This window comes from Sarcophilus harrisii, chromosome 2 (assembly GCF_902635505.1).
Source record: "Sarcophilus harrisii chromosome 2, mSarHar1.11, whole genome shotgun sequence".
In the NCBI taxonomy this organism is placed as follows: Eukaryota; Metazoa; Chordata; class Mammalia; order Dasyuromorphia; family Dasyuridae; genus Sarcophilus; species Sarcophilus harrisii.
In genome coordinates, this window is record NC_045427.1 from 219542399 (window position 1) to 219789922 (window position 247524).

The window sequence follows — 247524 nt, forward strand, 5'->3', positions numbered from 1 at the left end:
GAGTATTTCAAGGTCTGGGGGTCCCCTCAGAAGCTTGTTAAGTTTGAATTAATGATTGAAGAGTTAACTCCCTTGGGAAGAGACAACCTTAATCTTATAAATATCAGGTAAGCTCCTCATACCAGAGAGTTCCCTGATGCAGCTTGGTTGCTTTTATGATAATAAAGCCCCTTTGTGAACTGACAATTTTCAGATGAAATTAACTATTAATCACAGAAATGGAAATTAAAACAAATCTGAGGTACCAAATTGGCTAAGATGACAGGAAAAGATAATGATGAATGTTTGAGGGGATGTGGGAAAACTGAGACACTAATACAGTGTTAGTGGAGTTATGAACTGATCCAACCATTCTGGAGAGCAATGTAGAACTATGCCCAAAGGGCTATCAAAAAGTGAATATCTTTTGATCCAGCAATATTTCTACTGGGCTTATATCCCAAAGAGTTCTTAAAGGAGGGAAAGGGACCTACATGTGCAAAAAATGTTTGTGGCAAGAAACTGAAAACTGAGTGAATGCCTATCAATTGGAAAATGGTATATAAATGTTATGGAATATTGTTTTATAAGAAACGATCAGCAGGATGATTTCAGAGAGGCCTGGAGGGACTTAGATGAACTGATGCTAAGTGAAATGAGTAGAACCAAGAGAATATTGAACATAACAAGAAGAAGATTATACAATGATCAGTTCTGATGGATTTGGCTCTTTTCAATAGCAAGGTGATTCAGGCTAGTTCTAATGGTTTTGTGATGCAGAGAGCCATCTGCATCCGGAAAGAGGACTGTGGGAACTGAGTGTAGATCACAACATAGTATTTTCGATTTCTTTTGATTGTTGTTTGCTTGCATTTTGTTTTCTTTCTCATTTTTTCTCTTTGATCTGATTTTTCTTGTGTGGAATGATAATTGTGTTAATATGTATAGAAGAATTGCACATGTTTAACAAATATTAGATTACTTGCTATTTAGGAGAGAGGATGGGGAGAAGGGGGGGAGAAAAAAAATTTGGAACACTACGTTTTGCAAGGGTGAATGTTGAAAATTATGCATGTAAGGACAGCTAGGTGATGCAGTGGATAAAGCACCAGCTCTGAAGTCAGGAGGATCTGAGTTCAAAATCTGGTTTCAGATACTTAACACTTCCTAGCTGTGTGATCCTGGGCACGTCACATAACCCCAATTGCCTCAGGCAAAAAAAGAAAGAAAGAAAGAAAACTATGCATGGGTTTTGAAAATAAAAAGCTTCATATAAAATAAATAAGTATATACTTCTCAAATTAAAAAAAAAAAGTAAAACCCTTTAAAGATATGAATCCAGGTCTCATTAATTTTTTACCTATCAAACCTCTCCTACTGCACATTCTTCCCTCTAGGTTTTCCTGACACTATTTTGTTCTGGTTCTTCTACCTGTCTTGCCTACTCTAGTTTCCTTTGTTAGATCTTCATCTACATCATTCCAGATAATAATGGATATTCTCTAAGACTGTCCTGGGCCCTCTTCTCTTCTCCATCCATATTATTTCACTTGTTGAGTTTCCACAATTTATCTTATTTAGTTTGTTTGTACATAGTTGATTACATGTTGTCTCCCCATTAATCTAAACTCCTTTTGGCCAAGGGCTATTTTACCTTTCTTTGTATCTATAGTGCTTAGTACAGTGCCTGGCACATAGTAAGTGCTTAATAAATATTTATTGAGTGAACAGTACTTTCAACAGTTAATAAGGAAATTCTGAAGAGGAAGGTATTTTGAGGAAAAGATATCTTCTGTTTGGGGCATGTTGAGTTTGGGATGGTTACAGGACATCTATTTTGAAAAGTGTAGTAATCAATTAGTGATTTGGTTGTGGAGCTCAAAAGATGAAATTTGGATATATGAATTTAGGAGTCATTTATATAGACTGATAACTGATTCCTTAGGAGCTGATAAGATCATTAAGTGAGAGAATGTAGAGAGAAAATGAAAAAATAACTCAGAGCTTTAGGGTATGCCCAAAGTCTGAGGGTATGTCATGGATGAAGATTCAGATAAGGAGGAACAAAACTAAGTGAGAATATAAAAATGCAAGAGAGGAAAAAACTGTCAAAACCTACAGTGCAATGAGGGTAAAGACTGAGAAAAGCCATTAGATATGGCATTTAAGAGATTATTGTTTGGCAAAATCAATTTTCAACTGATAAGATTAGAAGCTAGTAAGTTTAAAAGAGAATAAAAGAATAGAAAGTGGAGGTAAGAAGTTTAGATAGCTTTTTCTGGGAGTTAAGTTGAAAAGGCAAGGAGAAATATAGGATAAGAGCTTGCATGGATAGTAGAACGTAGTGTCTTTCATGAAATGATAGGGAGGACTTGTATTTATAGGCATTAGGAATGGAAAAAGTAGAGAGGGAGGGATGTTAGTAGAGTCAATCTGCTGCACCTCTTTATGCTGATTACCAATAAAACTTACTTTATATACTAACTAGAAGAGGGGTTGTGATCAGAGGTAACAGAACAAGATGCAGTTTTAACACAAATACCTTCACAAGGAAAGGAGCCAACTCTTCACAAGAGAATATGGAAAGGAGGAAATCGTTGAGGCATGATTCTAGAAAATGTGAGATGAGAATGGGGAAAAGATGAAATTGGGATAAACAGCTTAATTTCTTGAGGTATAGAGAAGGCTATTGTTGTGTGCATCCAAAGAGCAGATTAAACACCTATGGGCTTTTCTCCTCCTACCCTTTTTCAAAGGAGACTTTCATTTCAGCCAGGAAATTAAGTAAAGGGTTGGGGCCAGAGGCTACCACTCTGTTCTCTTCAGAGAAAGGGAGTATCTGGCTAGAATTATATATTCTCCCTTAAGTATTATTAGTCTAAAGAATATGACTAGGTTCAATCAAACTTATGTTCACTGTGTCTTATTATGTTACTTGGGGAAAAAAGATGCCCAAGCTTTATATCTAACACTTGACCCCAAATACTAGTTTCACAATGAACACATAGTGAATAGCAAAGAAACCCATTTATCCCAAATCAGAGCAAAACAGAAATTAGTGATGGTATAATAGAATATATACCAGATAATACAGAGCAAAGCAGTTCTCTTAATGGAGTGAGATAATTCAGCTCAACCTAGAGAAAAAAGTTCTAAATCTCACCCAATAGGAAATTCCCAGCTGAAATCTGTAGTATAATGAATAAGGGACAGGGGCATGATGGAGACTATCAGCTCTCATCATGTCTTCCCAGAAAGACGTCTTTTCCTTAGTAACTTGGAATTGGGCATCACCCTTCTTGTATCTGTCGAAAGATTGAAGCTGGAAGGCTTTTATCAATTCTGCCCCATCCTATACCCACTCATACCCCTCACCCAAAGGCACCTTTTTCTACAGGTCTGACACTTTAAATAATCCCTAAAGCAACTATCCCTCCCACCACTGATCCTCAATCTCATTGGCTGAGGGTCTTACATTGTAAACGAAGGAATTACCCAGGAAATTGAACTTTGGCCAATAAGTACATAGTTGCCCATATTTGTTTGAAGATAGGAAGAAAATGATGCATTGGGAGAATAGCAGAAAGGGGAAGAAGATATGTCCTTTAATCAATGCCCAAGGACCTTCAGGCCTACTCCAACTCTGGGGTAGATGAAGCTTTACTCGATTTTCACAACTGTCTTGAGAGATCACTCCATCTCGGTCAGTCTCCACCAATAAGAAAAGAGTCCTATAGCAGTGAGTTTGGGGACAGGGAGTTACAGGGAGTTACATAGGCAAAGAGAACATGTCTTCAGCTGAGAGCATTGGAAAAGCAGTGGGAGACCCAAGGGGAGAAGAGCTAGAGTTTTAATGACTATTGGAGTGTGGACAAACAATTGGGAAGGAGCAAGATTGTCTCGCTGCATCGAGGACTCTGCTGAGACCAGACAACACAGATTTGTGGTAGATTCTGTCAGCACTGTTTCTGATTTCTTCCACTTCCATTTGACAGCATTTGACTTCAGCTTTTTTATCTGAAAAATGAGGGGGTTGGTCTAGTTGGCCTCTGATTTTCTTTCTCTAGTTCTTTGATACTATGAATTTTAACTGATAATGTGATCTTAGCAATTTTGTGTGCTATGTTTAACAAATGGCTTTCCCCCAAAAGAAGTACCGTAAGACACACTTTTAAGTTGAATTGGCATTAACGTTTTAAATATCTTACGTCTAGACATTCAACAAAACAATAAATGTTGAAAGATTTCAGCTTACACTAAAAATTTCAGTTTGTTGAACCTTGTTAAGTTAGCTCTAGAATATCCCTGTATCTTGGGCAAGTCTCACTATGGCAAACTAACTCAAATGGGCTTCAGTTTCCTCATCTGAAAAATAAGGATATGGACTAAATCCAGTGTTAACTATAATTATTTTAAATGATAATAATAGCTAACATTCACATGGTTATCACTCTGTACCAGGAACTGTGCTAAACATTTGAGAATTATATAATTTGAATCTTATAACAAACCTGGGAGGTGGGTGTATTATTTTTACTCCCATTTTACAGATGAAGAAACTGGAGCAAACAGGATCACACAGCTAGTAAAGATGTCTGAGGTTAGATTTGAACTCTTGTTTTCTGACTCCAGGACTTGCAGTGCTCTATCCAATGTATGCTGCCAGGCTGCCCCTTAGATTTAGGGACCAGGCACGTAGTAAATTTAATAAATGTTTGTTGATTGACTACAAGATGTCTAAGGGGCCTCTTTTACGGTAAGCCCGTTGCCCTAGCAACATTCGGAGTGTTAGCTGCCTAAACAATTCTAACACTGCTTAAATAAAGTCAATACTCCAGCGGGCCCCCAGCCGGCAATGAGAACCGCCCATTCTATTGTCAACGTACATGTAAATTTCTTCCCGAATAGGGAGGGCGTAGGATTCTGCGCAGGCTCAGTCGTTTCTGAGAAGGGCGCCTGGGAAAGGTGAGGGTAGAGCACAGTGCGCATGTCGGGCTTTCTGCCTGTAGCTGTGTGAGGAGTTGCCTAGGAGAGGTCCTAGCGGGGAGCGCCTGCGCGATGCTTTGTTGCGCAGACGCGCTAGGCGGCTGGGCCGTCAGCGATGGCAGGTGTTTGGGCCAGGCAATTGCGGGTTGCGATGTGGCACCGGGCGCTGCTGCTCTTGCTCTGCCTGGCCTTATCTTCGGTGCAGGGACTTTACTTTCATATCGGAGAGACGGAAAAACGCTGCTTCATCGAGGAAATCCCGGACGAGACCATGGTTATCGGTTAGCACGGGGTGGGGGGCAGTTCTTCACGCTCTACTCCTGCGCCGGCCCAGACTCTGACCCCGACTCTGACCTCTGACCTTCTGGCGCCGAAAGAAACCAACCCTTGGCACTGCCCCTGCCCCGGACCGGATCTCCTTAATATCCCCTCATTCCTGGCTCCAACCCAGAATTGGGTTGGTTGCAGCCCCCTTTTGGCCCCCAAACTCGCTTCCTTGGGGCTACCCGGGAATGTTAACTTGGTCCCAGAAGGGGTCTTTTTCTAGGCTCACCTATAATCCATGGAAACCCCGGCCATCTCCCCATCCCCAGCCATCTGGTAGCATTCAGACCCAGTGGGACAAGTGTCCTGGGGGACTGCTGCTAGGTGCGTTGTGACAGGGAACTCATCTGCCCTGCAGGGAATTACCGCACCCAGCTATGGGATAAGCAGACGGAGACCTTCCTGCCTTCCACCCCAGGACTGGGGATGCATGTGGAAGTGAAGGACCCAGATGGAAAGGTGAGATCCACTTGCAGGTCTTCTTGCAGGACTTTTTTTTTAATCACCTGCCTCTCTGTCTTCGAAGCCTGTACCTTGTTTCTGAAATCTTAGAATCCTTAGCTCCCTTTAACAAGCTTCATTTAAATCATTGGATTTAACCTTTTTTTCTGTCATGCATCTCTTTGGCAGGCTGATGAAGCTTATGGCCCCTTGTTAGAATAATGTTTTTGAAATAGACACTATTAGGATTTAAAAAGGAATTAAATTATATTGAAACACAATTATCAAAATATAAAAAAAAAAAACAAAGCTGATCCCCTATCTCCTGTTAAGATTATTCTCTAGTTTAACTGCTTTTTTCAGTCTTCTACAGATATTTATTGATTTCCCCATTTATTAGTCTCTGAAATTACTTTCCATGTACTTTATTTCTATACCTGATATTCCCCCTCCTGAAGAAAACTTAAGCTTTTCAAGGGCAGGAATTTTGTTTTAAAATCTTTAGTATGTGCCACTGTGTCTGGTATGCAATAGGCACTTAGCAAGTAATTACTTCATTAAACTGGTTTTGATCCAAACTAAGGATAGCTTCCATATAGAGCTCTCCATATCATAAACTGAACTTTTGTGTGGCAGAGAGCAGACACCAATAATTGGCCTCCTTGGATCACTCCTGGCTTCAGAAATTTGAGTTAGTTCCGTTTAGTTTGAAATTTTTAAAATTATTTATTGCATCAGTTCTACAGCAGGAATTGCAAAGATTACATGGCTTTTGCTTGCCTGGAGCCTAAGACTAGTTAGGAAAGATATGATAAATATGTAGCTATAATTTAATAATGTTACAAGCCATAAGTGAGAGACATATGAAATACTATGGAGTTCAGAAAAAGATTACATCTTAGAAGTTAAGAGTTATCAGAAGAGGCTACTTTTAAGACATAACATTTGAGATGGGCCTTAAAGGATAGTTTTGATTTTCGTAGTTGGATGTAGGAAGAAAGACATTTCAGTTGAAAAGTAAGCTAGAGTAAAGGCATTGAGGGAAAAATAACACTTTTCCCAAGAACAGATAATCCAGTTTGACAGGATTGTGGGAGGAATGGTGGGACATAAATTCAGTTGGGATCAGGTTGAAAAGGCCATGGATATTTGTACTTTATTAGGTCCGTACTGGGAAGCCATTTAAGGGCTTTGAGCCACAAGTATGAAATGAGTAGAGTTATGGGAGGGAATAAGGATGGTAGAGACTGATTGGGTTGGGTTTTCATTCTTTGAGTCTTTTACAGGTGGTGTTATCACGGCAGTATGGTTCAGAAGGCAGATTCACCTTCACCTCCCATACCCCAGGTGACCACCAGATCTGCCTGCACTCCAATTCTACTCGAATGACCATCTTTGCAGGCGGCAAACTAGTAAGGGAATCTGCCCTTTTTGAAGAATTACTCATTCCCCCAGATCTGTTCCTTTCTGAGTGAAAGATGGGGGCTGCTGTTATCTCTACATATAATATAATGCTAATGAGAGAAACATTAAAGGGGTTGGAAAAACTTCCTATCCAGGAATTAATGTTTCTACTACATGTGGTATTTTTTTTTTAATGTACTCACTGGGATTGTTTTTAATGTCTAGGGTTAGCAAATCTTTTAGAGACTACACATACATTCAGTGAGACATTATCATTTGGAGATCAGAATAGTTTGGTCTGCCTAGACTCCTAGTCCTGACATATTATGTATGTTCGTTTTTTACCTAGAGGGTACATCTGGATATACAGGTTGGCGAGCATACCAACAACTACCCTGAAATTGCTGCCAAGGATAAATTAACAGAATTACAACTCCGTGCCCGCCAGTTGCTTGATCAGGTGGAACAGATCCAAAAAGAACAGAACTACCAGCGGGTAAGGGCAGTGGCTTGTCCTAGATGAAAGCTGATTTCTTCCTATACCAGCCAGAATCTGAGCTTGCATTTTTTCCGAGACTAGGGAATTCAGAACATGTTAGGAAGCAGCATTCTAGTGTGAGATAGCATGGCATAGTGGGAAGAGTACAGGGCTTGGTGTCAGAAGACCAGAATTTGAGTTCAGGCTCCTAACACTTCTAGTTTTGTGACTGGGAAAAAGTGAGCCTGTTTGCGCACATATAAAATGAGGACAATATTTCTACTACTTAAGGTTTTTGTGAGGAAGGAGCTTTTAGATTGTAAAGTGTTATATAAATGTGATTGTGATGATGATGATGATTACTATTGTGCAAAGCCAAACTTTCTATAGCGTGATAAGAGCAGTAACTGTGGATCTTCTTTGGGGCCCATTTTTGAACCTAATAATGTTGCCATTGCAACTAGAAGATCTTTGGAACTACAGTGCAGGAATATTATAGCAGGAAATTGCAGTGGGGGAGGAAGCAGAAGGCAATAATTAGTGTGTTATGGTGGGAAGATCCCTAAAAATCCCTAAATTCTGTAAGTGCTGAGTTTCTATAAGTGCTAATCCTAATTAGGTGTATCGCCTTTGGCAAGTCATATTATACTTTTGACCTCACTTTCCTCATTTTACAAATAAGGGAACTGGTAAAGATGATTACTGAGTCATCTTTCAGTTTTAAAAAACAAAACGCTCCAGGATTTTTCACATGGAGATATTTTATTTCCTGGAACAGAATTAATGATATAGAAGGGAGGAACCATGCTGTCTTAATCTTATAAATCACATTCCTTATGGCTATAAATATGTGTCTTATGTCTTTTACAGTATCGTGAGGAGCGATTTCGTATGACCAGTGAAAGCACCAACCAGAGAGTGCTGTGGTGGTCCATTGCCCAGACTGTCATCCTTATCCTCACTGGCATCTGGCAGATGCGACACCTCAAGAGTTTCTTTGAGGCCAAAAAGCTGGTGTAAAGTTCTTTCCTGTACAACCCTTTTCCTTTCATCCCATTTACTTGGTACTTTCCCTCTATCACACCCTGGCTACTTGGATTTTGGATGAAAAAAAAATTGAGATTATATGCTCCTTTAGTTCAGTGGCAGCCACACCAAGGTTTGTAGCCACTGGACTACAGAGAAACTATCCCCATCTTCCCCAACGAAGATCACAGGATACTGGTCAAAGCATACACACAGCTCCTTTCATATTTTGTCAAAGAGCTTGAGCTAATCAGGACATAGCCTTGATTTCATGACCTACCTTTTTCCATGTCCAGGCATTTCTCCTAAGCCTTTGATTAAGTAAATAAGCAAAGGCCACTCACCTGCTCCCTTAATTTCTGATTTTCTTTTACTGTGCCTATATAATGTGTTATTGAAGTAGCACAAATAGGACGCCCTAGCCTCACCACTATCCAGTTATTTCTGGCTTCACTGAGATGATCTCTGACTATAAACAAGGGGGCAGGTCTTGGATACCAAGGGAATGAAATTTTTTTACATAACATATTTTTTGATATCTTTATTTTAACCTTGATATCTGAAATGTCACTGCCAATAAGAGTGATTGAAAAGGTCAATGCAGAATTGACAGTCTTCAGCATTTTTTAATTAACTACTGTGGCAACTCTCAGACTTTTCAATGAAAGTTCAAAAAGGTAGGGACCCAAGCAGACATTTCAGCTTATTGTTACTAAAGCCTCATCTGTTAAATCATGCACAGGCCCTTTGGATACTTTTGAGTCCCCTATGGATATTAAGGGGATGTGAAGTTAAGAAGCTATGGAGTGATCAGTTGGAGGCAGTCATTTTTTTCCCCTTCTCTCTCTCCCACAGAGCTGCTAACTGTTAAATTTTATTTAAGATGCAGTAAATATTTTCTCAATGGGTCCCAGGTTCAGTTCTTTGTATGGATTTTCCAGTGAAATAAAACCTGTTCTGGTAACTTGTGCTGTATGGGATGAAATAAAAGTTCTTTCTATTCCAGAAACCAAGCAGAATCATAGAGTATAGGAAACTTGATATGAAATATTCCCAAGGATGACTTGAAGAAGATCTTACAAAATCAGCTTAAAGGATTTTTTTTTTTTTTTGCTTCCTTAATCTATCTGTTCTGTTCATAAACCTCTAAATCACACTTTTTTCATGATCTAGCAACTGCTCTATCTGGAGTCTAGTTGACTTGTTTTCGCTGTGGCTTAACACTATATTTCACCATTGTCCTTCCTGTTCACTGCAGCTGTCTTAATAGCTTCTGAGTCTGATTTAGAAAGAATGGCTGGGGGCTAAAATATTTTTTCATCTCAGGTAGTTATTTCCATTTATTCAGCTCCCTCATCTCCAAATCCAGCTTCCTTAGACTGTGGCCCAGCCCATCTGTTTTGCCATGCTGTCTGTTGCTGTTAGAAATTAGTGCCACAGCCCATCTCCATATTCCCATCATCCTCACAGCATTACAATTCTAGGGTACCAGTGCAATAATAGATATACCATTGAATAGTATTTAGGGTTTACAAAATGTCAGAAGTATGGAGTTCAAATTCATCCTTAGATGCTTACTAGCTGTATGATCCTGAGCAAATCATTTAATCTCTGATGGCCTCAGTTTCCTCAATTATCAAATGATAATACTTAAAGAATTGTTGTATCAAATGAGATAATATTTGTAAAATGCTTGGCATAGTGCCTAGAACATAGTAGATGCTTAAAATAAGTGCTTATTTCGTTCTTTCCTATGGAAGTATCAGTTCTCCCAGATACATTTGTTTTCTAAAAATTGCAGCTAGATAGAAAGTGCATTGCTCCTTCCTTGGTGCATTAGTTGACTGGAGGAAAGTGAAAAGTAACAAATTAGAGGAATAAGGATGAAAATATCTTTTACATCTGTGGATAGGTAATCACAAAATGAACAGTTTGTAAAATTTTAAGTTTTTACACAAAACCAATATAATTAGAAGGAAAAACAGATAACTGGGAGAAAACTTTTGCCATAAGTTTCTCTTTTAAATCTTCTAATTTCCAAAATATCTGGGGAACTGCTGCAAATTTAAAAGTATGAAAACCATTTCCCAACTGATAGTCATAAGATATGAATGAGTAGTTTTCAGGGGAAGAAATTAAACTTATCAACAGCTATGTGAAGAAAATATTCCAGAACAATAAATAGAAATTAAAGCATCTCTGAAGTTCCACCTCCCATTGATGGACAAAATAAAAAAAGACAAATTTGCTGAAGGAGCTACTTAATGTTGGTGGAATTGTGAATTGGTCAGGCCCTTCTGAAAGCAAGATGGAATTATGATGTCCCCAAAGCCATTAAACTGCATAGCCTTTATCTAATAATGCTATTAGGTCTATATCCTATGGTGGCAAACAATTGTGAGGTGGAAGGTGGAAGTATCAATTGGAAATTGGGAACTGACAAAATTGTGTATGAGTAATGCAATACTACAATGCTATAAGAAATTAAGGGAACAATTTTCAAAGAAACTTGGGAAGATTTTGTATGAAATGGTACAGAGTGAAGTGAGCAGAACCAGGAGAACAATTTTTATGTTAATAACGTAAATAACTTTAAAAGGCTTGACTAATCAATGCAATAACCAAACATGCTACTACCCCTTTCCTGACAAAAAGTTTTGCGCTCAGAGTGCATTTTGAGATCTATTTTTTTGTATATGACCAAAGAAAAAATTTGTTTTGAACACTATGCATGTTTGTTATAAGGATTTCGTTTTTCTTTTTCAATGGGGTTGGGAAGAAGACAAGGTAGGGTTTTGTTAATTGAAAAAAATTTTTTAAAAAGTGGAGGCTGGGGAGTTGCTGCAAATGGGTGAGGAAGGAATGATATCTGTCCACAGTTTTTGGACTATGGTCAATAAACACTTAGAAAGGGGTAGCTGGAAGACAGAAGGGCAGAGGAGAGTAATGGTATCAGTTTGGAGGTCAGTGTAGCGGTAGTGTAAGTAGCGTAGAGAGTTCAGGCTCTGCAGTCAATTCAAATGGACTCAGGTCAAATTCTGACTCAAATTCTTTGAGCCAGTCATTTAAAATCACTTTGGCCCTCAGTTTCTTACCAGACTAAGGGAAATTAGTAATGTATTGGGAACAGACTTGGTAATAGCCTGACATTGCAGGCACTGGACTTGGCGTCAGAGGACTTGAATTTAAGCGTAGCTGCTGCATAATTGGAAAATGGGAGGATGGAGTAGTTTCCGAGTTCTCTTTTACCTCCAAGTCTATGATATAAATATTATGTATATAATACATACATATATATGTACGTGTGTATATATATATATATATATATATATATATATATATGTGTGTGTGTGTGTATGACTATTATGTAGTGCTTTAAGGTTTGCTTTACAAATATCTCATTTTGCCCCTACAGCAATCCTGGGGAGTAGGTGGTATTCCCGTGGGTGGTATAGTCGATAGTGTTGAGCCTGGAGCCTTGGGAAAACCCGAGTTCAGATTCAGCCTTCGATATTTACGAGCTGTGTGACTGGGCAATTCACAACTTCAGCACTTATCTCCCAGAGTTGTTGAGAGGATCAAACGAGCTAATAATTGTAAAGTACTTAGCTCGGTGCATGGCGCATCGTAATCGCTACATAAATTTGTTAGCTATTATGATTTTACAGATAAGGAAACGGGTAAACAGTTAAGTGACTTTGTCGGGTCAATGCACCTACTACGCATCTAAAGCCCGATACGAATTCGGATCTGACAGCCCTTTGTGAGTTGAGAGGACTTCTATTTTCTCATGTTAAAAGCCCAACGCAAATCGCCTTTTTCCAGAGGAACTTCGACCAGACCTAATAGAAAACAGAAATCGGATTGGTCCCTAGCGAATTGCGTTCTTCCGGGACTGAGGCCACTCTCCCCAATCTGATTGGGCAGTGCTTTGGTCCCGCCCACAATGTTTAGCTAAGACTTCCGCGCGTGCGTGTTGTCATTTCGCGGCAGTATGGCGGATTCCGAGGTTTTGAGCTTTGAGCACATGGGTCTGGACCCACGGCTCCTGCAGGTACTGGGGCTCGTGGCTGGGGGCTGGTAGGGTGACAAAGTCGTGGGACAAGTGTTACTCATTCCTCCTCCGCTCCTGGATTTTTCTTCCCCCTCCCCCTCCTTTTCGCGCGCCTTCGGAGGCGCCGACCCGGCCCGGCCTTCTGCAGCCTCCTGTTCCGGTGCCCTCTTCTCTTCCTTCCCCACCGTTCACTGCTCTGTCCTCCTCCAGGCCATCGCAGAGCAGGGCTGGGCTCGGCCCACGCTCATCCAAGAGAAGGCCATTCCACTGGCGCTGGAGGGGAAGGACCTGCTGGCACGGGCCCGCACCGGGTCAGGGAAGACCGCGGCTTATGCCATTCCCCTGTTGCAGCATCTGCTTCATAGGAAAGCGGTACGACAATCGGGGCTCCTGGGGTGAGGAGGGCCGAGGAAAGAAATTCTCCAATGAGATGTAGTTAACGGAATGTCCTCCTCATGCTACCTGAGCCCCCATTTCTTACTGCAGGTTTGACCCCGGGCAAGGTACTGAATTTCACCCGTGCCTCAGTTTCCTCTTCTGTAAAACGAGGGGGTTGTCTGCATGGCCGCCTAGAGCCCTTTCAGCTCCAAATCTGTGATCCTAAAGGCTCGCAGAGAAAACAAAAAAAGAGTGGGCTTCACCCGGCACGGTAGTTACAAGCATGTGGTGGTAAATGTTTGAAAATCCAAGACCTGCTTTTAAGTTTAATCTGCATTTTTAACGTTTTTCAAGTTAAACAATTGGCAAAACAAATGAAGTTCTGATTTGTAGCTTGTGGGTTTCAGGGGTATCAATGCCCTGGTTGGGAGTTTAACAATCAGTTCTGCCAGTTTAAGCTGGCTCCAGCATACCCCAGCAAACCTCTTTCATGGGACTCTATGCCAATGATCCATGGGTTCTCTTCGAAAGGCAAAAGCTATGTTCTTCTCTTTTAGATATGAACTAGAATTAAGCCGAGCCAAGGGTAACCCAGTTGTGTGACTAAAGGGAACTGGTTCTGTATAATCTATGTTGGTTGTGAATTGGATGTCAGGTTGCTTTTGGAGGGGACATTTTTGTAGGGGATGTGGCCACTATAATTGAAGGTCAGTACAAGGAAGCAATGAAGTCAACAATATGGTTTGATTTGGTTGGTTAAGTTCCTTGATGTGTGCTCTTACAGACAGGACCGGTGATAGAACAGGCTGTTCGTGGCCTTGTTCTTGTACCCACCAAAGAGTTGGCACGGCAGGCACAGACCATGATCCGTCAGCTGACAGCATATTGTGCCCGGGATGTTCGTGTGGTTGATGTGTCGGCTTCAGAGGACTTTGCTTTCCAAAGGTGGGTCAAAGGGATACAGTTAGAAGAAAATCATCTAGAAGTAAAGGATTAAGAATAGTGGAGTGCTTGCTTTTTCTAGTTAAATTTTAATTTCCTTTGGTTTTGTATATTTTGTATATGTTCTTCTCTGATGCTTAAGTTTTTATCTTCCTGTAGGCCCTTGCTAATGGAGAAGCCAGATGTGGTAGTAGGCACACCTTCACGAGTTCTAAGTCATCTATTGCAGGGAAACTTGAACTTGCGTGATTCCTTGGAGCTGCTTGTAATGGATGAGGCCGACCTGCTTTTTTCTTTTGGCTTTGAAGAAGAGCTTAAAACCCTTCTTTGGTAGGAGGAGGGGATTATTGTATTTTGGGAAGAAGGGCTTTGGGTGGAGACTAGGGATGAGATTGCTTTACTATGTGGCCTTGGAGGCTGCAGTGTAGGTGTGAGGGTGATTGTAGGAACTTCAGGTGTTTGAATGCCCAGGATGGAACCTAACTATTCTGTGTTCTTCTGCAGTCATCTGCCTCGGATATACCAGGCCTTTCTCATGTCAGCTACTTTTAATGAAGATGTTCAGGCCCTCAAGGAGCTTGTATTGCATAATCCGGTGAGGCATAATGGAGGGAGGGTTTGAATTGCAAAAAGCAGTGACAATTCTCCCAAAGTCCCTAACCTGCCATCCTTAACATTTCCTTCAAGGGGAAAGTAAAGCCTATCGAAATGGTTCCCATCAGGTTTTTCTGACTCCAGGTCCAGCACTCTATCGACTGTGTCACCCATAGGAATGTCACTTCCCAAGTTTGCTATGGGGGCAAAATGAGATATTTGTAAAGCAAACCTTAAAGCACTACATAATAGTAGCTATTATATCATAGACCTGGAGGTGAAAGAGAACTTGGAAACTCTACATCCCCCCATCTTTTTTCAGCATGGGCCCTCCCCATCATAATAATCAGCAATCAGTACTAGTTCAGCTCTACCTCAGCTCCATTGTAAATATAGTTATGTACCAACTTCTAGTTGTGTACCTATCAGCAAGCCACTTAACCTCATTTAGCTCAATTTCTTAATCAATGAAATGGGCATACCTCACAGGGATTTCAAGTGTAACTACTACTCCACTTGATTTCATCAGGTCCCCTGTATTTAATTGCCATCTCTGTGCTGATGATTCTTAAATCTACTTATCCTGTCCCAGTCTCTCTACTATCTGACTTTGAGACATCTCAAAGTTATTTTCCAATAGCTATCTTAAACTTAATATGTCTAAAATGGGACTCATTTATCTTTTCTCCTAAATCTTCCTTCCCTTCTATCCTCTGAATCCCTCAGTCCTGCAATGTAGAAGTTATTCTGTATTCCTCACTGTCTACTTCCCTCACAACCCTAAACCTCCCCCCGCCTTTTAATTTATTGCCAAGGCCTGTTTTCACTATTGCAACATCTCTCAAATGTGCCACCTCCTCTTCTTGCCACCAGTCTAGTATTATCCTCCACGTCATGCTTGGATTATTGCAGTAGTCTTCTTCAAGTCTCTTCCCCATTCCAATATAGCCTCCATTCAGCCACTAAAGTGATTTTCTTAAAGTGCAGATCTGATTTTGTCAACCCCCACTCCAGTAAACTCCAGGGACTAACTATTGTATCTACCAGGAAATACAAAATGCCCCTCCTCCCTTCCTTTAAGTACCAATTACAATCCTACCTTCTATAGGAAACCCTCCTCAGCCCCTTTTAATTTTGATGCCTTCCCTCTATTATTTCCTTTTTCATCTCCATATATAGCTTGGTTTTTCTATATTTGCCTGTTGTCTTGTTCCTTAAATTATAAATTGCTTAAGAGTAGGGGTTGTGTTTTGCCTCATTATATAATCACTTCTTGCTTAAGGAAAGTAGATTTTTTTTGCAGACCTCCCTCTTCTCTAGAAGCCCCTTCCTAGGGTTCTTAGGCCTGAGTAACAGAGCAGTTTCACTGGCTGAAGCAGAAGACCCCTGATTTGGGGCTGCATCTGTGCTGTAGATTTTGGGAGTCAAATTGTGTAATTTATTTGTAAATGTATATAAAGAGAGAACTATCTATTATCGGTGCTTAGCACAAAGACTGGAACACCTTAGGTACTTAGTAAATGTTTGCTGATGATTGATAGATGCTTGTAAAAAAATTATGCAAAATTTAAAGCACTCTGTACATGTCTTAATCATCATCATCTTCCAGTCAAAAATTAAGACAGTGGAGGAGGAATTTCAATATTCTATCTATACATGGACCTAAAGGGCTTCTACATATTGATTGGGAAATTTCTGTGAGTATTTGTCTCTTGTCTTTCTTACTTGACTCTTTTGACCTTACTCTGTCTCCTCTGTAGGTAACTCTGAAGTTGCAGGAATCCCAGCTTCCAGGGCCAGATCAGCTGCAGCAGTTCCAAGTGGTCTGTGAGACTGAAGAAGATAAATTCCTGTTACTCTATGCCCTGTTAAAGCTATCTTTGTTGAGGGGCAAGTCCCTACTCTTCGTTAACACCTTAGAACGCAGTTACCGCCTTCGACTTTTCCTGGAGCAGTTCAGCATTCCTGCCTGTGTGCTCAATGGAGAGCTGCCTCTGCGTTCCAGGTTTAGAGTCCTTGTGGTTTGGTGCAAGATGGTAGAATTTGAGGGAGTGGAGTCATATACCTGGGACTTCAAGGAACCAAAATAACGGGGAGGTTAAGTGCAAAGTTTGGAGTTGATGAAAAGCCAGCTGCCAGGTACTACCAAATGGACCTGACATCTTGTCTTTGGCTGCAGGTGCCACATCATCTCACAGTTCAACCAAGGCTTCTACGATTGTGTCATTGCAACTGATGAGGAAGTGCTGGGGGCTCCTGTTAAGGGCAAGCGTCAGGGCCAAGGATCCAAAGGAGAGAGGTGATGGAGCTCCCTAAACTTCCTTAGTTTTCTACTCCCATCGTCCTGTCATTTCTATCTTTTGGAAGAATGCTAAACTCTAGAGTGCATGGAATGGGAGTGAGGGCTAGTTTTTTTTTTTTTTTTCCTTGACTTTTTGTAAGCTTTCCAAGTGTTTTCTTTGCTTTGAATACGTGAATGTTATTTTGGTCTTTGGCTCTAGGATAGGGAAGAAGTGATATAAATTGGATTGACAGCTTGAGAAAAAAAATAGAAAAGAAAAGGAGAGATTTGAACCAGATTTGAGGCAGCCAGTTGCTAAAGAATGTCATCCATTTTCAAGTGGGTGACATCCAAACAGTGGACTAATGTGATGCATCTTCTGAAGGAGCGGAACAAGGTTTCATTTTAAAGATTTTCTTCACAGGTCTGCTGATACGGAATCAGGTGTGGCACGTGGCATTGACTTCCACAACGTTACGGCTGTGCTCAATTTTGATCTCCCACCTTCCCCTGAGGCCTACATTCATCGAGCTGGCAGGTAGATACGGTGCCAGGTTGTGTGCAGAAGGTGAAGGGGATTGTGGCCTAAATGCATCTTCTTTTCACAGGACTGCACGAGCCAACAACCCAGGAACAGCCCTGACCTTTGTCCTGCCCACAGAACGCCCCCAGCTAAAAGAAATTGAAGAGGCCCTCGGGGGAGGTAAAAACTGGGTCTCTTGCAGGTTTCGTCTCATCCTCACCTTAAAAGAAGTAGAGCCATCCCAACAGAGAAAGGGAAAGGAATGTATAGAGAAGTCAGGATAGCCATAATTTTAAAAATTTGTGAACAGAAAGAAGCTAGTGGGAAATTTAGAATGGAATTGCAATTCTGGGAGACAGCCTGGAGAAGAAGAAAAATATAGAAAGGGGTACTCATTGTGTGTGCTTCTGTTTTTCTCTTCAGACCTATGATTAGCTTATGATTGGTTTAAGAAGCTAGGAAACTCCATCTGCCAGTGCAGTGAGCAATCCCCCTGTAATTTTGCCTTATAGATTTGCTTGCATCACACTCATCCTGGGTATGGTCAGCTGATATATAATGGTCTGTGCCTACAGTATCAACAACTTCCTGGGCACAAGGACGAGGCATCAAACATCCTGTTCTGCCACTGGTCTTTCCTGTAATAGCATGTCAAAGACCTTAAGGAGCCAACCCATACCAAACTCTTCCCTTCTCTTTCTTGTACTACCTTCAGTCAGTTAAATGACTTGACCAGAGTCACAACCAGTATGTATCAGAGGAAAGTCTTGGAACTCAAGTGGTCCAGAATCTGAAGCTAGTTCTCCATATACTTCAGCATGATGACTATCTGCAGGAGTAGTATGCTGAATGTTTTTTTTTGGGGGGGAAGGGAAGCCTCAGAAAGGGTGGGGCAGATTTTGAGAAAGGATTGAGATCCAAGAATGCATTATCTCTTGATTTTTCATATCTAAGAAGTGTTGCTAAGTGTATCAGCACCAGAATTTGTTGGACATTTACTACATACAGCACATAGGGCTAAGTGTTGGAATTAAAGAGAGTTTTAAGATAAGGGTCCTTCCTTCAAGGATCTATTTGGGTGAATGGGACAGCTTCATATTTAACAAAAGCTAAATAGCAATATCGCCTAGTATATGAAAGTACTTGGATGAATGGATATACCCAAGTACTGCTGGAGTTCAGAGGAGAGCTGAGGATTTGGGGGAAAGTAGGTAGAACCAAAAAAATATGGAGAAATGCCTTTTGATTCTCTATTATAGGCTGCTCTGGATTGGCTGCCCTGTTCCATTACATGTTAAAAGCCTTTTAGCTGTTGTAGGATCTTACATGTTCTTCTGTCCACAGAGAGTGCAGAGTCCATGTTTCTTCCCTACCAATTTCGAATGGAGGAGATTGAGGGTTTCCGATACCGCTGCCGGGTGAGCTGGGGGCATTCTGAACAGCTCTGGGAATTGAGAGTGCCAGGCATTAGGTACAAGGGATAACAATGGGTTCAGTACTGGGCCAATTGTCTTATCTACATCCCTAACCAGCATGATTCTCCTCCCTTGGTCAGGATGCCATGCGTTCTGTGACAAAACAAGCCATTCGGGAAGCAAGACTGAAGGAAATTAAAGAGGAACTTCTGCACTCAGAGAAGCTCAAGGTGAGAAAGAGTGGTTCACGTTTGGGGGTGGAGAGCAGGGGCAAGGAGATGAGGTCTGGCAGTATTTTTGTGGTAAGGCGTGGACATCTGTGCTATAGAATGGACTTTGGGTGTTATTTGGGGCTCAGTGGGACCTTATGAGTCAAGGGCCTTAAGAGTAATGTGATACCGCCATGGAGAATAATAAGACAGGTTGGAAGAATTAGACTTTGGTTTGTTTGAACTGTATGTATTTGTTCTAAGGTGGGAGGAGAGCTGATTGTAGTAAAAAATAGTCTCACTTATTACTAATAATAAGTAATATTATACTTAACAATGCTACTTATAAGTAGTATTATCAGTAAGTATAATATGCTTATTATAATAATAATAAATATATAAGTAGTTATTACTACTTCTTCTTCCCCCAAAAAGAACATGAATAAAAAACATTTTTTTTTAAATGGAAGAAAACAGTGCAGAAAAGGACACCCAAGTGCAACAGTCATGTTGATGCCTTGGTAAATTTAATATTCATATACTTAAGCTATACATAAACTCAGTTTCTTAAATAATCCACTTTCCTTTCTTTACATTTTGAAATGCTTATTAGCTGATGCTTAAGTTTCTAATAAAAGAGAACTTAAAAAAAAAAAAAAAAAGACTTCCACGGTAATCCCTCTTTTCTTTGTTCCAGACTTACTTTGAGGATAACCCTAGGGACTTACAGCTCTTGCGACATGACCGGCCCCTGCACCCTGCAGTGGTGAAGCCTCATCTTGGTCATGTTCCTGACTATTTGGGTAAGACTCACTTAAGTTGTTGATACAGCCAATGAAAACCATGAGCTAATGAAGTGGCAGATAGAAACTTCTTAGGGTGGGGGAATAATATCCCTGGCAGATAGCAAGGGAGAGGACTTTGGATCAGAAAGATAGCCAGCAAGTATTTGTCAAATGTCCTCTCTCCCCATTGGGGGAATATTTTTAAAAGTACAAGAAAAAGTTTATACTCAGGCTTCATATGTTTAATTAGGGAAATAGAACTAACACTTGTGAAACTTTGGGGAATAATTGATATTAACTAGCATTTTGTATTTGATCCTGTAGGCAATAAGAGATGATTTGCTGGGTAGAAGAAGGAAGAATTTATTTGGCTATGAAGATGGCATAAAAGCAAAGCTATGCAAAAATTGTTTAAAGGGGAAAAAAAGTTCTTGCTTTTGAATTCAAGGATGTGGGTTCTGAGTCCAACTCTAAACTCAATAGCTTTGTGGTCTTGGGCTTTATCCATGAACCACAATTTCCTCATCTGTAGCATGAGAATATTGTACTAGATGGCCTCTGAGAATCCTTCCAGCTCTTAACCTAAAAATCTATGTCTAGCAAGCAGTGGGAAATTTGAGATTTGACTTGATGAGATCAGACCTAAAGATAGAGATTTAGGAGCCAGTCAACTAGTAAACATTTAGTAATTACCTACTTCAGAGAAAGATTGAAAAGAATCAATAAAATAGATCAAAATAAAGAACACTGAATTCAATTTTTGGACATGCTGCATTTGAGATGCCTACTGGACACTCAATTTTAAATATCCAGACAGATGAAGGAAGAGACCACCAGGGAGAGTATTGCTTTTTTAGATTTGAAAGTTGTCTACATAGAGATGATAATGAAATTTATGGGAGCTAATAAGTTCACTCAATAAGAGTAAAGAGAGAAAGGAGAAGAAGCCAATTGTCAATAAATTTATTCACTGGTGAGAGTGTAAAGAGAGAAAAGAACGGAGCCCAATTGTCCTTTTGGACAAATGAGAATACTGAGAGACACCAGCTGACTTGTCATTGGTAGATCTCAGACTAGGCAGCAAGGCTCCTGCTCCATAGTTGGCCTCTCACTCCTCCATCTCTACTCCCTCTACCTTGAGAAAAAGGAGAATCAAAGGCGCAACTAGACTTGCAGGCGGGAGGATGTGGCAGCACTACCAGGGAATAGACCTGCCACCTTTTATTTTCTTTCTGGGTTCTTTGCCAAGGAAAAGGATCTTTGGACTGAAGATTGGGAAGGACAGAACATAAATAACTACTGAAGATAGATAGATCAAAAAAAATTGAGAGGATACTTCCTCAGTGCCCTTGATGAGTTCTGGGCAGCAAGAACTGGCAAATGTTGTTGCTATCAGTGAACTTTGAAACACCATAGAGTATTTTTAATTCCCCTACGTTAAGTTTTATTTAACTATCCTTTGCTGCAAAACAATCCTTTGGTTATAAAAGGTCTTCATGTTAATAAATTCCTAGCCAGTCTTCAGAACCAAAAAGAGAGTGGAGAATGAGAGGCGATCGTGGAGGATTGAAGAAAGGCAAATATTTTCCTGATTCTCAAAAAAGAGAAGAGAATGGAATCTGTAAACTATATAGGGCAATGATCAGTGGTCACTTGTTATATCTGGAATGATTAGGAAATTAGGGTGGGGGGCACACGTCTTAAATCCAGAGGTCATGAGGGCTGCCCTTGTAGTAGTCTCAGGTGCAGATTGCTAAAGGTCTGTTTTTCTTTATTCCCTAGTCCCTCCTACACTTCGTGGCATTGCCCGCCCTCACAGCAGACGGAAGCGGAACAGACCCTTCACCTCTCATAGGAAATTGAAGGTATCTACCTTGCATAGGTTCTGGTTAGGAAACATGGTCCTGGCGTACTGACTCTTTCCCTTTTCTTGCTGCCTTCCCTGCTGCCATGTAATGGGAGCAGAGAAAAGAGGCCTTATCACTGCCTCAGGCTCAGAAACCTGGTGGGTGGGTTGTGTGGGCCATGAACTTGTGACTAGATATTGTCAGGGTACCAGAGAATAGGAATTTGGATTTTTTTTTAAAAAATCCTTCTCCCCCTAATTTTTTTTTTTTGTTTACTCACAAGGGAATAGTGAAGACAGTGGCAGGAAAAGGGGAGAGGAGGGAGGGAAGGGAATGGAAAAGTAGAATGGGGTTAGTGTACGGAGGAGTGGAGGGGAAGCAGCTAGTAAGAAAGAAGCTCATTTGTAAAACAGGCCACTCAAACGAAATGATCCTGAGGTCTCCCTAGCTCTGCTAGCCTTTGTGACAGTGAATTGCTTCTCTTGTCTTGCATCCTTTGGTCTGAGGTTTTAAAAATTCTTACCAAGGGAACTCAACACTCTTCTGCCAGACAGAAAATGATTGCCTGTAATACCTTCTTTCTCCATAGGCTCCAAAAACACAGAACCCCCTTCGAAGCTTCAAGTACACCAGGAAGAAGCCAAAGACCCCTGCTGCTTCAGCCAAGTGCTCCTGAGGTAGTCTGCCCAGTGCTGGGCCTGAGTGCTACACATTGCTTCCATCCCTTGGGAGCTGCCTGATCCTGTGCTGTGAAGTGACTGTTGGACGCAATGTGTGATCTGCTACAGAGACTATACTCCCAAGGGCCCCATAGAGAAGGCTGCCAGCCTCAGCTCTTAGTGCCTTGGAAGATTCTGCCTCCTGGCTGCAGCCAGTTCTACCCCTCTTCTGCCAGCAGAGGTCGCCATGCATAGGTTTATAGAGCGGCAAGGAACCTCCCCCCTCCCCCCCAGCTTCACCGAACTATGGGACTCTGTAAATGAGTGGAATGAAATACACCCTGATTCTTCATATTTAATGCTGCATTGACTCCTGCTTGTACCTAAGTATCTCTGCTCTCCAAGACTGACAACACATTTTGCTCCTCCCCCAACCCTCAGACTCACTGCCCAAGACCACATGCCCTAGTCTCAGGTGTGGTGGAGCTGTGTCTTCTGGGTGTACACACATTTCTTGTCCATTTTCAGGCCTGAATTTTACTCTACCTGATTAGGAAGCTGATTCCCAAGAACAGCATTTATTTCTTATCATTCAAGAATGCTACTCTCTGTCTTTTGCTACCCATGGTGAAGTTTCCATTGCCATTGAAAATGTGGCAGCCCTATTGTCCTTATTTGAGTTTTCTTTATGAGGGGGGAAAAGTTAGTCTTTATGAAAAACTAGATTTGGAGTCAGAATCCCAGCTCTGCCATTTTATGAAAGTATGGTCTTGGGCAAGAAATTTAACTTTTCTGACTTCAGATTCTTTCTCTCTAAAACAATAAGGTTGGAGTAGATGGTCTCCAAGGTCTGGTCTCTCAAATCTCTAAAAATATCTGAGAACGGAGTGTTTTCTTGGTAAAAGGTCCCCTGCTTGTGCCTCCCCTTAGCAGTAAACCCCCGAGCTCCCTTTATCCAACAATCTTAAGAGTAGATGTCAGTTATGGGGGAAAGCTTCCTTTGGAGATAAAAAGGGTTATTCTGTGAATAGGTGCTATCCCAGTGATGACTCAGCAGAGCCACCACAGCCACCTATTCATTATAGAACTATTTTTTCCTAGACTTACCAGGTATTACAAGGCCCGGTAGGAGCTATTAAGTTAACTTTTAGGAAGACAGGAACATGAGGAAAATGCATGGATTAGTGGGGACAGTGACCTAGAAGATAAAGATCTAGATACAGTCAGGAATGATCAAACTGATAGAGATCATCTCAAAGCCTTTGGTCAAAATGCCCTGCTTCAAGCTACATTTCCTATTAACTTTATTATTAGCAAGGAAATAGAAAAAGATGCCCTGGGGCCTTAGTGAAGATTGAATAGGACTGATGCATATCCTAAAGAAAGAATAGAAAGGGCAGCTGGGGACAGCAATATTTATCTAGACTTTGGAAAAGTACAATTGTGAGGTAGGAGAGGTAAAAGACTTGACCCTTCACAGTGAGTTGACACCATTTAGTCACACTTAATTAAATAAATAGTTATTAAGCATCTGCATTAGCTCTTTGTGAACCTCTGAGGTACACAGGCTGTGGATTTTAATAAGACATTTTCACAGGCACTGTTCTAGGTGATAGAAGTACAAAGAGGGAAATGAGACCTTGCCCTCAAAGAATTTAGCTTCTATTGCAGTGCTCAAGCATCCTCCCACATAAGTGTATGCAAAGTAATTTCCTGGGAGAGGAAGCCATGACCACAAAAAAAGGGTTCAGATTTTGGGAACAGGATTCTGTTCACTCTCAGATCTGGATTTTGGGAAGAGAAATTCAATCATTTAGTAAAAAGGAGATGGGTGAGTTTTAGTGGTACTGAAGGAATAGGGGAGGATGATCACTTGTCTAGTAGGTGTCACCTGACTGTGCTTTGGACAGATCTAAGGATTCCAAGAGAGCAACATGGCAGCTTGTACAAAGGCAAGAAGACAGAATGTTGGGTAAAAGGAGGAATATGTTGCTACCAGACTTCTGGGAGGTGGTAAGAATGGAGTGGGAGCTACTGCTGCAAACAAAGAAGGCTATTCTTTGACCTGAGAGCTCCCTGTTAGGCCTCTGCCAGGTCAACATTGAAGACAAAAATGTTATGTTGGGGCAGCTAAGTGGCACAGTAGTTAGAGCACCAGCCCTGAAATCAGAAGGACCTGAGTTCAAATGTGACCTTGGATACTTACCACTTCCTGGCTGTGTGACCCTGGGCAAGTCACTTGACCCCAACAGCCTCAACAAAAAAAAGGTGCTGAAAAACAGTAAAAATATATAAAAATGTATGTGCTAAAATATTCATTATGTGAACTTGTTTTGGTAGCAAAAAACCTGTAACAAAGTAGGTGCCTAGAGATTGGAAAATGGCTTAACAAATTACATACAAAAATACTGGAAAATTAACTGTGCCTTAAAAAAACAACCATGACTGAAAACTTCCATAAATTGATAGTATAGTAAGCAGGAAAACTAGATGTTACTAGAAATAGTGACAATAACAATTTAAGTGGAGAAAATGAAACACCAAACCTGATGTGTTAAGTATATAGGCTTAAGTAATGAAAAAATGAATCTCAGAGGAAAAAGTGGCCTTTGCCAAGGCCAATCCCTCTGTGTCCATATTCCCAATTCACCCTATTTCTTCCCTAATAGTGAATCAACAAGCATTTATTAGATGCCTAATGTGTTAGCCTTACTTTATTTTCTCGGCCCACTGCTGATTTTCTGGAAAAAAAAAAAAAAAACCTGAACATTCTATCATTCTAGCTATTTTATTTTTTCCTTAGCCAAATTAGCCTATGCTTTTTATTTTTTAGTAAATTTATTTTTAATATACATTACTTTATGAATCATGTTGGGAGGGAAAAACTATGGGGGAGGGAGAATAAAAAAAGTGAACATAGCATGTATTAATTTACATTCAGTCTCCTTAGTTATTTTTTTTTTTGGATGCAGATGGCATTTTCTGACCAAAGTCTATTGGATTTGCTTAAGAACCAAGCCTTTTATAGTTGGTCCTTGAACATTCTTATTATTGTGTACAATGTATTCCTGGTTCTGCTTTTTTTTTTTTTTTAATAACTTTTTATTGACAGAACACATGCATAGGTGATTTTTTACAACATTATCCCTTGCACTCACTTCTGTTCTGACTTTTTCCTTTCCCTCCCTCTACCCCCTCCCCTAGATGGCAGGCAATTTTATACATGTTAAATATGTTATAGTATATCCTTAGATACAATATATGTGTGCAGGTTCTGCTTGTTTCACTCAGCATCAGTTCATGTGAATCTTTCCAGGCCTTTCTAAAATCAGCTTTTGTTCATCTTTTTGTAGAACAATAATGTTCTATTATCTTCATATACCATGACTTGTTCAGCTATTCCTCAATTGTCAGGCATCTACTCAATTTCCAATTCTTTGCTACCACAAAAAGCTGCTATAAACATTTTTGCACGTGGGTCCTTTTCCCTCTTAAGATTTCTTTGGGATACAGACCCAGTAATGGCACTGTTGGGTCAAAGGTTCTGTAGTTTTATAGCCCTTTGGGCACAGTTCCAGATTGCTCTCCAAAAGAGTTGGATCATTTCACAACTCCACCAACAATGCATTAGAGTCTCAGTTTTCCCACATCCCCTCCAATGTTTAATGTTTTTTCCTGTCATCTTAGGTGTGAAGTGGTGCTTTAGAGTAGCTTATGTTTTTTAATTTGTACTCTCTTTAACTCCTCAGTCCCTTATAATATAATTTGTTTTCAATTAACAAATATGTATAGTCAAACAGATTCCTAAGTTGACTGTCCAAAAATATAAAACTGCTTTTTCTAGTGACATTTTAATTGTCCAATCCAAGGTCTTCTTTGTAGCATTTGATACCTTTGACCATCCCTTTTACCTAGTCAGTCTCTTTTTTTATGAGGCTATTAGGGTTAAGTGACTTGGCTGGGGTCACAGCTAATAAGCATTTAGTGTCTGAGGCTGGATTTAAACTCGGGTCCTCCTGACTTCAGGGTCTGTATTCTGTTTACTACACCATCTAGCTGCTCCTTATGTGGACACTTAGCTATACTTGTTGGTGATATTTTCCTTCTAGTTCTCTTCTGTCTTATTGGCTGGTCATTTCAACTTTGCTGGATCATTATCCATATTCTGCTTTCTATATGTGGGTGGATCTCCAGGTTCTATCCTATGTCTCCTTTTTTTTCCCTACCATTTGCCTTAAGTCTCATCAGTTCCCTTGGGATCAACCATTTCATCTTTGCTGATAACTCCCAGCATACATGTATATCTCTAATCCACCATCAACTGTCTGTTAGATATTTTCAGTTGGACACAATATAATCATCTAAAATAGCTCTAGAAGACAACCTATCCTGTTCCTTGTAGAGGATTCCCCCATTGTTCTGTTCACCTAGGTTTGCCATCTCATCCAAATATTTTACAGAACTCTTCCCTCACCCTGTCATATGCCATTCCTTGTTCTACCTCCACATTGCATCTGCCATTGCAATAATCAAGATAATATACATTGATTATTGCTACTACAATTAGAGTTGGTATGAATATTTTGATTATCTGGATTTTGTATTTTTGACATTCTTTGGGTGTATATGTCTAGAAATGGAATTTCCAGATAAAAGCATAAAAGACATTTTAGTCATTTGAGCATAATTCCCTATTGTTTTCCAGGAAGATTAAACCAATTCACAGGTCCATTAAGAGTATATTGATTTGCCCACCCCTACCATGCTGACTCTTTTGCTCTCCTGCAGATTTTTTCTGTGTAGATGAGGTAAAACTCCAGGTTGGTTTCATATTCTCCTATATTTGTCATTTGCAGTTTGCAAATCTTCCTTTTGATCATCTCTTGTCCTATGCTTAACCGTTTATTCACCGTTTCCCTTGTAGTGAAAATCCTCTGAATTAGATATAAATGACTCTAGGCATATGGAAGGTATCCCTGTGCCTTTTAAATCTTAAAACTATACCAAGACATTTGGAACATTCACTATATTTACTGGCTCTTGTTAAATTGCATTCAGTTTCTGCCCACAACTGTCCTATATTTTAAGCTGTGATTCAGAAAAGTAAAAAATTCTGTCTTCTTAATCAGCTCTTTACTTCCCAAAACTTTTTAAAAAGTTTTTTCTTTGATAGTGAACTTAATTATCCATTAATTTCATTTAAGTATTTCAGTATCAAAGAACTTTTTTTTTTTTTAACAAAGCTACACATCAAATTCTAAACATCTTTAACGTTCAGATTTTTTTTTAAAGTAAAAAATTTACACGATAGTTAATAAAACCATTCTGTTTGTGTTCCTTTCTGAATTCCATTTTTCTCTTTCTGTATATATATTTTTAATATTTCAATTTCAGGACAAGCTTTCCTCTTTCAAGCTCCACATTTAATTTTGTCACAATCTTCCAGGTTAGGGAGTGGCAAATTTGAGAACCCACTGCCTTTCTTGGATGTGGTAACTTTCTCAGACTTCCTGAATAGAAATTGAATCCTGTTTCACCCATGCTTACCATGGTCTTACAAGTGATTTTAAAAGTTAGTGGGGGAGAGGAGAAGGATTGAGGAGGGGGGAACAGCTAGATGGTGCACCAGCCCTGAAGTCAGGAGGACCCGAGTTCAAATTTGATCTCAGACACACCTCTTCCTAGCTATGTGACCCTGGGCAAGTCACTTAACCCCAATTGCCTCAGCCCTCCCCTCCCCAAAATGAGGGTGGTCAGAATTTCAAATACATCCTTACTCTGTTGGAGGTGTGTGACAACCCCTGAGATTGCCTCAAGTCACCAAAGCACCAAAGCAGGTTCTTGTAACATATGAGTCTGCTTTTCAAGATACAAAGAGGCTTGTTACTAGGTTGCTGGTTCTTGGGGATGGATTTTTTGATCCTGCAACCAAAGAAATGAAAATATAAAATGGACCTGAATCCTGTGTGACCAGTTTCTTCTTGTACAACGATAGTTGTCAGAGGATAGAAAGAGGGGCAGGGGATGCTAAGAATCATGATTTTTGTACCATTTATAAACTGCAATTTACTTGATGGTAAGTCCAATAATCAATAAGGTCATTGTGCAGAAGGAGCTGTTTCATTATCAATCTTTATTTCCCTGATGTAAATAAATCAAGAAAAGAAAGCTATAGCTAAAGGAAAGGTTGGGGGTTAGAGGTACTTGGAAACGCTGGCTCCAATCAAAGAATCACAATCCAATTACAAAGACTCACATATCTAATCTTTCACATTATTCCCTTTTAGATACTGATCCAACCCAAGTGGACTTTGAATTCTTACTTGAACCTGCTTTCTACCTCCATGTATTTCAGAGCCATCCCCTTATTTCTCCTCTGTTTTTCAGAACTGCCATCTTCCCCAAAGGTTGAAGTCAAGTGCATTTCCCTGATTTCTGTCAATTCCTTCTATTTCTTCACATTTTCTCAGACAACTGATTTCTCTTACTTTTCCCCCTTTAAGTCTACCTTACATTTATCTGTGTATATCTGCCATAAGATAGGAATTTCTTGAGGGCAGGTAAATTTTTGTTTTTTTCTTTGTTATTCCCAGGACCTAGCACATTACCTTCAACATTTAGTAAATGTTTAAGCTAGGTTTGTTGAATTGATTTAACATTTTCCAAATTTCCATTTGTCACTGAGGGAAAGTGACACACACCCCCTTTGATGGAGGAGAGTAGCAAGACGTAGGAGACAAGACAGAAAGGTCTGAAAAAGAAGAAACCTGAAGTCTCTTCATTATAACTATAAAGGCTTTTTTTTTTTTTTTTAATTGCACTTCTGTTTTCTTAAGTTTACAACTTCAATTAAAACTCAGATAAGACAAACTAAATTTCCCAGTGTGGCACAGTGTGCCAAGAACTGCATTAATGTCCACCAACCTAGAGCGAGCTTAGAATCTAAGTGCATCAGCTGAAGGGTCAAAAGCAATAGGTCAGAGATAAGGGGAAGAGAATGACTTGCATATTTGTCTCTGGGGTCAGGATGAGTTTGGGAAGCAATCAGGAAGTCCCGGACATTTATTTCCTTGTGACTGCTTGTTTCTAGTCTTTTCCTTCTCCTTCTTATTTCAATGCCAATTTATCAATCCTTGCTACCTAAATTACTTAATAGTTGGTGAATGGTATAGATGAAGAAATAAGGATGCCTATTTGTAAGACCTTTAACCCCAACTGCCTCAGCAAAGGAAAAAAAAAAAGTCAAGGCAGTTATACAATTGTCACTAGCTGTTTGCTTTCTCTTCCTGTAAATGCACTGTCCATGGAGCCCATTCCACTCCCCTTAGACAGGGGTAAGGGAACCTTAACTGATATTTCCTTTCCTCAAAGTGATTCACAGTTGTGCTCCTGCTTACCTGTGTGTTCTGAGATCAGTCTACTTGTAGCTCTTGCTGCCTCTTACTTGGACATTTGTGGTATAGATCTTTGTGTGTTCCATCTTTCCCTTCAAAGTCTCTACACAACTGCTAAAGTAATATCCCAAAACACAAATCTGACCATACTGGTTCCCTTACTGAAAAAGCATCAGTGACTCTTTTTTTTTTTGCCTTTAGGATAATAAATAATAAAATTCTTTTATTTGGTGTTTTAGACTTTTTATAATTTGTCCCCAGACTCATTTGTCTTTTAAGGTGGATTAATTGCACAAGTCTTCCCCTCATACTTTGTCTTCAATGTTCTTCACATGTGACATTCCAGCAAATGTCTCCATGCCTTGGTGTAGACTTATTTCCAGGTCTCCTCACCTGTGTCTCTTGAAACACCTAATTCTTCTTAAGGATCATCTAAAGGGCCACCTGCTACAAGAGTTTTTCCTTGAGGCATCAAAGTTCCTTGTTCATCTCCTCCTTGGCTCTTATCATTTAGTTTATTCAGTGTATGATATACTATGTATTGACTTATTTGTATTGTGGGAATTAAAATTATCCTACCTATAATAAAAGAGACTGAGACAATGGCACTTTGCTAAAGGGTCCATGGTCCCCTTTAATGAATTGGACCTTGAATAATAATCTAAAATGCTCCCTTCTTCAAGGGACCTACTTTTATAGGCCCAGATATCCAGACTTCCAAGAACAACTATAACAAATGCAGAATGATTCCATTGATTGACATGACACATAAGCTAAAATACACAAGATAACATGTCAGCCGTCATGAATTGGACAAAACAAGTAATATCTCCACTGAGTAGGTGGTCATAAGGTGGTTATCTGCTCCTGCTGAAGAAGAGAGAATGGTCCAGAGGTACAAAATACATTAGATGACTTTCCATGTAGTTGAATCACTTCTGCCTCCCAGGGCTTGGTCACCATGACAAGGAAAACAAGGGAGGAGGACCTTAGTTAATTTCCTATAATTAAGCAAGTGAACTTGGAATCTGCAGCTCACAGTTCTGGGGCCTGACAGAACTTTGATAAGATTCTATCAAGTTGATTAATGCTAATTGGAATAGAGTAGGGATCTAAGTGAATTATTTTTTACTTTCTGCCTCCATGCCCCAACTTCAATCCACAGAAAGATTATAATCTAAATGTATCTGTTTTTTTTAAGTGATAGACAAATAGACTTCAAAATAGATTTTAGCAAGCAGGAAGAATTTGACAAAGAAATCATCTATCTTCTCAGAGTTAACCTCTTTTATTCTGGAAAGGCATTCATTCAGCTATTTTGGCAATGTCAAAGGGGGACTGGCCAAAGCCAGTGGCAGGAATGTAACAGAAATTGAACAATTGGAAAACTATCTGATAGAGTAGGCTTCTTAAACAGTTTCCAGTAGTCACCTTTTCGCCCAAGAAATTTTTTACACTACTCTGGGTATATAGGCATATGATCAACATTAACTGATAACAAATCATAATTTTGCAACTCCCACATTCAGTATCCTGTATGGGGTTGCAACCCACAGTTTAAGAAGCTTTAAGAGATTGTACTTTTCTGAAGGGTTCAGGAAGTAACTTTTCTTCCATTTCCTTTCAAATCACTCAAAATCAAGTCCATTTAAATATTATAATAATTTACAAGATTTGTCTTTTTCTCTTAAAATTTTAGCATTTTATATCTTTATAAGCCATATATTCAATTTAATTTGATTTTTTTCTAATCTGAGCATCCTTTATTAGGTGTGCTTGCAATTAATTTATTTCTATGTCTTTTTATATATTCTTTTTAATTTTGTCTTCACTAATTCATTCCCTAATTTACTATAGCCTTATTTTATAATTTGAACTTATTTTCACTAACTAATTGATTTCAACACATTTTACAGTGTTTCTAATTTACCTAAATAATTGATTTAAACTGCAGTAGTATCATTAAGCTTCACTTATCTTCATCTCTTTTATGATTTCAAAATAATTTTTTTTTGGTGGGGGGTGGGACTTGGCAGGAGCATTTTGGGAATCATCTTCATATTGGGATCCCTAATCAGGACTTGTTTGGTTATTTAAAAGCCCTAAACCCAGTAGAAGGATAAATGAACTCCAGTTCTAACTACTTTCATTCTTTTCTGCCTTTTAATAATAAATTTTAAAAAGAAACATTTCCTAAGCCTAGAAAAGTTTCATCTAGTCAAATGTTTCCTTTTTAAATTCTCAGTTATGGAATTATTTAAGATTACAAGATTTTACATCTAATTTCTCTTGTGCTATTTCCCAAGGTTTTGTTTTTTAATTTTGACTTTTCTCTGAATTTCTTTTTCATTGAATCTCTCTTAAATATATCTCACAACTAATAAGATAGCCTTTTAAATGCAAACTTTAGCTTTAAATCAATCATTTAAAAGATCCCTTTTAAGAAATAATTAATCTTGTGAATTTTTTTGTTTTCATTAAACTCTGCAGAGCTTGGTGATATCCTGTATGCTCATCAAAATACTTTATAAAGGCATCCAAAGTGTAATTTAGAAAGAAATTTGATTATTCCTTTTTTAGAAATTTAGTCTCCAATCTTTGTTTCTTTGTTCCTTCCTTCTTTTCTTTTCTTTCTTTCTTCCTCCCTTCCTCCCTCCCTCTCTCTCTCTCTTTCTTTCTTCCCTTTTTCCTCACTTGCCTTCCCTCCTTCCTTCCCTCTTTCCTTCCTTCCTTCCTTCCTTCCTTCCTTCCTTCCTTCCTTCCTTCCTTCCTTCCTTCCTTCCTTCCTTCCTTCCTTCCTTCCTTCCTTCCTTCCTTCCTTTTCTTCTTTTTCTTTCCCTTTTTCCTCTATTAATCATAGATTAATTAATCATACTGTCAGCCTAGGATAATTCTTCTATTTCCTAATTATGTTAACACTTAGAATTTTTAACCTGAACATTCCCCTCTATGTTTGTATTTAGATTTTTCTTTCACTTTTCTCTGGTTTGTACTTCATGGGAATTTGACATTAGGGAACAGAAGGAGAAGGATTAGAATTTGAATCCAGCTTCAAATATTTACTATGTGACTCAGGACAAGACCCTTAACTTTTATTTCCGTCAGTTTCTTTATGTGTAAAATGGGAATAATAAGAGCATCTTCCTTTAGGAGCATCTTCTCTTATGAAGATCACATGAGATATATTTTATTTTTTGTCTTTGTAACCTAGCACTTGGCAGGAAAACATCAACAATTACCTGGAACTAAGATGCATCCTACTAAATACCTTTGAAGGAATTGTACCAAGTGGACTTGATGGTTGCTACTTTAATCCCTTTCTCAGATAAATGCTTACCTCCAGAGCCTGCTCACTTTATGGGATATTTCTTCTCTCTGACCAGAGACATGATTGACAAAGACAAAATAGGGTTCTTTTTGAGGGAGCTGATGTGAGGGCATCTTTCTTCCCTAAGAGAGCATGCTTCTTTGCTTTCTTCCTAAAACAATAGCTGTAACCACATCTGGACTCACAGTCATTCAGAGGCATAAATCACAGCCATCCCAAAAGATCTTTGATAGGTTGTCCCCTGTTGGCAGGACTGCACGCATAGAAACACTGCTTCCTTCACTACCAAGTCTGTCATTCCCCTAAGAAATTATTCTTTTTTTGGGGGGGTGGGGAATCTGTATTTTGGAAAATCACTTTATTTTCGATTTTTTTATAATTATTATAACTTTTTATTGACAGAGCCCATGCCTGGGTAGTTTTTTTACAACATTATCCCTTGCACTCACTTCTTTTCCAACTTTTCCCCTCCCTCCCTTCACCCCCTCCCCCAGATGGCAAGCAGTCCTATACAAGTTAAATGTATCACAGTGTATCCTAGATACAATATATGTGTGTAGAACCGAACAGTTCTCTTGTTGCACAGGGAGAATTGGATCAGAAGGTAAAAATAACCCGGGAAGAAAGATAAAAATGCAAGCAGTTTACATTCATTTCCCAGTGTTTTTTCTTTGGGTGTAGCTGCTTCTGTCCATCATTGATCAATTGAAACTGAATTAAGTCTCTGCCAAAGAAATCCACTTCCATCAGAATACATTCTCATACAGTATTGTTGCTGAAGTATATAATGATCTCCTGGTTCTGTTCATTTCACTCAGCATCAGTTCAGGTAAGTCTCTCCAAGCCTCTCTGAAATCATCCTATTGGTCATTTCTTACTGAACAATAATATTCCATAACATTCATATACCACAGTTTACCCAACCATTCTGCAATTGATGGGCATCCATTCATTTTCCAGCTTCTAGCCACTACAAACAGGGCTGCCACAAACATTTTGGCACATACAGGTCCCTTTCCCTTCTTTAGTATCTCTTTGGGATATAATCTCAGTAGTAACACTGCTGGATCAAAGGGTATGCACAGTTTGATAACTTTTTGGGCATAGTTCCAAATTGCTCTCCAGAATGGCTGGATGTGTTCACAATTCCCCCAACAATGTATCAGTGTCCCTGTTTTCCCACATCCCCTCCAACATTCCACATTATCTTTCCCTTTCATTCCAGCCAATATGACAGGTGTGTAGTAGTATCTCAGAGTTGTCTTAATTTGCATTTCTTTGATTAATAATGATTTGGAGCATCTTTTCATATGGCTAGAAATAGCTTCAATTTCTTCATCTGAGAATTGTCTGTTCATATCCTTTGACCATTTATCAACTGGAGAATGCCTTGATTTCTTATAAATTAGAGTCAATTCTCTATATATTTTGGAATGAGCCTTTATCAGAACCTTTGACTGTAAAAATGTTTTCCCAGTTTATTGTTTCCCTTCTAATCTTGTCTCTATTAGTTTTGTTTGTACAAAAACTTTTCAATTTGATATCATCAAAATTTTTTATTTTGTAGTCAATAGTGATCTCTAATTCTTAAGAAATTATTCTTAACATAGGTGAAATTTCTTAACAATGACTTTATTTTTGACCCTAAAATTGAAGATTTCCTCTTTGATATGTTTGGGACATTCCCTCTCCAGTTCCTGTTTAAGGTTCCCTTCTACCTTTACAACCCTCTCTTCATTGTCTAGACAACTATAATTTCTATTTAATAATGAAAGACAAAAAAAAAATCAATAGATTTTTAATGCTGATGCAGACATTTGTCATTTCAGCCCCGTCCTTCCCCACATTAGACCCTTGAAAATACTGAGGTGTTCTCTAGGATTCTAGGACTGGGAGGCCCTCTGGCCCTGGGGTTCCCCTGTGAGGCCCCCAATTGTCATCACAAGACTGGGGGCATTGTACTTTATTCTTTGGGGCTGCCTCTATCCAGACTGCCACTTCCCCAGTTTGGGACTAGAGTGGCTTTTCTAGGGTTGGTCAGGTGGGCCAGGCAGGTCAGTTGGCTGCATGTCAATCTGACTGGATTGTCTTATCCTCCCTTGTTTTTTGGGTCTGGGTCTGCTTTGTCTGTTCCCATTGTGGAAAGAATTATTTGGGAAAATACCTGGTTCTCCCTCTTAACCAGGGATCATATATTCAAGTATATCTATTGCTTCCCTCCCATTTTTAAAGGGCTTAAATAATAATTTCAAGCTTTTCTTCTTCCTTCAGAGCTATTTCTAAATGATCCAGCTCTTTCCTATCAAAATTGGACCAAGCCAGAGCATTGTATATTTAGAATTGGAGGCGTTCTTCTGGGGGATCCAGTCCAGCTGCCTCATTTTACAAATGAGGAAACTAAGACGCATTCAAAATAACTGACTTGACCAGTATTCCACAAGTTAAAGGTAGAAAAGCTGAAATTTAAACCCAACTCCTCTGAATCTCATTTTGATTCCTGCTTTATCAAGGAGTCAGCAGATATATTTTATTTCCTTGGGTCCTTGACTGATGCTGTTAAATTGAGTGGGAGAATTCTCCATCTTTAGCAGTCTAGGCTGACCAAAAGCTTTCTGTTTATTGGCATAGGACATTCTTTGATTCTTTTTCACTTTCTTACTTTTTTTTCTTTTAAAATGTCTTTTTCCCTTATAAACTAAACATTTCCCTCTATGTTTGTATTTAGATTTTTCTTTCACTTTTCTCTTGCTTGTACTTAATGGGAATTGGACATTAGGGAACAGAAGGGGAAAGATTAGAAGTAGTCACAAAAATAAAGTAGATGGAATGCTGTGAATTGTGAAGTTGTGTGTCCATTTTAAAAAACCTGGACTAGACTGCTTAGTTCAGACCATTTCATACCATATCACATCAAAGAGCACCATGTGTACGAAAGAAGCTGGGTGGGGGCTACCTACCTATTTGATAGTTAGAAGTCTCTATCTCTCTTTGGCATCCAGAGGAGCTGTAGCTGCTAAGATGATACGAGAAAATCATGTTAGAATATCATATAGAGCCAGAGCAGTAAGTCACCCCAGCTAAATCCAATCTTGCCCCCTATTTTCGAAGTGAAGAAACTAAAGCAGATGGAATGACTTTACTCAAAGTCACATTAATGACTCCAGATTAATTAAGACTCTGGATCAAGATTTTGGACTCTGACACTCTGATACCAGAGCCTTGTTTCTTCTCACTATACTATATTGTCTCCTCAAAGAGAGAGATTCTGATAGAGATAGCGAATAATGGTCTATGGGAGAAGAGAACAAAGCTCAGGACTGAATCTCTCTGGTGAATAGCTTAATCAATTACTTGGGCATGTGGTGAGGCAGAAGATTCCATTCCACTGGGATTGGGATATTGTGAAAGACAAACCCAAGTGGGTAATATAGACAATCCTACTGGCTATCACAAACGAAAATTCAACAGTCTTTGTTTTATATCATCATCAACCAAATAAGTAACTGAATAAACAAAATGAGGAGTAAAATCCCTTATATGACTTTAGCATTTAACAAGGCAGTGTAGCCTATTCCCATCTTCACTCTCCAAATGTTGATGCATGAAAACTTCTGGCTCTTTTAGGGTCCATAGTTTATTCCATTTCCCAACTCTGAACCCTTACATCTCCAATTTCACTAGACAAGCCAAATGACACGTGAATTCAAAACAGAAGGGAACCAACATAGTGCTATAAAAAGAATACTGGACTTGGAATGAAAGGATCCTGCTTCTGCCGCTGAGAACTTTGAATCAGCAATTTACTTTTCTAGGGCTTAGCTGTCTTAGGAAAATGGGGAAGTTGAACTAGATAATCTCCAAGATCCTTTCTAGTGTTAAATATATAATATGTGATCCCATGTCATTTAATCAAAGCAGGAAAGAGAGGAAAGCCAGGCATTGAAGCAAATATTTTAGGTACTCACACTAAATATCTGTCCTCTTATTGCTTCTTTGGCGTGCTAATCTACTCCCTAATTGATCTCCACTTTGTTTCCCAACCTAGAAGGAAGAGAGTGTAGTCAAAATGGTGGCAGAGGTGCATGGGATAAAAAAGGCACTGACATTTCTTCACCTATAGTATCACTCATCAGGGTGATATGCAGAGTACCTGTTATAGTGCACCCCAATGGGTTTTCATGACTACAGGTGTAAACTCTCTTTCCATCCTCCTAGAGACTATAAATAAGTCTGGTCATGATCAAAAGTGCCTGACTTAATTCAGGGACCTGTTGTCATGCTACAGCTTTTCCATTCTAAAAGTCCTTGACCTACAGCCCACTGCTAAGTTCTTAGGTGGACCCTCACTTTCTCTAGCATTGGTATTTCTCCATGTAGTGGTGATCTTTTTAGCCTCCAGTTGTTCCACTGCCCAGAGTCCAATCTCTATTTTGTCTTGCCTTTTTAGTGTCCCATCTGCCCCTCATCTACTGTGCTCAATCAATCAATCACTATTTACTAAGCACCTACTATGTGTAAATAGAGTGCTTGATCTTATAGTCAGGATGATTGAGCTTCCTCAGTTCAAATCCAGCCTCAGACACTTACTCAGACCTAGGCAAGTCACTTAACCCTGTTTGCCTCAGGTTTTTCATCTATCAAATGGGCTGGAGAAGGAAATGACAACCACTCCAGAATCTTTGTCAAATAGGTCCTAAATGGAGACATGAAGAGTTGGACATGACTGAGCAACAAAAAATATATGCTAGGCACTGTGCTAAATACTTTACAAATTTATCTCATTTGATCCTCACAGCAACCTTAGGAGGTAGATGCTTTTATGATTCATATTATATAGTTGAAGAAACTTAGGTTAAGTGTTTTGCCTAGCTAGGGAATAATCTGAGAGCGGATTTGACCTCAGGTTTTTCCTGACCCAGCATTCTATTCATGGTACCATCCAGCTAGGGTTATTCAGATTTTTCTTTTTGTGAGATTCATTCAACCTCCTTTAAATTGACTGGGTATATCTTAGGCTTATGCATAGCTGTTTGAAATATGGCATAATAGAGACTCTCATAATGAGCAAGGGTTGCTGAATTTAGAGAAGGGAAAATCCAAGTTAAAATTCTGCCTCAGATATTTATGAGCTATGTGACTGAACAAATCATTTAAACAATTGCATCTGAATTTTCTTACCTGTCACATATGGAAAAAGAAATAAAAATAACGCCTCCTTCATAGAACTGCTGTGAGAATCAAATGTAATAATCTATTCTGGATTATTTTTCCAATTTCTACTTGAATTTGTTGGTTTAGAGTCCTTAGCTCCTATTAATTACTGTCAAGGTTCTAGGCAAAAAAATTATTTGACTATGTTTCTAATACTGTAGCTCCTGAATCCCTACCAATATGCTCCCCATTAATAATCAGCCTTTAGCCTAAACTTACTTTTTAAAAATATATTTACTTATTTAACATCTACTGGTCATCCTGCCATCTAGGGGAGGGGGTGGGGGGGGTAAGAGGTGAAAAATTGGAACAAGAGGTTTGGAAATTGTTAATGCTGTAAAGTTACCCATGTATATATCCTGTAAATAAAAGGCTATTAAATAAAAAATAAAAATAAAAATAAAAATATATTTACTAAGAAAGTATATAGTAAATTGGTAATTGCTTCTACTGTCATTGACCTCTACTCTTCCACTGACTCTATCACTTCTAGTAACCCTGCTACACCTACATAACAGTTTAGGCTCCCTCCACATACTAACCATGTCACTAATTTCACTGACCCTAGACTCCTCTACATCAACCTCATTACTGTGATATGCCTGCATAACAGCATTCATAGTAAAAATACCACTATGGCTCTAGTGGATACTTAATACTGACACCATATTTGCAGACCTCCAGACCTTTTGAAACTCACAAAGTTCCTATCTAAATAATTTCATTTTAGGGTATTTATTCATCTAATATTAAAAAAAGAATAAAAACAAAGAAACAATGGCTATATGATCACAGCTGCCATGTTTAGGTGAGACACAAGGAAGCTAGATTTTTTTCTAGCTTAGTTTAGGAGGCCCCTCTAAGTAGTTCTGCCTCATAACCGAAAAGAAAATAGGTGGAGGAATGGTCTCGGACCTCTTCCTTTTATTTATTTTTGGAGATTACACTGAGTTCTGTCTCAGCAGATCTCAGTGTCATCAATTTTTGTAACTCAGAAATTAGACAATGTTTTTGTCATCACATAATACAAACCTCTCAATTATGCATGCTTGTAAATAGTCTCCCAAAGTCCACATGATAGTTTGGAACCTGACAAGAAAAATTTACATATGCTCTATATAATCTACCAGAAAAGGTAAACTCCAGCATACATAGTTGTTTTGTTTTTTTTTAAATAAAGCTTTTTATTTTCAAAACACATGCACAGATAGTTTTCAACATTCATTCTTGAAAATCCTTGTGTTCCAATTTTTTTCCTTCCTCCCTTTCCCCCACTCCCTCCCCTAGCTGGCAAGTAATCCAATATATGTTAAACATAGGCAATTCTTTTATATATTTCTACAATTATTATCACAAAAATCAGATCAAAAAGGAAAAAGCTGAGAAAGAAAACAAAATGCAAGCAAACAACAACAAAAAAAGTGAAACTACAGGGGCAGCTAGGTGGTACAGTGGAGAGAGCACCAGTCCTAAAGTCAACAGGACTTGAGTTCAAATCTGATCTCAGACACTTAACACTTTCTAGCTGTGTGACCCTGGGCAAGTCACTTAACCCCAATTGCCTCAGGAAAAAAAAATACTATATTATGATCCACATTTAGTCCCCATACTACTCTTTCTAGGTACAATCGGCTCTCTTCATCATATATTGGAATTGGCCTGAATCACCTCATTGTTGAAAAGAGCTAAGTACATCAGGGTTGATCATCACATATTCTTGTTATTGCTGTGAACAATGATGTCTTGGTTATACTCACTTTACTTAGCATCTGTTCATGTAAATCTTTCCAGGCCTCTCTGAAATCATTCTGCTGATCATTTCTTTTAGAACAATAGTATGCCATAGCATTCATATATCATAACTTATTCAGCCATTCCCCAACTGATGGGATTCCCTCAGTTTCCAGTTCTTTCCCATTACAAAAAGGGCTGCTACAAATATTTTGCACATGTGGGTTTTTATGATCTCTTTGGAATACAGTAGAAATACTGCTGGATCTAAGGATATGCACATTTTTAAAAAACTTTTTATTTTCAAAACATATGCATGGATAATTTGACAACATTGACCCTTGCATAGCCTTGTGTTTCAGATTTTCTTCTCCTTCCTCTCGCTCCTCCCCTAGATGACAAGTAATCCAATATGTATTATACATATTAAAATATATGTTAAATCCATATGTGTTGACATTTATACAATTCTCTTGCTGCACAAGAAAAATCAGAGCAAAAAGGATAGAAAATGAGTAAGAAAACAAAATGCAAGCAAACACAACAAAAAACGAGAATGCTATGTTCTGATCCACACTCAGTTCCCACAATCCTCTCTCTGGGTGTAGATGGTTTTCTTCATCACAAGATCACTGGAACTGGCTTCAATCATCTCATTGTTGAAAAGAGCCACATCCATCAGAACTGATTGTCCTATAATATTGATGTTGCTGTGTACAATGATCTCCTGGTTCTGCTCTTTTCATTTAGTATCAGTTCATGTAAGTCTCTCCAGGCCTTTCTGAAATCATCTTTCTGATCATTTCTTTTCTTTTCTTTTCTTTTTTTAATTTTTTAATAGCTTTTTACTTACAAGTTACATGTACGGGTAATTTTACAGTATTGACAATTGCCAAACCTTTTGTTCCAATTTTTCCCCTCCTTCTCCCCATCCTCTCCCCCAGATGGCAGGATGACCATTACATGTTAAATATGTTAAAGTATAAATTAAATACAATATAAGTATACATGTCCAAACAGTTATTTTGCTACAAAAAGAATCAGACTCTGAAATATTGTACAATTAGCCTGTGAAGGAAATCAAAAATTTAGGCAGGCAAAAATATAGGAATTGGGAATTCTATGTAATGGTTCATTGTCATCTCCAGCCTTCGCTGGGTGTAGCTGGTTCAGTTCATTACTGCTCCATTGGAAATGATTTGGTTGATCTCATTGCTGAGGATGGCCAGGTCCATCAGAACTGGTCATCATATAGTATTGTTGTTGAAGTATATAATGATCTCCTGGTCCTGCTCATTTCACTCAGCATCAGTTCGTATAAGTCACTTCACGCCTTTCTGAAATCATCCTGTTGGTCATTTCTTACCGAACAATAATATTCCATAATATTCATATACCACAATTTATTCAGCCATTTTCTAACTGATGGGCATCCACTCAGTTTCTTGCAAGTACAAAGAGGGCTGCCACAAACGTTTTTGCACCTGTGGGTCTCTTTCCTTCCTTTAAGATCTCTTTGGGATACAAGCCCAGAAGGAACACTGCTGGATCAAAGGGTATGCACAGTTTTTTTTTTTGTTTTTTTTGTTTTTTTTAATTTAATAGCCTTTAATTTACAGGTTATATGCATGGGTAACTTTACAGCATTGACAATTGCCAAACCTCTTGTTCCAATTTTTTGCCTCTTACCCCCCCACCCCCTCCCCCTGATGGCAGGATGGGTTTTGTTTTTCTTCTTGAGGCAATTGGGGTTAAGTGCTAGGAAGTATTAAGTGTCTGAGATCCGATTTGAACTCAGGTCCTCCTGACTTCAAGGCTGGTGCTCTATCCACTGCACCAACTAGCTGTGTCAACTGTGCCTTTTGGTACAGTTCCAAATTGCTCTCCAGAATGGTTAGGTCTGTTCACAATTCCACCAACAATGTATCAGTGTCCTAGTTTCCCCACATCCTCTCCAACATTTGTCATTATCTTTTCCTGTCATTTTAGCCAGTTTGAGAGTTGTCTTCATTTGCATTTGTCTGACCAATAGTGATTTAGATATTTTTTCGTAGAGCTTGTATATTTTTTACACATTTTGGTACTCTAAATGTTTAATTAGGTAATGCCATTCTACAGGTGAGATTCTTGTCTGATGATGTCTGAATGGACATAGTACAGCATAGATTGAATCATATTCCTATACCATGATTTATTCAGCCATTCTCCAATTGGATTTAAAAGTATTAATAAACATGAACTATTACTACAAATCATAAATAACAAAAGAAATGCAAATCAAGTAATTCTGAGATTTTGTCTCACATCCAACAAATTGACAAAGGCAATAAAAGATGAAAATGTGTTGGAGGAGTTGTGGGAAGACAAGCATACAAATACATTATTGGTGGAGTTATAAATTGATTCCAACTATTCTGGAAGACAATTTGTATATGTGCTAAAAAAGTTTCACACATTTTAACCCAAAAATTATCCTACCAGGTACATAGTTCACAGAGGTCAAAAACAAAAAAGTCCCATAATGAACAAAATATTAGAAGTGGACCTTTTTATGGTAGCAAATAACCAGAAATAAAGTAAGATCTATCTGTTTGGTTATTAGTTAAAGAAATTTTAGGACAAGAATGTAATGTAATATTAATGTTATATAAGAAATAACAAATATTAAGAATTTAGAAACAAAGAGGAAGACTTTTATGAATTGATAAAGAATGAAAAAAATAGTACCAGAAAAACAATATGCAGTATAACTACAAATATAAATAGAAAGGGAAAAAAGTACTGAAACTAAACATTATATAATTGTAATTGCCAAGCTTGAGTTTATAGAACAGTTGAGAAAATGTATCTTGTCATAGTAGGAGACTAAAGGTGTGGAACATTTCATATATTCAGCACAATTGGCTTGTTGGATAATTCTTCTGAGTTCCTTTTTTTTTTTTTTTTTTTTTTAAGATTGCTGCAAAAGTATGACTCACTGAATAGGGCAAGGATGTGTTCAATAAAAGATTCAAATCAAGATGATGTAAAGACATAATATAAAGACATAAATAAAAGTAAGATTTTTAAAAGAAAACCAATAAAAAAGAAGATAGAAGAGCAACAAATAAAAGAAAGCTGAAAAAATGTCTATAAAAATTTTTATAGCAAACATTTTTTTGCCTTTAAAGGTAGTAGAGATGGACTTTAATTTGCAGTATTTCTGAGTAAAAGGAAATGAAGAATTTTATAATCCTTTGGGAATACTTCCAAATGACTCTCCAGAATGGTTGGAACAGTTCACAACTCCACCAACAGTGTTTTAGTGTCTCCATTTTTCCACATTCATTCCAGAGTTTGTCATTTTCATGTTATCCAAAATGATACTTTAAAATTGTTTAATTTTGCATTTCTCTAGTCAATAATGATTTAGAGCCTTTTCCCCATATGATTGGAGCTTTATTTCTTCTGAAAACATCTTGTTTATATCATTTGGCCATTTATCAACTGGTAAATGGCTCTTATTTTTTATAAATTTTCTCAGTTCCCTATATATTTGAGAAATAAATTCTTTATCAGAAAATCTTGTGGTAAAATTCAGCTTCTAATTTTCTTGTTTTCCTTCTAATTTTTTCTGCATTGGTTTTATTTGTGCAAACCCTTTTTAATTTCATGTAATCAAAATTATCCATTTTACTTCCTGTGATCCTCTCTATTATTCAGTTATAAATTCTTCCCTTGTCCATAGACCTACCAGGTGATTTTTTTTCATACTTCCTTAATTTATATCACTTTTTATGCCTAAATCATGTATATATTTTGACTTTATTTTAGTATACAGTGTGAAATGTTGATCTCTGCCTAGTTTCTTCCAGACTGCTTTCCAATTTTCCTAGAAGCTTTTATGGAATAGTCAGCCCTTGCCTCAAAAGCTTGCATTTTGGGGTTTGTCAAACAATAGATTACAACATGGTCATTTGCTGCTATATATTGTGTATATCATGTATTTCACTGATCAATAATTCTATTTCCTTCTAATATTACATTATTTTATCGATTATCAATACCCAATATAATTTAAAGTCTGATACTGCTGGGTTGACTTCCTTCACATTTTTTCTTGCTTATTTCCTTGATACTCTTGAACTTTTGTTCTTCCAGATTGTTTATGATTTTTTTTCTGGCTTTATAAAATAATTCTTTGATAGTTTGATTGGTAGATCACTGAATAAATAAATTAATTTAGGTAGAATTGTCATTTTAATTATATTGGCTCAATCTATCCATGAGCAAATAATATTTCTCCAGTTGTTAAATCTGTCTTTATTTGTGTTAAAAGTGTTTTGTAATTGTGTTCATATAGTTCCTGGATATGTTTTGGAAGATAGACTCCCAAGTATTTCATATTGTCTGAAATTATTTTAAATGGGATGTCTCTTTCTATCTCTTCCTGCTAGGTTATATTGGTAATATATAAAAATGCTGCTAATTTATCTATGTTTGTTTTCTATCCTGCAATTTGATTAAAATTATTCATTGTTAAGCGGATTCTCCAATGATGGTAGAGGTCAGAAAATTCTAAGCTCTTCGGAGTTCCCCTACAAATAAGACATATCTGAACTTCAGGGTAAAAATAAAGTAGTTAAAACAAACAGGAGCAGGGGCCGAACAGTGGTCGTCTTGGGACAATCAAAGAAGGTCTGGAGAAAGAAAGCAGGTTGGAGATTTGGCTCCCATGAAGCCTATACCTCCAGGATAGTTTCACTGAAACAAGGAATGAACCCTGGGCTTAATTATTTGTCCTTACTTCCCAGACTGTGTGGGGAATCAGGTGTCTGGGTTAAGGAAGATTGAGGGAACCTCTGCTGATAAATAACACCACAGCTCAGACTACACTGTGGACAAAAAAGAACCACACATGCTGGGTGACTGGCCGGAACACTGTGGGCTTTGGACATTTACAGGAAGGTGGAGTTCTTGGTTTCAGGTTCAAGGTCAGAGGGGAAAATTGAGGCCAGGGGCACCATTTGTGTGCCCCATTTTCACCCTACCACCCTTGCTCCCCAGACTGAGATAATAATACTAAGCTCTTATTTGAGTAATGTTACAGTTACCTGCTCATAAAGAAGTTATACAATAACTTAAAAAAGACTTAAAAACCAAATGAGAAAGATTGTGGAAAAACTATTGATATAAGTGTTTAGAGATGTAAAAATTTCTCCAAGTATTACTTCACTTGCATCTCACAAATTTTAGTATGCTGTCTCATTGTTATGATCTTTAATGAAATTATTGTTTTTATGATTTGTTCTATGACTATGACTCACTCTTTTGGATAAGATTATTTAGTTTCTGATTAATTTTTAATCTTTGCTCCCAAAGTCCTTTATTAAATATAATTTTTATTTCATAATGATCTAAAGAGAGTAGATTTAACATTTCTACTTTTCTTTAGTGTTTGTGAGGTTTTTTAATGCTGTAATACATAGTCAATTTTTGTGAAAGTCCATGTACAGCTGTGAAAGTTATATTTCTTTTTATATAATCTTTGATTCCCAACCCCCCCTAGTTAATGTAAATTACCCTTTGACTCACAAATCCTGGTCCCTTTGAATTCCAATAGAAGATCGGGACCTGTCCCAGCCCCACCCGGTCTGAGCCAACTTTGGGGCTACACCCCAAAGCCCCTCGAGCTAAGTCTCCGACTTAAAAGGACCACACTGGGAACCCCTCTTTGCAGAGATTCCAAACATGGTTGCCATGTGAGGACCCTCTGTCCACTGGACCCTCTGTCCAGTGCCCTCCTTATCTCTACCTTCACTTATCTCCTACTTCTAAACTCAATAATAAACCTCTTTTATCAATCTAGCTCTCTGGGCCAATAAATGCTTTTATTGGGGACTCGTGCCACTACTAGACCTCATTTACCGCCGTATCCTTGCGCCGAATCCAAGGGGGTTGCAGGGGAGCTTTGCTTCACTCCCTGTACCCCAAACCTGCCACTAGACCTTAACTACCTCAACACATGGTCTACACCTCAACATTCCCATTCAGTTTTCTCCAGAAGTCTATCATATCTAATATTCCTAACATTCTACTTATCTCCTTATTTCTTCTTTTCTTTCTTTTATGTTTAGATTTATCTAGTTCTGAGATCAATAAATGAAGTCTCTTACTGGTATAGTTTTCTTATTTCTTCTTATAATCTAATCTATCTCACTTTTCCTTTAAGAATTTGGATGTTAATATTTAATTTATATCTCAGTGTTTGCTGTCTTGGGGAGGGGGAGATAAGGAAGAAGAAAAATTTGGAATACAAAGTCTTATAAAAATGAATGTGAAAACTATCTTTACATATAATTTGGAAAAATAAGATACTATTGATAATAAAAATTTTAAAAAACCACGACTTCATTAATTTGTATTTGAAATTACTGTCTTAATTTTCGTTTCTACTTTAATTTAAAAAAAAGAATTTAGATGAAGCCATTTGGCATATATATATTTAGTGTTGATATTACTTCATTATCTTTGGCACCTTTTTGCAAAATTAACTTTTTATTAAATTTATTTTTGTCATTTTTTATTAAATTTATTTTGTTTTTGTTTTGTCTGATATCATGATTGTTATCTTTGCCTTTTTCACTTCAGCTAAAGCAAATTAGGTTCTCTTCAGGTCCTTGAGTGTTATTGAATTCTGGTTTCTATTCCATTCTTCTATTTGCTTATGTTTTATAGGTGGGTTCATTCCATTCACATCCATAGTTATGATTGCTAATTATATATTTCCCTCAGTCCTATTTTCTTTTGTTTTTCTCTCTTTTTTTAAAATCTTGTCCTTCCTGAAAAGTCTGTTTTGCTTCTGATCACTGCCTCCCTTAATCAGTCCTCCCTCTTACACACTCCCCCACCTTTCTTTTAACCCCTTCCTGGTTAAGTAAGATAGATTTCTATATCTACATGAATGTATATATATATATATATATATATATATATATATATATATGTATATGTATATATGCTGTATTGCCTCTTTGAATATATATATATATATATATATAATGTGCGCATATGTATGTGTGTACACACACACACACACACAGATACATTCTTCCCTCTTTGAAGTGGTTCAGATGAGAACTAGTTACTCTCTTTTCCCATTTCCCCCTCTATTGTAAAAACTCTTCCTCATATGCCTCTATTACATGAGATGATGTCCATCATTCTTCCTCTCTCTTATCTTAGTATATGACTCTTTCTCATCTTTCCATTTTTTTTGAGATTATCCCAACAAAATACTCACACTCATGCCCTCTAAGTAAACTCCTAACTGCCCTAATGATGACAAAGTTCTTGGGGTTACATGTATCACTTCCCATTTGGGAAAATAAAGTTTAACTTGATTAAATTCCCCATGATTTCTTATTCATTTTTACTTTTTTATGTCTCTCTTCAGTCTTTGAATGTCAAATTTTCTACTCAGTTTTGGTTTTTTCATAGGAATGTCTGCAAATTCTCTTTTTCATTAAATGTCCATCTTCCTGCCACTCCTCCATTCCCCATCCTTTTGAAGGATTATATTCAACTTTGCTGGATAGATTAAACTTGATTGTAATCATAGATCTTTTGATCTCTTAACTCCTTCACTCCTTTATTGTAATAGCTGCTAGATCTGCTAGATCTTGTGTAATCCTGACTGTGGCTCCATAATATTTGAATTATTTTGGGGGGGTTGCTTTCAGTATTTTCTTCTTGACTTAGGAACTCTGGAATTTGGCTATACAGACAGTTTTTGCTTTACTCAGTGAGATGTGGCTCCACATACCTCTATGTAAAGCAATTTTAAAGTAATTTGAATTTTTCCTGCATATATAAAGAAGGGAAGGAGGAAGGAAGAGGGCTGCAGGCTGTAGAGCAAGTGGGCTGGTACTCCATTCAAGAACATGTGGGGGCTGGCAGTAGAGAAATAAGAGCACAAGGGGAACATATGGGGGCTGGGGATAGATATATGGTACTCAACCATGGAAGTGGGAGGAGATGGAACACCAGAGATCATAAACCAAGTCTTCTGCTTTCAGTTGGAAGATTTTTAAAAAGATTTTTGTTTGTTTTTGTGGGAAATAGGGTGAGAAGCTGCAGAATGCTGAGTTCTGAAGGGCAGGAGCAGAGAGAGAACACAGTAACATAGGTTTAAGTTCATTTTTTGGGGGGGGGAATGTGGATATCTTTCAGAATTCTTTATATAAAATCAAATGTGCATAATGCAAATTTATGTGAAGAAATTTGTCAGTATTACTCCTGGGAGTTTTCATTTTGAGATCTTTTATGAGGTGATTGGTGGATTCTTTAGATTTGTATTTGCTCTCCGATTCTAAGATGTCTGATATATTTTCCTTTATAATTTCTTGAAATGTGAAATTGAGGCTCTTTTTTTAAAGTATGGTTTTCGAATAGCCCAATAATTTTTAAATGATCTTTCCTCAATCTATTATCCAGGTCAGTTGTTTTTCTGAAATAATTCATATTTTCTTCTATTTTTTCCTTCTTTTGACTTTGTTTTATTTTTTCTTGAGATGGAACTTCAAGGAAGCCAGGGAGGCTTAGAGGCATAGATGAGGAAGAAGAGCATTCCAGGCATGGGAGGTAATCAGAGAAAAATGCTCAAGAACCAAGAGATAGTGTCTTTTTCTTGGAAAAAGCAAGGAGTATAATGTTACTGAATTGAAGAGACTAGGTTATGGAGGACTTTGAATGCATTTTATATTTGATCCAAGAGATGACAAGGAACCATTGGAGTTCATTAAGTATAGAGGGGACATGATCAGACCTGAATTTTCCTAAAATGTTGACTGAATGGAGGAGAGACTGAGCTTCACACATAGTGTGCTCCTGGCCAGTCTCCATTTTTAATGAGTGTATACTTCCCTGTCTGTTTCCTCATGCCAATATGACCTTGAAAAATGACTCACTATGATCTTTCCTTGGTTTTCCCCATAAGGATTTGAGGTGGTACATTTTCTAGGTGTTTAGAGGAATTTTGGAGGCAGGAAGAGACTGGAGCTCAGCGATTCTGCTTCTTACTACTCTGTCATCTTGGCTCCGTTTCTATAACTCATACTCCTTACTTTTGTGTTAATTATTTGAAATAAAATAGAACAAGTCCAATCTTTCTTCTAGGAGATTTCAAATACAAGAAAAAAGTTATCAGCATTTCTATCTCCATCCTCTTACCTAGCAGTAAAGTCTCCCCTTCTTCTTCTTAGAACCTCTTTTAGGCAGTCTCCCAGTGACATTTCAAGATCCTTAACCATTCTGGTTGTCCTTTTATATTTGTTCCAGCTTACCAATGTCCTCCAAAAAAATATGATGGTCAGGACTGAACACTATTCTAGATGTTATCTGAGCAGAGCAAACCCATATCTAGAAAGTCAACCTATAGCTCACTTCTTCAGAGTTCAGGTTGTGCCTTGTGTTCACTTTAAAGATACTTCTTGTATAAACCACCTGAACCCATTGTATCCTTCTAGTTATGGAACTTGAGTTCCTTCTATCTTACCGGAGACCATGGGAATTAGGGAGGGTGCCTCATGCTTCCTAAGGAAGCCTGTACCACATGGTGTTTTCCTGGTTGCTCCTTTATAGGTTTGATGATAGATTGTGGGGGATTTAGAGGAGGTGGTCTAATCTCAGAAGAGATTAGACATTTTCCCCTCTGAGGCAATTGGGATTAAGTGACTTGCCCAAGGTCCATACAGCTAGGAAATGTTAAGTGTCTGAAGTCAGATTTGAAATCTGGTCCTCCTGACTTCAGGGCTGATGGTCTATCCGCTGCACCAACTAGCTGTCCTGAGATTAAACATTTCAAGCAAATGGAGAAAATGTCCAGAGGAAAAGAAGTAGATAGTTTAATAAAAAGTATGGAGCTGAATAAAGAGGTAGAAGCTATGGTGGGGAAAATGGCGTCTGAACTCCCATGAAGACTCAGAATAAAATATATTTGTCTACTACATTTAAGGACATTACAGTGGCTAGAGTGCTGGAGTTGGAATAAAAAAGACACATCTTCATGAGTTCAAATATGGCCTCGAATTCTTGTTTAGCTGTGAGACTCTGGACAAGTCACTTAAATTCTGTTTGCTTCAATTCCTCATTTGTAAAATAACTTGGAAAAGGAAATGGCAAATTGTTTCAGGATCTTTGCCAAGAAAATTCCAAATGGGGCCACGAAGAGTGGGCTATGACTAAACAACAACTACAAAGTCAGCCTATAGCTCATTTCTTTTATGTTAATTATTTGAAACCATGGGCATCTATAAGTGGCTCTCCATAAATTGAGATCCTATTTAGGGTATAGTGGTATGTTAGGTTATTAATAGTTTTTTTTTTTTTTAAAGTACACACTTTATTTTTATGTAATGTTTTATTTTACTTTTTTTTTCATTTAACAAGCACTAATTTTCTCTCCCTCTCATTGACCCCTGAATTAAAAGACAAAGAAAACCTTTGTAACAAAAATACATAGTTAAACATAGTAAATTGTCAGATTGGCTATGTCCTAAAATGTATGTCTTACTCTGTGATTTGAATCTTACCTCTTTGTCAAGAAATAGGTAGCATGCTACCTCATCATTGGTCTGGAATCATGGTTGGATATTACATATATCAGGATTATTAATTCTTTTAGTTATTTGTCTTCATAATGTTGTTATTGTACAGATTAATTTCTTGGTTCAACTTATATTAGTTCATATAAGCCTTTTCAGATTTCTCTGAACTATTCTTTTTTGTCATTTCTTTCTGCACTGCCAGTATTTCATTATATTCATGCACCGTAATTTGTTCAGCCATTCCTGGATTAATGGGTATTCCCTTAGTTGTCCATTCTTTGACACTGAGCTGTTATTAATTTTTTTTCTCTTCCTTTGATCTCTTTGGTGGTATAGGTTAGGTCATCAGTATTCTTGCTGCCTAGGAAATTCTGAATTAAGAATGATGTTTAAAAGGCTTAAAAGGACAAAGTGAAAAATATTCTCTAGAACCCACTGCCTAGACCCGCAAGGCAGAGTGTGTGGACCCTGGAAGAAAAGAGATAAGGGCAAGAGAGAGGGGAGGGGCAAAATGGAGGCAAGTCAAATCATTCTGATCAAGCCTCATTTTAATGGGTGCAGTAGGAAAGAAGGCAGGGTTGTACAAACACAGTACAGGGTGGGGGTCCATGACAAAGGGTTGGTATCCCACCCAAGGATGAGCTGCTCAGATGTTTCTGGTGGTAGGAAGCTCTATGATGTGATTAGGGGATGCCTAGATATCTGCCTATTCAAAGTTAGGGCAGTGCTTGGATGTGATTAGGAGATTCCTATTCAGGAAGCCTTTGGTATGATGTGATTAGGAGATTCCTATTCAAGATTAGGAATGTGACCTTATGTGGCCATAGATTAGTGCAGGCTCCCCACAACCCACAAATCACAATTATCTGCTTTCTAAGGAGAGCCAAGGTCAAAGCTCCATTCTAATTGATAGGAAAAATCAAAGAAAATTAAAGAGATCCCTATCAAACATGGAGAGCACAGGGCAGGAATACACCTACAGCTAGTTAAGGGAAAAGCAAATCACTTAGGGGGCTCCCCAGTCAATCTTCACATTTCCTGCTTTCTATTCCTAGCCTAACCAGGAAGTGTGGTGGGAAAGAGAAGAAAGAGATGGAGAAAGGAATTTAAGAACTGCTTACCGATTCCAAGTTCTCTCACTTGCAGTTCAGAAAGGTTACACCTGTAAATGTTTAAAGCCCCTCAGAGCCAAACTCCAGCTTGGCTTTCCAGACTAATTTCCCAATATTTCCTGTTCATACACATACCCCAATCTTCTCCACTTTTTCTCCATTCTATTTTTGAGCCAAATTTGATGATTTGCTGCTCTGTGCAAATTTCTGACCTTGTGCCTTTCTTTTCCTTTTTTCCTTTTTTAATTTATGGAATAAAACAAGCATTTCACTAACATAGTATAATTTAAAAAGATAATTGAATATGGAATTGTAAATTGATTATATACAACTTGCGATTCCTTTTAAACATATAATAAAGTTATCATGTACATTTTTCTTTTTTTTTTTTCTTCTCTCTTCCAAGTGCCTCTGTGGAGATTGTCCTTCATTTCTGAAATGCTCTTCCTGCTCATCTCCTGTCTGTTTGCCTCTCTGGATCTGGTTAAGGCTCGACTTGAGTGCTGTCTCATTTAGGAAGACTTTCCCAGAAATTAATCTCCCAGTTGTTAATCTTTCCTCTCCTAGTAGAGAAGCAAAGAAGAAAAACAACTAGCACTTTGTATTTATTTTGTGTATGCTTTACATTTATTTATCTGTGTCAGATGTAATTTCCTGGAGAATAGGTGTTGTTTTCACTGCTGCCATATTCTTAACGCCTAGCACATAGGAGATCCTTAATTAGTGCTTTTGAGGAGCCATTCTTCCTTTCCCCATCCCTTTAGGAAAGGGGGAGTGGATATTTTCGGCCATTTACCCTTCGCCCTCCCCCAATGCTAACAGGACAGTTATTGTCAATAACTAGTTGCTAAGGATGACAGTACACTGGGCGTGTTCAGAGCCCAGAGCGAGACCTTGTGCTGATCCCAGAGAGGGGAGATCAGACGGAGATGTCACGGAAGGGCACAAAAGGCAAGAGAGAGAGAGAGAAAAGAGGGCAGGAAAAGGATAGAGGACAGAAAAACTGGCAATGTACCCCAGGAGTGCCAGTTCCTAAGTTCTCCCTCCCACACAAAAATTTCTTCTGAATCATAGATCCCTTGTCAGGCACAGGGACACCTCTTTATATCTGGATGAGGGGTCCCCAAATGATTCCTTCATCCCCTTATTGTATAACTGGGCCCTGGTGAAGACTGTTCCTATACTCACAGCTTTGATGCTCTAGGGACAGCACTCCTCTGTAGAGGAGGGGAAACCTAGTGAAATGCCATAGAACAGGTGCCAAACTGGTTGAAGGAAGTAGCCCACAGTGGATTATTAACTTACCGATATTTCATTGGTTCTTGACTATCAGGCCAGATTTAACACTTATTACGCCACTAATTTGTTCCTCCCCTAATTAAAGACTGTCATATCAACTTCCCTGAGCTGCCCCTCTGCTCTTTTTGGCACAGAGATGGCGAAGCCTGGGCTGAAGGAATTGCTGCTCTTGGTGGTCCTCTTGCATTTGGTGAGTTCCTGTTTCTATGTCTCTCTCCATGTTACTCAAGAATGCATTAGAGTTGAAAACTATCTTTGCATGTATTTTTTTTTTTTAATAAAAAGCTATTATTTTAAAAATGCAATTAAAAGGGAGAGGAGGGACCTAAAATGTGTAACCAAAAAGATATTTTAGGCAGTGGGACTGCCTGGTTTTTGGCTTGGGACTTTGGTCCTTAGATTTAGGGTTGGTTGAGAAGGTCAATAAAAGTCCAACCTTATTTTACAAAAGAGGAAACTGAGATTGAGAGAGGTAACACGACTGACATTTGGGTGCTTTGACTTGTCCCGGTACTTTTTCCTTTGTGCTGGTTTTGCCCTTTTATCTAGACAAATTCAAAAGACCAGAAGGCTGGAAGTTCTCAGCAAAGATTTCTGGAGGATATCCTAGTCTGTTAGGTAACAAATCCCATCTTGAACCTTGGGAGAAGGGATTGTTGGCTCCCAGGTTTGCAAGACAGTCCCCACTCTCCTGACTCTCCACAGTTTTGATGAAACTCACAGTTTTAGAACCAGGAAGAATGGAAAAAAATATTCAAGAAATTGGGAGAGGGAGGAGGAGGTGGCAACAGGGGGATGCACGAGACACACCATCAGCCCCTTAACACTTATACAACACTTTCATCTGTTTTCACCTGGTCTTTGACCAACTCCCTGGATGCTGAGGTGGAGGGGTAAGGCCTGCCATGAAACAAAGAGACAGCATTGCCCTAAAGGGGGCAAAAATAAGAGGCTCTGGCGCTTGAAGCTTGGGAGGAAGATTAGAAGGTTTGTGCCTGTCTTTGCAATTAGGATTGGCTGGCAGCCCCGATTGTAGGGGAGGCGAGTGCAAGAGTTTATTTCTAATGGGTCTCTTCCTCAGGTCCGTGCAAAGTACTACACCCCTGTCCACGAAGCTGGCAGGTGTGCCTTCTATGATGATTGTGGGAAAAACCCTGAATTATCCGGCGGTCTCCTCCCCCTGCCCAACGTGTCTTGCTTATCCAACACCCCGGCCCGCAAACTCACTGGGGACCACCTGCAGCTCTTGAAGAGCATCTGCCCCCGGCTGTATGAAGGCCCTGACTCCACTTTTGCCTGCTGCTCCCCCAAACAGCTGATTGCTCTGCAGAACAGCCTGAAAGTGCCCAAGGTGCTGCTTTCCCGCTGCCCGGCTTGTGTTGAGAACTTTGCCAGCTTGCACTGCCAAAACACCTGCAGCTCCAACCAGAGTCTTTTCATCAATGTGACTCGCATTGTTCCCATCGAAGGGACTAACCTCTCCAAGGTGGTAGCCTATCAGGCTTTCTACAAACAGAGTTTTGCAGAGCGGACCTACAATTCCTGCAGCAAGGTGCAAGTCCCTGCCACGGGTAGCCTGGCCATCGGCACTATGTGCGGGGTGTATGGCTCCGACCTCTGTAATGCCCAGCGTTGGCTCAATTTCCAGGGCGACACAGGAAATGGAGTCGCTCCCCTGGAAATCGCCTTTCATCTCCTGCAGCCTGGCCAGCTCCCCGGGAGTGGGATAGAAGCCCTGGATGCAGAAATGTGGAACTGCAATGAGACTCGGGGCAACGATTCCAATGCTTGCTCTTGCCAGGACTGTGCTTTGGCCTGTCCTGCCATCGCCCACCCTCCCATGCAGGACTCCACCTTCCGCCTGGGGAGGATGCACAGCGGGTTGGCCCTGGCGATCATCCTCTGCTGCGCCTTTGTTTCTTTCTTCACTTTCCTTACGGTTCATTCCTGCCTCAGAAGAAAGGAGCGGAAGCCCAAGAAGGCCACAGGTTGCTCCAACCAATTCAGTCACTTTTCCCACATCGTCCTGGGCAACCTCTTCCAAAGCTGGGGCACGTGGGTGGCTTCGTGGCCGAAGCTGGTTCTGTTTCTCTCCACAGTACTGGTGGTAGGACTGGCCAGTGGCCTGGTCTTCCTGAAGCTGACCACAGATCCCGTAGAGCTGTGGTCAAATCCCAACAGCCAGGCCAGGAGGGAGAAGGAATTCCACGACCGCTATTTTGGGCCTTTCTTCCGCACCAACCAGGTGATCTTGACAGCTCCTAGCCAGCCTGGCTATACCTATGATTCCCTGCTTCTGGGACCCAAGAACTTCAGTGGCATTTTGAGGGAGGAGCTGCTCCTTCAACTGCTGGAGTTGCAAGAGGAGCTGAGGCATCTGGAGGTCTGGTCTGAGGAAGAGCAACGCAACATCTCCCTCAGGGACATCTGCTACGCCCCTCTCCAGCCCCACAACCCCAGGCTGGAGGACTGCTGCATCAACAGCTTCCTGCAGTACTTCCAAAGCAATCGCACCAACTTCCTCCTGACTGCCAATCAGACCCTGATGGGGAAGACGGCCGAGATCAACTGGAGGGACCACTTTCTCTACTGTGTCAAGTGAGATCCTCTGGGTTTAGGGGCCAGGGAGGGAGGGCCCACGAGAAGAACTAGGATCTGAGAGCCTATCCCTTGCCCACTAGCACCCACATCTGTCCCAGCTGAGGCACCTTTTTCAGAATTATTAGCACCAGGGGCAATAAACAACAGCCACAACAGCTGATTTCTTCTGGGCTTTAGAGATTACAAAGCACTTTCATTTAAGGCTCACCACAGTCCTGTGAAGTAGGTCCTACAAGTTACTCTTCCTTTTTTACAAATAAGGAAACTGAGACAGATCAAACTCATTAAGTGATTTGTCCATCGTCATGCCAGAAAGTAACAGAATTTGAATTCAGGGCTTTCTTACTTCAAGTTCAATACTTTATCAATGAATAGAAAAGCATTTATTAAATCATTATGTGCCAAGTACTGGACAAAGTTCTGGGGATAGATAATGTGATACTCTGTCCTCAAAAGAGCTTCCATTGTAACATGAAGAGATGGCATATATAGGAAAATGATGGTTAGGGAGAAATGTTTCAGTTCCTAAAGTCATAGGGAGGGTGAGTGGACTAGAAAAGGAGATTGGACTGACTGACATACCCTTTCTAGGAGCATGTTTTGATTTTGATTCTAGAGCTGGAAGGGGAGAGCATCAGAGTAGGATGGGATATGAAATGAACCATGCCTGGGGGCAGCTAAATAAAGTACAGTGCCTACCAATCAGGACAATGAGAACGCTAGGCTGGGGGGTCAGGTCTACCAGAACATGGTCTTTGGTCTCAGCAATGATAAAGAGGAAGAAAAGACAGACTGGTATGAGAAGATATTGTCAAAGTACCACCCAGAGGGTTAGCCTTTGAAAATAGCCACCTGACAGAATGTCTCAACTGGAAGGGACCCTAGAGGCCATCGAGTAAAACTTTGATTTTATAATTAAGGACATCCTGAGAGGGGAAGCAAGTCTTGTCTTGTCCAAGGTCACCCCAAAATCAGGGAAGACAACCAATGGTCTTTTTTGTTTGTTTGTGTTCAGATATGTCTTTCCTGTCCCTCCTCCCCTTTACTAATGCTTCTCAATATGATAGAAACTGAGATCTTGGGGGCAAGGGTGATCCTGGGTTAGAAACCCCTTTGGGAGGGTGCCCACCCTCCTGTTTGTAGGGAAAACTCCCAGCTAAGTGATCTTGTTCTATTGAAAATCTCAGCCCAGGGCATGGTCAAGGCCCTCTATTGAGTTGAAAATTAGTCCCTCACATTCATCTGAAGATTAGCCCCTGGCTCAGGGCCAAAGAGACCCAATAAAATCATGAGCTATGTGCCCAGACTTTTGTCTCAGAATCTAGTTCAGGGAGTGAGGGGGGGATCAGGTTGAAGAAATATTGTGGGACCCAAGGTCCTGTCTTTGATAAGGGGATGGTTTTGGAAGGAATTTGTAGGCCTTCTGATAAGGACTGCAATGAGGAGCAAGGGAAGGATCCTGTCCTTCTAAAGAAGGAGGGCATTATCTAGAAGGTTAGTATCCATTTTCAATTCCTCTCCAGTAAATTTTACCAGCAGCATTCTGCAGTGTTGCCTTAATTTAAGATCTTGAGACAAGGCTATAAAAGCTTGGACATAGAGAACTTCAGTCCACTTGTCTTGCCTTCAGCAAAACAAATCAAGTTGCTGGACAGTGCTGTAGTTAATTGAGCCATTAATGAGCTGTTTTTCCTGGTTCCTCAAGATATATTGAGGCCAGGCAGCATTGCAAAAAAAAAAAAAAAAATGTTTCTTAGTCTTGAGATCTTTCAAACCGAATTAGTCTCTGTTTTTAAAGAGACATCATAAGGGAGAATCTTTAGGGATAGATGTAGATTGTCCCACAAGCCTTAGATTTCCCTGATTCTATAGCACCCCATCCTCTCAGGCATCCCTAGAGAGGGGGTGGGGGGGAGAGAGAGAGAGATGACAAAAGTTTCCTGATTAAGGGGACTTTTGTCAGAAACACAGGAATTCCTAGTCTGAGCATCCCCAGCCAGGGAATTCTGCTAAGCGTGAAGCCCTGACACCTCAAATCTTCCCGGGTATTTGGGTGTCCCAGGTATATAGCTGCGTCCCAGCTATAGAATAGACAACTGCAAGAGAAGGCTTACTTCAGCCAGAATTTCAAGGATCCCTATAATGGGCCACCAAATGTTGAGATGTGAGAAATGAGGGTTGAGAAATCCCCTGGTCAATGTCGCAGATTTTTTGCAAAAGAATTTGCAAACCTGAAGTTTGTGGCAAAAGTGGGTTCAATACACTAAGAAGGCAGCTTTCTTAGTGGGCAAAATCCTGTTAAGATTATTTTGCAAAAATCTGGGCATGTATGATTTTAATGAGTCTCTTTGGGCCTGAGCCAGGAGCCAATCTCCAGATAATTTTGAGGGGTTAATTTTCAGCTTAATAGAGGACCTTGACCATGCCCCCGGAGCTGAGATTTCCAATTGAATGAGATCACTTATCTGGGAGTTTTCCCTATGAACAGGAGGGTGGAGCCCCTCCCAGAGGGGTTTCTAACCCAGGACCCCACTTTCTCCCAAAATCTCAATTTATATCAAATAGTTATAATCTCAGCACATTCCCTAGGATGACTGAGAAGTGAAGAAGTGACTTGTCCGGCATTAAACAAGCAAGGATCAACCCTAAGCCTGATTCTGAGACCTTCACTGTCCAGTTAACAAACATTTGTTAAGTGCCTACTATGAATCAGGCACTCTACCAAGCTGCTTTTCTAATTGGTTTCTTCAGTTCTTTATCATCCCAGGACTTCATCCTCTACTCATTCCACTTTTCCCCTGGGATCTTCCTTTACCCCTTCTTTACTGTTCAGCAACATCCAAAGGGACAATTGGAAATGAAAAGAAAATTTCTTTTTTTTTTTTTTAAATTCACGTTTTGACAAAAAAAAAAACAAAACAAAAACAAAATCTGCCAAAGTTCACAGCTTGAAGTTCTCAAACTCTGACTGGGCTGCCAGCACAACACAACTGGAGGCTCTGACCTTAGGGGCCTCCTGACACCAAAGATAAGGCCTTACTTTGCTCTCTGGTGAACAGGGCCTCTTGCTCCATTTTCCCTGCCCTCACTCAGGCTCATGCTGCTTTCTTGCCTAGGGTGAACAGTGCCAATGAGGAAAATGTAGCTCCTGTGGTGTCTAACTATGTTATCTCCTAGTCTATCAGGGCTGCCTATCCTTGATACTGTCAAGGCTTCCCATTACTTCACCATTCTCATTGGCTATCAGGGACTGAGCCTAGCAGATGGGAACCTGAGCCCTGGAAAAATACATCCCAGGTCTCTGAGAGTCTATATGGTACGGCCGCATAAAGATGGAGTTAAAGCCTTCAGAGGGACAGGGTTTTCTGACTTCCACTTCAGGGCTTTGTTCTTCTTATCTCAGTTGGCTCTTCTGACTCACACCCACCCTTTAGACTTGACTGTACACTACTCTGATGTCTGTATCTCCTAATCATAGAAAGGTGATAAGGTGAATTTGGGGAAATTTAAGCCCAAATCTTTAGGTTTGGCAATTCTGCTACCTATGGACCTGATACCACAGGAGTTTTCCCTCCCTCGTTAATCCTCTTGTTTTTACTAATACCACTTTCAGACTAAGTTAACTTGGGGAACACAGGGTTCCATAGGGAACCCTTAGAAAAGAGCCCCTTTTCTTGAAGAAGACACAAATGATAACCATGATTCTTCTGGAACTTTGGTCACATTTGGACTCTGATTTTTTGGAACTTGTTGGCTTCTATTCCTAAAGAACCTATCTCTCAATCTCTATAGTCAATGGAATTAGGGATGGAGTCAGGAAGACCTCCAGTACAACTTCAAATACTTAGTGACTCTGTGATCCTGGGCAAGTTGCTTCATCTTAATATCTTCAGTTGTAAAATGGGAATTATAAAACCATTTACCTCCCAGAGTTGTTGTGGATCAAATGAGATACTACAAAATGAGTTATTTGTAAAGTGTTTTCACACAATACTAGGCATAAAGTATCTGCTATATAAATGCTTGTTCCCTTTCTTTCTCTTTTCTTTTCCATCTCCACACATCTATTGGAGCTTCAAAATGAGAGTAGAAAAAGATAGGAATGAGAAGGTACTCTGAGCATATGTTCCTTGGTTGTCCTTAGCCAAGTCCTTCAACCTCCTCCCTGCTGAAGTTCAATCCATACAGATATGAGGAGAGATGAGGTAGAAGGAGCCACCCTGGAACTGAAATGACCCTGGTCTTGTCTCTGTGGCTGTGATTCATGGCATCTTGGATAACTTACTAAAACTGTGAGCCTCAGCTAGCTCATTTGCAAAATCAATGAGTCTATGAACAAGCATTAAAGTTTTCTTATTGTAATGTCAGAGAAACTGAGCAAGATAGAGATTAGAGAGTTTTAATATTTTATTTGAAAGAGAGAGATTTACTGGGATCAAATAGATCCATGGCTTGGTCCCAGGGCTGAATGAGTCAATCGGCTCCAAGAATCCAACAAACAATGAGAGTTCTCAATGACCTATATACACATGGCTCAGATGCAGAGGGTAGACTGAGGCAGGGGTGGAGTCAGGAATGGGACTCTGACAGGGTGGGGTAAGCCACTGGAGATGAGATGACATAATCAGGGGGAGGCACCCTGGACATGGGGAGAGGCATCTTGATAAGACCGTACCTGACATTTTGATAGCTTGGGATGGGGACAGGCATTCTGATATTCTAAAACATAAGATCTTTTATTCTTATCAAATATTCTGATAAAGAGGGAGGGGAGGTTTTGTAGGACTGAGAAGCAGGGAAACCACGGCAGGACTGAGTCAGGATAAATAGGGAAACTGAGTCAGGATAATAAAAGAGAACTGTGGCATAACATTATGAGCCAGGCCCTGTGATAGACACAAGGACAAAAATGAAATTTCTGCCCTATAAGAGCTTCCATTCAACTAAAGGAAAATAACATGCATGTCCTGTGAAATATGTAAACAATACATGCAAAATAAACCTATAAATATAAGGTAATGGAGGAAAGACTGGGAAGATCAAAAAAGTCCTCAAATAGAAGGCAAGAGTTTAACCTGAATTTTGAAGCAAATTAGGGACTTTAAAAGATAGAAGGGAATAAGGAGTTCATTTCAGGTATGGGGAGCAGTCTGCAAAAATGAGAGTATTGGACTCAATAATCTTGGAGATCCCTTTCTATATCAAATTCTCAAATTCTATGAGATGGTGTGGGAGTGGTAGCTAGAGAGGCGAGAGTGGGAGTGGGGTGGGCTGAAAGATATAGTGGGCTGAAAGATATAATTGTAGTTGGGTGGAAATCTGTAAGTCTGCTGTAGAATAGAAGGGTTGTGTCCTGCATTCTAGAGCCCCCAAGTTGGGGTGACAAAATGTACCATTGCTTTCTAGATCCCCTATGCTGGGGTAGTTAAAATATACTGTCCTAGTGGAGGAGTAATGATGTTGGACTCCTGAGGATGGAGGATGGTGGAAAAATGGAGTCCATTTATTCCAAGATCTTTCACCCTTATATACTGTTACATAACAAAAACAACTCTGAGCATGTGGGACCGCATGAACAACTTGCTATTGTACGTAGTTTGCCACCTGGTATCACTCTTCCACTTGCTATCACTCTGCAGATAGCAGATAGCAGATAGCAATCACAGCACAGGCTGTCATGGCCCCCTGACTTCTCAGGAAGGCCGACAGCCCTTAGGGGAGATGAGGAGCCCAACCAGACACTGTCAGTAGGTTCCCACCCACTATCTGTGGCCCTCTACATAGAAGGAAGGGGTTGAAAGGGTAAGGGGAGTGTTTGATGTTGTCATTCCCCAAATTACCTTTCTCTCTCCTCTTTTCAGTTCCCCCCTCACATTCAAGGATGGCACATCCTTGGCTCTGAGCTGCATGGCCGATTATGGGGCTCCTGTCTTTCCCTTCCTTGCTGTGGGAGGGTACTCAGGTAAGAGGGACAAGCCATCTCACTGACCAGAGAAGGGGAAATAAATGAGATACATAAGACACAGTTAAGATAGGTAGGCTATTTTAGGATGGTCAGTGAGAGAGCTTGAATCAAGGAATGTTTGAAATTTCTTAGTAAAAGCCAAGAAATGGTTTTAGTTTTCCCAACAGGAATTGAATGGTAAAGGTATAAGGTAATATGCTAATCATCTTCAGGTATGTAAAGGGCTGTCACATGACAGTTTCATTTATTTTATTTGGTCCCAATGAGCAGAATCGGGAACAAAGGGTGAAAAAACTAGAAAGAAGCAAATTGAAGATTGATGTCAGGAAAAATTTCCTATTAACTCAAGTTTTCCCAAAGAGGAATGGACTGCCTTAAGAAATAATGGATTCCTTCTTCCCAGGGTTTTCAGGTAGAGACTGAATGATGACTTGTTGGATGTGTCTGAGTGGAAATTCCTTTTTGGGTATGGGTAAGACTAGATGGTGACTGAGGTTCCCTCTAGTTGTATGGTTCTGTACTTTTATGACCTTGCCATCTGTCATATTGAGATAAGGGAAGAGAAGTGATGGCCTGAAACCATCAGAATACTACTGCTGTCTCTTCTGCCTTCTCTGAAGCACTAGGGAAGCATTTCTTTGTGCCTGGGCCCGGAGAACCCTAGACAAAACCTTCTCTCAGCTGCAGTGGGGAAGGCACAGTAGGGGTCTAGAATCATGGCAGGAGATGGGATGGCTCTGAAGAGAAAGGTTTCATGAGCTGGAGGTGAGAGATGGGGAAGAAGAGATAGGAGATGATGAGTTGGAGGGAAACTTGTGGAAGCAAAGGAGAGAAGGGACAGGGTCTCCACCATTCTAGTTCCTCTTTTTTATAGGACAGGATTTTTCTGATGCTGAAGCTCTCATCCTGACTTTTTCCTTGAACAACTACCCGGCTGGGGATCCCCGCCTGGCCCAAACTCGGCTGTGGGAGAGCCACTTTCTGAAGGTGATGAAAGACTTCAAGATCCGTACAGCCGGCACCTTTGAAGTCACTTTCATGGCAGAGGTATAGGACACAAACCTGGTAGCTTCTCCCACTCCTTCTGAGTGTCCCTGTCTTCCTTACCAGAGAGACCCCTTTTCTTTCCCATAATCCTCAAGCCTTTCTACTCCTACCTCAATCCCACCAAACCTGCCCCTCCACAGCGTTCTCTGGAAGACGAGATAAACCGTACCACAGCCGAGGACCTGCCCATCTTTGCCATCAGCTATGCCATTGTCTTCCTGTACATTACTCTGGCCTTGGGGAGATACACTAGCTGCTCCCGTGTACTGGTAAGGAACCTGTAGGGAGGCAGGGGCTCAGGGTTGTGGGAGACAGGTGGATCTCCCTTTTTTCTTCTGGAAGGAGGGGCCAACCAAGGTCACCTTGGGCTTCAGGAATGCAGAGAAGGAAGCACTGGGAGGGAGGCAGGCAGAAGTTTTTCTCTGAGATTTCTTCCCCACGTTTCTCTGTTTTGTGTGGAGCTTAAGACGCCAGGTTCTCTTGCAGGTGGATTCCAAGGTGACTCTGGGCTTAGGCGGAGTACTGGTGGTGCTGGGATCTGTGCTCGCCTCAATGGGCTTCTTCTCCTACGTGGGTATCCCCTCTTCTATGGTGATCATCCAGGTCGTTCCCTTCCTCGTGCTTGCTGTCGGAGCTGACAACATCTTTATCTTTGTTCTCGAGTATCAGGTATGAAAAGGATTATTTGTGTGAGCCGGGATTGGGTCCTTTCTGTCCTTGCCATCCCCAATCAGAAATAGGCAAGACTTCAAAATTTAGAGGAAAATTTGGGCTGATCTGTGCTTTGGGAGTTCTGAAGGTGTTGGACCGTCAATGGGAGCAGTTGATTCATGGTTTGAAGATGCCGATGGTTTAAGCAGAGGAGCCTATCAGCCTATTGTGCATGTGTGTGAGGGAAAGAGACAGGTAAAGCCCATCTGAGATCAGTGGTCTGTGCATGGTAGTACAGCAAAGTTTGTAGAGGAGATACAGATTTAAATAAGGTATAGATTTTACTCTTATGGGGTTTATGGTAGAAGAGGGGATTAAGACATAAATACAAAAAGCTCCAGCTATAATTTAAGTATAGTGAAGACTGTAAAACAAAGTAATGTGTAGATGTTTCATATATAGTATATATGAAGTCTGAGGGGGAAATCATAAGCAGTTAGAGGAGGGGAAAAGTCAAGGATGGTTTCATTGCATGGGTTGCATTTGAATTAGGCTTTAAAGTATGGAGAAGAGGAAATGGGAGGCATGTCAAGTAGGGAGTACAGCATGAGTAGGAACGCCATGTGTCCTAATAGGATAGATAATAATCCAGTTTAGCCAGACCAGGGAGTGCATTAAGGAGAGTAATCTGAGATAAGGATGAAGTATAAAAGACCTGGAATGGTCAACAAATGTACTTGGTCTTCAAGGAGCCATCGATGATTTTAGGACAGAATTATGACATGACCACGATCTGTGCATAAAAAAAGATTATCTTGTCCTTTTTTTTTTTCCCTTTCAGAGGTTGCCACGTCTCCCAGGGGAACAACGGGAGATGCATATTGGACGAGTCTTGGGCAGTGTAGCTCCCAGCATGCTCCTTTGCAGTCTGTCTGAGGCCATCTGTTTTTTCTTAGGTGAGACTCTTCTATACACTAACTTTAAAGCTTTGGAAAAATCAATTCCCCATTTTATAGTCTGTTTCTCCATCTGTAAAATGAAGGAGTTAGATAAAATGATTCCTAAAGGCCTTCTTTGTAAAGTACTTAGTACAATGTTTGGCACATATTAGGTGCTTTATAAATGTTCCTTTCCTTCCACTTCCCCCCTTTTTTATCTTTAACATTCTGTGCTTTTAGTATGTCTGTAGTATTCCTGCTAACAGGTATGAAGTTGTATTTAAGGACCCAGGAACTGTAGGTCAGAACAGCATCTGCAGGTAGAAGACAAAAGAAATGATTAATAATACAGTTTCCCTTGGGAAAGGCAGTAGTGTACATTAAAAAGAGACCTAGATTTGAAGATCAGAGACATAAATTCTGCATTTTTTCCATTTACTTTTATTGATTTTATTAAATATTTCCCAATTACATGTAATCAAACTTTTTAACAATTATTTCTAAAATTTTGGAGTTCCAAATTCTCTTTTCTTCCTGCCTTTTATTCCTCCCTGAGAATGCAAACACTTTGATATCAATTATACATGTGAGTGAGGTTATAAAAAACATATTTCCATATTAGCCAGCATGTTACAACCCCCCCCAAAAAAAAGTCACAAACAAAATAAAACAACATAAATAGAGGAAGTTAAAAGAGAAAAAAAGGCTTCAATCTGCATTCAGAATTCATCACTTCTCTCTCTGAGATGGACAGCATTTTTCATCATAGATCTTTTGAAATTATCTTGGATCATTGTCTTGATCATAATAGTGGTTTTTCATTGTTAATTATCCTTACAATATTGCAATTACTGTGTACAAAGTTCTTCTGATTCTGATCATATCACTTTGAAATGGCTCATATGGGTGTTCTCAGGTTTTTCTGAAACTATCATCCTATTCATTTCTTTTAAAAAAAATTATTTTTTCTAATTACATGTAAAATTTTTTAAACATTGGTTTTTAAAATTTTTGAGTTCTAAATCCTCTTCACTCCTTAAAAAGGCAAACAATTTGATGTGAGTTAAATATGTTCAGTCATGCAGAACATTTTTTTATATTAGTCATGTGAAAAAAAATCCAGAAAAGAAAGTTTTTAAAAAGTATGCTTTGATCTACATTCAGCCTCTATCAGTTCTTTCTCTGGAAATGAATAGCATTTTTCATCATAAGTCCTTCAGAATTGGTTAATTTTATTATAATGCTGAAAATATCTAATCATTTTGCAGTTGATCATCCTTCCAATACTGCTGTTATTGCATTCTCCTGATTCAGTTCAGTTCATTTTGCATTAGTTTATATATGTCTTTCCAGATTTTTCTGAAAGCATCCTGCTGATCTTAAAGCACAGTAGTATTTTACCAGAATCATATACTACAGCTTGCTTAGCCATTCACCAATTGATGGGCATCCCTTCATTTCTAGTTCTTTGCCATCACAAGAAGAACTGCTACAAATATTTTTGTACATATAGATCCTTTCTACTTTTCTTTGATCTCTTTAGAATACAGAACTGGTGGTGATATTACTGGGTCAAAGTGTATACACAGTTTTATAGCTCTTTGGGTATAGATCTAAATACTAAAATGTTTTTCTAGAATGGTTGGACCAGTTCACAACTCTATCACCAATACATTAGTATTTTCCCCCACATTCCCTCCAGCATTTGTAATTTTTCTTTTCTGTCATGTTATCCAATCTGATGAGGGGGTATCTCAGAGTTGTTATTTATTTACATTTCTTTAATCAGTAGTGATTTAGAATATTTTTTTATGTGACTATTGATAGCTTTGATTACCCTGTTTATATTTGATCATTTATCAACTAGAAATGGATTTTTTTTTTTTAATTTGACTCAGGTCCACAAATATTTGAGAAATGAGGCCTTTATCAGAAAAAAAAACTTGCTGAAAAAGTTTTCCTTAGTTTCCTGCTTTCTTTCCAATTTTGCTTGTATAGTTTTTGTGTGTCAAAGATTTTAAATTTTATCTTATCAAAATGATCCATTTTACTTCTCATGATCCTTTCTTTATTTTATTTGGTAATAAACTCTTCCCTTATCCATAGATTTGACAAGTATATTTTCTGTGCTCCCCTCGTTTACAGATGAAATCACCCTTTATGTTTACATCATTTATCCATTTTGACCTTATCTTGGCATACATTGTAAGATCCTGGTCTCTGTCATACTGCTTTCCAATTTTCTTAACAATTTTTGTGAAATGTTCTTACCTCTAAAGCTTAGATTTTGGGTTTATTAAACACTAGATTACTATTGTCATTTATTGTAATGGGCTGAGGCTTGAGTTGATGCACTGAAGTCCCAAGCACGTGAGGCTAAATAGTAATTGGACCATATTCTAGTAATATATATGCTTGGAGAAAGAATGGCCCCCGCCCACTCTCTGTGCAAGTCCTGATGTGTTGTATAGGAAATGATGATTTTGGTGGATGGAGGCAGAGAGACAGGAAGAGAAGCAGAGAGAGACTGCTGGCTGGGTTCTGTTCTGGTGGCTGCTGGCTTCTTGACTCAGTTCCCTTTTACCTCTGATCCCCTTCTACCTCCTATTCTTCTTCATCTCTACTGAGAATAAAGATTGATGATTTCCCCCTAATCTGAATTCCTGACTCCGGCTGATTTTAAAATACGCGGTCATCACAATTTATTACTATGAGTTATGTGCCTTATCTTTTTCACTGATCTACCAATCTATTTCTCAGCCAGTACAGATTATATTGTTCAGTCATTTTCAGTCATGTCCCATTCTTTGTGACCCCATTTGGAATTTTCTTGGCACCCTAAGGTGCTTTGCTATTTCCTGCTTCAGCTCATTTTAGAGATGAAGAAATTGAGAAAAACAGAGTTAAATGACTTGTTCCAGGACCATACAGCTAGTAAATATTTGAGGCCATATTTGAACTCAGGTCTTGACTCCAGGCCTGGAACTCTACTGTGCCAATGCTTACTGTTTTTTAATATAGTTTGAATTCTGATACTGTGAGGCCTCTTCCTTTACATTTTTTCCCCATTGATATTCCTGACTTTTTGTTCTTCCAAGTAAATTTTGTTACTTTTTTCCCCAGCTCTATAAAATAATTCTGTGGTAGTTTGATTGATATGGCATGGAATAAGTAAACTAACATAAGTAGGATTGTTGTTTTTATTATATTTCCTTGGTCTACCCATGAGCAATTAATATTTTTCCAATGGTTAAAACTTGTATTTATGTGAAAAGTGTTTTTTAAATTGGGTTCATATAATCCAGGGATTGTCTTGGCAGGTGTAATCCCAAATATTTTATATTGCTTATAATTTTTTTAATTGAATTTCTCTTTCTATCACTTGCTGCTGGGTTTTGTTAGTAATACATAGAAATGCTGATGATTTATATGGTTTTGTTTTAAATCCTTTAATTTTTCAGAAATTGATATTTTTTCTTTTTAACAAAAGCGTTCATTTAAAACAAATAGGAAATAGAAAAACAGAAAAAGAAAAAAATTTCATGTGCACAGCAGAACATGAGAGGATTCAAAATATGTAACAATAAATTTCTATTTCAATAAAGTGTATATAATAGAACATATTATATTCAGAACTGTTCATCTTTGCTTTCTTGTAGATTTTCTTTTGTTCTATGCTGTGAACTTTTTACTTTATTCTTTTTTTCCTTTTCTTCCTACCCATCTCCCTCAGGCAGGCTACAGTTAAGGACAGACATATTTATGTGTACATACATACACACATATATAGATATATATACATATACATACATATGCATATACACAGATACCCATAATCATACACACATTTACATTCATGTACTTTGATGTAAGGTTGTGCTATGTTTATTTGTCCCTTGTTTCAATGAAGGTGGATAACATCATCTTTTTTTAGGTCCAATGCATCTTTCCATATTTTTCTAAATCCACCAACTCATTATTGCTTATACCACAACAATATTCCAACTTTATATTATCTAATTGTATGAATAATCTTAAACAATATTAATATGGCTGATATATAATGTAGACTTCTTTCTTCTGGTTGAATCTTTTTAAACTTTAAGATCAATGATTACTACCCCTACTTTTTTCTAATAAATTCTCTTCCTAATCATTGTTATTGTGTTTGTGTATATCTCTTGCTTTTTATCCCTGTTAACTTTACTTCAACCTGCTAGCTTGCCTTGCTATTACCCCTCCCTATAAATACCCCAAGAATACCTCCCATATATTTTCCCTTTACCCTTTCCCTTTCTCTTTATCCCTTTTCCATTAATCTAACACCTTATTCCACTCCTATTAATCTACACACACATTTATACCTTCCTTAACCTATCTCCTCCCTCTCTTATTTTTTAAAATAAAATTTGAAGAGTTTTGTACCCTTCTAGATATATATGTAATATTCCCTTTTAAAGCCATTCCCAATGTGAAAAGGATTTCATAACTAACCAACCCTCCTCCCCTGTTTTTATCCTTCCTTACATGGTTTTGTTTTTTAGAATCATACTCAGCTCTACCCCAGTCTTTCTTTTGGACCACCAAATTATTCAGGAAAATCTTAGACATATGGTTTACATTTCCCCATATAAACCATAAACGACTATTATTTATTGTATCCCTTGAAATTAGTCTTTGATGTTGGCTCTTTTATGTCAAATTTTCTATTAAGTTCAGTTTGTTTGCAACAAAATCCTGAAAACCTGGCAATTCTCATTGAGTGAGAATTTTTTTTTCCCATTCATTATTATATTTAATTTTGCTAACTATAATATTTTTGGCCACAACCGTAGTTATTTTGATTGTTAACATAAAGTATTCTGAGATTTGTAATCTTTTATTGTAGCTGTTGATAGATCTTGTGTGATTCTAACTGTGGCTCTACCATGTTTGAATTTTGTTGTTGCTGTTTTAAAATTTTCTCTTTGATCTGGAGATTTTGAAATTTAGCAATGATGTTCTTGTAATTTTTCCTTGTAGGACCTCTTTCAGGTGATAATCAGTGAATTTTTTTTCTATTTCTACTTTTTTCTCTTATTCTAACTTTTCATGATAATTTTCTTTAATTATTTCTTGCATTATTGTACCATATTGGTCATAATTTCAGGTAGTCTAATTATTCTTGTTTTCTCTTTTTGATCTGTACTCTAGATCTATTGTTTTTCTTGTGAAATGTCATAATCTCTTCTTTTTTTTCATTCTTTCTATTTTGTTTTATTATTTTTCTGGCTCCCCTTGTCCAATTCTAATTTTTAAAGAATCATTTTCTTTCTTAAGACTCTGGATTCCTTTTCTAATTGGTTGACTTTATTTTCATAATTTTTTGTTTTTCTTGGATTGTTCTTATTTATTTATACATTTTCCCCTCAATGTCTCTTATTTGATTTTTAAAGGTTTTTTTGTTTTGTTTTATTTTTGTTTTTGTCTTTTAATTCTTCCATGAAATTTTTCTGGGCAGGTAACCATTTAATGTCACTCTTTGGAGTAGAAGAGGTTTTGTTTTTTTTTTTTTTTAGTTCAGTATCCTCCTCTGAAAATGAACTTCCATTGTTTCCATAGTAACTTTCTATAGTTGGTATTTTTTTTTCTCCTTTGCCCATGCATTTTTTTTTTTAAACAAGAATTTGTCAGTATAATCACTCATCCTCTGGGAGGCGGGGTGCCTCTGGGCTCAAGCCCTCTTTCAGTTCTTTGACCTGGAGCCTGAAACCAAGAACTCTACCCTCTTGTAAGTGCCTTCAGCCCTACAATGTTCCTCCCCCATTACTTCTGTATTCACCCAGTATGTATTGATTACCTCTTTCCCGGGGGGCCGAGCACAGCTGGGCCTGATGTGTTCCTTATCAGCAGAGGGTCCCTCCATCTTTTCCAACTTATCTGACTCCCTACATTATCTGGGAAGAGCAAGTTCTTGAGGTTGAAGCTGATTATCTCGCAATCAAGCTAGCCCCAGAGCTCTCAGATAGTCATTTCAGTGGAATTACCCTGGATGTATCTATATTTCAATAGGAGTCAAATATAGGTCCTTTCTTCAGATGTTTTTCAATTGTTCCAGGAGAACCATTATTCTGCTCCAACTCCCCTTTATTTTTTACTACTCTATGCCTGAGGTTCAGTTTTGTGTAGTTTATGGAGGAAATCTAGCGAACTTGGAATTTTCTGACCTCTTCTGTCATTTATCCAGAAACCTCTGTTGATATTTTTTCAATTATTTTTAAAAAATTGATTTTTTAGAGTTCATATTATCTTCAAAGAGTGAGAGTCTTGTTTCCTCATCACCTATTTTTATTCTTTCAATTTCTTTTCTTGTCTTAATACTTTATCCTGTTATAAAGCTTGCTCTTCGTTTTAGATAGCTATTACTTATCATTTTAAGAAAGGTTCCAATGATTCTGATGCTTTCCAGTAGTTTTTAATAAGTGCTATATTTTGTCATCAACTCATTCAATCTATTGATACAATAGTATGATTTTGTTATTTTTGTTATTAATATAATTAATTATATTGATAGTTTTCCTAATATTGAATCAGTTATACATTCCTAGTATAAATCCCATCTAATCAAAATGTATCATCGTTTTTATATATTGCTGTATACTAGTATTACTAGTATTTCACTTACCTTTTTTTTGGTATTGATATTCATTAAGGAAATTTGACTAGTTTTTTCTTGTTTTTACCCTCCCTGGTTTAGGCTTTTTCAAATTTTTTTTTCCTAAGAGAAGGTTATTAAAGTATTTTATCTTCTCTTCGGTTAATCTGATCAGTTTGTATTTTTGTAAATATTCATCCATTTCGCTTAGATTGTCAATTTTACTGGCTTGTAATTGAACGAAATACCTCCTAATAATTGCTTTAATTTCACCTTCATTGATGGTGCATTCACACTTTTCATTTTTGATACTTGGTAATTTGGTTTTCTTCTCTTTTTTAAAAACCATATTAAACAATGATTTATCTATTTTATTAGTTTTTCATAAAATCAGCTTTTAGTTTTAAATATTAGCTCATTAAAAAAACTTTTAATTTTGTTAAACTGCCCTTTTACTTTTTAAATTTCCATTTTGATGTTTAATTTTTTTTTTCTGTAAGGCAATTGGGATGTGACTTGTCCAGGATGACACAGCTAGGAAGTATTAAGTGTTTGAGCCAAATTTGAACTCAGTTATTCCTTATTTCAGGGCTGCTATTCTATCCACTTTGCCATCTAGTTGCTCCATTTTGATATTTAATTGAGGATTTGTTTGTTTGTTGTTTTTCCAGTTTTTAATTATATAATCAATTCATTGATTTGTTTTTCTCTCTTTTATTGCTATATGTATTTAGAGATATATATTTTCCTTAAATACTGCTTTGGCTGAATCCCACAAATTTTGGAATGTTACAGAGACTTAGATTCAAATCTTACCTTTAATGATTGATAGCAATGTGTCTTGATTTCCTCATCTGTAATATAAGCATCATCAAGACATAATTTAGAGTTGGAAGGAACTTAAAAGGGCATCTAGTTCAACTTCATACAAATGAGGAAACTGAGGCTCAGAGAGAAGTAACTCACTTGAAGTCAAACTGATTATTAAGTAATAAAATAAGGGTTTGAACCCAAATCTGAAATTCCAAATTTAACATTCTTTCTATCATACAATGTTAATAGTAAGGTTTATATTATATACCTCAAATGGTGGATCTGAAAAATTCTTAGAAGGCTATGTTAACGGGAGTTATTTTTATTATTATTCTCTAGCTCTGTGAAGTCCTTGAGGTCACCTGACCCATGCTAGAACAACCTGAGAGGATCTGGAAAATTAGTCAAAACAGTTCTAAATGCTAGTAAATTCTTCCTCCTATCTTTGAGCACAGTTGCCCCTTATGTTGTTGTATAGGACCTGGCTCAGCCAGGTGTTTTCCTGGCCCCATTTCCCTCATCTCCTTTCCAGGTATAAATGACTTGCTTAGAGTCACATAGCTACTAAGTGTCAAATGCCTGAGGTTGGATCTGAACTTGGGTCCTCCTGGATCTAGGGCTGGTGCTCTTCTCCACTGTGCCAACTCTCTGCCCCTCCTTCCTCTCCTTTCTGTTTTTTCACTTTGTATTTGTCCCCCACCAGGTGCCCTGACCCAGATGCCAGCTGTGCGCACTTTTGCTTTGACAGCTGGCTTGGCCATTATCCTTGATTTCTTGCTGCAGATGTCAGCTTTTGTTGCCTTGCTTTCTCTGGACAGCAAGAGGCAAGAGGTAGGGAGCTCTTGGAGGCGGAGGTGGGATTGACCTCTGGGTGTAGTTAAGGAGTGGTTTTATCTCTTATAGTAATAGAGAACAGGAGAAAGGCCTCTGGGAGCAAGGGCAGAGTGTGAAGGAAAGGGTGAGAATCAGTTTATGAACATTTATTAAGCACTTAATAGGTGCCAGATACATACTAGACCCTGGGGGATACAGAGACTAAAGTAAAATAGAAGGCTATATTCTTTACTCTAGGAATTTCATTTCAGAAACTAAAGGAAATCCAATCCAACCCCATCATCTCTGTGCTACTTGCTGGTTCTGCAAAGATAGAACAGAAACAGCATGACATAGCAGACTTTGAATTGAGTAGACCTAGATTAAAATCCCACCTCTGGCACTTGCTGATAGTGTAAACTGGGCAAGACATTTAATCTCTGTTACTCAGCTTCCTTATCTATAAAATGAAGCAGGTGGATTAGATAATTTATTTATTCTCTTTTGCGTGTTAAGGTATGATTCTTGCCCCCAAAGAGCTCACATTCTAAAGAGATAAGTAGATCTGTGATAATTTGAGGAAGGAGTAAATACTAATAGCTAAGGCATTGGAATAGGTTTCCCATTGGGAATATCAACTGAGCTTTGAAAGAAGCTATGGCAAAGGAGAGAAAGGAGTGCATAAAAGGCAGAGGGGTAAAAGATGGCATTCAGTTCAGGAACTGGTAAGGTATAACAAACCTGGAAAGTCAGCTTAGGGACCATTTGTGAGGGGCTTTAAATGACAAGTTGAGAAGTTTGTATTTTATCTTAGAAGTAATTAGGAACCAATAACATTTCTTGAAAAGAGGGGTGACATACATCGAGCCTGCACTGACTGTGGGGAGAGTCATCCCTAATAGCCTCTGCGTTATTGCTATGTGCTTGTGTAATACCTCCCATGCTGATGGGTTTGTGCATAATAAGACCCTTCAGCCCAGAAACCCGCTAGCAATCCTCACTTCCCTTTGGTGCTTTTCATCTCCCTTCCTGAGATGTCAGGGAGGGCATGATCATCTCCTTTTTAGTGTTTTCACCTCCCTTCCTGAGAAGTCAGGGGGGTCGTGATCACCTTTTCGGTGCTTTCAGCTCCTTTCCTGAGAAGTCAGGGAGGCTGTGATCACCTCCCCTTGGGAGCTCTGACCTCCCTGAGGAGTCAGGGATGGCATGACCACCTGTGTTCTAAAATAAAAGAAAGCAGGAGATGTAATGGGCTGAGGTTTGAGTTGATGCACTGAGGTCCCAAGTACATGAGGCTAAATAGTAATTGGACTATACTCTATTAATATACATGATTGGATAAAGAATGGTCCCTGCTCACTCTCTGTGCAAGTCCTGATGTGTTGTACAGGAAATGACGATTTTGGTGGGTGGAGGCAGAGAGAGGAACAGGAAGAGAAGCTGGGAGAGATTGGGCCTGGGTTCCTTTTTTCCTAGCTGCTGGTCATGTGGCTGCGGGTCTAGCTTCTTGACTCAGCTGCACACATTGCTATCGCCAATTCTCTTCCACCTCTGATCCTTCTTTACTGAGAATAAAGACTGACGATTTTCCCCTAAAAAACAAAAAAACAAAAAAACAAAAAAAAAAAGAAAAGAGGGGTGACATAGTCAGATTTGTTCTTTTGGAAGATTATTTTAGCAGCTGTGTGAAGAGAGATTGAAGAAGGAAGAGAACGGAAGTTCAGAGTTCAATTGATAGACTGTTGCAATGAACTGATAGAGAAGTCCTGAATTGGGGTGGAGGTTGTATGAGAAGAGATAAGAAGCAACATGAGAGATGGATCTATGAGGGAAAGGGGAGAATGAAGAATGACTTTGAGGTTTTGACCCTGGATGATTTGGAAGGATGGGAAAGTTTGAGAGAAGGGTGGGCTTAAGGTGGAAAAGATACTGAGTTCTATTTTGGACATACTGATAGAACTGAACTTGTTTCCTTGAAGATCCCTGTTCTCCCTGTGATAATGAGGATCCTTTCCTAATCCCTCCTAGGCATCCCACATGGATATCTGCTGCTGTGTGGGCACCAATGAAGTGCCTCCCTCTGGTGATGGTGAGGGTCTCCTACTTCGCTTCTTCCGCAAGTTTTATGCCCCCTTCCTGCTGCATGGATTCACCCGTGTCATTGTGGTGAGCTATAAGGGGAAGAATTGTGAGTAGCTAGTTTGGTGTAGGCTCTGGTTCCCAAGGAACAAAGAAATGCTAAGTCTCAAGTAAGAATAGAGATTGAGAGCAGATTTTGGAAACTCCTTAGAACTGACCCAATTGGGAATCCTAGAATCTCAGCTCAAAATGCAATGAAAAGACTTGTTTTTGGACAACTCATTTGTCACATTTGTCTTTAGAACACATCATCTTGGTGACTAGACTAGTTCACTTATTTTATGGCTTTATTAGCTTCATTCTGTACATTGCCCACGGAGACTCATCAGAACTTGTGAATATGAGAGAGCCTTGAGCAATACTTCAGTATAATAAGCAGCCTAAGTATTTCCTCCATAGTGTCTATTTCCAAGAACTGTTTTGCTTCTGTACTTATCAGTTCAGAGGTAATACATTAGAATTTTTTTTTTTTTTTAACTCTGGGGAAAAAGTAGTTCAAGGACTGAGGGTTGAGGGAAAGCTGGGTTCTGGGAGACGGGCACTGTGGTGATGATCCCTTGAGAGTGTTATTCTGTACTTTGGTATGGACAGTAAAAGCCATTGTCTTGGGGAGAATGGCCTCAGAGAGAGGTAATGGTTTCTTCCCATGTTGGCATCATGTCACAAAGTCCCCTCCTTTTTTTTTTAATTAAAGCTTTTTATTTTCAAAACACATACACGGATAATTTTTCAACACTAACCCTTGCAAAACCTTGTGTTCCAATTTTCTCTCCCTTCCTCCCACCACCTTTCCTAGATGGCAGGTAGTCCAATATATGTTAAACATCACAAAGCCTTTTTTGTCCGTGTTATTTCTCTGCTCAGAGAAGGTCACCACGATCTCCATGCCATCACAGCTAGAGTAAATTTACCCTCTTCCTTTGTGGAGGTGGTTTTAAGCTACTAGAGAAAGTGTTTAAGTTCCCTGAGGGAAATCCTTCTCTGACTACTAGGAAACCTTTTCCCATAATTCTGGATGTGATGTGCCAGGGACTCGAAGAGCTTTTCTGTTGTCTCCAAAGAGAAAAGTTCTTGTCATTCTTAGCAACTGTTCTTCCATTTAGCTTGTACTATTCATGGCCCTGTTTGGTGTGAGCCTTTATTTCATGTGCCAGATCAATGTGGGGTTGGACCAGGAGCTCGCACTGCCTGAGGTAAGATCACCATCTTGCATCGACTATATACCACTTCCCCTTTCTATGTTCCCATTCATGGTCCTCTAGCCATTTGGTCTCCAAAGTGGGTCCAAGCCTAAGAAATGGGTAAACAAGCAATAGCAGGGTGGGATGATGGGTCAAATCATACTTTTCCTACAACAGCAATTGTAAGGCTTCTCTACAATACAACTCTTATCTTCTCTCACCTGGATTATTGCAATAACTTTCCAATCAGTCTTTCTGGCTCCAGTCTCTTCCCTTTTCATTCCATTTTCCACACAATTGTCAAAATACGTTTTTTAAAGCACAAAGGATTGACCATGTTACTGCCTTATTGGATCCCTACTGACTTGTGTTTATTTCATTTTTAACTCATCCTTTAAAAATGCATATTTTGCATTAGTTTTATAATGTATATAATTATTAGCGTAGCAGTGCCTGTATATGACTTATAAACAAGTATACAGAATATAAATAAATGCACACATTGTGGGTACTGTGCTCATTTTTTTTTTTTTTTAATTTTATTGACAGGACTATGCAATCAAAAAAGTTTGGAGTTTGTTCTTCTAGACTATTCTCTCTTTGATGCTTCCCCTGTTTCTAGAGAATGTCTTTAATACAGGGGTTCATTACTTTTGTATCATGATTTTCTTTAGTGGTCTGATGAAGCTTTATAGATCCCTTCTCAAAATAACGCTTTTTTAAATATACAAAATAAAATGCCTAGACTTACAAAGGAAGCCAATTGTATTGAAATCTAGTCATCAAATATTTTTTAAAAAACATAAGTTAACAGGCTCCAGATTAAGAACCCCTGCTCTAGGAAATCAATCAACAAAGGTTTTCTTTGCTCCAGGTTTGTACAAGATGTTGTGCTAGGGGTAGACAAAGGAATACAAGGTATACATCCCTGTCTTCAAGATGCTTAAACCTAGGTGGGAAGAAAGCATAAATGAAAAATTAACAATGTTGAGTGATAATGACAAAGAATCATAGGAGTGTTAGATTCAAGACCGTAAGGGACTTTACCTAGTCCAAAGTACTTCATTTTACAGATACAGAGAACTGAAGGACTTGAACCAAGGTCCTCTGAATCTGTCACTTTATATTGTAGCATATTTTGATGTTGAAGTGTGATTAACTATAAGCAATGATACTAATTTTTGTATGTAGCTCTTGAAAGTGAGGAAGTAAAGGGATATAAAGGAAAATACACTGGATTTGGAGTTTGAAGACCTGGATTTTAATCCCAGCTTTTGCCATTTGTGGTCTTGCGCAAGATGCTTCACCTCTGTGCCTTAGTTTCTTCATTTCTCAAATGAAATGGTTGGAGTAGATATTCTCTATGGTCACTTCTGGGTCTAAATCTAGGACATCAGTTTCATGATTTTCTGGGAGCATCTTCTATGTGGTCATTGCCAAAAGAATGGAAGGAAAGGAGGAAGGAAATATCACTGTAGTCTAAGAAGGCTTCATGGAAGACAAAAGGGAGACATTTTAAATGGGAGAATATAATGTTTGAAGGTCAGTCAGTAGATTAGGTTCAGCTAGAGTAGGTTCAGATAAGAAGATTAATGGGAGACCAAACTGAAAAGAAGGTAAAGTCTTGAATGCCAAGCTAAGGATTTTAAATTTTTTCCTGTCAGTAATAAGGGAGCTATTAAAGGTTTTTGAGCAGGGGAGAAAAATTATGAAAACAGTATTTTAGGTATATTAATTTGGCAGCAATGAGCTAAAAGGGAAATACTGGAGGCAGAAGGGTCAGTTAGGAGTCGGATCTAAGGAGGTAGAAATGGGAATAAAAAGGAGGGAATGGATTCAAGACACATTGGGAAAACAAAATAAGTAGGATTTAGGAACTGATAGACTAAGACAAAGAGGAGAAGAAATAAAAGATTATCCCAGGATTTTGAAATTGGCTTACTGCTATCATTAATGGAAATTGAGAAGTGAGGAAGAAGAGTAGAGTTTTGGGGAAAGACAAGTTCAGAATCTGACATGTTGAATTTGAAGTTACAGGAAATAGACATGTCTAGAAAGCAGTTTGAAATGCAGATCTAGATCTATAGGACAAAATCAAACATGGAGTGGAAACTGAGAGTAGTGGGGATAGATGAGTTATTAGAGGAAAAGAGGTAAAGGAAATACAGGGAAGGAGTGTAGAGAGAAAAAAATAAAGGGCTAAATGAACAGAGGGAGGCAGAGATAAGGAAAAGAGAGCATTGTGGAAGCCAGAGAAGGAGACGTCAGATGTGTCCAAAACTGCAGGAAAATCAAGGAATTTGTGAACTGAGAAAAGGCCACTAAATCTATTAAGAAATCATTGGTAATCTTTGATTTAGTTTCAGTGAATGGTAGAAATGTAGAATCCTAGATTCAAGAGAATTAAAGAAAAAATTTTTGATGAAGAAGTAGAGGCAATAAATGTGGCCCACTAATTCTAGAAGTTCTAGAAATGATTATTAAAAAGGAGATTACACAAAAGATGCAGATAGAAGTCAGATCTACTGAGATCAAGGGAATTTTTAATTTTTTCAATTTAAGGAAGACCTAATTAATTTCATTTCCACAAATGCCTTTTAAGTGATAATTACTATAAGGTGTTAGGGATGTAAAGACAAAAACAAAACAGCTTCCTTCAGGTTTACATTCCATTGGGGACCTGAGCATATTAAGGGAGGTACCGTGGTACAGTAGAAAAGGTAATAGATTTGTTTTTGGGAGGATAGGGGTTCTAATCCTGACTTTGCTACTTACTACCTGTGTAACTTTGACCAACTCGATCTTTCTGGCCTTCAGAGTTCTACCTGTAAAATGGAGGGGAAGGACTAATTTTATCATCCTGTGTTTGAAAGTAGAGTGGAAGGAAAGTGGAAAAAGTGGATCCTAGTTGTAAATCTGAGTATGATTGTGTGGTTTTGTGTGTATGTGCACATGCATGTGTACATATAAGTGTATGCTTACTTAAATATCTGTATCAAAATGGGTACATTTTTGTATATGTATACAATTTTGGTGATGGCATATGAGCTATAAAGGAATCATTAAGACAAATTTGCACCCTTCCCAGGATTCATACCTTCTGAATTATTTCCTGTTCCTGAACCGGTACTTGGAAATTGGAGTACCTGTTTACTTTGTGACCACTTCTGGCTATAACTTTTCGAGCACGGACGGCACGAATGCTATCTGTTCCAGTTCTGGCTGCAATCCTTTCTCCCTCACTCAGAAGATCCAATATGCCACCAAGTTCCCCAAAGAGTGAGTATTCACAGCATAATCCCTCACTCCAGGCTTTCTTCCTCTTGATCCCAGTTCCTCCTCCTAATTGCTTCCTTTATTTCAGACTTCCTTGTCTATATGTACCCTTGCCTGTTTAGACCTCATCTGGAATGTTGTGTTCAGTTCTAGGTGACATGGTTTAGGGAGGACACTGATAACTGGAGAATGTGCAGAAGAGGACAAGTAGGATGCTGAAAGGCCTTGAGTCCTTGCTGAATGAAAATTGAAAATATTGGGAAGGATGTGTAGCCTGGAGAAGAGAAGTCTCCAGGAAAACATGATAGCTTCCTTCAAGTACTTGAAGAGATGTCTTGTAAAAAAAAGGGTTAAAACATTAATCAATCAACTATCAAAAAATCAATATTTGTTAAACATCTACTATGCAAGAGGGTATTGTACACTACTCTTTTTACACCTAGAGAGCAGAATTTAGAGCAATTGGTGAAAATTTCAAAGGGGCAGATTTAGGTATGATATCAGCAGAACAGTTAGAGCTGTCTCAGAGTAGGAAGGACTGCCTCAGATAGTAATGACTCCTATGTTGGAGCAGAATCTCAATGATCATTTATCAAGTTTGATACAGTGGGAACATTTTTTTCAGGTATGGGTTGCCACCTAAATTCCTCCCACGTCAGAAATTCTGTGAGTTAGATCTTCTTTATATCTCTACCTTCCTCTGTTCTAGGAGAAAGGGGCTGCCTCTGTGCTCTGATTGGAAGGGAGCTCAAAGGTCTCTTTGTTCTACCATACCTACCCACTCTCACTCCCTAGCTTTCATGATTCCTGGAATTCCTTTATGACTCACACATTTGGGTTAAAATGTAATAAATAGTCCTGTTAAACTTTAAATTTTACTATAGAAGTATAACATAGCAAACCATTTTAAGTCATTAAATTTGCTCGGAATAATTAGTCAGACACTAAGCAATGTCTTGAAGTAATTGGAGATCTGTATTGATTGAAGGGATAGGTCCAGAACGTAATTTGTAGAAAGGCTGCTTCAGTGGGTCATCATAAATGCAAAGGGAGGAGGAGAGAGCATGAAGATTTTAAATATTTGGAGAGAATAGGATGCCAAAAGGGAGAAATGGGGAAATAGTGAAGAGAAACTTTATCTAGTTTATAAGCAAAAGTATGTTGGAACCAACTCCAACTTCAATTGATTCCTGAGAGCCAACTGTTAAGTTGTAAAAATAAATGTGGGCATTTATACCTTGGAAATTGGCAACTGCTAAAATTAGGGTTTTATTTATTCTTTTGTTGATTGTCTAAACTTAAGAAAGTGATGGAGAAAGTGTGTTAATAATGCAGATTGAATTTGAGAATATCATTTGTACATTTTTTCCCCCTGGAGACAAGGCCTTTAAATATTTACTAGCATATCTAGCAGTTCATGTCTCATTCTTTTCTGCCTTGACTCATTTGTTCTTAAGGTCCTATCTGGCTATCCCAGCTTCCTCGTGGGTGGATGACTTCATTGACTGGCTATCACCCTTGTCTGATTGCTGCCGTCTTTATAATAATAATGGAACCTTTTGTCCTTCTACTACTACTACAGGTGAGTCTTTCTGTTTTGGGGGAACTCCAGGATATAGTGTTTATCTCCTTCAAGGGATCAGATTCATTCAACAAACATTTATTAAATACCAACTCTATGACAAGCACTGTGCTGGAGTATGGGAATAGAAAGATAAAAAACTCAAAGATATTACACTGTATATAATTCTAGGGAAATAACATGTACATATGTATAAAAAATTAATTACAAAACACAAAGTAGATGCAAAGTAATTTACCCTGGAATTTACATTTGGGAGCATCTGGAGAAGCTTTCCTTGAGAAGTGTTACTTGAATTGAGCTTTTATTTTCCCTTTAAATTCATTATTTATTTGTTAGAATAAAAAAATTTTTTTTTTCATTTCAAATTCTCTAACCCATTGAAAAGGAAAGCAATATGATATTCATTATATATGTGAAATTGTGAAAAACATTTCCATTAGCTATATTGCCAAAAAAAAAGCAAGAAAAATAAAATGAAATTGCACTCAGAATTTATCATTTCTCTAGAGCTGATAGTGTTTTTTTCATCATGGATACTTTGGAATTATCTTGGATTATTGTATTGATCAGAGTAACTAAGTATTTTACAGTTGATCATAATTGCAATATTGCTCTTACTATGTACAGTGTTCTTCTAATTCTGGCCACTTCATTTGCATCATCTCAAATGGATCTTTGCAGGTTATTCTGAAACTATCTTATTTTTAATTTCTTATGGCATAAAAGTACTCCATTACATTCATATATTACAACTTGTTCAGCCATTTTCCAATTGTTGGGCACCCCAGTATTTCTAATTCTTTGTCACCCCAAAAAGAATGCTACAAATATTTTGTACATGAAGATCCTTTTTCCTTTTCTTTGATCTTTTTAAGATGCAGACCTAACAGTGGCATTGCTAGATCAAATTTTTATAACCCTTTGGTCATAATTCCAAATTGTTTTTCAGAATGATTGAATTAATTCACGACTCTACCAACAGTGCATTAGTGTCCCAATTTTTCCACATCTCCTTCAGCATTTGTCACTTTCCTTTTCTGTTCATGTTAGCTAATCTGATAGGTGTGAAGAGGCATCTCAGGATTTTTAAAATTTGCACTTCTCTAATCAATCGTGACAGCGCCTTTTTTCATGATTATTTATAGTTTTGATTTCTTTTAAAAACTGCCTATACATCTCCTCTATCAATTATGTAATGACTCATATTTTTTATAAGCCTGGCTCAGTTCTTTATATATTTGAGAAAGAAGGCCTTTGCCAGAGAAAGTCATGATAAAATTTCCCTCAGTTTCCTGCTTTTCTTCTATTTTTGGCTACATTGATTTTGTTTGTATAAAATCTTTTAAATTTCATGTAATCAAAATTATCCCATCATACTTTCCATGATCCTCTTCATCTCTTGTTTTGTTTTTCCTTATCCATAGATTTGACAGACATATTTTTTCATGTTTCCCTAATTTATTGTTGATATCACCCTTTATGTCTAAAGCATGAAAAAGGAAAAAACAAACAAAAAGGTGAAAATTCTATGCTTTGATAACATTCAGTCTCCAGATCTCTCTCTGAATGTGATTGGAATTTTCCATCCTAAGTCTATTGGAATTGTCTTTGTTTACAAGAGTCAAGTCTATCACAGTTGATCATCACATAATCTTGCTGTTACTGTGTACAATGTTCTCTTGGTTCTGCTCACTTCACTCAGCATCATGCAGGTCTTTCCAGGCTTTTCTGAAATCATGTTTGCAGTTATTTTAAATGGAATTTCTCTATTTCTTTCTACTGAATTTTGTTGGTAGTACATAGAGTGGAAAAAAGGAGATCTGAGGCAGAAAGACAAATTAATAGGCTATTGCATTAGTTCAAAGGGGTGGTAGTGAATTAGGTTGGTAGATATATGAATAGAGGATAACAAGAAAGAATCAACAATACCTGGCAATTGATTTGATGGGTTGGTGTACCAAAGAGGGAAGAGCTGAGAATGACTTTGAGGGTATGATACTGGGTACTTGGAAGGATTTTGGTATCTTCAATAGGAAGAAGGAAGTTAGGGTAAGGGGAGGTTTTTTGGAAGGGTGAGTACAAGATAATGATTTGATAATGATCAAGTTGAATTTGAGATGCCTAAGGGACATCCAGTTGGGGACTTTCTACAGCAACTGATAATGTAGACTTGAAGTTAAGGAGACAGATTAGACTGGCTATAGAGATCTAGGATGTATCTGCATAGAGGTAATGGTTGAACACATGGAAGCTCGATGACCTTACAGAGAAAGAGAGAGGAGAACCCATGGCAGAAATCTGGGGTACATTTATACATAGGGGGTGGGATATGGATGATAGTCCAGTAATGAGACTGAGGAATGGTGAGATAGGTAGGAGGAAGATCATGAAACAGCATTCTTATAAAAAGCTGGAGACGGTCCAGAAAAGAGTAGCCAGGATGGTGAAGGGCCTTGACATTATGACTGTTAGAATTATTTTTGTATATGTAAGTCCTTTTTTTATCTTTTGGTATTCATGTCTAGTAGTGATATTGTTTGATCAAAAGATATGCATGAATTTATACCCTTTGGGCTATATATATATATATATATATATATATATATATATGCCTCCTTTGGGCATAGATCATATCTTTTGATTATTTATCAAATGGGGCATTGTTCTTATTTTTTTTATAAATTTGACTCAGTTCCCTCTTATGTTTCGGAAATAAGGCTTTATCTTTTTTTTATTTTTTTATTTTTTTATTTTTTATTTTTATTTTTTTTTATTTAATAGCCTTTTATTTACAGGATATATACATGGGTAACTTTACAGGATTAACAATTGCCAAACCTCTTGTTCCAATTTTTCACCTCTTACCCCCCCCCCCCCCCCCTCCCCTAGATGGCAGGATGACCAGTAGATGTTAAATATATTAAAATATAACTTAGATACATAATAAGTATACATGACCAAAACATTATTTTGCTGTACAAAAAGAATCAGACTCTGAATTATTGTACAATTAGCTTGTGAAGGAAATCAAAAATGCATGTGTGCATTAATATAGGGATTGGGAATTCAATGTAATGGTTTTTAGTCATCTCCCAGAGTTCTTTTTCTGGGCATAGCTAGTTCAGTTCATTACTGCTTCATTAGAAATGATTTGGTGGATCTCGTTGCTGAGGATGGCCTGATCCATCAGAACTGGTCATCATCTAGTATTGTTGTTGAAGTATATAATGATCTCCTGGTCCTGCTCAGGAAATAAGGCTTTATCAGAGAAACTTGCTTCAGAATTCTTTTTACATTTATTAGTGCTAACTATATTTCTCCCCATTCATTCTACTCTTTTTCTCTTTTCATCCTGTCCCTCCTGAAAACTGGTTTGCTACTGACCATCCTCTTCCCCAATGTGCCTTCTCTTTTATCATTCTCCCCCCTTCTCATTCCCTTCCTATTTGACTACAGGGTAAAATAGATTTCTGTATCCATATTGAGTGTGTATGTTATTTCCTCTCTGAGCCAGTTCTAATGAGAGTAAGATTCACTCTCACCTCTGTCTTCTCTTTTGTAAAAGCTTTTTCTTACTTCTTTTTTATGGCAGATAATGTATACTATTGCACTTCTCCCTTTCCCTTCCTCTCTCACCCATTAATTTAATAATTTTTTAGATATTGTTCCTTCATATTCAACTAACACCTGTGCCTGATATATACTTCTTCAAATTGCCATAATAATGAAAAAATTCTGAGTTACAAGTATCATCTTCCCATGTGGGAATGCAAACAGATAAATGTCGTGAAGTCCCTTATGATATCACTTGCCTGATTCCTTCCTTATGCTTCTTCTGAGTCCTGTATTTGAAAATTAAATTTTCCATTCAGCTCTGATCTTTTCATCATGAATGTGTGAAAAACCTTCTATTTCACTGAACCTTTTCCCCTGAAGGATTACATTCAGTTTTGCTGGGTAAGTGATTCTTGGTTGTAATCCTAGCTCCATCACTCTTTGGATTATCATATTCTAAGATCTCTATTCCCTTAATGTAGATGCTGCTAAATTTTGTGTTATCCTGACTGTAGCTCCACTATATGTGAATTGTTTCTTTCTAGATGCTTACAGTATTTTCTCCTTGACCTGGGAGTTCTAGAATTTGGCTATAATATTCTTGGGAGTTTTCATTTTGGGATCACTTTCAGGAGGTGATCAGTGCTTTATTTCAATTTCTATTTTATTCTCTGATTCTAGAATATCAGGACAATTTTCATTGATAATTTTTTGGAAGATGATGTGTAAGCTTTTTTTTTTGATCTTGACTTTCAGGTAGACCAATAATTTTTAAATTATCTCACTTGGACCTATTTTCCAGGTCATCAGTTTTTCCAATGAAATATTTCACATTTTTTTTTTTACATTTCCCCATTTTTTGGTTTTGCTTTCTTGTATCTTAATAAATAATTATTATTACATATTATTATTATACATATATTAATACATAAATATTATTATTAAATAAAATAAGTCATTAAATTCCATTTGCTCAATTCTAATTTTTAAGGAATTATTTTCCTAAGTGAGCTTTTGTACCTCCTTTCCCAATTGGCCAGTTTTGCTTTTTAAGGCATTCTCCTCTTTAGCTTTTTCCTTTTGCACCACTCTCAATTCTTTTCCTATTTTTTCTTCTCTCTCTGTTACTTGATCTTCAAAATCCCTTTTGAGCTCTTCCTTGGCCTAAGCCCAATTTTTACTTTTCTTAAAGGCTTTGGAGGTAGGAGTTATTTTCTTCTGAGTATGTTTTGATCTTCCTTGTCATTAATAACTGTCAATGGTCAGAAACTTTCTGGTGTCTGCTCACTTTCCTAGCCTATTACTCTGGTTTTAACTCTGTCAAAGTAGGGCTCTGTTTCCAGGGTGGAGGGTGCCCTGGGCTTCGGGCGTTTTGTGCAGCTGTTTTCAGAGCTCCTTCTAGGGAACTGAACACAAGTACTCTTTTCTGCCCTGGAACTATTAATAGTGATCCTGCCCTACTCTAGCTATAAGATCTAGTGGGCTAAGGCCAGAGTCCTGCTTTGTGGGCTCTGAGGGAGGGGCTGAGCTATCATGGATTCTGTGCTGGGATCCCTCCCTAGTTCCACAGACCTTTTCTGCTGACCTTCCAACTCATTTTTGGTGTTTTGGGGTTGAGAGGTCTAGAAACTGCCAGCCCTGACCCTGATTCGGAGATCCCTAGACCTGTGCCCGCTTTGCTGGAGTGGGGCTAGGGCTATGATTGTGGCCACGGTTGGTCTGCACTGGGACTGCACTTAGTCTCCCACCCTGCTGTCACAGCCCTTTTCTGCTGATTTTCTGAGTTGCCTTTGGCTGGAAAATGTTCTGCTCTGTCTTTTTGGGTGTTCTGATGTTCTAAAATTTGCTTATAGTCATTATTTAAAGTGATTTGGGGGAGAGGTGGGGTGAGTTCCTGCTTTACTCTGCCATCCTGGCTCTGACACTAAAGACTAACTAGTTTTCAACTAACACCCTGTGATTCTGATTCTACCAGAAGAGAGCATGGCAATTTAACAATTTCTGATGCAGCAAAGAAGTCAGAAAGGATAAGGATTTAGAAAAGTCCTATCTCTCCACAGCTTTCTTTACCTGCTTAAGGAAGTGCATAAGCAAGACCAGGCCCACAGAGGCTCAGTTCCACAAGTACCTGCCTTGGTTTTTGGAGGACAGAGCCAATATCAACTGCCCCAAAGGGTATGGCCTGGGGCAGGGGGGGGGGTCTGGGAATCTAAATGGGGAGAAGGTATAAACTGGCCTGGTAAACTGGGGTGAGGTTAGCTGAGAGGGGAAAGAAGGGACACTGGTTAGTATTCAAGGTTAATCTATCAACAGGGATAGTGGGGAGGAGCATAAGTTCCTTTGGTCAACACTCTTGGTGGTGTTCTCTCTGCAGGGGCCTGGGAGCTTATGACAGTTCTGTGAACATTAGTGCAGATGGCAAGATCCTAGGTAAGAATTTTGGAGAATCTCTGAAAAGAATGAACCTGCTATAACTGGGGAACTGGTCCTCAGGCTGACTGGAAGTCATAGGGCCTGTGGGAGCTTTAAGTTTCAAAAAAAAACTATAGTTACCTCTTCCACATCATGGGGGCTAGTGACCTGTGATCTGGAAAATCCATGTAAATATTTTGGGCCTTCCTACCAGAGACAAAGTCTGAATCATTATGGTTTTAAAAGATAAAATATGTTGATATTATGCAATTGTGTGTATGTGTAAAAGCATTTTTGAATTTCTGAATTTTTTCTGTGATGTCTGTTGGCCTTTGTGTCATCTGAAGCTTCTGCAAAACGCCCCCAAATTTCCCATTTAATTTTTTATTCTGACTCACAATATATCAAAACCATGATGGGGTTAGTTGTGATGTGGAAGGCATAATTGTAGTGTGAATAACAGAACCCCCTTCTCACCTTTTGTTTCTTATATATTTGTATTATAGATCTTAAACTGGAAGGAACCTTGGAGGTCACCTAGTGTAATTCTTTCATTTTACTGATAAGGACCTTGAGCCCCAAATAAGTTGGTGGTTTTCCTAGAGTCAAATGTCCTCTAAGTGGGAGTGGAGTCTACTGTGGCTCCAAGTTCCAAGCTCTGTTGCACCACATCACCATAGCTCCTGTTCTTCCTTCTTCTGGCCCTTAGAAGAGCTATTTGCAATTATTCACTAACTTTCCTTTCTCATATTGATTCTGTTCCTCAGGCCTGCTGTTTCAACCTTCACAATTCCTTCATGATCTGCCTTTTCTTCTGTCTTCCCACAATTTCTTTATCAAAAGCTACTTGGACTCCTAATATAGAAGCATAACTATTGTGTTAAGAGCTGGTAGGGATTTTAGAGTGTTGAGAATCCATCTCCACCCATTTTTATAACTCAGAAATTGGAGGCATAAAATGTGAAGTGGTCTTTCTTGATTTAGTTGCAAGGTGCTGCATTGGGAGTCAAAAGACCCAAGTTCAAATCCGAGATCTTTCCCATACTACTTGTGTGACTGTTAGAGATTAGATTCCTTATCTGCAAAATGAAGGGGAATGGATCTTTAAGGTCCCTTCCAGCTCTAAATCTATGCAGTTGTGGGTATCAACCATCAACAACCATTTATTAAGCACCTATTATGTACTAGGCACTGTGCTAAGTGATGAGGATTAAAAAAAAAAAAAAGAGGAAAGATCCTGCTTTCAAGGAGTTTACAAATGGCATGAACTCAGTCAGGAACACCTGAGATTAATTGTTGCTCAGACACTTCAATCAATTAATTAACCAATCAATATTTATTTAGTGCCAACTATATGCCAGCACTGTGTTAAATATTAGAGATATGAAAAGAGGCAAAAGTCCTTGCCCTCAAGGAACTTACCGTCTAATACCAATACTAGATGCGTTACCCTGAATGTCACTGAACCTCTCTCCCAGCTATATTTTTTTCATCTATATAATAGGGAGAATAATAACATGGTTGTTGTAAGGATCAAATCATATTATATATATAAAGAGTTTTACAAATTTTAAAGCTCCATAAATGCCAGTGTTTTTTTGTTTTTTGATCCTTCTCTCTAAGCAGTTCTTCAAGTTTATTTCCTTACCTGCTTCCTACTAAAAAAGATAAGTCACTCCCTGATACTTTTTGGGAGGCTAATTTCTGATGTCATGTATGGTATTTTGTGAAGTTTCCCATTTCCTCTTTCCTTTCCCCCTTTTTAGGTTGACTCTTTGCTTATGCTTCCTCTGATAATCCTTTTATTCTTCATTTTGCCTGTCTATTGTTCTTGGAATGATCTTCCTCTCAAGTGTTAAACAATTTATTTTCACCTATTTAGAAAACTTCCATCAAAGTTCTTTCCTCTAGAAAGTTGTCACCTGTCCTCCTATCTTTATTGCCAGAAACTAATGACATTTTAAACACTTACCTGGAGAATAACAAACTTGTGGAATGTTAAAACTGGGAGGATCTTTGAGATCATCTGGGAAAACTTCATTTTATTAATGAGGAAAATGATCTCCAGAGAGAAATGAAGGGATGTACTACTCAAGGTCACACCTACAAGCAAAGCTGAGACTAGAACCTAGGACTCTTGACTTCTAGTTTAATTTTATTTCCATTACATTAACTTTCTGGGTGATCATTTAGGTCATCATTTTAGAGTTAATGGATTGGTGGAGTCAGAGGACCTGAGTTGAAATCCTCTCTCTGCCATTTGCCACCAATATGGTAAATTCCTTAGCCTCTTAGTTCCTCATCTGTCAAATGAAGGGGTTGGACTTTGTGATCTTTAAGGTCCTTTCTGGTTATAAACCCATGATCCTGTGAATATAGACTCCTAGAGGGAGGGTAGTTACTATTTCCTCACTATTTTGAATAGCATTTAGTCTATTTTGAATGCTTAATAAATACTGATCTGTGAAATACTGATGTCTTTCTTTGATTCTGCTCATCCCTTGCCCTTGGATCTCATTGGCTTCTGTCCAGCTACACGGTTTATGGCTTACCATACACCCCTCAAGAATTCTCAAGATTATACAGAAGCCCTTCGGGCCGCCCGGGAATTGGCAGTCAATATCACAGCTGACCTGCGGACTGTTCCAGGGACTGATCCTAATTTTGAGGTCTTCCCCTACACGTGAGAGCCAGGGTGTGGGCAGTGGGCAAAGATGGAGTTCAGGGAATATTAACAGGAAAGGAACCATTTAATAAGTAGTGTTGGCTGATCTACCATATAGTCCAATGGAGAAAAAAGGTGGAGAATTAGGGCAGGGGTTGGGGTGGAGGAACTGTAGTATAGAGAGTTGGACTTAAGAGTCAGATCTGAGATAGAAACTTGTCTGTGAGTCAGAGCAAATCATTTAATTGCTTTTAGTTTGTTTCCTCATCTGGAAAATGGGAATAATAGTCATTCTTACCTCATAGAGTTCTTGGAAAGATCAAATGACATAATATAGGTAAAGTACTTTGTTATGTTGTTGTTTAGTTGTTTTACAATCATATCAAAACTCTTCATGACCCCATTTAGGTCTTTTCTTGGCAAAGGCACTAGAGTGGTTTGCCATTTCCTCTTCCAGTTTATTTTACAAATGAGGAAACTGAAGCAAACAGAGTTAAATGACTTGCTCAGGTCTAGCTAGCAAGAGTCTGAGGCCAGATTTGAACTCAGGAAAATATATCTTTCTGACTCCAGATACTGTACCTGCTAACTGCCTCCAAAATGTTTTATCAGCCCTTAAAACGTACTATATAAATGTTAGATGTTGTAGAATAAAGAGAATTGAGGGAAATAGGGGAATATAGAGGTCTTCAAGGTGTTGGAAGGAAAAGTCTTGGCTCTAAGGTGATAATGGAAAGCTATTCTTTCTGGCTTTTCCATTTTCATGGCTCTGGGGAGAAGGTAGAGTTTTGAAAGGATCAACACTACCCTCAACTGACATTTCTTCCCTGTGTGGCAGAATCACCTATGTATTCTATGAACAGTATCTAACCATCGTTCCAGAGGGACTATTCATTCTGAGTCTCTGTATCATACCTACATTTGTTGTCTGCTGCCTCCTGCTTGGGATGGACCTCCGCTCCGGCTTCCTCAATCTGTTCTCCATCATCATGATCCTTGTGGATACTGTAGGCTTCATGACCTTGTGGGGCATCAGCTACAATGCTGTGGCCCTCATCAATTTGGTTACGGTAATTCTCTGAATTGGGTATTGTTAGAGGTGAGGAACCAAAGGAATTGAGCTTTTTGGCTTTATTCAGATCTCTCATGGTTTCTTTGTTCCTTTTAAGATATGACTTTGCTTTTTGATGTCTTCTTGCTATTTTCTTTTTTTAAAGGTCATATTATAGTTTTATTATACTCAAACATGAACAATTAATAAATCTCAAATTATTCAGATCTGCCTATTTTTGGAAAGACAATTTTGTAGTTTATTTATAGAGATCCTATATGTCTCAGTAGTCTGACTACCGAGTAGTCAGGACAGAGGACTGCTTCATCTTTAGATGAAGTTTGGTCCTTTAGAAATGTTATTGGTTATTGGTTCAGATTGGTAATGGCTATTTCCAAACTCAACTTGAAGGTATATTGTGTTATAGTCATTGTGAAAGTTCTTTAGCTCTTGAAAAGGCTTACCTCTTTTATTCTTCTGGCTGGAGGGCAAATAGAAGATCTTGAGGAATTATCTTCCCAAAGGATCTCAATTTTCCCATCATGTGGAGGTTCCTATGAGCATATGCCATCATTTTCTTTTTAGTACATTTTAACATTTTTTTAAATGTAGTCACTTCCCTATAACTCTCCCTCTATCTGTTCTCCCCACTGCCATGCTCCAACAAGTGAACTTTCCCTTTTGACAAATAAGTGTAGTTAAGTAAAATAAACACATTGCCTCTTTTTTTACCTGAAATCCGTCACCTCTCTGCCAAGAGGAAGGAAGTATATTTCACTGTCAATCCTTTAAAATCAAGATGGCCATGCACTGGATCATAGGATCACACATTTAGAGCTAGAAGGAAACTTGTTTCCTTCCTCTTAGCCAAGAGGAAGGAAGTATATTTCACTGACAATCTTCTGGAATCAATATGGGTCATGCATAAGATCACAGATTTAGAAGTAGAAGGAACCTAAGAGACCATTGAGTTCAGGTTCTCATTTTAATGATGGGGAAACTAAGATACAGAGAATTTGCTCAGGTCACACAGCTAGTAACTGTCTGAGGCAGGATTTGAATCCAAGCCTTTCTGACTCCAAGTCTTGTACACAGAATTCTGATATCTTTCAATGTTGCTTTCCTTAAAATTATTGCAGTCATCCTCTTGGTCTTGCTAACTTTATTCTGTACCAATTCAGACAAGTTTTTCAAGTGTCTGAACTCTTTTTACAGCACAGTAATATGACAATCCTTTCATATATTCTGGTTTATTTGGCCTTCCCCAGATTACTAGATGTTTAGTTGGTTTCCGTTTTTTTCCTTCCTCCTATTTCCCATGTATGTTCTCCTCCCTAACTGCTCTTTCTTGTCCACTCTAGGCTGTGGGTATCTCAGTGGAGTTTGTTTCCCACATCACCCGCTCCTTTGCTGTCAGTACCAAGCCCACTCGGCTGGAGAGGGCCAAAGAGGCCACGGTCATTATGGGCAGTGCGGTAAGTGAAGCCTGGCTCCGTGGGGACCCAATTAGCCCTGTCGGATTGTTCTTTCCCCAGTCCTGATTGTAGCATCTTGGGATCTTTGTAGGTCTTTGCTGGAGTGGCCATGACCAATCTTCCCGGCATCATCATTCTGGCCTTTGCTAAGGCCCAATTGATCCAGATCTTTTTCTTTCGCCTCAACCTCCTCATCACCATCTTCGGCATGCTGCATGGTCTCATCTTTCTGCCTGTGATCCTCAGCTATTTTGGTAAGGCCCCAGAAACTTTCTTAAAAGAAAGGTCCCTACATCTTGTCTTTATAAGGCTTCAAAATGTGTGCCCCAGAGAGAGAGAGAGAGAGAGAGAGAGAGAGAGTGCACATGGAGGTACTCCCAGAGAGGGGTGGCTCACCACCGGGGCCACTACACAGCCTCCAACAGATTCTTTCTTGGATTCTTCTGAAGGAAGTAGGAGGGATAGGATAGATAGAAAGAGATGTAGTTTAGGAGATGGAAAGAGTGTTTCTGGAGGGAAAGTGATGTATTCTTGTAAAAAGAACCCTCCTAGACTGGGCTATGCTTATAACCTTTTCAAGACCCAGTTGGTTCTTCTGTAAATACTCCCACTCCCTACCCTTCATGGAGGTATTGTGGAAAAAATACTTTGCAACCCTTCTTTTGATTTCTTTTGATGGTGGTGATTATTTCCATTAGTATTTGATAAAGAGCTGGCCTGGTTTCAAGTCCTTCCTCTCATATATAACAGTTGGGTGACCTAGGCAGTCCTTTAACTTCTCCCTAGTCCATACCATTCTCGATGGTTCCAAGTTACAAGTGGTATTGATCTGAATTGGTGGAAGGAGCTCTTAATCTATTTATTCTTGTGAACTTACCACAAAAGTAATAGATTTGATCAACATTTACATTTGCCTTGGGAGTATGAGGCAGCAGCTCATATAAGTATATGTATGTGTGTGTGTATATATATTTGTATATACATATATGAGAATATATATGTTTGTATATGTATTCAAATCTATATGTATATTTAACAACTAGGTCACAATTAGTATGAATAATAAATTCCCCCTAAAAGAGTCACATTATTTGACTCTGTACTGCATATTTCCATTGGGCTGAAATCAGTTGGCATATTTTATGTAATTATAACATTGAATAGTGTGCATTTGAATATATGTGGCTCCTTCAGGGGATTCATTATTTGCATTAATTAGGACTTAATTATATATATTTGTGTATATATGTAATGTATGTATGTGTGTGTAGTATGTGTATAAAGGGGGAATATACATCATGCACATCTGATCAAATTGAAGAATTACTCAATGATCCTGGTAAGGTTAGAGGGTAAGAGTCATTTTTAGTGCTTGATTAAATTGAAAAACTTCCCCAAATATATGTAAAGCTCCCAAAGTTATACCAAATTCTTTAGGCACATAATAATACAGATAATAGCATTTATATAGTACTTTAAAGTTTGTAAAGAGTTTTATATATATATTATGTCATTTGATCTTCATAACAACCTTGCAAGATAGGAGCAGGGTTGTCTCTTTTTTACAGATGAGGAAACTGAACCTCAGAGAGGTCAAAAGACTTGCCCATGATCACATATCTAGTAATTAATTGTCTGAAATGGGGCAGACAGGTTGTTCAGTGCTTGGGTCTGTTTGCATGGACACACATTTAAAGTATCATTTTGAACTGTGCAAATCACATTTTAAAAAGCTATAATGCAGTGCAAATAAAAAAATTGTACATAGTTGATTTTTTCATATTAGTCAAAAAAAACTTTTTTCCTATGACTTACAGAAATGTACGTTTACTTTCATTATATTCATACATTCCTTTTATGTTGTACTATAATAAAATATTTTAGGCAAGTTTTAAATCTAAAAAGAAAAAAAGCTCCAATCAAGCCAGCATTTCACAATAGAATTTATCATAGCAATAATAATAATAATAATTGTAAGTTTATGCTGTATGAGCTTGGAAGAATGATCAATAAATTTATGCTTCTGTTTAAACTTAAACTAGCATCTCTAATAATTTGTTAGATTATCTTTATAATAATTAATACCAATAAGTATTGGTTGAGTTTGGGCCATTTCTATCACATCACTTTTTTGTTTTGTTTTGACAATATAAAAGTGAAAAGAACCATAAATCATCTTCACTGACTGAACAAAATTTTCATGAGACAATTACTCATTTGCCACTGGGAAAGGATATTTTGGTACAAATCACTTTTTTTTTTTGGTGAGACAATTAGGGTTAAGTGACTTGCCCAGAGTCACACAGCTAGGAAGTGTTAAGTGTCTAAGGCCAAATTTGAACTCAGGTCCTCCTGACTTCAGAGCTGGTCCTCTATCCACTAGCTGCCCCTTACACATCACATTGAACAAAACACAGGATATGATAGTATCAGATTTTGCATTAAAATTTCTAGTTTAAGTATTTTAAATGCGGCTTTTGAAATTTTTAAATAGTTTCTATAGTTTTATGTACTTTTGAAATAAAATAATTCAAGAAAGCAAAAAATACATTTTATTGACATATTTTGGTTTTGGATGACCAATATTTAGCTTGCTTACAATATTTTGTTGTTTCCTATTTGCATTAGTTTACATAAATCTTTTCTTTATTGGCTCCTCCGATTAGATATGTGAGCTTCTTGAGCTAGGATTATTTACTTTTCTTTTCTTTGTTTTTTTTTTTTTTTATGGTAAAAATACTATACCACCTCCTCCTTCCCCCCCTTAATAGTATTTTATTTTTTTTCCAATTCCATGTAAAGAGAGTTTTCAACTTTCATTTTTATTATCATACTTTTCTGTATGTATCTATCACTTAATACTGAACTTGGCCCAAAATAAGCCCTGAATAAATGCTTTTTTCATTCATCCATTCATTCCCATAGCTCTCTGGATTTCTATTCATTTCTTATAACACAGTGATATTCTTATAGTAATATTCTATTATATCTACAATTTGATTATTTCTTCTCATTGTCTTTCTTAGGGCCAGATGTCAAACCAATCCTGGTCCTGGCACAGCAGCAAACAGAAGAGAATACCATGGCAAACAAGGAGAACAAGTCAGAAGCTGCCACGGCAGCTTCTTGCTCAAAGTCTCCTCCTTCATTCTCTTCTAACTTGAACTCCTATATTAACTCTAATTTTAAGAATGATGTGACCGAATTTCCTAGTGGTACCAAAGAACTTGAGCCGACAACACCTCTTTGATGGCGATGAGAGCTCTCCTGTCTGTGACTCAATCATTCAGAATAGAAAAATCTTATTGAGTTATAGAAGCACAGAATCTCAGTTGTAAAGACTTCAGGGTGCCGCAAGTCTAAGCAGTACTTAGCAGGAATTCAGCCTACCGCCTCAACAAGTGGTCATCCAATCTATGCTTGATGAATACCAACAAGAGAGAACTTGCTACCTCAGAAAGCATACCTTTGCACTTTTCCATCACACTAATTCTTGGGAAGTTTTACTTACTCCTTGCCAATAGTTGCTTTGCTGCATCTTTCACTCACTTCTCCTAGTTTTTCAATTTTGCACCAACCAGAACACAATTTTAATCCCACTTCCTCACCATGGCCCTTCAAATACTGGGAGACAGCTATTATATCACATCACAATGGTTTCCTCAGTCCCTTCTACTGATCTCACATGGAATGGTCCCCAGGCCCCTTACACCTTTACTTAATCTTCTCAAGACACACCAAGGCTTGTCAATGTCCTTCCTAAAAAGGTGATGCTCAGAACTGGACATAACAGCCCAGATAAATTGTGGACTGAATACTGTTTAACCACCTTCCTTTCTTCAGCATTCCTAAGGCAGCCAATATCAACTTTTTGTTTTTGTTTTCTTGCTGTCACAGGATTGACTCACATTGAGCTTGTAGTCCACCAAAATCTCCTGAACTTTTTCGGAGGAACTATTACCTAAGAATGTCTCCCCCTATCCTGTATTCTCATAGTTGGTTTTTTTGAACCTACATGTAGAGTATTTTCGAAGGCACAGTCTCAGTCCGATTCTAGGAAAAGTTCCAGGTCCCTTGAGAGGACGTGTCTTTAGCCGCATCTTCCTAAGAGGCTGGTAATGGGTCAAACTTCTCTGTGTTTAACTTATCCTATGGTCATGGGGTTATAGTTGGGAAAGTTCTCCTGCCCACATTTTCAAATGTTCTTATTGGGTATCTTTTGCAGTGTAGTACATACACCCTGTCATTTGGATCATAAGATTAAGCATGGATATTATCGAGTCCAACCCCTTCTTTTTGCAGGTCAGGAAACTGTGGTTCAGAGAAGTTAGGGACTTTCCCAAGGTCACATTGCTGGTAAGAAAGCTTAGATTCAAACCCAAGTCCTGTGATGGCAGATGCAGTGCTCTTTCCAGCATAGTGACATTCTATCTCTGGAATTGTATCCTTTTTAATACTCCTTCAATTATTCTCATTCTATCAGGGAGAAAGGCTCTGATAAGCATAAGTACCCTAACCAGGAAGGCAGAGCTTCTAGAGAGAAGGCAGGATTGAAGCAGAAGTGATCAGAAGATCTATTCATTCCCATAGTAACATCCAGGATCATAGAATAGGAAGTATGTTTACAGGATACAGAGCGAATATTGCAAAGAATTAATTGTTTAATGAATCCTCAACCTGGACATTAGATTTTAACTTGGTTACCAAGTCAAAGAAACATAAAACTGAAGCATCTCATGTGTTGAAAGGGAGTTTAGAGGTTAGAGAGTCAAACCTATATCAGAAAGAGGAATGTTCTCTGCTATATACCCAATAAGTTGTCAACCTATTTCTCTTTGCCTGAAAAATTCAGTGAGGGGGGAGGTAAGCTCCCCCTTTTCCAGGCAGCTCATTGGGATACTTTGGGATACTCTAATTATTACATCAAGACTAATTTTCTTCTTTATAACTTCTACATTTGCTCCTGGTTGTTCTGACTGGGGCCAAACAGAATAAGCTCTCATTCCTCTCCCATGTGACAGCCCAGCTTATACTTGTCATTTTCCCTTTCCACCCCTCTGATACTTCTCCCTTCCATCCTGTTTGGATCTAGGATTAGAGCTGTGCCTAATAGGTCTTCAGTTCATCTTAATATGGCAGGTGCTGATGGCCTCATTCATCTGGTAGCCCTCTTCTAGACACTTTTTAGTGTATTTATATCTCTAAAATTGTGGTCCCCTCCAGAACTTTTCCTTGAGGGCAAAAACTGTTTCATGTTTATATCTCTAGAATTCAGGGTAATATCCTGCACAAAGTAGACACTCACTAAAAGTTTGCCAAATTCAGCTATATTTTACATTTAAGAAAAATTTGTTAGAAAATGAAAATTATGTAAATAGAAATGCATCACTATACTGTGTGTACCATCAATGCTTAATGAATGTCTGAAATGCAGAATGGTCTTCATTGTATTCCAATAGAATGTAAGCTCCGTAAGGGGAAGGACTGCTTGTTTTTAGCTTTGTATCTCTCCTGTCTAGCACCATATCTAGCACATGGTAGATCCCAGGTTTGCTGAATTTTCTTTTATATCAGTCAGGTAAAATGATCCTGCTAAATAAATTTAAAGGCAAATTGAAAGCTTGACTGGCTGGCTCACTATTCTCTGTTACAAAACAGACCTCAGTAGAAATCAGATACCCCCACAGCATCACAAGTATGTGTTTCCTCTCCATGTATGGGAACTGGCCAGACACATTCTCTTAGTATGAGTCCTTCTGCACTTGTACTCTGACCATATGTGTTTTCTATACCAAGGAGCAGCATGGTATCATGATTATGGTACTAGACTGGTAGTCACAAAGAGCTGGGTTCAAATACAGCCTCAGATTTTTATGATTTGTGTGATTCTAGGAAAGTTACTTAATAGCTCTGTATCTTTCTTCATCTGGAAAATGAGAATTCTAAGGTTATATTTCAACTCAAAAAATCTGATTCTCTGATCCTATTTGTGTGATCTTAAGACATTCCTATGTTTGACTACTCCTACCAGGGATGGTGTGTATATTTGTGGCTCTAGGTTTGATGAGAAATTGTAACCACTTTTCTTAATAAGTAATCATGAATGATTTTGTTTTGAGTAGTTGTATATTCTTACTTGACAAGTAAGATTATAAATACTTTGGTAGAAAATCATGAGCTATGCTTTTTTTTTTTTTCCAATTGTACCATTTTATGGTTCTTATTTTTAACTTTTCTTGAGGATCAAGCATAAGAGGCCTATGAAAGATAAGCTGAGGATGTAGGATTGATTGGAAGACCAAGAATGTTATACATGAGATATGTATTTTTAAAAAAGTTCCTAAAATGAATACTACTCAATAATAGTACTTCTCGACATTTGCTATTTATTGATCCAATAAATATAATGGATCTATTATGCATAACACATCACATATACAAAGATGAATAATGTTGTCTTTGATTTTAAGTAGCTTGTAGCATATATTATTTTTTCTCAGCAAATTAACTATTTAATTCTGATAAGATTTTCTTTGTTGATTAGGTAGTTAGAATAAAGGAAGAAGAGTGTGAAAATTTAGATGGTTGAAAGTTATGTTTCTAGATTATTTGTGATTTTTATCTATGCTCCCCTATTGTTTATTTATTTCCTTGGATAACTGAAAATTTTCTATAGTAATATTTACATTTTCCCACCAATATTACTTAAAATGCTCAACAGAAATGACTTTTTTTTTTTTTTTTTTTTTTTTTTTACAAATTATATTAACATGTATTCTTTTGCCAATATAATTGAGGTAATCCACCAAAAACTCCCACGTAGAAAAACCAAGTTTTCCCCATTATCACTGGTTTCTTCTGGAACTTCATATTCAATGAGAGAAACAATCCAAAGTTCTGTTTTGAAGCTTTGTCAGATTACTCTGGCAGAGAGCTGACCATCCATTGCTTTTCAGTATACTCTCCAGAATTTACATCAGCAAGCAGAATTTCCAGCTGTAACCTGTCCCTATGTACCTTTTTTTTCTCAGCATTTGTTCTTAGTTTTTATGTTTGCTTGAATACATAACCTTTTCCTGCTTCAGACACTCCAAAAGAAAGTTTAATAATCTGCATTTATCTTGATATATATTGAAAATGTTTAGCAAACTATCTACTGTACTAGGTTTTCCTTGGAGAGTTTGATAAACTTTAGTGACATACTTGCCTTCCAATTAAAATGTAAAAATGCTCTAAATTCTGAAGGTTTGAAATTTTCCACAGCTAAAGAACATGATTCTCCTAATTATTTAATTTTTTTCTAATAATGTGAAAATAGAAGTCTGGAACTCTTGCTAAAAGCACAGCATTGTAAGTTTTGAACCATTAGGTTCAAAAAGAGGAGATAATTACATAGATAAGTATGGCTCTAACTAGGCATTTTGTTCCCTGTGGCAAAAATGAGTAGAAGAAAATCATTTCTTGAAGGGTCTGATCTGTGTTCCTAAAAAGCAGGTGAACTCTGGACAAAGGTGCAGGTACAATTTTGGGATGATGGGAAGAGAAGGTATCTTGCCTCTCTTTTGCTCAATCTTTGCCACTAATAACTGTTCTCTTGTTTCCTCCTGGAACCACCTTCCCCAAAATTCTGCCTAATCACACCTCTTTAAATAACTATAATCTGAAGCTTGTTGAATTGTTTTTCAGTAGTCTATTCTTCATGACCCTACTTGGGATTTTCTTGGCAAAGATACTGGAGTGATTTGTCATTTCCTTCTCCAGCTTATTTGACAGATGAGGAAACTGAGGCAAAGAAGTTTAAGTGATTTTCCCAGGCCCATTTAGCTAGTAAGAGTCTGTATTTGAGCTCAAGGAATTGAACCTTCCTGACTCTAGACCCAGATTTAGGGCCATCTCCACTTGTCCTGCTCTAAATCTGACCCAGATGGCTCCAGAGGAGAGAATGAGGCAGGTGACCTTGCTCCCTGAGGTCATGGGTTTCTTCCAGCACAAAGAACAAATAACATTGATGCCCAGTCTCTCTACTGTGCCACTTACTTGCCCATAAATAATTATAACACAAAGAAGAATGTGTTAAATATGAAAAAGAGATGTCCAAACTGGCAGGGAGAGTTCCGAGTAAGCTCAAGTCGAAGAACCTGCCTTGTAAAGTGGCCATCTAGTCCAACATATCTATCTATAAAGAATCTGCAATCTAACACACATCAGACTAGGGAAAACTCATGCAGTTTTGAGGCCATTGTGTCAGCTTTTGGAAGTTTTTCCTGATATCAAGTCTGAATTGGCCACTACATGTTCTACTCTTGGTTCTTCCCCTAAAGTTAAATGGAACAAGTCATTTGTGTTTGGGAGTGTGACAAGGAATGGGTCAAGGGATGAAAACCTGGGAATAAACAGAAATTATCCCATAAGCTGGTAAGATTTTTGGCCATGACCGTGGTTCCAGAATGTAAAAGCTAAAGTCAACATGAAAAGGCTTCCTAGGAATGATACTGAGAACTGTTCCTTTCCCTTAATAGGTGCTAAATAAATATGTTGAGTTAATAGTTTTGGTAGTTCTGTCCTTCACAAATGTTTTTAGCAGTTTCCAGCAATGTCATTTATAAAAATAACAATAAATTCATGATTCAGTGACTAGCAGAGATAAAAATAATTTTGAATTTAGACATAATTATGTAAATACAACTTCTTTAGTCTGTTTTCTTATCTGGAAAATAGGTATAACCACACTTCCATCATTGACTTAATGTTTACAAAGTACTTTCCTTGGTATAATCCTGAGAAGTATTAATATGATAAAAATTTCACTAGCTATGTGATTCTTGTCAACTTTCAGTTTTTAGCATATTAATACCTCTTAGGATTATAATGAAAACAGCTTGACGTTATTGTCCCATGTAGATTTTCATCTTTTTTCCTGTTATTTTCATTATGCCAAATTAACAGTGATTACATTAGAGAGAAAGAAGGAATGGGTACTTATATAGCACCTACTATGTGCCAGGCATTGTGCTAAGTGCAACAAAACTGAGAGGCTTCTATTATGATCCTAATTTTACATTTGAGGAAACAGAATTAAGTGAAGTGCCCAGGATCATATAGCTAATATGTGAGTCTGGATTTGAATTCAGATCTTCCTGATTCCAGACTCAGTGTGCCATCGACTATGCAACAACTGCTTCCATAGTAGAACTGGTATGATGGCTCTAGGAAGAGTGGTCCCTGGTGGACAATTTAAGTATTATGTTCCCATGCTGGATAATTAAGTGTAATATGTGTGCGATCTTGTAGGTTTCTGAAAGGTAGCTCACAAGCTGAATTGTATAGCTATCACTATGCATATGGCAAGAGGAGTGTGCCCCAGAAGTTCAAGGATGCTTCCATTGTCCATCTCTCTAAAGATAAGGAGAATAGATTGTCCTGTGAAAATCAAAAGGGGAGTCCCTCTCTTAGTTGTTGCTGGCAAGACCATTACCAGGGTCCTCCTTAATAAACTGAACCTACACCTGGAAGGCCATCCACCTGAGAGCGAGAGGGTTTCAGGAGGGGCTGAGGGATTGTTGATATGGTGCTTGCTGCCCAACAACTCCAGAAGAAATGCCAGGAACAGAACAGAGGTCTGTATATAACATTTATAAATCTGACCAAGGCCTTTGATACTTAGTCATGAGGGTTTATGGAAAATTTTGTCAAAATTTGGTTGCCCAGAGAAATCCATCAGTATAGTCTGTCATTTTCATGATGGCATGCTTGCCTAGGTTCTGGACAATGAAGGAAGCTCTAAAGCTCTCCTAGTCACCATGGAATGAAACAAGGCTGGGTAATTGCTCCTATGTTTTCAGCCACGATTTCAAATACCTTCAATGAAACCAAACATGGAATCAAAGTCTACTACTGCACTGATGGTAAATTCTTCAACTTGAAAAGGCTACCAGCCAAAACTAAAGTGGAGGGGAGGGTTGGTTGTAATGGGTTAAAACTGAGCAGATGCACTTGGACAGCCTAGCACTTAAGGCTAATTACTTATTGGACAATACTCTATTAGCATATGCTTGGAAAATGCCCTCTCCACTATTCTGTGCTGGCTGGATTTCTTGGTGTAAGATAGAGAATTGTAAGAGAGGATTAGAGGGTGGAGTAAGAAGAGTGACAGTTACTTTTTGACAGTGGAGAGAGAGAAAGGAAGGTGTGGAGATTCCTGTGTTCATTCCTCTATTTGGACAAAGAATAAAGATCAAGGACTTTTGCTTATCCTGACTCCGGCTGATTCTAAGGTGTCCAGGGTGGCAACTTGGTCTTCACAGTTGGTGCATGACTTTTTGTTTACAGATGATAGTATGGACCAATTCTCTGCTGATTGTGCTAATTTTGTCCTAACAATTAACACCAAGAAAACACAAGTGCTTCATCAGCCAGCACCACACCATTCATATGCAGAACCATGAGTTACAGCAAATGAAAAAGTTTTGAATGCTGTGGAAAAATTTACTTCCTTTGGTATTATGCTTTCCAGGAATGTCCACATTAATAATAAGGCTGACACACATTTCTAGAGTTAGCTCAGTTCTTGAGAGTCTCCGAGGGAAAATGTAGGAGAGGAGAGGTATTAGACTGACCACCACACTGAAGGACCATAGAGCTGTTGTGCTGCCTGTGAAACCTGGACAGTGTACCAGGACCATGCCAGGAAACTGAATAGCTTCTAGCCCTTGATTTCACTGGTGGAGGAAATCTCAGTACAGAAACTTTCTCTTCCTATTCAGATAAGTACAGTCTTTGAGACTTTCTGAACCACCCAGTAGTTGTTACTTACTGAAAGTCACATTGCTAGGTGTCAAAAGTAGAACTTAATGATCAATTCTGATGGACGTGGCCCTCTTCAACAATGAGATGAAGGAAATCAGTTCCAATAGAACAGTAATGAATTGAACCAGCTACACCTGGAGAAAGAACTCTGGGCGATGACTATGAACCACTACATAGAATTCCCAATCCTTCTATTTTTGTCCGCCTGCATTTTTGATTTCCTTCACAGGCTAATTGTACACTATTTCAAAGTCCTATTCTTTTTGTACACCAAAATAACTGTATGGATGTGTGTACATACATTGTATTTAACATATACTTTAACATATATAACATGTATTGGTCAACCTGTCATCTGGGGAAGGAGGGGAAAAATTGGAGAAAAGGTTTTGCAACTGTCAATGCTAAAAAATTACCCATGCATATATATTGTAAATGAAAAGCTATAATAAAAAAATAAGTAGAACTTAATTCTAGGTCTTCCTGACAATGAAGCTAAGAGTCTATGCAGTTATGCCAGACTGCCTCTCTTTCTATAGGTTATTATTTCTCACCCATCCCTAACATTTTAGAGATAAGGAAACTAAAGCTCAGGGAGAGGCATTACTTGTTCATAGTTATGAAGTATTAAAGGCAGAATTCAAACACAGGTCTCTATGGATTCCAAGTCCATGGGTTTTTTGTTTTTGTTTTTAAATTTTGCCAACCTGTTCCTATTTATACCTTAATTTTCAAAAGAAATTATTTAGACCTTCAATTGTCTAAATGTCTAAAGGATTTCTTTAGAAAATTAAGATATATGTTAATTAGACAATTTAAGCTCTCTGGTGAGCCTCCTTCAAAAGTGACAAATATGATCTTGTATAGAAAAGGTCATTTACTATCATACTTTTGCTTTCCAAGGTATTTTCTAATGGAGGTCACTGTATACATGTTTTAAGATAAGCTTGAAAAAATCTGACATTTAACTGGTATTTTTAAAAATATAGAATACATGGTGGAAATCATTTGCCTAACTCCTTCCTAATTATTCTCTCTTCCAAAGATCAATCAAGAATCTGTTTAATTACTAAAAGAACAGAAATCAAATGTAACAATTATAATTTTACAATTTGTCAATGATACAATTAAACATAGCTTACAATTTAATTGTGATTTGGTGATTAAATCATTGGACAAAATTTCTTGATTCTGAAACTAAAGGGAGAACTCACAGTGGTCCCTGAATGGAGTATTTTATAAACATTATAAAATTATACTATAATTCAATAAATATTTCAATTCAATAATTGAATTCAATTCAATTCAAATGTTAAAAACTATTTTTACATGTATTAGAGAAAAATTCAATTTTCTATATTTCAATATAGAACTATATTCAATAAAACTATAATTCAATAATTCAATAAAAATAACAAAGAATTCAACATACATTTATTGAGTATCTGTAACCTGCAAGACTCTGTGTTAGGCAATGTGAGAATTAAAAAGATGAATTAAACAGGGTCCTAGGTGATGATAAAGGACGAATGACATCACTAATGATATCTTGAGTTGTGTCTGAATTGGATTTAGATGAGGTAGAATTGAACACAGTCATTAGTAGCCTTGTTCTCTCTTCTTGAATCATTGAAGTTCAGTGACAAGACAAAAATCAAGATGGCTGGTTATAAATGGAGATGCAACGGATGACCTAGGCTTCTTTGACTCTGACCGAGTTCTAAGAGCATCACATTGCTTCAGTCACCTTTGCCTTTGGAAGAAACTATTCTCTCTCTCTTTTTTTTTTTTTTTTATTTAATAGCCTTTAATTTACAGGATATATACATGGGTAACTTTACAGCATTAACAATTGCCAAACCTCTTGTTCCAATTTTTCACCTCTTACCCCCCACCCTCCCTAGATGGCAGGATGACCAGTAGATGTTAAATATATTAAAATATAACTTAGATACACAATAAGTATACATGACCAAAACATTATTTTGCTGTACAAAAGAATCAGACTCTGAATTATTGTACAATTAGCTTGTGAAGGAAATCAAAGATGCAGGTGTGCATAAATATAGGGACTGGGAATTCAATGTAATGGTTTTTAGTCATCTCCCAGAGTTCTTTTTCTGGGTATAGTTAGTTCAGTTCATTACTGCTCCATTAGAAATGATTTGGTTGATCTTGTTGCTGAGGATGGCCTGATCCATCAGGAACTAGTCATCATCTAGTATTGTTGTTGAAGTATATAATGATCTCCTGGTCCTGCTCATTTCACTCAGCATCAGTTCGTGTAAGTCTCTCCAGGCCTTTCTGAAATCATCCTGTTGGTCATTTCTTACAGAACAGTAATATTCCATAATTTTCATATACCACAATTTATTCAGCCATTCTCCAACTGATGGACATCCATTCAGTTTCCAGTTTCTAGCCACTACAAAAAGGGCTGCCACAAACATTCGTGCACATACAGGTCCCTTTCCCTTCTTTATAATCTCTTTGGGATATAATCCCAGTAGTAACACTGCTGGATCAAAGGGTATGCACAGTTTGATAACTTTTTGAGCATAGTTCCAAACTACTCTCCAAAATGGTTGGATTCGTTCACAACTCCACCAACAATGAATCAATGTCCCAGTTTTCCCACATCCCCTCCAACAATCATCATTATTTTTTCCTGTCATCTTAGCCAATCTGACAGGTGTGTAGTGGTATCTTAGAGTTGTCTTAATTTGCATTTCTCTGATTAATAATGACTTGGAGCATCTTTTCATAGGAAGAAACTATTCTCAGCCATTTGTCCCACTAGGGAAAGTTTTCATATGCTTGGGATGGACATTCCCCTAACTCACCAGACCTGATGGATAGTATTTCAGAGTTGGAAAGGACCTCTGAGGTCAACTAGTACAAGAACTGAACAGGAATCTTTTTTTCCCTCAATAGTATTTTATTTTTCTCTAATACATGTAAAAATAGTTTTTAACATTCATTTTTGTAAGACTCTTGTGTTCCAAATTTTTCTCTCTTTTTCCCTTATTTCCCCCCTTCCCAAGACATCAAGCAATCTGATATAGGTGAAATATGTGCAATCCTTTAAAACATATTTTCGTATTTGTTATGTTATGCAAGAAAAATCAGACCTAGAGGGAAAAAAATCTTGGGAAGGAAAAACAAACAAACAAAAAATAAAAGTGAAAATACTGTGATCCACACTGAACAAGAATCTTCTCTAAAACAGTGGGATAAGGCACTTGGACCCAAAAGATCTAAATCTGAATTCTAGTTCTCCCACTTAACTACTTGTATGATGTTGGGCAAATCATTTAATTTCTGGTCTCAGTTTCATCATCTATACTATGAGAAGGTTGGATTGGAAGATCTGAGATCTCTTCTAGTTCTAGCCGTAGTCGAGAGACATTTATTGAGCACTACTATGTGCTAGACATTGTGCTAAGTATTGGGGATTCCAATACAAAAAAAAAGGGAAAAAAAAAAAGCAATCTTTGCTTTAAAGAAGCTTACAGTCTAAGGAGGAAGACAACACAATAAAGAGCTGAAAAGTCTAGCTAGAGGATGGTAAGAGGAGAGAAGACAGTCAGGGACTTGGTGGGAAAGTCAGATATGTTCCAGAATGGTGCAGCCAGGTAAAAAAAGATGTTCTGAGCTGAGCCCCTCCCAAAATGGTAAATCTGATTCCCACCAGGTCGGCACCTTACCCTTCCGTGACACCCTCCGCAGTGGTAGTGGGACATGTTGGGAAGTTTTTCTTTACGTTGAGGAGAAATATGCAAGTTGTTTTTTTTTTTTTTTTTTTGGCAACTTCTTCCCCTTATTTCTAGTTGTCTTTTCTAGTTCTTGGGCTATGTTTATGTCATTGACCTCACTGGTCCTCTGTTAAAACCTATTCTCAGAAACTCTCCTTGGAATGTTTTTAAATGCATAAAATAAAATGAATCACGAAGGAAATCAATTATATTAGAACACAGCAAGCATGAAAAAAACTTCACGGACTGCAGGTTACTTCAAATCCAAACCTTTTTCCAGATGACTTTTTGACCAGAGTGTGGGGTCGTGGAGTCCCAGTCTCCACTGACAACAACTGTAATTTAGAAAACTCACGCCCACCCCGGCACTTAGGGGACAGACCGCTACCAGCCCCATTTCCCTCGGCGGTTTGCGGGCTCCCTTTAGGGCAGGGATGTCCTTATTTTTCCACGTCCGCATGTCTGGCACTTAGCCCGGCGCCTGACGCGCGTAGTCGTTCAGTCGTTTTCAGCCGTGTCTGACGGAAGGCCCGGGTCAGCCGTCTTCCCTTCTCAGAAGCGCACAGCGCGCCGGGGCCCCACTTGGGAGTGGGAAACTCTGGGTTCAGGATCCATCGGGCCCAGCCGCCCCGGATCTCTGAGCCTCCCTAGCCAGGGGGATCAGCCGCACTTCCGCGCCAGCTAAAGCCCTCGGGGCGAGGGGTCCCATCCCAGGGGCAGGGGTTTCTCCTTTGCGCTGTTAGAGGACCAAAATAGGACAGGCAAGTGAATGGGAGTTAAGTGGGGGATGTGCAAGTCCGCCCGCCTCATTTCCCCCCCACCTCCCAGACCCCTCTGGGCCCAGAGGCCAGATACAGGTCAACAGGACTGGAGAGGTCACCCGACGAGCATTTAGTTAAGGGAGGAAACTTCTCAGAAAAAAGCTGGCCTGAACTCGGAGTCACGTGACGGCCGGAGCGCAGGCGCGCGCGCGCGCGCAGCGGTACCTGGCAGTGTTTTGCGTATGTGACGGGCGTGCGTCACGTGAGGGCTAGGAGACTGAGAAAACTTCCTCTGCCCTCTTCCTACAGGGTCGTCGGGAGTCACGTGCGCGCCATCCCCCGACTTTCTTGTCTGGGCTCTCTTTTGGTCCCCCCCTCCCCCCCACCTTGCACCGAGCCTTTTTAGCCAGGGCACCCACGCCGGAAATCCCGACGGCGGCCGGGCCTCGGCGGGGAGCTAGAGACGTAGTCTCCGGAGGCAAGCGGGGCAGGCCGGAAGTGCCTCCGTCTCGGCGGCTGTGCGGCGGAGTCGTTGGCTGGGTGCGCGTACACACACTCCCCCACACTCCCTCACCCATTCACACGCTCTCACACAAATACATACGCCGGAAGCCGCTGCTCTGAGGCGGAGACGGCGGCTGAGACAGATCGAGGCCGAGGCAGGCCGCGGCTCCCCCTGCCCCCGAGTGTCAGTGTTCCTCCCTGCGCCGAGCCGACCGGGCCGGTCGCCATGGAGCCCGGGGCGGCGGAGCTGTACGACCAGGCGCTGCTGGGCATCCTGCAGCACGTGGGCAACGTCCAGGACTTTCTGCGGGTGTTGTTCGGCTTCCTTTACCGCAAGACTGACTTCTACCGCTTGCTGCGCCACTCGGCTGATCGCATGGGCTTCCCCCCGGGGGCGGCCCAGGCCATGGTGCTGCAGGTAACCCGCGGGGGGGCGGGGAGGCCCGCGTCCCTTTGTCGCCGAGTCCGGGGAACCGACCCTTTGCTGTTACCGCTGTCCTAGTGCCGGAGCGGAGCCGGAGGGCCCCTCTCGGGTAGTGGGGGCTGTTCGCCGCTGCTTTTCTCTAGTGACAGCGTTAGGCTGGATGACCTCTAAGACCTCTTCCAGTTCGGACGTTGAAGGAGTCTGGGACTTTTGTCCCTCTCCATCCGGGGCCCTCGGTCCCCTGCCCTCTGAAAGGGCGTGACAGGGCTCCGTCTGAGGGGCCGAGTGGCCTTTTCAGTCCTACATTTCCAGTCGGAAAGCACTCTAGAGGTTATCTTAGTGCCAGCCTCCTCGTTTTACAGTTGGGGAAACTAGGTAAAAGAACTTGCCTGATTTATTCACCCTTAAGCAGTGGCAGTGAAGAACTGGCAGCCGAACCCAGGTTATCTTACTTCTAATCCAGCTGTTTTCATAGTACAACAGTGTTATCTTTACTGTGATCTTGGAAAGGTAGTTTCCCTCTCCCGATTTTCATTTCTTAACCCGTGAAATGGGAAATAAAAGTAGCATCTATCTCATAGATATTTTGAGGCTTAAATGAGGTACGTAAAAAGATTTTGCAATTCTTAAAAAAGGAATATGGTTATAATGTGGCCTAGACACTACTGGAGGCTTAGGAACACTGCTTAGAGAAACTAACTCCACCTCCTGAGCAGAAAACAAATAACCTCAACAGAACTAGAGCTATGTTAAAATAGGATTGACAAAGAGACTCTAGGGAACCAGGATGATATTATCAGTTTGTGAATGGGTACAAGTTTTTTGGTCAAAGATTGATGAATTTTGAAGTATATATTAGATCCAGAAGTAAAAATATTAATCCATTATCTGAGTTGGAAAGAAATTTCCTTTATTTGTCATATTAGTGAGTTGTGTCTTATTCTTCTACTAGGATTATAAATTTAAAGCTAGAAGGAACCTTAGAGGACACCCAGTCCAACCCCTTTATTTACAGATGAGAAAATTAAGCTGCAGAGAGGTTAAGGGATTTGTCCAAGAGGACTCAGATAGTATAAGAGTTGGGATTTGAATTTAGGTCCATTAAATTGAAATCGAGTGCTTTTTCCATTGTGCCAGGAACTGTGAATTACTTTAGGGCCAATATTGTGTCTCTTCTAAATCTATCAGATCAGAAATCTGTTAGTTCTGGTTGATGATGAGGAGATGATCACATTTATATAGGACTTTATGTGTTATTTAATTTTATCCTTTTGAGAGTCCTGTTATTAACCCCATTTTACAGATGAGAGCATTTTGAGCACTTTTCCTCTCTAATCAGGAGGTAGGTAGTTTTTAGTTCATTTTTAGTTTTCTGGAATCCTGGTTAGTAATTATGTTGATAAGAGTTCAGCACAACAGCATTCTGTTCCATTTATGTTATGTTTTGTTCATGTGTTATTCAGTTTATGGACACCTCTTCAAGTTCCCTTTTTTTGCCACCTCAGAAAAACTTTTAATGTTTTTGTACATCATTAGAATTTGTTTTGCTTAGAACTAATCCCTCTGACTTAACCTTTCTCTCAAATTCCCTTTCTTTTATCCTTTCCCTCCTATTTTTCTATTGAATGAAATATATTTCTATATTCATATATATATATATATATATATATATATATATATGTGTGTGTGTGTGTGTATTCTCTTTTCTTTTGACTATTTTGGTTGAGGAGGTTCAGATGTCTTTCTGTGCTCTCCTCCTATCCTCCCATGAACCCCTTGTTTATGAGAGGTCTATCCATTCATCCTGATTAAGATTATTTTTTTTAACCTTTCTTTCCCTTTTGAGTTAGAAATCTTGAAAGTTCTCTATTTCTTTAAAGATTCATTTTTTCTCTCATAGCATTATATTCAGTTTTGCTGGGTAAGTTACTATTGGTTATAAGCCTTTGCTTTCTAGAATGTTATATTCCATGTTGTCACTTCCTTTATGTTGGTGACAGCTAATTTTTATGTGATTCAGTGACTCCTTAGTATTTGAAACTTTCTGGCTACTTACAGTTTTTTCTTTGTTCTGGAAGTTCCTAGATTTTGGCTATGATGTTCCTGAGAGTTTTCAGTTTGGGATTTCTTTCAGGAGGTAACCAGTGAATTCTTTCTATTTCTATTTCTACTTTGCTTTCTGCTTCTAAGAAATCTGGACAATTTTCTTTAAACTTGATTGAAATTTTATATTTATCTTATTTATTTTTGATCATAGTGTTCAGATAGACCAATTTTTTAAAAAAGTAAATCATTATTATTATTACTATTTTTTACTGTTTTCTTTTTTTTGTTCTTAATAGTATGTTATTTTTACATATATATGAAAGATACTTTTCAACATTCATTTATGTTCCAAATTTTTCTTCCTCTCCCTTTTCTCCCCCAAGACAGCAAGCAATCTGATAGAGGTTAAATAAGTCCAGTTCTTTTCAACATATTTCCATATTTGTCATATTGTACAAGAAAATAAGATCAAAAGAGAAAAAACCCCAAAAAAGAAAAAAAGTTTTAAAAAGGTAAAAAATACTATGCTTTGATCCATATTCAGTCTCCATAGTTATCTTTCTGAATGTGGATGGCAATTTCTATATCAAGTGTATTGGAATTGCCTTAAATCACTGCATTATTGAGAATAGCCAAGTACATCACAGTTGATCATCATATAATCTTATTGTTATTGTGTACAATATTCTCTTGATTCTGTTAGCCTTCTCATCATTTCTTATAGAACAATAAGATTCCACAATGTTCATATACCATGACTTATTCAATCTTTCCCCAACAAATAGACCAATGATTTTAATTTTTTTCTCATTATTTTTCCAGGTCACTTTTTTTTGCTTTATGATAACTTATATTTTCTAATATTTTTTCCACTTCTTTTAAGTCTTATTAAGAATGTCTTAATATTTCTTGTTGCCCCCTGAAGTCATTGGTCCATTGAAACCTTGGTTGGACATAGTTTTGTGCTTATACTGCCAAGATGTCCTTTACAATTCTTTATAACTTTCATTTCTTTTCCAGTTTTTTCTTATGCACTTTCATTATTTAAAAAAAATTACTTTTAACTTTAAAAAATTTTTCTTGCTTCCTCTCTTTTAAGGATTCTACTTAAGTTTGAGCCCAAACTGTTTTTCTCTGAGGCATTGTTTATAGATGTTATGGAGTCATTCTCTTTATCTGTGCCTGTGTCTTGAGCTTCTCGGCCACTATAATAACTCGTGGTGGTAGGGTTCTCTTTTAGTGGGCCCATTCTTCCAAATACTTAATAACTTTGGGTTTGACATTCAAGCTGGGCTCTACCACGTTTCTAGAGAGAAGTTCTGGTTTGTTCCTGTTATTGCTTTCTTGGGGGTATTGAGTTTGTGTTCTCCCAGGATCTCAGTCATATGTGGAGGACCTGCAGAGGCTTTCAGTGCTTCTAGAGTGGTCTGGTGGGTCTCTTCATTAATGAGATGATTCAGACCAGTTCCAATGATCTTGTGATGAAGAGAGCCATCTACACCTAGAGAGGACTGTAGGAACTGAGTGTGGACCACAACACAGCATTTTCACTTTTTTTGTTGTTATTTTTGCTTGCATTTTATTTTCTTTCTGATTTTTTTCTGTTTGATTTGATTTTTCTTGTGCAACAAGATAATTGTATAAATATGTATGCATATATTGGATTTAACATAGTTCTACCATGTTTAACATATATTGGATTATTTGCTATCTAGGGGAGGGGGTGGAGGAAGGAAAGGGAAAATTGGAACACAAGATGTTGCCAAGGGTCAATGTTGAAAAATTATCCATGCACAGGGTGGTCTGATTCAGGGCAAGGCCTGGAAGTTGTCCCCCTGATCTAAATTCTACAGGCTTCTCATCTAAGTTTGTGTCTTGAGCAAGAGTAAATTACTATTGTAAATAAAAAGCTATAATAAAAAAAAAGAAAGAAAAAAAAAAGAGTAAACTGCTACTGGACTCATGGTTCATAGTGACAGAAGTAAAGGCTCCCTGCTATTCTAGGAGTCCTGCTTTGGTTATTCCTTTGTAGGCTAGATACTAGAAGTGAGACTGGTCTGAAATTGAGTTCTGGGCTATACCATGGCTGATTGCTTCTGAACTTCCTTCTTTCTTAAGCTTAAGGCCTCTCTATGTGGGTGTGTACCTCTCCTGAAAGTCCTCTTTGCAACTCTTGATATCTGTGACCTGAAACTGGATAGGAATAACAACTTATCATTTGGTACCTGTCCCTGTTATGATGCCCTGGTGTGAGTCTGGGAGCGCCCTGTGAGAGTTTGGGATCTCCTGCCCTAGTAAACAGCCCCTCCCTGAATATTGCAGTGCTTTATACATCCGGTGATTCAGGTCAGACTCCTCCCCAGTGTCCACAAACCTTGTTTGTCTCCCTGAGCTGAAATGGGCTGGACAAATGACTCACTGTGATATATTCTAGATTTCCTCAACAGGATTTGGTGCATTCAGTCTGGTGCATTTTCTAGATCTGTTTGAAAGAATTTTTGGAGTAGATCTTGCTGCAGTTATTTCTTTTCATTCCACCATCTTGGCTCTGTCTCTGATGATGATGATGATGATGATGATGAATTTGAACCCAAGTCTTCCTGACTCCAAGACTAGTATTCCATCTGTCATCAAATGCTAAATAGTTGTTGTTTTATAGTATTCTGCTTGAATTAGTCAGCTAGTATTTTGTTGTTTATTTTACTCAATTATTGAGAGTCATTTTGGCCTAATAAATGCAGTTCTGTACTGTAGATGGTATTCTGGAGATCTTAGGTTAGAATCTCAGGTACTTAATGACCATGGATAAGTGGCCTCTGAGCCACAAGTTTTTCATTCATAAAAAGGAGATAACAGTAGTAGAGTTGTGGTAATTTCTTTGTTATCTCTTTTAGCTTTACTAATCACATGCCAGCTTTCACCAGCTTTTCACAGATTTCATTAATTGGCTCTGTATATGGAAAATATTTACTTCCTGTCCACCTATTCTTTTCTTAATTTCTGCAAAATAGCATGTACCCACACAGTTCTACCAAAATTACAATGATAGATGACTTTTTTCTTGCCAAATCTACCAGAGCTTACATATATATCTTATTATGTGGGCATTGTGCTAGACTTAGGGTTGAGGTAAGTGTGTAGAATATATAAAATTGCCTGTATTCTAGGGGGATAAAGCAAATATGTAAATAGCTAATAGAAAGCATGGTATACAGAGGAAAGCTTAATATAGGAGATAGTGTGAAGCTTGGAGACAAGAAGATCTAGTTTGGACATTAGCTATATCATTCAGAGCAAGTTCCTTAGCCACTATATATGCTTCAGGCAACTCTGCTAAGTCACTCTAAATGAATAGCTCTTTGAGTTAGGGGGGGGGGGGGGGGGAGGAATTCCCCAAATAACAAAATCATAGATTGTATATTCAGAATTAGTTACCTTGGAGCTTATTTTCTATACGTATTAGAAGAAAGATGCAGAAGTATAAATTGAACTACCTGCCATGCCCTGAGGAAGGTTATGATCAGACAGGGGTATGTAATAGAGAATTTTGAGCACAGAAAAATGTTTTAGGAACATAGCTGAAGGGTGGATGAAGTTTTCAAATGAGTATATAAGGAGAATGGTAAATCGAGGTCAGGCCCTCAGGTGAATATCCAGAAGTGAGAGGTGGAAAGATTGTCAATAAAAAAACAGGAAAATATAGACAGTTTCAGAGGAACTGAGGAAAATTTCAATAAAAATGAAGTTCACATGCAATATGATGCTTTATAGTTGGCAAAATGTTTTCCTCACAAACAAGTATCATTATCCTTGTTTCACAAAAGGAAACTGAAGCTTAAGTCAAGCTAGCAGCCTGTCATCATATGGAGAGTAAGTGGCAGAGCTAGTACTCAAACCCAGGTCTTCTGAATCCAATTCCATTATTTTTTCCTTTTTACCATGTAGACATTCATATAAGAAATAGATTGTCAGATGTCTCAGGTAGAGTTGGTAAGGAAGATAGAGCAGAGCTTATTAACCTGGGGTCTGTGAACTTACTTTTTAAAAATATGTCATTATAATTGATTTCCTTGGTAGTGATGTAAATTGTATCCATTTAAAAAGATTTATCTGAGAAGGGATGCATAGGCTGTACCAGATTTCCAAAGGAAACCATGACACAAAAAATGTTAAGAACCTCTGCTTTGGAGAACATTAAATCAGTGGAACTGTGTTGATAAGAAGGAAGGTAGCAGGCATTAAGAAGATGTACGTAGTAGGTAGCTAGGACATAGAGGTTTTGGATGTAGAGCTCAAGTTCATGAAATTGAGAAGTTGGAAAGAAATTGCTCATTTAGCAGGAGTGAACAGCAAGTTCTTGCTTAAATATCTTATTAAGATAGAGGAGATGTGAACATGTTTGAAGACAATTGAAGAAGTTGTGGGGGAAGATAATTGAAAGAGAGGGTACTAAAAAAGTAGGGAGCACCCCTGTCACTATAAATAATCAACATAAGTGTGATTCCAGCAGTCACTTAACCTTTTTTTTAGGTAACTTTTCTCATCTGTAAAGTTAAGAAGTTGATATAATAAGATTCCTTCCATCTCTAATCTGTAATACAATTTATAAGAATAATTTTCTAAAGAAATAGGAAAGAATGAGGTTTATGAGTACAGAGAAAAGTCTTTTTAGCTTAGAGGGTATGAATATTAGGATAGGAATGCATTCCTCGATATTTTTACTCTTCTCAGTAAAATAGAAAGTGACTATTAATGGACAGTTTTGAGAGAATAGGAATTAAGAGCAACTGAAAGAATTGCTGTGGGGAATATGCTAGATAAAAATGAGATTAATAAAAGAAATTTAACAGTAATGAGGATTGAAGTTAAAGGTACACAATATGAATCCATAGTTGCTTAAGTCAGTCTTTTTTATCCTGTAGCTTAAAAAGAGGAAAAAAAAGAAACAAATAGACAATGTGAGTGATCTAGGTTTAAGAGAAGGCACAGTAAGACTAACTAAAAAATAAGGTAGCACAGAGTGCTGAATTAATTGACTAGAATCTAGGATAAGAAGAGTTTGCTGTAGCAAGAACATTCTGATGATTTGAAAGAAATATGACATGGATTTGGTGGGTCACTTATTTATCATCTTCGTTGAATACCCACTATGTGGTAAGCCACAAAAGTCAGAGGGACTGTGGAGAATCAAAAATGCATAAGACCTAGAATCTGCCTTTAAGGAGTTTATGCTCTAACAAGGAAGATAAAACAAAAATGAGTACAATGCAAGGCTATATAAAATAAGTGTCACGTGTATAATATAAAGAAAGTACCATAGAAAGGAAGGAAAGGTCATTCCCGACCAGGAAGATTTGGGAAGACTATATATGTAGGAGCTGACATTTAAGTTACTCCTTGAAGGATGGCTAAAATTTTAGTTGGTGGAGGTGGTGAAAATACAGTAGGATAAGCATAGGCTAAGAGGTAATAAGATTACTGTTTTTTTACAGATGATAATAGCATAAAGAACCCTATAGAGCCAACTAAAATTTAATTGAAATAAACTTTACAAGTAGAACCAGGAAAACATTGTACACAGCAAGAATAGGATTATATGATGATAAACTATGATAGATTTGTTTCTTCTCAGCAATTCAGTGATCCAAGGTTGTCTCAATAAATTTTTGATGAGAAAACTCCATTTGCATCCAGAAAAAAGAAATAACTTTAGCAAAGTTGTAGGATATCAGACAAATCTACATATGTCATCAACATTCTTATGTACTATATTCAACAAAACCCAGTAAGAAGAGCTGGATGGAGAGTTCTGTTCAAAATAACTATAGAAACTACGTAATACTTAGAAGTGAATCTTTTAAAATTCACCTAAGGACTATGTGAATCTGATTATCAAACATTCTTTGTTGCAAAAATACAGACAGCTACGTAATTATACTAAAATTAATTGTTCTTGGTGTAGATTGAGAAAATATAATGAAAATAATCATACTATCTAAATTAATTTACTTCAGTACTATACCAGACTTCCAAAAGAAGCTAGAAAAATAGTAATGAAATTCAGATAAATGGTCAAGAATTTTAAGGGTAATAATCAAAAAGGTGGAAAGAAGGGATACTAGATCTTAAATTATACTCAAAACAGTGATCTTTAAGATGATTTTGAACTGGTTTTAGAAGAGAAAATTCAATCAATGGAGCAGATGCACAATATACAGAAGCCAGAAAATACAGTAGCATAGTATTTGATAAACCTGAAGTCCCCAGTTACTGGGGAAAGACTCACCATTTGGCGAAATTTGGTGGGAAAACTTGGCAACGGTATGGCAGAAATTAGTTTTAGAAAAATATCTCATATCATACCTCAAGATAAACTCCAGATGGATATATGATCCAGATGTAAAAGATTACATCATAAACAACGTGGAGGTACAAGTAAGAAATTAACCTTTTGGATCTATTGTTAGATCTATGGAATCCAAGTGATAAGAGATGACAATGCATGATAAAATGGATAATTTTACACAAAATTTAAAAGTTTTTGCAAAACAATTCTAATGTAACAAAAATTCAAAAGATAGATAACTGGAAAAAAATCTTTGTGAAAAATTTTCTCTTATAAAAGTCTTATATTCAAGATATATAAAGAACTCATTCAGAATTATAGGACTAAGTGCCATACCCCAATACCCCAAAGAACATGAATTGGCAGGCGGTTTTCAAAGAAAGAAATCAAGCTATCAAAAATCAAACAAAAAAATGCTCTAAATCACCAATAATTTTAAAGCAACTGTAAGTCTCTGCTTCAAAGACTTTTCACTACTCAAAGATAAGTTTCACCTGTCAGACTAGTAAAGAAGACAAAAGAGGAAAATGACTGTTGGCAAGGCTATAAACTGATCTAACTATTATGGAAAGTAATTTGGTATTATATGCAGAAAGTTAGTAAAACTGTAAATATGGCTTGTAGTCTTCTTCCTACGCGTAAATCTAAGAAATTAAAGAAAGATTCAAGGATCTCTGTACAAAAATATTTGTAGCAATTTTATTCTTGGGAGCTAAACTTTAGAAATTAAGGATTGTTTTCTTATTGGAAAATGGCTAAATAAATGGTGTTATAAGAGTATAGTGGAATATTATTGTTCCACAAGAAATGATTAAATGAATAGCTTCAAAAAAAAAAAACTGAAGGACCTTTATGAACTGATATATATATAGCACAAAGTAAACAGAAGTAGGAAAGCAATTTATACAATAACAATGTAGAAAAAAAACAACTTTGGTAAATAGTAAATTGTGAATCCAAAAGAATGAAGATTAAATTTGCTAGTCACCACCTGGCAGAGGGATGTTGAATTTAGAATTTGGAATGAGACAGAAATTATTGGACATGGCTAATGTAGGAATTTTTTTTTTTTTCCAAGGCTATGTAGATATGTATTGTGGGATTTATTGGGGGGGGGGGTGTATTTTTAAAATTTGCTCAGTGGAAGAGGAGAGTAGTATGAAGAATACTTGGAGGAAAACCCCAAAAGATGTAGAGCTAGAATGTCAAAAGTTTGGGATGTAGTAAGTAGACCAGTTTATAGTGTGGAGAGAGAGGGAGAGAGGGAGAGAGGGAGGGAGGGAGGGATGGAGGGAGGGAGAGAGAATTTATCCCATAGTTAAAATTTTAGCATTATATTTAAACTCTTCCTTTTTTTCCCCTTTCATATCCAGTCAGATTCCAAGTTCTCTAAATTGCAATCTTCAGTTTTTTCTTCTCACTCTCACTGTCTTAATACCTGATCCTTCTTATCACCTGCATGTATTATTGTAGTAACTTCCAAATAGGAGTTAACTGCTTCTACTTTAGTCTTCCTTTCAACCATTTCTTCATATCACTAATAGGAGCTATGTAATCCTTCTCTTTCAGACTCTGCATTGTCTCCTTTTTGCCTCCCAAGTAAAGTTTACACTTCTTAACTTGGCATTAAGATCCTTACAGATGTCCTTCTCTCTTACCAGCTTGTCTTCTTTTCATGTTTTTTTTTTTAATGTTTCTGCCAATGGAGGCTACATACCACCATCTATAGATATCCTTTACACTTCTGCCTTCTATGTGTCTTTGCTCTTGCTGTTCCATATGCTTGTAATGTTCATTTCATTTGTTGGATTCCTGCTTCTCTCTCCATTAGTCCTTTCTCCTCATCTTTGTCCCATTGGGTTTCACATAGCTCTTCACATTTATTATGTAGTTTGCATTATAGTTGTTTGCAGTATGCTCTTTTACTAGATTATAATCTATTTATAATTCTTAACACTTTTGTTTTGCTTTGTTCTTTAACAGCTTTTATTCCTTTCCTCTCAGTGAGTTCTTTGTGGCTGACTAGATTCTTTCTTCTATTTTTCTCTTGAGCTTTTACTGTTCTTTTAAGCTACCTAATTTATAATGTAGTCTATATTATAGTTGCTTGTGTCATGTTTATATTATAAATGCAAAGTACTGTGTGAGATACAACAGGGAAAAGATCACAGGGAGGGAGGTGAGGGCAAGGTGAGAGAGAATTAAAAAAGCCTGCCTGGAGGAGCTAATAATACATGAACACTTATAGGCACTTAGTGCTTGCTAAATTGAGGACTTGGTGCTCTCCATCAAAGGCAGAGACATTGATTTAAACCTTTTATCCCCCAGCACCTAGCAAAATACTCTGCATGCAACAGGCACATAATAAATGTTTATTGAATAAGTTGAAAGGTAAAGAAAGCTAGAAAGCAGGGTGGGTTGAAACCAAGTCAGAATGCCTCCAGTTCCACATGAAGAATTTGAACATTATTTGATAGAGAATTTGATTAGGGAAGTTATCTAATCTGATGATCAACATATTGTTTTAGGAAGAATAATTTGGTATGCAGGATGATTTGGAAAGAGTAGAGAACATGTCAGAAAGAAGGGCTGGGCTCTTTTCTAGGTAGGCTTAGTTGTGAGATGCTGAATTTATGGTAATCATTGATATGCTACTAATAATGTTAGAAACCTAGCATTAGCGCTAGAAAAGATTCTTCTAGTTTAGCCCACAGTTCTCAGATGAAGAAACTGAAGTGAAATACAGAGAGTAAGGACTTAAGCAAAGCTTTCTGACTCCAAGACTGATGTTTTCCTCATCATACTAGATAGTATATTAATTTTTTAAAGGATGGGAGTACATTCTGTGAAATTGGGGGTTCAAATTCCATCATTGTTGCTTATTACTTGGATAGTACTAATCACTTTTATCTCTGGACATTGATTTCCTCTTGAATGAGAGGTAATCAATCATTGGACTCAGTGATCTCTATGATCCCTTCTAGCTCTAAATCTATGATTGTGTGACTAGCTAAATTCGATGAAAATTGTGACTTGGTGTCTGATTTGGTGAGAAGAAGTTAGTAAGGAATAAAGGTAAGAAAAAAAGTAGTTATTAAGAATGTGTACATTATGGATTAGGCACTATGCTAAGTATTTTATAAATGTGTTAAGTATTTATAAATATCTCAATTGATACAATAACCATGGGATTATTATTATCCTTATTTTACAATTATTATCCCCAGACTGCAATGGAAGAATCTGAGCCTAAGAGAGGTTCACACATGTAGGAAGTGTCTGAAGCTAGATTTGTTTTCAGGTGTGTCCTTCCTTACTCTAGGCTCAATTATTGTATTCACTGTGCCTACCTAGCCACCTACTGGGTCAAACTTGAAACCAAGATGTTATACCAGGTTGAGTAGAAGAATGTGGATAAGATTAACAGAAAGGGTGACCTGGGTTGGGGAAATATGATTAATTTGAAGCATTGATACCTGAATGCACAACAGCCTGGGCATTTGGAAAGGGTAAAGTAGAGTTTAAGAGATGGAGTTTAAAGTTTTCTACACAGATGTGAGTATATGTTGATATGCTCCTATATATAGGCATCGTACTATATACTAGGTGCTGTGGTTGGTTTAAAATAAAAAGATAATACCTACCTTCATGAAACTTATTTCAATGGGAGAATATGTAGAGAGAGGAGAGTACAGACTATTAGAGAGCAGCCATGGTTAGGGGAAGAGCCAGCGAAGGAAACTGAGAAGTCAGGTTATAGGAGAGCCAGGAATATATAGTATCATAGAAGCCAAAGGAAGAAGTGGGGAATAGTTGTAATATAACAGTGCAGAGAGCAAGGTGGTTTTGAATTTAGTTATTTGTTATATAGTTAGAATGAAGTTGAATGCTATAATGAAGTAATTATGACTAATATTGCCCCCAGAGAAAAGATGAGGACATGTACCTCCTTCCTTTATTTGGAAAAGTGAGGCAGATGCTGTAAGATTGACATTTTGCTTTGCTGTCTTTTTGCCTTTATTACTAAGGAAAGATCTTGATGTGAGAAGGGTGAACAGAAAAGGTATGTCTGAAAATGACTGATATAAAAACAAATAACCAATTCAACCTGTCATTAGTGCCTCATAGAGTGTTTTACAAGAATTGGAGGATGGGAAACCAACTATATACACTTAACATTAAATAAAATAATGTGTGAAAATGCTAAGTATACTATAAAATGCTAAACAGGTGTAAGACATTATTGAGGCTAGAATGAGTGCTGAAATAGTGGAGGTGTCCCACATGTAGTAAGATTTATGAATGATGACAGATTGGAGAAAAGGTGAACAGTATTCTGTCCAGGGTATCATGCTTTTGTCTTCTGTTGTGTAGTAGAGATGGAGGTGAGAGCCAATAAGGTATTCAAGTTTTCTAGGAATGTAGAAATGAAACTATTTAAGGATTCTAATTTTGAAATGAAAGGATTTGTTTTTCTGCCCATAACTGTTTTTTAAACTCACATGTCTATTTTGTTCTTTTGCTACTGTTATTCCTTTCCTCTTCTTAAATCCTTTTTGTGTGTGGGTTAGATAACTTCTTTCTCTCTTGTGCTCTTATTGTTAGACTAGCTAATTTATATAGCTTATCTGAAATTAGTTTTTGTCTCCTACCATCCCATATGTCAAAGAAAGCAATAATACACATTTTTATTTGTGAGCAGCTGCATAGTAAACTAAACAGTATCCCTTGTAGACACTTAATCTATCTAAATAAGCGTCTCTAAAATGTAGAACGATGACTGTTGCTTTAAATTTTTTATATTTTATATATTTTTCTAGTAAGAGATGATAACATTACGTTTTTTTTTTCCTCTCAGTTATTTAAATTAGAATTCAAGAAAAAGAAAGGTATATTGACAAATGTTAGTTAAAAGAATGATGACATACTGAGCTTTGGATGGCTTTTGATGAGGGAATAGAAATATTTTCTTTTTGTATTAACTGTTGAAATCTTATTTACAAGGCCTAGCTCAAGTGTCACTTCAACCATATAGCTTTCCCTGATCCCTACCTCAAATGAAAGTGATCCCTTTGTCCTTAAATTCTTAGAGCACTTTGAGTATCTCCTTTTACTTTATCATATGCTACCTGGTATTGTGGTTACTTGTACAGGCAGGTTATATCACCTTACAGCCCAGTGAGATGGTAAGTCATCTGAGGGCAGTACCCATGTGTCCTTTTTCATCTCTTGCTGAAGAAGAAATTAGAGGCACTTTTGGCAGATTTAAAACCTGGTGCTGATGTTGTTTGTGTTGATTTGTATAGCAGCTTAGTAGAGCTGAAGTACATTTCCCTTTTAGCAGAAAAGAAAGTCTTTCAAAGAATTGGAAATTGAAGGGATGCCTGTCAGTTGGGGAATGGCTGAATAAACTGTAGATGTGATTATAACACAGTACTATAGTTCTACAAGAAATGATGAACAGGATGCTCTCAGAAAAACCTAGAAAGTCCTCCATGAGCTCATGCAAAGTTAAATGTACTGTGGTACAAAGTAATTATAAGATGTAGGAGTAACCAACTATGAATGACTTTCCTGTTTTCAGCAATGCAATGATCCAGGACTGCTCTGAAGGACTTAGGATAAAGAATGCTATCTATACCCAAAGAAAGAACAGGTTGTGTCTGAATGCAGATTGAAGTATATTTAAAAAAAAAAAAACCCAAAACTTTTTCTTAATGTTTCTTTTTTGGGGGGAAGGGGATCTATGTTTTCTTTCTCAACATGATTTTGATGGAAATGTTTAGCATACTTTCACATGTGCCTTGTCAATGACAGTGGTGGGGAGGTGGGAGAGAGGAAGGAAGGGAGAGAATCTGAAAGTTAAAAAAGTTTTAAAAACAAATGTAAAAAAAATTTTTTTATGTAACTGGGGAAAAATAAAATTAAATATTAAAAAAATAAAAACAAACAAAACATAGTTTTAGAACAAAAAAAAAAGCTTTGGCACAGGGTGAAAATAAAAGATTGACTTTAGAATTTATATAGAGCAAATTAATTTTACAATATGATATATAATATAATAATGTATATAATATAAATAATGTAATAATTATATAGAGTAAATTACAGGGTGTTACTTGTGATCTTGATATTGAACTTAATAGTTTCTGACTTATGGCAGAAAATGTTTGGCACTATACTGGATAGTTGGATTGATTTTATTATTTTTTTGGCTTTAGGTGTTCAAAAACTTTGAGTACATGGCTCGTCAAGATGATGAAAGGAGAAGAAAGGAACTTGAAGAAAAAATGAGAAAAAAGGAAGAAGAGGAAGCCGCGGCTGCAGCAACTGTTGAAAAAGTTCCAGCTCCAGCCCAGGAGGTAGAGATAGACTCTGCCACTGAGTGTGGCCCTACTGAAAGGGCTGATGGGCATGAGGAAACAAAGACAGGGAAGCCCCCTGCACCTTCAGGGGCTGAGCAGGAGGCAAGCCACAGCTCTGTGGAGGCAGAATCTCCAGCAATGGCTGTTGTTGATGTTCCAGTTGAACCACCAACCCTTCCCAAGTAAGAATTTAAGTTTGACAGCTTCATTTCCACTGCATGTTGGCAATTGTGTTTGGTTTAAATGGGGTTTCATATCATACTTTTTTGTTCTTTTGTTTATTAAGCACACAACACATTTTCATAATGCATTATGGTGCTTCAGATGCTCCACAATGGGTTGTTCAAAAGATAGGGAATTTTTTCCTCCCTGTTTTGTCTATGGAAATTAGTAGAGTAGCATAGGAATTTATTTTTCCATGAATATATGCTAAATTAGTATTGAAGCCAAAATCAGAGCCTCCAACTCACCTGTTTTTCTGAAGCCAACATTATTCTGTATAAGCTCTCTGAGCATGATTAGGAGCTTTTCTTGCTTAACTTTTTACATTTTCCTGTAATGTGTAGTATAATGCAACCTCTGTAATTCAAGCATATACTACACATAGTGATTATTATGTAACATTTAAAAAATGCTGATATTTTTTTAGGTGATCCAAACAAGTTAACAAAGGTTGCTCTTTTTGGAATCTGCAGGCAATTTGGTTTTCTCCTTAATTGAATGAAGCTGAAACCACTTTGTAGAAAGCTTGATAATTTTATCTGAAGTGTGGCATTATAGGAAAGGAAGAAGTTGTATATACTGATATGCTTTCTTTTTTGGGTGAATCGCGATAAAAGATCTTTTTACCTTTTTATAAGTCTATTTGGTTCTTATTATTCAGATTCACATTCTTTATCAATAGAGTATACTTGAGTTCTTAGTCCTTTTTTTCTGAAACTCCCTCTTCTCCCCCCATAAGCTAAACCTAGATTTGGCATTTTTATTGAAATAGTAGAAATAGTTCTTGACTTGAAGGTGATTAATTGCCAGGGACTAATCTTTATCACTCTTTAAGGAATTGTCTCATCTCATCACTTTCTGTTTAATTTTATCTTATTACTATGAATGATATGTCTGGTTTCCTTTCAGAGCTCCTTGCAAATACATAGTGATCTTGTTATAATTCTATTAGGTTTTCAGGCAAGACAATTGGAGTTAAGTGATTTGACCAGAGTCACATAACAAGCAAGTGTTAAATATGTGAGGTCATATTTGAACTCAGGTCCTCCTGATTTCAGGGTGGGTACGCTCTGCTCTCCATTGCACCATTTAGCTACCCTTTTGATGACTTACTCCTCAGTGGTTCTCTGATCTTGTTCTAAGTGCTCCCTCCAGTGGTGTAAATTGGAACCCATCCTGTGCAACTCATTCCTTGATGATAATCGGTCCTCCATAGGGCTATGCCCAGTATGTTGGGAGCATTCCTTTAAAGTTTTTTTACATTGTGTGGGTACTAACAGAGTAAACAGTGCCTGCTGATCACCACATCTCTTTCTAGTTATATGTTCCTCCGAACATATCTTTTGTATTGCTTCTTCCATACAGTTCTTTGTTAATAATGTATTATAGAGTATTCACACCCACTGTGAATCCTTCTGTCACCTTTTGGGCAACTTGCAACTTTTAATTCTTCAGAGAATATGCTTTTATATATTATTTAGCTGTATGGTATCTCTGGAAGAATATTGGTATTAAAAAGATGAGCCTTTTTTTTAGGGAGAAGTTTAAAGTCATTAAAAACTGTACAATTTCACAAATGCAGTCTAGCCCACTTTATTTTTCACTGAGTCTGTCCCTGTTTTACACATGTATGCCAATGCACACGTACACAATACATACATAACATTGGGTGTGTTCATATAGGGGTGGGTGTGAGTGTGAATTGGTCATCCAGTTTTTTATGTATGTTTTTGCAACTGATAGTTTATAGTGTATTACATCTTTACAATTAAACAGATGCAGAAAATACAAGATCTCATGCTTACTGTTTAAAAAAACTAAAAACTCATGTGATTCAATAAATCAGAATGCCAACTTGAAAATACTTTTCAAACTACATATTTTCTATATAGAAACACATAATTGTTTGAAAAATGCAATAACAGATAGAACTTTCATCCCTTAAGTATAAATTTCAGTTAAAAGATACTATATAACTACTTTATAAGTACTAAGGAATTTAAGTCAAAGGGGTGAGCTCAGTAATGCTAAAAGCACTGGAATCATGGAGTATAGTTGTTGGAAAAGATATTAGAGGATATCTGCTTTAATGCCTTCATTTAAAGATGAAGAAACAACTTAGAGAAATAAAGTGACTTGATTACGGTCATGTGTAATAAGCAGGAAAAGCTTACTGGACGAGATGGCTCTTGATTCAAGACTTAGTATACATGGTTTGTGAAACATAGATTCAAATCCTGATTTTGTTTTATTTTTGATATGAGTTTTTCCTATCTCAGCCAGTCTGGAAGTATAATGGCCACTCATGATCCCAACCCTATTGTTGATTACTTTGGGAAAGCTTTGCTTTCTGTTTTTGACCTAGACTGGTTCACCCTATCTTGAGCATCCTGACCCACCCTCCATTAAAGGCTCATCATATCGATGTCAGATTTTGTGTAGACACTTGCTTAGTTTTAGCCTTTTTGCTGCTCAGACCTCTTGAGCCTGAGGTAAGAACTACCACCTCTGTGCAGGTGCAGATGCTATAAGTGTGTGTCCACCAAGAACTGACACTTTTGTGTGTGTGAGGTGGACTGAGATTTAAGTTTTAATTTTAATAGGTGATTGAATGTAACCATAGGTTGTGGATTAGGATAGTGACATGATTTTTTAAGAAGCCTTTTGAGATTTTGGCAATTTGTGTACAGATTAAACTGGAATGAAAAACGCTGGTGATAGAGATGGTCAATTGGTAATGCTGTCAGGTTTTTATATAGTACAGTTCAGGTGCTAAGGAAACATAGCCTGATGGAACTTAAGACTTACATACATATTTATTACTATTACAAGTATGGCCAAAATAGTTCTTTAAAAGTCTTTTAGAGGTCCTCTTGGCTTTGTTTTTTTTTTTTTTTGCCTTAATTTTTGCAGGCTTGTTAACAATCCAGATTTGCTTTGATGGTTTGTAAATTTAAATTGAGTTATAAATATGTTAGAAATACTTAAATATCTTAAGGACACCATGTGTTTCTGTTCATCAACACTTCCTATGATTTAGTTGTTTTAGCCACTGCCAATAATTGTCCTGCAGCACAGCAGAAAGCATTTTCAATTTTTGGCTTCTTTTTGGTTCCATGTGAGTAGAGTAGCCAGAGAAGTGACAAAGTATCTCATTAGTTCTAAGTGAGATTTAGTGCTTCAGCTTGCAGCTTTTAAAAAATGATTGAGAAAGAATATCTTAAGGTATTTGGTCTTATTTTTGTCATGTTCTAGGTCTTTTCAGTGGAAAATTCATATTGTAATTTATAGAGTTAGAATTTTGATAGTTGAATAAAAACTCAGATTTATGAGGTATTCCTTCCATTTTATTTTTAAAGAAATCAAAATAATAAGATGTTAATTTGTCTAGGGGCATATTGCAGATAAGTGAGAGGCAAAATTGAAACTCAGTATATTGCACTTCTTTTCCCCCCCATCTTGTATATGGTGTCTTGGCATTAGATTTTTTCCACTCAGGATCCTTCTCTGTATCACAATTTGCACAGTGGGCTCTTTTCTTTCAGAATAGGATGATTTAGATCCATTGGTTTTGCTAAGTACTACTTAAAGAATCTCTGAGCCTTCAAAAAAAAAAACTTCATTAGATCCTACTATAAAAGGCATTGTGGTGCAGGGGATAGAGACCTGTCATTGAAGTCAGGCAAACCTGGATTTCAGTCCTCTCTTTCTTAATATATACTCTATGCTAGTGAAGTCAAGGGTCTTGTTCCTATTCTTATTTTTCTTGGCTAGACTATTAGAAAAACTGTCTACCTTCATTATCTCCTTTTCCTCTCCTTTTATATACTAATTAATCCTATACAATTTGGATTCCAACTTCATTAACTGAATCTGCTCTCTCTAAAAGTGACCAGCAATCTTTTAATTGCCAAAACTCTTGATAGCCTTTTCTCAGTTTTTGTCCTCCTTGGTCTCTGTGACATTTGACACCGTTGATACTGCTTTTCTTCTGAATACTCTTTTTTTTCTCTGGGTTTTTAAGACTTTTGGTTCTTCTGCTTGACTAGTCCTTAGTTTCTTTTGCTGCTTCATCTCCAGCCCCCTAACTGTAGACAAAGCTTTGTCCTTGATCCTCTTCTCTGATATCTCTCTTGGATAAATTATCTTTAGGGTTTAATTATTTCTATGATAATAACTCCCAAATCTCCAAGCCCAGTTCCCCCTTGAGCTCTAAGCTTTCATCACTAGCAACCTACTGGTGATTTTTAGCTGGATGTCATAGAGACATCTGAAATTTAACATGTTCAAAACAGAATTAATTGTTTTTAATATCAACTAACTTCTTTGAGTTTCTCTGGGTTTCCATGTTAATATGTTTATCCATTCATCCATTTTTTTTCCAGTTACCCAAGTTCACTATCTTAATATCATTCTCTTTTAAATTATTTGTCAAGTTTTGTTAATTCAGCCTCCATAAAATCTCTTGCCTTTGTCCTCTATTCATACTTCCTCTCTCCTGGACTGTTGCAGTAGCCTTCTCTTTGGTTTCACTTCTCCAGGTATTTGCTTTTTCTAATCTATTTTTCACATAGTGTAATGAAAATGGTTTTTTCCCTGAAGTATAAGTCTGGCTATGTCATTTTTGTACTTGACAAAATCTCCATGATCTTTACGATCATATGTAAGCTATTCAGCCAAATCCCACCTTTCTTTTTCTTGTTAGACATTACTCCCATCTAAGTACCTTTAGACCAGCCAGACTGGTCTTTTTTCTGTTCTCATATATGGTATTCCTATCTCTTGCTTTCATGCTTTTGCACTGGCTATCCTCTATGCCTGTAATTTGCCTTCTCCTTACCTCCACCTCAGAATTCTTAGGTTTCTTCAGGTTTTCACACAAACACTACCTCCCATATGGAAACTTTCTGATTTTCCCCTTCTTCCCCCCAACTGTTAATGCCTTCTTGCCAAGTCACCCTGTATTTACTTTGGCTGTACCTATAATGTGTATGTTCATGTCATCCTTCTCTTACTAAATTGTTAACTATCCTGATGGCAAGGACTGTTTCATTTTCATTTTTGTGTTCCCAGTGCCTGGATTAGTAATGCTTGGGCATACTATAGGGGCTTAATCAATTTTTTGTTCCCCAGGACCTTTAGCTTTATTTTACTAGTTTCAGGTAGATTCACACATGCTGTCTCGTTATTATTCATTGCAGCACAACACTTTTTTTTATTATAGCTTTTTATTTACAAGATATATGCATGGGTAATTTTTCAGCGTTGATAAATGCAAAACCTTTTGTTCCAATTTTTCCCCTCCTTCCCCCCTCTTCCTCAGATGGCAGGTAGACCAATACATGTTAAATATGTTAAAATATATGTTAAATACAATATGTATACATGTCCATACAGTTGTTTTGCTGCACAAGAAGAATCGGACTTGAAATAACGTACAAGTAACCTCTGAAGGAAATCAAAAATGCAGGTGGACAAAAATAGAGGGATTGGGAAATCTCTGGAGTGGTTCACACTCATTTCCCTTGATTCTTTCGCTGGGTGTAGCTGGTTCAATTCATTGCTGTTCTGTTGGAGCTGATTTGTTTCATCTCATTGTTGAAGAGGGCCATGTCCATCAGAATTGATTGTCATATAATATTGTTGTTGAAGTATGTAATGATCTCCTGGTCCTGCTCATTTCATTCAATATCAGTTCATGTAAGTCCAAGCCTTTCTGAAATCCTCTGCTGGTCATTTCTTACAGAACAATAATATTCCATAACATTCATATACCACAATTTATTCAGCCATTCTCTAATTGAGGAGCATCCACTCATTTTCCAGTTTCTGGTCACTACAAAGAGGGCTGCCACAAACATTTTTGCACATACAGGTCCCTTTTCTGCAGCACAACACTTTTAATGCATTAATCAGGCATTTAACAATTTCATCTGATTCTGCTTATTCTTTTAAAAAATAATTATTTAATTTTGAACTTATATACCAAATAAAATGAGTATTTACTTATAACAGTTAAAACAGAAAGAAGATTGTTCATGAAACCATATGTCTTTTCCTTTATAAAAATTCAGCATGCAACTTTTAAAGGTGTCCAACTTGTCTGTTTCTTTCTCTTGGATGAATTTAAAATTGTTTTTCAATGACCACTTTTCCTTTTTTCTTTAATAAGATATTTAATGTATTCTTATTTGATTGATATGATTAATTTTACCCATTGTAGGGTACTAATGGAAGAAACTTCTTTCTCATTTTTTCCCCACTTGCTACTTGGCTTAGCATTGGTATCAATTTACTAGGATAAGTAAAAATTAGAACTATTCCCTGGTTGCCTAAGGTGGCCTACTTTCATTCTTTCAGGCAGTGAAGCAAGGCAAGTGAATGTTACAATATTCACAATCCAGTTTTCTGGCCTAACAAGTTAGTAATTTAAGATTTGTTTATATACTGTCACCCCATTTTGTCTTTGGCTTCATTGTCTGATATTGCTGGGGCAAGGTTAATGATTTTAATGATCAAGTCTTTCTTGAGCTCTCCAGAAAGGATGCTTGAGTAGAATGAGGAGTTGTTCTAAAAGATAAGTAGAGCATGTTTTATAGCAAAGAAGAAATAGGGACTAGTGTGGAGGTTTCATTGTTGCCTCTGGTTGGCAGTGCCCAGGTGTAATTGCTGTGTGACTGAGCGGGTGTCTGTCCGCTATCTTAGTCTGTACCAGTATGCCTATAGTTAATCAAATCCTTTGTTGGTAGTTTGAGAAGATGCCAGTAAAAATGAATGACTGAACCTTCCTTTGTAAAGTGTGAGAGAAGTCTTGAGAAGATCGCAGTTACTGCCCATTTAAGTTTATTGGCTACTGTGATTCTTGTAGTTATAGCTAGAATTTGAGTATCTGTTGTAAAAGGGAAATATGTAGCATAGTTAAATGAAATAAATATATGAATTCTTTTACTTTTCTGTAGTCAGTATTTCAACCATTGTTACCTGCAGATGTTTTAATACATCACCTCTCTATATCACCTCTATATAAGTTTTGAATACTAATATTTATCTAGCCTTTTAAAGTTTCAAAAGGCTTTATATAAATTCTCTCATTTGATTTTCACTACAAATGTGAGATAAGAACTCTAGATACAGGATGAAATTACTTATCGCAGTGGTGAAATTGCTAAATGATTCAGAGTTACAGAATAAACTGGGATTTGAACAATAGAGGTGACTTACACAGATATCTGTATCAGTAAATTTACATTTCATATTTAATAAAAGTTTTTTTCCCCTGTTGTAGTATAAAAGGATATTGCTATTTTGCACCATTATTTTCTGAGGTAGAATAGCATCTTGACCTGCTAAAAACTGATGTTTCTTTCTTTGTCCTTGCTTTAAAATTTTTTTTTTTTTTTTTTGCATAAGAAAATTTTACTTCTCTTTTTCCACTGCCCAGCTTAGATATTTTGGAAAGCAGGAGATGAACAAATGGGAATAGAACATATTTAAAAGATTATTGACTATATTTATGCTCAGCTTATATAGCTAGAGTTCTATATTATTCAGCTCTTAAGAGACTATTTTAATAATTTGACTCTTTTGTTTGTCACCACTGTCACCACTATGTCCTGGAAGGAAACAATAGAATGACCTGCCTTTTGATTGATTTGATGCTATGAAATTCTACTCTTTAGTGCTATAATGAAAATTGTTATAGCAAAGTACCTCTACATCTGTTAAACCAGAGTGGCTAAAACATTTTTGACAAATCAACTATTCCTTTTTGTAGATGGATCTTAAAGCAAAAGTCTAAATGGTTCTCATTTTAATTAGATGCTTTTTAAAAATATGGAATAGTATTGTAATGCTTTCATAAATCCATGATTTTCATGACTGTTCACTCAATCGGGGCTGATTACAATCCTTTTATGCCTCTTATCCTTTGTGTTTCTTATCCAGATCTTTTCGGGTACCTTCCTCTAGTTCTTTTAATATCTCAAAATAGTCTTTGGAGTTTCTGTGTATTTTCATTAAATCTTGCAAAACAACTTTTCTCCTTTTCTCATCTCAGATATACTTGTTGGTGTTTTGTCATTGTTGCTTCTCTAGTGTTGTCATTGTTGGTAATATGATGCAGCTTATTTTATGCTTGCTGTGTATCTTTCAGTTGCACATAAAATTTTTTAAAAAGTCATATTAATTTATAGCCATTTAACCTCACTGGAGAATATTGATGTTGAAAGAGAAAGGCCTTTGTAGTAATGAACATTTTGAGATAACTGAGAAATTAAGTTTCCCATATCCATTCTATTTCGGGTCCAATTCGTTTTCCACATTCCTGTCCCTAAGATAGATAAAAATTGCACATTTGGCTACAAAGTCATAGCCTAAGTAATAGACATTTTTAATCCATGTTGTTTTTCCAGTATGTAAATCGTTAAGCCCATCAACATGAACATTTTGGAGAACATCTTCAGTAGAGAGTCTTTTTTCTTCTGGATTCTGCACAGGATTTCTTCCTGCTCTGTAATTTAGCAAATCAATCCTTGTAAAGTTTTCATCCTTCCCTGAAGCAGAAGGAATGGTTGTACTTTAGTGTACTCAAAAATTATCAGGTTGCTTGGTTCAGATAACATTTAATAAAAAACTGGAGAGATGTCTAGAAGCAAAGCAAAGTTTATTATACATTCTCCAGAGAATTGCGTCCCACCCATCGAGCAGACAATAGAAGGGAGGAGGCACTGTAGGGGGCAGAGTCAGCACTTTTTATCCCTAACGAAAATAACCCTCTCCCACCACTGACCCTCATCCTTATTGGCTGAGGATTTTATATTCTAAACTCGGGAACTACCCAAGAAATTGAACTTGACCAATAAGTACATAGTTGCCCATATTTGACTGAAATAGGGAGGATACCAAGAAGGTGACTTAAGCCCCCTCCCTGCTAGCCTCCTAACATACTTAAGTATGCCCTTGACTTAATGCTTAAAGTCCTTCAGGCCTACTCAAACTTTGAAATAAATGAAGCCTTACTCGATTTTCACAACTGTTTTGAAAGATCTCACCTCATCTCGTTCAAGATTAATTTAATTAAACAAAGATCTTTAAGTGAATATGAGATACAAAGCAGTGTTAGGTGCTGAAGATTTACAGTTAATACTACATGGTTCCTGCCCTCAAAGAGCTTATAATTTAATAACTTTTAAAATTGTGCTTAAGGTTGGCTGTATTAATAACTTGCTGTTTCTCTTTTTCTATAATATTGGACTTAATTAATTAAACTTTTTCTACTGGTAACCCCTTTTCACCCACGAAATGTTTATGTGATCCTGTGTATATAGGTATATAAAATAGTTATGTTGAGGTGTAGACCATGTGTTGAGGTCTACATTTGAGGTACCTAAATGAAATTAGGGTTTAGTTAAGGTCTAGTGGCAGGTTTGGGGTACAGGGAGTCAAACAGAGTTCCCCTGCAACTCCCTTAGATTCGGCGCAAGAATACAGCGGTATTTGAGGTCTAGAAGCGGCGCGGAATTCCCAATAAAAGCATTTATTGGCCCAGAGAGCTAGATTAATAAAAGAGGTTTATTACTGAGTTTAGAAGCAGGAGATAGGTGAAGGTAGAGATAAGGAGGGCAGTGGACAGAGGGTCCTCACTTGGCGACCATGTTTGGAATCTCTGCAAAGAGAGGTTCCCAGTGTGGTCCTTTTAAGTCGGAGACTTAGCTGGAGGGGCTTTGGGGTGTAGCCCCAAAGTTGGCTCAGATCCGGGTGGGGCTGGGACAGGTCCCGATCTTCTATTGGAATTCAAAGGGACCAGGATTTGTGAGTCAAAGGGTAATTTACATTAGCTAGGGGGGGTTGGGAATCAAAGATTGGAATCTTTCCCGCATCAGTTATACAAATGAAACATTTACTAATAATCTTAAATATATTTTAAAACATTCCTATTATTATACATATAATTTTATCATTTATTAAAAATAGGAGCAAATTGTGATGTGCTTGTTTATTTATACATAAAGAATAAATATTGGTGGAATATTTGATACCTTCTAGTGTTGTCAATTTTTTTGTGGCCCTAGATGAGACCTACAGTTTAAGAAGCTTTGCTATAATGTGATGTTTAGGGCTTCATTCCTAACATAATATTGGCTCCCAGTAGACATTTATTAGTAGTTTAGGTGGAAAAGTTGGCCTCTGGAAAAAAAGTTAACGGAGCATGATTTACATTCAATCTCTTTAGTTCTTTTTCTAGATGCAGTTGGCATTTTCTCTCCAAAGTCTATTGAGAGTGCTTTAAATCACTGAATCACTGAGAAGAACCAAGTCTTTCATAGTTGATCATAGCACTTTCTTGCTGTTATTGTGTACAATATATTCCTGGTTCTGCTTGTTGCTCAGCATCAATTCATGTAAATCTTTCCAGGCCTTTCTAAAATCATCTTGTTCATTTTTTATAGAATAATAACATTCTATTACCTTCATATACCACCAGCCATTCCCCAATTGATGGGCATCTTCTCATTTTCCAGTTCTTTGCTATCACAAAAAGAGCTGCTATAAACATTTTTGCACATTTCCCCTTTAAGATTTCCTTGAGATACCGACCCAATATTTCCCAGTATGTCAAGTTTCTAACATATTATTGACAAGGGGAGCCCCGAAACTCTTTTTCTTTCTCTCTCACTTTGGGAATAAGCCATATGAGGTAAAGCACTTGAGAAGCTCTTTGAAGGAGAGATTCTCCTTGAACCCTACCTCTGTGAGACCTGCCCCAGGGAATCAAGTAAAGTGGTTTCATTCTGTTATCTTGGTGGGACTGGCTGAGTACCACGCCTTCTTTGCAGCAGTTGGAGATTCCAATTCCATTGAATTGGAGATTAGCCCAGAAATACTCATTGAATTCCAAGATTTTCTATTCTGATTCCAGCTCATACTGCACCCAACCCCCATCCAGAGCTGCTCCCAGCTTCTAACCTAGGCTTCCAACTTGGGTCTTAGTCCTTAGGAGGACCTAACATGCCATGCCATGCTATGCCAAGGAACCTTTCTCTCCCCTTGGCATAGCAGTAACCCGCTTGCCGCTGAGATGATATTCTCTTTCAGCATTACCCTCCCCCCCCCTCCCCTCCCCACACATACTCTTTATTTCTTTTTCATCTATTTCCCTAACAAGACCTTATTCACTTTCTATTGGGATTTCTCTGTTAGAAACTCTGCCAGGAGTCCTCCACTAGAAACTTTATATCTTTCTGTCGGGACCTTGCCACTAAGGGATTCAGTCTATTCATGCATAGCAAAGACTGACTTCCCAATGCCAATAGTAAACTTCTTTTTGCCAGTCTAGCTTTTTGGATTTGTAAAATTCTTTGCAAAGGACCTCTGCACTACCAGAAGGGGGTTCTTACAAGTCCCTGCCCTACACTGAATACTCGTAGAATTGAGGGGGCTCTGCGCCGAACCTTGTAATTATTTACCAGTTTTTCCAGTAATTTTTATGAAATAGTAAATTCTTATTCTAGAAGCTGAAGTTTAGGGGTTTATCAAATACTAGATTTCTATAGATCTTGATTATTGTATTATATGTATTTAATCTTTTCCACTCATCTGCCACTATTTCTTAGCTAGTGCCAAATGGTTTTGATGACTGCTGCTTTATAATGTAGTTTTAGTTTTGGTACTGTTAAGGCACCATCCTTTGTATTTTTTTTTTTCATTAATTCCCTTGATATACTTGACCTTTTGTTCTTCCAGATGAATTTTATTTTTTTTTCTAGTAATATAAAATAATATTTTGGTAGTTTGATTGGTATGGCACTGAAAAAGTAGATCAATTTAGGCATAATTGTCATTTTTATTATATTACTTTGACTTACCCATGAGCAATTGGTATTTTTCCAGTTGTTTAGATCTGACTTTATTTGTGTGAGAAGTGTTTTATAATTATGTTAATATAATTCTTGGGTTTGTCTTGGCAGGTAGACTCCCAAGAATTTTATTTTGTCTGCGGTTATTTTAAAAGGAATCTCTCATTCTGTCTCTTGCTGACGGGCTATGTCAGTGACATATAGAAATGCTGATGATGTGTGTGAGTTTATTTTATATACTGCAACTTTGCTAAAGCTGTAAATTGTTTCCAGTAGGTTTTTGGATGATGTTCTAAGATTCTCTAAGTATTTATTTCCTCATTGCTTATTCTAATTCTTTTAAATTTCTTTATTTTTTCTTGTTGCTAGAGCCAGCATTTCTATTTACAATGTTGAATAATAGTGATAATGGGCATCCTTGTTTCATCCCTAATTTTATTGGAAATGTGTCTAGCTTTTCTCCATTACAAATAATGCTTGCTATTAGTTTTAGATACTGCTTATCACTTAAAAAAAAAAAAAAAGCTCCCTTTATCCCTATGCTCTCTGGTGTTTTTAATAGGAATGGGCACTCTATTTTGTCAAAACCTTTTTCTGCGTCTATTGAGATTATCATATGATTTTTGTTGATTTTGTAATATTGATATGGTCGAATATGATAATTGTTTTCCTGATATTGAACCAGTTGATATTCTTGTTTATTGAACAAAGTAATTGAGTTCCTTCTTTTCTTTTTTTTTTCCTTTTCTTTTATATTGTTTTCTTCATTTACTTTAAAAAGCCATCATCAATCAAAAAGCCAATCATAACTAGGAAGTTTTCTTGTGTGGCCTTTGAACTGTTTATATTTATATTGGTGCTATGCTCATATCCTCCAGCTTTCTTTGACCTTTTATCTAGTGGGTAACCCTGGACAAGTCACTTAACCCCAACTGTCTTACCAAAAACCAAACCAAAACAAAACAAAAAAACCGAAAGAAAAACTAAATCTACAAAGTTTCATAATTTATTTCAAATTATATATTCTTTTATTTAATTACTATATTTGTGATTTTGTCAGCTGAAGATGAGATTGTTTCTCCCAAAGAGCAGCAGTAACTGGAAATTTACAATGTTAGAGAATTGCCTGGAGGTGAAATAGCCCAAGCAATAAAATTCAAGACAGCCTTGGTTCATAATTTAGAAACAATTTAGGGACAGCCTTATAAGCATTCTTGTTCACCCTTGCTGTCACATTTTGATATTAAACAGTGACTCGACTTTACAGGACGAAAAATACAATGGCAGATATTTAACATAGGTCAGGGTTATCAAATAGATACCCCTCACTGTTGATCAGGCACTTTAAAGTGCAAAACACCTCCTTTAATCTAGCTGAGCACACATTTCTCTGCAAGCCCAAGGCCCTTTAATTTAAGATTGAGAGAGAGGGGAGGGGAGGCCCATCCTTTGTCCATTGTAGAGGTTATGTGACATACTCAAGGTCATACAGATAGCATGTGTCAAAAATAGAACTTGATCTCAGCTCATTTTGATTGAATTCAAACTCTCTTTTGCCCATTTGCCTGTTATCAAATTATATATGGTTATCAAGTAATTTTCTTAAAAATCATCCTGGTTTAGTCAGTCTTTTTTTTTTTTATTGTTTCAATGTGATTCTAGTATTTCTTTTTTTCAGGGGAAATAATGGGTTTAACTCAGTTTTAACTAGAATAATCTTTTAGGTCCCTTCCACCTCTAAATACTATGATGTTATTTGTGAAATTAGTGTGCACCTTGTGTAATTCCTTGAAGAAATTTTACCTCTAGGTGTCGCTGTGGTTAATGAAAAAACTATTGCATGCTTGTGTGAGAAGATGAATAATACAAAATTGTAAAAGAGTAGATTCTATTTTTTCTTTTACAAAATAACACAAGTTCTTTTTTTTTCCTTTCTTCAAATGGAAATTTATTGATATATATTTTGAGTCTTCCCTCATGTTCTTTTTTTTTTATAGTAATTTTTTTTTTAATTAACTTTTTATTGACAGAACTCATCAGGGTAATTATTTTTACATTTTTTTAAAATTTAATAGCCTTTTATTTACAGGTTATATGCATGGGTAACTTTACAGATTAACAATTGCCAAACCTCTTGTTCCAATTTTTCACCTCTTACCCACTACCCCCTCCCCCAGATGGCAGGATGACCAGTAGATGTTAAATATATTAAAATATAAATTAGATACACAATAAGTATACATGACCAAACTGTTATTTTGCTGTACAAAAAGAATCAGACTCTGAAATAGTGTACAATTAGCTTGTGAAGGAAATAAAAAATGCAGGTGGGCATAAATATAGGGATTGGGAATTCAATGTAATGGTTTTTAGTCATCTCCCAGAGTTCTTTCTCTGGGCGTAGCTGGTTCAGTTCATTACTGCTCCATTGGAAATGATTTAGTTGATCTCGTTGCTGAGGATGGCCAGGTCCATCAGAACTGGTCATCATATAGTATTGTTGTTGAAGTATATAATGATCTTCAGGGTAATTTTTTACAACATTATCCCTTGCACTCACTTCTGTTCTGATTTTTCCCCTCCCTCCCTCCACCCCTTTCCCTAGATGGCAAGCAGTCCTATATATGTTAAATATGTCGTAGTATATCCTAGATACAATATATGTGTGCAGAACCAAACAGTTCTCTTGTTGCACAGGGAGAATTGGATTCAGAAGGTAGAAATAACCCAGGAAGAAAAACAAAAATGCAAACAGTTTACATTCATTTCCCAGTGTTCTTTCTTTGGGTGTAGCTGCTTCTGTCCATCATTGATCAGTTGAAACTGAGTTAGGTCTCTTTGTCAAAGAAAGCCACTTCCATCAGAATACATCTTCATACAGTATCATTGTTGAAGTATATAATGATCTCCTGGTTCTGCTCATTTCACTTAGCATCAGTTCATGTAAGTCTCTCCAAGCCTCTCTGTATTCATCCTGCTGGTCATTTTTTACAGAACAATAATATTCCATTACATTCATATACCACAATTTACCCAACCATTCTCCAATTGATGGGCATCCATTCATTTTCCAGTTTCTAACCACTACAAAGAGGGCTGCTACAAACATTTTGGCACATACAGGTCCCTTTCCCTTTAGTATCTCTTTGGGGTATAAGCCCAGTAGTAGCACTGCTGGATCAAAGGGTATGCACAGTTTGATAACTTTTTGGGCAGAATTCCAGATTGCTCTCCAGAATGGTTGGATTCGTTCACAACTCCACCAGCAATGCATCAGTGTCCCAGTTTTCCCGCATCCTCTCCAACATTCATCATTATTTTTTCCTGTCATCTTAGCCAATCTGACAGGTGTGTCTTAATTTGAATTTCTCTCATCAATAGTGATTTGGAACATTCTTTCATATGAGTGGTAATAGTTTCAATTTCATCATCTGAAAATTGTCTGTTCATATCCTTTGACCATTTATCAATTGGAGAATGGCTTGATTTCTTATAAATTAGAGTCAATTCTCTATATATTTTGGAAATGAGGCCTTTATCAGAACCTTTAATTGTAAAGATGCTTTCCCAATTTGTTGCTTCCCTTCTAATCTTGTTTGCATTAGTTTTGTTTGTTCAAAGGCCTTTTAATTTGATGTAATCAAAATTTTCTATTTTGTGATCAATAATGGTCTCTAGTTCATCTTTGATCATAAATTTCTCCCTCTTCTACAAGTCTGAGAGAGAAACTATCCTATGTTCCTATAATTTATTTATAATCTCATTCTTTATGCCTAAATCATGGACCCATTTTGATATTATCTTGGTATACGGTGTTAAGTGTGGGTCCATGAATAACACAAGTTCTTAAAAAATAGTGTAACAAAAATGCATTATGTATGAAAATCATTTCCCCTTCATCTTATAGTGATCTATTATAGATGGTGCTGTGAGTTATGTAGATGTTCAGATAATATAGTAAAAAACTGGATTATTAACTGTTAATAACAAATTTGCTTATGCTCTGTGTCAGATGATTGTGACTGAAGATGTAAGGAGAGTTACAGAAGTCACTCAAACCAATTTGACCATTTTCAGATGTTATTTCTTTTTCCTGAAGCCATTGTTCTCGAAGGCTCTTAATTGTATTATAGAATTAGAAGGCAACATGTTTGTTCTGTATGACTATGCCCTCTGATATTTGTATTGCTCTTTGGGAGAAAACTGGCAAAATTCTTTCTTCTTTAAAAAAAAAAAAGTGACATATCAACAAGTGCAATTCTTTCCACAAACAAAAAGAATTGTGTATGAAACTGAATCTCTGTTATGTAGTGTTTTTTAAAGACTACATAATAAATTTAACATAAGAATTACAATTTTTTCTTGTTTGCTCTTAGTGAATTTTCTTCTGATGGTTTCTGTATACAGAACTGTATACAAATCTGTATGTTTTATTGTAACTTTTTCCTTCCATCACTTTTACTACTTTTTGTATTCCAACAATATGTATAGTTATACAAAACAGAACCACACACATATTTGCTGTGTCTCAAAACATATTCTGCATCTCTGTTCCATTACCTCCTTGTCAAAGAGGTGGGAAGTATGATCATCAGCCTTTTGGAGTTTGTTGTTATTCTTTGTATTGGTCAGTTTTGAAGCCTTTGAAAATTTTTTTCCAGGGCAGCTAGGTGGCACAATGGATAGAGAGCATCAGCCAAAGTGAAGTCAGGAGGACCTGAGTTCAAATCTAATCCCAGATACTTAACCCCAATTGTCTCAGCAAATTTAAAAAAAAAAGTTGTTTTCCTTTTCTTTTACAATGTTATGGTTCTTGTATAAATTATTTTCTTGGTACCTCACTTTGGCACAGTTAATACAAGTCTTGCTTTGAATATCTATACTTAAGGGGCAATAATATTGTTGCTTTTATATGTCATAATTTACTCCATGGTTTATCAATTTATGGACACTATTATTTTTTAAATTTCCATCTCTTTGCTACCAAAAAAGTGGCACTACAATTTTGTAGTCCTCATGCTGAGTATTTTTACAGCCTTTCATCATGCCTGGACTTTTCCCCCTTCTTATCTCTACCTTCTATATTCTTTGGTTTCCTTCAAAGGCCTTGCTAAAATCTCCCCCTTTCACGGAAAGCTTTTTCTCATCCTTTATAGATTTTGTGTCTCATTAGACTTTGAGCTTCTTAAGAACAGTGATTGTCTTTGTCCTTTGTATCGTCAATCCTTAGTATATGTAGCATATATAGCATGTGGCATATAGTAGGGGTGTACTAAATACTTGTTGATTGATTGATTGACTTTTGAGTGGAATTTCTCCTTCAGAATATTCTTGCTGACTATTATTGGGAAGATCTAGAAAGGCTGATGATTTGTATTGGGCTTATTTTGTAATAATTTTAGTTATTTTTAATTGATTCTCTAATTCATGATATTTGTAAAGGGGCTAATTTTGATTCTTCTTTGCCGATACTTGTTCTCTCAATTTCTCTTGAATTGTACAATGTATAATCATTTTAAACATACTTATAAATTTTTTTTCTTCTTTTTTTTTGTTTGCTGAGGCAATTGGGGTTAAGTGACTTGCCCAGGGTCACACAGCCAGGAAGTGTTAAGTGTCTGAGGTCAGATTTGAACTTAGGTCCTCCTGACTCCAAGGCTAGTGTGTCTATCCACTGCACCACCTAGCTGCTTCTTAACCAACTTTGTTATCAGCTTTGTTCATTAATTTTAAAAAATTAACATTTTTTCCCTAAATGATTTTTTTTTTTTTTTTTGGCTGATGAAAATGTTTAGAGATTGTTCTAAGTATTGCTTTGGCATTTTCTTAGTGTTATAAGCTGAGACTAATTTCTCAGGTATCTGGTATTCATTGTTTGTTATAATATTTTATAGTTCTGTGAATCTCAGGGACTACCAGGATTTATATTAAGAAAAAAAACTTTGGCCTATTAATTATCTTAACAAATTGTATCAGGTATCAGGATATATTGAAGTATTATTCATAACTGGCTCATTTTCCTCTCTGCTGGGTTAAAAACAGGTTTTTAATCCATTTTGAGAAATCTTCCTAAGAAAGATTTTTTTTTTTTTTGCTTCTTTCCCTACTTCTCTTCTCATACTTCAGCCAAAATTTCATCTTCTTTATTGAATTTGGAATTTTTCTTTCTAAAGAAATTCATGGTCACATTTATATAGTAGAATTAACCAGAAACATTTAATTTAAATTGCTAGTTAGAAAAACTCAATTTAATCTGTTTTGTCCTACAAAGAGTACATTCTTATTTTTAGTCTTCACAATTCAGAGATAGCTGTTCATTTTTAGAAGGGTTACATTTATGTTACATTTTAAAGTAATGATTGTGTTTCTTTTTTCCAGATTATTTTTGAAGTTTCTCCAGAAAACTGAATGATTATATGGTTATTTTACTAACCAAAGCTAATTGGAATCATTACTTGAAAAGGTATATAGGAAAGCGAAACATCTCTATGCTTGACATGGATATTTGGGGAATGTTTTTGATGAGGTCTAGTATGGGGTACCTAAATGAAATTAGGGTTCAATTGAGGTCTAGTGGCAGATTTGGGGTACAGGGAGTCAAATAGAGCTCCCTTGCAACTCCCCTGGATTCGGCGCAAGGATATGGAATTAAATGAGGTCTAGTGGCAGTGCCAGTCTCCAGTAAAGGAATTTACTGGCCCAAAAAGCTAGATTGATAAAAGAGGTTTATTATGGGGTTTGGAAGTAAGGTTAAAGTATAGTTAAGGAAATAAGTGAAAGTAGAGATAAGAGGACAGAGATCCCTGGCATTCCAGGCTGGCATGTTTGGAACCTCTGCAAAGAGAGGATTCTAGTTTAACTCTTTTATAATGAGAAATTCAGCTAAAGGGGCCTGTGGGTGGAGTCCCAGGTTGACTCCTTTGGCTTTCAGTGGGGGCTTGAGTCTGCTTGGTGGTGGTTGGGAAGCCTGAGCAGATCATTAGAATGTGGGCTGAGAGAGCCCAAGTTGGCTCAGATCGGGGTGGGGGCTAGGACAGGCCCAGATCTTCTATTGTAATTCAAAAGGACCAGGATTTGTGAATCAAAAGGTCCTAGCTTCCTGGATGGATAATCCATCAATTTAGCAGGAGTTGGGAATTGGAAAAAAAGGAATAAATCAATTCTTTAAGGGACTACAACCCGCATCATTTTCACATTGCATCAAAGTAGCAACCATCACCAATAAGAAACATAAATGATTTTATTTAAATAAAACAGTCAGCTTATGCGCATTCTTTTTATCTTATTTTAAACAAACATGTCCAATTTTGAAGTTTTAACAATTAGTTACACATGTAAAATGTGGGGGGGGCGGGAACAACCCCTCCAGACCTCTCTCATATTAAATTGTTCTGTTTCAGCCAGGTCATCAAATATGAAACTTAAAATTTGGAATATATTAGGTAATGGTGTCAGGGTAGTAAAGCCTAGTTCAAAAATAGGTGTATCTTGCAAGATACATGTGAAGAATTCACAGTGGCATTCCCTTTACCAGAAGGTACCTTTATTTATGAGAAGAGATTACAGACAAAATGGAGTTAAAACAGGCATAGTAAATATGAAATAGATTCAGGAGAGCAATAGAAAGAATATTCTAGTTAGCAAGGAAAGGAATTTTTTTGGGGTGGGGCACAAGGCAATTGGGGATAGGTGACTTATCTAGGTCACACAAATAGTGTCTGAGGCTGGATTCAAACTTGGGTCCTGCTGACTTCAGGGATGGTGCTCTATTCACTGCTTCATATTTGCTGCCTCAAAGAAAGGGGTTTTATCAATAAGCAATTGAAAAGGCAAGTTCACCATGGAACTCCCAATTAACCAGGAGAAAGGAGATATTTTATTAGGTGGGAATGTGCCATTGACTTGCCCTCTAAAGAGCTTAGCAGACTAAGCCTAAAAGGTAGTTAGTAAGGAAGGGAGGGGTTATTCTATTAACTGGTAGGCTAACCCTACTAGGGATTTAGTACCTTAAAAGAGTTAGCCTGAAGCATGGGGGAAGGAAAGTGTTAAGATAGACACTGTAGGGCAGAACACCATGGCAGATTAATGCCTAAAAGGGATTCAGCAAAGATTGTATAGGCAGATTTATGGGGGAACATCACAACTTGCCTCTCTGAATACTGTAATGTGGGGTTTCCAAAAACCTCCACAGGGAGTAGGATTGTAAGGCAGAGCTACTCCTGTCAGTGCCCTTGCCTGCTTGCCCCAGGGAATATTACTTATCTCCAAGCTTTCTTTGCTAACCCATCTAGCTACCTAGGACTCTATAGCCAGGTGTTATTTAATTTCTTGTCTCAAGAATTTTTTAAAATCGTTAACAAAATAGCTATCAAGAAAGACAAGAATTGTGAATACAATCTTATATAAATCCCTAGTATATAACATAGTAAAACCAAACTAATTACCATATAATAATAAAAATTCTTTTGTTAATATGTTCCATGCACAAGTAAAGGCTGTGAAAATTTCCAGAAAAGAGTTGGGGGAGTAAAATGTGTGGTGTGTGTGCCTTTTGGAATTAAGACAATTGACCTCAGATACTGATGTTTAGAGGTCACTGAATAAGGTTTTTTTTTCTTTTGGTTTTATTTTGTTTTTAAAATGGGTTGTTTCGGGTATTTTTTGGTTGTTTTTGGTTACAAATAAGGCCTCTGAAATTTTTTTTGTACAAATAGGTTCTTTTAATGAAATCTAGCTAGATTATTAAGTTTCTTGAAAGCAAGAATCATGTCATATTTCTTTGTCATCCTTGCATTCTACATGATAAGCTTCTGTCAATGTTGGCAAGTTGATTGACCCTGTTTAGATATGTCTGACATTCTTAGCTAAAGGGAAATCATCTTATTTAGGGATGAAGGAGGTTGTGATCTGGAAAAAAATAAGTCTTAAAAGTTTTTATTCCTTGAACAAAGATTGTGCTTTAAAAAAAAGTTCTCTCTTCACTAGACTTTAGTACCCTATTTTCTCTTTCCATTTCTACTTCCTTTTTCCTTTCTTTATCCTTCCATCCCCCCATAAGCATAGAGAGTAATTTTAAGAATGTAATTTGTTTGTGGACAAGTTGGAATTATTATCATTGGAAAATGACATAGGTTTTTAATTGTCCCTGGTTTGCCTTTTTTTTTTTTCTTTTATTAACTACTCAGTTTTGCTAAGGTGCTAGCTCAGCAAGACCTCAGTAGCAGAAAAAAAAAAACCTCTTGACATAAAAATGAAAAGAACTTATTAAAATTTACTTTGTTTTCTTCCTCTGTCGAGGGTAAATATCCTCTGGCTGATGGAGGAATGCAAACTTCTATCACAGTTAGAGATATTGAGGGTAAGAATGTAGAAAGGATACTAACAGACTTGAACCTTTGGTGGCACCAAGCCATCCATTCACTTCGATTGGGGCCAGAATTCTATTCTATGGAAGTAAGTCCATGCTTTTTATTTTATCTGCTGGGAAGAAATTAAGAAATAAAGTTTAGGCTGACATTATTTATACTACTTAAACTTTTGACCTCTTTAAATTTATGGTGGAAAGTGATGTTTCCCCCTCCCTTTGCCCGGTATTGCCCCTCCCACCCCCACTTTCCTCCATGAATTTACATCATGTTTTGGCAAGCTGACTCACTGAGAGCTTTTTGCTTTGTGCAATGCCAGAACTTCACAGTAACTGGGTAGGTAGGACTAGCTGTGACCTAAAAAACATTTATGCATTTTCTGGGTGTCCTTAATGAAAATCTGATTAAAATAGGAGAACTTACTGCCATCTTGAGGCTCAAGTTATCTCAGGAGAAAAAAATTCCAAGATCCTTTGTCTTTTGCTACTGTGATGGTAATAATAGCATCTGCAGGATATGTGTTAGGTGAATAAAATAGAATGATTTGTGCTTATGTCTTCCTCAATTTGAATCCCTCAATTAAGTGGTTTGAGTGGTTTCTTGGTTCCTGTAACTTTTTTTTTCTGATAACCGCTTTTTCTACAAAATAAATCTAGGGGGAAAAAAATTAGTCCACTCTATAAGGAAACAAAACCTCCCTTCCTTCCTTCCTTCCTTCCTTCCTTCCTTCCTTCCTTCCTTCCTTCCTTCCTTCCTTTTTTCCTCCCTCCCTTCCTTCCTTCTTCCCTCCCTCTCTTTTCTTTTCTTCCTTCTTTTTTCCTCCCCCTTTTCCCCCCTCCTTGACCAGGTGGTGGTGGTGGTGGTGACACAGCCTGGATAGGGATTCTTAGTTTAATTCTACTGCTATTTCTGCTTATTTTTTACTTGTCTGTTGGTCCAAGGGAAGAACCAGGAAATGAAATTCAGAGTCTGTTCTGATTTCTATTGCTATATTACTGAAGTTTGTGTTGTTTTTTGGGAAAAATATAAAATGTCCTGATTTTTGCTATGGCTTTATGCTATGGCTTTATGCTATGGCTTTTGCTATGTCTTTAATTGTGCTGTTGGCCATTCTTTCTTTTTGGCTCCTTTTAACACTTCTCCATTCCTAATAAACCTCAACTTTAATTTTCTGCTAAAAAGGCAGATGATTAAGCATTATTTTGGGTAAATGGAACAGGTGGTTCAATATTTAAGGAATGAGTGAAATTTTACATAGCTTTTCTACATAGAAACTTTTATAGTAAATGTTCCTTCTGTTTATATGACTTCTGTTTTAGGGATTGTTTCTTAATACCATAGAGATTAGGGTATATTGATGTGATCTAGTAGCATTACTGTGATGAAAGTAGAGCAGAGATATGTGTCTATTCTGTCACTTAGACTTATATTTCTGAGTGCTTACTTCCTCTATTCACAGCCACTTGAGAAGGTTTCTTTTTAGTGATTTTCACCTGTTAGTTTTTATTGCTGTTATGTAACCCTCTCAGTTAAAGTTTAATTTCCAAAATAAATGATTTGAGGTAAAAATTCCTGCTGCTGCACATGATTGTGTTATGTATTAAAAAAAAAAAAAGTCTTTTTTTCCTCTCCCCCTCCACCCTTCAAATAAAACTAGGTTATCGTCTGTCATCTTGTAAAAATTAGGTATTAAAAATGGAAGTCAATTGCCAGTATTTGTGGAATTCCTTTTGTGTGTAAAACAAAATAATTGCTGTGGAGAGTTTCATGGTTCCTGACTACAAAAAACTTGTAATCTAAAGCAAGAATTGGGGACTGCTTTTTATTAATGGGACTATTGCTTATAGAGAAAAAAAAATCAAGGCCATACACAAAAGAAAAAAAACCACATCTTTAATTTTCACAGATTTTTAGATTTTTTTCTCAATATTTTATTTTTCCAAATACATATAAAGATTTCAACCTTCATTTCTGTAAGATTTTGTATCCCAATTTTTTTCTCCCTCCCTCCTTTACCTTTCCCTTCCTAAGACAGTAAGCAATCTGATATAGGTTAAACATGTACAATCCTTTCAAACATATTTCCATATTTGCCATGCTGTGCAAGAAAAATCACGCCAAAAGGGGAAAAAACGATGAGAAAGAAAAAGCAAGCAAACAAAAGAAAAGTGAAATTACTATGATTCCATCTACACTCAGTCTCCATTTCTCTCTTTAGATGCAAATGGCACTTTCCTTCCAAAGTCTTTTGGAATTGTCTTAGATCATCACATTGCTGAGAAGAGCTAAGTCCATTATAGTTGCTCATATAGATTTTTAAAGAGCTGGAACAGACTTTAAATATAATTGAATTTGACAAACCCCGTCATATTGCACACAAAGGAATGAAGAGCTAGAAAGATGAACTGGATTGCCCAAAGTAATCTTAGAGGCAGCATGGCATAATGGAGAGAGTGCTAGACTTGGAGGCAGAGAGTCTGGGTTTCATTCTTTACTTTTCCATTTACTTCTTGCATGACATTGGACAAATCATTTTACTTCCTGGATCTCAATTTCCTCATCTTTAAAATGTGACTACTATTAATTTATAGAGGAGTTGTAGTGTTTATTGGTAAAGAAAGTTCTCATACTGAAAAAAATTTGATCATTTTCATATTGAACTTGACTTAGAAAACTTCTAGCTCCAAAAGTGTGATCCTATGAGTTTTAGGCCAGTCTTCCTTTCATTATACCTCTGAATTTCATATATATACATGTATAATTACATAAATAGAGAGGTTCTTTGAAACAGAAGTCCATCTTTTCCAGTATTGTTGCTTAGCTTTTGAATCTTGGCAAATTTACAATCCTTAAAAATTTTAAGTTGGTCATCAAAAAGAAAATGGAGAGGAACAAAATGCATATAAGCAGATGGCAGTGTGTTATGAATGTGGAATTATGAAGAATTGGTGTAAATGATCAGAGAAATAAATGTAGGAATGGGAAGAAAGGTGAGATATTTATAAAGTGAGATGGAAGGATAATTAGTGGACAGCCCATATATTCCATTGATATTTATACAGTTGCAAAACAGACAGAAGAAGGAAGCCAGGAGAGTTTATGGAAGGACAGGGATAAGAATTACATAGTATGAACATGCATGAGTTGGTTGTGATCTGTCTTTAGAGAGAATACTTGGAACAGTTATATTGTAGCATATTAAATTAGCAGCAGTGCTTGAAAGGCTATTTGTTTGAGCTCTGTGAGTCAAAAATGTAGAGACCTGACTGTCTTCTAATACATTTTTCAATCTTTGTATTTGGTGGCAAAGGCCTCTTCAAATGAGTAATTAGGTGATGATAATAATCTGAGGGAAGGGAAGAGGAGAAATCCATGCCTACAACTTATAGGTCCATTTGTTTATGGCATATAGCATATATACTGAATCTTTTGTAGTACTTTATATAATGTGGTGCCTTGTGAATCTCAGAGATGGGCCAACAAGCAGTTGCCCAGAGCTCGATTATTAGGCTATCACACATATACCCAAATTGGCCAAAACAGTTCTTTCTTTCTCGGCGAAATTAACCACAAATTTCTTAGGCCAAGGGAATTGATAGTTATATATTCCTGTGTTATCTATCCCATCATGTCAACAAGCTTAATTTTTTACTCTACAGAAGGAACTAGCAGCTTCTGCTACTTATATACTTGTCAGTACATGACACATCACTCTCTGGACACGTCACCTATCTGCATATCACTGCAATCACTACTTTTAAGCTTTTCTTTCTCTCCTGACACTTTATACTTTGAGAACTTTTAGTTTGTCGAACAAACATGAAGAAATTTAGAAACGTGATAATAAAATAAATTCTTCCTTTTTCATTCTTGCTGCAAAGGCACAATTGGAGGGACTTTTGTATCAAGCTGTGGCTACAGTCACTGCCAGGGTACAGGCAGGTGTTTCCCTTGTACTGGCACAGCGACCAAAATCAGTTGCCAAATGCCTGTTCTCTAGTTTCATTTTTAAGGTCCATGTTTGCCAATGATACATAGATCAGATTTTGGGGTGTTTTTTATAGTATGGAAACTAAGGGCATCATCTGAATATAATGATTAGACTTTTAATTGTTGCATGGGAAGGTTGTAATGGAAATAATATGAAAGGCCAGGAAAATTTTGACACCACAATCACCTAAACATCTTGAGTCATGTATAAAGAAAGTTAATAACAGTACAGTAAGATAACTATCAGAAAGAAACTGTTGCCTATTATTTTTAATGAACTTAGCCACTATTGTGTTCTGACATGAATTGCTATTTCCTGCAGTAGTGGCTCTGTCTGTCAAAGGAACTACCATGGCATTCTATAGACCTGGTTTATTTTTAAAGTTATTTCTTCCCAGTGTGTCTCAGCTATTATGTAGAATCATGCTGTGCTTCCAGAACAGTAATCAGGTTCTTGGGCAGAGAACAGAATGTCTCTGAAAGCTAATAGTTGACTTTGTTGCTCTGTGTAGCTATGAAGAATGGGTAGGAAAAAGTAATTGCATGAAGAATTTCTTGAGTGTAGTTTTAAGTATTTAAAATTGAGTGAATAATTTTTTAGAGCCCTAGTAAATATTACCCATTTTTATGATTGTGCTATACCCAAATCTTAGAGTAGATTAGCCAGTGGCAGTTAACCAATAGCTTGCTGCATTAAACTAATCAATTCACTATTAGTTTCATTGATTAACTAGACTCTTAGCCTATCAGAGGGCCATTACTACCTTAAAAGAAAATTTGACCTTTTAATTAAATCAAACAATTTCTAGCATATTTGTTGCTTGTTTAGTTTCAGCTATAGACCTTGACTGCTGATACTCTAGGACTGCTTTTTGTCTCAATAAAAAACATATAAAAGGCTTATATATGAAATGGGATTGATTGAGCTTCAAGATCTCCTTTTAATTTTCTCCCCTGCTTTGATTTCCATTCCATTTTGACCCCTATGTGGAATTTAATTGCTTATTGCTTGTTTAGCTTCTGACTCCTAGTTCTGGTTCAACTTTTATTTTCAGTTTTTATTTTCAGATGCTTCCTGAATTGCATGTTTTGTCTGTTTGTTTGTTTGTTTGGCTTTGGATCTCCTAATCCTGACTTCTTGGTCTCTCTGCTATTTACTAATGTTCTTGATTCTGGTGTGACATTGAAAAATGATTTTATTTCTTTTATGTCTTTCTCATTTTTAGTAGATGAATGCACTTTCTATTTGACTGAGAAAATGCAAGCAGTGTAGCATGAGTTCCATTGACTTCTTTCCTTTTTAATTCCCATAACCTCTTTTGTTATATTCCTTTTTTCCTTAGAAATTTTCTGTATCTATAAATGTCTCTTTCCTATTCCTGTCAGTCTCAGAGATTTAGATTGATATATCCCTCTCCCTCCTCTTATCCAAGATTGACTCTTCTATCTAACTTCTTACTTCTTTTAGGACCTTTTCTTCCTCTCCATTTTTCTATCTTTAAACATATTCATATTCTTCCATTGCTTTCTGTTCTCTACTTAGTTTCTTGAAAGAATGGTTTATGCTTTTTGCTTCCACTTATTCCTTATTCCTTGCAATTTGACCACTGATTGCACAATTCTGCTGATCTGGACTCTGGAAAGTTACAGGTGATACTCTGATTTGCAGATATGATGATGGCCTTTTCTTACTTCTTATTTTCCTTCTGTACTTAGCCTTAGATATTGCTGATTGCTGAGTTTTTCATGAAACATTCCTCCTCTGATTTCTTATACCCTGTTGTTTAAGTCTAAGTATTTATTTAGGTAGAAGCCAGCATTTTAGACTTGACATATCTAAAACTGAACTTAATTATCATTATCTCTCTCTTCCCCTACCTCACAACTAGCTTTTGCTCTTGACTTTCTGATCTCTTTTAGAAGTGTCACTAGTAACCCAGGTGCAGAATCTTATAGAGATAGTTGAATTCTTCATCACATTTGTACTCCAACATATCAATTCAGATTGCCAATTCTCATTGAATATATTCCTTTCTGATTTCATGAATTCATCATTTTCTTCCTGGGGAATTTTTTTTTTTTTTTGACAAGCTAGTTATCAAGAAAAGGCCTTTTCTCTGATCTTTCCCAATTTTTTCTTATTTTTGAACTTTTATAGTAGTGAGTGAGAGAATTGGCAATTTAAGAATATAGTGAAGGGAAATGTTGAATTAAAGACTTCTGAGATGGAAATGTTTCATTATAGTAAGATCTAGTCTCTTATTATTGTTGACAAGGGATGTATTTAATGTGGATTAGAAAAGTTAATGATGAATATTGGAGGAGATTTGGGGAAAATGGGTCACTAATATATTGTTGATGGAGTTGTGAACTGATCCAGCCATTCTGCAGAGTAATTTGGAACTATGCCCAAAAGGTAACTGTGTATATAGCATTTGAAATTCAGTAATGTCTCTACCCCAAAGAGGTCATAAAAAAGGGAAAAGGACCCACACATGCAAAAATGTTTGTAATTGTTCTTTTTTGTGGTGATAAGGAATTGGAAATTGAGTGGATGCCCATCAGTTGGAGAATGCTGAATAAATTATGGTATATAAATGTAGTGGAATATTACATTGTTCTACAAGAAATGATGAGCAGGCTGATTTCAGAAAAGTCTGTAAAGACTTACATGTAATGATGTTGAGTAAAGTGAGCGGAGCCAGAGGAACATTGTATATAAAAATAGCAAGATTTTGTGATGATCAGTCTTAACTCTTCTCAGCAGTATTTTGATCCAAGATAATTCCAATATATGTGGGATAGTTCACCTGAATCAGAGAGAGAACTGTGGAGAGTGAATGTGGATCAAAGCATACCATTTTCACCTTTTTCCTTTTTTATTTTCTTTTTCTTTAGTATGGTCTTCCTCTTTTGTTCTGAATTTTCTTTCACAAAATGACTAAAATGGAAATATGTTTAAAATGATTGTGCATGTATAAGCTATATCAACATTGTTTGCTGTCTTATGGAGGGTGGGAACTAAGGGAGAGAGAAAAAGTACAGAACTCAAAATTTTACAAAAAATGAATGTTAAATTATCTTTACATGCAATTGTAAAAATAAGATACTATTGAATTTAAAAAAAGAAATGGAATTTTTAAAAGTTAAGAAAAATAAGGAACAATAAGCTTTAGAGTTTGAAGGTTCTTGAGGTTTGAAAATGAAAGAATAAATTTTACTGGTGCCATTTATTATAGTGCTAATGGTATTTCCAAGAAGCCTAGTAAATAGAATACATGAGATAGGTTCAATGAGTAAATACAATCCTTAGGGACTCAGTAGGGTAGAGATTCCTTTCAATGGGTACATAGTCATTTTCCATTTCTTCCCTGAAAGTTTTAAACAGAGCTCCCATAATAAAACTCTATTCATCCCCCTGGATTTAAACGATCTAATAAAATCCTAATTGACAAAAGCAAAGGCTTCTGATAACTCTGAGAAACATTATCTTTTATGTTAATATTTACAGAGTACCAACAACATTATATGTGCTTGTATGGACCAGATAATTAGAACCAATTTCTGCTCACTGGACTATTTAAATTAGGGCAGACAAATAAGAAAATGTAAGAAATGAGAGGGTATCTGCACAAGATAAGGAGAATAATGATGTAATATTGAAATGAGAAATTAATATTGAATACCTGTGAGTAGCCTCAGAAATTTAATCATGTTTATAAAAGTGACATGTTTTTAGATATTTGAAAGATAGGGTAACAAGGACCTTATTTTTCAGATGTATTATATAAAGATCTATGAACCAAAAGTTAAGGAAGAATGCTTCTTTAGTGATGGAAATAGAACCTTGTTTTTTGTAGTATATATTATTTATATAATATGCTCATATAGCGCTTTTTACTTTGAATTTTTAAAATTCTCAACTAAGTGAACACCAAAAAGCCAGTATCTAAAGTAGAAAAAAAAAGAAAATTATATGTGAAATCATGATTATATATGTACAACTGGCTTTTTTTAAAGAAGCATATAAGATATAAAACAGGTGACTTTCTTATTTTTTTTTATTATAGCTTATTGTTTACAAGATATATGCATGGGTAATTTTTCAGCATTGACAATTGCAAAACCTTTTATTCTAGTTTTCCCCCTCCTTCCTGCCACCTCCTCCCTCAGATGGCAGGTAGATCAATACATGTTAAATATGTTAAAGTATAAGTTAAATACAATATATGTATACATATCCATATAGTTATTTTGCTGCATAAGAAGAATCGGACTTTGAATAATGTACACTTAACCTGTGAAGGAAATCAAAAATTCAGGTGGACAAAAATAGAGGGATTGGAAATGCTATGTAGTAGTTCACACTCATTTCCCAGAGTTCTTTCACTGGGTATAGCTGGTTCTATTCATTATTGAATAAATGGAACTGGTTTGGTTTGTCTCATTGTTAAAGAGAGCCACGCCCATCAGAATTGATCATCATATAGTATTGTTGTTGAAGTATATAATGATCTCCTGATTTTGCTCATTTCACTCATCATCAATTCATGTAGTCTCTCCAGGACTCCCTGAAATCATCCTGCTGGTCGTTTCTTACAGAAAAATAATATTCCATAACATTCATATACCACAATTTGTTCAGCCTTTCTCCAATTGACAGGCATCCATTCAGTTTCCAGTTTCTAGCCAATACAAAGAGGGCCGCCACAAACATTCTTGCACACATGGGTCCCTTTCCATTCTTTAAGATCTCTTCGGGATATAAGCCCAGTAGTAACACTGCTGGGTCAAAGGGTATGTACAATTTGATAACTTTTTGAGCATAGTTCCAAATGATTCTCCAGAATGGCTAGATGTATTCACAATTCCACCAACAGTGTATCAGTGTCCCAATTTTTCCATATATCTCCAACATTGGTCATTATTGTTTCTTGTCATCTTAGCCAGTCTGAGAGGTGTGTAGTGGTATCTCAGAGCTGTCTTAATTTGCATTTCTCTGATTAATAATGACTTGGAGCATCTTTTCATATGGCTAGAAATAATTTCAATTTCTTCATCTGAAAATTGTCTGTTCATATCATATGGTTAAACATTTATCAATTGGAGAATGGCTTGATTTCTTATAAATTAGAGTCAATTCTCTATATATTTTGGAATTGAGGCCTTTATCTCAGATCCTTTGACTGTAAAAATGTAAAACATGTGACTTTCAAAACTGTTCTACTTTGCTGGACAATCTTCTTACCCCCCCCCCAAAAAAAAATACCCCCAAATGTAAAGGGCTGAAACTCCAAAAATTTGTGCTTGAATCAGACAACTGAGCACTTAAGGTTAATTTCCTATTTAATTTCCTATTTGACAGTGACTCTATTAGCATATGTTTAGAAAAATGGCCCTTCTCACCACAGGTGCTGGCTCAATGTTTGGGGTTAAGATAATTGTAGGCAAGGATTAGAGGGTGGGGAGACAGAGGCCAGAGACTCACTTGGTGGCAGGATGAGGAGGAGAAAGGTAGAGATTCTGGACTCCAGAATCGAGAAGAGATTTTTGGTAAAACACCTGGCAGTTTGCCTGCTTCTTTCACTTCTCCCCCTAAAGACTAAGGACTATTACTTGACTTTTTCCTGACTCTGGCTGATCCTGAGATCTTCAGGGAGCTAGTTTGGATTTAACACCCAAACAAAAACATCCAGAAAAACCACAGTCCTTTTGATAAATTTGCATAGTTTAGCAAAACAAATTCAAACCTTTGCCAAGTCCAGAAATTTATGTCTCATTTGATACTTTGAAACTTTCATTCCCTATCAAAAAGTGGGTATTATGTTTCATTGTCTAGCTGGAATTATGGTTGGTTATTACATTGACCATAGTTCTCAAGTCTTTTAAAGTTTTTCTTAACAGTGATATATAAATTGTGTAAATTATAATTACTATAGAATTTGTTTCTAAACAGTCCCTTTATTTCTTCCAATATAATAATATATTACATTAATATACTGTAATTTGTTCAACTAATCCCCAGTTAATGGGCACTTCCTTAATTTCCAGTTTTCCACTATAACAATAAGAGCTGCTGGAACCATTTTTATATGCATGTATATAGGCCTAATAGTAATACCACTTGGTCAAAAAAGGTTTTGTGATTTTGGGGGTATTGTTATCGACTGCTTTTTAAAATGTCCAAATTTACTACTCTACAAACAGTAGTATTCCTGTCTTCATGCAGACTTTTCAACAATATTTACTTATTTCCTTTATATTTTTGCCAAAAGGATAGGTATGAAATGGAAATTCATAGCTGTTTTAGTTTTCATTTTTCTAATAATTAGTGATTTGGTGGATCTTTTTTTTTTTTAATTTAATTTGACTTTCAGCCCCCTCTCACCAACTAATTAAAAAGACAAGAAAACAGAACTCATTTACAAATATGTATGAGTCATGCTAGACAAATTCATGCATTTATCTTATCCAAGAAATAACAAAAAAGAAAAGGATAAAAAGGAAATATACTCATTTTATAGTCTGAGTCCATCTTTCTATTTGGAGGTATGGCGTACTTCATTCTAAGTTATTTGTAAATGTGGTTGGTCATTGTGCTGATAATTCATTAAATCTTTCAGAGTTCATTATCTTTACAACATTTTTATTATGCACATTATTCTCTTGCTTCTCTTTGTTTTGCATCACCTCATACAATCCCAGTTTTTTTCTGAAACTGTTCCCTTCATATTTTTTTTCAGTACAATATCATTTTATCACATTCATATATATAATTTGTTCAACTATTTTTCCAGTTGTAATGGGTTGAGGTTTGAGTTGATGCACTGAGGTCCCAAGTACATGAGGCTAAATAGTAATGGGGCTATACTCTATTAATATACATGATTGGATAAAGAATGGTCCCTGCCCACTCTCCCTGCAAGTCCTGATGTGTTGTATAGGAAATGATGATTTTGGTGGGTGGAGGCAGAGAGAGAGACAGGAAGAGAAGCTGGGAGAGATTGGGCCTGGATTCAATACTCCTAGCTGCTGGTCCTGTGGCTGCTGGTCTAGCTAGCTTCTTGACTCAGCTGCACACATTGCTATTGCCGATTCTCTTCCACCTCCTATCCTTCTTCACTGAGAATAAAGACTGACCACACCCTTGCTCACTTAAGTCTCCATGCCCTGTGGGGATATGGTCATTAATCTCTTCATTGTCTTCCTCCTTAATATCATGGTTATTCCAAGAAGGAGCAGGAGCAGTGGGCTTTTTCTTTCTTCTAGGGATAGGGTTTCTTAGTGCTAACTGAATTATATTGTATAAATAAAATGCCTAGATGGAAATTGAATGAGGACCGTTTTCACTGTAATACGTGGACATTTGTTGTCCAACCAGGGACCAGTTATCTCGAGAGATCTGCTCCTGCTCTAAGAATCAAGGGGAGATGCGGTTTAATGTACCCAGAAGTCTAGCTACCTGTTCCCAAGTTATAAGTAGCCCTTCTATCAGCTTAAGCATGCTTTCTATAGCACCACTCATGGGTGGGGTTGAAGGGGTTGAAGGGGTTGGGGGCAGGGATGGAGAGTCTTTAGCTAGCATTTGTCCCATTTTAGCCAAAAAAAGATTACTGGTTTAGTTTTTAAGAAAAAAAAGTTCCCTGTTTGTCTATTCACAATACTCACCCAACTTCCTGGTCACCAGAGACTTCTTCAGTCCTTAGTTCCCACTGTTGGGCACCAAATGTGAAGATCGCATATTTTAAAATCATCCAGAGTCAGGAATTCAGGTTAGGGGAAAATCGTCAGTCTTTATTCTCAGTGAAGAAGGATAGGAGGTGGAAGAGAATCGGCAATAGCAATGTGTGCAGCTGAGTCAAGAAGCTAGCTAGACCAGCAGCCACACGACCAGCAGCTAGGAGTATCGAATCCAGGCCCAATCTCTCCCAGCTTCTCTTGCTGTCTCTCTCTCTGCCTCCACCCACCAAAATCGTCATTTCCTATACAACACATCAGGACTTGCAGGGAGAGTGGGCAGGGACCATTCTTTATCCAATCATGTATATTAATAGAGTATAGCCCCATTACTATTTAGCCTCATGTACTTGGGACCTCAGTAGTGCATCAACTCAAACCTCAGCCCATTACACCAGTGATGGATATCCTCTCAGATTACAATTCTTTGTCACTACAAAAAGAGTTGTTACAAATATTTTGTTATATATGAGTTGTTTTTGTTTTTCTTTGCTAAATTTGGAGTATAGACCTAGTAGCAGTATTGTTGGGTTGTAGAGTTTGTATAATGTGATAGTTTGGGAGTTTAGTTCTATATTGCTTTCCATGATGGCTGAATAAGTTCACAGTTCTTAGAGAACCCTAGAGAATCAACCAAGAAACTATTAGAAATAATCCACAGGGGGCAGAGCCAAGATGGTGGAGAAGGTACACACAACTTTCTTTTATTTTTTATTTTATTTTATTTTTTTTATTTAATAGCCTTTTATTTACAGGTTATATGCATGGGTAACTTTACAGCATTAACAATTGCCAAACCTCTTGTTCCAATTTTTCACCTCTTACCCCTGACCCCCTCCCCTAGATGACAGGATGACCAGTAGATGTTAAATACATTAAAATATAAATTAGATACACAATAAGTATACATGACCAAAACGTTATTTTGCTGTACAAAAAGTATCAGACTTTGAAATACTGTACAATTAGCTTGTGAAGGAAATCAAAAATGCAGGTGGGCATAAATATAGGGATTGGGAATTCAATGTAATGGTTTTTAGTCATCTCCTAGAATTCTTTCTCTGGGTGTAGCTGGTTCAGTTCATTACTGCTCCATTGGAAATGATTTGGTTGATCTCGTTGCTGAGGATGGCCAGGTCCATCAGAACTGGTCATCATATAATATTGTTGTTGAAGTATATAATGATCTCCTGGTCCTGCTCATTTCACTCAGCATCAGTTCGTGTAAGTCTCTCCAGGCCTTTCTGAAATCATCCTGTTGGTCATTTCTTACAGAACAGTAATATTCCATAATTTTCATATACCACAATTTATTCAGCCATTCTCCAACTGATGGACATCCATTCAGTTTCCAGTTTCTAGCCACTACAAAAAGGGCTGCCACAAACATTCGTGCACATACAGGTCCCTTTCCCTTCTTTATAATCTCTTTGGGATATAATCCCAGTAGTAACACTGCTGGATCAAAGGGTATGCACAGTTTGATAACTTTTTGAGCATAGTTCCAAACTACTCTCCAAAATGGTTGGATTCGTTCACAACTCCACCAACAATGCGTCAGTGTCCCAGTTTTCCCATATCCCCTCCAACAATCAACATTATTTTTTCCTGTCATCTTAGCCAATCTGACAGGTGTGTAGTGGTATCTTAGAGTTGTCTTAATTTGCATTTCTCTGATTAATAATGACTTGGAGCATCTTTTCATATGACTAGAAATAGTTTCAATTTCTTCATCTGAGAATTGTCTGTTCATATCCTTTGACCATTTTTCAATTGGAGAATGGCTTGATTTTTTATAAATTAGAGTTAATTCTCTATATATTTTGGAAATGAGGCCTTTATCAGAACCTTTGGCTGTAAAAATATTTTCCCAGTTTATTGCTTCCCTTCTAATCTTGTCTGCATTAGTTTTGTTTGTACAAAAACTTTTCAGTTTGGTATAATCGAAATTTTCTATTTTGTGATCAGTAATTATCTCTAGTTCTGCTTTGGTCATAAAGTCCTTCCCCTTCCACAAGTCTGAGAGGTACACTATCCTGGGTACACACAACTTTCTAAGCTGCTCTCATGCCCTCACGACCAACATTAAATTCATCCTCAAAAAATAATGCTTGACTGGTAAAACCCATGAAGATCAGAAGCACTGCAACTCAGCAGCTGAAGATAATCTGGAAGATTGACAGGAAGGGTTTGTCCTGAGGGGCCAGGAACAGACCAGCACAGGCAGGGAGAAATTAGCATCTGGGAGCAAACCACGGGTGGGGGTGACCTCTGTGGCTAGAGACGACTCTCCCATAGGCTAACTGGTCTGCCTTAATTATAAAGCAGTAAACTGGCAGAGAAATTAAAGCCAAAGACAGAGGGTACACTGTCTTTCCAGACAGCCTAAACAATTCCAGAACCTAACAAAATCTGACTGTAACCACCCAAAACTGGAAGTGACTCAGGCAGACCATAACATATCCCTGCAGCCACATTCTATAGTTCAGGGTTTTTGCAGGGGTAGTTACAAATCTGCATGGCAGGGAGACACAGCCTGGGGCAGCCTCTAATCTGCACAATGTGGGGCTCAGCCTGAGGCAATAGAACTTTGGCAGCCAATTGTGCTTCCTGGGGCAGAGACACTTCCGGTCCCTGCAGAGCTATTCACTGCTCAGCTGCTAATACCCACAGCCCTAATACTCACAGCCCCAGGGCAGGTTTTGGCTGGGGGTAGTAAAACCTTCACTGCTGATCGGGGCAGTCCTTAACCCAAGGGGGGTTGAAGGGTGGGAAGGGGTGAGGGAAGGGAGAGGGTGTTCTTCACAGGGCACTTCTGCAGCTCTGCAGTGTAGGCCTGAGTTACTTGGGGGGGGGGAGGGGGGCGGGGACTCAGAGCACTTCTGTACCTCACTGCTCTTTGTAGCTGGTTGGCTGGACAGCTACCCCGTCCATATACCTATCATTGCTCTTCAGAGGAAGCTGGTAACCGTCTGGCCCTGAAGGCAGACCTTACAGGGTTTTAAAAAATGAGTAAAAAAATCAAAAGGATTATCGATTAATAGCTTCTGTACAGAAAGAGCAGATTTTCAACCCCGAGTAGACTAATAGCAGACGGTCTCCAGACAATTGTTGGTCCCCAACACAAAAGGCTCTCCTAGAAGAGACTATTAAAAACCTTAAAAGAGAACTAGAAGAAAAATGGGGAAAGGAAAGAGAAGCTATGCAAGAGAGCAACAACTTCTTGAAGTGTGAATTGGAAAAGGTAAAAAACTCCCAAGAAGTACAGGGAAACAGAATTTATGAATTGGAAACGATTAAGATTTCCCAAGAAAGTAGGATTTGTGAATTGGAAAAAGAAAATAACTCACTAAAAAAAAAAAAAAAATTAGTTAAATGGGAAAAAATTCTATAGAGCAAAACAACTCATTTAAAAACTCAATTGGACATATAGAAAAAGAAGTAAACAAAGCTAATGAAAATAACTCACTAAAAATCAGAAATGAACAAATAGAAATGACTGATTCATTAAGACATCAAGAATCAGTCAAGCAAAACCAAAAAAATGAGAGAGAAAAAAATGTCAAATGTTTACTTGGAAAAACAACAAACCTGGAAAATAGCTCTAGGAGAGATAATCTGAGGATCATTGTACTACCCCGAAAATTATGATGAAAAAAAGAGCCTAGATACTATTTTACAGGAAATCCTCAAAGAGAACTGCCTAGAAGTAATAGAACCAGAAGGTAAAATAGGCATTGAAAGAATTTATCGAATGCCTTCTGAAAAAGACCCTAAAATAAAAACTCCAAGGAATATTGTGGCCAAATTTCAGAACTATCAGATTAAAGAAAAAATATTATGAGCAGCCAGGAAAAAACAATTCAGATACTGAGGTGTCACAATAAAGGTCACGCAAGATCTGGTTTCCTCAACATTAAAGGATCAAAGGGCCTGGATATTTGGATGTTCCAAAAGGCAAAAGAACTTGGAATGCAGCCAAGAATAAATTACCCAGCTAAGCTGAGCATTTTTTTCCATGTAAGAAGATGGACATTTAATGAAACAGAGGAATTCCATTTGTTTCTAAGGAAAAAGCCAGAGTTAAACAAAAAATTTGATCTCCAAGCATAGGACTCAAGAGAAGCAGAAAAAGGTAAAAGGAACTCTTGAGAACTGTATTTCTGTTGTGGATATACCAAAAAAAAAAAAAAAAAAAACATGTATAATTTGATTTTACTGATATAACATAAAAAAGGGAAATAGAAATGGAAAGGGGATAGTGTCAGAAAAAGGGAAAAGGGGAGATAAAAAGAGGGAAACTACATCCCACGGTGAGGCAAAGGAAACCTATCATATCTGAGGGAACTTAGAGAGGGGGAGGAATATTGTGTAAATCTTACTCTCATCAGAGTTAGCTCAAAGAGAAAATAATTGACATTTATTTTACAGAGAATCTTCTCTCACCTCATTAAAAAGTGGGAGAGGAAAAGGGAAAAGGAAAAAGAGTAATAAGGGAAGGGTACAAGAAAGGGGGAGAGCTGTGTGACACAAGTGGGACCCATAAGTTTAATACTAGGGAAAGGGGTAAAGGAGGGAAAGAAAAAGAAAACCACAATCTGGGGATATTATGATGGCAGGAAGTACAGAATTAATAATTTTAACCGTAAATGTGAATGGGATGAACTCTCCCATTAAGTGGAGGCGGATAGCAGACTGGATCAAAAGTCAGAACCCTATGATATGTTGTTTACAGGAAACACATTTAAAACAGGGGGATACATACAGAGTAAAGGTAAAAGGCTGGAGAAGAATCTATTGTGCTTCAGGTGAAGTAAAAAAAGCAGGGGTAGCCATCCTTATCTCAGATCAAGTAAAAGCAAAAATTGATCTAATTAAAAGAGATAAGGAAGGAAACTATATCTTGCTGAAGGATACTATAGACAAGGAAGCAATGTTAATATTAAACATATATGCACCAAGTAGTATAGCATCTACCTTCCTAAAGGAGAAATTAAGAGAGTTGCAAGAAGAAATAGACAGCAAAACCATAATAATGGGAGATCTCAATCTTGTATTCTCAGAATTAGATAAATCAAACCACAAAACAAATAAGAAAAAAATTAAAGAGGTAAATAAAATATTAGAAAAATTAGGTATGATTGATCTTTGGGGAAAACTGAATGATGTCAGAAAGGAGTATACTTCTCAGCAGTTCATGGAACCTACACAAAAATTGACCATATATAAGGACATAAAGATCTCAAAATTAAATGCAGGAAGGCAGAAATAGTAAATGCTTTCTTTTCAGATCACGATGCAATAAAAACTACATTCAACAAAAACAGGTAAATAGACGAAAAAGTAACTGAAAACTAAATAATCTCATCTTAAAGAATGATTGGGTGAAACAGCAAATTATAGACACAATAATTTCACTCAAGATAATGACAACTATGAGACATCATACCAAAATTTGGGGGCTGCAACCAAAGCAGTAATAAGGGGAAATTTTATATCCTTAGAGGCTTACTTGAATAAAATAGAGAAAGAGAAGATCAATTAATTGGGCTTGCAACTTAAAACGCTAGAAAAAGACCAAATTAAAAGCCCTCAATCAATTACTAAACTTGAAATTCTAAAATTAAAAGAAGAAACTAATAATATTGAAAGTAAAAAAAACTATTGAACTAATAAATAAAACTAAGAGTTGGTTTTATGAAAAAAACCAATAAAATTGATAAACCTTTGGTAAATCTAATTAGGAAAAGGAGAGAGGAAAATCAATTTAGTAGTCTTAAAAATGAAAAGGGAGAACTTTCCATCAATGAAGAGGAAATTAAGGAAATAATAAGGGGTTACTTTGCCCAACTTTATGCCAATAAATTTGATAACCTAAGTGAAATGGATGACTACCTCCAAAAATTATACCAGGAATGCAGAGCTGGTTCAATATTAGGAAAACTATCAGTAAAATTGGCCATATTAATAACCAAAGTAACAAAAACCATATGATCATCTCAATAGATGCAGAAAAAGCATTTGATAAAATCCAACATCCATTCCTATTAAAAATATTTGAGAGTATAGGAATAAATGGACTTTTCCTTAAAATAATCAGTAGCATCTATTTAAAACCATCAGTAAGTATCATATGTAATGGGGATAAATTGCAACCATTCCCAATAAGATCAGGAGTGAAACAAGGTTGCCCACTATCACTGTTACTATTCAATATTGTATTAGCAATGCTGGCTTTGGCAATAAGAGTTGAGAAAGAGATTAAAGGAATTAGAATAGGTAATGAGGAAACCAAATTATCACTCTTTGCTGATGATATGATGGTATACTTAGAGAACCCCAAAGATTCTACTAAAAAGTTATTAGAAATAACCCACACCTTTAGCAAAGTTGCAGTATACAAAATAAACCTACATAAGTCATCAGCATTCTTATATATCACTAACAAAATTCAGCAGTTAAAGTTACAAAGAGAAATTCCATTTAAAGTAACTATTGATAGTATAAAATATTTAGTAATCTATCTGCCAAGGGAACATCAGAAACTTTATGAGCAGAACTACAAAACACTTTCCACACAAATTAAGTCTGATCTAACCAACTGGGAAAATATTAAATACTCTTGGATAGGGCAAGCAAATAATAATAAAGATGATAGTACTACCTAAACTAATCTATTTATTTAGCACTATACCAATCATACTCACAAAAAACTATTTTAATGACCTAGAAAAAATAACAACAAAGTTCATATGGAAAAACTAAAGGTCAAGAATTTCAAGGGAATTAATGAAAAAAAAAATCAAATGAAGGTGGCCTAGCTGTACAAGATTTAAAATTATAATATAAAGCAGAGGTTACCAAAACTAAGAAATAGACTAGTTGATCAATGGAATAGGTTAAGTTCAAAGGACAAAATAGCCAATAACTTTAATAATCTAGTGTTTGGGGATAAGAACTCACTATTTGACAAAAATTGCTGGGAAAATTGGAAATTAGTATGGCAGAAACTAGGCATTGACCCACACTTAACACCGTATACCAAGATAAGGTCAAAATGGGTTCACAATCTAGGTATAAAGAATGAGATTATAAATAAATTGGAAGAGCATAGGATAGTTTACCTCTCAGTCCTGTGGAAGAGGAAGGAATTTATGACCAAAGAACTAGAGATCATTAATGATCATAAAATAGAAAATTTTGATTATTTGAAATTGAAAAGTTTTTGTATAAACAAAACTAATGCAGACAAAATTAGAAGGGAAGCAATAAACGGGGAAAATATTTTTACAGTTAAAGGCTCTGATAAAGGCCTCATTTCCAAAATATATAGAGAATTGACTATAATTTATAAGAAATCAAGCCATTCTCCAATAATAAATTGTCAAAGGATATGAACAGACAATTCTCAGACAAAGAAATTGAAACTATTTCTAGTCATATGAAATGATGCTCCAAGTCATTATTAATCAGAGAAATGCAAATTAAGACAACTCTGAGATACCACTGCATACCTGTCAGATTGGCTAAAATGACAGGGAAAGATAATGCGGAATGTTGTAGGGGATTTGGGAAAACAGGGACACTGATACATTGTGGGTGGAATTGTGAATACATCCAGCCATTTTGGAGAGCAATTTGGAACTATGCTCAGAAAGTTATCAAACTGTGCATACCCTTTGATCCAGCAGTGTTTTTACTGGGCTTATATCCCAAAGAAATCTTAAAGAAGGGAAAGGGACCTGTATGTGCACGAATGTTTGTGGCAGCCCTCTTTGTAGTGGCCGGAAACTGGAAACTGAGCGGATGCCTGTCAATTGGAGAATGTCTGAATAAATTGTGGTATATGAATATTATGGAATATTATTTGTTTGGTAAGAAATGACCAGCTGGAAGATTTCAGAAAGGCCTGGAGAGACTTACATGAACTGATGCTGAGTGAAATGAGTGGGACCAGAAGATTATTATGTACTTCAACAACAATACCATGTGATGATCAATTCTGATGGACCTGGCCATCTCCAGCAATGAGGTGAACCAAATCAGTCCCAATAGAGCAGTAATGAATTGAACCAGCTACACCCAGCAAAAGAACTATGGGAGATGACTATGAACCATTATTTAATTTATACTTTAACATACTTAACATGTATTGGTCAACCTGCTATCAGGGGGAGGGGATGGGGGGAAGGAGGGGAAAAATTGGAACAAAAGGTTTGGCCATTGTCAATGCTGTAAAATTACCCATGCATATAAATTGTAAATAAAAAGCTATTAAAAAAATATGAATGTCCCTGGACTAATCTGTTGGATAGAGTTGGATAGAAATCTGGACCTCTAGCTCAGGCTAAGTGGGAGTTGTCCTAGACTCAACTAGTCCTACCCAGATAACTGAATGAAACCACCTTATCTTGACTCCCTGGCGGGAGGGAGGGAGGGGAAAGAGAGAGAGAGAGAGCCAGAGAGAGCCTGCTTCTTTCATTAACTTGGACTAGACCATTCCCTGTCTGTCCCTTTTATCACCTGAAAAGGAGAAATAATGATAATAATGACTATTTTCAGAGGCAAGATTTAAAACCTTGGTATTTCTAATTCCAAACCAGCATGCTAGCAATGTTATACTGCCTATTGTAGAAAGAAAAGTATTCACATAGCTAAATCATTACTGTTCCTATTCTGGTAGAGGTAAGTCACATGTTCCATTTTCCTACAGAGAACCTGAAAAGGATGATAGCAGCTATTTATTTAGTTGCCTCACTGAGATTTAAGAGTGTTTTACTCTTTTCATTACCTAATTTTTTTATATTAAATTTATTCTGTACCAAGAGAGCAATACTTTTAAAATAATCTAATTATACACTATATGCATGTAGTTTAACTTTCAAAAATAAAATAATTTATGACTTGATTCTTTTTAAAATAATAACTTTTTATTTTCAAAATACATTCAAAGATAGTTTTTAGCATTTCACCCTTGCAAAACCCTGTGTTCCAAGTTTTTCTCCCTACTCCCCTCCTCTAGACACCAATCCAATATGATTTTTTAAGTTAAAAAAAAAAAAAAGATTTCGTTATTTATACCTTCATCCAACTGGCATTTGTATAGCGCTTTAAGGTTTGCAGAGTGTCTTTAAATACATTTTCATTTGATGTGAAATAATAATTCTTTCTCTAATCTACATCACAGTATTGTTATGAGAATCAACATTTTGCCCTACCCACTTCCCAATAGTCTTATCCAAGGTACCCTAGTAGATCCCAGCCTGAGGAGGCTGGTGCTAATGTAGGACTGCCCTTGACCTTTTGTAACAAAAGAATCCAACCTTAATTTTCCTTGCAGCTTATCTATATAAGTAGGATCAATCCCTTTTCCCCTTTCCCACCTTTCCTATGAGGGACCCCAGAATCCCCTTTCTACTCTGACTTTTAGCTCAACTCCTGGTAGAGTATTAGCATGAGAAAAACATCCCAGTGCATCTTAAGGACTCTTAGAGCTTGCTGTCTTTAGGTTCTTTCTTTTCTTTCAACTAGATCTGCAATTGAACTTCAGTTAAAATGTAAATTGCTTGAGAGTAAGGACTATGTTCTTTTTCATGTGATTAGCACACGGAATTTTTTCATTCAGTTGTGTGGAGAGGTGCAGCGAGAAGATTAAAGTAACACACACACACATACACACAAAATATATAAATGTTCGAAATAGAACTAAATTCATAACCTATTTGAAATAGATTTTGAGAAAAAGCTAAGGTAAGAAGGGCCACTGGATCTTTGTTGTGTTATAATTTTGGGTATCCATTAATGTTTTCCTCTCCATCATCATCTTGCTTTTGTGTCTAATTTAGACTATAATCCTATAATGCTAGAGTTGTGTTTATTTCCTTATAATATTTAGTATAACATTATATTAATTTTTAGGTAGTTTTACAGTCAATAAATATCATCTATTTGGCTCCTTATTGGACTTTTATACTGATATTTAGTTTTAGTTTTCAGATTTTTTTATAAAATAGTTTAAAATAGTGTCTTTTGTGAATTATTCTACTCCCAACTGAAATTGAGTTAATTCTAATTTTTCTTTGTAAGCATGTTTTCCATGTCATAATGAACTCTGTTATCAGATTGTCATTCATATAATTGTTAAAAAGAAATAGAGATTCTTAGAGGTTTGGTACAGATTTAAAGTTTGGCAGTAGTGACAAAATTTTCTAACACAAGCCCTTTCCTCTTATTGAGCTGAGCATTTTGTAAGAAAATAAATATTGTACATTTTATCTATAAGAGAATTTTACTTAATTAAGTAGACTCCATTCTTAAGTCTTCATGGGTTCTTAAGAGGGTTAAATGGTATTTTTGACTGTAGTTACTGCTAATTTTATAAAACAATAGGCTATTATAATCATATTAATTCTCTCAGACACTTCCTTTTTTCTCTATGTTTTTGGAGACAAATGATCTAATTGGAATGATCAGAATCAAAACTGGCCACAAAGAGCAAATTTCTAAATATAAGTTAAACTTAAACTTGATCATTCCCTTCTGAGTTTTAAAACATCTTTTAAATCATTTTTTTCTCTGGCTCTTTAAAAATGGTGAGCAGTCAAACTTGATCTTTATTTTTCTATCCTATCTGTATGGATAAGTTGGCATTTCAAGTTTTTTGTTCTTTCCCAGGAGACAGGAGCAGTTCCAGAAAAACCCTGACAGTTACAATGGTGCTGTACGTGAGAACTACACCTGGTCTCAAGACTACAGTGACCTGGAGGTTAAGGTGCCAGTGCCCAAGCATGTCCTGAAAGGGAAGCAGGTAATGAGCAGCAGAGCTTCTAAGTCACAGCTGGATCTTGTGTTTTCTAATCCCTCATTTCCTATGACTAGCACACTGACAACTTGTTACTTCAAGGGTGTTATATAACTTTTACTTAATCAAAGGCAGCATTTTAAATTTTGCAGAAGTTAGGCTGGCAGAGTATGATGTGAGACAGAATGCATTTTTTATATTCACTTGAATATCACATTGTGATCCAAGGGTGATTTGCTAAGGAAAGAGTCTATTCCTGGCAAACATCCTGGGGTGAGATTGTTTAGGTAAGTGGAATTTTAATGATCCATTACTTTATTTTTCCACTTAATTTCCCCCCCTCCCCCGCCCCCTCCAAGAATATATTTTATCTCTTTCACTGTGCTTCTTTGCTATTACTTATAGCACTTTACAGCTTTTGGATAACACCCTGCTGAATATCAATACTTCCTTGAAATAATTTTTATCTTCCCTAGAAAGGACACTGTTCAATTTATGTCCTCCAGATTTTAACTTAACACATCCTTCTTTTCAGGTATTCAACATATTACATGTATATTATAAATGTAGTGAGTAAATTATTGGCATTTACATGCATTTTTATCTCTTCAAAGAAGAACTTAATTTTCTCTGTTCTTTGAAGATATATATATCTCTATTTCTCTCATGTTTTCTGCGCTTCACTCATTGTATTACATGCATTCTCTATAGTATTACCTCGATGTCTCACTGGCATCTTAAGCTTAAAATATATAAAGCAGAACTCATTCTCTTCTCTTCCCCCTCAATCCTGCTCCTGTTTTAATTTGTCTCTATCTTGCCAGTGATATTACCTTTCTTCAATCTTGCATGCTTTTCATCTTGAAATAATCTTTGATTCCTCCTTTATCCACATATCTAGTCTGTTCCCCAGAATGTAGTGGCCAGTGATTTTTCCAGGGACCTGTTCAGTCTGGTAATGTCGGAATAAAATAATTGTTCTTAGGTCTCATTCTGTGTAATATAGATAACTTGCAGTTAAACAAATTATCATTACTATTTCTAGCTACTGCTCAAATAACTACTCACAGCCATTAAATAACTTGATTAGAACCAGTAATAGCATTCTGACCTGGTGTCTGTCTTTCAGATTTTATCCAGCCTGGAAGCAGTTTTTTTTTTTTTTTTTTTTTTAATTATAATAACTTTTTATTGACAGAACCCATGCCAGGGTAATTTTTTTTTTACAACATTATCCCTTGTACTCACTTCTGTTCCGATTTTTCCCTCCCACCCTCCACCCCCTCCCCTAGATGGCAAGCAGTCCTATATATGTTGAATATGTCGTAGTATATCCTAGATACAATATTTGTGTGTAGAACCAAACAATTTTCTTGTTGCACAGGGAGAATTGGATTCAGAAGGTAAAAATAACCCAGGAAGAAAAACAAAAATGCAAACAGTTTACATTCATTTCCCAGTGTTTTTTTCTTTGGGTGTAGCTGTTTCTGTCCATCATTGATCAATTGAAACTGAATTAGGTCTCTCTGTCAAAGAAATCCACTTCCATCAGAGTACATCTTCATACACTATCATTGTTGACGTATATAATGATCTCTTGGCTCTAGAGGCTCATTTCACTTAGCATCAGTTCATGTAAGTCTCTCCAAGCCTTTCTGTATTCATCCTGCTGGTCATTTCTTACAGAACAATAATATTCCATAACATATACCACAATTTACCCAACCATTCTCCAATAGATGGGCATCCATTCATTTTCCAGTTTCTAGCCACTACAAAACCAGGGTTGCCACAAACATTTTGGCACATACAGGTCCCTTTCCCTTCTTTAGTATCTCCTTGGGGTATAAGCCCAATAGTAGCACTGCTGGGTCAAAGGGTATGCACAGTTTGATAACTTTTGGGGCATAATGCCTGGAAGCATTTCATATAGAACTTTGATTATACCCATTCCTTTCCCTTTGCCCTCATAGACCTCAAACAGGCTTTGTCATTTTCTTGTTCTTTGGTTTTTATCATTAAAGAGATCAGAATCAATTGTATAGAAGACATTTTTATTTTAATGTAATACAAAGATTTTTTTTGGAAGGCTTTTTTAATACAAAGATTTTTTTCTCTAAAAACATTTTATTGGTGCTGTTTTCTTTTTAATGACCCTGGCTCATTCTATACTTCTTCTAGTCCAAAACCCTTTGCCCCAGAGTGAAGATAATTTTTCATCTCCAGTCTTCTGAACTTATGATTGGTTATTGGAATAGTTAGAATTCTAAAGTCTGTCAACATTCTTTTCCTTCATTGTATTTTTAAGTGTAGAAAAACATAGCCCATTACCCTATCCATCATGCTCTGTCCCACTCATACCGTGACCTAATTTAGATGCAATGGGGTAGAGTAGAAATACTGTTAGATTTGGACTTAGAGTCAAGGAGACTTATCTTTTGAGCCTGGCTTTGACCCTTTCTAGCTTTATGACGATAAAGTCTTTTAACATTTTTGAACCTCACTATCCTCATCTATAAAATGGAAATAACACTTCTTTTATAGTGCTTTTGTGAGGACCAAGTAAGATAATGTGTATAAAGTGCTTTGTAATCTTTAAAACTATGTAAATTTCAGTTTTACTGTTTAGAGGAATGATATGTACAAATGGATGTACAATCTGGGATTTCTTTTTTCCATGATGCAAATTTACAACTTATACTTCTAATTCTTTCTGCTAGCAGTTCACCAGACAGAGTCCACCCATTATGCTATAAATATAGACCTTTTTCTCTTTTTCCTAACATCACAAGCTGCAATGCATTTGTTATCCACTGTCCTTTATTACATGACTCAGCCTATCTCTTTCTGTTACACAGTTTCTTCATGATATATCATTTATACCTGTCTTTTGGAGTTCCTTGTTGGTTTTATATTGCAGACTACTCATAACCAAGCAGGCCATTTTTCATTAGTCTCTGTGGAAAATTTAGTTATTTGGAAGCAGATTTTTCCCTTTCTTCCAACTGACTCTCCTAGCTTCTATTGAGACTTGGCTCAAATCTTATCTTTTAACAAGAAGCCTTTTTCCTCTCCTCTTTGTTGGCCTCTCTCACATAAGTCTCTACAGTCACATCAATTGCCTTCCTTCTGAGATTACTCTTATTTTTACTTAGTCATTTGCATATTATTTCCTTGATTAAATTGTGAGGTTTTTGTGGGCAAGAACTGTTTTTGTTTTTCTTTGTGTTCTAAATACTTAATATCTCACCTGGTACAAAGCAAGAATTGAATAGATATTTGTTGACTGTTGACTGTTATGATAAGATTTGCCAACTGATGTTGATGTGAGATGAGAGTGGGCATTCAAAGAATTCCAGACATTGAAATGACTGGAAGGTTAGTAGTTTCCTTGACAATGGAGTCACTAATCTTCTTTAGATCTTAATTTATTTATAAATTGAGGACATTGGATTACATAATTTCTAAGGACCTTCCATCTGGAAATCCTATATTCTTATGTTACAGAGTTCAGTATAATTTTGTTAAAATAATTGCTGCCAAATGAAGTTGGCCTAGCTGTATCAGACTTAATTATAAAGCTGAGGTCATCAAAATTGTTTGTTACTGGCTAAGAAATAGAGTAGTAGATCATTGGAATAGGTTAGATTCACAGGACAAATTAGTCAGTGATTGTAGTAATCTAGTATTTGACAAACCCAAAAATCCCAGCTTTTGGGATAAGAACTCACTATTTAACAAAAACTACTGGGAAAGTTGGAAATTAGTATTGAATGGGACTAATGCATTGTTGGTGGAATTGTGTACTGATTCAACCATTCTGGAGAGCAATTTGGAATTGTTCCCAAAGTACTATCAAACTGTGCACACCCTTTGATCCAGCAATGTTTCTATTGGGCTTATAGCCCAAAGAAGTCTTAAAGGAGGGAAAGGGACCTATATGTACAAAAATGTTTGTGGCAGCTTTTTTGGTAGTGGCTAGAAACTGGAAACTGCCCATCAGTTGGAGAATGGCTGAATAAGTTATGGAATATTATTCTATAAGAAATGATCCGCAGGGTTGTTGAGGTTGGGAAAGGGGGACCCCAAAAGACAGACCAGAGATATCTCAAAGAATTTGCAGACTTCAACTCATCTCCTAGTCAAGGGCAAAGTAGATAGGAATTTTAACAGCATTACAAAAGAGGGCTGGAATTCTAAGGGAATTTCAACAGTGAAACAGAAGCAAGGAGATGCATTTATCCAGCTTTCAATCACTGATATGCTAATTCTATAGCTCATAGGTAGAAAGGAATTTGGTTCTCATTAACTAGGTTATTACTGACCGGATTATCAGTCAGCAATGAATTGAGGAGTGGTCTTATTCATTATTGTCTCAGGAGTTTGATCTGTGGGAGTTTCCTGAAGTCAGAAGTTATCTGACTAAGGAGTGGTCAGAATCAGACAGACTGGGTGTGGGAGTTTCCCTGAGGCAGATTCCAAAGCTAGAAGATTTAGGACTACTGATTTATTGTTAGGACAGAAGCCCCTCCAAGGTCAGTGGATCCCCAAACCACAATTATATTTCCCTGGAAGCTGTACCGTATCAGGATGATCTCAGAGAATCCTGAGAGACTTACATGAATTGATTCTAAGTGAAGTGAGCAGAACTAGATCATTATACATGGCAACAGCAAGGTTATATGATGATCAGTTCTGGTTGTCAATTTGAGACCAGTTCTAGTAATCTTGTGATGAAGAGAGCCCAGGGAGAGAAGACAGGGAACTGAGTGTGGATCACAACATGTTCTTACTCTTTTTGTTCTTGTTTGCTTGCATTTTGTTTTCTTTCTCATTTTCTTTTTCCTTTTTGATCTGATTTTTCTTGTATAGCAAGATAATTATATAAACATGTATACATATATTGGATTTAACATTTTTAATATGTTTAACAAATATTAGATTACTTGCCATCTAAAGGAAGAGGTAGGGGGAAGGGCGGAAAATTTGGAATGCAAGGTTTTGGCATGGGCCAATATTGAAAAATTATCCATGCATGCTTTGAAAATAAAAAACTTTAATTAAAAAAGACAGAGAGAGATTGGGCCAGTAGCACACCCAATAAAAACTCAAAGATTGAAAAAAAAATTTAAAAAAGGGGAAAAATTAAGATAAAATAATTGCTACCTAATAGGTGGGATAGAATAAATCAATACTGTTTGTTCATTTATATTATGGTTACGTAATTGTTAGTGTTCTGAATGTGATTTAACTGGAAATATATACAAATCTAGAACAGTTTTGTAACAGGGTTCATTTGTTACCATTGCTTGTGTTTTTGGGTTTTTTTCTATTTCAGTAAAAGATTTCATTTCATGTTTGTATTCTGAACTAAACTACAGAAATTTTGTGTGTCAAAATAAATTATTTCATTTAAATAAAAGTTAGGAAAATTACCTGATTTTTCCATTACTTTGTAAAATAGATCTGTTTCAACAAAATTGGCTATAAAACAGATTAGAGCAAATTCTATTTATCCATTCAATTTCTTATAAAATTGAATATGTTTTCCTATGTATAGTTTTACTCCAACAATTTTGATTAGAAAAATTTAGTAACTAAAGGATTAAAAGTGTGACCAGGTCAGAGGTATACTAAGTGTTGAAACACACCAGTATTCTGTATCTGCCAAAGCTCTATTTTTCAGCTTCTGCCTCACATTTTATTTTGTAAGAATACTTAATAGATCTCACCTTCCCAAAGATAGCCATTTTTCTTTATCCTAGAGAGTTATTTGCTTAGACACAACTACTTCCAGGACTTATTAGCTCTCCTTTTCCTTTTGTCTAACTGTCTATTGTGTTTAATGGCATTGGATTATAGTATCATACTTTGTCTGTGAATGTCTAGAGATAGCTTAATTTTGAAGTTTAGTTTTGTAAATGTGAAGGAGCACCTATTTCACAAATTCTCTATGTTTGATATGTATATTTATGTATATATTTATTTATAACAAATAATAACCATTTATAACTTTGAGTATAAATTTTCACTGGATATAGTCTTGGTAAGTTTATGCTGATTATCCCCAATGCAATATCTGAATTTATACTCTCTTCCCTTACCTTTTTGAAATGTATTCCACTCCCCTTTTATGAATTTAGTCCTTATCTCACAAGACACTCTTCCTCTTCCTTTATTATGCCTCCCATTTATTTTCTTTTTCAGGTGTCTGTGGATCTCAGCAGTAATTCTATCCGTGTGGCAATACTAGAAGGGAATGAGGAACATGTTTTAATGGAAGGAAAATTCACCCATAAAATCAACACTGAAAGTTCCTTGTGGAGCCTTGAGCCAGGGAAATGTGTCTTGGTAAGGGTAATTCAATCAATTCAATCTTTTTGGATTTTGTTAGTTTGTTTATTTTCCTTCTTTTGGTGTCCTCCATCTTTTGTTTGTTTGTTTGTTTGTTTTGAGTAAATGTTTCTTTGAACACTTTGGTTTCTACAGATACAAAAAGTGGACTGTGAACTGGGCTTAGGTAATAGGCAAAAAACACTTTCATTTCAGTTCATTACCTTTTGAAATAAATAGTCTTACTTTGTTTAAATTATGAAATTTACAACTCCCAGTTGGAATAAACCGTAGAATTCACATAAAATTTCAGTGAAAAAATAAATTTTTTTTTTCCTTTTTGGTGATCTTCATCTACTTTGTTATTTTTTTAAAAGGCCGATGCTCTTTCCACAATACCATATTGCTTAGGTGAGTATTTTCTATGAATTAGTATTGCTCAGTACTGTTTTTCTATAGTTTTAGTTACTCTCGAGCAACCATAAGCACTTTTCTTTTCTTCTTTTCTTTTTCTTTTTTGTCAAATGAATATGTGGGTGTGGGTGTACATGGTCACAAGTGTTCTGCTTGATCTCTCTCTCTTTTTTTTTTTAAATTATAGTAACTTTTTATTGACAGAATCCATGCCAGGGTAATTTTTTTTTACAACATTATCCCTTGCACTCACTTCTGTTCCGATTTTTCCCTCCCATCCTCTACCCCCTCCCCTAGATGGCAAGCAGTCCTATATATGTTGAATATGTCCTAGTATATCCTAGATACAATATATGTGTGCAGATCCAAACAGTTTTCTTGTTGCACAGGGAGAATTGGATTCAGAAGGTAGGAATAACCCAGGAAGAAAAACAAAAATGGAAACAGTTTACATTCATTTCCCAGTGTTTTTTTCTTTGGGTGTAGCTGCTTCTGTCCTTCATTGATCAATTGAAACTGAATTAGGTCTCTTTGTCAAAGAAATCCACTTCCATCAGATTACATCTTCATACAGTATCTTTGTTGACGTATATAATGATCTCTTGGTTCTGCTCATTTCACTTAGCATCAGTTCATGTAATTCCCTCCAAGCTTCTCTGTATTCATCTTGCTGGTCATTTCTTACAGAACAATAATATTCCATAACATTCATATACCACAATTTACCCAACCATTCTCCAATTGATGGGCATCCACTCAGTTTCCATCTGCTTGATCTCTTTGTAGGTCTGTGATCTCATACAGTACAGCAGTACTGTAAGTCATAGCCTGTCCTGTATAATTTTTTTTTATATATATTATTCTCTAAATCCTCTGTGAAGTAGATCACAAACCTGGCACAGAAGCATGACATAGAAGCAGAGGGTAAGGAATGTTAATTATCTAGATATTTGTGGAAGTCATATACAAAAAGAAGAGGAAATTGTATTCTGGGTAAGTCTTAACATAAAGAAGAAATTCGTTGTTGGTGTGGAAATATTAGGAGTCCTCAAGAATTTGTGTTTAGAGAAGAGGAGGAAATTTAGGCATAATCTGAATGTATTCTAGATTTTGGAAAAGCAGCCATCAGAGGGTCAGGGAATAGATAGGATCCTATGGATTAAAATGCTTCAGCCTAAATTATTTTAGGAGGGAGAGGAGATGCTCAAGAATGAAATTCAGAAGCAGAAAGGGAAACAGTTTGAATCAGGAGGAGAAATGGGATTTGTATGTAAGTATGATATGGTTATATACAAATAATATCAAATTCTAAAATTTAGAACATGCTGAGATTGGTGAGAGACGTTAAAGGCAAAATTTTTAAAAAAATTATTCGAAGAAATAGAAGAATCATAATAAGAATAAGACCTTTGTTTCCCATAATAACTGACAATAGAGAAAAGGCAGAGTTGCTCATTTTTTTAACTTCTGTTTTCTCTGCTGAAGAATGACTCACTCTAAAAGTAACAGCACAAAAATGGATAACAAGGCATTGATAACATAAGGATAAATAAAGGGATAGAAACTCTTCAATTCTTTTTGATGAATGCCAGTCAAGTGGCTCATAGACTTAGATACAGAAAGAGTTCAGTAGCTTAAAATTGTACTAAACCAAAATGGAGACCTTGTAATTCTTTTTTTCTTTAAAAGTTAATTTTTAACATTCATTTTAAAAAAGTTTGAATTTTCTCTCACCCTCAGTCCCCTCCCTCATTCCTTGAGAAAGCAAGCAATATGATACTCATTAGACAAGTGTAATCATGCAAAGCACATTTCCATATTAATCATGTTGCCCCTCCACCACCACCCCCCCCAAAAAAAAAAAAAAAAAAGCAGCAGCAGCAGGAGCAAGAAAAATAGGGAAAAAAAGAATGCTTTGTTCTGCACTTAGAGCTTATCAGACCTCTCTCTGGAGGCAGATAGCTTTTTTTCATTATGGGTCCTTTGAAATTTGTAAGAATCATTGTATTGATTAGATTAGCTAGGTCTTTCACAGTTGATTATCTTTTACGATATTGCTATTACACCAAATGGTTTTTTCCTGGTTTCTGTTCACTTCACTATGCATTATTAGTTCATATAAGTTTTTCCAGGTTTTTCTGAAACTATCCTCACTCATTTATTAGCACCATAGTGCTCCATCACAATATATACAACAATTTGTTTAGCTATTTGTCAGTTAATAGATATTCTCTTAATTTCTGATTTTTTTGCCAACACAAGAAAATTTGCTATAAATATTTTTATACATATAAATTTCTTTTGTTTTTTCTGTAATCTTTTTGGAATACAAACCTAGGGTCAAAAGGTATACATAATTTTATAGCCCTTGAGCATAGTTCCAGGTTGTTCACCATGATGGTTGGATCAGTTTACAACTCCACCAACACTGCCCCTATTTTTTCATATCCCCTCTAGCATTTGTCATTTTTTTTCCCTTTTCTGTCATGTTACCCAATCTAATAGATATTGGGGTAATTTTTCTTTATAATTTCTTGAAATATGATCTAAAGTCTTTTTTTTAAATCATGTCTTTCAGGCAGTCCAGTAATTTTAAAATGATCTCTCCTCAGTCTGTCTTCTGGATCAGTTGTTTCACTGATGAATTATTTCACATTTTCTTCTGTTTTTCATACTTTTGACTTTGTTATATTGTTTCTTGATGTCTTGTGGAGATGGTAGCATCCACTTGTTCAGCTAAAATTTTTGTGTGTGTTTGATTTACTTATTTAATATTTTAATTTTGATAGAACTTTTTTTTTCAGTGAGCTTTTGTACTTTTACTGTTTGGCCACTTCTCATTTTTCAGACATTATTTTCTTCAGTATTTTTTGGTCTCTTTTACCAAGATGTTAATTTCCTTTTTTATAATTTCCAGCATTTCTTTATTTCTTTTCCCAACTTTTGATCTTTTGGATTTTTTTTGTTTGGCTCTTTTTAAAAAGCTCTTCCAGTAATTCTTGTTAGAATGGTATAATACTTGTACTTTTCTTTGAGGTGTTACTTGCATAATTTTCACTTCATTGCCTTCTAAGTTTGTGACTTGATCTTCTCTGTCACCATATTTCATTTTCATTCTTTTTTGATTATTAACTCCTTTTCCAGCTGATTTCTTGATTTTGAACTTTAAAGTTGGGTTCTTCTCATCTCATTTCTGAGTGTACGTTTTCAATCTTCAGGTTTTTTTGTGCTATGATTTTCAGAAATAGTTCTGGGGTTTCATATTTTTTTGGGTGCTTCCAATGTGATATAATGATAGGAGAAGTGTAGTCCTTGCTGTTTTGGCCTGCACTTTAGTTGGTCTTTATCCAGTGTTGTCAGTAGGTTTATTTGAAAATCTTCAAGAAAGAATAATAATAACTATAAGCAAAGAATACATTTAAATAAGAACCCTAATACTACAGTGAAAGACCATATAAGATTTGTTTCTCAGAATGTTTGTCTGATGGTTCTGATTGTGGCTTCAAGTTGGTTTATAATGCATGTATACCTTATTCATGGTTTTTTAATTACAGCATTTTTTGTACTACAAATGCCCAGAACATCATGTGGTTAAACAGTTGATGAATTACAGTTACAGGGTAAGAGAGGGGAATGAGAAAGGTACTCTGGTGCAATGTATAGAACATATGAGAGTATGTGAATTCATCTGAATTATATATGAAATCATCTGAATTTATTTGATTATTTGTTAAGAATCAGTTTATGCTTATTGAACCTTTGTAGTAGATTGGAAACAGTTTGATGACACTAGAGAGACCACATAAAATCAAAATTGTACACAATATTATGTTAGTCTAGCATTACTACAGAAACAGACCTGTACTGTTTTAAATCATGCACATTGTCATAGAGGGGAAAATATTTTTAATAATTGGGAAATCATTTTCCTGCTTAAGATACTTTAAATAATTTTGTAACATGAACCCTTAAACCATCATCATGAAATCACATAGCACAGATCAGCAACCAAGGCTTCCAGCCCCAGCACACAAAAAGTAAATTAATAGCCCTGGAACCCAAGCAACAATAGGGTATGACTAGACTAGGCTACCCCAGTGAAGCAGGCAAGCTGCCAGCACCTGAAGCCTCAATCCATAAAGCCAGTGATCAGGCCCCTGGTTGCTAACACAAAAAGGTTTGAGACAGTGCCCCTTTGTTCCCCAGGAGTAGATATCAACTTTAAAAGTCACATAATGGGCTAAAAAAAAGATGAGCAAGAAACACAAAAGAGTCTTATAAAATTCTATAGCAATAGGAAAGATCAAAACAAACTCAGAAGAGGACAACAATGTCAAAATAATAAACTTCCAGGATAAAATATAAATTGATCTCAAGCCCAGAAAACTTTCTTGGAAGAGCTCAAAAAGAATTTTAAAAGTCATTTAAGAGAAGTAGAAGAAAAATTGGAAAAGAAATAAAAGGTATGCAAGAGAGTTAAAAATTAGGAAAAGAAAGGACAAAAATTGACCAAAGAAAACAATTCCTTAAAAAGTAGAATTAACCAACTACAAAAAGAGGTGCAAAAACTCACTGGAGAAAATAATTCTTTAAAAATGGAATTGGGCAAGAATCAGTCAAAAAAAATTTTTTTTAAATGGAAAAAGTAGAAGAAAATATAAAATGTTCACTGGTAAAACAACTGATCTGGAAAATAGCTCTAGGAGAGACAATTAAAAATTATTGGACTACCTGAAAGCCATGATCAATAGCATCTTTTGAGAAATCTTCAAGGAAAAGTGTTCTGGTAACCTAGAACCAGAGGATAATCATTAAAAGAATCCACCAGTTATCTCCTGAAAGAGACCCCAAAATTAAAACTTCAAGGAATATATATATATATATAAAATAACTTTTTATTGATAGAACCGATGCCAGGGTAATTTTTTACATTATCCCTTGCATTCACTTCTGTTCTGATTTTTCCCCTCCCTCCCTCCACCCCCTCCCCAGATGGCAAGCAGTCCTATACATGTTAAATAGGTTACAGTAAATCTTGGATACAATATATGTGTGCAGAACCGAACAGTTCTCTTGTTGCTCAGGGAGAATTGGATTCAGAAGGTATAAATAACCCGGGAAGAAGAACAAAAATGCAAGCAGTTTACATTCATTTCCTATTATTCTTTCTTTGGGTGTAATTGCTTCTGTCCATCCTTGATCAATTGAAACTAAGTTAGATTTTCTCTTTGTTGAAGAAATCCACTTCCATCAGAATGCATCCTCATACAATATCATTGTTGAGGTATATAATGATCTCCTGGTTCTGCTCATTTCATTCAGCATCAGTTCATGTAAGTCTCGCCAATCCTCTCTGTATTCATCCTGCTGGTTGTTTCTTACAGAACAGTAATATTCCATAACATTCATATACCACAATTTACTCAACCATTCTCCAATTGATGGGCATCCATTAATTTTCCAGCATCTAGCCACTTCAAGGAATATTGTAGCCAAATTCCAGAATTTTTAGATCAAGGAAGAAATACTGGAATCAGAAAGAAACAATTCAAATATAAGGAGCCAGAATCAGGATTATATAGATTTAGCAGCTTCTGCATTAAAGAATCAGAGGGCTTTTGAATATGATATTCTGAAAAGCAAAGGAGCTTAGATTATAACCAAAAATTAACTGTCCATCAATATTGAGCATAATTTTTGAGGAGAAAAGATGGATATTCAATGAAATAGGGGACTTTTAGTCATTTCTGATGAAAAGACCAGAGCAGAATGGAAAATTTGATCCTCAGACACAAGACTCAAGAAAAGCCTAAAAAGTTAAAAAAGGAAAAAGGAAAGAAAAAAAAAAGTTATTCATTAAGGTTAAGCTGATTATATCTCTTACATCTTCAGGATGATAATACTTGTAGCTCTTGAATTGTATTTCTCTTAGGACTATTAAAAGGAGTATATATAGACAGAGAGTGATATAAGCTGATTTTGATATAAAAAAATTAAAAGGTGAAAAAAATTGTTTTGGGAGAAGATAAAAGGAGAAGGTAGAATAGGATATGCATCCCATGAAGAGATGCAAAAGACAAATTACAATAAAAGGAAAGAAGGGAGGTAGGTGAGCATTATTTGAACTTTGCTCTCATTAGAGTTGGCTCAAAGGTAGAATAACACTCAATTGGGTATAGAAATCTATCTTAATCTATAGGGAAATAGGAAGGGAAAGGGAAAAGAAAAGGAAGGACAGATTGAAAGAGTCATTGGTCAGAAGCAAAAAAAAGAGTTATTGGTGAGAAGGAGCAGCAGGGTGAAAAGAGAGGAAAAAAGTGTAAATGGGGAAAAATAGATTATAGGGAAATAAGTCAACAATCATAACTATGAACATTAATGGGATAAACTCTCCCATAAAACAGTTGAGTGGATTTAAAACCAGAATTATACAATGTATTGTTTACAAAGAAACACATTTGCAGCAGAGAAGATACTCATAGAATCAAGGTAAAGGACTAGAGAAATACATTATGCTTTTTTTTTTTTTTAAAAAAGGGGTAGCAATCCTGATCTTAGATCAAGCAAAAACAGAAATAGATCTAATTAAGAGAGAGAAGAAAGGAAACTACGTCTTGTTAAAAGATACTCCAGGCATGCAGTAATATTAAGACTAAGCATATATGGTATAGCCATCCAAATTCTTAAAGAAATTATGAGTTACAGGAAGAAATAAACGGCAAAATTATCCTAGTGAGTAACCTCAACCTCCCCTTCTCAGAACAAGATAAATCCAACCACAAAATAATTAAGAAAGAAGTTGAGGTGAACAAAATTTTGAAAAGTTAGGAAATTAAATGCGGATAGAAAGGAATATGTCTTTTTCTCAATGGTGCATAGTAACTACATACAAATTCACCATGTATAGAGCAAAAAAAAAGCTTATAATCAAATTCAAAAAAGCAGGAATATTAAAAGCATCCTTTTCAAATAATAGTGCAATAAAAACTATGTGTCATAAAGAGCTATAGAAATGTAGATTAAAAATTTTAATTGGAAACTAAATAATCTAATTACAGAATGAGTGGGTCAGACAGCAAATTATAGAAACAATAATTTCATCCAAGAAAGTGACAGTAATGAGAACATACCAAATTTATGGAATGTATAAAACATCCCACCCAAAGCAGTACTTAAGGGAAATGTTTTATCTCTAAAAGCTTACATGAATAAAATAGAAAACAGACAGAGCAATGAATTAGACATGAAACTAAAAAAGCAAGGAAAAGATCAAATTAAAATTCCCAATTAAATATCACATTTAAAATACTGAAAATCAAAAGAAAGATAATAAGATTGAAAGTAGGAAAACTATTGAAATAATAAGTAAAAGTAAGAGCTGGTTTTATTTAAAAAAAAAAAACAACAAACAAACAATAAAATAGATAAACCTTTGGTTAATTTGATTTTAAAAAAAGAAGAGGGCAGCTAGGTGACATAGTGGATAGAGCACCAGTCCTGAAGTCAGGAGGACCCGAGTTCAAATCTGGCCTCAAACACTTAACACTTCCTACCTCTGTGATCCTGAGCAAGTCACTTAACTCCAATTGCCTCAGCCAAAAAAATAAAAAAGAAGGAAGAAAATCAAATTACCAGTATCAAAAATGAAAAGGGTGAATTTATCACCAATGAAAAGGAAACTAAATTAGCAGCTATTTTGCTCAGCTATATGCTAATAAATGTGACAATTTAAGTAAAATGGTTGAATATTTACAAAAATATAAATTGTCTAGATTAGTAAAAGAGTTAGAAAAAGACATTGAACAAGCCATAGATGAACTCCCTAAACAATCTGTAGAGTCAGATGGGCTTATAAGTGAATTCTACCAAACGTTTAAAGAGCAAGTAATTCCTGTACTGTATAAACTATTTGGGAAATGAGTAAGAAAGAATCCTAACAAATTCTTTTTATGTCATAAATATGGTGCCGATACCTAAACCGTGGAGATCGAAAACAGAGAAAGAAAATTATGTACCAATTTCTAATGAATATTTATACAAAGATTTTAAATAAAATATTATCAGAGAGACAATTTAAGTAAAATGGTTGAATATTTACAAAAATATAAATTGTCTAGATTAGTAAAAGAGTTAGAAAAAGACATTGAACAAGCCATAGATGAACTCCCTAAACAATCTGTAGGGTCAGATGGGCTTATAAGTGAATTCTACCAAACGTTTAAAGAGCAAGTAATTCCTGTACTGTATAAACTATTTGGGAAATGAGTAAGAAAGAATCCTAACAAATTCTTTTTATGTCATAAATATGGTGCCGATACCTAAACTGTGGAGATCGAAAACAGAGAAAGAAAATTATGTACCAATTTCTAATGAATATTTATACAAAGATTTTAAATAAAATATTATCAGAGAGATTACAGCAATTTATCACCAAGACAATACATTATGATAAGGTGGAATTTGTACCAGGAATACAGAGCTGGTTCAATATTAGGAAAACTATCAGCATAATTGACCAAATTAGTAACTAAACTAATAGAAATCATATGTTTATCTTATTTGATGAAGAAAAAGCTTTTAACAAAATACATTAAAAACACTAGAGAGCATAGGAGTAAATGGGAGTTTTCTTAATACAATAAGTAGTATCTATCTAAAACCACCAGCAAGAATTATATGTAATAGGAATAAGCTAGCAGCTTTCCCAGTAAGAGCAGAGGTGAAATAAGACATCCATTTTCACCACTGTTCATCATTTTAGAAATGTTAGCATAGTAAGAGAAGAAAAAGAAATAGAAGTTATTAGAGTAGGTAGTAAAGAAACAACTATCACTCTTTTCAGATGATATGATGGGATACTTAGAGAATCGACTAAAAATTATTTGAAATAATTAACAACCTAGCTGAGTCAGAGGATATAGGATAAATACACATAAATCACTGGCCTTTCTTTATATTACCAACAAAGCACAGCAGCAAGAAATAGAAAGAGAAAGTTCATTTAAGATAACTGTAGACAATATAATTTGTTGGCCTACTTGCCAAGACAAACTCAGGAACTATATGAACACAATCACAAAACAATTTTCAAACAAAATCAAGATTTAAGCAATAGGAAAAATATCATTTATTTATGGGTAGGCTTAACTAACATAAGAATAGCAATTTTACCTAAAATAATTTATTCAGTGTCATACCAATCAAACTAAAAAATTAATTTATAGAAGTAGAAAAAAATTAATGAAATTCATTTGAAAGAACAGAGAGTCAAGAATGTCAAGAGAATTAATGGAAAAAAAAATGCAAAGCAAGGTGACCTTAGTTGTACCAGAACTAAAACTATATTATAGAGAGGCAATCATCAAAACTATTTGGAACTGGCTAAGAAATAGAGTGGTGGATTAGTGGAATAAGTTAAGTACACAAAACATAATAGGAAATGACTGAAATAATCTACTTTTAAAATAATAAATAAATACATGCAAAGATAGTTTTCAGCATTCACCCTTGCAAAACCTTGTGTTCCAAATTTTTCTCCCTATCTCCCATGTATTTCCTCCCCTAGATAGCAAGTAATTCAATATGTTAAGCAATTCTTCTAAACATAAATAATTTTTGTTAAACCCAAATATTCCAGGCTCTAGGATAAGAATTCACCATTTGACAAAAAATTCTGGGAAAACTAGAAAATGATATGGCAAAAAGGATGATACCACAAGCAAATTAGAAAAGCAAGGAATAATTTACCTATCAGCTCTATGGAAGAAGAATTTGTGACCAACCAAGAGATAGAGAACATGCAAAATGGATAATTTTGATTATATTACATTAAAAAGTTTATTCATAAACAAAGCCAATGCAACCAAGATTAAAGCAGAAAACTGAGTAACAATTCTTACAAAAACAATAACAGTAGTTTCTCATAAATATCTCATTTCTTAAATATATGAAGAACTGAATCATATTCTAAAGAATACAAGTCATTCTCCAATTGATAAATGGTCAAAATTAAAGCTTTGTATATGAAGCATATGAAAAAAAAATGCTCCAAATCACTATTGATTAGAGAAATGCAAATTTAAGACAGCTCTGATGACCACCTCACATCAATCAGATTGGCTAACAGGGCAGAAAAGTAAAATGTCAGTTGCTGGAAGGGATGCAGAAAAATTAGGACATAATGAATTGTTGGTAGAGTTGTGGAACAATTTGGAACTATGCTTATAGGCCTGTTAACACTGCAGACCTTTGACCTAGCAGTACCACTACTAAGTCTGAATTCCAGAGAGATCACAAAAAGTTCTTTTTGTGATGGCAAAGAATTATAAATTAAGGGAATGCCCCCATCAGTTGGAGAACGGCTGAACAAGTTTTATTACCTGAATACCTGAATGTAGTCAAATATTATTGTGCAATAAGAAATGACAAGCAGGCAAATTTTAGAGAAACCCAAACTTAACACAAAAGAAAGTGGAATGAAATGAGCAAAACTAGGAGAACATTGTACATAGTAACTGCATCATTGTGTGATGATCAAGTATGAATGACTTCTCAATAAAACGAGGATCAAAGACAATCCCAAAAAATTCATGATGAAAATTTCTATTTACTTCCAGAGGAAAAAACTATGGAGCATGAATGCATATCACAACATATTACTATTTCCACTTTGTTTTGTTTTGTTTTTTCTCTCTCATGGTGTTTTCCTTTTCTCATTCTTCTTTCATAACAAGAAAAATGTGGAATTATATTTAATATGATTATACATGTATAACATCAGATTGCTTGTTTGTCTTGGAGAAAGAGGAGCCATAGAAAAAAATGACATCAGAATTTTATAAAAAAGTAAATGTTGAAAACTATCTTAACATGTAATTGGAAAAAATAAAATACCGTATTAAGTGAATCCAAGCTGAGTGAAACAAGCAGAACCAGGAATATATTGTACACAATAACAGCAAGAATGTGCAATGATCAACTTTGAAAGACTTGGTTCTTCAGTGATCCAAAGGAATCCTAATAGACTTTGGACAGAAAAGGCCATCTGCAACCAGAAAAAGAACTAAGGAAACTGAATGTAAATGAACACATGCTATATTCACTTCTTTTTTCTGTTGTTTTTTTTTTTCAATCTCTCCATGCTCTGATTTTTTTCTCCCAATATAATTCATAAAACAATTTGTATTAAAAATAAATAAACTAAAAGAAAAACCAGGAAAGATTTCCCTGAGCTGATGCTAAGGGAAATGAACTGTGTTAAAAATAACAGCAATATTGTAAGATGATTAGCTCTGAATTATATAACTTTTCAGAATTACAATGATTCAAGACAACTTGGAAGGACTTATAATGAAAAATGCTATCCATGCCCAGAGAAAGAAAGTTAGAACTGTTGTCTGACTATAGATTGAAGCATCCTTTAAAAAACAAAACAAAACAAAACAACTTTATTCATTAGTGGGTTGGTGGGGCAGGAAGTCTTTGTTTCCATTCATAGCATGACTATTTTGAAAATGTTTTCATTGACTACACATTCTAACTTATATTGTATTGCTTGCATTCAAAAGGGAAGTAGAAGGAGGTTGGGAGGAGGGGGGTGCAGATAAGAGGGAGGAAAAGAACTGAAAGTTTTAGAAAATGATCTTAATATTGTTTTTACATATAACGGGGGAAAATAAAACACTTAAAAAAAAAAAAAAGAAAGAAAAGAAAGAAAGAAGACTTTAATCAAAGGAATTTCCAAGCATATAAAGAAGATGCAATTCAGTGATGCTTTTAAAAAAGAAAAGAAATACTCAGCTGATATGTTATTGTACATTCACCACAGACTAGTGCAAAACTCATCCTTTTGTTCAGTATTAAACATCTAAGGCAGAATTAAAGCAGAAACATTTGATAACTAAGACTAATAGCCATCCCTCTACAGACAAGCTCCTGGCAACTGAGTATTTTAGCTAAAGGAGGCCGATGCCACTTAGAACAGGGGATAGGGAGTGGGGTGTTGCAATGAGGTATTTAAGTTGACAAGCTTAGAGATTTTATATCCCACCTGACGTAGAGTGGTTTAGAGTTGAACCCCGTAATACAAAGCAACTTCTTAGACATGTTAAAAACAGCCTTTCCTAAGGTTACTTTCTCTTGTTCCCACCCCATAACTATAGTGGATTCTTTCTACAATTCTGTGGTGGGTGACTGTAACAGCTCTTGATCTTGCAGTTAATTGGGTTTGAATATATTAAAGCTACATGCTAAAAATGCCTTTCTTTTCATGGCACTGAATTTATTCAGATTTCCTCTTAATCCAAGAACCTCCACTCCATGCTCTTGTCATCCTGATGGTATATTGTTGTGGTGGTGCTCACTAACTTACTGTCTCCCCTGTCATCTCCATTCCTAACCAGAGTGATTAAAATATTCCCCGATCACTGTCAGTTTGCCTGTTAATTCTTCAGAGTCAGAAGAAAGAACTAATAGATGTAATTAGATCAATGAAGTAAACCATTTCAAAAGGAAATTAGTGTTACTAGCAAGTATATGCTTCTCTTCCCCCCCCCCTCCCCCCCCCTCCCCTTATTGGAAGTTAAGACTTTTGGGATGTTTTCCCCTTTTATAGTAGGGAACAAACTCCTTCAAAAGTGTTTTTTGTGCTCCACCAAAGTGATAACATCTGATAGCAAGCAATCCTTGACTCCTATTGTCTTCTGATGTCCTGTCTTCAAGAAAATCTTCTCATCTTCATTCAATTCTTTCATCAGGCTCTTTTTCTTCAAGACAACAGTCTCTTCTTGGTCCGTAACTCTCTCTCATTGTTTTTCATTTTTCCAAAGTGCCCTAGACACTAGATTTAGAATATTTAAGACATAAACAACTTTCAAGCTCTGGGTGTCAGAAGCTAAACGTTCTTTATTATTTTCTAGAGCTGATTAGTTAATACTCAGTTTTCTGTTTTGGTGCTTTGTTGTGGCCATCTTTTAAGAGCTCAAAGCATAGGAGCCCTTTGATCTCAGAGGCAAGATGAATGAGACAGAAGGCTCATAGTGTAAAAAGAGCTCCAGTGTATTATGCCATACGGCCTTGTTGATAAACATTTTTGCAAGCATAATCAATGCATGAACAGTAGGCAATCCCTAATCACCATTCAGAGAAGGCTCATGGGCTTCGTGTATGCGTGGTATCTGCCTATGAGAGGAGAGCTAATCCAGCAATTCAGTAACTTGTTCACAAGTGAAATGCCCTGTTTAGACATCTCTGCTTACATAGCCACTGGCTGGCGCTTACACCCATTCCCATGATCACAAATCATCGCTCCTTGCCCAACAAGGGCATTTCTGCAGTGGGGCAGAAAACTTATTGTGCACCAAAGGTTGAGGTGGTCTCAGTACTCCCTCTTGGCAGGATCCCATTATCTTTTAGATTAAAAAGTCCTTTCTTGAGCTGCAACCTCTAAAAAGACAGTGGAGAAAGATCTATAAAAGCACCCTAATATTACAGGGCAACAACAAAGCAGTAACAACATAATAACACACAGGGCAATTGATGATTCTAATTTTAACCACCATGAAGAAGTATTATCAAACCAATGTATGATTTTCAGCAGTTTTATCTGATTCAAATCTTCATGAGAAGCTTTCTCTATGTCAGATGCTAGTTTATAAAAACTTTCTATGTCACCTTATTGAGAAGTAAATAATGGTTATTCAAATGCCTCTTGATACTGTCCCAATCTTGTCCTGTATGATTTATACAGCAAAGAGGTTACACAAACCTTTGTATATCTGTAATCACATTGTAATTGAGCCTGGAGTTTCAATGACTTCAGTTCTGCTCCTATTTCCAATGCTACCTCTCTTAAATCTTTTATCATCTTATGCAATTGTTCATCTATCTTAGCTTGTCAGGCAAAACCCACCGAGACATTCCTAGCTAGTTCCTCTGTACTATGCATAGTACATGCTTGTACTATGCTGTTTTGTACATTCATACAATGTCCATATCCATACATTGATATGGACATTGCAAGAGAGACTGATGAAAGTATAAGTGAAGCCAACATAATGATATCTAATATGACACAAATGATACATCTCTCTTTTCTAATAGGATTAAGGTCTGTTTCCTTCAATACTATTATGGTATTGAACATATGATGAATCTTAGTATGATACCATTTCTCACTTTTGACAGGGACATCTACTTCTAGGGGATGGGTCTGTCTGTGCTCAAACTATGAATTTCCTGACCTCCTTTTCTGGTTCTGATTTCAGACTTTGTTTAATGAGATTATATATAGTAAAGTGACTTTTTTGTATTTCTCCTGGGCATTGCTTATCATAAGCAGTAAACTGTTCACCAAAAACAATCCATCTATCACAATTATAACACAAAAGAACCTTAGGTAACCATGGAGAAATTTTGTAAGAAATGTCCAGGAATTTCTTAATGTCTCCTAATTGAACTGTGCGGTAAGAAAAAGGACATGGCTAGGGTATATAGACCTTTCATGGATCTTTTATACATTTATATCTAGTCCTGACATATGCTTCCCTGTCTGAAGAGAGTAGGGTGCCTATTTTCTGCCCTATTTGGTTACTATCTACCGTACTCTGCCTAGTCTGGAAACAGCTCAGTGGGCTCTCCTTCTGGAGTCCTCATAGAGGTTGTCTTGACCACGTAGCAGTGCTTGACCCCAAAGTGGTTGCTCTGGCACCAGTCTAGGTTCCTGTCTCTGTTCCTGGGCATCTTTTGTTGTGACCATCTTTTAAGAGCTCATGTTATTCTCAGAGGCAAGATGAATGAGGTGGCAGACTCATAGGGTGTGAAAAGAGCTCCAGTTCATTATGCAGCACAGCCTTATTGATATACATTTTTGCAAGCGTGATCAATGCATGAACAGTAGGCAATCCCCAATCACCAATTCAGAGAAGCAGCTTTCGGTCTTTGTGTATATATGGCATCTGCCAATGGGAGGAGAGCCAATTTAGCAATTCAGCAACTAGTTCACAGGCAAGAAGCCTTGTCCAGGAATCTCTGCTTATGTAGCCACTTGCTGTGACCTTCAGCTTACATCCGTTCTCACAAATCATTGCTCCTTGCTCAATAAGGGCATTTCTGCAAGGTGCCGAAAACTTACTGTGCACCAAAGGTTGAGGTGGCCTTGGTACTCCCTCTCGGCAGCGTCCCATAACTCAGCAGTGCTTGTCCTGTAGGTTTCCATACAAATACTCCTCTTTAATGCTTGAGCCAATTTAAACTAGTAGACAAAATGACAGTGTCAGGAGCATCCTGGGAGCAAAATACAGATAGATAATAATACCTATATCTGCATATAGATAATAATGAGCCCTGTGGAAGCTGATAAGGCCATCAGTTGAGTTAGCCAAAAAACCCCAAAAAACCAAAAAACTAATAACAATCTTCAACTGCATTAAAGCATGCTTTACAGAATGGAGACTTGATAGTCCTCTGCCTCAGTCAGACCACATCTGAAGTTTTGTATTCAATTCTATGTACTATAGTTTAGGAAGAGACACCAGTAAGCTATGGAAAGTCAAGAGGAAGCAGCTAGAATGGTAAAGGACTTCAAGTCCATAAAGATCAATTGGAAAAAAAAAAATATGGCTGTATATTTAACCTGGAGAAAATTGTTTGATGGAATGACAGGTATATGATAGCTATCTTCAAGGATTTAAAAAGGCTGTCATTGTGAAAGAAGGATTAGACATTTTTCATTTGGTTTTAGAGGGCAGGAACAAAAGTAATGAGTGTAAGTTAGTAAGAGGCAAGTTTACATGTGATACTGGGAAAAACTTTGTAACAGTAAAAGCTGTCTCAAGGCAGAAATGGTTGCCTCAAGGGGTAGTAGATTCCCCTTTTCTGGGGGCCTTCAGGCAAAGGTTGAATGACTAATAGCCATGTAGGTTATAAAATATATTTTCAGGTATGCTTTAAACTAGATTGACATTTCTCTGAATTCTCTGAAATTCTATAATTCATGCTTCTCCCCTTGACATATTCTTCCTTCTTTGTCTTCTGTTCTTATTCTGTCTTCATCTGTCTCTACTTTTTATTTATACAATCCTTGCATTAGAAACTGATTTTACTCTAAGCCACCATTTCTTTTTTTTTTAATATTTTTCCTTTTCAAGGCTCAACTCAGGTGTTTCTTCTTTGTGAGCCCTCTTCTACTCTTCCCTCTTCCCACTCGCCAGCTGTTAAATATTTCTCCTGAAATTTCTCATAATGCTATTCATTCAGTAAAAAACTGAATCTTTCCTTTGCATTTTCTGCTTTATTACTTACAGCATAATGATATAACCCCCCCATGAACATGTCATAGTTATTTTGTCTTTTTCCATTAGATCCTGTGTTCAAAGCACTTACATACAGTTCATGTCTTATCATAGCCAGGTATCTTAGCTTTCAGCAAGAGTGCCTTTCCTATAGTAGAATTAATAGAATTTTGTTGAAACAAAATGAATTTTAAATCTCAGATATTTGGTTCTCTCTGCCATTTTTGGTGAATTAATGGTTAATAAAGGATTTTTTTGACTACTCACTTCTTTATCTCATTCTTCTCCAAAGAGCTTCATTCAAAGATGAGTAACTACATGATTTCTGATCAAATTTTAGATGATAACGTATTAGATTTTTGAAGATGTGAACTTGGAAGGTAACAAAGTGTAAGAAGATATAAAATATACAGAAATATAACAATCAACTGACTTATAACTTCAGTCAATGGAACCAATGTGGGATAATGTTAGCTACCACTTTAATAAATAAAAATTAAATATTATGTCATGTTAAAACCAAATATTATGATGTATAAATTGACCTTTAAAGGTTAAGGAAAACTTATGCCAAATTGAGCTTAATGTATATATTTTAGATATCTCCACAACTGAGTATCTTAATTGTTTGTTTTTTTTAATTGGACTAGTGATTTTGTGGTTTATGGAATTCCTGTTTGTAATGTACATGAGCATCCCTCTGAAATTTATCTTAAAGAGTTATCTTACAGCCAGTCTTGAATGAGACCGGAGACTTGAACACATCTCAAATCTTCCTGATTGAGGCTAGTTTCTGCCTTTTTAACGAGTCATTATTCTGTGTTCTCCTCCCTCCTAGTTGGGCAGAAGAGAAAACAGCTTCATTTAGGTTATGACTTGCTTAGAATCACATAACTAGCCGTTTGCCCCAGCCAGCAACTGTTCACAGTTAATACCAACTCTATTTTAAGGACCGAAAAAGCCTCATCACTAAGTAACAAGCAGACAAGTTCCTGGCCCAAACAGCAGAATAATTAATGAAGAACCATCCTTTTCTTTAGGAATTTAAAAGGTTAGAGTTGGAAGTAGCTCTAAAAGTAACCTTGTATAATCCTCTTATTTTATAGATGAGGAACATAGGACCTAGAGAGGTTAAGTGATTTACCCCCTGGTCATGAAGTCATAGTGGCAAAGGAAGGACTAGGACTCAGATCTTTTCCTAGAATATTTTGCAGATTTAAATAGAATTGTCATTTTACCAAAAGAAAAAATAAACTCATGAGCTCTAGATAGAAGCCTTTGAGGACAAGAATATTTGAAAGACTTCTTTGTTTTGACATAGTACTCTAGTCTTATGCCATTTGTTGATATATTCTTTGCCATACATCACAAATGAAGGCTAGTCATAGTTTGTTACTAATAGCAATGCAGTCCTGTATACATTTCCCTCTGGAGTAGGTAGCTTCTGGTGAGCTCCTTCCAAATTGTGTTATCTGACATTATTGATGTCTTCACAGAGAAGACAATAAGCTCTGTAAATCTTTCTCCCTGCTGAGATTATTGTTAAAATAAAACAAACCAAAACATCTGGCCTCAGTGACTGACTTCTGGGCTTTGTTATGTGGGAAATACTGAAGGTTTACAGTTGTGTTATTCTGAATTTAACAGTATTGTAATCAATCTGTTAACTCATTACTTATTTCATTTTTCTTATTTTTATAAAATACAATTATTACTACAAGCCAACCCTTGATTTTTCACATTAATGGAAGTGGAACATAACTAACTACTGAAATAGTAGATGCTCCCCTAACAGACCTCCAGACCCACTGGAGATCCTATAATTCTGTCACTTTATTAGACTTGGATGTGTTTTTGTATTTGCATTTGAATATATGTGGTTATCATTCTGTGAATTCACTTCTAACAGAAAAATGATGCCATATTAGGAAGTCTAAGCTTAGCAATAGTGGGCAGCTCTCCAGTTTCTGCTTCCTGACCCCTGCTTAACTAAACTTCCCTGCCATTTACTTCATGCTGGGAATAGACAGCATTTTTTTCTGATAGAAAGCATCAATATCTCTGGAGCAGGAGGACTAGGTTAAGAATGTAGAAATGAATAAAGTTCCTCTTCCTTATTCTAAGTATGTAGGATGGCAAGAAATCAAGTGATTAAGAAACAAATTACTTATGAAATTAAAAACCAGTATGTTGAACACAGATTTATCTGTATTCATATATTCCTTATGAATTTCAATAAATTCAAGTCCTAAGTAACTACCTACCTTTTGACAAATGGTAGACTAGGTGCCCAAAGGGGGAAAAAGAAAAGGAATAAGATTTATTACTATCTTAGTCAACAAGCATTTATTAGGTACCTATGATATGCCAGTCACTCACTGTGCTGAGCTTGAGGGATATAAAGAAAGGCAAAAACCACAGTTTCTGGTCTAAAAGAGCTTATTTTAATGGAGACTGCAAGTAAACAAATATGTATGTACAAGGTATATGTAGTATAATTGAGAAATTTGGGGAGACTTTTCATTGTTTGTCTTTGGTTCTCCAATGGCCTTTTTCCTTGTGTCTCCTCTTAGATTTAGTCAGGATTATGCTCAGATCCTACCTTCTGCAGAAGACCTTTCCCTGTATTCTTTAGAGCCTTCCGTCTGAGATCACCTTCCATTTACACTGCATATAGGCAGTGAGATAAAGGGTTAAATTTGAGGTCAGCAGAAATGTCCTAGTTCTTAGAGTGTATGGAGGAAATAACGTAAGAAAAGTAGGAAAGGGCACGGTTGAAAAGGGCTTTAAAAGTCAAACAGAAGATTTTATATTTGCTCTTGGAAGTAATAGGGAGCCACTGTAGTTTATCGAGCAGGTTTGTGGCATGGTCAGACGTATTTTGGGAAGATCACTTAGCGAAATGGAAAATGGACTGAACTCCATAGACATATAAGGTAGAGAGAGCAGCTAGCAGATGTCACTGGACTGGTAAGCCCTGTGGCAGAATAGTGATTGTGTGAATGGAGAGAGAAAGATGGGAGATTTTACAATTTGACTTCAGCCTATCCTTCAAGCCTTACTATTCTTCATATACTCTATGATCCAGGCAAACTGGTTTTCTTTGTTGTTTATAGCCTCATCTCCCATCTCTTTGAATTTAGATAGGTAATTCTCCAGGCCTGGATTGTATTTTCTTTCATCTTCTCTTTTTGGAGAAGTGGCTAATGTGCTTCTGGCCTCATGAGGCCTTTCCTGATTCCTATAGTTGCTAATGTTTTCCCAAATTACTTTGCATTTATTTTTAATTTCTTAGATGTGTTTGTGTTGTCTCCTCAATTGAATGGGAGCTTCTTGAAGTCAAGAACTGTTTCATTTTTATTTTTATATCTCCAACACCTGTTACAATGCCTGAAGCCTAGTATAAATGCTTAATAAATGTTTGTTGATTAATTGAAGTATGTGCTGTGGACTGTCGCACATGTGTGATCCCTCTAGATCTGCTTATGTACATTGAACTGGCCTCCTAGAATAAAAGACATGGGTTAGAAAGGATTAGAAAGAACTGGTATTCTCTACCTAATGTCATTAATTGATTCTGAAAAAACACATGAAATGATATTGCAGGGGATGGTTACAGAGAAAAGATACAAATGGAAATTCAGAAACATCATAGGAACTCCCAACTTTATAGTTAGGTTTGAGTTGAATGTATTAACTGTACATTTACAACCTCATATGTTTGGCTCATTTGGGACCAAGTATGAATCTTAGCATGATAGTAGCCTAAATCTAGGGTTGGAAGGGACTTCAGAGTTTATCTTTGTCCATTATCCTCATCTAACAGATGAGGAAACTGAGATTCAGAGAGGCTAATGATTTGTCCAAGGTCACACAAGATTCTAGTAAAGATTTGAACCTAGTTCCTCTGGATGCTAATGCTGTTTTTACTGGGAATTTTTCTTTTTTTTTTTCCTGGAAAATTTTCACAGACTCAAGAGTTTTAAAAGTGGAAAGGACCCTACCAGCCATCTAGTGCAACCTGTGCGCAAGAAAGAGTTCTCACTACCACACACCAAACAAGTGGCTATCCTGTCTGTGCTTGCAAGCTTTCTGCCTTTACCCATTATTCCCAGTTTTGCCTCTAGGGCCAAAGAGAACAAATCTAATCCCTCTTTCACATGACTGTCTTTAAAATGTTTGAAGGTGTGGCATAGACAATAATCTGGCAAAGGAGACAGGGAAGAATAGACAGACAGATAGTAGAAGAATCAAAAGAGAATACTATCATGAAAATATAGAGGAAAAGAGTATCCAAGAAGACAAGAGGCTATAGAGAGGTTGATAAGAATGAGATTTGAGAAAAGGCCATTAGATTTTTTTAATTAAGATATCATTGCTAACTTTGGAGAGACTGGTTTCAGTGAATGATGATGAGGTTGCAAATCAGATTGTAGAAGGTTTAGAAAAAAATGAGAAATTGGAGTCATCTACTATAGAATGCTATGAAAATCCTTTTAAAGTTAATTTTACTATCAGAACACAAGAACAGTATTGCATTCTTCCTCTTAACTACAAATAAACTATTATCACAGCTTCATCACTTATAGATATATCTAGGAAGTCATTCACAGAATGAATCCTCACTATACACATCTCCATAAAAGTTTATCCTGAACATTCTTTTAAGTAAAATGAAACTACTTTCTTCCCAATGCTTCTTTCATTTGCCAAGATTTTTGGTATAATAAGTATTATGTTTTAAGAAAAAGCAAAACAAAACATGGAGACATTAAAAAAAAGAAAAGGATCATTAAAATACAAGTATCATGTTTTTTAAAGGCACAGTTCATTAAGTGCTGAGTCTGGAGTTGAAGACCTGAGTTCAAATGTGATCTCTGTTTGCCTGAGTTTGCTCATTGTAAAATGGGGATAATAAGAACATCTATCTTGCAGAGTTGTAAGGTTCAGATGGGCCTAGCACAGTACTGGCACATAGTGAGTGTTATATAAATGCGTATTGTCTTCTCTTTCCCTTCAGGACAGTGTTTGATGCATTGTGTCATTGGTAATGTTTTATTGGAAGTTACTTTTTTTTCAATGTGATTAATGAAATTTATTCTTTAAAGGTGATTTTTAAATCTCTTAGAGCCAACCTTTTTCTCCTGTGGAAACAAATTTCCAAAATTATACTACTGTTTAGTCATTGGGAAAATAGGATTTGATTTTTAAATTCTATTCAGATTTCCAGGAATACATCTACTGTGTAAAGTGAATTATATTTTAAATGCTAGATAAAATATTATTCTTTTAAGTACTAACTCAGAAGCTATTACGTACTGCTACATTTAGGTTGTTGGGCCATGTCTGGTATCTCTGACCTAATAATTCACAGCCAGCAGACTGACCCAAGCTAGCCAGTTTAGCAAACATTCTTTCAACAAAAGGCCCATCCCTTTTCTTCCTATGTCATGAATTTTATAGTAGACACACAAGATCAGGCATTCAAAGCAAGCAGAGGTGGCAGCTAAAACTGTATGACATTTCCTGCCTCCCTTCCTCCTACACCCAGAATGTTAAATGAGAATCTTTGAATTTCAGGCAAGTTCTTTCTTGGTTAGTGAAATGTAGTCTTAGGTTTGGCAACAGTGCTGAGGGCTTCTCATTTTCCTGGAAGCCTCATCCAGTCATATAAACCAAGTAGTTAGCTTGCTCATAGTGTTAATTTCTTAATCAAGTGGGGAAACTGACAGATTCTCCCACTCACTACTGGAGGTGGCTGGAGGCAGGCATTCCAATGAGATTGCTGGTACCTGCACATTCCTCATATTACAAGAGCCTTCAGAAAAGGGCACTATAGCCCTTGTTTCTATGTGACACTGATTTTAAAAAGTAAAATTTAGTTGCTTTTTTTCTGACAGTTTTTAAACTTATCTTGCCTAGTAGAGTTATCTTTGCATTATTCATTATTGCATACACTTCACTTTAGGTTTAAAGTAAATGCTAAAAGGTAAGTGACTTTGACATTTGATATTTAAAGTGGGGTAAGTGCTAAGAACATAAGAATTAATATGACAAGAATTGTGAATGCACCAGGCCTTAACTTGTTGCCAGAACAGAAAGGAGAATCAATCAACCTTTTCCACTGGTAATCAGAAATATAATGTCATTCTCTAAATTCTATGCCTACTGGATTCTATTGCACATGGATTTGCCGGGATCATCTGCCCATTTGGGCTTGCCCCCTAAAGAAATAGAGTTAAAGCTTGAATAGGCAAAGAAGCTCAAGGTAGTGTAACTTTGAGGAGGATGTTTTGTTTAGTAATTTTTGAAAATTATGTTGTAGAGAATCACGTTGCTGTTAAAAAAGGAAAAGAGAAGAAGATGCATGTTGAAAAGAATTAGATTTATGTTTCATTGAAAACATCTTGAGCAGAGCAAAGGAGTATAGAGCATTAGCAATGATTAAATAATAATGCATCAGAATAGTATACTTTCAGTGCATTATTTTCACTTCTCTATTGGAACAGTGTTCAAAGGAGGAAGTGATTCCTGATGATATGGAAAATTATTGTTCACTAAAATATAGCAGCAATTTTGGGGGACATATTTATATCAAATAACTATAATAGAAGTCTATTTTGATAACCAATATATAAAGGGAATTGATGCATATATTCGTATATAGATAACCAAGAACTAGTCCTTAATAAATAAGTAGTCAAAGAGTATGAACAGTTTTCAACATACATGTTGCTATGGGCATTTGGAATAATTAGTGTGGCAGTCTTATATCTTGTGGGCTCATATCCTTTCCACACTTTCTTCCCCTTCGGAAGAAAGCTTCATAGGACAGGCCAGGAATTAAAATATATTAGAAAGAACAACTTAGTAGAAGCGGGCAAAATGAAAACTGACTTTATGGTACCTAATAAAACATTAAGCTTTTCTATCAACAATTTTATCAATATATGCTTTAAATCATTAATAAGAGAAATGATTAATTTCTAAGTATTTTTACAATATTTAGGATTTATCTTATACTCCTTAAATTGGCAAAGATGAGAACAATTAGAAATAGTCAATGTTAGAAGAGCTGTGAAAAGTCAGGTACAGTAATATATTTTGTGTAGAGTTGTGAATTGGCATAACTGTTGTGGAATAGTTTTGAATTGTATGAGAAAAATCACTAACTGTTCACCTTCGTATCCCATCCAGCTTTCCATCATCTATCTGCTACTATTAATTTGATCTTATCCACCTATCCTAACACTCTCCATATTGATTCTGGGAACTGAGACCTGGGAGGGCCTAGCAAAACTCAGTGCCCAATAGGCCCTGAGGAAATTAATTCACTTATCTTTAGAGCTTCTACCTTTCTACCCCCTCAGTGGTAGGTTAAACAGTTAAAAGGCAAAGAGGTCTCACTAAGTGTTGTATCCTTAGCTTTATCCCTAGACACCAAACCATAGTTTAGCTGCACATCCTATTTGGCCATTTATCACATCTTTCTTTGAGTTCAGCTCCCCAGAACATAAATTCCATTTTCTGGGTCAATATCCCCATATATGGGGTGTGTGTGTGTGTGTGTGTGTGTGTGTGTGTATGGGTATGGGTGTGTGTGTCTTGCTGCTTATTAGAATTTCATTTCTTGGAGGACTATGTCTTTATATATATATATATGCCCAGCACTTAATATAACTGGTTCATAGTAAATACTTAGTAATAAATGCTTATTCACACCATTTGACCCAGGGATACTATTATTTGACATATACTTCTAAAAATGCCAGATAGCAAAGTATGCCAAAATATAGCAGCATATTTTTGTATTAATTTTTAAAATTTCTAAAGAAAGTGAATACCTATTGATTAAGGAATGTCTAAGCAAATTGTGGTATTGCAGTGCCATGGAATAAATACTATGGTAGCTTAAGAAGTCATGACTGTTATTCAGAGAATTGGAGAGAGAGACAATATGAACTGATGAAGAATGAATTAAATGGTAGCAAAAGATCAGTGTTCCCAGTGATTACTACAATATCATACAAAAATAGCAAGAGAGCTGTCCTCACAATGATACCAGGGACTCCCCTCCAGCAGACAGTACTTATAATTTTTCTCCACAGAGAAATAGTGGTGAGTAGGGGGAGTGGAATGCTGCATATACTTTAAAAATCTTATTGATATTTTTTCACATAGTCCAGATTACCCCGTCTTTCATCCCCTCCCCATCCAGAGCCACTTCAGATTTTTTGCATATATTTTGATGGATTGGTTTTTTTAGTGGGTTTTGCTTTACTATTCTTTGTTTTCTTACAAAGAGGAGTCTGCCATGGGAAAAGTTGTGTTGAGAGATAGCTGTGGTTTAAAAAAAAAAAAAAAAAACCAGACAAACAATAGGGGACACCACCCCACACACCCCCACATCCCAGGTACCCTTTATCTGTCCGCTCTAGTCTAGCATAGGTGAGCTTGATGAAGCTGTGTTTGTTGAAAACTCTTTAAGTTATAAAGGAGTTGAATTATGTGTTGATTTATCTCTGTGAATTGAAGGGAATAGAGCTCTAAGCTAAAGCTTCTCAGTATTGTTTCCTCCCCTCCTCCAAAGCAATGTCTCATTACCTAGCCTCTTATAATTCTTTTAGAAAATGCCCATTTAGCACTTTTCCTTCCCTCACCTGAATTTTTCTTTTTTTTTTTTTCACCTGAATTTTTCTCTCCTCTCCTAATTTCTATAATTTCCTCACACCAATTTCATACTTCTATTATAACATTTAATTATTTCTAATAAATTAACTGTCCACAGAAGAAGGCCATATATGAACCTAAGGAACTTTCCTATAATTTTTTGATTACATATGTGTAATATATAACAAGGATAATCTTCAAATAAATAATAATCTTGTCTTTGAAAAAGTTTATAGATCTCAGATTAGCAACCCCTAGCAATCTTTCTAATATCAATAGAAAAAGTTTATAAAAAATATAAAATATTATGCTACTTATCAAAAAGTTGCAATCTAAGACTAATGGTCTGACTTTTGAGCTAGAAAAAGACTTATTCTGGCAATATTAGATCTGGTTTAGTGCCATCTTGGAGATTTGGGTCTTGAGGTAGTTTTTGAATGGTCTGCAGATACTCTTTCCTCTCTTCCCAGATCTAGAAACCTGCCATTAGAAATAGTAGCTTGAGGGGAACTAGATTTAAGGAAAGAGGGAAAAGAGTATCTATTCATCTTGATATATATATATTTTTGTTTTCATCCTAGTTGTGTCTTGGATTGAACTGGAACTGAACATTCTAGAGCAGAGCAACTTAGCTCAAGGTCTTTTGTCTTCTTCAAATCCCTAAAAGCATTGGAAGGGAGAGGGGGGGAAAAGTATCCTATTTATCTTTGTCAAATCAGCTCTATAGATTGACCTGAATTTTTCTATATAAAATTAGGGTTTTAGTTTGTACCATTCTGGTTCTTGTTCCTTGCTATTACTTAATAACAGACCAAGGTTAAACTTTACTGCTTGTCTGCTGTAGCCTGAGTAAGATATAGTTTGAGAGATACACCATTACTGTACCTTGAATAAAATCAACTCCTTTGTAGTGAAAGGTTTTTTAAACCTTTAAAAATAGACTTAAACACCATGGTATTAGTCTATAATGCTTCAGATATTTAGGCTAGAGCTAGGAGCCTTGTATCTTAAGCTTGTATGAGATCACCCTCAGCCTCTTGCTTCTTTCATACAAAGCCTCATGGAATGGTCAGGATTCGAAGCAACTTTGGAATATCTTGTTGGATATTGACAAGATGAAAACTGACTTTGTGATACCTGATATAACATATCTACCTACTTATTTCTCTTTGTTCTTCCCTCAACCCTAATCTTATAGTAATAAGCAAAATAACCAATAAAAAATATGAGTACTGCCATGTACAGTTCTTTAAGAACACAGTGCATTTATCTGTGGTTTAAATCTTATTCTGTATGAGTACTAGAATACCTTGTCTTAAAATCACTTTCCTATGGAAAAATATTATTACTCTAAAGATTAGCTTGCTTTATCACATGACTTTCAGCCTAGAGAATCCTAGGGCTCTTTACAAATAAAACTCTAGAGTTACTTCATCTGCCGCAGTATATTTTACATACATATACAGAGTATGAGAAGTTAAAAATGTAATTGGATGATTTAAATAAAGCAGGATGCATTTACCTCATTTGTATTGGAATTTGGGCAGGCTTCAGTTCAGTTAAAAAATATGTGTCCAGGAAAATAATGCCACTGTCAATCTGGGAGAGGAGAGAAAGGAACAAAGGGAAATAAATGGTTTACTGAGAAAACACCACTACCACATCTGACTCTAATGAGGGTAGAAATTGTTTCAACTGATGAAACAAAATAATCAGTTAATGAATAGCAAAATTTTAGTTATTTTATGTTCTACCACATTGCACAATGAAACCTTGTATCTGCTTTGCAAAAAATGGTAATGTCATACTCAAATGATCTTTTCTCTCTTTTTAAACAATAGTAAAAACAGTAGTGATTTTTTAGTTTGAGATTTTGAATGATCCATTTTTAAGTAGCAAAATATGGCAGTGTCTAACTAATGAATGATAGAGTAGACATTTATGTTTAAATATGTTTTTCTTCATTTTGTACAAATATGTATACGTATATACTTAGGTCTATATTACACATTTATACACACACAACTCTTATCTTACAATAAGGAAAGCAAAAGTATATTTCCCACTTAAGTAGCTTTGGAGGTCTTTTTATCCAACTAAGAAAATAAAAGATCAGAATTTTCTACTTTGGAAATCCTTGATGATTACTGTACAAATATGAAGAAATTACAGAGTCCAATTGGGGAAGAATAAGCCAACCATAGGATCTGGAAATTGGGGGAAATAGTATAAACCTCCTTGGGAATTGTCCAAGCCACAGGGCTGTCATTCCTAGGAGAGTATGGACAGCATATAGATATGTTGAGTTTACTACTCTTTTTCTCCTCTTTCCCAATCCAGTAGAGGGACAAAATATTTTTCTTAAGTGGATATTCAGCCTGCTTAGTTGCTGAAGTCATTATGATCACAGTTCTTTAACTTATAGTTGGATCTTAGTCAGGAGGAAAAGGAGAGATATTTCCCTTTATAAAATCTCCCACATTCCCATTTCTATCATTACCCTTATTCCTTAGTTCATTAGAAATTATAATTGTTTGTATTAAACTTTTAAGACAGAGTTTATTTGAGTTCTGACCCACATTTTAATCCTATAGGGATTCTGACTGTGGGAGAGAACAGGAGACTGGAGCATCTGTTCTTTTTGAGCTGTCCTGGTGATTTATTTGGCTAAATTTTAGGATTGTGGAAGGTGACCCACTCAAACCAATAAGTAATATTTTAAAGTCATTTAAGACCCAGGATAAATTCAACCAGAGCTAACACCTGATGTATATATCTCTACCATCATCTGTCATCATGAGAGTGCCAAGTATTCCACATATATTAATGATTAAACTGTTTGGTTTATTTGTAGGAAAGAGGGAGCACATAGGAAAGACTTCTTTGCAGAATAAGAAACTGAGGCACATATATTGGCACCAGTCTAATTTTAGCTTTTATCTATTTGTTAAAGCTGTCTGGCATGACTTTACCCAAAATTTAACTCAGGAAATCATAGATTTTAAAGCTGGGAGAAACTTTTTACAGATCTCCTAGTGTAATCCCTCTGTGCAATAGATGAAGAAATTTCAAACTCACAAAGATAAAAATGACTCAGATTTGCTCAGCTAGTTAGTGGTAAATCTAAAGCTAGAGTTCAGGCAACCACACATCCATTGCAGTACTTTTAAATCTCATGTATTTTCTCACTGAGCAGACTCACCTACTAGACTATAAGCTTCTTGAGAGGAGGTGTGCCATGCCTTTTCCTCCCCCTCTCACCTCTTTACCCCTCCACCTCCCACACTTACCCTAGTACCAAATTAGGTAATAAATGTTGCTAAATTTTGAATCCTTAGTTGCCCCCAGAGACTGATTATCATGTCATTGTGTGCCTTTTTGATTTCTTTTACTTTAACTCTTTCTTAAAACCTTCAGTAGAAGTAAAAGTAAAAAAGCAAATCAAAATATTTTAACGACATAATACCTCTGGTTTTAAAAACAAATACAAAAGTGGGTGAAGTTGTTGAATGAAATGAGATATTTGGATTATTGGTGAATTTCATTTATCTGTGTTCTACTATATGGATCGCTGACAACTAATTGTAACGCATTTAATCTTAGTTTCAGGCTTCTCAAATGTTTGAGAAGCAGAGTTGTTCAATGGCTAGAGTACTGAATCTGGATTCAGAAAAACCTGAATTAAAAATCTCAGTCTCCGATACTTGCCAGCTATGTGACGTTGGACGCGTCACTTATCGCTTCTGTCCACTTCAGTTTCCTCAACTATAAAATGGGATTATAATAACACTCACCTTCCAAGATTGTTGGTGAAGATCAAATGAGATAATATTTGTAGAATGCTTAGTACAGAGTAAATGCTTAATAAATGCTTATTTCTTTCCATTTATTCTGTACATATCTTATATCTACTTCTTTGAATACCGCTTTAGTGTACTTTTATTCTTAATATACTCTTTACTTAGACATACTTAGTTCTGCAGTTTTCTAGGATGCTAAGATGAAGTCTTACTCTAGCTCTCACTGTGGCAAAGCCCTTGCCTTTTTATGGTTTAGTAGGTACTGAATAGGAATTGGGAAATTGGGACTATATTTGTCTACCTGGAGTTCATAGATACATTGTAGAAATGGAAAACAAATGAATGTCTTTGTAGAATCATGCCAGGGTAATTTTTTTTACAACATTATCCCTTGCACTTACTTCTGTTCTGATTTTTCCCTCCCATCCTCTACCCCCTCCCCTACATGGCAAGCAGTCCTATATATGTTGAATATGTCATAGTATATCCTAGATACAATGTATGTGTGCTGATCCAAACAGTTTTCTTGTTGCGCAGGGAGAATTGGATTCAGAAGGTAGAAATAACCCAGGAAGAAAAACAAAAATGCAAACAGTTTACATTCATTTCCCAGTGTTTTTTCTTTGGGTGTAGCTGCTTCTGTCCATCATTGATCAATTGAAACTGAATTAGGTCTCTTTGTCAAGGAAATTCACTTCCATCAGATTACATCTTCATACAGTATCATTGTTGACTTATATAATGATCTCTTGGTTCTGCTCATTTCACTTAGCATCAGTTCATGTAGTTTTCTCCAAGCCTCTCTCTATTCATCCTGCTGGTCATTTCTTATAGAACATTAATATTCCATAACATTCATATACCATTGATTTTTTTTAAATTGCCATTTTGGAAAGACTCTTAATAGACTTTGCTTTCCATTTTTACCAAAATATCACCTAGCATCTCTGTACCCTCTTTTGGCATACATGTGTATAATAACTAACAGTAATTACTTCTGTGGGGCTTACATGTCTCAGTATACCATTTTACACAAATGGACTGATAATTCTAGAATTGGTTTATTAAGTTGCTGGCTCTGTTGGTTAACAGTTGTTGTGACTTTCTTGTACTTGAAATGATTTCTAATTTTTTCTGTCTCCAGATTAATCTGAATAAAGTTGGAGAGTACTGGTGGAGTGCTATCCTGGAAGGAGAGGAGCAAATTGATATTGATAAAATAAACAAGGAACGTTCAATGGCCACAGTGGATGAAGAGGAACATGCCGTATTGGATAGACTGACCTTTGACTACCACCAAAAACTACAGGGCAAACCCCAGAGCCATGAGCTGGTATGAGCTCAGATTGATTTTCCTATAAAGTATCCTTTGAAGAAACACAAGAAATACACTTCCCAAGCAGCACCTTACCTTCCCAGTAAATGCTTTAGGTTTTATTTCATGTAAATGATTAGGTGAAGCAAAAGAGCTAGAAAGAATGAAGTATTTCTCATGTTGTTTTCTACTTTTAGGTATGAGGTACCTGTTGAACCTGTTGAGCTAGTGTGCACACTTCCATTTTTGCTCTCTCTTCGTTTTCACTCTACACACACACACACACACACACACACACACACACACACCCCTACACTTTCTTTTACTCTCATATTATGCCCTTGTTTTTGATATGTTACAATTCATATTTTCTCTGGTGCCCTTGAGTCAAGAAGAAAATGACATGGAAATTATACTGAAGTTATCAGGGCTAAAAAAAAAAAAATTCTAACCATTGTAGATAAACATTGATAAAATAAACAGGGACTGTTTGGTTGTGGTAGATGAAGAAGATTATGTTGTACTGGGCAGTTTGAACTTTGACAGGCACAAAACATTACAGGGTGAACTTCAGAACTATGAACTAATCCAAGCTCTGATTGAGAGCTAATGCTTTTGCATTAGTCTTTTTTGGCCAATTCATTTTTTTGATCTGTGCAACTTCCTCTACTAGTGCAGATCAGCAGCACCTTGGAAATATCGCATGTTAGCTTAGTGAATAGGAGGCTCGGGGGTGTAATTACTTTAAACTTAGTAACAAAGATGTTTATTAGCTTTAATGAAGTGCTAGCCAGAGAAGTCACTACATGAACTAAGACTCATTTCACTAAGATCCCACCTGCTATCAGTAATTCAGGTGCAGGTTCTGTAAATGGAAAACTCAGGGTAGAGACTATGGAATTCTCAAGTTTTCTTTCAAACTCAAAAAATCTGAATGTACTCACCTTTTTACTTGGGAATTTATTGGGGAAAAAGGGAGCAGTAATGAAAGTAACATAAACTTGCTAGCTAAAAACAAATATGAAACTGGTTAACATCTGCCTATTTTAGAGCCCAGTGTAAACAGACTACTAGTGGGAAAAATTGGCCAATTGAATGTATAAATTTTTCCTTTCTATTTTTTTAATCCTAAGAGTGGGTAGTTAAGCAGGGGGAAAAACTTGCTTTTCTCAGAAATTATTTTTAAGTTGGCATTATTCCACATAAGCAATTAGTACCATTTATTTTAACTTTGGTGTGTCAGTGAAATGTAAATTAAGCATGCCATGTGAATAGTTTGGGTGGGTACCATTATTAATTAGCTGACTAATCTGCACTCAATTTTCTCTAGGCTTGCCCCTAGTGAAGTAAAGTTAGCCTGACTTTTCTTGAATTTCTGGCTTTGGACCAGACCTAGAGCAGATTCTTATAGTGTAGTTACAGGTCTCTTATCCTGCTGTAATTCTGCAAGTAAGCCAGAGATTCCCTAGTATGTAAGTTGGTATGCACTGTAGTTAACCTCTGCCTTTTAACATTGGGACCTTTAACTGAGGACATCCTACTACTTCATGGCTAACTCAATGTATGATCATGGAAATAGGTTCCCAGAGTAGTGCCTAGAGTCCATCTTTTTGTTGTTATACTGCAAAATGTAGCATTTGATGCTCTGGAAAGAGTACTTGACAGCAAGGTCATTTGACCAAAATCTGTAGTAATAAAAAAGATCTGATGAAGATAGGAGACTAGTAGAAAAGAATACTAGGCTAAAACGAGTGGGCAGTGTTGAGACAGCAAAATCCCCAAGAAGTAGAAAATACATTTGGTGGGAGTAGAAACAATCAATGATCATCAAATAAAAGACACCTCAGTATTAGAATAAATGTATAGGTATACATAGCATTTAAAAGGTAAAGATAAATCACATGAGTTTACAGAGGAATTCATACATGAGTAGGATTTAGAGTTCAATAGACAATTCTTACATTAGGAAGAGTGATTCTGCCAGAAAGGTAGGAAGGTGCCTGAGGGGCAGACAGAAACAGACAAGCAAGGATCATTCTCCAAAATACTTAAGGAAACCTCTTCAGTGACTGTCACTGTATAATTGACATTTGATTTTTTGGTTTTTTTCCTCAAGTTTTATTGATGCCATTTGTTTTTTATACCACAATTATTTTCAGATACAGTATTTCCCCACCCTCTTAGAATCCTTCTTTATAATGAAGAAAAACAATTAAGTAAAACCAGCTAACATAGTTTCTGACTTTATAGCATATGCAATTCTGAAACCATGATTCCTCCTTCCCAGAGAAAAAGAAGATATGTTTTATCATCTGTTCTCTGGGACAAAATTGGTCACTGCATTTAAGCTGAGAGTCTCTGCCTTTTTATGTTATCAGTTACATGATATCTTTATGTGTCCATGCTCTTGATCTTGCTTTCTTTGTTCTCTATCAATTCATATAAGTCTTTCAGTATTTTTCTAAATTCATCATAGCCCAGTAATATTCCATTACATTTATGTATTACAGCTTGTTCAGCTACTCCCCAACTGATGGGTAATCCTTTGCTACCATTAAAAAAAAAAAAAAAAAAAAAAAGACTACCATGAAAAATCACTTTTTTTTTTGACAGGAGGAATTGCAAGTAAGGACCAAGATAGAATTATATAGTAAGGAGTTGCTTCTTGTCTCTTTTCATAGTTTATTTCCTCTATAAGTGCCATTTGTTTGTAAAAATTCAGTGTTGGGCATCCCAATATCATTTCCTTACAGGTGGGGAAGATTTTTAATAAAAGAAAAAACAAATTTGTGTTTCTTCTTAATGGTGTCTATTTGATTTCAGTCCAGGTAACTGCATTTATTAGACATCCTGCTGCATTAGTGCCGATGTCATCTGATGATACCAGATTATAGTTACTTTAAAAAAAATTTTTTTTAACCCATTCACCAAGAGCCACATAGGTTAGGGAGATACAAGAAGTTGAGAGTAACAGTCCTTAATTCCTTGGAGATATTACTGCACAACTAAGTGTCCATAATTTGCTTGTTTGTTTTTAAAAAGTTATAATCCTCTTGAGGGAACTTTCTAACCCAAGGAAAAAGTTAAATGTATCAACTATCTTACAAAGTTATTCTAGTTCTGAGTGTTTAGAAACTCATTTATACTATACTGTCAGTGAGTTGAGAGGTCAATAGTTTATCAAGTCAGTGATCTTTGAATCTTTTGAAAACAAGACCTACAGTCTCCCTGGCAAGTGCTGAGAGGCCTCATACAGGAGAGTAACCACATTGTCTCTAGCCAGTCCCTGGATACTCTTGCCTAAATATTTCTTTTTTCAGTTCATTTTGAGAAATAAGAGAAATTGTTCTCTAGTTCTAAAGGCCACATATCCTTCTGTTGGCATAGTTCTTCCTTAAAAAGTAGCCAATCCAAAACAAACAAACAAAAAAAAAAAACCTGAAGATTAAAAAAAAAAGTAGCCAATCATTATTATGGGGCATGCAAAGGGATCTTTGAAGAAATTATTTTAAGAAGAAAAAGCCAGATCAGATCAATTGAGGCAGATTTCATCTTGAGTGGAGCAGCTGAACTACACAGGGTCATAGGGCTTTATCTCTACAGATTTGCTCCATCTCAGTTAGAGTGCCTCTGATTCCACTGATGTCTGACAGTTGCCAAAGGGCCATATACTGGGAGAAGTTAGCTTGCTGTGAAATACGGCCTTTACGGAGTTGGAGATTTCAGTAAGGTGACTTAGCTGGATCAGTAGCAAGTAAGCAGGAACCAGATCTCCACTATTAGAGTTCTTAAAACATAAAGAACTTTCTAGTATTCATTACTATGTGGAACATATTGAAATAATGTGTTTGGATTGACTAGAGCAGTTTGATTTATTAAGACTGGTTCTCCTATGCTGTTTGTTTAATCATCCTGTTCCATTTGTAAATTAGTAGGATCCATACTTTTGCCCAGGTAGGGGATAGGAATTAGGGACTAAATCTGTGATTTCATTGTCCTGAGGAACTCTCCATCTTCTTCTCAACTTGTAGTGTTGTATAGAATTGTATAGAAAACTGACAGGTTAGAACTTGAACCCAGGCCTTCTTGGTTTTGAGGCCAGATCTCAATCCATTCTGCCATGCTGCTCTCTTGCTCAGAGCTGTTCTTAAATTGGTGTAGGCGAAAGGCAGAGACATTGATCTGAAATGACCTTTGCTTTGTATCTCCTTTTGGATTTTGGACAGAGGTGCCTGATGATAGTGAAAAATGAAATGCATTTCAAAGAGTATTTAATAGTTCTGCTCTGTGGTAGAAAGATGGAAGGGATCAGCTGTTGAAAACATGTCTGCTTGCCCTGCTCTGTTTGCTCCTATAAGCCTCATATAAATGACAACAAACTACTTCTACCAGGCCAGTTATGTGAGCCAATCACCCTCCTTTTTGGCCATTGACAAAAATTAACCAAAGAAGCAAGAGGGAGTCATGCCTATTGATTGGAAATCTGCTTTGGGGGAAAAAAAAAAACAAAAACAAAAACAAACTTTGCAGTGCCTTATGGTGATGTTAATTTTTCTATTTTTTATTTGTAGAAAGTCCATGAGATGCTGAAGAAGGGATGGGATGCTGAAGGCTCCCCCTTCCGAGGCCAGAGATTCGACCCATCCATGTTCAACATCTCCCCAGGGGCTGTGCAGTTTTAATGACAAGAAGGAAAGGAAACTCACTCGAGTCAAGCACTTGGAAGTAGAGGATAAGGCAGAGAGAGGCCTTTTTGTGTGGGCTCTTTCCCTCCTGCTTTTCCTCTTTGGCTCCCATGCATGCCTGGGACTCATCTTGTCCACCCCGTATCCATCTTTATTTTCAAGGGATGTGTGGATACTCCAACCTCACTCCTCTTCCAGACCCTTCCTGGCTGTTTTAGGGAAGAAGGGGGGAAAGTAGAGGGAAGGTTAATGCATAGCAATTGCTATGGCTAATGCCAAGTTACAGTATCTGTTATGCATGAGGGAGATGTCCTAGCAAAAGCAGGATTACATACTCCCATCACCACGGTAACCAGCCACTGCAAGCCACATTTTCTTTCCTTCTGTGTTCTCTGCTTGCTGTTGTTTTGATGCGATTCTGCTCAGTTCTCTTTAGGGGATGGGGAGGGAGGGCTTGGGGGGGGAGGGATGTTGCTGTTGCTGGGTTTTTTCCCTGCAGTTGTTGAAGTGATTTGGAGTTGTATGACTTAATGTGTGCTGATGAGAAGCGGTTCTGTGATGGCTGCTTCAGGCTGTACTGTTTCAGGAAGCCCCTTAGTTTGGCCTTTTGTTTAAAGATTCCACATTCAGTCTTGCTCATCAATTTGTCAAGTCCTATTTTTTCCTGCCTTTGGGTGCCAGGCACTAGTAGTAGGAGGTTGAAGCTGCCCCCACAGTTGCAGAAACCTGCCTAGTTGGGATTCTGGTATCTTTATTTGTTGCTCTCTAATTGAACCAGGCCCAAATTTTGGAAGAAAGTGCATGTTCTCCCAGCAAAGATCAGCTGTAGGTAGGGATTTCTGTGTCAGGAAAGAATGAAGGATAGGACTTTCTAATCATGGCTTTATTTGAGGCCAGGGAAGGTTAGACTAGCACCTGTTCATCCCATTGTTGGCCATGTACTCCATCCCACTCTTGTTTGAGTAAAGGAACTTCTAGCTGCCACTTTTCTTCTATGTATATCCTCAAGTCTTCTCAGCCCCAATGATCCACATCTTAGATTTTGTTTACATATATCTCCTGGATGAATGTAGAGCTCAGTGAGAGGCAGGACATTTTCTGGGAGTAGTAGAGAAATTTCACTGTACAATGAATGATAGATTTGTCCTCTGTTGAAGGGCACAAAGCAGTGGAGATTCTCAGATGATTAATGGGTAGCCTGCATAGGATATCATTGATGCTCTCAAGGGCCCCATTGGAACCATTGCTGTCCCTAAAGAATAATTGCAACAAGGATAGAAATGAGAATGCTGGCTCTTGTGTAAAGAGCAGACATAGGCAGAAATGATGGGAACTTGTTAATCTCAAAATCATGCTCTACATGAGCTGGATGCAACTACTTCTTTGTTGTCATCTGTTATTGTGCAGCAGTGGTCACTGCTTGCTTGATTACTTAGGAGAAAGAAGCTTATTAACACTTAAAAACAACTATTTTGCCAATCTGTGCTATTGACAAGGATTGAACCTCCACGTTTGAAAACTGTTTATAAGTGAGCCAGGCTGCTGACTTCCTTCTGAAGTCTAGGAACAAGTACTCTTTAGTTTTTTGCTTGTTTAGGAATACTTGTTTTTCAGTGTTCCTTAGAAATGGAGCACATCACTATTAGCTCAGAAGATGTCGATTGCTCACTTTTTATTGAATCTTTATCCCAATTCTATTTGACCACCACTCAGAAAGCAAAGCCTCAAGTTCACGGAGTATTGCATATGTGATTAGCAGATAATCCAGGAACATAAATCAGATCAATTTTTTTTGAGTTCCTAGAAAAATGTTTCTTTAGAACCCCACCCAAATTTATGGTCACCCAGAATTAATGTCTATGTATTCTTGTGATCCTTTTCTGAGAGAATGATAGACTAATTTTTATAGGACAGATAGTTCCTCATGCTCACCTACTTTTATAAGGAGTGAGTGGGTCTAGCAGCCTCTTTCTAAGGCTATCATTTCAGAGTCAGTTTGCTGACTTAAGAGTTTATTTCCAGCCACACCATTTCCTGTGAGCCTAGTAAGAAAGCTGCTCAACTTTTATTCCCAGAGAACTTTCCATAGGACATGTCACCTTTTTCTCCAGAAAACACCAAGGTCGTCATCTTCCTGAGTTAAATGGTGGATCTCTTCAGAATCAGAAGTGTTAAGATTTCCAGGTGATATTGGAGGCAGCATCAGCTTATTCCAAACAGCTAAGACAGCTAGGCAATTTAAAAGTCTCAGAAATATCTCCTCTTGGGAAATTGATGGCAGACAACACTGTATTTTTGTTGGAGTTAGTCACTGAGACTATGGTTTTTATGAATTGTTCTTTAGTAACATAGAGCAAAAATAACAAAAATCCACTGCCTGATGTGAAGGCCTTGTGTTTGGAAGCTTGCTAATAAACAACGGTCTCTGCTCATTTCTCTCTGAGGTCACATGAAAAAGGGTGAGGCTAATATACCCTCATTCCAAAGCAGCATTTCACAGACGGAATGCTCTATGTTCAAAAGACTCCTTTGTTTTTAAATTTTTTAATGATGTTTATATGTACCTCTTGAACCTTGTTTGTCTATTTCTCTTGCTGTTTTTAGCATTTTTCTAATTCACAGTTATGTCACCTTCTTAAGCACCCACAGTAAAGGAGTTTTGCAGAAGGATATATGTGGTTTGGCTAAAGCAGGGACAACTCTGTCCATAAACTACTGGAAGATTTTTTTTTTTTAAGTTACTCACTTTTATTGTAAATGTTCTACCCAGGACATCATTTGGTAGTGTCCTGCTGTGGCTCAGGTCTTCTCTCTTCTATTAGGAAGTATCAAGTAATAGAAGCTCTACTAGTACACCCCTATTAAAAGAAATGAAACCACTACACAAAAATAGGAACTTTTAGGGGTGTTTAACTGCGTTACAGAAGGACTCACTGAAAGATTCCTTTTAGTAGCAAACTTCTCTGGTGCATGTTAAGTGACTAGACATGTAAGACTTGGACTTAGACCCACCTTTCCAAAACATACATTAATCACATCTATCTGTATTTGTAAACTTCCTTCCTGTCCTCTGTAATGATTTGCTTTCTCTCTTCTTAAACCTCTGCTCTACCCTTTCTATCCATGTGCCATTCCAGCCCTCTGGAGTCAGTACATACTGCCTGTTTTCTTTGTTTTAAAATCAACAACAGCAACTTGGCCACTAAGTTTCATCAGCAGAGATTCTGAGGAAAGCAGGGCAATTCACTTCCCTTCTCCATGGGAGCCAAAGAGAGTAGGGCGTGCTACATCCTGAGGCCGCTCTCCTTCACATACTCCACATTTCTGTGTTGGTTTGCAATAAATCTGTATTTAAGCAGCTTGGTGTCTGTGAGATTTGATGCTAAAAAATTCCATCATGTTTGATGATTAATTATGATATCACATTTCAAGATCTCTGGGCCCAGGTACACAGGAAAACACTGTTAATAAATTAATATTAAGTGGTTCCCACCCACAAGTACTCTCATGTTGTTTGGACTGCCAGACTGCATTGTGCTTGGTTGTCTTACGGCGTTTTGAACTATCTCAGTGAAAAGAACTATAAAGGCCTTCATCTTCTGTCCAAGTTCAAATAAACCATTACTACATTTTGGCAGATGATACCTGAATTACATATTAACCTCAGCATCTGCATAGGCTAAGATGAGTACCTTGCAATCAATAACTTATCCTCTTAGAACTCTTCCATTGAAGGATCCTTCCTCATTAAAAAGAATTCAGGTGAGATTTCATCTCAAGTGCATATCCTTACCTCTGCATTTCTTTTTGGGAGTCCATTGAATGATAATACCAATGTCCAGGAAGAAAATTTTTTCATTCCCATTTATCCTGTAGCCCCTCTAACTTAATTTTTTGACATGTATTACTTAGGAAAAAAAATATTTTCATGAACTTTATAAATTATACCACCACCACCACCCCAGGTGCTGAAAGTTGGTGTTATCATCCTTTGGTATACCATAGCCCATCTCCAAAAAAAAAGAGGTGGAAGTGGAATTCTAGGAAACAAGGAAATATTGTAACAATTTGTGTGTTCAAAAATAGAATGATTTATCTCCAGAAGAGTGATGATATCCCCCTCACTGGAGGAAAGGCTTGATATATGTATGTTAAAGAAGAAATTCTTACTAAAGTAGGGTTGGACAAGACGGCCTTTAAGATTTCTTCCAATCCAGTGATCTTGTTCTCTGATGATGGAAATGATTAGCATTATGTTATCATGCAGTCTTTCAGACTCATTTAATGTATATTCTAAACCTTAGTAATGAGAGTAGGCAGCATGGTGTAGTAAAAAATCTAGGAACCCGAATACATAAATCCTGATTGTTACAGCTTTGTAACTTGTGGTCAATCACTGCATGGCCTCAGAGCATAGTGCTTGGAACTGGAGTTGAAAAGACCCAAGTTCAAATCTTGTTATCCTGAACAAATCACTTAAACTCCTCGAGTTTTGTTTTGTCATAAAATAGCACCTACCTCTCAGGATTGTTGTGAGAATCATATGAAATAATGTATGTGAAACATATTGTAAACTTCAAAGCATTATGTAAATTTAGGCTGTTATATTTATTTATTTCTCTGGTCCTAATTTCCTCATTTGTAAAATGAAGTGGTTGGGACCAGGTGAAGCTTTTAAGTTCCTTTACAACTCTAAAATTGTATAATACTTAGCTAATTAGGTGAGCCAGTAAACAGAGTCTCCTTCCTCAATATGCATTGTATGTTAAGTCAGGCCTAACAGTTAAGAACTGTACTGAATCCACCCCGGGATAAACCTCAGTCTAATGCACCTCAGTCTAAGACTTACAAGGCCATCATTACAATTAAGTCTTCCAATGGGCACGAGAAGAGGGATTACCAAAAATCATGTATTCAGTATTGTGCTCTGACAATTAAAGCAAGATTGGATTTTCTGATTACCTAAACAAGATCTTCCTGTTGTAGTTAGGCAGATACCTAGAGGAAAGCTTTAATTGTCTAGAGATTCAAATTAAATATTGGCTTGTGTTGCAGGGTACTGTGCAACTCCCTAAAGTTAACAGTGTTTGGAAGGATAATCACATTGGTTATGGGCAGGATCATATTGATTTGAGCAGGGTGAGTAATACTGTTGTCCCTATATTCTCTCTCCTATCCTGCAAACTGATGAAAATCAGTGAAATCAATGAAAATTGATTAGGGTAAACATTAAAGGCAGCCTTGAGAGAAAAGAATCTATACAAATGTATTACATTGTGCATCCTAAAAAAATAATTGGAAAGGAGCCATTTTAAACTTTTCACCCAAGTTAATTGTACATTTATGAACCTCTGACCTGTTAACAGAACTCGGTAGCCTTGTTAGATTAGCTCAATTGTAGGATCATAGGTTAGAAGGGGGTCTCCGACATCATCCATCCCTTCATTTTCTAAATGAGGAACTGAGGCTTAAAGCCTCACAAGTAGTAGTGGTTGAATGAACATTCTGATCGAGATTTCAAACCCAGGTTCTCTGGCTCTGAGTCTGATATCTGCACTGTACCTTACCAAACGTCATTTGTGGGCTGGAGAAGAAGTGAATGGTATTGAGGACAGGGCATGATTTGGCCCTTTTTCATGTGATCTTTAGGATGAAATAAAGGTTCTTGCATAAGATTTTTTAAAAGCAGAAATTGAAATAGCCCAAAAGGATAGATATCAAAGATGTGGATATTCCATTTTTTTTTTCTCAGAGTGCCTATAATCAATGAGGAATAAAGAAAAATGAAAGTATCACAATTATAAGTAAAAATAATCTCAGGAAGCACCAGTTGATCTTTAAAGAATTGAATTTGTACCCATTGGGAAAGAAAGCTACTACAATCACCCCACTTCAAATTTATTATTTTGACTGGCCAGCTGGGAAAAATTGACTCTAACAAAACCACTGGATAATAAATGCAGTTCACATTTATTCAGTGTGAAGAGAATACAGCCATAAGCTCAGGTTCTATAACAGCAAGTTAGATCTTGCTCTGGTATATTACAAAGGCAACCATTTTGCCCAAAAGATTTACGAGAACCCCAAGGCTAATTCCAGAATATGAAATGGAGGGAAAATGGGAGTTCAAGATGACAAATTAAATGGAAATCCCAATGGAACTCAGTAATTTTTATATTTTTCACAATGCAAAAGTGATTTGAGGCCCAACAGGAAGGAAACATGTGTAATGCAGTGGGCCATATTAAGAAGAATGATGGACCTGAAGTTAGGGGAACCTGGGTTTCAATCCTACCTCTGAACTTAATAGCTGTGTGACTCTGGGCAAGTCACGTTGCTTTTTTGGACGTTTCCTTATCTCTAAAATGGGGGTGATGATATATGATACCTGCTTCTTTGGATTGTAGAGAGCAAGTAAAATTAATGCATGAAGCACTCTGCAAACCTTGCAGTGCTATATCTACATTAGCTATTATCACTTTTCTGTATTGTGTTGAAGATGGAGAATTGGCTTAAAAGGCTGACCCAACAGAATTTCATTAATCAGATTCCAGTAATTCAGGAAGTATGATAATTCAAAAATGGACTGGACAGTTTACCTTTTCTCTTTCTAAGATTAGAAAATTTGTGAAGCAAATGCTGTAAATAAAATTGCAGGAGCTATATTTAACATATTAAATGAATGTGATACCTCCAAGAATTTTTGAAGCATATTTTGAAATTGACTAGTTATAAACCATTTTTATCCATCAAAGTAGGGCCATTTGTGCCTCTGACAATACTGTCTGAAGCCACTTTATGTATTTGAAAGAAATAAAAATTATTTCTAAAAAATGCTAAGACTTCATTTATTCATTCTGATCTCTCTTCTCTCCTCAGTCTGAAGAGAAAATTGAGTTGGGTGTTTTTGTAAAGTGTTTATGCCTTTTCTTACATTCTTTAAAGCTTCTTGGAATTAGACCAGAATTACAAGTCTGTAAACCAATATGCTGTGTATGGCCTCAGTCATATGGTTCTATGCAGCAGCTTATGCATAGAAAAAGTAGGCTTTTTATGATTCACCTTTGCTATTCTACTTTAATAGCAGTTGAGAGCCACCAGATATTTTTGAATAGTGACTAAATCAGTTTTTAAGTAAGATTAAGGCAATAATTGAAGAATACAGGCGAAAGAACAAAGATGAGATGATCAAGATTTTATTGGATAGTGATGAGAGCTAGGGTGGTGATGGTGATAGCAGAAATAGGAGGGGATGGGTAAGAGATAAAGTATGGGGGTAGAATGAATAATGTTTGGTAATCAGATATGAAGAAAAAGTCAAAGTAACTCCAATACATAATAATCATTTGCTACAATAGGATATGAGCATATATGTGTATGTATATGTATATCTTGGATTGATTCTGCAAATGGACAATAAATTAGGGCAAGAATTGAGTTGAAAAATAATAATCTAGGTTATCTTTGGGAAACTGAAAGTTCAAGACTGGAAGCTGCTTCTTGAAATAAAGGCCCCTCTTAAAATGATAGAGATGTATAGCTATGAGTTCTGAAATAACAGTCTCTGAAGAAGTTGAGGACCAGCTCAAGTGCAATGAAGAGGTCATAATAAGTAGAAGCAGATTTCCAGACAAGAGAAGCAACGTAAAGAATATCACCAAAGAAATATATGACATCTGTATACTTATTGTGTATCTAATTTATATTTTAATATATTTAACATCTACTGGTCATTCTGCCATCTGGGGGAGGGGGTGGGGGGTAAGAGGTGAAAAATTGGAACTAGAGGTTTGGCAATTGTTAATGCTGTAAAGTTACCCATACATATAACCTGTAAATAAAAGGCTATTAAATAAAAAATAATAATAATAATCATTTGTAGTCCTCTCCTATAAGTGTATTAAGACATTTAGTCATTTTCTACACATCAAAGAGAAATGAAAAATAAAAGAAAAAATGTAATTCAGATCAAAATGGGAAAAAAAACAGAAATATAAGACATCTATGTGATCTCAAGCTAATATACCTAAATTTCCTCTAGGCTACAGTTTCCTCATCTACAAAATAGTTTGGATTTTTATGTCCCTTCCAACTTTAGAACTATGACCTATAATATGTATAAAGATGGACAAATCACACAGTGAGAATTAGGAATAACTAATAGCTCGTTTCCCATTAGTATCCTTATAGAATGTCAAGGTACCCAACATATTGGATAGAATGTATGTAGTGAATATTTGGGGGACATGGCCAAGAGTTACATAGGATGGGCCCAATATGGATGAGTTTTGATTTGCATTGTTGGTCAGAATGTCCCAGTCCCCAGACAAGATGACCAGGTGGAAGCTGATGGATCTCTTTAGTTTGGAAGTTCTGATTTGCCCTCCCTAAAGCTGTTTGGGTGTCTTCATTCAGTCTAGTACAATATTGTGACCTCCCTCCTATGAAAGTGAGGGGTGGGACAAGGTGGAGAACCAGCTTACTAAAGGTGAGGCAAATTGGTCCAGAACAGAAATATAGCAGGTTAAAGTCTGTGTCTATCGACAGTAGGATTGCTTCCATGAATGCTGCACATCCAGCCTGGAGAAAATAGCGGTAGGCACAGGAGATTCCAAGGCAAAAGCAAATGGCCCCCTGCCCTTAAGAGGGCATTCTGCTGGATACAAGTTTTTTAAGATGGGAGATTGGGCAAATGTTGCTACCAGACAATGAAGTCATGGCTCAATTTGGGCTATGTAGAGGTTGACTGAAATGTAGGGCAGGAGGTTGGAGTAAAGGCTTAAGAATTGCATACTGTCTTAGATTGGTCATGGATTTCCTTTCTAAGACAGCCCCAGATATTCAGCTTTCAGGGAATGGTAGAAAAATCAGCCTTAGAATCTCTTTTTCCAGATGAGAAAGAATTTAGATAGTTCAAACTAAAGCCAATGCATTTACTCCTTTTTTTTTTTTTTTTTTTTTTTTTAAATAACTACTTGCTGGTGTCATGGGAGTGTCCAACAGACAAGGCATATAGTATATATTATATGGTGCTTTGAGGTCCTTGTAAAAAAAAAAAGTCACTTAAATGTGTTAAGTATTTTCTATCAGTTTTGCTTCTGTTATTCAACTTTATAGCAAATCTAAAACCTGCTCCTCCCTGCTTGTGGCATTAGTTTCCATTAAGGGGCAGATTCCTACTTAGTACAGGACCATGTACCTGTTCCAATAGTGCTCTCCACTCCCAGCATAGAAGAGAAATTAACTTCACATCTCAGGGCTGAAATTAGCTGAGCTGCACCCACAGCTCTGCTCGTCCTACACACTGCATACCCCGTCCACGTCACTGGGGATGCTTGGAGACGTGAGCTCCCTCCTCGTCCGTGGCCACCCGGTTAGCATCAGATATTCCCCGGGGAGGCCTAAGCACACAGTGTGCCCTGGGAAGGATGACACAGCTTGAAATCAGCATCGGTGGCAGCAGAGAGCTCCGCTCCAAGCTCACTGCAAATCACGAAACCAAAGTCATTCCACCCTCTTCCCTGAACAGAGGGAGACTGAAACTCAGCAAAGAGAAACAACTTGTCATAGTCCAAGTAGCAAATTCCCCTTCCTTAGATCAGCCCTTCAAATATTTGAGGACAATTGATATGTACTTGAAGAGACTTCCATTGTTCAGGTTCAGGAGGCCCGGCTTCCCTGCATGACACGGTTTCCAGGTCCCTCACCATCATGGCTGATTCCTCTAGACATGCTCCAATGTTTCTTCTAAGACATGGTAGGTCAGGACCTTCCCGGAGTCTGCTGGCAGAGGCATTGAGAATCAGTGGCTATCATCGGGGATGATGATGATGGGACTGATTGGATGAAGTATTTCTCAGTATTAAGTCACGTGATCCCTGTTCCCAGAGTAGGGAGATTGGGCTTTGGACTGTGGGTCAAGAACCCTAGGAAGTCACATGATCTCTAAAAGGTCAGACAAGAAGTGAGAGGAAGTTTTGGGAAGTGATGTAACCTGTGGGGGGCGGATGGCATTGGTGGCCATTGGTCAAGGATGGTTACATCCTTTTAGTCTATCCATGTCGCCTTCATTTCATAAATCACTGTCCTAGTTCAAGCTTTCATAATCCATTGCTTAAATTATAACAATAACCTTTGTATTGATTTTCTCACCTGTCTTTATTTTCACTAATTTATCTTCTATGCAGCTACAAAAGTGATTTTCATAAAGCACATGTCTGTCACTCCTCACCACAAAAAATTCCAGAGTAAAAGTACTTATTAAAGAGGATTGAAAAAGAGTTCTTTAGGTTAGAACTTCAATCTAAGGCTTGAAGGAAGTCAGGGAAGCCAGGAGGAAGAAGAGATAAGAAGGCAGAGAATTTCAAGTATAAAAGAAAGCCAATAAAAAACATGGAGTTAGGAGACAATATCATATCTGAGGAACAGCAAGGAAGCCAAAGTTACTAGATTGCAAAATATATGGAAAATAGTAAGGGGCCAGTTATAAAAAGCTTTCAAAAGCCAGATTTTTCCTTGAGCAAGTGGTTCATGTACCTTTGAGGGCTTTGTGAGGCCTTTCCTGATTCCTACAATTGCTGGTGCCTTCCCAAATTACTTTGCAATTATTTTGGGTTTCTTAAGTGTATCTGTATTGTCTCCTCCAATTGAATGGAAGTTCCTTGAGGTCAAAACTGTTTCTTTTTTGTCTTTATATCTCCAGCACCTGTTACAATGCCTGACGCCTAGTAGTAAGTGCTTAATAAATGTTTGTTGATTAAGATACCTATCTAGGGCTGTCACACATGTGTGGTCCCTGCTAGATCTGCTATGTACATTAAACTGTCCTCCAAGAAGAAAAGACTTAGGTAGGAAACAATTAGAAAGAAATGGTATTCTTTACCTATGTTATTAATTGGTTCTATAAAAACACATGAAATGATGTTGTAGAGGATGGCTGTTGTAGAGGATAGCTACAGGGAAAAGGTACAGATGGAAATTCAGTCAAATCATATCATAGAGACTCCCAACTTTATAGTTAGGTTAGAGTTGAATGTATTAATTGTGCATTTACAACCTCATGTGTTTGGCTTATTTGGAACTAAGAATGAATCCTAGCATCATAGGATCCTAGATCTAAGGCTGGAAGGAACTTCAGAGGCCTTCTTGTCCAACACCCTCACTAAGCAAATAAGGAAACTGAAGCTCAGAGAGTCTAAATGATTTGTCCAAGGTCATACTAATGAAGATTTGAACTAGTTCTTGTGACTACAAAACCAGTGCTCTTTCTACTTTATCAAACATGTATCATGAGATAAGTTTCTGGGAATTTTTCACAGACTCGAGAGTTTTAAAAGGACTCTACCAGCGATCTAGTGCTAACTGTGTCTAAGAAAGAGTTCTCACCACAACACAACAGACAAATGGCCATCCAGCTTGTGCTTGCAAGCTTCCTAATCCTGTAAGCTTTCTGACTCTATCCATTGTGCCAGGCTTTGCTCTCTAGGGCCAAAGAGAACAAATCTAATCCCTCTTTGACATGACTTTCTTACAAATACTTATAGGTATTATTATGTCACCTCTGAGTATTTTCTTCTCCAGGCTAACCTCCTCTAACTTACTTCCTCTAACTCATCCTCATAGAACATGGACTAGAGGTCCTTCACCATCCTGATTGCTCTTTTGGGGATCCTCTGTCACTAATCAATGTCATTCCTAAACTGTGGTGCCCAGAACCAAATTCACTACTCCAGTTGAAATGTACTGACTATGGTCAAATCTATCTTTGTGTAATTCCTGGAAACTTTCTCTTAATGCAGCCCAAGATTACATTTTAACTCAGTGAGCTTTTGATTCCATTGGGTAAAAATGTGGACTAGGGAGAAAATGAAATAAACATTTATTAAACACCTACTATGAAATGAGGGAAAAGAAAAGTAGGAAATAAGTGGTGGTGAAGAGAGTGAGGGCCCGGAATGTATATGAACTATTTTGTTAGTTTGTATTGTAATTTTCTGGCTGGGTCCTGAGAGGTTATTACTCCCTGGGTGGCTATTTCTACAACCTTAAAGCCCTATCATTGTGCTTCCCTTTAATAATCAGCAAAAGACACAATGTGCTTTTTAACAAATGCTGAAATGGTATTGTGGCACAGTGGATAGAGTGCCAGGCCTAGAGTTAGGAAGACTCATCTTCTTGACTTCAAACCAGGCTTCAGAGACTTTCTAGCTATGGGACTCTGGGCAAGTCACTTACTTTGTCTGCCTCAGTTTTCTCATTTGTAAAATAATCTGGAGAAGGAAATGGCAAACTACTCCAGTATCTCTGCCAAGAAAACCTCAAATGAATCACAGTCAATCCCCAAATGGGTCATGAAGAGTGGACACAACTGAAAAATGATTCAACAACAAAAAAGATGGTATTATAAGAGCAGTTGGTACAAACATCTCCCTTCTCTTCAACTGGGAGCACATTCCCCCATAAATACATACGATATCTGTGGGAAGAATGGGGTCAAACTTGGTAGTGAAACACATGTAGGACACATAGGTAGCAAAGGGCACTTTATAGCCCTGCATGTCTTTAAAGTCTTTTCTCTTCCTAGAGTCCTCATGTAGCTCTTTTGAGGTATATAACATCTTGCTTATTAGTACACAGTTGGGCTCCCATGGATTGCTCCTTTCTTGAGTCTATGTCTGACATTTTTTCCCACTGGAAAAAGTCATACTCCTTAAAGTTGCTTCCTCACCTCAAGTGACTACCTTTATATCTTGTTTGTTCTTTAAGACGTGTTTCTGCTCCCCGCTGAACGTTATTGTCTCACACTGGTCTAGTAACTCCATCGATATGTCTGATGTCCTTTTTTCTCCTCCCTCTGATATAAACCTCCATAAGGTGTTCCTGAACCTGGGCTTTTAAACTGCTAAGTAGGTTGCTTTTTTTGTTTATAAATCCAACAGGTGTGACTTATTCTCTTAAGCAATCACAAGATGCTTCTTGCATGGAGTCAGTTCCTTCATCCAAAGGTCTAGTGTAATCCTCTCAAGTTGATTAAACATTTATTCATATTATCTTGTGGTTGTAATAAAATTCCTTTAACACTTCATTAAAACCTTATAATTACATTCTGGGCCTTCTGTAACTGTATTAACTGAGGTGAAGAGAGCAATTCTCTCCTTTACAAAAATGTTAACTCTTTTTTAGCACGTTTTGCCAATTTAAAGTCATTTTGTTAATTTTTAAGACACTATAATATCTATAGCTAAGTTTGCTTATAAAATTATTATATTTGCTATATTAAATTTTATAATATAGTTTATTCAGACAATGATTACATATTTCCTAGCTGGGTTCATTTTAAAATATTTTTAGTATTTGTTGCAAATGTAGGTACAAATTGCCAAACTTTAAGGGATCTGGCCGCTCAGGATTTTTGCTGATTTACAAAGAGAAAGCAGAAACTTGAAGGGAAAAAAAAAGAAACTTATAATTCTATAGAGTATCCCAAAAGCCTTGGTGACTTTTGGGACACACTATCTTTTTTATATATATAAAATATTATATAACATGATTATATGTAATAATAGTGTATGTAATTACATGAATGTTACATATGTATAATTATATGATGCATGTTATTATACTATAGGTTATATATGTAGTTTTAGTAAACCGAGTAATTGGTTTTCACTGTAGGGTCAAATAGATGTGAAAAGTTCCTGCTTTGATGTAAGGAGTTAATAACAAAGGAAGGGAGAAGAGATCCTTCCTCCCATTTCCATCCTGTGGAGGGCCACACATAGTGGGGACCCTTTAGGCCAGTGGAACCCTGCTTTCATGTCTGGTTTGGCTCCCCATCCCCACTAGGGGCATCTTGACCCTCCTGAAAAGTCAGGGGGCTTGTGATTGAAGCACAGTTACTAATATGGCAAGAAGACATCTACACACATCAGCAAGTTGCTTATGTGGCCCTGAACGGGAGGTATCCTATAGTTGGCGCTTGCCTAGTATAGTTAGCGCATACACAGTGGGCTATAGTGATGTAAGTGTACCAGAGTATTTAAGGCTGAGAGAAATTGAAATAAATGAACTCCATGTTTGACCATCCACAGGAGTTCCGCCCCTTCACTCCATACCCATGATCAGGATTCGGGCGGGTACCAAAATCCTCCAGTGAAAAGCTCTGGACATCACACTGTCCTCCAACAACAACAAAATAAATAAAAAATCCAAACTTTATTGAATACACAGAGTTTCATATTCATCTTTTCTGCTTCTTTGATTATTTCATTAAAGAACACAACCCCCACTAAAGTTTGTACAATCTTTTGAAAACTGAAGCTTTGTCTAGATTGAGACAGATTTTTCTACTCTTTCATATTAGTTGATTTCCAAAAGGAGACTCATTGAATTCAAATGCTGCAGAAGATGGACACATTGGGAATTGTTGAGAAAAAAAAGGCAAGAGAGTCTATCCTGCAGAAGTCTCACTGCTAAGTTGCTAGAAGGCTAAGTTGACAGAATCCCAGATAGTTTCCTCGCCCAACAGGTGAAGACACTATGTATAAATTAGTTGGTGAAAGTGTTTTTCTAGCCCTTTATTATAGTCAGGTCAAATGTACCATAAGAGACATCCATTTCTACCTTTCACTCTTAAAATCAGGGACTATGGTAAAAGCACCACTGCCACCTGAAGATTACCCATGTCTCCCTTCACTTGCTTGTCATCCTCATTGATCAAACATTGATGAAGCATGTATCAATTGACCACCTATGCTTATAACATGGCACTAGGTGTGGAGGATACCAGGAAACATAAGATGTGATTCTAAGGATACAGAAGACAAAGACATCATCAATCAATTCCACAAACATTTATTAAACACCTACTTTATGCCAGAAATGGTGCTAGGGAATGGACAGAATGCTAGGGGAAGACAAAGATGCCATTCCTGTGGGGGTTTACATTCACGATTTGTTATTGTTCCATCATTTTGTTGGTGCCTGACTCTTCATGACCCCATTTGGCAAATATGGCAGAGATACAGGAATGGCTTGCTATTTCTTTCTCCAGCTCATTTTATAGCTGAGAAAACCGAAGCATCAGAAGTTAGATGATTTGCCCAGTAAGCGTTTGAGGCCAGATTTGACGAGTCTTCCTGATTCTAAGCCCAGCGCTCTATCTCCTAAGCCACTTAGCCACTTAACTGTCCACATTCACAATTTTTTAAAAAATTGGTATCATGGGCTCATACAGATGGTAGGCTGTGGGGGCCATTTAGTCCAACTCTTATTTGATAGATATTCCCTGTACAACATTCCCTACAAGAAATCATCTCCATCCCTCTAAGTTTCTAATGCCCTCAGAAAATTATCTTTACATATTTTTGACCTCAAATTTCTATTGTTTCCCCTAATAAAATATAAACTTCTTGAAGTCAGTCAGGAACTGTTTTGTATTTGTTTTCATTTCCCTAAGAGTAAACAAGAGAATTGGTCTTCAAGTCAGTCTGGAAGCCCAGTGTTCCATCTTTGTCCCATCTCTGGGACTTGCTACTGGGCTAGGTATACCCAGCACTGAGTCCTCTAAAATCACAAATCATATAAGATCATGGCATCTAATCTCATTACTTCCTGCTAAATAGAAGATGAGGTAATGAAAGGAATATGAGATTTAATATTCTTGGGTTCAAAGATCATGGCAGATGGTGACTACAGACATGCCATTAAAATATGTTTGCTCCTTGGAAGGAAAGCTATGGCTAATATTGACAGGATACTAACAAGTAGAATCATCACCTTGCTGACAAAGGTCTAGAAAGTCAAAACTATGCTTTTTCTATGGTAATGTATGGCTGTGAGAACTGGACAGTAAGGAAAACTGGGTACTGCAGAATTGATGCTTTCAAATTATAGTGCAGAAGACTTGAGCATTTCTCAGATAACAAGATCAAATCAATCAAAACTTTGCAATTAACTTGAACTATTCATTGGAAAGACAGATACTGAAGCTCAAGCTTAAATACTTTGACCACATAATTAAAAGTAAAAATTCATTGGAAAAGACCCATGCTAAAAAAAAAAAATCCAATGCATCCAGGGCCATCTCCGATTGTCCTGATGTATACCTTGCCACTAGAGCCAGATGGCTCTGGAGGAGAGAGTAAAGCTGGTGACTTTGCACAGCCCATCCTCATTTAAATCCAATTCACTTGTATATCATGGCATCACCTCCCTAATGACATGGTTCTCTTCAAAAAACAAAGGACAATAGTGCTGGGAAAGATTGAAGGCAAAAGGAGAAGAGGATAGCGGAGGATGAGATGGATAGAGAGTGTCATAGAAGCAATGACCATGAGCTTAGCCTTTGCGAGGTAGAGGACTGAAGGGCCTGAAACACTATGTTCCAGGGGATCACAAAGAATCTGACAAGACTATACAACTGAACAATAATAATCACTAGTCACTCATATTCTGTCCTTGCTCAATACAAATGAGCGGTGCAGACAATCACTATTACAGAGTTACAAAATTATGTGTTCCCACAGACTGTTTTTGAAAGATCAATAGAAGACAAAATTCTGATTGTTAGCTTTTTGACTCCATGTCTTTGAATGTTGGTAGAAACCATTAGATAAATGGTTGAAGATAATGAAAATTAAATCTAGGTGCTAATTAGGGAGATTTGATGAGCCATTATGTAAAATGTGAATAAAAATGAAAAAAAAAAACGAATAAAAAAAGTAAATAAAAAAGAGAGCTACTCATCTGGTTTGTTGAGGGATCACTATGGCTTGGGATAGTCAAGGCTCATTTTCCTGAGAAGGGGTGATTTGAGCTGGTCATAGAAGAAAGATAGGATTTAGATCATTCAATTCAATAATCATTTAGACAACATCTTCTATGTACCAGGTCTTGGGACTGTCACTAGGCATGCAAAAGTAAAAATAAAACACCCTCAAAGAGCTTATATTCTACTGGAGGGAACCAACATGTGAACAGATAAGTGACAGATTATAGAATAGAAGACAAAAATAAAGTCATTTGGCAGGGAGGTCAACAACTTTGAGCGTAGGAAAGGCCTCTTGTAGAAGGTACCACCTTAGTGAAATTTTGAAAGAAATTAGAGTTCAGAAGAGGGAATATTCCAGCCATTCCCAACTTGGCTCCAATTGATTTTTTAGACTTATTGTTACCTGCCTTAATATATTCGATGTGTTCTAGCCCCTTCATGTTGTTTAATACATATAAGACTCCATTTCTCAACTCTGATTTTGTATGGCTGTCTCCCTCATTCTTGGAAAGTACTCCCTCCACCTCTTAGAAATCTTAGTTTCCTTCTAAACTCTATATCCTATATCAAGCCTTTTCAATTTCCTCTAGCTACTAGGGCCTCTCTGATAAAAGTACCTTGTACTTATTTTACATATATATTTTGTAACAATTTTCTCTCTGGTCCACTTCATCAATTTGTCCTCATATTCATAGCTTGGGTCCCCCAGAGAGTGATTGCTACCTCGAGTTCAAAAGTGTAGTCTATAGCACAACCTTTCTCAAACTATAGCTCACAAGCTCCCACCAATGTGCTTCCTACTAACAATCATTCAGTAGATTCAATTATCTCTTAAATGGTATCATAGCAAGAATAGTAATTAGGAAGCATTTTCCTTTCTCATTAGCTAGTAGTACTCTATGTAGATGTAGCAAATAAGAGTTGCTAAAAAAGAGCAGAAGAAAGAGCAGCAGAAAGGAGTAGATTAACAAAAAAAAAAAAAAAAAAAAAAAAAAAAAGAGGGCTGGATAGTCTCAGTGTTGCCTGTTTTATGACAACTGATCAAAGAAGACTACTTCTAACCATGTGGTAAAGAATGAAGAGCTCTCCATGGTAGGCAATCTGAACATACTTAACCAAACTGAAAATGCCCAGAGCAGCCTAGGTGACATATACAAAGATGATAATTAATAGTAGGGGAGTGGATACGAACTACAAGAAAAATTTTGGAGAGAGGAGAATAGAAGTCTGAGGAATCCGTCTTATCATGCAAAATCATAACTGTGACTTTGTTTCCTTAGGGCAAAAGTAGCTATATGAATGGAATAGAGCAGCCTAATAGTGTAGAGGATAATCTAACTATGGTTTGAGTTATACCCCCTGAGGAGGGGCTGTTTAGTGCTTCACCTTGTGAGATTTGTAGGAAAATGAGTCACAGGACCTTCGGATTGATGGATTAGAGTTAAATATAGATATAGATATGTCAATAGAAGACAGTAGGGTGAGGTATGGGGATGGCAATAATTTTGGGGAAGATGATTCTTTCTCCCCCAATCTCCTTTCTTATTTTAGTGCTTTGGGCCAAAAGTCCATTCTCCCCATGGTAGTTATAGCCTAGGGTACAACTACATTTAGGGCCAAGAGGAAAAATAGCTATTTTAGTGAAAAACAGACACACACAAAAAAGCATAGCCAGAGGGACAGCAGCAAATACAGGGCAGAAAAAAATCACAAGCCAAGAAGGGAGGGAAATTTGAGGGAGAGAGTTGTTTAATCTTGTGAAAGGCTGCATAAAGTCAGGGAGGTGAAAGATAGGTTAAAAGTCAACAGATCTGAGAAGAATTTTAGAGGATGGAGTTAGATGGCAAAGTTTAAAAAGTGATCACATAGTAGGGAAATGGAGGCAGCAAGTATCAGCTAGAAGCTTTCCCAGCAAGTTGAGGTGAGGTAATATGTAGAGACAGAGTAGGAGAGAAAACTTTGGGTGTTTGAGGAGTGTGGGAAAAGTTTGGACAGCTGCTGTAGAGTATTTGATATGGGATGACTAATAGGATTGCCAGAGACCTGGGTGGATCCAGTTGAAGTTAAAATAACAAATGGATTTCTGATAAATAGATTTATGGTGATTTTCTCCCATAAACCTTCAGGTAGGAGGAAGGGAAATGGTAGTGGTAGAAAAGGTACAAAAGAAATATCATCTTAGGCCTTTATCCTGCAGGAAAAGAAAACAGTTCAATTTACTGAATTTCCAAACTCCTTCTACTGGGGAATCCTTTATTTGGTAAAGGTTCAAAGTCTGCTCTTTAGCAATTTGGGATAAATTATAGATCAATGTTACCCAATCTAGTCTGACCTTTCTAATGACTAGTGAGATTGATCTCTTTTCTTTTCTTTCTAAGTCCTCTTCTAGCCTATTCCAAATGCATCAGCCGTTCTTACATCTGTTAAGTTGTTTTCAGTCATTTGCAGTCATGTCCAAATCTTTATGACCTCATTTGGTGTTTTCATGGCAAATACTGGAATCTTTGTCATTTCTGTCTCTGGTTCATTTTACAGATGAGGAAACTGAGGCAAAGTGAAGTGAATTGCCCAGGGTCACACAGGTAAGAAGTGGATGAGGCCAGTTTGAACTCAGAGAGATGAATCTTCTTGACTCTCAAATACCCTAATCATCATTTTCACTTCTGCAAAACAGCTATACTTTCTGTCACAGGCACCTTTTTCTTTACACTTTGATTTTGATTGTATCCAGGTTATTCTTGTGATCTCCATGGCACCCCTTGGTTGTTACTCTAAGAATGCTCTTGCATAACAATAACAGGCATTTATTTAAAGTTCACAAGTGTCCCACCAGGCTGCTCTGGAATTCTTCATCATCACCTAGGAATCCCTACACCCTAGAAAATCACTCCAGACCTAGAACTCATGCTTTGGAAGGAAGTATCCTCTGCCTCAGAAGACCCTGATGCCTATTGAAGGGTAAAGGGTCATCCTAGAACCTTTAATTAAGGAAGGTACCCAGACTAGCCATCTCTTAGTTTCCCACAAAGCTATATCATGACTTTGCCCAAATACTCTCTTCTCCTCTCCTCCAGTTTTCAGCTTCCTTATATGCTGTTTTCCTCATCAGAACGTAAGCTCCTTGAGAGCAGAACCTATCTTTTTGCTTGTATTTATATTCCCAGTGCACAGCACACTGTCTGACACGTAGTAAGTACTTAATAAATGCTTGTTGACTTACTGTGCTTTGCATTGTCAAATAACTTTATATATGATCATATGGCTAACTGGGGTTAAAAACAAGATTTGAACCAAGACCTTCCTGAGTTCAGACCCAGCACTCCATCCCATACTAAGTGTTAAATATTACTAACCTAGTTCGACCCACTACAGCCAATCAAATTGTAAGAGAAACTCCTTACCTAAATTTAAGCTTGGTCTGACCCTAAATGGGGAGAGGGGTAGTCTTTTAAGGGGTCAGCTGAGATTATGGAGTGGCAGGGTCAGAAGAGGTAAGAAAAACTAGAGGAAAATATAAACATAGTCTTAGGAGAGGCTGAATAGCAGTCCTGGCTGGCTAAGAGATCTAATAAAGGCAGAAAGTGAGATAAGGGTGAGTCCTGAACAGATGACAATTTCAATACAAGTATGTTTTTCCCTTCACGAGGGCTGATCACAACCCCTCAAAATGTTAGTGGACAATTTTTTGAGTTGTTACATTAGCCAGCTTAGTGATGTACTCTCCAGAATTAACTGGGCTGGTCCCCAAGGTCTAGGAGATTCTTCATTAGCGTTTGTTGATTGAAATAAAGTCAAAATAGCAGCACAGAAACATGTTATCACTCTAAAAAAAGAAAATATAATCTAGGATGTTTTAAATTAAAAAAAAAAAGCTTTTAGCAATAACATAAAAATCCTTAATATTCTAAAAAGGCCTTAAAAAAAAAAAAAAAAAAAACTCTTTATATAGATTGCAGCATTTTCCCTGTGGCTTTTTCTAACCCATTTGCTAAAATATGAATACATTCCCATAAATTTTTCTGTTCATTTATAAGATGAACAGTTTGGACTAGATGATCTTTAAGATTGCTTGTGGTGTCTATGAAAAGTCAGACTCCCTAAATTTCCAGGTGAACAGGTGGAAAGCTCCCACCCAACGGAAAGGCCTGGCTAATTTAGAGATCAGATCAGCAGGAGTTGAAGGAAGTTGGATGATGTCTCCTGAGAGATAGCTTGGGGATTTCGCCCACAGGGAAGCTGCCGCTACTGCTGCCAGGCGGTACAGAAACTCTGAAGGTGAATCCAGATGCAGGAGGGAATCTAGGCTATGGAGGATGAGTCACTAGTGTCACTGTCTGCAGGAGACTGCAGATAACCAGGGGAGGCAGGGAAGAGTGGGAGGCTAGTGTGGGCCTCCAACGGCTGTCACTGCCCTCATTTTACCAGCATTTTACCTGCAGGCCTTATCATCGTTCCTTAGAATTGTTCTTCAAGCCTACCTTAGAGAGTGAACGTAGAGAATGAACAGGGAAACTGAGGCATGGGAAAGGTGTGTGGGTTGATTCAGAGTATAAGCAACTAATTAACAGTTGAGAATAATCCTTGAGGCTGCAGTTCTTCAAGGATTAACACACCCCTTTCCAGGTTAGACAGGACAGTATTTTCACAATCTTCAGCTGGCACAGATTTAAAGGCTGCTATAGCCAAAGATAGGGCAGCTAGGTGGCTCATCAGACAGAATGCTGGGCTTGGAGTCAGGAAGATTCATCTTGTGATTCAAATATAGCCTCAGATACTTACTTATGTGACCCCAGAAATGTCACTTCATTCTCTTTGCCTCAGTTTCCTTATCTATAAAATGAACCGGAGAAGGAAATGGCAAACTATTCTGACACTTTGCCAAGAAATCTCACGTGGGGGTCACAAAGAGTCAGACACAATTGAAAAATAACCGAACAACAATGAAATGGCCAAAGATTGTCTCTGGGAAATGTCAAAGTACTTCCAATGACTCCAAATTTCCAGTCGTAACAAAGGCCCATCTTTGGAAGCAACACTTGGAGTCTTGGAATACCATAGTCCCAGAAGAATTAAAGTTGAGGGTCACTCACAAGGCAGTACAATCGATACAAATGTAGGGGTGGACCTGAACTGGCTGCAAAACAGAATTGCCCAGAAGGAGTAGCATAAAGCATGTCATCAGATAGATGTAAGACAAGAAAAAATATAGGCCAGTCACACAGAGAGAGTGCGAGAACAAATTCAATTCAGCAAGCATTTACTAAGAATAGATCCACTCAGTGTTACGCCATGGGCATACCAAGATAAAAGGAAAGCAATCCTCATTCTAGAAAGAACTTATACTTCATTAGCAGGAAACTTATATACCAATAAGTAAATACAAAATATGAACAAAAAAGACTCAGAGTAATTAATGCAGGGCAGCCAATGGCTCAGGGCATTGAGTGCTGGTTCTGGAAGAAAGATTCACGTTCTTCAATTAAAATCTGGCCTCACATACCTACTACCTGTGTGACCCTGGGTAAGTCACTTAGCCATGTTTGCCTCAGTTTCCTCAGGATGTAAAATAAACCGGAGAAGAAAATGCCAAACTACTACAATCTCTTTGCCAAGAAAACCCCAAGCAGGTTTATGAAGAGTTGGAAACACTAAAATTACTGAACAACAATAATGTACCAATAGCCTATGGGTATCTATGCAATGTCAAGAAGGTCCCAGCAAGGACTATGGCTTTTAGATGGACCCTCTAAAGGATTTAGAGGAGGATGTGGTCAAGAGTTGCAAAAGACAGCTTACAATCTGATTCATCAGTGGAAATGCCCAAATGGAGGAGAACCTGTAGCAGCCATTGAAGTAACTGACAGGAGATAAACATATACCTATACTTAGAACATGGTGCTGGGCTCTGGGTCTCCATCCTATAGGACCTTATAGTTGTGTGTGTGTGTGTGTGTGTGTGTGTGTGTACATGTGATTTTAAGTCCTCTTTCAAGTGGGGGAAGGGATCAAAGAAAATTCTTTCATAAGACTTAATTAAAAGAAATTAAAAGAGCTAATCATAGCTCATATTGGCATTGTATTTGAATGGTTTGAATGACACACCATTCCTCCCCCTTTTGTGTAGAATGATTACGATTTCCATTTCACAAAAGGGGAAACTGAAGCTTGGAGGTGTGTGGTGACTTGCCCAAGTGACTTGTCCAGAGATGGGAACCAAGTCTTTTTATTCAAAGACCAGTACTTATTCTGCAAGATCACATTACATTGATAATAATTAACCAATGAATATTGAAGCCTTATCCAAGATTGGACTCAATGAATCAGTGTATGAATGAATGAAAAAAAATTTATTAAGCACTTACTGTGTGCCAAGCATTGTAATAAAGGATACCAACACAAAAGCAAAGACAGTTCCTGCCCTCAACAATGAGAGGATCCAAATCACTTCCAATTGATTCCAACTCTAGAAGGCTGAACTAGGGACAAAAGTTGGAAGATATAGAGACTTGAGGTAAGGAAAAATTCTTAAAATATTTAGATCTCTCCAGAAGCAGAATAGGCTACTTTAAGAGGTGGTGTATAGAGGACATTTGAAGGTTCTCATAGAATCTCAGACTCTCAAAGATAATCTTCTTACACTGGAAGAGCTTTCTACTCTAAGGCTTCCTTCTCCTTTGATGATTGAGTTTTTCCCCAGAACCTCCATTTAAGGAAGTATACCACACCAGTCAAGTTTGGCTCAGTCTCTTCTTCTCCAGGCTACTTGTATACATTCCCTTCTTCCCCAGGGTATGCTGATAAATATTTGACTGCTGGATTTCTGAAAAAAGAAGACACACCTAAAGTTTAACTTTGCATTATTTTTAAAAATATATTTTATTTTCCCCCTCAGTTAGATGTCAAGAAGATTTTTAGCATTCATATTGTTCTTTTTTAATTATAGCTTTTTCTTTTCAAAATATATACATGGATTATTTTTGACATTTACCCCTACAAAACCCTATATTCTAATTTTTTCCCTCCTTTCCTCCCTCCTCCTTTTTCTTCCATTCTAAATGATTTTTAAAAGTTTTTTATTTTTCCAAATACATGCAAAGATAGTTTTCAACATTCATTTTTCTAGGACTTTGTGTCCCAAATTTTTCTCTTTCCCTTCCTTAACTCTCCCCTCTCTGAGACAGAAAGCAATCTTATACAGATTAAATATGTGTAATTTTGTTAAACATATTTCCATATTTGTCATGTTGTGCAAGAAAAATCAGACCAAAAGGGAAAAAGCTATGAGAAGGAAAAAAAATAAACACACACACACACACACACACACACACACAGTGAAAATACTACTTAGCATTCATTTTTACAAAATTTTGAGTTCCAAATTTTTCTCCCTCCCCTACTCTCTTTTGAAGATGGTAGGCAGTTTGATATAATTTATACAGGTGCTATCATATAAAACATATTTCCATATTAGTCACAGCTATGAAAGAAGAAATAGATCAAAAGGAGAGGAAAAATAAGAAAAAGTAAAATAAGTGAAAACATATGCTTTGATCTGCATTCTGAGTCCATTAGCTGTTTATCTGGTTATGGATAGCAATTTCCTTCATGAGTACTTTGTACTTAGATTATTGTGTTGGCAAGAAGAGATGTCAGTCATAGTTGATCATTACCCTATGTTATAAATACTGTATAAAATGTTTTCTTGGTTTGCTTTGCATCAGTTCATACAAATCGAATTTTTCTGAAATTTGTCTGTTTATCATTTCTTATTGTACAATAGTATTTTATATATTCATATATCATAGCTTATTCAGCTATTGTCCTCAGTTGGACATCCTCTCAATTTTTAATTTTTTGCCACCATAGAAAGACCTGCTATGAGTATTTTTTTTTTTTTTTTACATTTAGGTCATATTCCCTTTTTTTATTATCTCTTTGGAATACAAATTTCTTAGTGGTATTGCTAGGTCATATAGTTTGGTTGTCTTTTCAGCAAAGTTCTAAATTACTCTCCATTATGGTTGGATCAGTCTATAACTCCACCAACAATGCATTAGTGTCCCATTTTTGCTACATCCCTTGTAACATTTATCATTTTCCTTTTCTGTCTTGTTAGCCAATGATAGGTATGAGGTAGTTCTCAAGAGTTGTTCTAATTTGCATTTCTCTTAATTAATAGCGATTTAGAGCACTTCTTCATATGCTTATAGATAGCTTTGATTTCTTCATCTGAAAACTGCCTGTTCATTTCCTTTGACCATTTATCAATTGGGGAATGACTTATATTCTTATAAATTTAATTCATTTATCTATGTATTTGAGAAATGAGGTCTTTATCAAAGATGCTTACTCTGGAGATTATTTCTCAATTTTCTGTTTTCCTTTTAATCTTGCTTGCATTGATTTTGTTGGTACAAAAACATTTTAATTTAATATAATATATATATTTTTACATTTTGTGTACTCTCTCTTATTTGTCATGAATTTTTTCCCTTCCCATAGATATGATAGGTAGATTATTTCTTGCTCTTCTAATTTGCTTACGGTGTCACCCTTCATGTGAAGCATCAATTTTGAACTTTTCTTATCTATAGTGTAAGATATTGGCTTACATCCAGTTTGTTTCCTATTGTTTTCCAATTTCTCAGCAGTTTTTGTCAAATAGTGCATTCTTATCCCCAAAATTGAGGTCTTTGAGTTTATCAAACACTAGATTACTTTTGTTATTGACTATTGTTTCTGTGTACTGTGCCTGTGTCCAGCCATATTCCATTGATCTACCACTCTATTTCTTAGCTAGTACCAGATAGTTTTGATGATTATTGTTTTATAATATGGTTTGAAATCTGCTAGGCCACCTTCCTTTGTGCTTCTCCCCCTCCAATAATTCCCTTGATATCTTTGAACTTTTATTCTTCTAGATGAATATTGTGGTTATTTTTTCTAGCTTTATCGGATAGTTTTTTGGTAATTTGGTTGGTATGGCACTAATATGCATTATTAACATTTATTCCATTTTCTTTAGTCTAGCAATCAGCAAAACAATAAATCAAATCCTAATTTGTAACTATTTCTGAGATGTAAATGCTCACACTGAAAATTTAATAATCATATGGGTTTAAGCAGGATCTAGATTAACCCTCCTATCTCTCTCCAATTTTCAGCTCTTTTTAATGTATTATCTGTTAGAAGGTAAGCTCCTTGAGGACAAAGATGATCTTTTTGCTTGTATTTGTATTCACAGTGCTTAGCATGATGTCTGGCCTTAACATATGCTTTTTTTGGTATATCTATCTACCTAGCCTAAAACTACCTCTTTTCAATTTCTACCCATTCCTAGTCCTGCCCTCTTGTGCTCAACAGAACAACTCTAATTATTCTTCCACATTACAATCCTTCAACTATCTGAAGACAATTCTCACCTCCTTCTCCCAAGTCTTCTCTTTTTGAGACTGAATAACCCTAGTTCTTTCAACCAATCAACCTTATATCCCACTTAGCTCAGTTTCAAAGTCCTTCACCATCTTGGGCATTCTTCTTTGGTCACTATCAGTCTTTTTAAAATGTGAAGACCAGAACAACTCAGTACTCTAGAGTAGCAGACCACAACAGGCCTGGCTATCATCTTTATCTTGGATCTCTCTAAGATACGCTTCACCTTCTGCCTTATTATTGTTGTTCAGTTGTTTCAGTCGTGTCCAATTCTTTGTGACCACATTTGGGTTTTTCTTGGCAAAGATACTGGAGTAGTCTGCCATTTCCTTCTCCAGTCATTTTAGATGAGGAAGCTGAGGCAAACAGGGTGAAGTAAATTGCAAAGCATCACAGAGCCAGTAAGTGTCTGAGGCAGATTTGAAGTCAGAAAGATGTCTTGACTCTAGGTCTGGTGCTCTACCCACAGCAAAGCTGAATTTTTAATCCAATTGTAAAACTTTATATTTATCCCTCTCAAATCTCACCTCATTAAATTTAATGTAATAAACACTCTCTTTTTAAGCAAAGGCTGATTGGATATCTTGTAAAGGGAATTTTCCATTAAGGAAGGCCTCTAAAGTTCCTTCCAACTCTGAGATGTTATAATTCACTAAGCTAATATTACCACCAGTTTAAAGGTGACTGGGTGGTACTGCTATATGATGGTTAACTTCATCAACTCAAAGGGGTTATCCTTTTCTGAGTCCAGGAGAAGAGAATGAATAACTGGTCTGTCCTCTCTCCTCCTCCTTTGTCTCTTCTTCCTTTTTTTCCTGTTCTCTTTCCTTCTTCCTTCTTTTCCTTTTCCCTGTCTTGATCTCCCCTCTTCATTTCCTTCTCATTTTTTCTCCTATATTTCCTTTTAGCACAGTTGCTGTGTGTGACTCAGCACCAATTTAGCCTCCTCTGTGCCTACTGAGATTTTAGGACATTGGAAGAATGCATGTTCATCACCTGCTGCCAAGGACATTGGAACTCCTATTATTTCACTCCTTGGTCTCTCTTTTTCAATCTAAGGAGTTAATTTTAGTTCCATTCAGTTTGCTAAGCCCCGTTACCTAATTCTTCCTGAGTCAGGCCATCTTAGAAGATGGGCTTTGATAGCCACCTCACTGGCCAAGGTAGCCATCATGGGCTGAGAATCAATACAGAGAATGGAGAGGGTACTGGCTTCAGACACTTAACTGCTTGAGTGACCCCAAAGCAATTCTCCCCACTTCTCTGCCAGTTTTCTCATCTGTTAAATGAGAAGTTTGGACTAAGTGGCTTCTAAGATTCGTTTTAGCTCTAAATTTGTGATGACATCTAATCTCTGCCTTGTGACTTTATGAATAAGGAGTAACAGAAAAGTCTGCTTATCTCAGGCAGTCACATCTTGCTAAGAGTTTTGCCTTCTAGTTTCTATCAGAAAGACCTCAGTCTTGGACTTTGCTGACCTCTGCCTTTTCATGCTTTCAGCTCAGGTCTTATGGGGAGAGATAATGATTAGGACCATCTCACCTCTTTCCTCCTGCATCCTCTGACATAGTTAACTTAAATCAGTGGTGCAATGGATTTCAAGGCAGGAGGATCTGAATTCCAATCCTGTCTCAGACACTTACTAGCAGCAGCATCCTGAGCAAGTCTTTTATCTCTGTTTCAATTTCCTCACCTTATAATGAGGGGGTTGAATTCAGTGGTTTCTAAGGTTCCTAAATCTATGACCTTCTTATCCTAAAATTCTGGATTTGGGATCAGAGAATTTGGATTCCCATTCCATCTCCTCTACTTGTGTGACCTTGGACAAGTTGTTTATTGTCTCCAGGTCTCAATTTCTTCATCTGCATATAGAAGGGTATCCCCTTAACTGGCTCTTGAAGTTCCTTCCAGCTTTGGGTTTATGATTCCAAGTGTTTTTTATGGAGTAGGAAGAGGTAAGTTTTAGAGACTGACTCTTCCTTTGCCTAAATAGGGTAAAGCCCAATTAAGCCATTCCCCTCTCTTCCTGCCATTTTTTTTCTAACTTTGCCTTCATTTCTTCCTATTTTTTTATCTTCCTTTTTTACTCAGGATCATAGAATCATAGATTTTGACCTAGAAAAAATTTTAGGGGTTATTTAGGCCAATCTCTTCATTTTACAGACAAGGAGACAACCCAGATCTAGAGAGTTAAGTGATTTATTTGTTCAGGGTCACACAGGCAGCAAAGTCTGTGCTTTTAAGGCCTCCAAATTTACTTCTGTCCTTTTGATTCCCTTCCCCCCGCTCACAGGAGGGAGGAAGCAGGCATTGTAGGGACTAATGGGGTACTACCTTGTATGCCCACTGTGGTCCTTTCCTGGGAAGGCGAGATATCATGGTGCCCCTTTCCTTTAGGACCCTTGAAGGCCTCAACTTGCTAAGGGCTCCATGCACTGGTGAGGGTCCCCAGAAAGGCTTCCTTTTGCTAGGAGTCGATCAGATTCTAAAAGAATGGGTCAGCACCTCGTTGCAAAGGCCTGGACTAAGTGGCAGCTCTCTTCCTGACCTTCCCTAACCCCCTTGGCTTCCATTCTTTTCAAAGAGTTAAAACAAAAATCCAAGTGGAATAGGGTGCAGCCCCCACAAGCTACCTCCTTTGCTCCGTGCCCATGGCAACCTCCAATAATAGCAAGCAGGCGACTGAGAATAGGTTCAATCCCTGCTCTGTGCCAGTTCCTTCACTGCTTGTCCACCCGTCCAGGTGGGGAGGGACTCACCTGCCTGCAGTCCTTCCCTCTTGCCCTACACACCCCAATTTAGCTTACTCCACTGCTTCCCCCACTTCTGCAATCTCCTCCTGAACAGTGGACCCGGAGAATCTGCACACCCTGTTCTCAGTGCTCTGACATTTCAGCCTGGAAGCTTTCTCTCTTTTCTTGGGAGCAGAGAAGGAGCTCCCAGAATGGAGGTGGGCAGAACAGCCTCACCCAGGAGCGAGGAGGAGAGTGCTCTTCTGTGCTCAGGCACTGACTCCTAGTGCCTCAACTTGGAATAGCATGTCTCCATTCTCCCCATTTCCCAGCTGGAGAAATGGAGGCTACCCTATAATTTAGTAATTACACTATAGAGGTTAAGACCAGTGAAGAATAATTGCTTCATAAGTTATCATAGGCAGCTGCATTATAGGGTGGAAAGAATAATAAGTTTTTAATCCTGACTTTGCTCTGGGACATTGAGTGAGTAATTTTCCCTCTCTCAGCCTCAATTTCCTTATTTCTAAGAAAAGGGAAGTAAGAATAGGTGATCTCTAAGGTTTCTTCCAGCTCTAAAACATAGGGGAGCAAGTTGGAAGGGGCCATGGAAGTCACTGAGTTCAATTATCCCATTTTAAAGATGAGAAAATTAAGATTCAGGTCCACAGACCGTAAGTATTAGAGGCAATATTTGAATCCAGGTTTTCTGATTCTGGAATCAGCGCCCTTTCTGTTATACCACAGCCCTGTCCCATGACTGCATTTTATTTCTTGGGATATCTCCTTCACCTTATTTTCTTTGCTTTTGCCCCTCTTACTGGATTGTAAGTGTCCTGAGGTCAGCTGCCTTGTCAATCAATATTTATTAAGGCCTAGTATGTGTCAGATACTGTGTTAACCTCTAGGAGTACAAAAAGAAATAAATACAGTCCCTGCCCTCATAGAGCTTACAATCTTAGGAGAGACAAGATGGCAACAAATACACATAAAGTAAGTATACAGGATAAACAGGAAATAACTAAAAGAAGGAAGGCACTGGAATTGGAGAAGGCTTCCTGAAAAAGGTGAGATTTTATATGGATCTTAAAGAAAGTCAGGGAGGTCAGTAGTCAAAAAGGAGGAGGAAAAGCATTTCAAGTATGGGGGATAGCCAGAGAGAATTTGGGGAATCCAGAGATGGAGTGTCATCTTCATGGAATATTCAGGAGGCTAGGGTCACCAGATAGAAGAGTATATATGGGGAATGGGGTGTAAAAGGCTTGGAAAGTTAAGAGGGATCTGGCTTATCAAAAGCTCTGAATGGCAAATGGAGAGTGTTGTATTTGTTCCTGGAAGTGACAGGGAGCCACTGGAGTTTCCCCCTAGTGAGAGTGTGTGTGTGTGTGTGTGTGTGTGTGTGTGTTGGGGGTAGGAGAGAGGTTGACACGGTCACTTCTGAAGTTTAAGAAAATCACTCTAGTAACTGAATGCAGGATGGATTGGAGTGGGGAGAAAATTGAGGCAGGCAGTACCGCCAGCAGGAGGCTCTGGGGGCTTGCACTCAAGTGTCAGAGGAGACAAGGGGTTCTGAGCACCTGAAGCCGAACCTTGCTCATAATTGTTGCTCTATGAATGTCTGTGAAGTTGAAGAGGCAGAATTTCAGGATTATAGTGTTCCTGGCTAACCAGGATAACCCCAGAAGAGAAATATCCTTCTTTCTCCTCTTTGGTATCATGAGTCTGAGCAACTTGAATAAGGCAAAGGGATGTTGTTGATCCAACATAAGATTTGTAATGTCAGAGGCATTCTGACAGAACTCACCTCAGAGGCAGGAGAACCTGGCTTCAAGTCCTGCCTCTGAAACATTCAAGGCTAGGTGACCCTGAGCGAGTCAATTTACTACTCCAAGCTCTATATAACAACTGGATAAGTCTAAAAGTTTCAGAAAAATATTGAAATGAATTGGTTAAAAAAAAAAGAAAAAAAAGAATGGGAATTTCCTATGCCAATTAAATTACAGGTTCCATCACCAAAAAACAAAACAGAACAAAATCATCTTCTACCCTCCCTCCCCCAAATTTCCTAATAATTTACATTTGATAGGCATTTTCAAGTTTATTAAGCATATTCTTCAACCCTGTGAGGTAAATATACCAATATGATCATGCCCGTTTTACAGATGAATCTGACTTTCACAGGGATTCATGGACCCATGGCTAATGAACATGCACCCAATTTCTAGTCCAAGCCTTTGACTGAGGTCAAAGCTTGTGTCATTGAACCTTATTGTGTGGTAGCTTCTTGGGCTAGGTGTGGGCAGAGTGAAATTTTAAAAAGAATAGTGTTAGATCTGTGTGAGGAGATCACAGTATAATCAGAAAAAAAAATTAAAAATCTGATTTTTAAAAATCTTTTAAATGGAGGATGACAAAGACACTTTTAAAGGCAACCCAGAATTGATGGATAAATGTGGGGCATCGAGGCAATGGGATCCTCAATATGTAGGTCCTGCTCCCTGAGAGATGCTGTTATTGTCAATTCACAAATGAGCAAACACTCTGTCTTCAGAGTTAATCAATAACATGCCACATGTCTTCATCTGAATGTCCTATAGCTATCTCACATTCAACATGCACAGAACTGAACTCCCATTTCTCACAAACCCATCCCTCTTCCAAAATTCCTTGATTCTATTGGTAGTATTATCATCCTGACAGTTACCTAGGGTCAAAACCTTAGAGATATCCTCGATTCTTTCTCTCCCTGAATTGTCATATCTAATTGTGTCAATCCTACTTTTCTGCCACATTAGTCCCCTTCTCTTCACTCCCACAGCTTGTACATTAAGTCTCTTGTCACCCATTCCCTAGACCTTCCCATTAGTCTTTTTGCCTATATTCTCTCCCTCCTTTTCAATCCAAGCTCTATATAATCACCAAATTGATTTTCCTAAATCACAGACCTGACCATATCTCCTACTTAAAAATCCCCAATTCATTTTGCAGATGAGGAAAGTCATTGACTTGGTCTTTAGCCCTTACACCCCATCTCCCTCTACTACTCTTCAAAACAGTGACATTGACATTCATCAAACAAGATATCTCCTGACTCCAGACATTTCCAAAACCTGTGTGATCTTGGACAAATTACTTAAATTCTGAATCAATTTCTTCAACTGAGGAGGAGGAGGAGGAAGATAACAAATGAGAATAATAAAAGCCCCAGTCTTAGAGTGGTTATAAGGAATGCAGAAAATAATAATTATAAAATACTTTTTCAAGTTCATGGACTCCAGGTTAAAAATTCTCAATGTAATATTAGCTCCCTTATTTACAGATGAGGAAACAGAAGATATGGAGACATAAAATTACTTATCCTAGGTCACATAAACAATAATTAGCAGAGGAAGGATTTGAATTTAGGTCTTATGACTCCAGAATCCATGTTCTTTCTATTTCAACCAATTTGGAGATGCTAGGTTCAGTCCTCCCCATCCCAAACTCTTCTGGGATTCTACTCCCCTACTCAAAACTTCAAGGAACCTTCTTGCACTTGGGGAGCAGACCCTTTTTGTCCCCTTTCTCTCCTTCCTTCCTTCTATCCAAATCACTGCAGCATTTCCGTGTCCTGACAGACTCAACCTTAGGCAGGAGCTGAATAGCCCTAATTTTGGTGCTTTTCATACTAGTTCATGTTTGTATGACTTCTCGTTTCAAAGCAACCCAGAGCAACAAGTAACATGATTATTTACCTCCCATTTTGCTAATGAGGAAAATGTAAAATAACAGACAGCAACTCAAACTCAGGCTTTTTTTTTTTTTTTTTTTTGTTTAAATTTTAATTGCTCTCTTTATCTCCAACTATTCTCTGCCCATTGAACTAACCCTTTTAAATATGAATTTAAAAGAAAAGTGGGGAGAGGATTTTGTTGCTTTCCTAGGTCTAACTACTTTATTCTGCATCAGGTGGTATGTCTTTTCATGATTCTCTTATTTTTTATAGTAATTATTTCTCATTATACAGTGATATTCCATTATATACCAAAATTATTTAATTATTCTCCAATTAATAGTTGTTTACATCATTTCCAATTCTTGGCTATCACAAAAAGTGCTGCTACAAATATTCTGGTGTGTACAGGACCTTTCTACTTTTGACTTCCTTGGGGTATGTTCTTAGCAGTGAGATTTCTGGGTCAATGATTATGGACATTTTAGTGATTTTTTGTATCATAATTCTGTAATACTTTTCATAATGGTTTTGGCCCATTCACAACTCTACTGACAATGTATTTCATGCATCTGTTCTTTTCTATAGCCCTTCTGATATTGGCTATTCCCCCACCACCACCCTTTTTTTTTGGTCACCCTTGCTAATTTTCATGGTATAAGGTGAAATCTAAGAGTAGTTTTGATGTGTGTTTGTTAAAAGTGTGTTTGTGTGATGTGTGTTTGTAATTCTTCTGAGAAACATTCCTATTCTTTGACCACCTTATCCACTGGAGAATGGTTTTTTGCTTTATATATTTATCAAACCCATATCTTTTGGCCCTGAGTCTAAAAACACAAGCCCTGTAGCAAACACCTTATGGTGTTGTTAAAGTTAAAAATAATGAAATGTGAGGAATATGTGGAAAAATGCATGTTTTTGATTTTACTAGACCCATGATTTAATTGACATGAGGACCATTAAATGAGGAACTCTTCTGGGTCACCATCTTCTCTGCAACTTGTAGTTTAAGGAAAGTGACTACCTAAGTCAATGTGAAGTTAAGTGATTTGTCCAAAGTCAGGTGTGTTGAAGATGGAACTTGGATAGAATTATGGAAAAACACTAAAGATCTTAAAATGCCAAAAGATAAAAAAAACTCCTACTGCTGGAAGGAACCCTGATTCTGAAGTTAGCTTTTTATTCATTTACCCAACACTGCTTCTCAAAGCACTATTTCAATGCTAGTTATCATTACTTTGTCCTAATATGTAAAGGAAAAGGATGTGTAGTGCTTTACTTCATGTATTAGCAAGAGGGCAACTAGGAAATGATGCTTCTCTGGCAAATCACAAGCTACAATCCTGGACTGATAAGGTGGTCTTCTCTCCCTGTTTGGAAATACCTTAGGATGGGTGATCTAGAACCAAGCTTCTTAAACTGTGGTAAGCAACCCTATATGGAGTCTTGTAATTGAATGTGGGAGTTACAAAATGATGATTTATGATCAGTAAATGTTTGATTTGTATATCTGTTTTATATACCTATATACCTGGTGTCACATAAAAATTTCTCAGATTAAAGGGGTTCATGAGTTGGGTAAAAAGATTAAGAAGTCCTGATCTAAATTCCAGTAGATTTGGGATGGAAAATATGATCCTCATCCAGAGAGACAACTATAAAGACTGAATATGGATCTAAGCATAGTTAGTTTTTTCACCTTTTTTGGTTTTTTTGTTTTCTTTCTCATTGTTTTTCCCCTTGTGGTCTGATTTTTCTTGTACAACATGATAAATAAAGAAATATGTTTAAAAGGATTGTACATGTTTAACCTATATCAAATTGCTTGCTGGCTTGTGGAGGCGGGAGATAAAAGGAGGAAGGGAGAAAAATTTGAAACACAGTCTTACAAAAATGAATGTTGAAAATTATCTTTATATGTATTTGGAAAAATAAAATATTATGGAATGGGAAAAAGGAAACCCTGATTTAGAAGAAAGAAAAAGGTAGAACTTATATTATTCTCAAAGGAATTTATGTTATTCTCTTTAGTCTCCTTTTCTTGCCAGACACTTGGTACCAAAATCCCTAGCAGTGGGATGTGAATGTAATGGTGAAGGGCCTCAACTTTATCTAGGTCATGAGGATCAATTATGCTGGAGAAGAGAAGGCTGGGGGTGGGAAGGGAAGACAGATGGACAGACAGATGGACATGAGAGCTGTTTTTAATTGTATGAAAGACTGTCACATGGAAGAATTAGACTTGATGTGTTTGACTCTCAAAACAAGAGTCAGGAGCAAAGAAGGAACAACGAAGGGGCAAAAAAGAAGCTGGGCTTTCCATGAGGAGCAATTTCCTAAAAATCTGACTTGTATAGAAGTGGAATGGGTGACCTGGAAGGGAAAAGGTTCCCCTTTATTGGCTGTCTTCAAAAATTTGTTGAAGGATGATAGTGGACCTTCTCTTGGAAGCTTGGGTTGGATAAGATGGTTGCTGAGGTCCCAGCCATTCTGAAATTCAGTGAGTCTGTGATTTGGTTTAGATAAAAGGAATCTGGAATAATGCCTTTTACAAAAGAGAAACTAGGTGGCTCAGTGGATAAAGCACCAGGCCTGGAGACAGGAAGACTCATGTCAAACACTTTCTAGCTATGTGACCCTAGGCAAGTCATTTAACTCTCTTTGCCTCAGTTTCCTCATCTGTAAAATGATCTGGAGAAGATGATAAAACACTCCAGGACCTTTATTAAGAAAACCCCAAATGGAGAGTTGGATATGACTGGGAAATGACTAACCAACAGTATGAAAGAGAAAAATGAGAGTATAGATGAATTTAGGGCCCTGGGACTCAGAGTGTATTTTGGAAAACATTGATGATGAGGCCACACCTAAAAGAAATGGTTGGAGACAGCCCTGTCTTGGCTATATTTTGTATTCTCTTCCTTGCCCCAACTGGTGTTTAGCTCAGTTCTGTGACCCAGAAAGCATTTTATATTTTATTGATTTGAAGGCCATCTTTTAATTTGGAAGCAAACCTCATCATGAGAAATATGCAAGCCAAGTTTGGGGACTCAATGAGACCAATTTCATCATCCTCGTATTTGGGGTATTGTAGCAATTTCTTCCCTACTTGCTGCCTAGAGGTTGTGGTAGTTCCATCAGGCTTATTTTTGGAGGATAATCTGAGATGTAAGAAAGGAGGTCCACTGACCACTATATTTACCTACAAAATTCACTTCACTAAATCCTCTCAAGCTGCCCTAAAGTGTCCACTTTGCTAAAGATTTGTGATTTGGCTTATGGAGATTTAGTTTCTCAGGGATCTCTGTGAAAGAGCTGCCCTCCTTTTCCTCTCTTTAGCAGGGTAGGCTAAAGCTTTTCCAGGTAACACAGGCTGAATTGACTCTTTGGGGAGTTGTTCCTTAGAGACTCAGGATTTCAAGCTCAAGAAATTAGTGAGTTACACTAGAGAATTGGAAAGTGACTAAGACATTAATGAGAAATCTCACCCTGGGACCTTCTTCCCAAACTGTTGGAACAGACATCAAATAAGGGGAGTTGCCTTCTCTTTCCACTCTCAATCACTGAGAAAGTTCTGGAGCTGATGAGCTAAAATACTCTTACATTTTTAGTATTCAGGAGGTTATTAAAAAGTGCGTTTGGCTCCAGACAGTGAATCTGCATGCTACTGTCACACTCAGCACTGGAAGGGGATCTGTGAATAGAACCATTGTTTATTTGAAAAAGAGACTATGTGGAATGACTTGCTTCCTTATTCACAATCTGTTGTGTTCTCTGAATTCCTATTTAGTGATTACATAGACCATCAGGGTCAAAAGAGTGGGGATGAGAAAGGAAAACAACAGAGGAAGGGAATAGAATAAATTGCTACTTTAATGGGTATGATTTGGGCTTTCTTTTTTTTTTTTTCCTCACTCAACTATTCTAAGAAATGACCTGGCCAAGAGCCTTTAATGGAGGTGGGCTTTCAGAAAATATCACCCAATGATCAACTGTGATGGATTTGGCTCTTTTCAACAATGTGGTGATTCAAAATAATTCTAATAGACCTGTGATGGAAAGAACCATCTGCATCCAGAGAAGACTAGGGAGACTGACTGTGGATCACAATATAGTATTTTAAACCTTTGTTGTTGTTCGTTTGCTTGTTTTATTTCCCCTCATTTTTTCCTCTTTTGAACTGATTTTTCTTGCACACTATGATTTTTTTGTGTGAAAATATGTTTAGAAGCATTGAACATGTATAACTTATATTGAATTACTTGCTGTCTAAGGGAAGGGAGGTGGGGGAGAAGGAGAAAAATTGGTAACACAAGGTTTTGCAAGGATGGATGTTAAAAATTATCTTTGAATGTATTTTGAAAAATAAAAATTTATTATCTTTTAAAAAAGAAAATATCACCAAGGCAAAGAGGCAAGAATCCCAAATTCTTGTTCTCTCTTCATTTTTGCCTTTTTTGGGGCTTCATTACCTGAGGAAATGCAAACAGTGTTGGAACTTTTCTGGAGGAAGGAGGTAGGTGGTATGATATGAATCAAGAGATCTAGATTATATTTCCTACTCTCCTATTCCCTCACTGGCTACCTGTCTGAGCTTGGGCAAGTCAATTACTCTTTGTGTCCCCAATTTTCTCATCTCTAAAATTAGAGAATTGAATTAGCTTATAAAAGTGGCTTCTTTACTGGATCTTTTTTCTCCACAACATACAGAAATCAAATTCTCCAAACAATGTTAAAAAACATCTTAAAACAGTTGAATGGCCTTTTTTCCTAGATCTTCTTCAAAACACACAAGAATGAAAGTCTTCTCCAAACTTTAAATAGCTATTCAAAATAAATTCAGGAGCATCAGAATCCACAAAAGGTTGAGATGAAATAATTTTCCAGCCCAAGACAACTTAGGTCAGCAGGAAAGATCTATTACATCAGAGTGAGAATGGAATGTAGGCTGTGCCCCACCAAACTAGCAGCAGGCCTTGGTTGAGAGTGATTGCCATAGTGGTGGAAGCAGCTGCTTCTGGAACTCTCAACATAGAGATAGTAAGGGGGATTGAACAACTGATCGGAAAGAGATTACAAGGTTCTTTTTTGCTAGCATGTGCTGCAGAACTTTGTTGTATTGTCTATACTTGGATCCAAGATCCAGTACTGATTCACAGTCCCAGGGTGAGGAGGAGTATATCAGAGCATATAGCCTCAGGGAAGTGAAGACCTTGGTTACTGTTCCAAGGCAGAAAAAAGTGCTTGTGACCACTCACAAGCAGCATACAAGTCAGGAGAGTAGTAAATACAAATCTCCTGAAGTCATATTGCCTTGGAAAAATTAAAAACTTGAACATTTCCAGAACTAGCTGTGCAAAATCCCTAAAGTTTGTGACAGTGCACTCTTCACCTCAGGAGCAGAACCCAATCTTAATATAAAGTTGTGTCAAGAAATAGGAAAAATAAGCAAACAACAAAAAGGAATCCTGATCATAGAAAGTTACCACCGTGACAGGGAAGATCCAAAAACAAAATCAGAAGACAAAAAAGGCATCCAAAGCCTCAAAGAAAAATGTGAATTGATCTCAGACCCCCAAAAAAGAATTCCTGTAAGAGTTCAACAAGGATTTTGAAAATCAAATAAGAGAAGTAGAGGGAAAATTAACAAAACATATAAGAACATTAAAATCAACCACTAGGAAAATAATCTGGGGTCCATGTTTGGAAGCTATTTGAATAATCACCAAAACAAAGAAGAAACTCTCCTTATCTCTCAATTGCTTGTAAGCACAAGTCTACAAGTCTCTCTCTCACACATTCTTTCTGAATGTGTGTGTGTGTGTGTGTGTGTGTGTGTGTGTGTGTGTGTGTGTGTGTATGTGTGTGTATGAGACAGAGAGGCAGATAGAGAGGAAACACAAAGAGAGAGATGGAGGAGAGAATGGAGAGAGAGACAGAGAAAGAGATAGGAGAGAGATAAAGAGAGCAAATGAGAGAGCGAAAGAGAAGAGAGAGGAGAGTGAGGGAGAAGAGAGGGAAGGAAAGAGAAAGAGGTAGAGAGAGAGAGAAAAAGAGAAAGGGAGGGAAAAAGAGGAGAGAGAAAGGGAGGGAAGAAGAGAGAGAGTGGGAGGGAGAGGAGGGGAGAGAGAGAGAAAGGGAGGGGAGAAAGAGAAGAGAAGAGAGAGAGAGAGAGAGAGAGAGAGAGAGAGAGAGAGAGAGAGAGAGAGTTTTAATAACTTCTCCACTGTGAGAATTTCACAGTGCCTCAATCTTAATCTGATGGAGGACTAACACAATTTATCAGGATGTTCCTTAGCAACCATCGCTAATGATCCAAAAAGATCTTGGCAGACTAGATGGTGAAATGAATCAATTAGAATGCAATTAATAAGGTTCAATATAAAGTCATACCTTGCATTCAAAAAATCATCTTCACAAGTCCTTGGTTGGGAATGTCCCTCAAAGTCTTCTGAGTGAATCACACCTTCAAACTATTCAACCTGAAATAATTCCTTTTGTTCTTATGTCAACAATTTCAAAGTCTCTTGGGTATTGGTGCAATTTCTCTATTAGGGAATGGTATGAAGTTTGATCCAGTATAGATCAGGCCCTTTTCTCTCAACAG

The 247524-nt window shown here is 37.1% G+C and overlaps 4 protein-coding genes across 5 annotated transcripts; all 4 read left to right on the plus strand.

The window, feature by feature from the left end:
* The first annotated feature begins 5002 nt into the window (after window positions 1-5002).
* Window positions 5003-9613, plus strand: TMED4 (transmembrane p24 trafficking protein 4). The gene is made up of 5 exons (XM_003757736.3): window positions 5003-5246; window positions 5648-5748; window positions 7017-7142; window positions 7484-7630; window positions 8483-9613. The coding sequence occupies exons 1-5, from the start codon at window positions 5081-5083 to the stop codon at window positions 8630-8632; spliced, it is 690 nt and encodes a 229-aa protein (XP_003757784.1). The 5' UTR covers window positions 5003-5080; the 3' UTR covers window positions 8633-9613.
* Window positions 9614-12568: 2955 nt separating this feature from the next.
* Window positions 12569-24517, plus strand: DDX56 (DEAD-box helicase 56). 2 transcript variants are annotated; one of them, XM_031951516.1, is made up of 14 exons: window positions 12577-12692; window positions 12903-13064; window positions 13855-14015; window positions 14172-14342; window positions 14517-14607; window positions 16367-16611; window positions 16786-16905; window positions 17312-17425; window positions 17496-17590; window positions 18755-18828; window positions 18966-19055; window positions 19732-19837; window positions 21602-21684; window positions 22256-24517. In XM_031951516.1, the coding sequence occupies exons 1-14, from the start codon at window positions 12633-12635 to the stop codon at window positions 22340-22342; spliced, it is 1659 nt and encodes a 552-aa protein (XP_031807376.1). In that variant the 5' UTR covers window positions 12577-12632; the 3' UTR covers window positions 22343-24517. The 2 variants fall into 2 exon arrangements, 1 of the variants encoding a protein (XP_031807376.1); XR_004231889.1 differs by lacking the exons at window positions 21602-21684; window positions 22256-24517 and having other exon boundaries at window positions 12569-12692; window positions 18755-18881; window positions 19732-19833.
* Window positions 24518-52628: 28111 nt separating this feature from the next.
* On the plus strand, window positions 52629-97412 carry NPC1L1 (NPC1 like intracellular cholesterol transporter 1). Its single transcript, XM_003757768.4, has 19 exons — window positions 52629-53176; window positions 54068-55584; window positions 61449-61549; window positions 62427-62599; window positions 62740-62868; window positions 63086-63268; window positions 64092-64206; window positions 72339-72466; window positions 74477-74614; window positions 75691-75780; window positions 78857-79047; window positions 80502-80626; window positions 86245-86359; window positions 86559-86614; window positions 89129-89279; window positions 90100-90331; window positions 91674-91787; window positions 91879-92041; window positions 94814-97412. Exons 1-19 carry the CDS (start codon window positions 53123-53125, stop codon window positions 95035-95037), a joined length of 3999 nt encoding a protein of 1332 aa, XP_003757816.1. The 5' UTR covers window positions 52629-53122; the 3' UTR covers window positions 95038-97412.
* A 9972-nt stretch (window positions 97413-107384) lies between these two features.
* Window positions 107385-214474, plus strand: NUDCD3 (NudC domain containing 3). Its single transcript, XM_003757735.4, has 6 exons — window positions 107385-108031; window positions 122651-122976; window positions 166638-166770; window positions 172972-173115; window positions 203415-203603; window positions 208157-214474. Exons 1-6 carry the CDS (start codon window positions 107840-107842, stop codon window positions 208265-208267), a joined length of 1095 nt encoding a protein of 364 aa, XP_003757783.1. The 5' UTR covers window positions 107385-107839; the 3' UTR covers window positions 208268-214474.
* Window positions 214475-247524: the final 33050 nt, after the last annotated feature.

Bases quoted from the DNA above. Each gene is read 5' to 3' on its own strand.
- TMED4 (XM_003757736.3), top strand. From the start codon at position 5,081: ATGGCAGGTGTTTGGGCCAGGCAATTGCGGGTTGCGATGTGGCACCGG. The intron at 5,247-5,647 runs GTTAGCACGGGG...TCTGCCCTGCAG, and splicing joins GGACGAGACCATGGTTATCG to GGAATTACCGCACCCAGCTA. The intron at 7,143-7,483 runs GTAAGGGAATCT...TTTTTTACCTAG, and splicing joins TCTTTGCAGGCGGCAAACTA to AGGGTACATCTGGATATACA.
- DDX56 (XM_031951516.1), top strand. From the start codon at position 12,633: ATGGCGGATTCCGAGGTTTTGAGCTTTGAGCACATGGGTCTGGACCCA. The intron at 14,016-14,171 runs GTGGGTCAAAGG...ATCTTCCTGTAG, and splicing joins GAGGACTTTGCTTTCCAAAG to GCCCTTGCTAATGGAGAAGC. The intron at 14,608-16,366 runs GTGAGGCATAAT...TCTCCTCTGTAG, and splicing joins AGCTTGTATTGCATAATCCG to GTAACTCTGAAGTTGCAGGA.
- NPC1L1 (XM_003757768.4), top strand. From the start codon at position 53,123: ATGGCGAAGCCTGGGCTGAAGGAATTGCTGCTCTTGGTGGTCCTCTTG. The intron at 55,585-61,448 runs GTGAGATCCTCT...TCCTCTTTTCAG, and splicing joins CACTTTCTCTACTGTGTCAA to TTCCCCCCTCACATTCAAGG. The intron at 80,627-86,244 runs GTGAGTCTTTCT...ATCTCTCCACAG, and splicing joins TCCTTCTACTACTACTACAG to CTTTCTTTACCTGCTTAAGG.
- NUDCD3 (XM_003757735.4), top strand. From the start codon at position 107,840: ATGGAGCCCGGGGCGGCGGAGCTGTACGACCAGGCGCTGCTGGGCATC. The intron at 166,771-172,971 runs GTAATGAGCAGC...TTTCTTTTTCAG, and splicing joins ATGTCCTGAAAGGGAAGCAG to GTGTCTGTGGATCTCAGCAG. The intron at 173,116-203,414 runs GTAAGGGTAATT...TTCTGTCTCCAG, and splicing joins AGCCAGGGAAATGTGTCTTG to ATTAATCTGAATAAAGTTGG.